The 246,895-nt window shown below is 40.9% G+C and overlaps 2 protein-coding genes and 1 non-coding gene across 17 annotated transcripts; all 3 read left to right on the forward strand.

Annotated features, from left to right (window-relative positions):
- The first annotated feature begins 12,586 nt into the window (after positions 1-12,586).
- Positions 12,587-89,398, forward strand: LOC132398418 (caprin-2-like). 12 transcript variants are annotated; one of them, XM_059977819.1, is made up of 20 exons: positions 12,592-13,075; positions 14,135-14,194; positions 20,465-20,551; positions 21,277-21,515; positions 22,063-22,145; positions 22,286-22,435; positions 25,270-25,316; positions 27,664-28,032; positions 28,109-28,150; positions 29,827-29,958; positions 31,650-31,731; positions 37,918-37,967; positions 38,349-38,456; positions 42,280-42,393; positions 47,909-48,046; positions 49,737-49,923; positions 50,108-50,293; positions 65,958-66,052; positions 70,964-71,030; positions 88,705-89,396. In XM_059977819.1, the coding sequence occupies exons 1-20, from the start codon at positions 12,875-12,877 to the stop codon at positions 88,743-88,745; spliced, it is 2,478 nt and encodes an 825-aa protein (XP_059833802.1). In that variant the 5' UTR covers positions 12,592-12,874; the 3' UTR covers positions 88,746-89,396. The 12 variants fall into 12 exon arrangements, with proteins under 12 accessions (XP_059833803.1, XP_059833804.1, XP_059833805.1 ...); XM_059977816.1 differs by lacking the exon at positions 88,705-89,396 and adding an exon at positions 79,004-79,903 and having other exon boundaries at positions 47,909-47,992; XM_059977811.1 differs by lacking the exon at positions 88,705-89,396 and adding an exon at positions 79,004-79,903 and having other exon boundaries at positions 47,912-48,046.
- Positions 89,399-95,149: 5,751 nt separating this feature from the next.
- On the forward strand, positions 95,150-95,349 carry LOC132398751 (small nucleolar RNA SNORA73 family). The gene has a single exon (XR_009513781.1). It is a non-coding gene; the product is annotated as a small nucleolar RNA SNORA73 family (small nucleolar RNA).
- Positions 95,350-100,257: 4,908 nt separating this feature from the next.
- Positions 100,258-211,278, forward strand: ipo8 (importin 8). 4 transcript variants are annotated; one of them, XM_059977824.1, is made up of 26 exons: positions 100,328-100,446; positions 116,259-116,317; positions 142,356-142,437; positions 144,268-144,424; positions 148,550-148,708; positions 152,421-152,577; positions 153,976-154,065; positions 154,997-155,091; positions 159,339-159,423; positions 163,868-164,002; positions 164,600-164,699; positions 165,133-165,209; positions 165,823-165,939; positions 167,611-167,700; positions 172,770-172,935; positions 175,290-175,450; positions 181,533-181,658; positions 183,789-183,855; positions 187,891-188,016; positions 192,266-192,363; positions 193,433-193,528; positions 199,211-199,431; positions 201,735-201,940; positions 203,401-203,610; positions 204,329-204,445; positions 208,741-211,278. In XM_059977824.1, exons 2-26 carry the CDS (start codon positions 116,312-116,314, stop codon positions 208,836-208,838), a joined length of 3,042 nt encoding a protein of 1,013 aa, XP_059833807.1. In that variant the 5' UTR covers positions 100,328-100,446; positions 116,259-116,311; the 3' UTR covers positions 208,839-211,278. The 4 variants fall into 4 exon arrangements, with proteins under 4 accessions (XP_059833806.1, XP_059833808.1, XP_059833807.1 ...); XM_059977823.1 differs by lacking the exon at positions 116,259-116,317 and having other exon boundaries at positions 100,258-100,446; XM_059977825.1 differs by lacking the exons at positions 116,259-116,317; positions 142,356-142,437 and having other exon boundaries at positions 100,309-100,446.
- Positions 211,279-246,895: the final 35,617 nt, after the last annotated feature.

A 246,895-nucleotide genomic window follows, 5' to 3' on the forward strand; every position in this document is an offset into this window, starting at 1 on the left:
GTTACCTGGATGACATCATTGTTATGAGTAAGGTTGACAAGGAACATCTCCAACATCTCAAAACAATGTTAAAATATTAGAAGATTATGGGCTCAGAGCACAATGCAACAAGTGTGAATTCTTTAAACCAAACAAGTGATCACACCTCAGGGATTACATAAGTGTGCTGAAAAAATTCAAACAGTATTGGATGGCCTAAGGCCAAAGGACACACCCCAACTGTGGATTTGTCAACTGTGGATTTTTAGGATTTGTCAATTACAGGTTCTTGCCAAACTGGCTACTGTGCTGCAGCCCTTGAACATATTACTACAGATTGGGAAGAAATGGCAATGGACAAAGCAGTGTGAGGTGACTTTCCCAAAAAGTAAAGGAAATGGTGATGTCAGGCACTGTATTCTCACATGCTGATCCACATCATCTAGTGAAGCTTGCCTAATGGTATACAGTACAGTGCAAAAGCATTAGGCACATATATATAGCTAAATGCCAAAGACTTTTGCACAGTACTGCATTTGTCAACATGGAGCAGAGAGTGGATCTGTAAATCTGGCGGGAGCAAAGGATGTTGGGAATGGCAAGGGCGGAGTGCCACAGGAGGTGTGTGGGACAGGTGGCAGAGAAGTGGTGTCAGGGGTAGGGTGTAGCACGAGTGCAGACACACCCAGCCCTGAGACACCAGGCAAGGTCATTTGATTCCGAGCAATTGGTTTATTGATCATTACAGAACATCTCACTGGTGTTTCCCGCTCCATCCCCTGCCCCTTTTTCAACCATAATTCCCCTCTCCCTACCCCCTTCCCACTCGCAGTCCACAGTAGAGACCCATATCAGAATCAGGATTATCATCACTCACGTATAGAACCATAGAACACTACAGCACAGTACAGGCCCTTCAGCCCTCCATGTTGTGCTGACCCATATAATCCTTAAAAAAAGTACTAAACCCAAACTACCCCATAACCCTCTATTTTTCTTTCATCCATGTGCCTGTGCAAGAGGCTCTTAAATACCCCTAATGTTTTAGCCTCCACCACCATCCCTGGCAAGTCATTCCAGGCACTCACAACCCTCTGTGTAAAAAACTTACCCCTGGTGTCTCCCCTAAACTTCCCTCCCTTAATTTTGTACATATGCCCTCTGGTGTTTGCTATTGGTGCCCTGAGAAACAGGTACTGACTATCCACCCTATCTATGCCTCTCATAATCTTGTAGACCTCTATCAAATCCTCTCTCATTCTTCTGTACTCCAAAGAGAAAAGTCCCAGCTCTACTAACCTTGCTTCATATGACTTGTTCTCCAAACCAGGCAACCTCCTGGTAAATCTCCTCTGCACCCTCTCCATAGCTTCCACATCCTTCCTATAATGAGGTGACCAGAATTGAACATAATACTCTAAGTGCAGTCTCACCAGAGATTTGTAGAGTTGCAATATGACCTCTCTACTCTTGAACTCAGTCCCCCTGTTAATGAAGCCTAGCATCCCATAGGCCTTCTTAACTACCCTATCAAGCTGCGCAGCGACCTTGAGGGATGTATGGATTTGAACCCCAAGGTCCCTTTGTTCATCCACACTCTTAAATAACTGACCATTAATCCTGTACTCAGTCTTCTGGTTTGTCCTTCCAAAATGCATCACCTCACGCTTATCCAGATTGAACTCCATCTGCCGATTTTCTGCCCAACTGAAAAGTGTCCCGCTGAATGGAATAGTCCACTTTCCTCTCCTATCAAATTCCTTCTCCTTCAGCCCTTTACCTCTTCCACCTATCACCTCCCAGCTTCTCACTTCACCCGCCTTCCCCCAAACTTGATTTCATCAATCATCTGCCAGTGTGTACTTCTTCCCCTCCCCTTACCTTCTTATTTTGGCTTATTCCCCCTTCCTTTCTCGTCATAATGAAAGCTCTCAGCCTGAAATGTCGATTGTTTATTCCTCTTTATAGATGCTGCCCAATCTGCAGAGTTCCTCCAAAATTATGTGTGTGTTGATCTGAGGTTCCAGCATCTATAGAGTCTCATGTGTTTACGGCTGTGGTTGTGGGAGGCAAATTGTCCCTGTCCAGGTGTTCCTGTGGGCAATGTTCTTCAGCTGTTTTATCAATGACCTTTCCCACTGCTGGCCTTATTATGGAAGGATCTTGAAAGAAGTGTACATGTAGGAAATCTGAAGTACAGACAAAAACACTGCAAATGTTCAGCAGCTCAGGATGCATTTGCGGAAAGAGAAGCAGAGTTAATATTTTGGTTTGAGAGCTGTTATAAAAGGGCATTTACAGATTATGGCCCAATTTCACTCATTTCCCCTCAGCAAATGAAGCAGTCTATGCCTGCTTTCAGCAAGACCAAGACAAGTTCCAGGCACTGGCTGACAAGTAGCAAGCAATTTTGCCTGGCAGTTTCATATTAGGAATGACCATCTCCAATGAGAGATTTCCTTGACTTTCATTGCTATTACCATCACCAAGTTCTCCCACCATTGATATCCAGAAGAGAGGGTGTCATTATTGGCCAGAAACTCATTTGGACCAGCCACATCAATACTCCAGCTACAATAGCAGGTATCTTTGGTATCTTAGGCTGGGTATCCTTGGGCATTTAATTCACCCCAAGCATTTCGAACAGGCAACAAATAGGTCAGATCCATGATGGAATACCTTCACATTGCATGGGTGAGTGCAGCACTAACAACCTTCAAAAAGCTTGACACCATCCAGGAGAAAGCAGACTGCTTGTCTGGCAATCTATTCACCATCATAAACATTTCCTCCTTCCACCAGCATACAACAGCTACAGAACGTACTGTCTGCAGCAAATGTGGTGAAGTTCATTGCCTTCTGTGAAAGTCCCCCTTAATCTTATACCCTCTACTACGGTACAGAGAAACAAGCACAAAGAAAATCCACCTTCCTGCTTCTTCTTGACCAAATTGCCTAGGTCCAGACTTGGAAATATATTGCTGTTGCTTCACCTTCTCTGGTTTAAACCTTGGAGCTTTCTCTCTTCATCAAAAAGATTGCAGGAGCTCCAGTAGGAGGATTAACCTCAATTTTTTGAGGACAATTAAGAATATTAATAAATGTTGGCTTCAGCAATGAAACCCAAATTCTGCTCACATACCTGGATAAGTGCAGGTGCAAATTCTCTCATCTCTAAACTCTTTATTTCTCTCTCCTTTCCTTGTTTCCACTGATCTCCGCAAGCTGCTGATGAAGAAATTTGAGTTTCCCAATGTCACCTCATATACTTTGCCTCCATTTTGGGCTGACAGTCCAAAACTGCTTGCATGTTATTGGAGATATGACCCTCTCTTCAAGGACACTTAGAGAACATACTTGAAATCATTCTCTGTCTCCTGGTAATCTATTGCTCAGAATTCAGTATTTTGGTTTTGGGGTGCATGATAGGCTGGCCCAGCTGTGGTGACTGAATTTAATTGACACTGACACTGGTTTGCTTATCCTGCCAGTGTATATGGAGGATTTTGTGGAGCTGTTAGATTTGGAACTGTGCTGTGAATTGAGGTGCGTGCTGTGGGCAGTCTGAATCTCAGAAGCATCTCAGAGCGAGGAGATTACTGCTGCCCAGTAGACTATTAGTTTTATGTTTGGTTTGAAGTCTTGTCCTTGTGGTGAACTACATATACCTGTCTGGACACACCCCTCTGCTGACTGCTCCTGTGGCTCCTCCCACAGACCCCTGTATAAAGGCGATTGGAGGCACTGCTCCCCCCCCCTCAGTCTCCAGGATGTCGTGTGGTGGTCTCTTGCAGATAATGAAAGCCTATTGTTCGCCTCCCGTCACCGAGAGTTATTGATGGTGCATCAGTCCTTGAAACACCCTTTCCCTGAGATGGACAAAGGCTGTCCAAAGGTGCGCCAATGGAATGTTGAATTTCTTTGTTGATGTCTGCCTTCACTTAAGAGTGATTCCTATCACATGGGAACTGTTCCACATTTTCTTGGATTTTGAAACTTTACTATCATCTTTGAAAGTGCTGTGGGTTCATACATCAGTCAAAGGGGTAGATGAAGCCTCAGTTTAATGCTTCAACTGAAAGATGGTACCTGTACTGGTGCAGTACTTCCTCAGCATTGCTGTGTATTGTCCAAATATGCCTGAGAAGCTTATGAGTTGATATCCTACCACATACACAAAATTGGTATGGTTCAGAATAGATTGGATCATAGTCTGGTCTAGGAGTTACTAGCTCATTATCTGTTTGGAAGCTAGCACATTTGGGGAGATTAGTTGAATGATCTGGGGATGTGTACAGTAATAGAGGAATCCAGGAATTTGGGAAGGGCTTCTGACCCAAGAAAATGGTATGAACTCCTTAACATGAGGAATTTAATAAAAATTTGATATCAGGTGTGTAAGAATGCAGGAACCTTTTCTTTCTGTTTCTTAGTTTTATATGTTTTCCTGTCATGGGACGGTTGTATAAATATGCTGTACTGTATCTGCTCTGTGATATTCTGTGCTGCTTTGTAAAATAAGAATAAATAATACTACAAATTTGAATTACAAAAAAAAAGAATGCAGGAACCTCTCACCATTATGGTGGTGAGATCCCCAAGGAGCTCAGCCATGCTGCATAGGAAAACACTGAAGGGTACATCAGCACAATTACTATGTAAGTGTTACAGTTTAGATACTCGGGACTATTACGCTCTTTGCATGTAGAATGGCTTCTTCCAAGGGAACCATTCATTGCAAAACCTCATGGTCACTCATCTTTTGAAAACTATACCTTGGGTTACCAAGGAAACTTTCCACTGAAATTGGTGAGCAAATAGGCACATTTATATTACTTTAGATTCCATTTTATTGACCCATCTCCCAAAAGGCCAGAGATCTCATAAAGATGCAGCAGTATAGCAGTTATGTAATTAAACCTTAGGTACAGAGACATGAATTAAAAACCCAACACAGACCTGGGAAAGTTAAATGAAAATATTAAAAAAAATCAAAATTACAATAACTAAAAGTTACAATAACCATTAAACTATTGGACCATTTAAAATCTATCCAGTTCACTGTCCTTCAGGGGAAGGAAACCGGTACCTGGTCTGGCCTATATGTGAATCCAAATCCAACAACATGATTGACTCTTAACTGCCTGCACAGTTTGAGGGCAATTAGGGATGGGCAATAAATGCTGACAACATCCATAACTTGTGAACAATGAACTTAACTTGAAACATGTTTCTGAATTGCTAAGATTCTAACACCAGTGTGACCTTAACAGATATAAATACATATTCTGTATAATGTTTTATCTATTATTCAATTAATAATAACTTTATGTCATTGATTCCATGTGACATGAACACTTCATTTTCCCATATAAGGGACAAGGAATTAAGAATATGCTAATAGTTTGTTACAATGAGCAAAGGAAGCAAACCCAAGTGCAGGACACAGACACAGAGATTCAGTTTGGATGCTTACACAGGCGTAAACGCCAAACAGCAAATAGGAGGGATCTTGACACGGAGCCCTGATATGGAGCCTTGACTCAGAGAGTCTCATAGGTAAACCTTGAAACTGGAGCTAAACTTAGAACAAATAGTTCTAAGTGGTTGAGTAACAGAGTTATCTCACAGGAAAAAAGACCAACGATCTGACGACTAGTGGTTGTGATACTGGAGTTCTTATACTGCAGTTCTTGATGGAAAACAGATGTGCAGTCATCAAAGTGAATTAGAAGCAATTGGGAAAGAAACAGTCAGAACTGTGGCACAATCAACGGAAAAAGGAGCAAGATAGGGAATAAACGATCTGGACCATGACATAGTTAGGCATAAAAGTTCTGGAAGAAGAAAGAGAAAAGCCCTAGTTTGCTCAAACTATCCTCATCAGAAATGCTTTCTAATCCAGGTATAATCCTGGTAAATCTGCTCTGCATCCTCCCTAAAGCCTCCACATCCTTCCTATAATGAGGCGACCAGAACTGAACACAATACTCCAAGTGTGGTCTAACCAAAGTTTTATAGAGCAGCAACATTACCTTGCTGCTCTTGAACTCAGTCCCCCAACTGATCAAGGCCAACTCATCATATGCCTTCATAACCATCTTATCAACTTGCACTGCAACTCAAAATCAGAATCAGAATCAGGTTTATTATCACCAACATGTGGCATGAAATTTGTTAACTTAGCAGCGGCAGTTCCATGCATCTATGGAAAAGAGTACAGTTGATGTTTCAGGCTGAGACCTTTCATCAGGACTGGAAAAAAGATGAGGAGTCGGAGTAAGAAAGTGGGGAGAGGAGGAAGAACCACAAGGTGACCGGTGAAAGCCGGAGGGTGAAGTAAGGAGCTGGGAAGTTGATTGGTGAAAGAGATACAGGGGTGGAGAAGGCAGGATATGATAGGAGAGGACAGAAGGTGATGGAAGAAAGAAAAGTGGGAGGAGCACCAGAAGGAGGTGAGAGCCAGATATGAAGATAAGGTGAGAGAGGGAAATGAGAATGGGGATTGGTGAGGGGGGGGGCCATTACTGGAAGTTCAAAACATCATCAGGTTGGAGGGTTCCCAGACAGAATATTGGGTGTTGCTTCTCCAACCTGAGTGTGGCCTCATCGTGACAGTAGACGAGGCCATGAACTGACATGTTGGAATGGGAATGGGAAGTGGAACTAAAAGGGGTGGCCACTATGAGATCCCGCATTTTCTGGCAGACGCAGCATAGGTGCTCGGTGAAGTGGTCTCCCACTCTGTGTTGGGTCCCACCGATATACAGGAGGCTACACTGGGAGTACCGGATACAGTATATGACCCCCAACAGACTCAGAGGTGAAGTATTGCCTCACCTAGAAGGACTGTTTGGAATGTTAGTGAGGGAGGAGGTGTAGGGGCAGGTATTGCAGTTGTTCCACTTGCAAGGATAAGTGCCAGGAGGGAGATCAGTGGGGACAGACGAATGGGCAAGGGAGTCAGATAGGGAGAGATCCCGGTGGAAAATAGAAAGTGAGCGGGAGGGAAAGATGTGCTTGGTGGTGGGATCCTGTTGGAGGTGGTGGAAATTATGGAGAATTATGTGGTGGACACGGAGGCTGGTGAGGCAGTAGGTGAGGACAAGATGAACCCTATCCCTGGTGGGGTGGCACGAGGATGGGGTAAAAGCAGATGTGCACGAATTGGAAAAGATATGGTTAAGGGCAGTGTTGATGGTGGAGGAAGGGAAGCCCTTTTCTTTGAAGAAGGAAGACATCTTGTTGGTTCTGGTATGAGAAGCCTCATCCTGAGACCAGATGCGGCGTAGACGGAGGAATTGAGAGAACAGGATGGCATTTTTACAAGTAAAAGGGTGGGAAGAGGTAAAGTGAGATTCTGTGGGTTTATCAGTAGATAAGCTATCTCCAGAGATAAAGACAGAGAGATTGAGAGAGGGAGGGAGGTGTCTGAAATGGACCAGGCGAATTTGTGGGTAGGATGGAAGTTGGAGGCAAAGTTGATGAAGTCTATGAGCTCAGCATGGGTGCAGGAAGCAGCACTGATTCAGTCGTCAACGTAGCATAGGAAAAGTTGGGGAGTGATACCAGTGTAGGCTTGGAACATAGACTGTTCCATGCAGCCGACAAACAGGCAGGCATAGCTGAGACCCGTGAGAGTGCCCACGGCTACACCTTTTGTTTGAAGGAAGTGGGAGGAGCTGAAGGAGGAATTATTAAGAGTCCACAGTAAGTATAAATTGATAGATTAAAAATAGTACAAAAACAAATAATATATTCTTAAAAAAAGTGAGGTAGTGTTTATGGGTTGAATGTCTATTTAGGAATTGTATGGCAGAGGGGAAGAAGCTGTTCCTGAATCACAGAGTGTGTGTTTCAGGCTTCTTTACCTCCTTCTTGATGATAACAATGAGAGAGAGCATGTCCTGGGTGATGGGGGCTTCTTAATAGTGGACATCACCTTTCTGAGGCAATGCTCCTTGGTACTGTCGAGACTAGTACCAAAGATGGTGTTTTCTGTATGGTTTTCTGTCGCCTTTTTTGGTCTATGGATTTACAGTCTATGGACTTTAAGTGATCTATGGGTGTGAACCCCAAGACTCCTTTGTTCCTCCTCACTGTTAAGAATCCTGTCATTAACCTTATATTCTGCCTTCAATTTCCACCTTCCAAAGTGAATCTCTTAATCCTTTTTCCAGTTGAACTCCATCTGCCACTTCTCAGCCCAGCTCTGCATCTTATCAATTGTAACTACAACAACCTTCTACTCTCTCCACAACACCACCAACCTTCATGTCATCTGTAAACCCCCAGAACATCCAGCAACCATTCCTAACCTTGTGACAGCCAAGTCTATGTCATGTCTGTAATATTGTATCTCCATGCACAGACCAATGCTTTAAGTTCATTGCCCTTGTTCCTGATACTTCTCGCATTGACATTGATACATTTCAATCAATCCAACTGATAGCAATTATGCCCTTTCCACTATCGATCCTTCCTCACAGTCTATAGGCATTTACCTTTACACCAACTGTCCCATCCTCTGACTTATCGCCCTGGTTCCCAACCCTCTGCCAAACTAGTTTAAACCCTCCCCAACAGCTCTCGGAAACCTGACCACAAGGATACTGGTCACCCTTGAATTCAAGTGTATGTTGTTGGTACCAGTAAGTACCATGACTTCTAGCTGCTCTCGCTCTTAAGAATGCCCTGGAACTGGCCGAGACATCCCTGACCATGGCACCTGGGAGGCATCATAGCATCTGGGAGTCTCTCTGGCATGTCCACATAATTTCCTGTCTGCCCTTCTAACTATTGAATATCCTATCACCACTGCTCTCTCTTCTCTCCCATTCTCTTTCTGAGCCAAAGAGCCCAACTTAGTGCCAGACTCGTGGCAGCTATGGCTTTCCTTTGCTAGGTTATCCCTCTCTGGAAGTATCCAAAGTGGGAGACTTTGTTATTGAAGGGAACGTCCACAGGCATACCCTGCACTGGTTGTTTATCCTCTTTTCCCTGTCAACCAACATCTCAGCCTCCTGAACAGTCCAGAGTTCATCTAGCCCCAGTTCCAGTTCTCTAACACTTTCTGTGAGAAGCTGCAGCTGGATGCATTATATTCATAATTCTTTTTCCAATTACTGTTCATTATATAGGTGTAGGAGCACTGAATTGTCACCTGAAGGGGGTTGGTAGGTGGTAATAAGGAGGACTCCTTGTATTCTGAGTCTTCATGGAGTTTCATGTCAACACTAAATCTCCCTGTTTTAAGATTTCTTGACTGCACACTAAGTCTTCATTACAGGTCTTCCCAGGTTGACTTGTGGACACCCTGTACATGTGTACAAGCACTTGAGAGAGCAGCAGGATGGATTTGCCAGGCTAAAGGCACCTTCTGCCATGCTGGAATGCAACATTCCTGAGAGCCTTCTCTCCCCAACCTTTCCTGAGCTGCAACAGAGAGGCTGGGTTAAGTGGAGCGGAGCTGGGATCACCGAGCAGACTCATCCAGACACGAAGTCAGTGAGGCTCCTCTTCCTGCGCCTGCTTGATCTCCTGTCACCACTGTTTCTGCTATCCTCTCCCACGCACTGTTTCTGTTCATTTCCACCTCATGAACAGTTATCATTATGAACAGTTCTCTGGCACAAAACTTTTTCATAACTTGGAGACTACTTATTTTAGGATAGGAAAGGAGCATGGATTTCCATCGATAACTAGAACTGTGATTACTATTTAGGCCTCTCGCAATGATCTCTCAACTTTATGTAAGATTCAACTTGAACATACAAGAAGTATGGACCTTGGCTCCAGCTGCACACTTGGGCCACACTCTGGACTGATCTTAGAAGTACTGGTGAACATTCCTGTTCTATTGATGCCTGAGGACAACTTCAGGGTTCAAAACTTTGAAGTAAGTTCATGACTAAAGTATGCATACGTCATCATATACTATACTACACTAAGATCCACTTTCTTGAAGGCATTCACAGAACATAGAAATACAATACAATGAAAATCTAAACACAAATAACAAACAACCAATGTGCAAAAGAAGACAAAATGTGCAGGTACAAATAAATAAATAAACAAACAAATAAATAGTACTGATAATATGAGTTGTGGAGTATTTGAAAGTGGGTCCATAGGTCCTTGAATCGGTTCAGCGTTGAGGTGAATGAGGTTATCCATGCCGGTTCAAGAGCCCGATGGTTGTACGGTGATAACTATTCCGGAACCTTGTGGTAAGGGACCTAAGGCTCCTGTACCTTCTTCCCAAAGACAGCAGTGAGGATGTGGCCTGGTTGATGGGGGTCCCTGATGCATGATGCTGCTTTCTTGTGGCAATGCTCCTTGTAGATGTACTCAGTGATGGGGAGAATTTTTCCTGTAATGGACTGGGCTGCATCCACCACACTTAGTAGGTTTTCCTGTTCTTGGGCATTGGTGTTTCCATAGTGGTCCTTAATACCACCAGTCAGGATCCTCTCCACTACTTGCCTAGAAAAGTTTGTAAAAATTTTAGATGACGTGCTGTCTCCCTCTGATGAGTACATCATGGGTACCTGGACCTGTGGATAGTAAGTCAGTGAATGAGGAGGATGTTATCACTGTGGTTCCCAGTCTGGTGGATCTGGCCATGCAATGAGACAGGATTGCAGAGCCACCGTGAATGAGCTATCCTGGCAAATTGCTTGACTTGTCTGCGGATAGCTCTTTCACTTCAGACATTTGTAAAGCAGGCTTCTTGTAAACATTTTTCCTGAGTTTACATTCCACAACTATCACAGAAGGATATGAGCTCCTGTTCTTGGATTGGTAGCCCAGACCTCCTTGTTATTAGTCTGGTAACCTACCCACTGCAACTCCACTGTGATTTGAAGCTGACTGGAACAGAATAAACCTAGCAATTAAACCTGGTTGAAGTGACAGACTTTGATGAAAAATGCAAGGTCAGGCACCCTTGGCCATTTAAATCCTTTTGCAAGGCAAAACATCTATATGTATGTAATTTGCAAACCAGATGCATAAAAGGAGATTCAGAAAGGGATTAATGCAGGATTAATGGGAATGGGTGCTTGATGGTTTCCACACTGTATGACTCCATAAAATGGCTCTGTAAGCACCCAGTTTGTTTATAGATTAATTTATATTTGTGTGCATTTCAAATGTCTTAGAAGGATTCATCAGTAGACATCTCATTTGCATGGGAAGTACTTGCCTTGCGGGCTCTCTGTGTGGAGTTTGCATGTTCTCCCAGTGATTGCACGGGATTCTCTGGGTGCTGCAGTCTCCCCCCATGCCTGAAAGATATTGCTAGGTCAATTGGCCACTGTAAATAATAACAAATGACAGGGAGTTGACTGGAATGTGGGAAGAATCAAATAGATCAGTGGAGGATTAGTGTATCTGGGCGCTTGTCGGTGGTTCTAGACCAGCTGTGAAGCAGTGGCGCAATGGTGCGGTTACCCATGTTCAATCCTGACCTTTGCTACTGTGTGGAGTTTGCAATTTTTCCATATCTCCTCAAGGGTTTCCTTTGTGTTCTCTGGAGTCCTCCCACATCCCAAAGGTGTGTGGGTTGGTGGGTTAATTGGTCTCTGTAAATTGGCTCTAGTGTGTAAGAAAGTGTTAGAAACTGGGGAGAGATGATTGGAATGTGGAAGAATAAATCAGTGCTTACTGTTCAGCACAGACTGGGTTAGCTGACATGTCTGTTTCTGCACAGTATTATTCTATGACATATTTAATATTCATTTTAATTATGTTGCAAATATTTATTACAGCTGTATCAATTAAGTTGTAAATTTATATATATACATGTACATTTATATTGCTTCAGCCATTTCAATTAGCTTTTGAATATTAATTTCTACATATATTATGTTGCAAATATACAGTACATTACCATTGCATTTTTAATTATTATAGCTTATATGCATATTAATTACATTGCAATTGTGAACTGTTGTGGATAATTTCATTCCCTACTATTCTGAACTTTTCTATGATCTACAGCTTCACTTTCAAGGACTGTTTATAACTCATGTCCTCAGTATTATTTTTATGTGTACTTTGATAATAACCTTACTTTGAACTTTAAACTTTGAAACTTTAATAATTTTACTTTGAATCTTTAAATATCTGATATATATTTGTAATGTAGCTGATATGCATATCAACATGCCTATAGTAATATGCAATGTAGTTAATGCACATAAAATACTTACAATGTAATCAAAATGATTAATTTTTAGCGGTCTAATTTACAAATGGCAATCCGTAAATATATTTTAAATATGCATAATAGAATACCTGTAATATTATTTAGTATTGTATTTCATGCACATGAAATTAATATTTAGAATAGAATTGATATTTCTTTAATAAATGTTACAACATGTTGTGTCTATTGTAATGTGTTTCTGAATATATTAATATATGCAAGTTAATTACATAGCAAATATTACAATTCAATGTTTTAATTACGTTAATTCAGGCTAGTTATTATTACTAGGCATACAATTACATTGCAAGCATTTCAAGTTATTTTCATTGCAAATATTCATTTTAATTACGGGAAATAATTCCCAAACTGTACTAAATGACGTTTAAAATCCAAGAGTGTGTATGCGCACAGGGTGTGTGCGCCCGGTTTGATTGAGACGCCGGGGCACGCAGTGGAACGTGGTGTCGGCGAAATTTGATGGAATTCGGTGACATAAAAGCGGCGGCGGGCCGAGGGGGCGCCACAGTGTCAGGGACGGTGGGATCAGGCGGGGTGCCGAACAAAACTGCGAAACACGCCCTCTGCCCGTTCCTATCTGTGGCGGCGTCGCCGCTTTCTGAGGGTTTGGCTGTTCTCTCCGGTCACCGCCGCCGCATTTCCCCGGTGTGAGGAGCAGCAGCGATGAAGATGAAGGCCGAGAAGAGGTCCCCTTCCAGCGGCGGCAGCGTCGCAGGAGGTGGAGGCGCCGCCGTGTCCCAAGGACCTGCCCCGTTTATCCAAGCTTTGGCGGCGGCGGGTACCCAATATCAGGCTTACGAGACGTACTTGGAAAACGGCATGATCTGCCTCAAGCATAAAATCAGAAACATAGAGAAGAGAAAGGTAATGTCTGGTTGCCCTACGTACTTTGCTCTGTTCCTAATGGTACCTGATTTCTGCAGCGCCAGATTCTGCATTCCAGCTGCAATGCATTCATTTCCACTGGACGCTATCGGTGCAAAGATTCAACTTCTGAACTTCCACGTTTTGTAAATGTCTCTCCCCACCCACCTTGTATTACTGACTTTGCAGAAATTCTGTAAATTTTATGCAGCGCGTATGTCAGTTTGGGACCGTCCTTCTTCCCAAAATTAAACATCAGTTTTCTTTCGTTCAGTTCATCTTACTGTCTAGGATGGGGGAAAGCCCTAATTGCGCATTCACTTACTGCCCCGTTACCCATTTCCCGACAAACAGAATGCCTGAAGGTTGAAATAGTGGCAGACTGAATGATACACTGGTCAAGATTGGAGCACTTTAAAACGATGGGAAATGCAAGTTCATTTGTATTCATTGCTTCAGTTATCCGAGTGTAAAATCAATTTGCGCTTTGTAAAGAAAGGAAATATTTTTATTAAAAGAATTTAGTATTTTGATTTCAGAATTAATTTGTATGCATGTAATATTTTAGTTTGCTTCTATCTCCCCACCCCCATGCTTTGTCATCCTCGCACCACCGAATTTTTGAAAATATAAAGCACAAGACAGTATTTGGGTGGGTGGTGGAAGAGATTAAGGTAGGCATCATATTTTGGGGGCATGGGAGAGATTGTAAACGTTCAATTTCGCAATAATTAAATTTGTTCGCCCGAACTGATTCTGAATCGAAATGGAACGTGTAATTAGGCCTTTGTCCTGTTGCATGCCACTCAGGAATTGACCTAACCCTGCGCATATTGAAGTAACATTCGAACCAGAACACAAAGCAAAACTTGTTACTTTCTTTTGAAAGAGAATTGCTTCCTTAACACAAAGGAATGCCAATGCCAAGTTAAATACACGGTATTGCTTATTCAATATCTGACCTGCTTGGCTATGGATGGGGTCAGTGTGGATTTTATTACTGTGCACTGTGATGATCATGGATGACCATGTTCTCGTGTAATTTTTTATATCTTGAAGGCAAAACTGGATGACTATAAAGAACGATTAAAAAGAGAAGAACTAAATCAAGACCAGTTGGCAAGTATTTCTTTAAATTGATCAATCCTTGTCATTTTTTTTTGGTTTCCACAGAATATCCTAATTGTGACCATGAAGGGGTAATTTTCTTCTACAAAGCATTTTTCCTCTATTTATTTTACATCATCTGCTTTGTGCATTTTACTTTGACAACTGAAAATATATATCTTTTGGTCTTGCTTGGACTGTTGTGCCAGTCTAAACCTTTTAAAGTGAAACAGGCAGTTGAAGGTCACTTCTTATCCCTGTTTAAATGTTGTAACAATTTTATAGTAGCTCTAGTTCTCCAAAGACTCCATCCAGTTAGCCCCATTCCCTGCTTATCCCAGAGCCCTGAGATCCAGAGTTTGTTTTGTCTTCAAATGCAAACTGCAAGTGCTTGGGACTGTCATGTGAAATTACTCTTTAACTTTCTCTTAACTTACTCTTTAACTTTAAATTACTCTTTTAACCCTGGCTGGCTGCATTCCACTTTTCCACCTGCCACAAACCCATTGAAGATTCTGCTGCCAATTTTTAACAACAGATTTGCTTGGTTCTCTTTTAATGTAGTGATATCCAATGGAAACTTCATCAAAACTTAATTGGACACTTTTTGGGTTGGGCTCCTGCAGGAGGTGGCCACAAAAGTGTTTGAAAATGATTAAATGCCAACTTAAATACTCGTGGTGATGTAATGCACTACCAACAAATTGGGGGGGGGGGTGCTGTGATATGACGAGATGAATTTTGTTTAACCTATTGAAAAGGTGATCTGAGCAGCAATGGAAAGTAGAATTGGAAATGTCAAAAGCTTTTGTCATTCAACACATTCCTGAGGAAGGAGTGCTGATGTAATCAAATGAGCCTATTGGGGTTTTAATAAAAATCCAAGATCTGTAAATAATCTGGCTTGGTCTGCCTGGCAGAGGGATGGAAATTAATAGTACCCAAGCTTAAAACTGTGATTAATGTGAAATTCCTGATCACTGAACAGTGGGTGCAAGCTGATAGTCACTGGCATACCTGTTTCCAGATGCTGAATGTGGAAGATTATCGACCAGGAAAATGGTTCTTAAGGAGGAGTCATGTGAACAAATTCCTCCTGCTTGTTTCAACATCTCAGTCCTTTGTATCTAGACTGCTTGCCAGCTATTCTTACCTCCACCTCTCCTTTACAGGATTTTTAGCAACCTATTTTGGCAGATTTTTAACAAACTTGTATGGGTACTGTGCTAGGCCTCCTTTGGTTGGGGTCAACCATGGATATTGTATCCAGACGGTCCAGGTTAGCAAGCTTGGGCAATACAATATGGAGAGTGAGCTGTTGCCCATGTAGCAAGTTCCCCCTCTCCTGTGTATCTGATGAACCCAAAGGAATGGCAGAGACTGATACAGTTTGGCACCAGCAGCATTGAACTCAATGTAGGACTGTCTTGGGGACTCCAGCTCCAGATATTTCCCTTGGGAGTTTACTCCAGAAGCCTTACCTATGAATGGGTTTAGCTGCAAGGCAGCAGAGGTTTGAGATCAGGTTTTCCTTCTTATTGTGTGCCAACTGTGGCTGGCAAGCCCCATCTGCTCAAAGTGACTGGTTTTAAGGTGCCTGTGACCTGCCTTTGCCTGTTCTTTTGTCGTAGAAACACTTCTGCCAGGCTTAGTAGCTAAGCCACGCGTGAAGGCCAAGAGCCAGACTTGGTTGTCAGAGGCTATTTGAGATGCACACCATTGGGAATATTTAATAGGTAGTAGGAGCTTGGCCCCATTACCACCCCTAGCTATAACAACCTCGAGGAACCAGGTTCTGCATCACTTTGTGTAAATTTGAGGATTTTGGGTTTCTTCTATACCATCACCATTTTGTCTCCTATGCCATCACCAACCTTATCAGCTCTGGGGATCTCCCATCCACTACCACCAACCTCATAGTTCCCAAACCCCGCACCTCCCGTTTCTACCTCCTACCCAAGATCCACAAACCTGCCTGTCCAGGTAGACCTGTTGTCTCAGCTTGCTCTTGCCCCACCAAACTCATTTCTGCATACCTTGACACTGTTTTATCCCCCCCTTATTCAATCTCTTCCCACCTATGTTTGTGACACTTCCACCACCTTATTTTCACCATGGACATCCAGCCCCTATATACCTCCATCCCCCACCAGAATGGTCTCAAAGCTTTTCGCTTCTTTTTGGATTCCAGACCTAACCAATTCCCCTCTACCACCACTCTCCTCTGTCTAGCGGAATTAATTCTTACACTCAATAATTTCTCCTTTGACTCCTCCCACTTCCTCCAAATCAAGGGTGTAGCCATGGGCACCTGCATGGGTCCCGGTTATACCTGACTGTGGAACAGTCCATGTTCCAAATCTATATGGGTATCCGTCCCCCTCTTTTCCTTCGCTACATCAACGACTACATTGGTGCTGCCTCCTGTACGCATGCTGAGCTCGTTGACTTCATTAACTTTGCCTTCAACTTTCACCCTGCCCTCAGATTTACCTGGTCCATTTCTGACACCTCCCTCCCCTTTCTTGATCTTTCTGTCTCCATCTCTGGAGTCAGCTTATCTACTGATATCTACTATAAGCCTACAGATTCTCACAGCTATCTAGACTATTCCTCTTCCCACCCTGTCTCTTGCAAAAATGCTATGCCCTTCTCACAATTCCTCTGTCTCCGCTGCATCAGCTCTCAGCATGAGGCTTTTTATTCCAGGATGAAGGAGATGTCTTCCTTTTTTAAACAAAGGGTCTTCCCTTCTTCCTTCATCAACTCTGCTCTCAAACGCATCTCTCCCATTTCCCACACATCTGCCCTCACCCCATCTGTCTGCCACCCCACTCGGGATAGGGTTCCCCTTATTCTCACCTACCACCCCACCAACCTCCAGGTCCAATGTATAATTCTCTGTAACTTCCACCACCTCCAATGGGATCCCACTACCAAGCACATCTTTCCCTCCCCCCCCCCCCCCCACTTTCTGCAGGGATTGCTCCCTACGCAACTCCCTTGTCCACTCGCGTCCCCCCCATCCCTTCCCACCAATCTCCCTCCTGGCACTTATCCTTGTAAGTGGAACAAGTGCTACACCTGCCCTTACACTTCCTCCCTCACCACCATTCAGGGCCCCAGACAGTCCTTCCAGGTGAGGCGACACTTCACCTGTGAGTCGGCTGGTGTGGTATACTGTGTCCGGTGCTCCCGGTGTGGCCTTTTATATATTGGTGAGATCCGATGCAGACTGGGAGACCGTTTCGCTGAACACCTACACTAGGTCCACCAGAGAAAGCAGGATCTCCCAGTGACCACACATTTTAATTCCACGTCCCATTCACATTCTGATATGTCCATGGCCTCCTCTACTGTCAAGATGAAGCCACACTCAGGTTGGAGGAACAACACCTTGTGTACTGGCTGGGTAGCCTCCAACCTGATGGCATGAACATTGACTTCTCTAACTTCTGTTAATGCCCCTCCTCCCCTTCTTACCCCATCCCTGACATATTTAGTTGTTTGTTCTCCATCTCCCTCTGGTGCCTCTTTCATCCCCCTTTCTTTCTCCCTGGGCCTCCCGTACCATTATCCTTTCCCTTCTCTAGCTCTGTATCACTTTCGCCAATCACCTTTCCAGCTCTGAGCTTCATTCCACCCCCTCCGGTCTTCTCCTATCATTTTACATTTCCCCCTCCCCCCACTACTTTCAAATCTCTTAGTATCTCTCCTTTCATTTAGTCCTGATGAAGGGTCTCAGCCCAAAACGTTGACAGTGCTTCTCCTTATAGATGCTGCTTGGCCTGCTGTGTTCCACCAGCATTTTGTGTGTGTTGTTTGGGTTTTTCTAGTTTTTAATGTGCTTGTTTAGATGCATTGTTTTTATTGGTAATCAAATCATCTTTAACATTTTCTTGCATAAACAAATTGGGTAATATTTCCATTATGGAATGGACCTTGATCCAATTATTTGTTCCTAGCAGAAACTAAAATAAGACCGGTTAGTTATCTTGATGTTGATCCAGTTTAGTTGCAGGATTTGCCCAGTGAGTACTTTAGCCCTGAATGTATTGCATGGCTTTTGAAAGCTCAAGTCAAATGGCATTTTCTGTGGTTGTTGCTTTTGATAACCAATTCCAGCCATGTGCTTTCCTGCTGCTAATCTTGAGCCTCCTGTTTGCATGGAACTGTATAATCAGTGACCAAAAGTACTTCATAGATGGAATATTAAATACAGATGTATTCTTGTTCTGTGTAATTTTCCCTTTTTCTTGTCGTGTAAGGGATGAGAGAATTAGCTGTGATACAGTATTGTGCCAAGGTCATTGGCACCCTTGATTTTTTTTATATATAAATCTTGTTCGAGATGTTTTTTGTCTTCTGTGTTAGTGGGTCAGTAGAAAAATTTTAATTTCTGAACATAAGTTTTCCAAAATCAGATATTACAGAAATGTTTGTATTCCTTAAGGAAAATAACCTATTAAATAATAGAGAACTTTTCAAATAAAAACTTGATTACTTTGTAGGAATATAGCTCAGTGCATAATTGAACAAGTATAACAAACAGATGCTAATGGTCAATGACAGTTGAATGAATTAAACTGATTAACTGAAACAGAAATGGGTGTAGAAGGAATCAAACTAGGTGAAGGACAACCAAACTAAAGTGAAGATGTGGCAGATGTGACATTTTAACCTCTGGATCGTCAATTCTTGCATCATGGCAAGAGTGAATATAGCAACAAGACACAACGTGGGCATCCTGCATCAGTAAGGTCTCCTCAAGCAGAAATTTTGTGGCAGACAGAAGTTTCAAAATCTGCTGTTCAGGCTCTTCTGAAGAAGTGCTAAGAAGTGGGCCAGATTGAGGGCCAGAAAAGCAGTGATCGGCCATGGAAACTGAGTGCAGAGGATGAGAGATACATCAAACTGATATCCCTTCCAGATCGGAAGATGCCTAGCTTTGTTATCAGCTCTGAGCTTGCAGAATGTATTGCAACTGAAGTACACCCCTCTATAGTCTGGAGAAGTCTTATCAGAAGTGGTCTTTGTGGAAGAGTTGCTGCCAAAAAGACATTCCTGAGTCAAGGGATTTGCAATGGAGAAAAACTAGGATGGGTGCTAAATGATGACAGCAAGTGCTCTGGTCTGAGTCAAAATTTGAATTTTTTTGGCTCAAACAGGAGGCACTTCGTAGAAGAGCTGGAGGGTGCTACATGGATGTGTCTGCAGCCAACATTGAAGCACAGTGGAGGTTCCCTGCAGGTTTGGGGTTGCACTTCTGCAAATGGAGTTGGTGATCTGGTGAGAATTAATGGAATCCTCAATGCTGAGAAGTATAAGCAGATTCTCATCCATTACACAATACCATGAGGGAGGCATCTGATCAGTTCCAGCTTCATTCTGCAGAGGGACAATGACTCCAAGCACATGGCCAAGGTCATAAAGAATTGCCTTCAGCAAAAAGAACAAGGAGTTCTGCAACAGATGGTGTGACCTCCACAGAGGCCTGATCTCAACATCAAGCTGACTGATTATCTGGGGAGATGGAAGTAAGCGAGACAGCTAATGTATGCAGAAAGACTGTGGCGAGTTCTCCAAGATGCTTGGAACAACCTATCAGCTGATTTCCTTAAAACTGCACAATGGTGTACCTAGGAGAGTTGATGCACTTTTAAAGTCAAAGGGTGGTCACACCAAATAATTGTTTTTTTTTTAACTGTTCACTGCTCTTTATAATATTTTTTGATAATTAGAAACTTCATTATTTTGAAAACATTTTTGATTTACAGATTTTTTTTTACATATGTCTAAGACTCTACGGTATTTTATATTGACAATCATGCTGTTCTTTGCTTGTGAGCTTCTGGAATGGGTAAAGAGAAGTAACAAAATCGCAAGAAGAAAAGCAAGGGTGGAGTGACTTTTGCACATCAATTTTTTATAATTTTAAGCATGATGCTCCCATAGCCTTGGTTAGTTACAGTTCCTGTATTTTCTTCCTTGTAGCAGACAGTTGTGTAAATATTACTGCAAAAAAGATAGCTTCTCCAGGACACGTCTTTCAGAAGACAAGGAACTGGTGATCACTGGTATCATAAAATAACTGTTTTAATTTCTAGTAAATGCCATTTTGTGGATGAGAATTTGTGCTTGGAAAGACGGATGTGAATGCTGTCTAATCGCCAAGTTTAAAAACTACTTGAATTCATTATTTTGCCAGAATTTCTTTTTCAATGCTAAATATGAAAGGAAGTCTTAAATTTAAACATGGTGCACTAATGCTATGTTTCACAGGATGCTGTAGAAAAATATGAAGAAGTAATTCACAATCTAGAATTTGCCAAGGAGCTGCAAAAAACCTTTTCTGCACTCAACCAAGAAGTAAGTTCTGACTTGCTAATAGTTCAGGAATGGTCAGTGCTGGAAGTTAATGGCATGTTGAGCTGTTTGCCTCTTAAAGTTGGGTATTGGAAATTAAACTTAGCACTGTTGAGAAGTAGATTAAACTTTGCTGAATTAACATTGCTACTAATTCCATCTATTTGAATCCTCAGTGGTTTCAATGATAGTAACTCGTTTGGCAGTCTGGACTATTGTGCAACCTTTTATTTAAAAACAAATGCAGACATGATCTGGGCAGTTGTGCTGTCTGAATGCTGGCAGTGCAGATTTAGTATCAGCATTTGCACACGTTTGTTTAAATTTAAAAGAATTGGCAATCATTCCATAACGGCTGCCTTTCACAGACTGTTTCTCAACTTCTGTCACCTTCTTCCCAAATATTAATGGGACATAGTAACTCTGAATGTGGACCACGCTGTTCAGACAACTTTTCCTTTGATTGTTATGGCTGTTCACCAGCCAATTTAACTGTACAATATCCATTTGAGTACTGTTTATGTCCCACAAAGGTAGACTTGTATTTAGTTACTTTTTTTTTTACTGTTTCTATATATCACCTGATTCTTCCTCTAAAATGAAGGATTTTGCTGTAGTGTTACAATTAGATTAAATGGTCTTGCATAATGTGCAGTAGCCTCATTATCATGGATGAGCACTGAACTTTGAATTCTGGACTTGTTCTAATTTGCATTATTTTTAAACAGCTCTTAAAAGCACAAAAGAAAACTTTGCGACGTGAGCAAATTCTGAGGACTGAAATGGAGAAAAAACGTCTTTGTACTGTATTGCACGTCAAATATATACTGGACAATTTCAACCAGGAGCATGTTCAAAATGACTTCAGAGATGGCATTAATGGTGCATTTATTATTTCTCGGAAGGAAATTGGGTACCTAAAGGACTTCTGTAAACTTGTCTGTCCTGAAAGGAGTGAAAATATATCGTAAGTGATGGTATTCAGTTTCCACATCTTGCACTGCTTTAATTTGTCCTAGGTAACCATGACTAGTAGCCTTGTCTTTCTTTAAAGAGCATATGGTGCTTCCTTGGAACGATTGCAGTCCTTGTGAAAGTATTCAGTTCTTCTGTAACATTCTAAAGTTTAAAGTGTAGTAGTTGGGTATTGATAACTTTATTAGTATTCTGCTTTAAAGTGTGATATACTTTTTGTTAAACTTGGGTTTTGGGTAAGTATATAAATGCTTAGAAAGTTGCCTTGAATTGAAAGCAACTTTAGGTTGAGATCCTGGCATGTACTAATGGAAAATCAATTTCTTATCACCTGGAAATATGGAAAATGCTGTTTGAAGAACTCCCTTCTCCTGCAGCCTTATTGTACTTAATGTTTTCTGCTTTTGACTGAGGTGTGGCATTAGTGTGAGATAATTCTGATCTGTCTGTCTCTTCTAGCACTGTCCTAACTGCTAATGAAAAGGGAGAAATGTACAATAATGCACAGGTCTTGGTGTTTTTTTGTTTTGTCTCTTTAGTCTTGAAGATCAAATGGAATTGGTGTCAAATCAAATGTGGGATCTTCTGGAAGGATTGGACAAGATGGTGGTTGGTAGTACCTGTAAGTTGAAGTCTTCAAATGAAAATGGAACTTACTGGAATTGCAGAGAGTTGAACCATTATCTAATTTTTGCCAAAAGCTCACTTTAACAATGAATTTTGGCCTGCTTGACTATAAGCATGCACACTTTTTTTTTCTAGACAAACACTTGAAGGAGACGATAAGCAGACTTTTGAAGTGTTCCTACTTTGATAATATTCCAGTCCCTCACAATGGGTTGCAAGAAGATGATAAGATCCAAGAGGTGCAAATGACCTCCAAACCTCAGATGCTGTCTGGAAAAGAATCTGGTAAGTGACCTTGATCCAAGAAGCTCTTCCTGTTTGATGCTGAAGTTTTCATGATCAAGACTGATATTAAACCATCCATGTATAGGTACTAATCGACAATTTCCTTCAGTCGGCAGTGAAGCAGAAATTGATTTTTGAATACAAGGGTCTAAAATTAAAGAGATCTAAATTTAACAATTAAAATTTTCATACCTGGAGTAAAAGACACTGGTCAACAAACGACCTTCTTATATTAAATACAGCTGCATACTTTTGACTATATAATGACTGGCTTTTGAGCAGTTTGTTTTTGGAATTGTTTAGATGGCTGCAGGCTCAAGGTTATGGTGTCTGCCTGTGTATGACCAAATTTCACATAATTTCACAACTCGAATGCAAATACTAGTAATTTTTTTTTTCCTATGAGACCGACTGAGTGCAGGATAACGATACATCTCCAGCAAAGGATGTGTAAAGTACTTCTTCCCTCCACTAGCCTGCAGGTTTTCGTTGGGCCCCCCCCCCCCTCACCTGGATCAGGGCCATGCAAAGCCATGGGAGCAGGTGGTGGATGGTTGTATGAGCAGCTGGTGCACAAATCCTGGTTACGTGACCATTGATGCCAAGCAGAAAATCTCTGAAGAGTATTGATAATGGCTGGGGTTACCCATCTTGTAAAGATGCTGCCCAGGAGAAGGCAATGGCAGATTTTTCTACTGAAGTGGCTTGCCAAAAGCAGTCATGGTCATGGAAAGACCATGATTGCCCATGTCATATGACATGGCAATTAACAAACAAATGAACAAGTAGATTAAAACCCCTAGGATGATAACCTGCTCATCCTTTACATCCATTCTACAGAAATAATTTTTCAGATTATTAACATAAATTAAGTTATTAGTAATTGGTACCACTGTTAAGCACAATGATTTATGGGGCTGGACCATGGCTATTCATTTGAAGCTATTGAAATTTGTTCCTTGTAAGCTATGAAGTATGACCACCCTGGTTGCCTTCGAGTAATAGGGGCACTCACTGGTGTTTGAATTACAAGGCCAAAACAGGTAGTGGTTTGTTTGTTTTTTTTAAGCTTCATTGCTCGGCTGAAATGGTAACCGAGAATACCTACACTGCCTAGAACACTGGAGAATTTGCTTTAAAGATAATAGCCCAGTTGTATCCTGAACTTGTTGTGCTCAACCTGTATTGTTCTGTAATTTATGAAGTGCTACTTCACCCAGTCTCTGTGACACTTGGCGGCTGCTGCTATGATACCAAATTTCATGACATATGCTGGTGATATTAAACCTGATTCTGACTTTATCCCCCTTCCCACTGTCTAGCAAGTGCCTTGTATGTGCTTCTACTTGAGAAGTGGAAGCTTTAACAATGCAGCAGTATCCTATAATCTAGGAATGGCACCTGCTGTCATTGCTATTATCTGATCATTACTACTTGGTTTGTATTGTTAGCATTTTTGTGCAAGCAGACTTTTTCACTAGATTTAAGCTTTGTTTTACTTGACCTGTGTTTGCATTTTGGCAATGCTACAAATTAAGGGCTTGTGGTGGGGGGGGGGGGGCAGGTTTGATGGAAGATCATCTGGTGAGTAGAGCTTCTGGAGAAACTAGCTAGACAGCAGAGTCTTGTTTCAGAGGCACAAGTCTCCTCTTTGGAGGAAAAAAAAGAAAAGTGACAGTCCTGAAAAATCTTGTTCAAATTCTGGTGTATTGGTCTATTATTCTTTCAAAGTACTTAAAATTTCTAAGAAATGACATGATACTCGTACGCAAAAAAATCCCTGCAAGCTGAAATTTATTGCAAAATAAAATGTGACTAAGACCTGGTGTGAATTGGTCATCTTGTGTACTAAGAAAGTAATAGCAAATCAGATGTGGGTGAAGAGAGGCTAGAGGTATCAGTGTTTCACATTATTAACTTGTAATTCGGAAGCATTCAGATTTTACTCAACCTTTGAGTTTCTTCTATTTGCTGAGCACCCTTGTGCAGAGCAACGTGGCTTTGATAATTGAGTGTCATTGTCGAGCTCGGACAATGACAAGCGCTCATAATCATTTTTTTCCACTTAAAATGATAAAAGCTGCAGCTGTTTTAAAAGTTCTGCAGCTGTTTTGACATCTTCCTCCTATACAAAAAATTGTAGTTTGTGCCACAATGGGGTACAAACAATGCGGTGATTTAAAACAGACCTTTTTTTTTCTTCAGGAATACAGAAGAGTAGAAATCTTCATTTCTTGAATTGCGTGCAAAACCACCTTGGGATTGTTTAAAGTTCAAAGTAATTTATTATCAAAGTACACATATATCACCATATACAACCCTGAGATTTATATTCTTGTGGGCATACTTCATAAATCCATAATATTCTAATAACCATTATAGAATCAAAGACAGCACCACCTTGGGTGTTCAACAGTGTGCAAAAGACAAAGTAATAAATATTGAGAACATGAGCTGAAGTGCCCTTGAAGATTGTGGGAACACTTCAATGATGAGGCAACAGAGAAGTTGTCTCCTCTGGTTCAAGAACTTAATGGTTGAGGGGTAGTAACTGTTCTAGAACCTGGTAGTGAGTTCTGAGGATCCTGTACTTCATGATCAAATTGTGCAAGTAAGTACAAGATTAACTGGATGCCTGTGGTAGACCAAAACCAGTGAACACTCTCCTGACAAACAGGTGCAGCATGAATTGACCAAAGATAGCAGTAATGAGCAGTGGAGCAAACTTTGTGCATGGAAAACTGGTAAAAATACCTGATTGCCCTAATTGAACATGCTAAATAATTAAATTGTGACTCTGTTACTTGTTCTTAAACTTTTTTTTTGCATTGTAGAGTCTGACTTGCATTTTTTGTGCTCAAGTGAAATGCAGCCAAGAGAGGTAGGATAACCTTAATTGTAATAAGCTTTTTGTGTTTGTAATCTTGCTGTATTGGAATATAGCTTTTTAAATGCTTATTTTTCCATGTGATTTGGAGCATCTTGTTGCACTTTGATTTCCAGAATGTTTTTAGCTGCTTAATTTGGACACACTGGCTATTTTTCTATTAGGCCTTTTCTGGTAAAGTGAATGCACAAAAAAAAATCTGCAGGGCACTGTTACTAATTGAAATCCAGTGTTGTAAATAGTCGAGCCATGAACCTTCATGGGTCAAAGGTTTTTTTTTCTCTCTGAAATGAGAAAGAAGAAATTGAGTGTGTCAGGGCTGAAGCAGCTTCAAAAGGGTGAAGAGAATCTCTGGGCTGTTGGAGGATGACAATGCACTATTAGTCATCAGTGCAAACAAAATGAAATTGAACCAGTATAACATGGTGTTGCAGCAAAAATATTCAGCTCTAATAGTAACAATGAGTTACCAGAAGCTGGAGAATGCTGTATGGTATCTAGGAAGTTGTAAAATGCCTACACTGCTGACTTTGATTTGAGCATCTTAAACTGTGCAAGAGGTCAAGTAAAGATGGGGAAAATGAAGTGAGAATAGGATGGGCAATTGAAATGGAAAGCTTGGGGCTGCCCCTGCAAAGTGATTGCACTCTGAGAAGTAGTTCCCCTGTCTGATTGAGTCTCAGTTTGGAGAGGATCATATTGTAAACTTTTGATGTAGATTATGGTCAGAAGTACAAGTGAATTGCTGCTTCAGCTAGTTGGTGGGAAGCAGAGTGGCAGAAGGATCAGTGCTGTGGGTGGTGGGAATTGAGCAGAATCAGGGTGACAGAGGCATAGTCCTTTGGGGAATGCTGAGATGGAAAGGAGGGGTACCTAGAATATTATTGGAACTGGTGGAAACTAGACTCAATGTAACTGAATTGCTGGTGTGGAAAGTAAGGACCAGGAGAACTGTATTCAGTACTTCCCACTGGGATGGTTAAGGAGAAAGAGGGAAAAGGGGCTCAGAGGGAAAACGAAGTGTTTTATCCTCAAGGTTTAGGGAAATCACGGGTCAGGAAAAGACCATTCAAAAGCAATGTAGAAAGTTTCATTGGAGCAAAATCTCCCAGTTTCTCCTTCACCATAAGAATGGAATGGCCATCTTAGAGGCAGAGGAGAGGAAACGTAGCTATTAAGGTCTATGCTTCTAATGAAAGTTTGTGACCAGCCCCTTGGAGACAGTGAAGTTCAGCAAAAGAAGAGTTGGTGAGGGCAGAGTGAAAATTAGCTAGAAAAGTAAATGAATCAGTATTCTGCATTAGTGAAAAGTGAAGTTTTAATTTTGTGATCCTTTATTTCCCAGCACTTGTGCTTTTTTTTCCATTTACTAATGAAAATTAGAAAAATGAAAAGGAATTAAGGGTGTCAATCTAAACAGAACTTGTAGTCTATAACTTATTCCTTGAAAACAAAACAAGCTTAGCTTAGCCACCTCTGCATCTTTAATTTGCAGAAAGTGAGTGGAATTTTAGTGCAAGGAGTTCAGCCAAATGAATGTATTTATTGGAAGGTGAAGAGTTTGTCCATGGCGAAGATGAGCTACTTGTGATGAGGGAATTGGAAAGTCAGTGATAGGTGGGGGGAGCTTTGGAAGTGAGATGAATGGACTGAGATTTAACTTTGTTTGGGATTTGAAAATGGGTCCATATGTGCAACCATCACACTTCTCTGTCACCATCTAACTGTCCATGGCAACCTAGCTCCAAACAATCACAGTTGTGACCTTTTTTCAGTTTCCTTACCCACATCTACAACATAAAATATAATTTTCCTTCCCAGTCATAACAAAAGATTTTTGATCTGGAACTGACTTTATCCTGAAATAGATGCTGCTTGCCCTGTATATTTTAAGTTTTGTCAAAATAATTTCTTACATACACCCACTCCTGTGTGAAGGGCAATCGGTACTGTTTATAATAGACCAGCTCAGTGAAAGGGTTGGTCTAGTATAATTTGAGCACCTGGTTAGGGGTTGGGGTTGGGAAAAGACCTGCCTGTCTACTTGAAATGTCCATGAATTTGAGTAAATCTGACTTCTTGAACACTTAACAACTGGTCTGTACAATTAGACTTTGGTATTGACTTTCTAGATTTCACGATTATTTAAGTGTCATGTTTTAAGGTTTCTGGAAATCTGCTTCACAGTAGCACTGTTTAATTGACTGTTGGTTTCTTGTTGCTTTGTAATAATCATGTATCCAGCTGGACAGTAATTGGACCAGGAGCATGCAATTGTACACTCCTGAAGATGATTAAGTACACGACCTATTTGTGCTGCTAGCACTAATTTCCTCTTTAGTTTTTGAATAGGCAATACATGAGCAAAACAGACTACTCTGTGAAACAGCAGCCTGAAAAACAAAGGAACTGGGAAGGAGAATTTTCCAGGAAGCAAGAGACAATCCCCAGCAAATGGGATGCTGATTATGTGAGCCAAAAACATGAAAGCACTGCTCCTAAAACGTGGGATGAGGAGTTCATTGAAAGAAAACAGGACAAGGAACATCTTAAAAAGTGGGATGTGGAATATGTCAATAGGCAGAAGGAGGAACAGCCAAAAAATTGGGATAACCAGTACTCTGACATTCAAGAGACAAAAAGGTGGGATCCAGGTTCAGTCCCAAAGGAGACCACTGAGCCAAAGAGAATTATGCCTGAGGCCAAAGAGGTAAGAATACGAATTGCTTTTGTTGCCTCAACATCACTGCAAATCCAACTGACAATTTTCCCCTTACTCCATTTAGAAACGTGATCGTGGTTCAAAACCAAAACGTGAAGCAAAACAAGTGGGTAAAATATTTCTGGCTTCTGACCACAAATGGTACATGGTGGCACAAAAGTTATTGTATATACTCCCAAGTTAGGGTGTTCTATCTGGGGGTAAAAGTTCTCTTTATTTTTCTCCTGGGATCAAGATGTTGGCAAAATCAACATGTATTGCTTGTCCCTTAATGATCTTGAGAAAGTAGTGAGTTACTTAGTGCTACAGTAGTGAAGGTGAATGAACTCATTCCAATTGCAGAATGATCTCTGGAAATTTAGCCCAATCATTCATGAATGGATGAGAAATTTGAGTTGTGTACTATGTAGAAAAGTTTATTTTCCTATCTTTAAATAACCTGCAGTTTGAATACAAATGCTTGCTGGTTGTAGAGGTTATAGGTGTGGGAGGTCTCCTTGAAGTTACCTAGGCAAGTAATGGTACATCTAATTGTAGGGGGCACATAATGAAGTCACTGTTTTGGGGTGGGGGGGGGACTAAAAGTTTAGTGGTGGATAGATTACCTGTCAAGTGGATTTCCTAGTCACGCCACTTCCTGTTGCACTCATTCAGGCAAACGGAGAATATCCCATCATGCTGCTAATTTGTGGCTTACAGATTGTGCAGATGCAGCTGGCCATCACTGATACTAAAACATGGTACGCAGCCTCTGACAGCAATTGTATTTGTCTAGCTGTACCAGTTGGAGTTAATACATTATAACAAAGGAAGAATACAGAATTCTGGAAAGAATAAATGCAGTTCTAAATGTGACTAAAATGGTTACAAGGCCAAATAAGTAGAATAATCTATGCATCTTGAACCAATTAGGTTGTTTTAAATGCTACTTGATCTTTGAAAGCTACATTGTATTATCAGTGTGGGAGTTGAGGAAGAACTGGCAACGTGCTATTGTAATTACATTGCATACTATTTTAAATTGCCATAATATTGGAGAATTGGGGCTGAAATATGGTACAAATGAGAACTTCAGTGGCAGACCTGTCTTTGAGCAGGAATAGCTAATATCCATTCACCATGCCGATCTTGAGATTGGCACGTTCAGTTGGAGTTGACCATTCAATAATTGCCAAATCAAAACTGGAAGATCAGTGGGTCAGTTGTGGAGAGGCAAAGCTGAGGACGTGGGATCTGAATCACCACTTCAGCTGGATTTCAAGAAGTGTGCTTTCTCGAGTCATGCTAAACGTAGTGAATTTTATCTAAGGTTTATAGTGGTGGTGAAGTGATGTAAATCGAGGGTGATTTTTTTCAAAATGGTAAACCTGTTAAAACTGGCTGTTCACCAAGCAGAATAGACCTGTGAGTGTTTCATCTGCCCTTCTGTGATGTGTGACAGTATCATAATGCAGGGTTAGTGCAGGAAAGTGGGGTTGAGGTGAAAGATGACGATGAGCTTATTGAATGGTGAGATGGGTCAGGTATTCTTTGGCATTGAGCTAGCAATTTGGACTCCAGTTAATCTGACACAACAGCAACTGAACATTTCAGTGCACAATATTGCCTGAAAAGAAATTGTATGCTTTCTATTTAACTTGTAACTTAAAATGAATGTACACCAACTGTTTAGAATTATATTTGTCAATAATTAGAGTACATTCTAATTGTTCTCATTAAGCAGCAAAAATCTTGTTAACTTTGTGCAGAACTGATCCTAAGTGACGGTTTAACTCCCCTTAGGTGTCAAAAGTGGTGCAGCAAGCAGCTGTCGAGTTCTGCTCAACATCTTCTCTACCAAATGACCCAGAACTCAGGAGGAAAAAGCTTCAAGACCTAATGTCCCAAATACAAGGCACATGTCACTTCATTCAGGTATGTCAGTCACTTGTGGATTCTGATCTGCTCACTTAGACTTGAACTTTGTGTTGAGGGTATTGACTTTGAAAGGCCAAATAAAACATGCCCATGGAATTGGAAGAACTGCGGTAGCATTGCTGCAGACTGGAGCGGGGGGGGGGGGTGTCCTTCTCTTTCTCTCTCTCCCCCACCCCCCCACAATGTTGTACTTTGGTTTTGTTGCTGGGACTTGAGTCCTGCAATCACTGGCTTTTTATGCAAGCATATCTTAGTGATTGGCCTGCTGTAAAATTTGGGGGCAGGGTGGAGTGGCAAAAGAACTGGTGCTTGTGGCCTGATTTGCCTCCCCTCTACTCTCAAGTATCCTCAGCTGTATCATGGGTTCCTCTGGGGTTTGAGTTGGCATATGGGCTCTTAACAGTGATCCAGGTAGTAGACCTGAGTTAGTGCTTCTGGACCTCCTGAATTGATGGTAGAAATGTTATCTCTTGGCCTCTGGTCCTTCAAGTCCAGAGTGTAGGCAAGGCACTCTGTTTTGAAATTGACTACGAAAACTTGGCTGCTTGGCAGTTGGATTGCCTTTATTTCCAAAGAGTTCAACCATGTCACAGTAGGATAATCTTTCATGACCAGTACACTTGGACTCTAACTTTGGAGGGGCTGTTCTTGTGCACCTGATCTCCTTTTTAGGCAGTAGAGGTTCCAGGTTTTGGAGAAAATTTTTTCATATAAAAGCATTGGTGCTGCAGTACAGTTTGTAGATGGTCTATATTGTATAGACAAGAAGGAAATGTATCTGGATTTCCCTGAGGACTGAGCTTGTGACTACTGTTATCAATGCCAAGGTACTTCAATGTTGTAAATACTTGGGGGGAGGGGGGAGAGATGGGAATGTGAACAGACCTAACAAAAGTATAAGGCCATGGCATCAACATTTGTCAGGGAAGTTAAAAATAAATAAATAAATAACTTTAAAGAATGCAAGGAAAGGAACTTTGGGTAAGAATTATGTGTGGGGTATAGGGACAGATTGTGCAAGTGGCAGATAGAAAATTCCACTTGGTGCCCGGGATTTTTAAACATGGAATGTGCATGGAAATAGGAGTTGGCCCAGTACCAATTGGATTTTGTGCCATTCAACACTCCTAGCTGATCTTTCTACATTATTAACATGAGCCATCTAGAATGTACTCAATAGAAGGAAAGTGGATTTGGTGGTAACGAGTGCTTTTATATACTGACAAAGTTGAACTAATTGGAACCCACTAGTGAGTTGACCAAATGGTGCCTCTTTAATCTTCTTTCCAGCATTAAGAGCATATGGCACTACCTTGTATGTTCAGTTTATACTTTTTCATAATGGTCTATCTGGATGCTTTCTGTAGTAAAATAAGCTGTGTTGTTTAATTCTGTACACATCCATTGCTTCACGTGCCTACTCCATGTTGTACTATGAACTATTTCTCCAGTGATTCACTTGCAGAAAAGTGAACAAGTTATCTTTGCATGTAGTTATTTAAATGAATTGCTTTAGTTGCTCGTTGCACCCTTTTTTTGCAACATTAATTGAAGTTGACGATAATAATGTCAGTCTGTTTGTACTTTCAGATGTGTCAAGTGTACATATACTTGAATAGCTAGAAACAATTTGGTCAGTAGGAAGGATCTGTAACTTTTCAACTAAAAAATTGGTTTTTTGAACTCAGGATTCAATGCTAGATTCTGATGCCACCTCACAAAGTGCTATTGGATCGCAGAAGCCTGCTGTATTATCACTCAAAACTGCAGGTAGGAGGCTTATTTACTTCTTGCCAAGGCTAATACAGCACAGTGATAATGCTTACTAAGCTCATTGGAAGATAAAAAGCAGGTGTCCATTCTAATCTAAAACAGATTAAAAGTTGAGCTAATTAGTTGCACTCTGTGGCTTAGGGGAAGAAGCTTGTTAGCAATTGCTGTAAATAGATTTCTGGCAAATCTAATGTAGGGAATGGAGTAGCAGCACCAAAGTAGTCTGAGTAAAAGTAATAATTGTATTGCATGACCAATTATGAGGCATCTTTTTATGCCACCATTTTATCCCTGTTAATGTAGGTTCTCCTGAAAGTAGGGAGGGAAAGTGCCTGGTTACTGCAGTTAAATTCTGCATGCCAGAACATACTTCAGAAATGGAAATGAAGTTATTTGTCTTGAACATCAGCTACTACAGGGTTAAATGACTTTCCAAAAAGGAAGCATTTTTGTGTTGTATACCAAGCCCAAGGATTGTTTCCAGAGTACTGGTCACCAGAATGCCATTTTTATAGCGCTCCAATTGAAAGTAGAGTTAAACAGGCCGTTTGGCCCAATATGTGCCAATCATGATGCCAAATTAAATCTCTTTTGCCTGTGCACAATTTATAACCTTCCATTCATGCATGTTCCTGTCTTTCGAATAGCCTCTAAGACATTATTTCTGTTTCCACTAACCCCCATGATGTGTTCCAGGCACCTGTCTCTCTTTGGGATGGCGGTGTAAAACACTTGATTGTCATATCTCCTTGGAGCTTCCCCCCAAATGCATGTATTCTAGTACCTGGCACTTGCACTGGAAAATGATTGACTATGCGTCATTATTTCTAATACTTTGAAGTGTTATTTTTAATATCAAAACCCAACCTTGTAGAGAATCAATAATGGCTTACAAAATCTATATGTATCTCCTTATTTCTTTGCTACAAATAGATGCATTCCACTGAATGCTGTTTCTTTTCTGATTCATAACCTAATTAGTGATTGCCTTTTTCCTACCTTGCCAAGATGCTTCAGTATCTTCATTGTGCCTTAATATACCTTTTTTTTTATCTGATTACTGTTTGACATCTCCTTGGGATGCATTTTCAAGTGGCTTTTTTCCTGGCCTCAAAGATGGCACAATTCTATTTGGTCCACTGATGGCTGATACCATTGTGCACGAAGCCCTGTAATTTGCAACCATCTGTGTTTTAACACTATTTTTAGAACTATTGTAGCTTAGCTTTTACAAGGTCTTTTTTTTTAAATGAGCTGATGTAATGATTTTTTTGTGCTCTTGTTGAGCATGTTGGAACTTTGAACTGCATTTTGAGTTGATGCCAAGGCTCTCTAGTTTGCATTTATATAACCTTGCATTATTTGACAGCAGAACACTAACCAAGAACATAGGATTTTAAATGGCTGCATTTTATTTTTTTTAAAAGTACCTTTTTATGTTAACTATTGTAAGCTTTACATAAGATATAAAGTAGGATTGTAAAATGAATGTGTGAGGTAGATGGACTGATCTGTCTCGGTGTATATTTTGAGGATCTTGGTAATTGTGCAGATGAGGTTGAATTTTTCTAAATCTAATGGTATTGGTTAATGATTGTGAATCTTGTGTAGCATATTCAAAAACAAATAATCAACATTCTGAAATATCTTAATTCAAGAAGGGATCAGGGAACATGCTGCTTTTAAATTTATTCCAATATCTATTATACTGTAGCGGTGTGCTACAAGCAGCGCTAAAATTACGACACGGAGTCGGTAACTGCAGTCGAAGGAAAAACTTTATTCGAAAACTTCAGCCTCACTTTTAAGCCTCTGTCAACCGGCCCCCCATGGCGAAGAGGCTCCAAAGCTCTGTGCTCGCAAACCCCCGTAGGCTATCTAATTGTGAGTCGGTTCGGATACGCTAGGAAATGAGGCGCTACATAACCCCCCCCCCCAGAACCGGCGATACACCCCCCAATGTCCACAGCCTGGGCCAGAACCTGCTTGGGAGGTCGGCTTCTGCGCCAAGGCGCCGGAAACTCGGCCGGTTGCGCCAGGTCCACATGGGCCGGCTTGAGGCGGTCCACCGTGAAAACCTCCTCCTTCCCCCCAACGTCCAGCACGAACGTGGACCCATTGTTCCGGAGCACCGTAAACGGCCCCTCGCATGGCCGCTGCAGCGGTGGCCGATGCCCGCCCCTTCGTACAAACACAAACTTACAGTTCCGTAGGTCTTTGGGTACGCAGGTCGGGTGCCGCCCATGCTGTGAAGTGGGTATGGGGGCCAGGTTACCGAGCTTCTCGCGAAGTCTGCCCAGGACTGCAGCGGGTTCTTCCTCTTGCCCCCTCGGGGCTGGTAGGAACTCCCCGGGGACGGCCAGGGGCGCGCCGTATACCAACGCGGCCGACGAGGCGTGCAGGTCGTCCTTGGGCACTGTGCGGATGCCGAGAAGGACCCAGGGAAGCTCGTCCGCCCAGTTGGCTCCTCGCAGGCGGGCCATGAGGGCCGACTTCAGGTGACGGTGGAAACGCTCCACTAGCCCGTTCGACTGTGGGTGGTAGGCAGTGGTGTGGTGCAGCTGAGTCCCCAAAAGGCTGGCCATAGCTGACCACAGGCTGGAGGTGAACTGGGCGCCTCTGTTGGAGGTAATGTGGGCTGGTACACCAAAGCGGGATATCCAGGTGGCGAGCAGGGCTCGGGCGCAAGATTCGGAGGTGGTGTCGGTGAGCGGGACCGCCTCTGGCCATCTTGTGAACCGGTCCACGATAGTCAGGAGGTAACGCGCTCCGCGCGACACTGGCAGGGGGCCCACGATATCCACATGAATGTGGTCGAAACGCCGGTGGGCGGGATGGAACTGCTGCGGTGGGGCTTTGGTGTGCCGCTGAACCTTGGCCGTCTGGCAGTGCATGCACGTTCTGGCCCATTCACTGACCTGTTTGCGGAGACCGTGCCAAACGAACCTGCTGGAAACCAGCCGGACAGTTGTCCGGATGGAGGGATGCGCCAAGTTATGAATGGAGTCGAAAACACGTCGCCGCCAGGCTGCGGGGACGACCGGACGGGGCTGGTCGGTGGCGACGTCACAGAGTAGGGTCCTCTCACCTGGGCCCACGGGGAGGTCCTGGAGCTGCAAACCAGAGACTGCAGTCCTGTAACTCGGAATCTCCTCATCTACCTGCTGTGCCTCTGCCAGTGCCTCAAAGTCTACCCCTTGGGAAAGGGCATGAACGGTAGGGCGAGAGAGCGCATCCGCCACGACATTGTCCTTACCCGAGACGTGCCGGACATCCGTTGTGTATTCAGAGATGTAGGACAGGTGGCGTTGCTGGCGGGATGACCAGGGGTCGGATGCTTTCGTAAACGCAAAGGTAAGCGGTTTGTGGTCCGTGAATGCGGTGAAGGGCCGACCTTCTAGGAAGTACCTGAAATGCCGGATTGCCAGGTAGAGCGCCAACAGTTCCCGGTCAAAAGCACTGTACTTGAGCTCGGGTGGCCGCAGGTGTTTGCTGAAAAACGCCAGGGGTTGCCAGCGACCTGCGATGAGCTGCTCCAGCACCCCACCGACTGCCGTGTTTGATGCGTCCACTGTGAGGGCGGTAGGGGTGTCCATTCTGGGATGTACTAGCATTGCGGCGTCAGCCAAAGCTTCCTTCGTTTGAACGAAAGCGGCGGCGGACTCCTCGTCCCAGGTAATGTCCTTGCTCGGACCCGACATCAGGGCGAACAGGGGGCGCATGATCCGGGCAGCTGAAGGGAGGAAGCGGCGGTAGAAATTGACCATACCTACGAATTCCTGAAGGCCTTTGATCGTGGTGGGTCGGGGGAAGTGGCGGACCGCATCTACCTTAGCGGGCAGAGGGGCTGCCCCGTCTTTAGTAATCCTGTGGCCCAGGAAGTCAATGGTATCAAGTCCGAACTGGCATTTGGCAGGGTTGATTGTAAGACCGTACTCACTCAGTCGGGCGCAGAGTTGACGGAGGTGGGACAGATGCTCCTGACGACTGCCGCTGGCTATGAGGATGTCATCCAAATAGATGAACGCGAAGTCCAGGTCCCGTCCCACCGCGTCCATTAACCGCTGGAACGTCTGTGCGGCATTCTTCAGGCCGAACGGCATGCGGAGGAACTCGAAGAGGCCAAACGGGGTGATGAGAGCCGTTTTGGGGACGTCGTCAGGATGCATCGGGATTTGATGGTACCCTCGGACAAGGTCGACCTTGGAGAAGATCCGGGCGCCGTGCAGGTTTGCCGCAAAGTCCTGAATGTGCGGCACAGGGTAGCGGTCCGGTGTGGTAGCCTCGTTCAGCCTGCGGTAGTCGCCGCACGGTCTCCAGCCCCCCGTCGCTTTGGGCACCATGTGCAGGGGGGAAGCCCAGGGGCTGTCGGACCGCCGGATGATCCCCAATTCCTCCATTCTCTGGAACTCCTCCTTCGCCAGTCGGAGCTTGTCCGGGGGAAGCCGCCGAGCACGGGCATGGAGGGGTGGTCCCTGTGTCGGGATGTGGTGCTGTACGCCGTGCCTGGGCATGGCTGCTGTGAACTGCGGTGCCAGAACCGATGGGAACTCCGCCAGGACCCTGGTGAAGTCGTTGTCGGACAGCGTGATGGAGCCGAGGTGAGGGGCTGGCAACTGGGCCGCGCCCAGGGAGAACGTCTGAAAGGTCTCGGCGTGTACCAGTCTCTTCCTGGGCAGGTCAACCAGCAGGCTGTGAGCTCGCAAAAAATCCGCACCCAGAAGCGGTTGGGCTACGGCGGCCAGTGTGAAGTCCCACGTGAACTGGCTGGGGCCGAACAGTAGCTGCACCTGACGGGTGCCATAGGTCCTTACTGTGCTGCCATTCGCGGCCCTCAGGGGGGGACCCGGTGCCCTGCTGCGGGTGTCGTAACTCGTCGGAGGTAAAACGCTGATCTCAGCCCCAGTATCGACCAAAAACCGGCGTCCCGACCTTCTATCCCACACATACGGGAGGCTATCCCGATGGCCAGCCGCCGTAGCCATCAGCGGCGGCTGGCCCTGGCGTTTCCCGGGAACTTGCAGGGCGGGCGGCAACGGCGGGCTTCTGCGCCCCACCGCTGGTGGTAGAAGCACCAGTGGTCATTGGGCCGGGGGTTAGTGGGCTCTGCGGCCGGGCCTGGACTGGTTTGCTGCCGGGAGCGTGGCTGGGAGATCTGTGCGATGGACGCCCCGCTCACCTTTTTGGCGTTCCACAGCAAGTCCGCCCGGGCTGCCACCTTCCGGGGGTCACTGAAATCCGCGTCGGACAGCAGCAGGCGTATGTCCTCGGGCAGCTGCTCCAGGAATGCCTGCTCAAACATGAGGCCTGTGTGTCCCTCGGCCAGAGACAACATCTCATTCATTAAAGCCGATGGAGGTCTGTCGCCCAAGCCATCCAGGTGCAGTAAACGGGCAGCCCGCTCGCGCCGTGAGAGTCCGAAAGTCCTGAGGAGCAGGGCTTTGAATTCCGTGTACTTGCCGTCTGCCGGGGGCGACTGTACGAACTCCGCGACCTGGGCAGCTGTGTCCTGGTCGAGGGAGCCCACCACGTAGTAGTAGCGGGTGTCTTCTGAGGTGATCCGGCGAACGTGGAATTGGGCTTCGGCTTGCTGGAACCATAGGTCCGGGCGCTGTGTCCAGAAACCCGGCAGTTTCAACGAAACCGCATGAACAGAGGTGGCGTCGGTCATTTCTGGTCCAAAAATCGTTTGGACCGTCGGGGTCACCAATTGTAGCGGTGTGCTACAAGCAGCGCTAAAATTACGACACGGAGTCGGTAACTGCAGTCGAAGGAAAAACTTTATTCGAAAACTTCAGCCTCACTTTTAAGCCTCTGTCAACCGGCCCCCCATGGCGAAGAGGCTCCAAAGCTCTGTGCTCGCAAACCCCCGTAGGCTATCTAATTGTGAGTCGGTTCGGATACGCTAGGAAATGAGGCGCTACAATACCACATTGTGGAGATGAAGGGTACTTTGTGACTTCTGCCCTAAATGCTAGTGTTTAGAGTATACTTTTACAGGAGATGTTGTCTAGCTTGCTTATGATAGTGATAGCAAAGATGATGGTTCACACTTTTTGGTGTTAAAATAAGATTGCCAGAATGCGAGTTGCTGTTGGCTTGTGTTTTTTTTTCATGTGTAACAAAGCTTATTGGACAGTTTATATGGTCTGTTCTGTTGGTTTAACTTTTTTCTTGATTTAGCTCTAAAAGAACAGAAACAAAAGACTGAAATTGTTCCATCATCACCCAAGGTAAGAACTATGATATTTAAATACTAAAAGGCTTACCGATTACAATGGCAGATGGTCTAACTTGGAAATGTCCAAATTGACATAACTGGAATAGTCAATGGCTGACTGTATATCAAACCGTAACCTGTGCCTATGGCATTAGTAATTGCCTTGAGATATCCAAGTTGAGATCTTTCATTGTGAAACGAGTTGGGCTTTGATTAATTCTGCAGTTTCTTAAGTTTCCCACCATCGTTGTAGCCCTATGGTTTTGCAAGAGTAAGTTTGTGAGAGTACATGTTTTATTTCACATCCATCTGTGTTTCTCTCTACCCCCTCTTCCCCACCCCCATACAAAAAAATTAAAGCTCACATGAAGTAAATTGTCACTTTTTTTCTCAGCCTGCAACAGAATTAAGTGTCCTTGCCAGTACTGGGGTTAGTTCTGGTTCAGATGACCAATCTTCATTGTCTGATTCTACAACTGATCTTTCAGGACAAATTTCACAGGTGAGCCGATTTAACAATGAATTGTATTCAAACTTGAGTTGACTGGTGTTGCTTAAGTGCACTTAGTAAAGGAGAGGTGGGGAAATAAATCTGAGTTTAAAATAGAATAAATTGTAATATTTTTAAAGATGGGAGTTCTTGGAAAGTAGTCCTAGATCAGGGGTTCCTATCTTGGGGTCCATGGACCCTTCAGTCCCCGTTCTCAATCACAGATTGCTTACTTTATCTGCATGACCGTTTCAGAACCCAGTATTGAACTGCAGATGCTACCCATTTGGTGGGACAGGTGTTTGATGATGGCTCTGTAGTTTGGGAGGAGGTATTGTGTGCGTGTTATGCATGAACTTGTTTTCTCTCCTAGTGTCGTCTCAAATGCCACTTCTGTATTTTGAGCAGTCACAGTTTCAGACTAAAAATAAAGACTGATTTGTCTTCAGCTCTTTCATGCCAGGAGATTTCCATAACAGAGATGTTTGGAGATTAGATGTTTGGAGAATCTGGTGTCTAGCCATGGAGCTGAGTGACGTTTTCTTTGCTGGGTGGAGGGCTATTGGTTTATTCTGCCAGTCAGTTCTGGATTTTTTTGGAGACGAATTCTAATAGTAGCTACTCCCTTAGCTTTGTCTAGGATGCAGGTAGTCCATGCCTCAATATAAACGTAAGAAGCAATGTATGTTGGACCTTGAAATCTGTAGCAGACTATAGATCTTCAGTCTTTTCCTCAGTCAAGTCATGTTTTTTAATACACCTTTTTTTAGTACATACTTCTGTTGAGAACTAATAAACCTTTCTTAGATTACCTTGACCTTTTTTATTTTTTGAAGATGCTTCTTCAGTTGAAGCAGATTGGTAAAGAACTGTTTTGCACAGGTGTTAAGTGCAAGGGCCATTCTCTGGTGAATGAATTCAGTATGACTTGGGTTTAACTTGGTGTACAAATAAAATTCAAGGAAACTTGAGTGTGAGATATGACATTTGCAACAAGGATTGAGGAGATCTTTTGGCAATGATATTAATCAGGCTTTGATTAGATGTGTTGATTTAAAATCCTGAGTGTATACCCTGAGGCAGAAATGAAGTGGAGATAAATTTCTGCAGGAGTGGAAGAATTGATGGCAGCATTTCAAAACTGCTAATTACAATGCCAATTAGTCACATACATGCCTAATAGCAGATATTTTTCATTCTTCTTTGCCACTGCAAGATCAGCAAATAGCCCATTGGATTAAGTACAATTTAAATTATTCAGAAAATGGGGCTGAGGTGGAGCATAGCATTCGTTCGTTCTGCACTAGATGAGTTAATTGCACAAACCAGGTATTGAGCAGAAGCTTTTGAATGCTGTAGAAACATTTGATGACTGTCAAAACTGGGGTGGAAAGTGAGAACAAATTTGCCTTGTCACTGTTTGGGAGTTTGTGTGTAGTGAGATCAGAATGGGATGAATTCAGTCACGCTCCATCTTCCACTGAAAGTCTCTGAAGGAAGAAGAATGCTTCATGGGAAGAGTGGTGGTAGTCTTGCTCTAAAGCATTCTCTTTAGCTCACTCTGGTCTGGAGTGTCTACCAGCTGTGGTCTACCTCCCTTAACTCAATAAACTTCTTTTGTTTCCATCATTTTACTTGTGCTCTTAAAAAAAAAAATAACCAGAGTTAAGTTATGATTGCCTGTTTGTCTTGTTTTGGAACTGGAAACACTGCAGATAAAATGAGCATTTGTGGAATGAATCAAAGACACTTCATCAGAACTAATAATTCCAACATTAGTTGTGCCAACATCAGCAGCTTATTTAATTTCTGCTGTATTTTCCATTGTTGAAAACAACTGGCAAATCTATAATCAATGCTGTTTTCCCCCAGCCTGTCAAGTTTCACCAGCTTCTACATTTAAGTCTATTGACAACTTTTGCCTATAATTTTGCTTTGGTCAGCAATGCATCACGAAATGTCAAGACAAATGATCACAAACTTGTAATAACTGGAACTGTGTCTATTTGCCTCTTCCATTCTTCATCTAGTTCTATACATTTGGTCCCTGATCTATTTTCCTTGTACTTGTGACCTTTCAACACCCTCACTTAGTTGCCCTTGTCAAACAGCCTACTGCATCCAGCAACGATGCTGCTTCATGATGCCTGCTTTCATATCCTCTGCTCTTGTTCAAGAACAGCAATGCCATTCTTTCCATCTAACGTTCCTATTTATCTTCAACAACTCTGCCCTTTCAAACTATGCCTTCTCACTTGCTGTATTGCTCAGAGTGGTCTGCCTTTGAAATTTCAAGGGATTATCACTAATTTTGCTCTAGTGCTTCACATTGACTTGTCATTGTTCTTGCTCAAATTGAGTTGGCTGCGAGTAGTGCTCGTGCAAGTGATTCTTTAAAAAATCTTAATTTTGGATTATGCCAGTGCAGTGGCCAAACACCAGGTGAAGTTTTCTCTCATTTTAATTTGTGCTTCACTGTGGATCACGGTCATTATCACTTTTTTTTATTTAAAACTTCTCGCTGGAAAAGTTAGTGTTGCTGCTTCTCAGCCAATAGATGAATCCTGCTGGTCTCTATTGACAACTGAATGTGCTTCATTCCTGGACTTAAACTGATTGCAGTTTTGGGGAGTCTGGATTTGCAGTTGTAGGGCTCAGCCAAGCTGGGGATCCCCAATAGTTTGCTGTAATTTGCAGGATTTCCCAGTAGTTTGCTGGATCCCCAGTAGTTTGAGTAATTGCTTTCCCTATTCTATCCAAGCTCACACAGTGAGGCAAAGATCAGTTAAGGTGACTTTCTTTGCACTTAAATTTCTGTTCTTTGCTGTATTAACAAATTCACTACTATGTTGAAACTATTACTCCATAAGGAGCTTTTGCTGGGCTTCTCTCCAGTAAGAGGAAACTATAATGCTAAGTGCATTGTATCACTATCAGGTGAGGAGGAAATTCAAAAGGGGAATTCTCTAGTACAGTTGGTGTGACGGAGAGGACTCAGCAAACACATTTGCACATGTTTATTCGCTCTCAAACAAACATTGCCTTGTCATTCTGAGTGAGTGTATGCATTTCAATGCCTTCCTGGGTTAGTCTCATAATTAACCCACTGATTTCCTGCAGCATTGCTACATGCATTCAGAGTCGGACACCAAACTTTAGTTTAATTTCATTCTTTATCTGCACTTTGTGTGTGATTGTGTTGAGCATTCTGCTTTTCACGTTGTGTCCTGGCATTTGATGTGCTCAGGTTGGTTTTATGGTAAGTCGGACATTCGTAACTCAGGGACTGCCTGTAATGCAAGACTATAATCTATTATAATAGACCCCACCCAACAAGGTAATACTTGTGCATTCAATCCCTGAACTAACTCATTTGGAAAGCACTAAATTGATGTAATGCTACAGTGGCTCAATTCCAGTGTGCATTTGATGATACCTGCAACTTCATGCATCTGGCGAACTATTTTATTGGTTATAGTTATCAGTTAAGATGCAGATGGATCAAAAAATCCAATATGAAATGATCAAAAAAAAATTGTTCAAGGAGTTAATAAAGATGGTTCTGGAGGTTGGCTTATCTAAAATGTTGGATTTCTGCACAACCAAATTGCCACAACTTGTTTTTCTTTCCTTCATCTCACCACTCCCCCATTCCATGTTGAAAGCTGTGCTTGCTGTTCCACAAATGAGACGAGGAAAGTTATAGCTTAGTTGCTACTTCATCTTTGTTAAATGGAATAAGCTTCAGAAGACAGAATGGTGAGAAGTTGAAGCAGCTGAAATTCACTTAAGCTGTTATTAAAATAGTCAATAGCTCTGAACTTCTTTCTACCAGGTTTCTAATGCACCGAATTCAAAAAGTGAAGAATTCATTGCTACATCCCAGGTATACAAAACCAGTACACCCATCACTGAATCTTTAACACAATCATCACTGAAATCAAATCAGGTGAGGCTTCTACTTTTACCATTTGAAATACAAGTTACTGAATTGTGTGCAAACTGAGTATCTGGACGTATGTATTTACTAAACTTATTGCAACAACTTTGATTAAACATGTTCCTGTTCTTAAAATCTTCATGGATAATAAGGATTTTAATCACATGGTCGATATTAGAATGGAAAACCAACATGTATGTACAAACCCCATTTCCAGAAAAGTTGGGATATTTTCCAAAATGCAATAAAAACAAAAAGCTGTGATATGTTAATTCATGTGAACCTTTATTTAACTGACAAAAGTACAAAGAAAAGATTTTCGATAGTTTTACTGACCAACTTAATTGTATTTTGTAAATATACACAAATTTAGAATTTGATGGCTATAACACACTCAACAAAAGTTGGGACAGAGGCATGTTTACCATTGTGTTACATCACCTTTCCTTTTAATAACACTTTTTAATCATTTTGGAACTGAGGATACTAATTGTAGTAGATTTGCAATTGGAAATTTTGTCCATTCTTGCTTGATACAAGACTTCAGCTGCTCAACAGTCCGTGGTCTCCGTTGTCTGATTCTCCTCTTCATGATGCGCCATACATTTTCAATAGGAGATAGATCTGGACTGGCAGCAGGCCAGTCAAGCACACGCACTCTGTGTCTACAAAGCCACGCTGTTGTAGCCCGTGCAGAATGTGGTCTGGCATTGTCCTGCTGAAATAAGCATGGACGTCCCGGGAAGAGATGTCGCCTTAATGGCAACATATGTCTCTCTAAAATCCTAATATACGCCTCAGAGTCAATGATACCTTCACATACATGCAACTTACCCATGCTGTGGGCACTGATGCATCCCCATACCATCACAGGTGCTGGCTTTTGCATCTTACACTGATAGCAATCAGGATGGTCGTCTTCATCTTTGGCATGGAGAACTCGATGCCCGTTTTTTCCAAAAACTAGCTGAAATGTGGACTCATCTGACCACAGCACACGGTTCCACAGTCTTTCAGTCCATCTGAGATGAGCTCGGGCCCACAGAACTCGCCGGCGTTTCTGCATAGAGTTGATGTATGGCTTCCTCCTTGCGTAATACAGCTTCAAGTTGCATTTCTGGATGCAGTGACGGACTGTATTAAGTGACAATGGTTTTCCAAAGTACTCCCGAGCCCAGGTGGCTATAATTGTCACAGTAGCATGACGGTTTCTTAGGCAGTGCCGCCTGAGGGCTCGAAGATCACGCGCATTCAACAGTGGTTTCCGACCTTGCCCTTTACGCACTGAGATGCCTCTGAATTCTCTGAATCTTTTCACAATATTATGTACTGTAGATGTTGAAAAACCTAACTTCCCTGCAATCTTGCATTGGGAAATGTTCCTTTTGAACTGACTAACAATTCTCTCACGAATTTTGGCACAAAGGGGTGAGCCACAACCCATCCTTGCTTGCAAAGACTAAGCCTTTGATGGATGCTACTTTTATACCCTGTCATGATACCTCATCTGCTACCAATTAGCCTGCTTAATGTGGAGTCTTCCAAAATGGTGTTATTTGAATATTCTGTGCACTTTTCAATTTTATTTTAACTCTGTCCCAACTTTTGTTGAGTGTGTTGCAGCCAACAAATTCTAAATTTGTGTATATTTTCAAAATACAATTAAGTTGGTCAGTAAAACTATTGAAAATCTTTTCTTTGTCCTTTTCTCAGTTAAATAAGGGTTCACGTGAATTAACGTATCACAGATTTTTGTTCTTATTGCATTTTGGAAAATATCCCAACTTTTCTGGAAATAGGGTTTGTAAATGAAGCATTCTCTGAAGGTAAAAAACAATCTGCCCTCTACTTCTTTCCCTTCCTTTTAAGAGTTCAGACATGCTGGCAGACTATTCAATTGGACCTATCCTTCAATGAGGCATTTACCTGACTGAACATTTTCAATGTGAGAACCAGGTGACATATGTCAAACGTGAGGTATGAGCCTGAGGTGCAATGCAAACACACAGAGGGCAAGATGTTCCTGCCCCGATTCAAATCTTACTCTTGAGTCAAGTACATACTGTGGGCTGATCCACTGGTACTAGTGCTGAGGTTTAGTTATACTGTTGTGAGTGATCATTTATGGATGAAATATTAAATACAAACACACACAACATGCTGGAGGAATTCAGCAGGTGAGGCAGCTTTCATGGAGGGAATAAATTAAATGTTGACACCTGTTTTGTGCAAACTTAAAAGATGCTTTAGCACTTCCCAAGGAGCAGCACATTCTCCTGAATGTCGGCTTGCATTAATTTTCAACGAGTCCCTTAAAAGAGGGGAATCTGGCTATTTCATACATTTTATTCCTGCCTCGTCCTGCTTGGATGTCCTGACTCATCTATGAGGGATGATTGATAAGTTGTGGCCTAAGGTAGAAGGAGATGAGTTATTAATTTCAAACTTTCTGCATAATCACTCAAAAGTGTTAACCTGCATGTACATGTAATGAGAGCTGTCTCCTTCTACCGTAAGCCACAAACTTATCAATCACCCATCTGTGGACACTTTCTGGAGGTCCAAGATCCATATGTTCCACGACAGCTGAAATGTGTAAATGCAGGAGGGGACAATGCTGAAAAATAAATGTGCGAGGTGTTCTAAAATTTACTCCTGCCCAAGGCCACGAATTTATCAATCACTCCTTGCATCTCCACAGTGATCCAGGAAGAGACGTCGCCTTGATGGCAACATATGTCTCTCTAAAATCCTAATATACACCTCAGTCACTGGTACCTTCACATACATGCAACTCACCCATGCTGTGGGCACTGATGCACCCCCATACCATCACAGATGCTGGCTTTTGCACCTTTCGCTGATAACAATCAGGATGGTCATTTTCATCTTTGGCACGGAGAACTCGACGCCTGTTTTTTTCCAAAAACTAGCTGAAATGTGGACTCATCTGACCACAGCACACGGTTCCAGTCTTTCGGTCCATCTGAGATGAGCTCAGGCCCAGAGAACTCACTGGCATTTCTGCATAGAGTTAATGTATGGCTTCCTCCTTGCGTAATATAGTTTCAAGTTGCATTTCTGGATGCAAAGACAGACTGTTAAGTGACAATGGTTTTCCGAAGTACTCCCAAGTCCAGGTGGCTATAATTGTCACAGTAGCATGATGATTTCTTAGGCAGTGCCACCTGAGGGCTTGAAGATCATGCGCATTCAACAGGGCATTCGACCTTGCCCTTTACGCACTGAGATGTCTCTGAATTCTGAGTCTTTTCACAATATTATGTACTGTAGATGTTGAAAGACCTAAATTCTCTGCAATCTTGCGTTGGGAAATATTCCTTTTGAACTGACTAACAATTCTGTCACGAATTTTGGCACAAAGGGGTGAGCCACGACCCATCCTTGCTTACAGAGACTGAGCCTTTGATGGACGCTACTTTTATACCCAGTCATGATACCTCACCTGCTACCAATTAGCCTGCTTAATGTAGAGTCTTCCAACCAGTGTTACTTGAATATTCTATGCACTTTTCAATCTTATTTTAACTCTTCCCCAACTTTTGAGTGTGTTGCAGCCATCAAATTCTAAATTTGTGTATATTTACAAAATACAATTAAGTTGGTCAGTAAAACTATTGAAAATCTTGTACTTTTGTCAGTTAAATAAAGGTTCACGTGAATTAACATATCACAGATTTTTGTTTTTATTGCATTTTGGAAAATATCCCAACTTTTCTGGAAATGGGGGTTTGTAGAACAGTACAGGGCATGATGCTGTGCCAACCTTTTAAATAAAAGATCAATAGAACACTTCCCTTCTACATAACCCTCCACTTTTTTCTTGAATTCATTTGACTATATAAGTCTCTTGTATCTCCCTAATGTATTTGCCTTAATGCTCCCAGCACTTTGTTTTATAATTAAAAAAAAATTACCTCTGACAGACCCCTATACTTTTCTCCAGTCACCTTCAGAGTTACGCCCCACTTATTAGTCTTTGGGGACGGGGAAGGGAGGCACTGGCTGTCCACTTGATCAATGCCTCTTGTCTTGCACCTCCTATCAAGTCACCTTTCTTGCTCCTTTACTCCAAGGTTTTTTTTTGGGGGGGGGGGGTGGAAGCCCTAGCTTGCTCAACGTATCCTCAATTGACGTGATTTCTAATCCAAGTTACATTCTGGTGTGTCTCCTCAGCATCCTTGTAAAACTTTCCCAACCTTGGATGCAACCAGAATTGAGCACAATACTGAGTGATCTGACTAGATTTAGAGCCATAACATTACCTTGCAGCTCCTGAACTCGGTACCCTGACTAATGAAGTCCAACACACTGTATACCTTAACCACCCAATCAACTTGCACAGCAACCTTAATTCATCTATGGATGTTGACCCCAAGATCCCTCTGTGTCTCCACACTGCGAAGAGTCATGCCATTAACCCTGTGTCTTCAAGTTCAACCATCTAAAATGAAACACTTCAGTCTATTAAAAAAACCTTTGCGATCAGTTGTCTTCAGTGTTGTGCACAGAATGCATCCAATTTTCTCCCCCCAAAAATCCTAATTGCCATGTGCTTTTAAAGCCATAAGACTAAGATAATCAAAGTTTTCAGCAAGTTCACTTTTCATTTGGGTGTAACAATTAACATTTGGTATTTGACTCTGTAAATTTCTGTAAACTTGGCAGCTTAGCAGTTTTATAATTTCAACTCTAGCTTTTAGCAAATTGGTCACAACCTGAGGAAAATAACAAATCACTACTCAGTAAATATTGTTTAGAGATGTCTAACCGCAGCAGAGTAGTGCAGTGTTACGTCAGACTTGCTTGGCAAGATATTTAAGAGTTTGATAAACTGCAAAGCAAAATAGTTAAATATCCAAGAATGAAACCAGCAGAAGTGGAAACAAAGAATCATTGCCTTCAGCTTTGCAGGACTAATAGGGGGAATATGACATGAATGAAACATTAAAATGTTAAAATAACAAATGGATGTTACTACACAGGGGATTACTATTCTTGACTCACACACTGGGAAGAATACAGCCAGTCAGGTAGCAACTGTGGAAAGAGAAACCAGTCAATGTTTCAGTTGATAACTTAAGTTCCCTAGTTCTTACCAAGGATTGCTGAACCAAAACACTAACTGATTTCTTTCTGCAGATGCTGCTTTTACTAGAGTTCTAGCATTTACTGTTAATTCAGATCCCAGCATGTGCAATTATGTTTCATGCTTAGATTTGAGGGAGGATTTTGGCTGCAGCTCTAAATCCAAACAGTGGTTAGTTTCCTGTGTTGATTTTGCACCTAACCAACATTACTGCTACCACTTTCTTATTTCTGATTGTCGCAATCTACTTTTAAAACCACCCAGGCATTAAATTGGCAAGTTGTATGTTTGTGGTCAATATGGACTAATCCTTTGCATGTTGACCAGTTATCTTTGGTAATTATTTAATTGTCTGTTTGAAAACCAGTATCTGCTGGTTATTTTGATTCAGTTTTCCTCTTCTATCAACTGTAGCAGGTGTCTCCTTTGACCAGTGATCAGACCACTTCAAACACAGCAATAACTCCAGTATCCCAAGGACAAGTACAGCAGACTCCAGTAAGCAGTTCTCCAGTTAGCGTGAAGACCACACCCTTTCAGTCTATGCACACTGTGAGTGACTGAGACTGGTTTAACTTTGCTGACATCTTCTTGTCTTGGCATACCTTTCCCAAGGCAATTTGTTGTATATGGGATGCTTGGGATAAAATGATGTCTTGCTTCTTTTCTGCATTTGGAGATGATATTTCCAATAGTTCCTAAAAAGCATGGCATTTGGGTTGACCAAATGAAGCCAAATGTTTGGCTAAGTTGCCACTGGGCAGTCATATTAGCTTGTTACAATAATGATAGTTGAACCATTATACGTCTATTTAAAAGTAAAGCTGTTCATTTTGTATGTTGTTTACTACTTAAAAATTAATCAAGCATAGTTTTAAATCAAGTTCACCAGGAGTCCAACAAACTTGTTTGCTTTCTCAGTTCCAATAATCATCAAGGCTTGTTAATTGCTTGATAAGGTCATTGTTAACAAATGATACATAGCAAAATGAAATGGGTTTCCCAAAATGAAAAAGGGCATGCATTTGAGTCAATATTTTAAACCAATTTTTGCAAGCTGACTTCAGTATGAGACATCAGATATCCTTGCTATTTTGAGAGGTTGGTATTGACTGAATCAGGTGGCACTTCTACAGCTTCAGCAGTAGATGGAGCTTTCTTTGTTATTAATGAGTTTGTCTTTGTTTGGACAGGATTTTCCATATTTACATTAGATTGCTGTCCAACTGAGCAACTTGCATTCTTTGTCTATAGATTTGGTGTTTAGCAATAAAAAATTCATTTTACTTTAGTCCTGTCTTAAATATCAACAAGATGTTTATTATTTCATATCAAATTTGTAGCATAAAGCATGCAATCAAACTGTGATACAAGCCTTAAGAGTAAATGTCAAATCACTGCATTTGTATTGTAAATAACTTTGATCCAATTTTATCTGATTGTAATTTTGTATTGGTGCTTGATTTCAAGTCGTGCCCAGAATTTAATATTTTGGCACTTCACTGACCATGGCGATTTAAAATTTTTTTAACCACTTTGCTTATTAAATTAAACTAGACTACAAATTTGAAATAGGAAATGGCCCACTTACAACAAACCTCCTAGCTTTTCTTAAACTGAGCTTTAAAGGTTAAAGACCAAAGGGAAAAGTTGTGGGATAGACAGATGTGGGACTTGGCAGTCTTGGGTCAGAATGGTTTTGACATTACCAGAGTTTTAATTTTTCAAATCTCCTTGCTATGGGATCTTTGCAGAAGCAATACAGCCCACATTTAAAGTTCATACTTCTCTAGATTTGCAAATGTTAGAGCTTCTGTCTAGTAGCAGAGAAAATCTGATTACCTGAATAAATCGGGGTACATGTGAGGACTTTGCCACTTAGAATCAAACTAGATCTAAATATTTGGGGATAAAAGAAACAGATGCTTGAATCTAGAGAGAAGACCAATCTCTTGGAGGAGCTCACCAGCATGAGCAGCATCTGTTACTGCAACCACCTGATGCAGGGCTTGAACCACAAACTTAAGTGGCTTTGCTCTGTAGATGCTGCCTAACCTGTCAGGTTCCCCCAGAAAGTTGTCTGGATCTAAATATGTTGTGCCCCTTTGAATTGTAGAGTGGAGGAGGAGGAGACAGAGGATTTGACAGGGCTTTGAGGATCCTGCTAACGGTATCCTGAGTAATATGTTGAATTAAAGATTAACATGCTGTAGTGAGGGTAATTTACTTCATTCTTTTGCAGGTGTTCAAAGTTAATGCCCCCCTCCCTCCTCGAGGTGATCAACAGGAAGTGAAATCTGAAGGTCCATATTCTCCTGTCTACAACCAAAGTTTGATTACCGCTAGTACTCAGACACCACCTCAGCCCATCTCTCTACCGTCTACATACATAGTGGAGCAAAATGCACTGACCCAGGATTCTTTGCCAGGTATAGAAATTAATATTTGAAGTGTGCATGAATATCTTGGCTTCTACTAATTTTGAATCTACTGTTTATGTCTCAATGGCTTGAAAGGAAAACATTTCCAAGTTTTAACTGGTAGATTTTAGGTGCTTTATCCTGGTAGTCATGATAATCTAGAATTGGAATTTGCCTTTATTTTGTTTCACAGATGAAACTACAACTGTTGCCAATGGGACCCCAGTATTTTTAACTCACAATCAGCAAAGTACTTTGCCAAGACCAAACCAAGCCTATTTTGGGAGCAGAGGTGCTGTACGGGGGACTTCGCGAGGTAGCAGAGGAGTTGGCAATGCTTACCGCAGCTCTAGCAATGGATACAAAGGTGTACAAATGGGTAAGTTTAAATATTCCTGATAGAAAAATGGCTATTCTTAGGAAATGAAATTTGAGCTAATTGTGGGTTATTCAATAATATTTTCTTCTGAGCTGGTACTTGGTCAAGTCCTAACAAAGATGAGGCTACCGGTGCAGAACCAGGATGCTATTACCTGGTATCGTCTTTCAGCTGAAGTTTGACTGAGGTTTGCTCTTGGCTGAAGGTAATAAAATTGTCTAAGTTGGCAGTTCTGACACTTTCTTTATCATTTGTTGTAGAAAATCCCTGTTTTGGAAATTGTCTTGAGCTATAGTAATTGTTTCAGAATACAAGTATTGTCTGTTCTAATCAACTTAAATAGCATGTTTCAATGCTTTTGTTGACTTGGTGCTGAGATGATCTGCAAAAACCATTTGGTGCAGTCTTCGTTGAGTTGAAAACCAGTTTGGAGTTGGCATTGCTTACTTAGTCCTGCTGAATCCTAATGGGGTTTTCACCACTTGAATGTGTCCTCTGGTCAGCTAATGTGGCACCACCTCAAAGTTTAGATATTAGCAGCTGGTTGGGAAATCCTCACACAAGTAAAACCCTACTGCTTTACTACCTGGATAAATTGAAGATGTTGGATACCCTGAAAGGTTTGATATGGTTTTGCCCTCTACTTCCATCCATATATTTTATGATGTCAAACCAAGAGTTTTACTAGAATTCTAATAAAACTTACAAGTGGGATGTACAGCACATTAACTTTCATTCATATACAAATTCCTTGTTATGGAGGAAAAAGTTTGATGCCTGAAATCAGTGGAGGAATAAACTGGGTTGAATGCCTTTTAAGTTCAAACAGTCGTCAAGATCAGAGCTTCCATTCAAAGTACTAAAACAAAAAAATTAAGTACTTGACCCCTTGGCTTTGGGGAAAATCAGCACAATTACTCATCTACTTTAAGAGTTTGCTGTTTTCCTTGCCTATTGAAGTTGGTAGGATTCTTCGGGAGCATTTGTAAGATATAAGCATCTGTTCACGTCCTGGATCTCCAACAATGCACCATGAACTTTTGCCATAATTGGACGTGCTATTGAAGGAATGTATGCACCATGCTCTAGTCTTTAATAGTCCCCTCTATGTTCTTCAGCTTTGAAAGGCCAACTGAAACTACACTTGTTGCAAAGACTTGAGCATGTTGCATGCTGTCTCTTGACACCAGCTATGAGAACTCAGCACTTGACTAAAATGAATATCCTTCTAGTTATGAATCACTGTATGAATTTTGCTAGTTTCATGACCAGTGAACTGCATTAAAACTCTAGAAGCCAGGTCTTGTCATTGGAATACACGATCTGCACAAATTTTGAATATTGCAACAGCCAATGCATAATCATGATGGAGAAAGAATGTGACAAACTTTCAGGCAATTAGATATTTTTCTTTCCAGGTGGACTTTCTGAGATGCATGGAGCGACTCCAGATAGAATTTCCTTGGAGCAACTGTACTTTTTCCAAAGGCCTGAGTTAAATATTTAAGCATGTAAAATCCCAAACTTCATCCCTGAATCACATCAACATTTGCGAATGACACTGAGAACAGTGGTGTAGTGAGGATGGCAGTGGAATTTGGACCAAGTGGGGGAAAAATGGGCTGAAAAATGGCAGGAGGAATTTAATGTAGACAATAGTTCCATTTATTTTCAGAGAAGTGTATTCAATATACATCCTGAAATTCTTGTTCTTTGCAAACATCCCCAAAAACAGAAGTGTCCCCAAAGAATGAGTGACAGTTAAGTGTTAGAACTCCAAAACACTCCTACTCGCCCTCCCACGCACAAGCAGCAGCAAAGCAACGACCCTGCCCTACCCCCATCCACTATTGCGAAAAAGCACCAGCACCCACCAAGCAAGCAATAGCAAAGCCCCCAGGAAAGACCACAATCTGCAGTACACCAAAAGCTAATCATTCACCTGACAATTGGATGTACCACAGGCTCTCTGCCCCTAAGGAAAGGGGTGTCCCCTTACACAGCAAAAGGGAAGACATAACAAAGCAACTTGTGGGTTTGCTGTGTTAAAAGTCTGTTGCGCCACTTTTCTTTTCCTGAGTTGTCTGCCTGGAGAATCGGCAACAGTCTCTTCCCCAGCAGTGAGGAAGAGGGAGAGTGGGATTTGCCAAGTACAGAGCCTCCATCTGATAGGCTGTAACCAAAGATCCGATTTCTCCCACTACGCTTTAGTTGGCAATACTGGCTTAAAATCGGCCCATCCACAGGGCCGCAAAAGCTCAAACCCCGAAGACTTGCTCATCTGCTAGGCTGCATCCTTGGGATGTTGAAAAGCGGCTGGTTGTGTTGCCTGCAAGAGCAGGTCCCACCACTGAAAAGAACCAAAGTCCAGGTCAGGGTCTACAGCAGAACCCCATCCACCCTGAAAAGGAGAGGCATCAAAGGCAGAAATTGAGTTGTTTTTGTAGATTAACATGGAATCTCCATTGAGTGCCATAGTAGCTCTACCTCACCTACATCACACGTGAGGTGAGATGTTGGATTTTGTTAGGACCAACTACGGTACAGTGAATGGTAGGGCACTGAGGAATGTGGTAGAACATCAAGTGGAGTCACAGGTTGATAGGGTTTTAAAGCTTTTGGCATATTAGTTTTCATAAATCAGTGAGTACAGGAGGTGGGATATGTATAAGACATTAGTGAGGCCTAATTTGGGGTGTTGTGCATAGTTTTGGTCACCTACCTACAAGAAACATGCAAGTGAGTTTGGAAAAAATTCAGAGGAAATTTACAAGGATGCGGCTGGGTCTGGAGGACCCAGTTGTATTGGAAGATTGCAAAGGTTAGGACTTTATTCCTTGGAATGTAGAAGATTGAGAGGAGATTGAGGTATATAAAATTGAGGGGTATAGATAGCTTTTTTTCCACTGAGGTTGGGTTGATCTACAACTAGAGGTCATGGGTTAAGGGTGATTGGTGAAAATTTTCAAGGGGAACATGAGGGGAAACTACTCAGAGCAAGGGGGACATGAGTTGCCAGTGCAAATGGTGCACGCAAGTTTGATTTCAATGTTTGAGAAGTTTGGATGGGTACATGGAAGGTAGGGCTACAGTCCCAGTACAAGTTGCTGGGAGTTTAAATGGTTTCACATGGACCAGATAGGCCAAAGGGCCTGTTTCTGTGCTGTACTTTTCTATGACTGTCTCCTCTCAACTTAAAAGCCTCATCTCCTCTCAACTGGATGACTGTTTCCTTTGATGGAATTTAATACCAAATGGAGGCTGTCATTGTTCATTCAAAATACTTGAAATTTAACCTATTAAACAAGAAGGATGTGGAGATGAGCTGAGGAAAAACTTATCTATCCATACAACATGATCATGACTGAACAAGTTTTGATTGGTTGACTGGTTCACATATGGTTTCATTATTGTAATGACTTTCTACCAAGTCATTACTTTGCAAGAGGGGAAAAAAGCTATCGAGCCAACTATTGATTTGTTCTTTTAGGAGATCCAGAAGACAGTTTATTTCCTGTACACTCCAATTACTCTTCTTCGCCCTCTCTGAAGTTTCCACATCCTTCCTATAATGAGGTGACCAGAAATGAATGTAATACTCCACGTGGTTTATTAAAAGTTTAATAGAGCTGCAACGTTACCTTAAGACCCTAACATAGGAGCAGAATTAGGCCACTTGGCCCATTGAGCATGCTCCACCATTTCATCATAACTGATCCAATTTCCCCTCAGCCCCAATCTCCTGCCTTCTCCCTGTATCCCTTCAAGCCCTGAGTGGTCTATAATTGATTGACCTCTGCTTTAAATGTACATAAAGATGTGGCCTCCACAGCTGCTTGTAGCAAAGAATTCCAGATTTGCCACTCTGGCTAAAGAAATTCCTTCTCATCTGTGTTCCAAAAGAACACCCTGAAGCTGTTTCCTCTGGCCTTGGACTCTTCCACCATAGGAAACATCCTCTCCGCATCCACTCTATCAAAGCCTTCCACCATTTGACAGGTTTCGATGAGCTCACCCATTATTTTTCAGAATTCTAGTGAATACAGGCTCAGAGCCATCAAACACTTTTTGTATGACCAGCATTTCACTGGAATCATTTTTATGAACTTCCTTTGAACCTGATCCAGTGTCAGCACATCCTTTCTAAGATGAGGGGCCCAAAACTGCTCAAAACTCCAAGTGAGGCCTCAACAGTGCTTTATAAAGTCTCAACATTATATGCTTGCTTTACGTTCGAATCTGCTTGAAATGAATGCTAGCATTGCAGTTACTTTCCTCACCACACTCAACCTGCAAATGAACCTTTATGGTATCCTGCACAAGAACTTGAAAGTCCCTTTGCACCTCAGTTTTTTTTGTATTTTCTGTCCATTTAGAAAATAGGAAATGAAAGAGTTTACTCTACCAAAATGCATGACCGTTCACTTCCTAGCACTGTATTCCATCTGCCACTACTTCACCCATTCTCCTAGCTATGTCCTTCTGTAGCACCTCTACCTCAAAGCTACCTGCCCTTCCACTTATCTCACATTATCTGTAAACTTTCCAACAAAATCCTTCAATTCATCATCAAATCATTGAAATATGATAAAGACTTGGTTCCAACAAAGACCCCTGTCAGTCTCTGGCAAAGCCAAAGAGGCACTAGTCACTGGCAGTCAACCAGAAACGGGACCCCTTTATTCCCACCTTCTGCCTCCTGCCAATCAGCCACTGCTTAATCCATGCTAGAATCTTTCCTGCAATACCATGGGCTCATAGCTTGTTAAGCAGCCTCGTGTGTGACACATTGTGAAAATCTGAAGGCCTTCTGAAAATCCCGGTACCCAACATGAAGTGATTCTCTTGTCTATCCTGCTTGTTATTTCTTCAAAGAATTCCAACAGACTTGTCAGGCAAGATTTTCGTTTGAGGAAACCACACTGAATATGGCCTGTTTTATCATGTGCCTCCAAGTATTCTGAGACCTGATCCTTATTAATTGACACAGACGTCATCCCAACTACTGAGGTCAGACTAACTGGCCTATAGTCTCCTTCTGTCTCTCCCTTCTTGAAGAGTAAAGTGACACTTGCAGTTTTCTGGTCTTCCAGAACCATTCCAGAATCTAGTGATTTCTTGAAAGATCATTACTAATGCCTTCACAATCTCTTCAGCAGAACTCTGGGGTGTACACCATCTGGTCCAAGTGACTTACCTACTTTCAGACCTTTCAGTTTCTCCAAGAAGCTTCCTATAGTTGTGGTAACTTACGCACTTCATGACCTCTGATACCCGGAACTTCTACCATACTGCTAGCGTCCTCCAAAGTGAAGACTGATTCAAAATACTACTTCAGTTTGTCCATTATTTGATTCTCTCCCCCCCCCCCCCCCATTACTCCCTCTCCAGCTTTGTTTTCCAGTGGTCTATCCACTCTTGCTTTCCCCTTTACACTTAATGTATCTGAAGAAACATCTGGTATCCTCTTTAATATTATTGGCTAGCTTTTATCTTTTACCTTATTGACTTATTTAGTTACCTTCTGGTTTTTAAAAGCTTCTGAATCTAACTTTCCACTAATTTTTGCTCTGTTATATGCTCTCTTTGGCTTTTATGTTGACTTTGACTTCTCTTGTTTGCGACGGTTGTGTCATCTTGCCTTTAGAATATCCCTTCTTCTTTGAGATGTATATATCCTGTGTCTTCCAAATTATTTCCATAAATTCCAGCTATGGCTGCTTTGCCATTATCCCTGCCAGTGTTCTTGACCAATCTGTTCAGGCCAACTCCTCTCATGTCTCTGTAATTCCCTTTACTCTGTAATACTGATACATCTGACTTTAGCTTCTCAGATTTCAGTGTGAATTTGATCATAATATGATCACTTGTCTCTAAGGGCTGTTTTACCTTAAGCGCTCTAATCAATTCTGGTTCATTGCAGAATGCCCAACCCAGAATGGGGATTATCCCCTGGTGGGCTCAACCATAGGCTACTGTAGATCTCATTGGCACTCTAGATGTTTCCCCTCTGGAATATAGCACAAACCTGATTTTCCCAACCTGCCTGCATATTGAAGTTCCCATGGCTATTGCAACATTGTATTTTCTATCTTGTTGTAATTTGTAGATCACTATTGTTTTGAAGGTCTGTATACAACTTCCATCAGGGTTTTTTTACCCATGCAGTTCCTGAGCTCTATCCATGATGATTCAACACCTTCTGACCCTCTGTCACTACTTCCTAATGATTTGGTTTCATTCTTTTACCAATAGAGCAATGCCTGCCTCTCTACCTTCCTACCTGTCCTTTTTGATACAATATGTATCCTTGGACATTAGGCTCCCAGCTATGACCTTTCAGCCATGATTCAGTGATGCTTACATCATACTGCCAATCTGTAACTGCGCTGCAAGTTCATCTACCTTGTTAGGTATACAGCATACATTCAAATATAATACCTTCAGTCCTGTATGCACCCTCTTTTGATTTTATCTGCCTCTTACGTTGCAACTCACCCTGACTGCAATTTTGTCCGATCAACAGCCTCTCCTCACTGCACATTGCCTCTGTTTGTGAACCTTATCTTCTGCACTATCATCTGCCTTATATACTACTTGCATTGAAGTGTATAGAACATAGAATAGTACAGCACATTACAGGCCCTTCAGCCCACAATGTTGTGCCGACCCTCAAACCCTGCCTCCCATATAACTCCCCCCCCCCCACCTTAAATTCTTCCATATACCTGTCTAGTAGTCTCTTGAACTTCACTAGTGTATCTGCCTCCACCACTGACTCAGGCAGTGCATTCCACACACCAACCACTCTCTGAGTGAAAAACCTTCCTGTAATATCCCCCTTGAACTTCCCTCCCCTTACCTTAAAGCCATGTCCTCTTGTACTGAGCAGTGGTGCCCTGGGGAAGAGGCACTGGCTGTCCAGTCTGTCTATTCCTCTTCATATCTTGTACACCCCTATCATGTCTCCTCTCATCATCCTCCTCTCCAAAGAGTAAAGCCCAAGCTCCCCTAATCTCTGATCATAATCCATAACTCTCTAAACCAGGCAGCATCCTGGTAAGTCTCCTCTGTACCCTTTCCAATGCTTCCACATCCTTCCTATACTGAGGCGACCAGAACTGGCCACAGTACTCAAGTGTGGCCTAACTAGAGTTTTACAGAGCTGCATCATTATATCGGATCTCTTAAACTCTATCCCTCAACTTATGAAAGCTAACACCCCATAAGCTTTCTTAACTACCCTATCTACCTGTGAGGCAACTTTCAGGGATCTGTGGACATGTACCCCCAGATCCCTCTGCTCCTCCACACTACCAAGTATCCTGCCATTTACTTTGTACTCTGCCTTGGAATTTGTCCTTCCAAGGTGTACCACCTCACACTTCCCCGGGTTGAACTCCATCTGCCATTTCTCAGCCCACTTCTGCATCCTATCAATGTCTCTCTGCAATCTTCGACAATCCTCTATGCTATCTACAACACCACAAACCCTTGTGTCGTCTGCAAACTTGCCAACCCACGCTTCTACCCCTACATCCAGATTAATAAAAATTGCAAAAAGTAGAGGTCCCAGAACAGATCCTTGTGGGACACCACTAGTCACAACCCTCCAATCTGAATGTACTCCCTCCACCACGACCCTCTGCCTTCTGCAGGCAAGCCAATTCTGAATCCACCTGGCCAAACTTCCCTGGATCCCATGCCTTCTGAACAAGCCTACCGTGTGGAACCTTGTCAAATGCCTTGCTAAAATCCATGTAGATCACATCCACTGCACTACCCTCATCTATATGCCTGGTCACCTCCTCAAAGAACTCTATCAGGCTTGTTAGACACGATCTGCCCTTCACAAAGCCATGCTGACTGTCCCTGATCAGACCATGATTCTCTAAATGCCCATAGATCCTATCTCTAAGAATCTTTTCCAACAGCTTTCCCACCACAGATGTAAGGCTCACTGGTCTATAATTACCTGGACTATCCCTACTACCTTTTTTGAACAAGGGGACAAACTTTCGCCTCCCTCCAATCCTCTGTTACCATTCCCGTAGACAACGAGGACATAAAGATCCTAGCCAGAAGTTAAGCAGTCTCTTCCCTTGCCTCATGGAGCAGCCTGGGGAATATTCCATCAGGCCCCAGGGACTTATCCGTCCTAATGTATTTTAACAATTCCAACACCTCCTCTCCCTTAATATCAACATGCTCCAGAACATCAGCCTCACTCATATTGTCCTCACCGTCATCATAGAAACATAGCAAATAGGTGCAGGAGTAGGCCATTTGGCCCTTCGAGCCTGCACCGCCATTCAGTATGATCATGGCTGATCATCCAACTCAGAACCCTGTACCTGCTTTCTCTCCATACCCCCTGATCCCTTTAGCCACAAGGGCCATATCTACCTTCCTCTTAAATATAGCCAATGAACCGGCCTCAACTGTTCCCTGTGGCAGAGAATTCCACAGATTCACCACTCTCTGTGTGAAGAAGTTTTTCCTCATCTCGGTCCTAAAAGGCTTCCCCTTTATCCTTAAACTGTGACCCCTCGTTCTGGACTTCCCCAACATCGGAAACAATCTTCCTGCATCTAGCCTGTCCAATCCCTTTAGAATTTTATACGTTTCAATAAGATTCCCCCTCAATCTTCTATATTCCAGTGAGTATAAGCCTAGTCGATCCAGACTTTCTTCATATGAAAATCCTGCCATCCCAGGAATCAGTCTGCTGAACCTTCTCTGTACTCCCTCTATGGCAAGAATGTCTTTCCTCAGATTGGGGGACCAAAACTGCACACAATATTCTAGGTCTCACCAAGGCCTTGTACAACTGCAGTAGAACCTCCCTGCTTCTGTACTCAAATCCTTTTGCCATGAATGCCAACATATCATTTGTCTTTTTCACCGCCTGCTGTGCCTGCATGCCCACCTTCAATGACTGGTGTACAATGACACCCAGGTCTTGTTGCATCTCCCCTTATCCGAATCGGCCACCATTCAGATAATAATCTGTTTCCCTGTTCTTGCAACCAAAGTGAATAACCTCACATTTATCCACATTAAATTGCATCTGCCATGAATTTGCCTAACCTATCCAAGTCACCCTGCATCCTCTTAGTATCCTCCTCACAGCTAACACCGCCGCCCAGCTTCGTGTCATTCTCAAACTTGGAGATGCTGCATTTAATTTCCTCGGCTAGATCATTAGTGTATGTTGTAAACAACTGGGGTCCCAGCACTGAGCCTTGCGGTACCCCACTAGTCACGGCCTACCATTCTGAAAAGGTCCCGTTTACTGCCGCTCTTTGCTTCCTATCTGCCAACCAATTCTCCATCCACATCAATACCATATCCCCAATACCGTGTGCTTTAAGTTTGCACGCTAATCTCCTGTGTGGGACCTTGTCAAAAGCCTTTTGAAAATCTAAATATACCACATCCAGTGGCTCTCCCCTATCCACTCTACTAGTTACATCTTCAAAAAATTCTATCAGATTCGTCAGGCATGATTTTCCTTTCACAAATCCATGCTGACTTTGTCCGATGATTTCACCTCTTTCCAAATGTGCTGTTACTTACACATCTTTGATAACCAACTAGCATTTTTCACCACCGATGTCAGACTAACCGGTCTATAATTCCCTGGTTTTTCCTCTCCCTCCTTTTTTAAAAAAGTGGAGTTACATTAGCCACCCTCCAATCCTCAGGAACTAATCCAGAATCTAAGGAGTTTTGAAAAATTATCACTAATGCATCTACTATTTCTTGGGCTACTTCCTTAAGCACTCTGCGATGCAGACCATCTGGCCCTTTAATCCCTTCAATTTACCTAACACCACTTCCCTACGAACATGAATTTCCCTCAGTTCCTCCATCTCACTAGACCATTGGTCCCTTACTATTTCCGGAAGATTATTTATGTCCTCCTTAGTGAAGACAGAACCAAAGTAGTTATTCAATTGGTCTGCCATATCTTTGTTCCCTGTGATCAATTCACCTGTTTCTGACTGTAAAGGGCCTACATTTGTCTTGGCGAATCTTTTGCTTTTCACGTATCTATAAAAGCTTTTACAGTCAGTTTTTATGTTCCCTGCCAGCTTCTTCTCATAATCTTTTTTTCCCTTTCCTAATTAAGCCCTTTGTCCTCCTCCGCTGGTCTCTGAATTTCTCCCAGTCCTCAGGTGAGCTGCTTTTTTTTTGCTATTTTATGTTTCTTCTATGGACTTGATACTATCCCTAATTTCCCTTGTCAGCCACGGGTGCACTATGTTCCCTGGTTTATTCTTTTGCCAAACTGGGATGAACAATTGTTATAGTTCATCCATGCGATCTTTAAATACTTGCCATTGCATATCCACCGTCAACCCTTTAAGTATCATTTGCCAGTCTATCTTAGCTAATTCATGTCTCATACCTTCAAAGTTACCCTTCTTTAAGTTCAGAACCTTTGTTTCTGAATTAACTATGTCACTCTCCATCTTAATGAAGAATTCCACCATATTATGGTCACTCTTACCCAAGGGGCCTCACACGACAAGGTTGCTGACTAACCCTTCCTCATTGCTCAATACCCAATCTAGAATGGCCTGCTCTCTGGTTGGTTCCTCGACATGTTGATTCAGAAAACCATCCAGCATACATTCCAAGAAATCCTCTTCCTCCACACCCTTACCAATTTGGTTCACGCAATCTATATGTAGATTGAAGTCACCCATTTTAACTACTGTTCCTTTATTGCAAGCATTTCTAATTTCCTGTTTAATGCCATCCCCAACCTCACTACTACTGTTAGGTGGCCTGTACACAAGTCCCACCAGCGTTTTCTGCCCCTTAGTGTTATGCAGCTCTACCCATATCGATTCCACATTCTCCAGGCTAATGTCCTTCCTTTCTATTGCATTAATCTCCTCTCTAACCAGCAATGCTACCCCACCTCCTTTTCTTTCCTGTCTATCCCTCCTGAATATTGAATATCCCTGGATGTTGAGCTCCTATCCTTGGTCACCCTGGAGCTATGTCTCTGTGATCCCAACTATATCATATTCATTAATAACTATCTGCACATTCAATTCATTCACCTTGTTACGAATGCTCCTCGCATCGACACACAAAGCCTTCAGACTTGTTTTTACAACACTCTAGCCCTTATACAATTATGTTGAAAAGTGGCTCTTTTTGCTTTTTGCCCTGGGTTTGCCTGCCTGTCACTTACTTTTCACTTTACTACTTTTTGCTTCTACCCTCATTTTACACCCCTCTGTCTCTCTGCACTTGTTCCCATCCCCCTGCCACATTAGTTTAAACCCTCCTGAACAGCAGTAGCAAATGCTCCCCCTAGGACATTGGTTCCAGTCCATTCCAGGTGCAGACCGTCCTGTTTATACCGGTCCCACCTCCCTCAGAACTGGTTCCAATGCCCCAGAAATTTGAATCCTTCCCCCTTGCACCATTTTTCAAGCCACGGATTCAACTGAAATATCCTCCTAGTTCTACTCTGACTAGCACATGGCACTGATAGTAATCCAGAGATTATTACCTTTTTGGTCCTACTTTTTAGTTTATCTCCTAACTTCCTAAATTTACCTTTGTAGGACCTCATCCCATTGTTTACCTATATTGTTGGTACCTATGTGCACCACGACCACTGGCTGTTCACCCTCCCACTCCAGAATGTCCTGCAGCTGCTCAGAGACATCCTTGACCCTTGCACCAGGGAGGCAACATACCATCCTGGAGTCTCGTTTGCAGCCACAGAAACGCCTATCTATTCCCCTTACAATTGAATCCCCTATCACTATAGCTCTCCCACTCTTTTTCCTTCCCTCCTGTACCGCAGAGCCACCCAAGGTGCAATGAACGCGGCGGCTGCTGCCTTCCCCTGATGAGACATCTCCCCCAACAGTGTCCAAAACAGTATATCTGTTTAGGAGGGAGATGACCTCGGAACTCCTGCACTACCTGCCTACTGCTACGCTGTCTAGTGGCCACACTTTCCCTTTCTGCCGTTTCTAGCCTTTACTTGCGGTGTGGCCAACTCACTGAACGTGCTATTCACGACTTTCTCAGCATCGCGGATGCTCCAGTATGAATCCAATCGCAGCTCCAGACGCTCAGTGCGGTCTGCCAGAAGCTGCTGTTGGACATACTTCCTGCACACATAGTTGTCAGGGACACTGGAAGTATCTCTGGCTTCCCACATGCTGCAGGATGAACAAACCACAGGGCCGATCTCAGCTTCCGTGACCTACCCAATACTTGCCTCAACTTTTGAAACTTTCTCCTTTGAAAGGAACTTACCTGGCCTTACCTCACTTGGAGTGAAGCTTGTCCTCAGCCTCAATACAAAGTCTTCCTGCTCCGTCCCCCTCTACTCCATCGCCCACTCTGTCTTCTGTTCTCTTTAAATACTCTTGCTGCCTCACGGTCTGACTTAAATGCGCTTGCACAGTCGTGCCCCCGTTAAACTGCTGAAGAAAATCAAGTTCCCTCTCAGTGGTGAATACCGAAGAGAAGTATTCATTGAGGACCTCGCTCACTTCCACAGCCTCCAGGCGCATCTTCCCACTTTTATCTCTAATCAGTCCTACCTTCACTCCTGTCATCCTTTTGTTCTTCACATAATTGAAGAATGTCTGGGGGTTTTCCTTTATCCTACTCGCCAGGGCCTTCTCATGCCCCCTTCTTGCTCTTCTCAGCCCCTTCTTAAGCCCCTTTCTTGCTACCCTATATTCCTCAATAGACCCCTCTGATCCTAAACCCCTAAACCTCATGTATGCTGCCTTCTTCCAACTGACTAGATTTTCCACTTCACTTGTCACCCATGGTTCCTTCATCCTACCACTCTTTACCTTCCTCACCGGGACAAATTTATCCCTAACATCCTGCAAGAGATCCTTAAACATCAACCACATGTCCATAGTACATTTCCCTGAAAAATCATCATCCGAGTTCACACCTGCAAGTTCTAGCCTTATAGCCTCATAATTTGCCCTCCCCAATTAAAAAATTTTCCTGTCCTCTGATTTTATCTTTTTCCATGATAATGCTAAAGGTCAGGGAGCGGTAATCACTGTCCCCCAGATGTTCACCCCACTGACAGATCTGTGACCTGACCCGGTTCGTTACCTAATACTAGATCTAGTATGGCATTCCCCCTAGTCGGCCTGTCAACATACTGTGACAGGAATCCATCCTGGACACACTTAACAAACTCTGCCCCGTCTAAACCCTTGGAACTAATCAAGTGCCAATCAACATTAGGGAAGTTAAAGTCACCCATGATAACAACCCTGTTATTTTTGCACCTTTACAAAATCTGCCTCCCAATCTGCTCCTTGGTATCTCTGCTGTTACCAGGGGGCCTATAGAATACCCCCAGTAGAGTAACTGCTCCCTTCCTGTTCCAGATTTCCACCCATACTGACTCAAAAGAGGATCCTTTCTGCAGCTGTAATAGTATCCCTGACCACTAGTGCCACCCCTCCTCCCCTTTCCCCCCTCTCTATCCCTTTCAAAGCACTGAAATCCAGGAATATGCTCAGGACACTAGCTGCACTATGCTCAATCTTTGATTCCTAAATTTGAGGTCTTACCAACTTCTGCCTCCACAACCTCTCCACTAACTGTTCTGGCACTCTGGTTGCCATCCCCCTGCAACTCTTGTTTAACACTAACAAACATTCCCAGTAGGTTATTAGTCCCCCTCCAGTTCATTTGCAAACTCATTTCTGTACTGGTCTCACTTTCGCTGGAAGAGAGCCCGATGATCCAAAAGTTTTATGCCCTCCCTCCAACACCAACTCCTTAACCAAGTGTTTAAAATGTCTAATCTTCCTCTTTCTGACCTCACTAGCATGTGGCACTGAGATAACAATCCTGAAGGTCCTGCCCTTAGCTTGGCACTTAACTCCCTGAACTCCCTTTGCAGAACATCATCAGTGATCCTACGCATGTCATTGGTACCTGCATGAACCACGACTTCTGGCTGTTTACCTTCCCACTTTAAAATACTGAGGACTCGATCCGAGATACCCTGGCTCCTGGGAGGCAACATGCCGTCTGGGACTCATTCTCACTCACAGAATTTCTTGCTGTTCCCCTATCTAATGAATCCCCTATCACCACAGCATGTCTTTTCTCTCTTCTACTTCCCCCCCCCCCCCACCAAGGTCAGAGGCAGATGATGCCAGTGACTCGACCACTGAATTTCCTGTTAGGTCATCACCCCCCCCCCCCCACATTGATGTACCTTTGGTCGAGGGGGATAGCCACAGGGTTACTTAACACTGGCTCCTTAACCCCTTTCCCCTTATTGACTGTCTGTTTCCTGTGTCCTGTACCTTGGGTGTAACTACTTCTCTATACATCCTAACTACCTCTCTATACATCCTACCTATCACCCTTTCAACTTCTTGAATGATTTCAGCGTTCATCCGGTTCGAGCTCCAGCAACTTAATGCAGATTGTTAGAAGCTGCAGCTGGATGCATTTCTTTTAGCTGAAATCATTAGGGATACTGGAGATCTCCCTGCCTACCCACATCTTGCAAGTGGAGCATTCAGCTATCCTGCTTGGCATCTCTACTGTCGTAGCTGAGCAGATATAAAGAAACGAAGGAAAAACAAACCGAGTTTTTTTTTCCCTTTGCTTTCTCTGTCTGAAGCCTGGAAGAGCTTAAAGCCTCAAGATCACCACTCTGACTCTGTCCACTCAAGATGGTTGCTACGCTTGCCCCTACCTTCCTTTAATTTCCTGTTGGCTCCTGGCTCTTGAACTTAATCCCCGAGAATCTAAACCAAAATTGGGAGTGGTATAATTTGGCCATGGTGGGTTAAAGGAAAAGAGGATGAGCTGGATCAGCTACTGCATTTAGTACATCCTTTATAATTAACTGATTTCTGAAAATAGTATTTGCCCTGAATAGCCTTGAGTTAGTGATTCTTTCTCTTTTGGAAATGTTAGCTGTTAGGTTTAGGATTTGCTGACTATTTAGTTCAAGGAGAAACCATTGTCAGGACCTGTTCCTATTTGGGCTAATGAAGGCCTTTTATTTTGCTTGTTTTCCCAAACCACTCCTTTGCCATTTTAAAAAAAAAATTAGAGATGAAGAGCAGACAGTAGGGTAGTCTACACCTGTGGAAGAAGTAGTTGGCCTAGATAATCAAGTAAAGTTTCAGTTAAGACTGTAAGTGACTTAATGTGGCTTCTGGCATGGAGAGAAAGGGGTGGGATTGGTGGCTCTGGTGCTTGCCATTAATTGAAAACAAACATTCTGGGTTGACTATCCACAAAAAGTAGAAAGTTTCATTTCACTGTTGCTTTAGTGGAGGTATTTCCAGTGCTTTTTGACTTCCATGATTTAAGGTAGCTGCCTGAGTTGCTTTCTGTTTGCAACTTCAGAACTAATGTATGCTGTTAGAGCTTTTGTAACTTTGCAATGTATTTTTTTATTTTGCAGCAGCCCGGTACATTTTGAGCTCATTGAAAAGGGTTGCTAGAATAGCTTTTAATAGCTGTAGAAGCATTTGTCCATAATTCTGTTAATGGATATGGCCAGTTACTCTTTAAAGAAGCTGGAAAGATTAGTGAAATTGCCTGCATCATTACCATCGCTGATGTCGGCTGTATTTTACTTGGAGCTTGAATCCTTGTTTCCTTTCATCAGGATTTGATGGTTACAGAGGAATTCCCATTCCTGCCAATGGAACATATGGACCTTTTCCAAATAGAGAATACCCTGGGATGCCTTACACTCCAAGGGTAAGGAATAATGAATTTATCCATTTTCAGTGACAAAACTAATAACACCAGCTTGATCAAATTTGACCTGGTTCAAGACTTATCAGTTTGATTAGGGATTTCTGGTGCATTGAAATAAAAATTCTCAGTACTTCCAAAAATTCCTACACACATTGAAATTGATGGTGCACATCTGGAACCAACCAAACCACATCCTTATATCTCTTGCCTTTTCCTGGTAAATTTTGATTTGAATTCCAGTTATTACTAATTCAGGTAAGGTCTAATGAGTTGCTGTCCCTGTTCTCTTTTGCTTGCTTTCAAATTGCTCCCAAGTTCGACTCCACCACCAACACTCGCATTACTATATATTGCAATTATGGAAGCTTTAGAAGTTTGCCATCCTCTAAGTTGAGGGTTCCCAACCATTTTTTGTACCTTAGACCCCTACCATTAACTCGGGGGCCTACAGACCCTGTTTGGGAGCCCCTGTTCTAAATGATTTATGTCAATCTAGTGGGGGGGATGGGGTGCTAAGGCAAAATTATCTTAACGGTAGATCAAACCTGACATAAAGAAACACTAGTGCTGGAGAGCTTTGTAAATTGGTTTCAAAGTTGATCTAATCCTCTGGAAGTGTACTTGTGTATAATTACTTGTACTTGAATGACTTTCCAAAATGGGAAGTGTTCTTATTAAACTGGAAATTTAATTACTCCTTCAGTGAACAGTTCCTAACAGTTGTGTCCAGACTGCAACTGATTAAACTTTTGACATCCATTTTATTCTGCATATGGACCCAGGCCCCAATTCAAAATTTAATTTTGCACTTGTTAAATTACTCTTCACTGTTTCTTCTCGTGCAATCTTTGGTTGCACTTTTAGAAATGTTGCTCATTATTTAAGTCCATTTGCTACTGCTTGGTTGCTAGTGCGTTGCTTGCAGCTGTAATTAGTAGATCTAGTAATTCTGACACCATAAAATGTAAATTTGTACATTGAATTGGGACCTTGTGACCCCCTGTTGATTTTTAAGAAGTGGCTAAGCACAGCTCCAGTGCCATATTCAGGTTTGCTGATAACACCACCGTCCTAAGCAAAATCAAGGTGGTAATGAAGCAGCTTATAGAAGGAAGATTGGAAATCTGGCTGAGTGGTGCCATAATGCTCTCACTCAAAATGCTGGAGGATCTCTGCAAATCAGGCAGCATCTGTGGTAATGAATAAACAGTTGCTGTTTTGGCCGAGACCCTTCAAGACAGTTTTTTTGGGGTGGGGGGGGGATGAGAGGTCAGAGCAAGAAGATGGGGGAGGGGAGGAAGAAGTGCAGGGTGGCAGGTAATAGGTGAAACTGGAGGAGGGGATGAAGTAGAGCCGGGAATTTGATTGGTGAAAGATAAAGGGCTGGAGAAGGGTGAATAAGATGGGAGTGTTGGGTCACACCGATTGGTGCACCATCAATAACTCACTCTGAGACGTAAAAGCGAGGTATCTGGTGCACCATCAATAACTCACTCTGAGACGTAAAAGCGAGGTATCTGCTTTTATTGACTGGAAGAAGGAACAAGCAGTGAGTGACCACCATACTATATCCTGGAGACTGAGAGGCCGGGCTCAGGCCTTGATACCGGGGTCTGTGGGAGGAGCCACAGGAGCAGTCAGCAGGGGGTGTGTCCAGACAGGTACATGTAGTTCACACCAATGATACAGGAGGCCGCATCAGATAGAGTGGATGACGCCCCTCCCCCCTAATAGACTTGTAGTGGAGTGTTGCCTCACCCAGAAGGACCGTTTGGGGCACTGAATAGTAGTGCGGGAAGAGTTGTAGGGGCAGGTGTGGCACTTCATCTACTTGCAAGGATGAGAGCCAGGAGGGGGATGAATGGACAAGGGAGTCATGTAGGGAGTGATTCCTGTGGTGGGGGTGAGGGAAAGATGTGGTGGGTTCCTGTTGGAGATGGCAGAAGTTAGAGTTGCGTGGTGGCTAGTGCGGTGGTAGGTGAGGACAAAAGGAACCCTGTCCCTGGTGTGGCAGCAGGAGGATGGGGTGAGGGTAGAAAGTGCAAAATGGAAGATATGGCTGAGGGTAGGATTGATGTTGGAGGAAAGAAAACCCCTTTCTTTGAAGGAGGACATCTCATGAGTTCTAGAATGAAAAGCCTCACCCTGAGAGCAGATGCACTGGTATTCCTGCCAAACTCTTCCTCCATTACAGCAATGACTGCATTGTTGCAGCTTCCTGCACCCATGCTGAACTCGTTGACTTCATCAACTTTGCCTCCAAATTTCACCCTGCCCTCAAATTCAGTTGGTCCATTTGACACGGTCCTCCTTTGTAATCTGTCTCTGGAGACAGTCTATCTACTGATAGCATTTAAGCTCTAATTCTCAGAGCTACCTAGACCACGTATACCTCTTCTGACCCTGTCACTTGTAAAAGTGCCATTCCCTTATCCCTGCCATATCTACTCTCAGAATGAGGCTTTTCATCCCAGAACGAATGAAGTGTCCCCTTTCAAAGAAGGGGGCTTTCATACCTCCACCATTAACACTGCCCTCACCTGCATCTGTTCCATTCTGTGCATGTCTGTCCTTGACCCATCCTCCCATTACCACACCAAGAATGGGGTTCCTTTTGACCTTGCCTACCACTCACTAGACTCGATGTCCAGCACGTAATTCTCTGTAACTTCTGCCATCTTCAACAAGATCCCACCACCAAGCAATCTTTCTCTTCCCCACCCCCCCACCCCCAAACTTTCTTCAGGGATTGCTCCCTACACAACTCCCTTGTCCACTCATCCCTCCCCACACATCTCCTTCTTGGCAATCATCCTTGCAAGCTGAACAAGTGCCACTCCTGCCCCTGTATATCCTCCCTCACTACCCATCAGGACCCTAAACAGTCCTTCCAGGCGAGGTAACACTTCATCTATGAGTTTACGGTAATCTACCCTATCCAGTGTTAACGGTGTGGCCTCCTGTACATTGGTGAGGCACTGTGTACACTGGGAGACTGCTTCAGAGCACCTACGCTCTGCCTGCCAGTGAAGGCAAGATCTCCCAGTGGCCATCCATTTCAATTACACACTGTCCATTCCCATTCTGACATGTCAGTCCCACAGCATCCTCTACTGCCGTGATGAGGCCATACTCAGACTGCAGGAGCAACACCTTGTATTCCATCTGGGTAGCCTCCAACCTGATACTGTGAATATTGATTCCTTGAACTTCTGGTAACTGCTACCACCCCCTTCACCATATTCCCTCTCACCTTATTTCCTTAACACCCTCTAGTGCACCACCTCCTTCCCTTTATTCCATTATCTTCTAGCCTCCCCTATCTGATTCCACCCCCACCCCAGGCCTTATCTCTTTCACCAATCAACTTCCCAACTCTTACTTCAGCCCCTCCCCCTTTGCTGGTTTCACCTATCACCTGCCACCTTGTGCTGCTTCCTCCCATCTCCCCACCTTGCTCACCTCTCTTCCCTGTCCTGATGAAGGGTCTCAGCCTGAAATGTTGACTGTTTATTTATTTTCATAGATGCTGCCTAACTTACTGAGTTCCTCCAGCATTTTCTGTGTTTTGCTTTGGATTTCCAGCATTTTCAGATTTTCTCCTGTTTGTAAAACTTCTCACTCAAAGTCAGCAAGATCAAGGGACTATTATTGACTTCCGGAGGAGGAAACCAGAGGTTCTCAAAGGTGGGAGAGGTCAGCAACATTAAATTCCTCAGTGCTATTATTTTGGAGCAACATCCTGGAGCCAGCGTGCAAGTTTGATTGGGAAGGAAGCACAGCAGTGCCTCTACTTGGGAGTTTGCCAGGATTCAACATTGACTAACTTATATAGGTGTGTGGTGGAGAGTTTATTGACTGGCTGCAAGACAGCCTGGTTTGGAAATATCAATGCCCTTGACTGGAAAATACTACAAAAAGTTGTGGATACGGCCCATTCTATCATGGGTAAAGCCCTCCCCACCATTGAGCATAAATACACGAAACAACTTTGTCACTGGAAAGCTGCATCCATCATCAAGGATCCCCACCAAACAGGACATGCTCTTTTCTCGCAGCTGCCAACAGGAAGAAAGTACAGGAGCCTCAGGACTCACATGACCAGGTTCAGGAGCACTTACTACCCCTGAACCATCAGGCTCTTGAACCAGTGGGGATAACTTCACTTGCCTCATCACAGAACTGTTCTCGCATCCAATGGTCTCACTTTAAAGGACTTTTCATCTCATTCATGTTCTTCATATTTTTTGCTTATTCATCATTTTTGTATTTGAAGTTTGCCTTTTGCACTGGTTAAACACTTAAAGTTGGTGCAGTCTTTCATTGATTAATTTATTCTATTATGGATTGATTGAGTATATCCACAAGAAAATGGCTCTTAGTTGTATATGATATATTTGTACTTTGATAATTTCCTTTTGAAATCAATAGCTTGAACTGTTTACAAAAGTTTAGAATATTTTTAAAGTATACTCCAGTTTTTCTGTCGTTTTTAAGTTTAATTGCTGTAACTGATTAGTATTGTTGCAACTTTGTCCTAATGTTGCTGAATATTATGCCCGCTACTTGATCTTGTCCTTTACTATTTAAGCAAAAACCTCAATGTCGTAACATTCTATTCTATATAAGCAATATTCTATATAATGTAGATTTGCCTTTTCTTCATGCAATCATTAATGGCTGTGGGTAGTGATCAGATTTTGAAATCACTTAGATGGTTTTGGTACTACACTAATAATTAAATGCAACCCTGCTGCTGTTGTGCTGTTTAATGTCAGCTGAAGAGTAAAATTAGCCGTGTGAATACAGTTGGACAGATAACTCAACTGCTATCTAATCGTGTCCAATCTGCACAATATGGATGACTTGATTTGTGAGCATATTATATAAGTGTCATTTGTGTTTTCACAGGAATCTGGTTACCAGCAGAACTACAAACGTGGTGCAGGAGCTGGGCCTCGTGGAGCCATGAGAGGAGGTAATTATCTAGTGACATCTTTATTTGGGACCACAAAGTTTGGAACCATATTCTCAATACCTTGTGTCTAAGAATTATAGATTTTGTAATGTATAGTCTTTCCAAAAAGGAAGAACGGTTCGTCTTTTTTCCTTTTTTGACTTGCTACATTCTCATTTTTCTCCATTGTTTTTGTTGGCTGGATGTTATGCATCTAATTCTGAACAAGTGGGTACATGATAAAGCACATTGCAGTGCAAATTAATTGTGCTTCCATGAGCTGCATTGCTGACTTGAGCTGCACGGCTTCTGGGAATGGCAGAACAAGGTGTTTCATCTCAAGAATTGTTTCAACACCCTTTTAATCTGGATGTTGGCTTTGTTTATAGATCCCATTCTACCATAACGCCCTGAATATTTTGATACATGCAGAGATGGAGAACCTCAGATGAACCGATCTAATTACCCACTTCACTTTCGTTATGCTTCAGTTTCCTGATATGAAAGTAGAAATTGTACAAGTTTCCATAATGTATTTATATCTTAAAGTGGGCCACAACAGTGAAGTTTTTAAATGGGACTGTGATTGGTAGTTTAAAAGTGGAATAACTGGTGTTACAATTGCAGAACTAAGATGGGTATGTATGCTAGTGATGTGGCTTGGTATGCTTTTCAAATTTCTGAATGTTTCCAGCAAAATGAGTGCAGGTTTCTAGACAAGTCTCTCCGCCCCCCCCCCCCCCCCCCCAGTGAATCAGTTTCACTGTTTTGAAGATCAGGAGAGTGAATGGGGGCAATATTAAACAAAGTGATGCCAAGATAAGGGGCCAGGCATGTCAAACCAAGGTCTGTAGAAATTTTGTGGTGAGTTGTGGAAGCTAGTGCACCAAGTATTTAAAGAGTAGGTATTTTTTTACATGATCAAGGGACTAAGGGGTATGAGCGTCAGGCACAGAGGAAGTTGATATCTGTCATACACCAGCCATGATATTGAATGCCAGGGCTGACCTGAAGGATAGGTGGTCTATTACTACTGTGTATTAGAAAACCTACAGCACAATGCAGGCCCCTCAGCCAACAAAGCTGTGCCAACCATGTCCGTACCTTAGAACTACCTAGTCTTACCCATAGCCCTCTATTTTTCTAAGTACCATGTACCTGTCCAGGAGTCTCATAAAAGACCCTATTCTTTTGCCTCCACCAATGCAGCCAGCAGTCCATTCCATGCACTCACCACTTTCTGTGTTTTTGAATAACCAACTTACCCCTGACATCTCCTCTGTACCTACTTCCAAGTACCTTAAAACTCTGCCCTCTCGTGCTAACTATTTCAGCCCTGGGGAAAAAGCTTCTGACTATCCACATGATCAATGTCTCATCATCTTATACACCTCTGTCAGGTCACCTCTCATCCTCTGTCGCTCCAAGGAGAAAAAGCCGAGTTCACTCAACCTATTCTCATAAGGCATGCTCACTGATCCAGGCAACATCCTTGTAAATCTCCTCTGCACCCTTTCTATGGTTTCCACGTCCTTCCTGTAGTGAGGCAACCAGAACTGAGCACAGTACTTCAAGTGGGGTCTTACCAGGGTCCTATATAGCTGCAACATTGCCTCTCGGCTCTTAAACTCACTCCCACAGTTGAAGGCCAATGCACCATATGCCTTAACCACAGAGTCAACCTGCATAGCAGGTTTGAGTGTCCTTTGGACTCGGACCCCAAGATCCCTCTGATCCTCCACACTGCCAAGAGTCTTACCATTAATACTATATTCTGTCAACATATTTGACCTACCAAAATGAACCACCTAACACTTAACTGGGCTGAACTCCATCTGCCACTTCTCAGCCCAGTTTTGTATCCTACCAGTGTACCACTGTAACCTCTGACAGCCCTCCACACTGTCTACAACACCCCCAACCTTTGTTTCACCAGCAAACTTACTAACCCATCCCTCCACTTCCTCATTCAGCTCCTTTAATAAAAATCACGAAGAGTAGCGGTCCCAGAACAGATCCCTGAGGCACACCACTGGTCACTGACCTCCATGCAGAATATGAACAGTCTATAACCACACTATGCCTTCTGTGGGCAAGCCAGTTTTGGATCTACAAAGCAATGTCCCCTTGATCCCATACCTCTTTACTTTCTCAATAGGCCTTGTATAGGGTGCCTTGTCAGATGCCTTGCTGAAATTCATATACACTACATCTATGTCTCTACCTTCATCAATGTTTTTAGTCACATCCTCAAAAAGTTCAATCAGGCTCGTAAGGCACGAGCTGCCTTTGACAAAGTCATGCTGACTATTCCTAATCATTATGTCTCTCCAAATGTTCAAAAATCCTGCCCCTCAGGATCTTCTTCGTCAACTTAACAACCACTGAAGTAAGACTCACTGGTCTATAATTTCCTGGGCTATTTCTACTCCCTTTCTTGAATAAGGGACCAACATCTGCAACCCTCCAATCCTCCGGAACCTCTCCTGTCCTCATTCATGAAGCAAAGATCATTGCCAGAGGCTCAGCAATCTCCTCCCTCGCTTCCCATTGCCTGGGGAACATCCCATCTGGTTCTGGTGACTTATCCAACTTGATGCTTTCCAAAAGCTCCAGCACATCCTCTTCTACGTGTTCATGCTTTTCAGTCTGCTGCAAGTCATCTCTACAATCGCCAATATTCTTTTCCGTAGTGAATACTGAAACTAAGTACTCATTAAGTACCTCTGCTATGTCCTCTGGTTCTGTACACACTTTTCCACTGTCACACTTGAAGTATTCTCCTTATTTTTACTCAGTTTTATGGATGCTGTATTGGAATGGTCTCACCCTGGTCATGTTAAGTTGCAGTGACTTGGCTGCTGATACACTATTGACAGTTATTCCAGAATTGAAATTGGGGTACTTCACTCTTTCTCCTCTCTTCCCCCCCCCCCCCCAATACAGCTAATTATTATCCTACTCTGCCACTTCAATTTTTGTGGTGGCATCCGTCGGTCTCGAGAGACCATGGATCTGCGCCTGGAGTTTCCAGGGCACAGGCCTGAGCAGGGTTGTATGGGAGACCGGCAGTTGCCCAAGCTGCAGGCCTTCCCCTCTCCACGCCACTGATGTTGTCCAAGGGAAAGACACTAGGACCCATACAGCTTGGCACTGGTGATGTCGCAGAGCAATGTGTTGTTAAGTGCCTTGCTCAAGGACAAACACACTGCCTCAGCTAAGGCTCGAACCAGTGACCTTCAGGTTACTAGTCTGATGCCTTGCCCACTAGGCCATGCGCCAACTCTAATTTAATTTTTAGAAACATAGAAAACCTGCAGCACAATACAGGCCCTTCGGCCCACAAAGACGTGCCAAACATGTCCCTACCTTAGAAATTACTAGGCTTACCTTTAGCCCTCTATTTTAGTAAGTTCCATGTACCTATCTAAAAGCCTCTTAAAAGACCCTATCGTATCCACTCCACCACAGTTGTCAGCAGCCCATTCCATGCACTCACCACTCTGAGTAAAAAAACACTTACCCGTGACATCTCCTCTGTACCAACTCCCCAGCACCTTAAACCTGTGTCCTCTTATGGCAACCATTTCAGCCCTGGGAAAAAGCCTCTGACTATCCACAAGGTCAGTGCCTCTCATCATCTTAAACACCTCTATCAGGTCACCTCTCATCCTCTGTCGCTCCAAGGAGAAAAGGCTGAGTTAACTCAACCTATTCTCAAAGGCATGTTTTGATTGAATTGAATCTTTTGCATGTATTCCACCCTCCACCCTGACACTACCTACAGGCTCCAGATATTCTAAAGCTAAATTCTACTATAGTGGTGCTGGATCTCAGCTGCCAGCTTTTGCTCTGCATTACAAGGCAGATATTACTAGCAGCTTGCTGTCCTCCAATTGTCAGTCCTCCCAGAATCTAATTCCAAATGCAGGACCAAGCACATTACCAGCACCATTGGAGTTCCTCCTCTTTGGTTTGTACATCTCTGGAACTAAGCAAGTGAAATGTTGAAATGATTTTAGGTGCTGCTGCTGAGGTTGAGGATAACTTAATTCCAGTATAGTTTTGAGGGAAGATGGGTATTCCTTATTTGAACAATGAGGTAGGTGTTGCACACTATTTACCATATGGAAATCACGGGTTTTGGTTCAATTAATGCATTAAAGTGGCTCTGTAATAGTGGAATGCAACATGGAAATGGTCCCATAGTGAACAATAACCATCAACCCCCATCATGCTACATTAATCCCATTTTTTTCCTCCATGTTGCTCCCCCTTACTACAACACAAGGGACAATTTAGATTTGCCAACTCCTTTGAGATGTGGAAGGGAATTTGTGTGGTCACAGGCAAAAAAAAAAGTGCATATCTACAGATGGCATCTGAGGTCCATATTCAACTTGGGTCTCGTGCTGCAAGGCAATGGCTCTGCTAGCTGTGCAACTGTGACCTTTCTTCCTTGGTACCCATACCTTTCAAACTTAAACACCTGATCTATTGCTTTTTTTCTTGTCACTTACCACTTCTGTGAATATCAGGATAGGAGTGATTTTTTGTTTGTTTCAAATCCATATATCCTCTAAGATAATTCTAAGCCTAGCATTTGTTATTTGGGAATTGCAAGTCTGTACAGTAGAGATGTTGGCTAATGGTTCATTTTAATCAGAAAACTAAAATTTGGCTACTAAAATTTCTGTACCTCCACTATCTCCCCACAGTAATCCCCAATGCAAAACATTTTGTAGTTGGGATTTGGCAAAACAATCAAACTTGGATTTTTTTTATCTGGAGCAAAATCTTGTAAGCAGCTACTGGATTTTTAAGAACAGTGGCTAATGGTGTGATCTGATGACAAGTTTCCACATACATGAGCTGAAATGTTTGTCAACTCATCCTCTTAACCTAAAATTTGAGCTATATTTGCATCACAATACCAGAGAGCTGACATTGTAATAAAGGACAGGTTAGATTTGAATTTCCTTTGGAGTAATCGAAGATGAGATGATCAGTCCTTTCTGTTTTAAAATACATATTAATCTTAAACTCGCTGCCCTGAGCAACCAATCTTCCTTGCCTTAATCACAAACTGGTATTATCGTGCCCTAATTTTCCACTTTAAATCATCAATGAACTCTGAAACTCTGATCAAAATTGATTCAAAACATGGGGTTTATAGTTTTTTCAGCCATGAACATGAGAATCTTTTGCACTTCAAAGTCAAGCTTGTGTCCATTCAAAATTTGTAATATCACTGAGTGACTTGCCCCATACAATGCTTCTTTCAAAAGAAATGGGCACGGAATTATCAAATCTCCTTAGGGATGCAAATCTTGATCTTGCAATGTACTTAGCTGATTAGTGAAGCTTGCTTCAGAGGATTACATGTGGATGAATAGCAGAGAGATACAACCTGTTGATTAAGCACCCTTGTTTTGGAGGGGAGTGGGTGACAGAAATTGTTAATTGTCAAATGGATGATTCATTGATGCTAGAGACTATTGCAATGTTGTCTTCTAGAAATGTACTTGAGCTGCTCGATTTAGGTTGGTGGAAAATTTGTATTTTAAAGTGCTAAAAGTGTACTTTTATTTTCTGGAAATGATTTCATTTTAATCTTTGTTGCAGATCTAAGTTACCTTGACTTGGAAACATTCCCTCACTAGCTCTTCAATCAATTGTATATAGTTTCTTGAAGCACTTGTAAACAGGTGACATTATTTCAGTCCACAGAAGTAATTTTCCCTTAATTTGTTGGACCATCGCCTAAGCTATAGCTAGTGAAGCTATAAAGCAATGCAAACTTAATATAGTGTAGAAATAACAGGGGCTCTGACAGAAGTATTTCAAATGTCATTAGAAACAGGGATGGTGCCGGAGGATTGGCATATTGCTCATGTGGTTCCATTGTTTAAAAAGAGTTCTAAGAGTAAACCTAGCAATTATCGGCCTGTAAGTTTGACATCAGTGGTGGGTAAATTAATGGAAAGTATTCTTAGAGATTGGTATATATAATTATCTGGATAGACAGGGTCTGATTTGGAACAGTCAACATGGATTTGTGCGTGGAAGATCATTTTTGACAAACCTTATTGAATTTTTTGAAGAGGTTACTAGGAAAGTTGACGAGAGTAAAGCAGTGGATGTTGTCTATATGGACTTCAGTAAGGCCTTTGACAAGGTTCAGCACGGAAGGTTAGTTAGGAAGTTTCAATTGTTAGGTATTAATATTGAAGTAGTAAAATGGATTCAACAGTGGCTGGATGGGAGATGCCAGAGAGTAGTGGTGGATAACTGTTTGTCAGGTTGGAGGCCGGTAACTAATGATGTGCCTCAGGGATCTGTACTGGGTCCAGTGTTGTTTGTCATGTACATTAATGATCTGGATGATGGGGTGGTAAATTGGATTAGTAAGTATGCAGATAATACTAAGACAGGTGGCATTGTGGATAATGAAGTAGGCTTTCAAAGCATGCAGAGAGATTTAGGCCAGTTAGAAGAGTGGACTGAAAGATGGAGCTTATTGCTGGTAAGTGTGAGGTGCTACATTTCGGTAGGAATAATCAAAATAGGACATTCATGGTAAATGGTAGGGCATTGAGGAATGCAGTAGAACAGTGATCCAGGAATAATGGTGCATAGTTCCCTGAAGGTGGAATCTCATGTGGATAGGGTGGTAAAGAAAGCTTTTGGTATGCTGGCCTTTATAAATCAGAGCATTGAGTATAGGAGTTGAGATGTAATGCTAAAATTGTACAAGGCATTGGTGAGGCCAAATTTGGAGTATTGTGTACAGTTCTGGTCACCAAATTATAGGAAAGATGTCAACAAAGTAGAGAGAATACAGAGGAGATTTACTAGAATGTTATCTGGGTTTCAGCACCTAAGTTACAGAGAAAGGTTGAACATATTAGGTCTTTATTCTTTGGAGCATAGAAGGTTGAGGGGGAACTTGATAGAGGTATTTAAAATTGAGGAGGACAGATGGAGTTGACATGGATAGGCTTTTTCCATTAAGAGCAGGAGAGATTCAAACAAGAGGACATGAGAGTTAGGGGGCAAAAGTTTAAGGGTAACGCAAGGGGGAACTTTACTCAGAGTGTGGTAGCTGTGTGGAATGAGCTTCCAGTAGAAGTGGTAGAGGCAAGTTCAATATTGTCATTTAAAAAAAAAAGATTGGATAGGTATATGGGCAGGAAAGGAATGGAGGGTTATGGGCTGAGTGGAAGTCGGTGGTTCTAGGTGAGAGTAAGCATTTGGCATGGACTAGAAGGGCCGAGATGGCCTGTTTCCGTGCTGTAATTGTTTCCGGTTATTAATTGCTAAATGATCTATAGGTTGTATGCAGGGCATGTTTCTGGAATAGTACTTTTGCTGTAGTTGAAGTGCTAATTCATTTCAAGCACAGGTTTTGGCCTTCCTTCCAAACTGATGTATGGGGTACAAAAGTCACTTTAATTCTAAAATATTCTGGATGGTTTGCTGAAGAGTAGCTCCTTGAGGCACTGTCACATTAAAATCATTAGTTTTTAAAATCTGACTTTGACTTCTGATCCCACAATAAAGCCAGCATTGACCACAAATATCCCACTGTTTCAGTTTATCAGCACATCCTTTCAATCCCTTGATGCAAATAAGACTCAAACTTAAATGTGCAAGGCTATTTGGCCAATCTTGTCTATGCCCATTGAGTGCTGCCCAGCCTAATCCCTTCCCAGTATTACAACCTTTTGCTAATACAGATGGTTAATTATAAAGTTGTAGAATGATGCATGAATGCTCAACAGGAACAATTTCTGAAGAAATGGCATTGAAAGTATGTCCTGCAAAGTTGTTTTGAATACTTGCCAGAATTGGTTTCTAAAGCTGCCTTGAAAAAATGTGTAATCATGTGGTTTTATTTTGGAGTTCAGAATATGGGTAAGAAGTCTTAATGGTTTTGATCAGAAAATGTGATACTACTTTGAGCAAAGCGGAAGATTTCTCAACCCAAACAGGTCTTAATTACTTGACAGCTGGCTGGAGTGATTCATCTCAAGTGAACAATCCAGAGCGAGACAATGAGCACGTCAATGCAGGGGATTCTGGCCAAGGAGAAACACTAAACATTACTCCAGTGGATATGCCGGTGACCAGCCAAGCTGCCACCCTCTTGCCCGTGCATGTCTATCCTCTTCCTCAGCAGATGAGAGTGGCCTTCTCTACAGCAAGGACATCGAACTTTACTCCTGGATCTCTGGATCAGCCCATTATCTTTGATCTTCTGCTCAGTAACCTTGGAGAAACATTTGATTTCCAGTTGGGGCGATTTACCTGCCCTGTGAATGGCACTTATGTCTTCATCTTTCACATGCTAAAGCTGGCTGTGAATGTGCCTCTGTATGTAAATTTGATGAAGAATGAAGAAGTCCTGTGCTCTGCTTATGCAAATGATGGTGCCCCTGATCATGAGACTGCCAGCAATCATGCTGTACTGCAGCTTTTCCAAGGAGATCAAATCTGGCTGCGGTTGCACAGAGGTGCCATCTATGGTAGCAGCTGGAAGTATTCTACCTTCTCTGGATACCTCTTGTATCAGGATTGAAATGTGCTCTAGTAGCTAAAATGCTTTGCACTCTGATCTCTGTTAACTTTAAAAGGTCACAATTTGAAGTGAGTTGCCAGGGGTGACTTGTTAAAATGTCACAATAGTTTTCTGGGATTTTGGTTTGCACTGACTGGGCACTTTAACCTGTGATGCCTTGCTAGTAGAGCTGCAAATATATTTTGTTACAGAATTTTGTCTTGCACTTCTTCATCTGAGTCTATTTATGTGACATTGAATGGATAGGTTTCCTTTGCCAGAGATCCTGCTATTTACAATGCCTCATGGTGCCTCAATAAAGATATTTATTCTGCACTGTTGATTGGTGGTTTTTGAATGGACAATTGCTTATTTTGGGTATGAAGAATTGCAGAATTTTGCGCTGTGAAGCTTCTAAACAATTAGAGCATCAAGCAAATCTAAAGCAATATGTATTTTAAAGAGAAACTATCTTGACTATTTACTGTTAAGCACAAAGTATTCTACCTTCTTCCTGGGATCATCAGTGGTAATGATATTTTTAGTCACTTTTCTAGTTGTTTATAAATAAAACATACATCCCTTCTTCCCTTACCGACACCACCCTCCACAAAAAAACATATGCAAAATCAGAATTTTCACTAAATCTGTATCTGACGCCACAAATTAAACTGACTTAAGTACTTCAACTGGACATTCTCTGAGGAAATCAGTTATTTGACTTCATCGTAAATTTGGAAAGAATAGTTTTCGAACATTTATATTTGAGATGTTCATTATAACTTTTGACCTATCTTGCCCTTGCCTGTTGCCTTTTAGCTTGTATTTCTGTGCACCATACAGACCGATTAAAAGGCAGAACATGCCTAATCTGATGGGTGAGAAAGTTTTCATTCAGTAGTCAAATCTAACTTGCAAATGTGTGAATAATTTACATTTGACATGACATGAAAATTTCCACTTCAAATTTTAAACAATCAGCAATTCCTCACAACTTAAGAGTAATTAGGATTGCAGGTGCAAGTGTACTTACTATATTGGGTGAATTGAATTGAGTGTGACATTTTAATTCCATGTTTATGTTTTTTCTGACCAAATAGAACAGTTGTTTGCCTCTTTCAATGACTTGCTCATTATTCTTGGAGTTGACTGGCTGTGAAAAGTGCGAACAGAGGAGTCTAGACTAAAGAATGTAACAGTTCTGCAGAATGATGTGTTAATGGAATGCCTCCTCAGAGGATTGTTCTAGAATGCTTTTCCCTTTGGAGATTTAGGCCTGTCTCCTTTTTCAATGATCTCACAGTAGGCATCATTCTGGTGGGGGGGGAGAGGATTTGTTACCCCTCCTGTCCAGTCCTCCATGGAAGTAATTGATTATAATAAACATCATTTTTATTTATATATATTCAATCAAATATATAGATATAAAATAATCGTTGCTCTGCAGAGAAAGGAGCTGCATTCTATAGAAATTGTTGACATTAATCAATCTTTTACATTCATTTAAGGTGTGCAGTTTATTCTCATCTCAACTGTATCCTGCCAAACAAACTTCCTCGGGGCCAAGGTGCACAACACAGTACATACAACTCACAACACAATGTAATATTTCCAAAAATAAATAAATCAGTAAGGTGTATAATCGTCCCGGGGTGAGAATACATTCCATATGGTTTGCACCTTCAAGAAGATTAAAGATTATAAGGCCAAACCTAGATTTTGCATTGTCACCATCTTTTGTAGCTCATTCCTAAACCATTTTTCTTCTACTTGCCCCATCACCCATTTAACTTTCAAAAGTAAAACAGTATGGTAATCCAACTGGAAGCAGTAACATTTTACTTTTCTATGAACTAGCTCCTAATATTGACGGACATTTACAGATGAATCTTTGTGGTATATCCAAATGTGTCCAGCTTGGTAGTTCTGAAACCGGGTTTTAAGACTTGAGTAAATATAAATGATGATCTTTGCCCCATCTGTTCTCTTTCCCTTCCATGCAAATCATCTAGCTTTTTAGCTATTTCAACATCTCTGAAAATTTTCAGTTGAACGTGGCCCAGAGACCTTGGCCTTACCCCTTTTTGCCTTCTTGGCTCTTCTCCTTTTAGAGCTAGAATTGCCATAAGATTTCCATATAATCTTTCACAAATGATGAAAAGTGTCTTGTCCGATATCTAATCTAGAACCAGAATGCCTGTTATGGAAGGATGCAGCTTTGTAATGAAGTAACAGTGCTTTAGTGAGATGGAAGGTGTCCCATCTGGATTCTCTTCAAGTAGGGATTTTTCAAAAATCATACAAAATTGCATAAATCCAAAATGCAAGAGCATTGTAAATCAGAGCAGTGTTCATTGTACGTGCTTTCAACTTATTGGTGGAACTAAACCTCTTCCTACAAGTTGTGAAGTGTTTCAGTGGTGAATGCAAAGTGGTCTTATCCACTGGACTATTAATCATAAGAATTCTAGTTACGTAATTGGAAAAATTCCTGTTTAGCAGCTTGGGATTCATTAGTTCATCTGGTTTAAACTAGATTGTGTTTAGGTGCAACCCTTTCGTACTAGTTTAAAAAGGTTCTGTCTTGAGTTCCATTCCATTTTCTCAATTTCTGCCTGTGATATATTGTTTTTAAAGGAGTATCTCCATTGATATGGCCTGCTGTTTCTATATCAATGTTGAATTTGCCTGTTTCTTTGAAGCTTATCCTAGCCTCTCCTGTTCTGTCAAACTCCTATAGTATGCCTTGTGAGATTTTAGTTTATTGAAGATGTATAGTTGTTGCTATTTGTGAATGATGGTAGTTATTTTATTTTGCAATTTGTTCATGTGTTTCTTGATTTAAAAAAAACATTGAGAATGAATGGAAATCAATTCAAGCTGTTTCAAACAATTTAGGATTTCGGCAGTAGAAGACAATTATGTGGTAGATTGTGTAACAGAAGGTTACTACTTGTGGTTTGGTTGTGTTGGTTGCTAGCAACATTGCTTATTAAGTCTATAACTTGAAATGAAACAAACATCATTGAGTTTGTTTGGAACAAATACTTAGATTTATTCACTGAGTTTTTTTGAGTGCAGTTGCCAAATGAAAGAAAATACAGTAACCTTGTCTGAGGAGACCAGATTAATTTTTCAAGCAGAGTCTAATTGCTTAAAAGAAATTGATAGATTGTTTCGAACCAGTGGTACTGCTTTTGGGGAATATGTCAGAGGTAGTGCACGGAAGGAACCTGCTGCCAGGGATGGTGGTAGAGGCAGATGCATTAGGGGCATTTAGAGACTACTAAATAGGCACATGGATGTAAGAAAAATAGAGAGTTATGTGGGATAGATGGGTGAGATTAATATTAGAGTAGGTCAGGGGTTCCCGACCTGAGGCCCACAGACTTCTTGCTTAATGGTATTGGTCCATGGCACACAAAAATTTGGAACCCCTGGAGTATGTTAAAGAATCAGCACAACATTGTGGACTGAAGGGCCTGTGCTGTACTGTTCTATGCTGTATCATTTCATGTCCATACCCTTTTGGTCTAACATCTAGAAGTGTCTTCTCATTCATTAGAGGACATTAGCTTGAATTTAAGTTTGCAGTTGTTTGAACGACTTGGTGGTCTGAACTAAGATTAAGCTGCTGATTTACAGCTAAAATACAAAAATGCTGGAACACAATGCAAATCACAGCATCTGTGCAAAGAGAAACAGTAATCCCTTTTCTCAGCTTGGCGACCAGTTACCAGTTCTGATGGCGTCTTTGGCCTGAAACGTTGTTTCTCCTCCTTGGATGTTGCTTAACCCACTAGTATTTTACTTTCAGATTTCTGGCATCTGCAGTTTTTTAAATTTTAGTTTAGGACTGTTCTTGAATATCCCATGTTTTCAAATTCAAACTCAATAAAGCAGCAAATGAGCAATTTAGCTACCAAGGAAAACAGGATTTAAAGTTGGATTCCTCTCCATTGCTATACAATTGAAACAGTTGAACCATGAGTGGTGTAAAGATATTTAAAGCAAAAGGAGAAAATTTAAACAACCCAGCATCTGTTCTCTCCCAAAGGACAGCTTAATATTTATTGGATAGGAAGAAAAGATTTTAGATGTGGCTTTGGGTGCTGGGCAAATAGAAAAGGACTTGTGTGTTTGATTTACATCTGTTAGTTGTGACATTGATTTTACACTATATCTATACTGATCAGACTGAAACACAAGTTTCAATTTCTGTTTTTAAAACTCATTTTAAATTTGCAAGTTACAACTGTCTTCTGAAACTAAAACAAAAAGTGCATCACCTAGAGACAAAGGTAGGGTGAATGCAAAGGCTATTTAAATATTAATTTTCTCTTCAGATGCTGTTAGACCTGGTGTCATACTTGATTTTATATGCAGTTATGGTTTTCTTTCATAAAGCATGTTGGTTTTGGGCATGGCGCTGCATGTCAATTTTCTTAACCAGACTGAACTTCAAAGATTTGAAATTGGTATTTTCTTGATTTAAAGAGGCACAAGAAGTACTTTAACAGAATTAATGTAGTAAGGGGTCTAACTTTCCACACTACTACAACAATCTGATGTAAATGCACTGAAAAATCATCCTCATCATTTGGGAATGTTATTGACTGTAAGTCACGAAGGACAGTCTGGTTCACTGGCAAGGCCAATTAGTTCATTAATAAGCTTCACTGTTTCCACTAGAGTTGCTATTTACCAAATTCTATACAGTATTTGGTTCTGGTCAAAGTCGATTTGTTAAGTTGCGATGCTAAATGCTGTGAAATGAGAGTGCAACATCTAATAAGTTGTGATTTCCTCACGCAACAATGTTTTCAGTTTACAGCTTTCTGTAGGTCTGATAAGTGTTTAAATCCAGCTTTACACAAAATTAAATGCTTCAGATGCTGGAAGGCAGAAATAAAAGCATAATGCTGAAGATGAAGCCTTGACTTTATTTATTTTCTGTTACTTCATTTCTTCTCTTTTTGTTCTCAGTCCACAATAAACATGGCTTTAAATTTGCAAATGGAGATGGCTTAATTTCAGCAGTAAATGAGTTCATAGTACCTGGCTAGAGCTTGGATTCACTCACCTACTGAATATAACATCACATTTATTCTATAGAAATGGGTACAAGTAATTTCTGCACATTTACTTCAACACTTATCATTCCATCTCATCCACTCAACATATCCTTTTCTTGTAAATATCCCTTGTACATTTTTTGCCTGACTACAAAAGGCATCTACTGAACAAACAATGGGCTGTGCAACCAAGGCCTTGTGATAAATGGTAGTTGTTCCTATGATTTCAGGTTTTGGATGTCTTTGGTAACTAACTGAAGGTTACCATTGCCAATATTTATCTTGAATTCTTTGTTAATCTATGGTACTGATTGGGAAGCAACAGTTTGGAAACTAATAATCAATGTACACGGTTTCTGTATCTATACATATTATTAAGCCAAATCTTCTGATGACTAGGAACTCTTTGAACCACATTTCTATTAAGAGTAACAACAAGCAGACTATCTTCCAGTTGATCGATTTGGCCAAGCAGTATTTGGGGTCTTCCTGATGCTGTGGTCACTCTGTCTTTGGATGACCTTAACAGGAAACTGCCCTCCAGATCACTGGCTCTAAAGTTATTACAATGTCTGTGACTGGCAAATGATGGAGAAAATAAACTCCATGCCTCCAGTTAGATATTACTATTTTCAAAAACCGTTGTTTAGTTACTTTTTGAAAATATTCTGTCATGATCCATGAATTAAATGGCTTGCACCCAAATTATAAAGCAGCATCATAAATTTCTGAATTACAAATACATATACAAATTAGTAGAGCCAGTTAGACAGTTGAAGGTGGGGGTAAAGAAGTTTCAAATTGAGGTTCAAGCAGAACAACTGGGAGGAAAATGGGAGCTGTGTGTTTGTTGGGTTAGTTTCACTGAATTAAGGATAAAATAACAATGATGAGTTTCAGTAAGAGTTTAACTAGATAGTGGTGAGAGGTTAATGCAAGTGAGGGAAATTTTAGAAAGCCAAAGAGAAGGAACAGGGTGATAATACAGAGGAACAAAATATGTAATGGTGACTAGCATCAAGTGCATGTAAACTTAATACCTCCCAATTATATTCAGGACTGGGGGAAGTGTATTTCTTTAAAAAAATGCCATATTGCATTCATAACAATATAATTAAATTTGCAACATGTTTATTTCTATATGTCTATGGCCCCATAGCTGTTTTACAAGGTTAGGAAATATTCTGGGATACATTTAGAGAGGTAGCTAGTACTGGTAAAAGAATAGGATATAGGTAGCAGAGGAATTACCTTCATGTGGAAAGAGGCAACCAGCATTTGTAAAGAGTCTTCAATAGGTCCTCAGATAAAGTAGCAATGTAAAGCAGAGTAAAATCAGAAAATTAGTAGTAGGTGTAGACAGATAATGTAGAAGTCAAAGATCTTTAACTTGCATAGGCAAATAAACAAAAATATGTATTTTAAAGAGCCAACAGCGGAGGTATTTTCTAGATCTAGTATTGTGAAATTAAGGGTGGTCATAATGGAGTCTTGCAGTTAAGGGTTCTTGAAGCATGATCATAACATGGATGAAATTATTTACAATTTTAATTTAAGAATCTAAATAAAGCAGATTATAAGAATAAAGCATAAGTTTGCTGTGGTATGTGATGGAATCTATTCTAAAAGATATTTATTGAAGAAGAGGAGTTGAAATAATATTAGATCATGATCTTGCCAAAAAAGAGAGAAGTAAGGTGGACAGTTGAGAAAGCATAAGATGTCAGCATAGCAGGATGAAGAAACTGATAAGTGAGAGTACCATACATAACTAACAGAATCAGAAAAAATTAATATTTTACTCTAAAAGTTAATGTGGATCCCTTGAGTAACACTACAGAAAAGAGTAATGAGGAAATGGCAGTGGTATAAATATTTTCTATGAATTTATATAAATTCTAGAAAACCTCCAAGAAATAATGGAGACTAATAGGTTGAAAGGCAGAGTTGAAAGGGAATTGAGTTAATAAATCAAAATATTAGAGAAAGGGATTGAAAGCCAATAGAGCCCCAAGGTGTGACGAATTGTGTCCTGAGGCCCTTGAATGGGCTGGTGATAGACATTGGGGCTATGCCTTCCCAAATTCCACAGATTTTAAAACCATTTGCACAGATTGTAAGATTGCAAATATAACTCCAAAAAAAATCAAAAGAACAAGAGAGTAAAAACTAGCAACTACAGATCAATTAGCCTGACTTTTGTTATAATGAAACCCTTTCAATCTACTAAGGAAATGGAAGAGTGCAATCGAGAAATGATAGGATTAGATAGAGTTAGCATTTTTTTTAACAAAGTGGAACAATGTGGTTGAGGGCAAGGTAGGAGTGGAACGCAATAGACAATGGACAAGTGTGGAGTGGCATTGTGTCTTAAATCAGGATAGAGTTAGGTGAGCCCTCCTGTAGATACTCGTTGCTGATGCAAGGGATTATTATATACATAAGGTGCAAATATGTAACTTAAATATTGGAGTGAATAACGCTGAAAAGGTGGGAAAACAGGAACGTTTCCTATCCAGCCAGTTCCCGTACAGATTTTCCCACTTTCTGGATGTGCTGATGCTGTCTAACCAGAATAGATGGAAGCAGGAATATTACACAGATGGAAAGTAAGCACTGGAACGCTGAATCCTGTAATGTTGAGTATCACAGTACAGGCACTCTGGTGTTGGTGAGGAAGTAGAGGAGCTAGTAGGCTTTTTTTATTTATTAAGATACAGTGCAGAGTAGGCCTTTCTGGCCCTTCGACTCATGCCACCTAGCAGGCAACCTCCGATTTAACCCTAACCGAACCGCATGATAATTTATGACTACCAATTAACCTATTGACTGGTACGTCTTTGGACTGTGGGAGGAAACCAGAGCACCTGGAGGAAACACACAGGGTCACGGGGAAAACATACAGGCTCCTTGCAGACAGTGGTGGGAATTGATCCTGTATCGCTGGTACTGTAAAGTGTTGTGCTAACCACTTTGCTACCATGACCTGTGCTGCTCTAAGGGCCATTATGTTTGCGTGGTTGGACCAGGACAAGCTACTGGAGATGCTTACACCCAGGAACTTGAAGCTCTCATCCACTTCCACCTCAGCATTATTATGTAAATGGAGGTCAATGATCAGTTCTTTTGTTTTGCTGACATTGAGAGAGAGGTTGTTGTAATGACACTGTCACATGACTCACTATTTCCTTCCTTATTCAGACTCATCATTATTTGAGATTTGACCCACTACAGTGCTATCAGCTGTGAACTTGTAGATGGAATTAGAACTGGATCTTGTCACGCAGTCATGAGTGTATAGTGAATGAAGTAGGAGGTCAAGGACACGACCTTGTTGGGCCCCAGTTTAGGGGATAATCATGGTGGAGGTGTTGCTGCCTAGCCTTGCTGATTGTGGTTTAGGAAGTCAAGGATCCAGTTGCAAAAGGAGTTATTGAGTTTGGAGGTATGTTTGCTTGGAATTATGGTATTGAGGGCAGGGCTGTAGTCCATAAATAGCTCTCTGATATGGGTGTCTCTTATATAGATGCTTCAAAGATGAGTGCAGGTCCAGAGAGATGGTGCCCACCAAAGATGAGTTCGGGTCCAGAGAGATGGCGCCTGCCAAAGATGAGTTCAGGTCCAGAGAGGTGGCGCCCGCTAAGGAGGAGTGCAGGTTCAGAGAGATGGCGCCCGCTAAGGAAGAGTTCAGGTCCAGGGAGATGGCGCCCGCCAAAGTTAAGTTCAGGTCCAGAAAGATGATGTCTGTCATGGACCTGTGTTGGTAGTAGACAAGTTGCAGTGGGTCTGGAAGACTTGCATCTGTGCTAAAGCAACATTCCCTCAACACCACATTGGAGTGTTGTCCCAAACCACTGGTTCAAATCTCTGCAGTTGGGCTTGAACCCATAACCTTAAGTTAGATTCATTTTCATTATACATTACAATGGTATGACGGAGTGGAGCAATCAGATGTTCCGCCATTTGCACCTGAAAACTGGAGCCTTTGAATTGAAACATTGTATGAGGGACTTTGAGCAAGAAAGTCAAACTTACTGACCCGGCTCATTTCTTTTTACAGGTCATGGCATCTTACCACAAATGAGAAAGACGCATGAATAAATTACCACCACAATCAAGTTTGCATAGTTTTACAGTTTACAGTACACACTTCCCACAGTGAGATACAATATAGACAAACAAACAGCATTTTGGTGGCACTAATCATGCCCTCTCCCATGTCATTTAAGGATATACAAGGCACATTTTTATTCTGATTTTCTTTACTGCTCAGGTTTGAGGGAAATTTAACTTCATCTGCTGAAAGTTTTGGAAATTAAAGAAAAACATGGTGTCTTGAGGGTGCATGGATTATCATGCCAGTTGAATGAGGTGCAACCATTACTCTAGAGCTCAAAGTACATATTGTGGAGATGTTTTGTGTATGACAGCCTCACTGTTGATGCCTTGCTTACATTTAAACCTGTACAGTATTTTTACTCAAACTAATATGACTAAAGGCGCAATGTTATTTGTATTGGAACTCGTACTTTATTTCCTCTGAAGAATGCAATCCCTACCATCATTTGTTAAACTGGAATGGAAATACAGTGTAAATCTTGCCTTATGTAAGGAGTGTAATCTTCGACTGTTGAGACATCTTAGATTTTTACAGGAAACAGTCCATTTGCTGTTTCCTGGATAGAAATATATATTGTTTACCACTGTTCAAATGTATGTCAGAAAAAGACAATAAAATATTCTCTCAAAATTTGGGTACTGTAGATAAATAAAGTACTTTACTTGAATGTGTGCCTTACCCACCCTTTTCTTGTCTTTTATCTCCATGCTGAAAAGTGCCTTCGAAAATGAGGGAACTTGTCTGCTGTAGGCGCAGAGATCTAGTAAGCTGTGTGTAATTACCCACGTGCATTTTTGTGTGATTCTTTTCAATGTCAAATTAGAGTAAGAACTTATTCTTGGAGTAAGTAAACAAAAATAATTACATCCAAAATATTATGTTTTGCAACTCCAAAACATAAAAACTAATTGAAAGGAAACACAAAACCAGGAATGCAGGTCTAACTTGGTTTTTACTTTAAGCAAGGCACACGCATATGACATGGTGGCATATTGATGTATGCTATTTACATACTTTTACTTAAAAACCTGTAATTATTTAAACAAAAATGGTTAATCAAACAATATATTTACAATATTACTCAAATATTAATGAAATATTAAATACACAACACTAATATGACACGCTTGTTTTTTGGGAATAAATTATACAGGAGGTTATTCACCTCCCACTAAAATAGATTATAAATGCTCTTTACATCAGTGCTATTTCTGTATCACTTGACATGATTGCTCAGCAAAAGGCCACAAATATCACTTTTGATTTTTTTTCCCCATTAACCTAATCTCAAAAAATGAGCTAGAAAGATGGTATAAAGTTCCATTTTTTATATGTGAAAATGGCTTCAGATGTTAATATTGAAAGGCTTTGCTTTAATTTTAGTGCTTATCCTCAGGAAAACTGACTTTCCCTGGTGGCTACAAAGAACATACACTAAGGGAGAGAAGTTAATGGTTTTCATTTTTGCAAAACTAGTCTGACAATCTAACATACTTCCCCCAACAAATTAGTTCAGTGCCTCTAATAGTATCTTGCTGCCTGCTGAACAACTCAGAAATTTCTTCATTTCAAATAAAAAGATATTGTATTAAAGATTCTTCATCTTTATATGATTGTAAATAAATAGATTTGACCACATACTGGGCAGGTTTAGCTTTGAACGCAACTGCCCTTAAGGCTTGAGCAATACATTCATATGCCTAACATTTAGTACAACTTTGATACTTTGTTACTTGTTGGGCCTTGTCTCGTAAGGCAGAATTAATCTTCAAGGTGAGAATGACAAAGCGACTTACAACAAAGATTCTTTAAACATAATGAACAAAGATATATCGGTAATTCAGTTCGGGAATTTCTCTGACTAGAATATTATGATGTCACTAGATTCAACTTCATCTGCTGCTGTATTTACGTTGAACTTTTTTTTGAGAGCTACCTGTTTCCAGCAATCTCTTGTCCTTTAAACTTTGCCACAATAGCTATCTGTCATTACATATCCCTACAAAATACATTTAAAAATAATAAATAACCCAGCCCTGACATCAGTCATTTTAAATTACCATGCCATCTCTAGCTCTTCTTTTGCCTTGTCTTGAGAACATGTTGCCTTCCAAATCCATATGTAACCTTTTAAAAACTTCATGTTTGATACTACTCAACTGGTTTTGCACCCTAGTACCAACATGACCTTTATCGTTATCGCCACTGAGTTTCTGTGTGGCAGTGACCGTGGTGAACTATCTCTTCCTCAGGCTTTGATTTGATTAACCACACTGTATTCCTTATATGGGGGTAAATAGGATGCTCATGGAGGTGTAGCACCTCTAGTGAAGGAGCCTGTCTTGTCCATTCTGGGGAACCTCGTTGACTTTTGGATCCCACCAGACACTCAGCTATTATCTGTGGCTCCAAGTAGCTGCTTGCATGCGACAGCAGCCACACCCTGGTACACCGTTTCAACTAGCAGGCTAAACCAGGTGAGGGGAGCTGGTGGATGTCATATCCCAGTGAAATAGAGACATGCCTGCCCTAGCATGGGAAGTCAGCTCCAGCCAACTGGGCAGATGAGACCATCGGAAATCCAACCAAGAAGGCAGTTCTATAGCACTTAGTGGAGAGTGAAGAGCATAGCAAGGCACAGAAGAAGTTGTGGTCATTCACTGTACCCCAGGAAGACCCCAGTTATGATGACTAATTGTACCATTGGACTTGGACATCTGAGGTTAAGCGAGTGGAACTGCCCCAGTGCAATAGCTTTACCACTTTAAAAACTTACCCACACTGGTCTCCTGTCACTGTTGAATATAACAGACAACCTCCTAGTACATCTCATCTTAAACCTGGCTAGGTATATTGGCAATTCCATTTGAATTGTAGTCAGTGAATTCCATTTCCACTTAAGCCTCCCAACTACACCCCCCCCCTCAAGAACTGTTCTTGAATCTCTTGTTCCTTATCTACATGCTACCCTATAGTGAGATCATTTGCAAATCTAACATTTACAATAACCATACTTAACTCCTCCTTATCACCACTCTCAATTCTTACACTGTCTTTGTTTTTTTTTCTCTATCCACACTGTTTCTGATATTAAATCAGAAATGTCCTTAATTGAAGTAGAGGGAAATTAAAGCCATTGCCTTTGTCTCCCTTCCCTGATCACTATGACTTCATAAAGTACTGTAATCAACAGGATCTATGCATTGCTTCAATTCTGTTACTTAGGATTTTCCATTTTAAGTGCCTCATCAACGATAACCATGCATCCACCACTCTTGTCGTATGTTTTCAGATCATTTCTTGAAACACTAGCTCTCTGGCATTCTTTGAAGATGCTTCTTAAAACTCGAACTAAACCAAACTTTTGGTCACCTCTCCTGATACTCTTGTAGCTTGGTGTCAAATTTTTGCAGTTAACATTTTTGTTAATCACCTCTTTTTTTCCCCTTTCTGAATAAATGTGGGTGTGTTTAATATAATTCTCACCCTCTCCCATCTTTGTTAATTAATGTTAACAGTATGTTGTGTTTCCCAGAAGCAGTCCTCTCCATGAGCCATAGTTTACAATTAAAAACATGTTGGATGTGAATAGTATGTTTCAGTGTCAGCCTTGCACTAACGTTATCAACTATTTGTACCTGATACCTGTAAGCCTTCAAATTTATGATTTCAAAACTGGCTCGTAGGTAGGAAGCAGAGTGTGATGGTTGACGGTTGTTGAAAGTCATTGACTTGGAGGTGTTATGCAGGGGTTGGTGCTCAGATCTTCGTTATTCGTTAGGTGAATGCACAAGGTTTGAACAGAAAGTTAATGGATGACAGAAAATTAGGAGGTGGTGTTGAAAGTGAAAAAGGTTACTAGATTACACAGGGAACTTAATCAGTTAGGGCATTGGGCCAGAGGGTGGCAAATGGATTTTAATACAGATAAGTGGTGATGCATTTTGTAAAGTCAAACCAGCATAAAGGACATGCTGTGAACTATGATTCTATGAACACATATGATGGCACGATAGCGTAATGGTTAATGCAGTGCTTTACAGCACCAACTGTAAGATCGGGGTTTGATTCCGGTGCTTTCTGTAAAGAGTTTTTGTTTTCTCTGTGGCTGTGTGTGTTTTCTCAGGATTCTTCCCACATTCGGAAGGTTTACAGTTTGGGGTAGTAAGTTGTGAGCATGTCATGTTGGTGCTGGAAGCATAGCAACACTTGCCGGCTGCCCAGTGCAATCTTCTTACTGATTTAATGCAAATGATGCATTTCACTGTATTATTTTGATGTACATGTGATAAACAAAGCTAATCTCATGAATGGTAGGACACTTGGGAGTATAATGAACAAAGGGATCTAGGAGTACAAATGATTAGTTGTTGAAAGTGCTGCAGGTAGGCAGGGTGGTGAAAAAGGCAATCAGATGTTGCAAATGTTGGTGAGGCTGCACTTGGAGTAATGTGTACAGTTTTGGTTACCCTGTCATAGGACAGATCTGGTCAAACAGGAAAAAGTGCAGAAAAGTTTTAGAAGGATGTTGCCAGGTTAAAGGGCCTGAGTTATAGGGGAAGTTTAGCCATGATAGATCTTTATACCTTGGAGAAAGGAGAATGAGGAGCGACTTTATATAAAAGTTGAAAACCATGAGAGGCATAGAAAAGATTGATGGTAACTGGGTAGAGGAATGCAAAACTAGGGGTCATAGATTTAGAGGGAGAGGGGGGAAGATTTAAAAGGGACCTGAGGGGCAACTTTTCTCATGCAGAGGTTGGTGACTGTATGTAACAAGCTGACAGAGGCAGGTACAATAGTATCATTTAAGAAGTATTTTTTTGGAAAAAAGTTCAAAGAGGAGCAGTCTTACAGGGATATGAGCCTAATTCAGGAAATTGGGCTAGCTGGTTGGGATGGACTCATCGGTTAAAGAGCTTGTATCTGTGCTGCATTACTCTACAGATGGGAAAGATGATCTCAGATTCGATACACATAGCTAAAACTACAAATACATTTCATTGTTAGAATCAAAATATGATTGTAGAAAAACACTATTGTTTTAACTTCAAGAATTTAAATTATTTTATAATAGTGTGTAAAGTGGAATTGGGCCTGGACCACTCACACATAAGCAGACTTGAGTTGAAGAGTTAAGGTTTGCTTCAGTGTTCGTCAAAGAGAGGTCTTTCTGAAAACATATTCCTTGATATTTTCCCTAATGGCTAACTGGAAGAAGTCTCCAAGAACATTCTTGTTTTAAGTGATGTATGTGCTTAGCACTAGAATGCCTAAGAACAGAAACATTTGCTACTGTGTTAATCTCGAAGTACTGTACTGAGCAGATAATTCACCCTGGCTTTCTCTTAAGTTCAATGACTCACAGAAATCAGTTGATTTAATTCACTCCAGTAAATAGTATGAAGTGCACATTCAACAAAGAAATATGACCGGACATATCCAAACTGTGGTGTTAGAGACTTAACGTAAAACAAGCATATCTGTAGCCAAAATGTTCCATTACAGTCACAACATTGGCAACTATCCAATAATGTGAGGTTGCCCGGAAATGCCTTGTCCACAAAACATCAGGACAAATTCAGTTGAGCAAACAAGTGCTTCACCAGCAAAATTATGGAAAATTAAAGCAATATTTATTCACTATTAACCTGCTTAATTGTGTTTCACCAAGTCCATTTGCATCTTGGTTATATTTCCACCTTGATTCAGGATTGGATAAATAAAGGAAATTCCTGAAGCAAGTTGAGTAACTTCCCTTGAAATCAAGACATTTGTCAGAGTGGGCAGAAAATCATTATAAAACTGAGCCAACAGTAATGTCTCTGGGGTTGTACTTTGAAGGAATATAGTTATGATGATTGGAGGCAAATTATCTTAGCCCCAAAACATTACTGCAACAGCTCCTCAGGGTAGTGGCCTACACCCGATCATCTTCAGCTGCTTTAACAATCTAGGAAATTACTACTGACCAGAAAGTGCATCAGTTACATGGGTATGCTGGTTACAAGAGTAGATCAAAGCGGCCAAAGCGCTCCACCTGTCCATTCACCTCCTCCATCACTTCCACCCAGGGCTCCAAACAGTCCTCCCAGGTGAGGCAATACTTAACCTGCAGATCTGCTGGGGTCATCTATTATGTCTGATGCTCCCAATAAGGCGGCCTCTACATTGGTGAGATCAGTCATAAATTGGAGGACTGCTTTGTTGAGCACCTCCACTCCATCTGCCAAAAGCAGAATTTCCCAGTGGCTAAACATTTTAATTCTGATGCCCATTCCTGTTCCGACATGCCAGTCCATGGCCTCCTCTTGTGCCGAGATGAGGGCACCCTCAGGGTGGAGGAGCAACACCTTATGTCACATCTGTGTAGCCTCTGATGGCATGAATATTGATTTCTTTTTCTGGTGAAAAATGCTTTCCCCATAAGGGAGCATAGACATTTGGTCAATGATGTACAGTCCCATTCCACATTGTTGGAGAGCATTTGTGTCCCCGGCTTTTAGCTGGTGAGGACTGAATCCTATATATTCCTAGACCTTCTGTCTGCTGTGACTGTGGAGACAAACCATATAGGGTACATGTCTGACAAAACCTAAACTTCTGGAATTTCTGTTTTGATTTTCAGCATCTAGCTTTAGGATACAAGATGCCTTTGAAATAGAAGAACATTTTTTACAAAATGTTAAAATAAAAGTGCTAAAGTGAAATTTTATGGCAATAAGTTGCTTCTTGAAATACACTAGGATTTATCTTCATCACTCAAGGAGGCATATCTCCCTGATGTGTTAATTGCAGAATACTTGATTATGTTGGTGAGAATTTCAAAAATTAAAAAAAAATTAATAAAAAAGAAAAATGCTTTCCCTCCCCTTCCCCTCTTCTATTCCTCACTCTGGCCTCTAACCTCTTCTGACCTATCTATCACCTACTGTTCTTCCCATTTTCCTATGATCCCTCCTATCAGAATCCTTCCTCTCCTGCCCTTTATCTTTCCTACCTACCTGGCTTCACCTATCACCTTCTAGCTATTCTCCTTCCCCTCCCCCCCCCCCACCTTTTTATTCTGGCATCGTCCTTTCCAGTCCTGAAGAAGGGTCTCGGTCCAAAACGGCGACTGCCTGACTTGCTGAGTTCCTCCAGCAGTTTGTGTGTGTTGCAAAGGCAAGGTGTACTGCATTGAGTACTTCATTTTCCAACATCCCAAAGTGTTCCCACCATCTACAAAGCATATCAGGAGTGACGTGATATACTCTCCACTTGCCTGGATGAATGAAACTCCAACAACGCTTAAGAAGCTTTAACACCATTCATGACACCGCATCTCTTAATTGGCATCCAATCTACCATAAGTGTTTGTTCTCTGTTATATAGGGAAACCCAAAAAATGCTGTTCTGAAAAAACTACAACTGAAAATTTGATCTTTATGTAACATATAGTATGAGATGACCCACAACACCATTGTAATACCCATGAAAATATAATAAAACATTGTGTGTATATTTATACTTGAATTCAAACAGCTTGAGTTAAAACTTTGAGTTCAGAACAAGTTCACAATATTATGTAAATGAGAGCATATGGTTCAGATAATTCAACATTTTATGCTTGGGTCAAGTAACTATTTACATAATGTAGTATAAACAGTTTTCCCGAGGATAACTGTTGGTTTAAATTTTGGAACTGCACAAGTTTAAATTTCTAGCTGTCTAATAAAGTTCATCTTATTATCAGGTTATAAATGAATACATTGATTGACAATATTCCACCATTTTTATATAAGAGAAGTTGTCCTGGAGTTGGTTTAAATTTCAAGCTTTTTATGATAGGACTGCAGAATTCCTTAAGAAATCAGTTGTTTCTTACATAAACAACAAATGCTGTATTTCATTATTTACTGAATTAGAATTCCTTTGGTAACTGAATTGGTTAACTATATAAGGTAGCTATTTTCATATACTTCTTCCATATGACTTTTAATAAGGACTGCTGATTCATCAGGTGATGGAGAGGGGCAGGTAAAAAATTGCACAAGATTTCCATGTCCATATTTGAACTGAAGTCCCAAAGTTTTCATAGTGTTTAAAGTCATAATTGAAAACTACTGGGACTATTGCCTTCCAACTGTTTGCTGCTAAACTATAGGGCTGGAATTGTAAGAGTATGGGAGCCGGAAAAACTGCAGATGCTGGAAATCTATAACTAGAGAAAATGCTACCAATGTTCAGCATGAAGAAGCAACTATGAAGAGGGGAAATTGAATTGATACTTATCTTCATATCTATTGAGAAGGTGCTGGAGCTTAATAAAGAAGAAATTGTTGGTCATTCAGAGAAGTTCAATATAATTACTTACTTTGTGGGTGTAAGTAAGCAGAGTCAATAGAGTGGAATCTGTAAATGGCAGTGTATTTGTATTTTAGAAGGCATTTGAAAAGGTGCTTCGTAGGTTAATGTACAGGAGTTAGAGTTCATATTATGAGGGAAAACATTTAAGATAGACTGCAGATCATGATGTCAAGGTAAAATTACTTTCAAAACTGCCAGTTGGAGACAGAAAAAAAGGCAGATTGAATTAGAAAAGCACTGCCTTATCTGAAATTATTAATTTCAATGCTAAGACTGAGGGCCTCAATGCAGATGGATGGAAAATGAGGTGGTGCCCTTGAGCTTACATTGGGCATGATTGCAGCAATGTGGTAGGTTGACGATAGAGAGGCTAGAGGTGGAGAAAGGCAGGCAATTGTAAACTCGATTTGCCCTTTATTTTTATTTACTTATTTAGAGATAAAGTTCAGTAACAGGCTTTTGCAGCCTAATGAGCCCACGCCGCTCAATTACATGCATGTGTTAAGTAACCTACTAACCCATACCTTTTTAGAATGTGTGAGGAAATGTACAGTGAGATGAGGAGAATGTACAAGCTCCTTATAGACTGCAGTGGAACTGAACCTGGATTGCTGGTGCTTTAATAATGTTACATAACCACGATGATTAACAGAGATGTTCCAACTTGTGTTCAGTTTCTCGGGTGCGGGTGAGATCATGTGTTGAACACCCAGTGTAATGCACTCAAGTGAAAGAGTTGCAAATGAACTGCTGCTTCAACTGGAAGGACTGTTTAAGTCCCTGGATGGTGAGAAGGGTAAAGATAAAAAAGGAGATGTTGAATCTCCCAGGTATCGCGGGAAAATGAGTGATTGGTGAAGATGGAAGAGTGAACTGGGATGTTGAAAGGAAACAGCCTTTTCTGGATTCCAGATTTGGATAGAGTTTGAGCAGGGTGGGACTTTATTGACTGGGTCTTTGAAGAATGAGGGTGATAACATAGAGGTGTATGAGTTCATGAGGGCCTTAAATAGGGTGAAGGCACACTGTCATTTTTCTAGTGTGGGGAATCAAGAACTAGAGGGCTGAGATTTGGGATGAGAGGAGAAAGATTTAATAGGAGCCTGAGGGGCATTTTTTTCACCCAGAGAATGGTTAGTATATGGAATGAACTGCCAGGTGCTGGCTGAGGCAGGTACATTAACAGTTTTTAAAAGATACTTGGACAGATGCGTGAATAGGAAATGTTCAGAGGGATATGGGAAATGGGACCATCTTACATTGGAATTTGGGCTAGTATGGACCAGTTAAGCTGAAGAGCATGTTTGCATTTGTTTGGTCTCTACAGAAGAGGAAAGGATGAGTTGAATATTTCAGGAGGTGGAAGATATTATGAAGCATGATCAATTAAATGCAAAGACTGGTTGGGTGGAAGGTGAAGAAAAACAATTTATGTTTTAACTGGGAGGAAAGGAAGTGAACAGAAGTATAGGAAATCAGAGACAACTGTTGAGGAGGGCCACAATTAAGTACACACAAAGACATCTTGAAATCGCTGATGGGGATCAAAACAGATGCTTTTCTTTCTTCTCAATCCATGGCCCAAAGTCAGAAATTGATTGTTTCCGGATTGGTCAGGGCATCAAAGGATATAGTGAGAAAGCAGCTGAATGGCCTAATTCTGCTCCTATGTCTTAAGGTCATCTGGCTTCTATTTCCTGTTCACTTCAGTAGAGACCCATCAAATGTAAACATGGGCTTCAGCTTAACTGGTCCATACTAGCCCAGATTCCAATGTGAGATGGTCCCATTTGCCTGGGGTCAGCCATATCCCTCTGAACATTTCCTATCCACACATCTGTCCAAGTATCTTTTAAATGTTGTTAATGTACCTGCCTCAACCAGCAACTGGCAGTTCATTCAATATACTAACCATTCTCTGGGTGAAAAGATGCCCCTCAGGCTCCTATTAAATCTTTCTCCTCTCATCCTAAATCTCAGCCCTCTAGTTCTTGATTCCCCCACACTGGGAAAATGACAGTGTGCCTTCACCCTATTTAAGGCCCTCATGAACTCATACACTTCTATGTTATCACCCTCATTCTTCAAAGACCCAGTCAATAAAGTCCCACCCTGCTCAAACTCTATCCAAAACTGGAATCCAGAAAAGACTGTTTCCTTTCAACATCCCAGTTCACTCTTCCATCTTCACCAATCACTCATTTTCCCGCGATACCTGGGAGATTCAACATCTCCCTTTTTATCTTTACCCTTCTCACCATCCAGGGACTTAAACAGTCCTTCCAGTTGAAGCAGCAGTTCATTTGCAACTCTTTCACTTGAGTGCATTACACTGGGTGTTCAACACATGATCTCACCCGCACCCGAGAAACTGAACACAAGTTGAGTGACCACTTTCTGTTAATCATAGTGGTTCATGTAACGCTATTACAGCACTAGAACCCAGGTTCAGTTCCACTGCAGTCTAGAAGGAGTGTATGGGTTGAGTGGGAACCGGGATCAGTCATGACGGAATGGCGGAGCAACTCGATGGGCTGAATGACCTAATTCTGCTGGTATGTCTTATGGTCACCTTTGTACCATATGTACCACGTTAGTGTCGCAGCTTTCAGCAAGTTTTGAAGGTAATATCCCAGATTATTATCGATTTAAATTCCTCAGGCAAAGTGGTAGGATTCCCACTTACGCATAACCACAAGTTATTTCCCGCACAAGTCAGCTGGAAATACCAACTATGATTGAACTGGGGAAATTCTGTAGATGCTGGAAATCCAAAGCAACACACAGAGAACTAAGCAGTTTAGGCAGCATCCATGGAAATGAATAAAAAGGTCGATGTTTTATGATTGAAGTCAGGAACTTGCCTGGCTACCTGCCGTGCCCTGTCGGGTGCTGTTTGCTGCCGAGACCACAAACGTTCTTCTCAAAGAAACTACAGGGTTGGCCCGCCTGTCAGACACCCGTCGCCAACCGCTTGCTTTTGCCCCGCAATGATGTCACGCCAACCCGCCGGAGGGGCAAGATGGCCACACGTTACCGGGGCGACCGGGGTTGGCGTCGGTGGGAAGGCACCAGCCGGTTAAAATGTTGTGTTTCGCGCCTCCTCCGAGTGACGCACAGTGACGCGATAGTGCGGAGGGAGGAAAAAAACAACACACACACACACACACAACACCGAGCGCACGCGACGCAATCAATCGCCGAGTGGCGTTGTCGCCCGCACGGCGGCTGAGGCAGAGGCCGAACAAAATGGATCCTAACCGGATCATACAGGCGCTTAAAGGCACCATCGACCCCAACCTCAGGATCGCGGCAGAAACCGAGCTCAATCAGGTGAGGGCCCCCGGCTCCTCTGCTTTCGGGTTGCTGGCCCGGGCTTGGGTTTAGTTGTGCTCGTCTCCATGGTCGAGGCCTGGTCAGAGCTTCGGGCCGTGGGTTAGGGGAGGTGGGTCACCGGGCCGGGGCAGGAGAGGACGATTGCTCCTGAATTCCAAGCATTATACATCGACTACTGATACTGGGTGTTCCATGCATGGATATTCAATATAAAGGAGAGCATATGCTGTAACAAAAAAAAACCCTGCATATAGCATCATTCATGTACTGGCAGAGCGATTTCCAGCCAATATAAAGTGTCGGTTAACAGACACCTAGAGTTCTCCTATCCAAGTCTCAGTGATTTTATATTTGACTATTCAATATTAAGAGTTCCCTGTTGCTTAAAGCCACATTCAGAAGTACCAGGAAAGTGTATTAACAGGTTTGAGATTTTCTTGGGTATTCGCACCACTGTAATAATGCAGAGATCCTTTGAAGGGTGCAAAACCGAAGCGATTCCCAGTAAGTACACCTTGAATGGTGGCGTTCTATTGTTTTCCTTTTCTGGGACGTAAATGCTGCTGTTAAACATTTGTTGTAAGCAGTGCAATGTAAATAAATGACAGATTTTGCTATTAAAGAGTTAAATATTGTACACTTTTAATCTCTATTATCTCACAACTTCACTGCCACGAGTTGATTTGAAACAGAACATGCTGGAAGTAATGTATTTGTGATGAGACTCGTACAGTAAACATTTCTGCGTATTTTTAAGTTGCAGAGAAAGGGGAGGGAGGGTAGAGAAAACAAAGGGGATGCCTGTGATAGGATGGAGATTGAGAGGCTAAATGATGCAAATGGTGACGTTGCAGGCAGAAGTTAATGAAAGGTTGTTAACATCAAATAGATCAGCAGAAGTTAATAGAAGCAGATGAATGGAAACAAACGAGTGAGCAGAAAGAGTGTTGATGGTACTTAATAAGCCAGGTAATATTTGTGGCGAGAGAAAAGTTGACTTTACAGGTTGATAATATTGTTGAATGTAAGGACTAGATAACAAATTCTTGAATAAAGTTCAAAAGCAGAAAATTAATCAAATAACTGGAAGTACCCCATAGATCAGACAACATATTTGCAAGAGAATTTTTTTGTTTTGGAGATTAAAGAAAATATGATACATTTGACATCAATTATTTACTGTTAAAGTGAACAATTTTCTTCGAATATAGCACAGTGCTTAGTGTTTCGCTGTTACAGCCCTAGTGTACTGGGTTCAATTCTGCTGCTCTCTGTAAGGAGTTTGATATATTCTCCAGTGACTGTGTGGGTTTTCTCCAGGTGCTTCGGTTTCCTCCCATGTCCCAGAGATATATAAGTTAGTAGGTTAATTGGTCACATGGATGTAGTTGGGTGATGTGTGTTTGTTGGACTGGAAAGGCTATTACCATGCTGTATCTCCAAATAAAATAAGTAAATTCTCTTTCTACATCAACACTTTTCAGTATCATGCTATTTAAATAGTACATTGCCATTTTTTCTTTCCAATTAAAATTAATAACTTTGCATTTATCCATGTTATACCACATCTGCTGTGTTTTTTGTTTTTTTTCCATTTGCTCTATCTGTCAAAGTCACTTTGAAGCCACTTTGCATCCTGCTCACGATTCACAACCCACCCAGTTAAATGTCATTGGCAGCTGTTAAGATATTACATTCTGTTCCCTCATCCAAATCGTTCTATCACTAGTCACTGCTTGCTACTCTGAAACCCGCCTACTATTTAATTTCTGTCAACTAAATTTCAAACGTGCCAGTACACTGCACCTTAACATTTTTTGTGGCCTTTATCAAATAAAAATGCAAATATACTATCTCCACTATTTTCCCTTATCTCTTCCATCAGTTACACTCCAAAACCTCCTGTAAATTTGTCTTGATTTTCCTTCCAAAAGATCTTGCTGACTTTGTTTAATTGGGTTCATACTTTCCAGTTGTCTTATTATCTCTTTTTTTCAGTACCCCACAGCATTTCCACACTATTAATGTTAGGCTAATCAGTCAGTTTTCTCCTTTAAATGAGTAGGATCATATTTGCCACTCTAATTTGTGGAAACTAACCATCATCAAATACCCCCACTGCCCAGTTTATTATCATCAAGCATGAGGTACTGAAGCCTTATGTCTCACACCATCAGTTTCAGGAACATCTATTACTCCACAACCATTAGGGCTCCTGAACCGGTGAGGATAACTTCATTCACCACCACTTTGAATTGATTCTGCGACTTCCAGATGTACTTTCATGGACTCTTTGCAACGCATGTTCTCAGTTCTCATGTTTGGAGAGAGGATCTGAGCTTATGTGAGATGAACCTTCCTGGAAGAGAAGTGCAGTGAATCGTGAGCCAAGCATAATGTGAGACTGGCCTCAAACTCAAAGCTTCAGAAAGATGATGAAATTAAGCATTAGCAAAATTCACTGCAACAAATTTGATACCAGTAAACTTCTCCCAATTAGAGTAAGAAAGTTTAATCTATGGAGTTCGAGTAGATAATAAACAGTTGTTAGAGATTCAAAAAATTCAGCCCTACTTTTCCTCTAACTCTTGAAATTTTGATTAATTTAGTTTATCTATGAATTCACTCTTTTGTTCCACTCTTTTTCCTTCTCTTCAAGTGTCAGCTGTTGCTTCCATTTTTTTTCAGCAAGGTCCTGTTTTGTTTCTTTTGGCGCAGACTTCCAAGACATTTCTGGAGAGGAAGGAAAGATGTTTGATTTGAAGAGTGCTTGAAATATCCAGCAGAGCACATTTCCACCATCTGTCACCTAATAAATATTGTGCTATTGTCACAGCCTGGCCCATTGATATCAATGTTGATCACTGTTGTACTGCATTTAAAACACTTCACCATGTTGATATGTGTACCTAGAAATTGCTGTATAAATTTGTGCACGTCACCTGTCATTATGAATTTTCAAAAATCTTGCAAGATTGTGGCAATTGAGAGACTTCATGAATAGTAATATTTATTTATTTGTACAGCATGGAACGGGCCCCTGCTGCCCAACGAGCCATGCCATTCAGCACCACACCTATTTAACCTTATCCTAATCGCAGGGCAATTTACATTGACCAATTAACCTAATAACCAGTACGGCTTTGGAATGCACCTGGAGGAAATCCACGTGCGTGTGGGAAGAATGTACAAACTTTCTTACAGAGGATGTTGTAATTGAACTCCAAATCCTGACGCCTGGAGCTGTAATAGTGTTGCACTGTACCATCATGGCATCCTTCACAAGATTGTTTAAGTTAGAATTGGAAAATGGAAACCTTGACATAAACCTCTCCATTGGAATTGCTGGATTTACACAATAACCATATAACAATCACAGCACGGAAACAGGCCATCTTGGCCCTCCTAGTTCGTGCCGAACCCTTAATCTCACCTAGTCCCACCTACCCGCACTCAGCCCATAACCCTCCACTCCTTTCCTGTCCATATACCTATCCAATTTTACCTTAAATGACACAACTGAACTGGCCTCTACTACTTCTACAGGAAGCTCATTCCACACAGCTATCACTCTTTGAGTAAAGAAATACCCCCTCGTGTTTCCCTTAAACTTCTGCCCCCTAACTCTCAAATCATGTCCTCTAGTTTGAATCTCCCCTACTCTCAATGGAAACAGCCTGTTCACGTCAACTCTATCTATCCCTCTCAAAATTTTAAATACCTCGATCAAATCCCCCCTCAACCTTCTACGCTCCAATGAATAGAGACCTAACTTGTTCAACCTTTCTCTGTAACTTAATTGCTGAAACCCAGGTAACATCCTAGTAAATCGTCTCTGCACTCTCTCTAATTTATTGATATCTTTCCTATAATTCGGTGACCAGAACTGCACACAATATTCCAAATTTGGCCTTACCAATGCCTTGTACAACTTTAGCATTACATCCCAACTTCTGTACTCAATGCTTTGATTTATAAAGGCCAGCGTTCCAAAAGCCCTCTTCACCACCCTATCTACATGAGACTCCACTTTCAGGGAACTATGCACAGTTATTCCTAGATCTCTCTGTTCCTCTGCATTCCTCAATGCCCTACCATTTACCCTGTATGTTCTATTTGGATTATTCCTGCCAAAATGTAGAACCTCACACTTCTCAGCATTCTGTAATCTGAATTAATTTGGTCTTTGGTATTTTAGTACAGCAATTCATGTCATAAGTCACTGTTCTAAGGTGCAATATAAAATTGAACACCTACGAAGAGAACAAAACGAACTGAAATCACTTCCACATTAGATTAATTGTCACGGTGATTCTTAAAACTTCAGCTAGCAAAAGTAATTTTGTATCAGTCAGGCCATTAAACTTGCTTTCAGTAGACATTCATTTATGGACTGCTAGTTGGTTTAATGCTAAGAAATTAGATTTCTTAATACTGTAAGGTAATTTTTGAATGCAGCATGACTCAGAATTTTTAGACAAGCGCAAATATAACCATTTCCAAATAGAAGAATTGGCTTTTCTTTAGCATAAAATATATTTTCTTTTTTTCATTTGGTCTTCTCTCTTAATTCACTTTCTTCCTTGCTTCATTCTACTTGTATTTATTTAGTAATTCTGACATACTGAAAAATCTTAATTCAGGAATAGTGACTAAGAAAAAGAAATACATCAACCATTATAAAATGATATCAGTCTAATGATTAAGACTTGACTAAGGAGATAAGTTTAGGAAGGGAACTCTGAAGCTAAAGCCTTGGCAGCCAAAATCTGAGATGCAGAAGAATGGAGAACTGAGATTATGATTTTAAGGGTTGGAAGTGGATGTATTTTCAAATTCATTGAAAACCAAGAGTAAGATTTTAAAATTGATGTTTTATGGTATGTGAACCAGAGTAAGTTAACAAACACAAGAATAATGAACAAGTTTAAGATATGGAGAGCAGAACATGTTTTGTCACTTATATTGACTGTGATGAAGTTTCTTTGAGAGGTTAATCATGACTAGAATTAAATTATGCCTAAGCAAGGACATGGACCTGCTGCAATTTGCCTACCACAATCAGGTTTACAGCAGATGCAGTCTCACTGGCTCTTCACTTGGTCTTGGACCACCTGGACAACAGCAACACCTATGTCTGGCTGCTGTTTATTGATTACAGCTCAGCATTCAACACCATCATCTCCTCAGTACTCATCAATAAGTTTTAGTTCTGTACCTCCCTCTTCAGCTGAATCATTGCTTCCTCACTGGGAAACTACAGTCTGTGTAGATTGGGAATAACATTTCTTCCTCGCTGACCATCAAAAACCTCAAGGATGCATGCTCGCTGCTCTACTCTCTCTGCACCCATTAATGTGTGGCTAGACACAATGTAAACGCTATCTATAAATTCACTGATGATACAACTGTTGGTGGCAGAATTTCAGACGGTGATGAGGAGACATACAGGAGTTAGTGAGATAGATCAGCTGGTTGAGTGATGTCGCAATATCAAAATTAGTAAGACCAGGGAGTTGATTGTGGATTTAAGGAAGAGGGAGTCAAGGGAACACTAGTCCTCATCGAGGGATCTGCAGTGGAAAGGGCAAGCAGTTTCAAGGTTTTGGGTGTTAACATCTCTGAAGATCTATCTTGGGCCCAGCATTTTGATGCAGTTAAGAAGAAGGCATGACAGTGGCTATATTTCATTAGGAGTTTGAAGAGTTTTGGTATGTCACCAAAGACTCCAGCAAAATTCTACAGATGTACTGTGGAAAGCATTCTGACCTGTTGTATCACTGTCTGGTATGGAGGGGCCACTGCACAGGATCAAATAAAGCTGAACAGGGTTGTAAACTCAGCCAGCTCCATCATGGGCAAGAACCTGCTTACCATCAAGGACATCTTCAAAAGTCACTGCCTCAAAAAGGCAACATCCATCATTAAAGACTCCCTCCACCCAACACATACCCTCTTTTCATTACTGCCATCATGGAGGAAATACAGATGCCTGAAGACACACACTCAATGTTTTAGGATCAACTTCGTCCTCAGTATTCCAACTGTTGCTGAAGTCCAGAAAAGTGAAATAAATCTGCTGTCATCTTATGTGCAGTCCTGGCATTATGCTCCTGAAGTGTATTAGAAATAGATGGCTATATATAGTTTCATGAGGGCTATCTAGACAATGGTGCACAAGAGAGATGAGAAGCCCTTGCAGGTGATTCTCTGAATGTGATTTGATGGACAAGAAAACAAAGTAAAGACAGTTTCACGAGTTAGACAGTGGAGAGGATAATTAGAGGGCAATTGAGTGATCAATTTTACCAGCGGCTGTAGATGTTTTGAAAGGATAGGGCCATAGTCAAAGCCACAAAGATTGTCATATGAGAAATTGGTAATATTGGGTTTAGCACTGTTCTAAAACTCAAAATGCAGAATTGCAGGAAGATGGCTATGGGAGACAATAAATTAACAAAACCAGAAAACAAGGGTTTCTGATAGGAAATGGAAGTTGTTGGTGAGAGAATGGCTGGCAAGGAGGAGGAATAGGGTGGGAGAATGGGGGAGGGGCAACACCACAGGAACAAAGGTTTTAATGAGGACAAGGGCAGAATGTAATTTAGTAAATTGATAGGAGAATGGAAGAGTTTATAGGAGGCGAAAGATACAGGAAAGAACAGAGCAATGAACCGAAAGGAGCAAGAAGAGAAGGTTGAGATGTAGTTTGGAATTGTTAGATGAGGATACACTGAGTGCAGAGAGTGAAGGGAGAAAGTGGAGGGAAATTTGGGTATTATCTCTGTTGACCCAGCTAATTTGTTTCCTGCAATCAGAATTGCACTTTAAAAGTTTCATCTGAAATTATCTTAGCATTTTGTAAAGAGGCTGGGTGTGCAGAAATTACTTCGTGTTACCTACATTGCAATTCTGACTATACTTAAGAAAATAGTTCCCAAGAGAAAGGCAGTTTGGAATGTTCTGAGGTTATGATGGGTGCTATTAAAGTTTTTTTAAAATTTTCTTTTCAATATTGACTCTTTTCACTTACTAATTACATGATACAGCGAGGCTACTTGACATGCTGGATCTCAGCAGAGATGTAAAGATGGTTACATCAATTCTGTTCTCCTGTACCTCTTCAATTTGTTTTCTTTCACAAGCCCACCAATTCCCCTCTGATTATTTTGTCATTTACACACACGGAGGAACAATTGCATTAACCTAACAGCATTTCTCTGTGATTTGGAAAAACACTGGAACACCCAGTGAACGCCCATGTGATCACAGAGATGATATGCAAACTGTGGACAGATAAGTGCCTGAGATGCAGGAGTTGTTGGGCAGAAGCATTAATTACTGCACTATCATGCCACCTGTTTCTTTCTATATACTTTAAATTTCATTGTTTCAAATGATAAACTATAGAGCACATTATTAATAAGATTCCAGATGTTCTCTCAACATTGTGGATTTCATGGGCATTCACTTTTATGCTTGAAGATGACAGCAACTTCTGGAGTTCAAGTATACATTGAAAGTAGAGGTTGCTGTTAGTTATTCTTCTCCACAGACTGCAGTTTTTTTTAGCTTTTTCTAGAATCAGGAACTTGATATATATATATATCTCAGAGTTGTAATACAAAAACATAAATGTTGTTAGCCCTTGTTGCATGAGATGTGAGAGTTTTTTAATTAAATCCTATGCAAGGAAACATAAAAGGAATTTATATCTGTGTGTGTAATCATTCCTCTTGCTAAATATTTTAAGATGCAATGTTTTAAGTTTGTGACATTTCAGAGTATCCTGCATATTCCAGTTTATTTTGTGTTATGTAAAATGTTTAAAATTTTAGATAAAATTATGCTTTTTAATTGCTTGCAGTCAGAGATTTTTTCATTAATTTGGCTAGTCAAGCATGTTATTAACTTTATAGCTCCCAGCTACCAAGGCTCCTGTTGATCTGATACCTGTTAGAAAGTAGAAAAGGGAAAGTCTATGATATAAAGGTGGTTACATTTTTATGAGCAGCTTTCTTAAATCTCAACAGTGAATGCTGTTGCTTTGCGTAACCACAGAGTTTGGGCTGTACTCTGTGGTCTGGGACCTGTGGGATTTATTACTGAATTGAATTCAGTCTCCCAGTTGTTAAAAATGTAATGTTGTTGCAGAGATTAAGTATTGAAGATTCTTGTAATCACTTCCTTTACTGCTGTTTTGGTTTTATTACTGTAATATCATATGTTCATAGACCATTTAATGAATGTAATTGTCTTTAGAATTTAATTTACTTTTCCAAGCCCCCGTATAAATCATAATTTTTTGGAAGCTGTGAATCCCTTAATAGCCTGGAAAGTCCAACCTGCTTGGAAGCTGCTGTGGTATCTGGTCTCTCTCTGAGCCATCTTGTGGTTTCTGGTCTTTGCCTCAGCTGTTCTTATAGCTTGCCATTTATCAAACTTTATTATTGACTGTTGTTCAATTTGTCATAAATTAATGTTCAAGTAATTCACAGACAATTCACTCCCATCTTTTCCAGGAAGGTCTCTGTATCACTTAATCACTTGATATGCACAAAATCACTTGATATGCACTTAATCACTTGATATGCACAAAAGTCACCCCATGAGTTGGAAGGCAGATGATTCGAAATGTTCTGTCTTCCTAATTCGTCAAGATGAAGGTCAATAATATATTTTCAGATTATCCATTTATAATCTCCTGCAATGGTAAGGCCTGAATTCATAGACACGCATTTAAGTTTAAAGTACAGATTCAGATTTTCATTGTGCTGCCACTCCATGTCTTGCTTGCCCTATGGTTTCTGTTTCATTACTAAACTTGCTGCTTATACTCTGTTTAGAAAACCAGCAGAAGCTGGAGCAGGCAGGTGACAATGACGGATTTGTTGCAATTGTTGAAAATTCTGGGCCATTTAAAAAAGAAAACTGCAAGGACTAGTGATTTGAAATTAAAAATACTGCCAACACAGTATGAAAGGAGATAAATGTTTCTATTGTAGGTCCTTTCATCAAAGCCTCTGCCTGCATCTGAAAAACTTGTTAGCTTTTCTGCTTTTATGTGATTTAGTATCAGCATCCTTCTTAGCATATCAGAAGTTGCTTGGGTTCATTGATACCCCTGCAGTGCTCACTGTAGTGCAGAATGATGTAGTTGAAGTCAGTTGATTGCGAAATCTTTCTGCATTTTTTTCTCCTTATTCATTTTGTGCATGTGAATTTTCCAAGTGTATAAATTAGAGTGTAGTGCAATCCTATCCCTTCCCATATTGTGATTTAGAAACATGTCTACTGGCCGTCTTAATGGGTTTAGTGGGTGTGATTAGTTTAAATGTTTGGATCAAAATTAAATGCAGTGCTACAGATGCTGTTGGACTAGAAAATACCAGATATCTGCTTCGACCTTTATAATTCATTGTTTTAATAATGTAATTAATTGCTGCTCTTTTTTTGTAGAATATGAGCAACAGGAAAATGAGTACTGGCAATGAAAGTAGTAATATAACGAAAACCAATGTTGTTAGTATGCTGAATGGTTGCCTCTGTCATGGTTTATCATGAAGATTGTACAGTAACTGTTGGCATGTAGTGATGGGCTGGATTTTGCATATAACTGGTCATGTCAACTTGTGTGAGATTCTACGGAGAGTAACAGAATACTATACAGTACCATAGTATTGGCCCTTCAGCCCACAATGTGCCAACCTTTTAATTTATTTTAAGATTAATCTGACCCTTCCCTCCTGCATAACTTATCATTTTTCTATCGTCCATGTGCCTATCTAAGAGTCTCTTAAATGCCCCTAATGTATCTGCCTCTACCACCACACTTGGCAGGGCATTCCATACATTCACTGCTATCTGCATAAGGAACTTGCCTCTGACATCTCTCTTCCCCCCCCCCCCCACCCCCAGTAGCCTTTGATCCCTTGACAATTGAAGTGTTGTGAGCATCTATCCCTGCCACCAGTTCAAGCATTTGCGTGCCATAAGTTTTCTGATTCTTTGTGATAGTGTTCCTGTTTAAAATCAAAATCAAGATAATCCAAAAAACCAATTATTCTTTCCACTGTTGTTTTGAGGACTGTGTTCTGCTTTAATCCACAGTTAAAAATCTGTATTTTTTGATGGATGCTTTATTCTCAATTAATAAGGTTTGATAGACTCTTGGCAGAATTGTTCGGTAATGTAATGTAATTGCTGCCAACATACAGGAGTTTAACATTAATCCCATAACATTTGTGTGCCACAAATCGTCTTATTTCATTATTGCGAGTTAATGAGACATCTGCTTGCTCAACTATCCGTTTTTATTATTTTTATTTTGATTAGTATAACTACATTTTCACCATGATGGCCTGATTAATAGGGTACACTGGCACTTTGTACAGTATCACATGTATAATTAAAATGCTCTGTTATTCCTTATAAAAATCTGAGGCCAAGCACCAAACTCTTTGATTTCATAGCACTAATTTGTGTGATGCTTTCACCTTTATTAAGACAGACCACAGGTCCCAAATTGAATTCATTTATTTTGGTTTAGTTGTTTTCATTTGAGCTGCTGGCATAATTTGCAGTTACCATTTCTGGATGGTGAAGGGGAAAATTAGCCCAATTTCCTGCTTTTTGTTCTTGTGCATGCATTCCAGTCGAAGTTGCTTGCTGTCTGTGTCCGTTTTAAGCAGGATGAGATTCAGCTGTGTTTCTGTGTGTGGCTGCTGATACCATCAAAATGTCAAGTAAATCTACCAATGAGATAACAATTGTTGCCAGTGGAAATTCCCAGCAAGAGTCACTGCTGTCAGGAGCAAACTGAAAATGCTAGTGTTTAGAGCAGATTTGTCTCACTTTTCTGCGGCTTGTTTTAAAATAAGAGGGGAGTTATTTCACATGCATTTCTACAAACTTGGAGCTGAATGAACGAAGAGATTTACACCTTTCTAGCACTAGCAGTATTCTGACTCTAGGATGTGCATCTTCTACAGTTGGACTTAGTCTAAATGTGCAGAACAATTTTAAAATAGTTCTGCCATGGCCACAGAATAAATTGTGGTTTACAAGTGAACCATATTCCTTTATTTTTGCAGTATCTGAATTATTTTTATGCTAGGTTGTAAGTGCCTAAACTTGCTTGCCCAAGATATCTGCTCATGTGGAGGCAGTGTGATTGGAAGTGGCTTATGTCTGCAGTAAGAAAAAAATGTTCTATCATATTGATTGGAGAATAATTTTTAAAACTTGCTAATGCTGGAAATATGAAATGAAAATGGGAAATGCAAGAAACTTTCATCAGGAAAGGCATAATCTGTTGAAAGAAAAACCGACTCAATCTGTACTTCGATCTCGCTTTTGTTTAAACCACACGTTAGTGGGAAAGAATGCATTCTTCATAGTGGATTGATAGTACCAATTGGCTGCACTGTTCAACTTGTAGAAAATATATTGTACAAATATCCAAAAAAGTAACGTGGTACGTAATACAATACACTTATACTAATACACCCAATGACAAAGTGTAGTACTGTAAGATTTACAATTAATTTGTTTTATTTAGAGACACTGAACAAAACAGACTCTTTTGGCCCAGTCAGCTGCTATGCCTAGCAACCCACCAATTTAACCCTAGCCTAATCACAGGACAATTTACAATCACCAATTAACTTACTAACCAGTACATCTTTCAACTGTGGGAGGAAACCCACACATTCTACGGGGAGGATGTACTGACTCCTTACAGACAGCATTGGAATGGAATTCCAAACTGACGTCTTGAGCTGTAATAGCATTGTGCTAACCACTATGCACCATGGCCCCCGATATATATACAACTCTTATCATGTCAAATTAATATCAATACAAAATATTTGACATTAAAGTGCTTTGGAATTTAGTAGTCTTGTGAATGCTAACTTTCCAATACATTTTGGTCAAGAGCTGTGAGAGCAATCTCTTGGATTTTCAAAGAACGTCATTTGAAAATTCATAATACTTGCTGTGCTGGGAGAAACGTTGTTCTCATGACAAAATCTAAGACATTGAATGATAGGGTTTGGATGCAATAGTCCATGCCCTGAGCAATTACAGCTAGGAAAACTGACTGCTACAGTTGAACATGGTACAATCAGTAGGGATATGGTGATGTAGTGGTAATGTGGTTGGATTAGAAATCTGGAGTCTTGGATTAGTGATCTGAAGTGCCACAATTAGTCATAGAGTATTATACAGCATGTAAACAGGCCCATTGGCCCACCAAATATGGGCAGACTGTCAAGCATCTGTTTACATTAATTGTTCAAATCCCTTTTTACTCCCGTCACATCCACATCAATTCCCTGCAGATTCTACTGTACACATGTACACCAGTTTACAGTGGCCATTTATCCCAGTGGTATGCTTTTGGGAAAGGAAATTGGAGCACCTGGAGGAAATCACATTTACAAGGAAATTGTTGAGATGCTCAAAAGCAATATATGAGTGGCAATAGGAGACTTCATTTGGACTAGGATGGCTATATATGAGGGCATGTAGTGGGAGAAATAACTTTCATTATCAGTATGCTTCACACCAAACAAGGAAAAGGGTGCTGCTGTACTTGGTTCTGGGAAAAGAGTAAGTGACAGTGGAAGAATAGTGTTATTGAGCACTACAACACAGAAACAAGAGAGCATGCAAACTCCACATGGACAGCTCTAAAAGGTCAGGAGTGAATCAGGTCACTGAAGCTGTGAAGCAACAACTCTTTTGGGTGTGTCACCATGCAGTGAGCTCAGATCTCATCATTGACAGCTAGTGGATTGATATTGTTAATTAAATATAGGGGAAAAGTCTAGTATTAATTTACAGTGAGCATGAATCTATGGATCATCCTTCAGGGAAAGTACTTAGCCATCCTTACTTGGATTGATCTGTGTGTAACCCCAGAACCAATAGAATATGGTTGATGTTAAACTGATGGAGCAAGTAACTAAGTTCAAGGACAATTCAAATCAGAGAATTCATGCTGGGCTTGCCAACAATATGTACTTGGAAGAATATTTAAAAATAGGGTTTCAAGGAACCATTTGGCAGGTCATACTCAGGTTACAACAGGGTTCCACACCGTGGGTTGTTCAAAATCTGAAACAGCAAGTTGGAAATTTGGCTGCAAACCAAAATGAATGAAGATGCGTGCAACCCCACAGCAGATGGTGAAGCCACATTGTTGCTCTCTGTCAGAGGTTTGTTCATACCTATGGGTTGTACATAAATTAGGTATTTGTAAGCTAGGGAGGATCTGCATCTGCATATGGATTCTTCTGTTCCAACTTTCCTTAAGTGGTAACCTAATATGTATTCCAACAGCAACAAAGCACTCTTTCCCCAATTATTTCCTTTGAAGGATGACACCCACGTAAAAAAAATTCTAATGATTGTGTTTTCATGACCTTGAACTACCTTCAAGAGTTTTACTACCAACTAAGTATTTTTGAAATGTAGTCACTGATGTAATATAGAGATGCAATTATACTTGCTGGTTCTATTCTACGTACCACATACTGGTAGGAAGTCTATTGAGCAGTAAATTTACAAGGAAATTGTTGAAATGCTCAAAAGCAATATATGAGTGGCAATAGGAGACTTCAGCTGAACTAGGATGGCTATATATGAGGGCATGTAGTGGGAGAAATAACTTTCATGATCAGTATGCTTCACACCAAACAAGGAAAAGGGTGTTGGTTCTGGGAAAAGAGTAAGGGACAGTGGAAGAATAGTGTTATTGAGCACTACAACATAGAAACAGACCCTTTGGCCCACTGAGTTCATGCCAAGCTATTCTGCCTAGTCACTTTGACCTGCACCTGGACCACAGCATTCCATACCCCTCCCATCGATATTCTTACATAAGTTTTGCTTAAATGTTGAAATCGCATCTACCACTTCCGCCAGCAGCTGGTACCACACTCTCATCGAGCTCCGAGTGAAGAAGTTCTCCCACGTGCTCACCTTTCACCTTTAATCTATGACTGATAGTTCCAGTCTCACCCCACCTCTGGAAAAAAAACTTGCTTGCTTTAACTATCTATATCCCTTGTAATTTTTATACCTCTATCAAATCTCCCCTTATTCTTATATGTTCCAGGAATAAAGCCCTAACTTATTCAACCTTGCCCTTTACGGATGAATATCTAAGAAGCAGTAAACATAATATCAAAAGGTTTTGTGCAGCAATAGAAAATATATTCTCAGGCAAAAATAGCCATTGAGAGTTAGTCTTTTAGAGATAACTGATCTGATCCAGGTAAACTGGAATCACACTGTGATTAATTGAACAGTGTGAGGCCTTTAAGCTGAACATGTTCATCTTGCCTCTCTGCTCTCAGTCCTTACAGTTTGTTGACCCAAAATGTTAACAGTTCCTTTCTTCCCACCTGTTTGACCTGCTGAGTTCTTCCAACAGATTGTTTGTTGCTCATGTTTCAGCAACAGTCCAGGGACATTCCCATGCAGGAGTAGTGTAGGTAAAGTAAAGCTGGAGCTCAATGGATAACTAAAAGTCTAGAGACTGAAATAGAGTTGGAGAAAAAGAAACATATGGCTGTTGCACAAGTGAGAACCAGGCTGATTACCCAAAGCCAGAAGGGAAGTGAAAAAGGGGGAGAAATGCAAAGAGTGATATGTTAGCAAATATGGTCCAAAATATTCTACAAATGTGTAAACTGAAAAAAGGTTGTAAGAAGACAGGTGAGGCTCAACAGTAAATTTTGTGAATACAGAGTGCATGGAAGATGTACTAAATGTGCTCTTTACAAAAATCCTTAGCAAGCAAGAAGATGGTGAATTGGTCTTAGCATAGGAAAATATGATTAAACTTCTGTATGGGTTAAAAACTGGTAGGTGGCACTGATTGGCGGGGGGTACCTGTTCCCTATATTGGAAGAGTTAGCATTTGCAAATATTGCTTGAAGGTGGTAGGGAAAAGAGGTAAAATGACAAAAGGAATTTCTAACCCCCCCCCCCACACCAAGGGCATTCATGGAGATGTATTCATTATAGCATTTATTTTAAAAAGCTGGACAACTTTTGAGAAGGCACGGGAGCGATAGTATTTGGACTGCTCTTGTGTAGAGTCTCTGTAGATTTAACAGGCCAAATAGCCTCTTTTCATGCAAAAAAAAATTCTATAAATCAGTAAGTTAAGAATGCTGGTAAAATTTTGACAAGTTTTTCAATTGGTTTAACAAGTAAAGAGAATTTTGAATTATTGGTCTGAGCCACATAGTTTAAAGTACCAAGTCCTGATTTTGTACTGAATAGGCTAACTACAACTGGGGTTGCTTTGAAATTTGAACTAACAATCAGCAAGATTCCTATTCCAAATCGTTGTCCAGAACTTTTTGCTTGGCAGTATGTGTCAGTTTCTACAACCATTTCAAATATAAAAATGATTTACTTCGGTGAACTGCTGAAGGGCTCTTCATGTTTGTGGAACCACATCTCATGCACAGTCTTAAGGAAAAAAACAGCAAACAGCTTGGCTTGTTTTTGTTGCTGAACAATGGGGCACTTCAATACCTACGCAAATTCTCAAGCAACAAAATAGGTTTGTTATGAGTTAGACTGAGCGTTGGAACAGTCCAGGTTTTTTTTGTGGGAGGAACATTTTGATGGTAAATTTGTGTGTAGCACTATGAACGAGAGTGATTTTGTTTTGAAGCTGATTTTAGGATTTTATGCTAAATTCTGATGCTCCACAAATTTTTTAAATTGTGCAAAGTATGAATAGTTCTCAATATTGGCTAAACTATTTGTCATTTTGTTTAAAGCACACATACCTAGTGCAGTTTGATCAGAAGTTGTGGAGCATAATACCTGAATTATGGAGGTCAGTACTTTTATTTCAAGTTAACAGTCAATGCATTCTGTATCTGGGTTTGAGGCTTTATTGCAATATCAAGAGTGGTTTAAAACAAAATAGTCCAGAATGTAATTACATTTGATTAATGTAGTTAATACTGATTTTTAAAAATTAACTATTTAAATAAGATTTTTGGTAATTTGAGGGATACTCCAATATGAATTTGCTGAGCATCTAAAAATGATCTTTTTTTTGTTGATAGGTTAAGAACTAGGCTTTCAATATGAGACAGTTTTTTAAATATAGTCCTTGGGGCACTAAAACTTATTTTGGAGAATAATATTTTCTTGACCCAGATTATTTTAATATTGGTGGAAGTTGCCGTGAAACTGCTGGAATGAAATCTAGGCAGAGGTATAGATTATATGTCAATGATGAGATTCTGGTCAAGAGACACCGATCTGCAGTGTCTGTCAAGGTCATATCTCAGACTATGTTGTTTTATAGTAAGGATGCTTTTGGGGGTGGCACAGGGAATTAGGGAACAGGTTAAGGATTAGAGATGGAGTCCAGCTTGGAGAGCTCTGCAGTAGAAGGCTAGTTATCCTTGTAGACAGATGTCAGTGATAGGTGCTCAGAGGAAGGCCAGTGATCCCTATGGTTAATGACCGATAAAGGCAAGCCCGTAGACAAGGATAGGTTATCACCAGGTCAGCAAGTCTTTCCAAGTCATCAGGTCCCAGGATTGGAGGTCTGTGCGGTCCAAGCCTTAAGGTTAAAGCTGAAGTTGATGAGCCCAGAAGTCAGGGTCCAATGTCAGAATGTCCTGGAGTTGGAGTCTGATGCTTATGAGGCTGAGAACTCCAGGTCAGCAAGTCTAGGTGTTGGAAGTCCTGTGATCAGTGTCATGAGGTCAATAATGAAGGTTTGAGACCGAAGCCAAGACCCAATTGTTGAGGGGTTGGGGTTGTTTATTGTAGCTAATCTGCCTGGAGTAGATGATGTGGACCTGTTGCTATTTAGGTGCAGGGAAGGGAGCCCAATTATCCAAAAGTCTTATGTTCTCCTTACTACACCAACTCCTCAACCACATTAAACTACAATCTTCCTGGCTCTAGCCTCTCTAGCAAGGGTAGCAATCCTGAGGTCACAACCCTGGAAGTCCTGCCCTTTAACTTGGCACCTAATTCCCTGAACTCCCTATGCTGAGCCTCGTCACTGGTCCTACCTGTCTCATTGGTACATACATGGACCACAACTTCTGGTTGTTCACCCTCTGGCTTAAGAATGCTGAGGACTCGATCGGAGATGTGGGTCCTGGCATGAGGGTGCAGGGTGGAGGTGAGGGGCAACATACCATATGGGAATCTTGTTCTCGCCCATAGTACCTCCTGTCCGTTCCCCAAACTAACTAATCCCCTATCATCACAGCAAGCTTCTTTTACCCCCTTCCCTTCTGAGTCACAGAGGCAGATTCAGTGTCAGAGACCTGACCACTGTGACTTTCCTGTGTTAGGTCATCCCCTCCAACAGTATCCACATTGACATACCTGTTATTGAGAGAGATGACCACAGGGTTACACTCCACTGGCTCCTTAACCCCTTTCCCATTCCTGACTGTCACCCAGTTTCTTTGGTATCATGTCGACCCTCTTTGTCTCCATGCTTTCATAGACATTCCCTTCACTCTCTACCAGTTCTGCCAACTTTATAACTTAAAATATTCATGCTTTCTAACTCCTTCCTGTTCTGAAAAGTCATGAACTTGAAACATAACTGTTTCTCCCTTCAGAAAGAAGGGAGATGTCTAATCTGTTGAGTATATCCAATATTTTTGATTTTGATAGATTGCAACAAAATACAAGAAAGGAGACAAAGGAAAAGCAATAGAAAGTACAGTATTAAAACTTGACATTTCTACTCAGTTATCAACAACTTCATTTTACTCTGCTGATAAAATTCCATTGTTAAGTAGCAGTCAAAAGTGGGAATCTTAAATTTTTTATGTGAAATATTCACTCAAAGTAAATGTTGAGTCCAGTCCAGCTAAGATTTTTTTTGTAATTAAAAGGTCCAGCTTTTTTTTGTATTTGCAGTGGAACAATGCCAATTGTTCCTCATGAAAATTATCATAGAATGGGGTTGCCATAAAAGAGGTTCCTTTCTATTCAAAATACAAAGTAAATTTATTGTCAAACTACGAATATGTCACCATATACTACCTTGAGATTCATTTTCTTGCAGTATTTACAGTAGAACAAATATAGAACAAATAAATACAATGGAATGAATGCAAATCTACACACAGACAAGACTGACAAACAACCAATGTGCAAAACAAGATGAATGTCACATAAATAAATAATTAAATCAGCAGATAAATAAATAAATAAGAATTGCTAGCAACATAAGCTGCAGAGTCCTTGAAAGTGAGTCTGTAGGTGGTGGAATCAGTTCAGATTGGAGGTGAGTGAAGCTATCCATGCTGGTTCAGGAGCCTTATGGTTGAAAGGTATTAACTGTTCCTGAACCTGGAGGTTCTGTACCTCCTGCCCAGTGGTAGCAGTGAGAAGACAGCATGGCCTGGATGGTGGGGTTCCTTGATGGTGAGTGTTAACCTTGTGTTGTGATGGAAAAATAACTGGTTCTTTGAGTGTCAACAGTAGAGGCCTGGACACGCACAGTTTTAATAATAAGGAATTTATTTACATGGGGAAGTCGGGTCAACACAAGCAACCACAATACACAGGAAGCAGTGTGGGGACAGGGTACGGTTACACAAACAAAGAACAAGGGAAAAGCACTACAACAGCTATCCCCCTTGACCTTGGATAGCTGCAGCTCCCTTACCAGGTCAAACGATAGACCTTCCCAAGCATAAATCAATGCACTTACCTCCAATGTGGTGGTCTGTAAGAGAGGGCTAGCCAAGGGCAAGTCTCACCTTTTATAGCATGGGGCTGGGCGAGATAATCCAATTAAGGTGACCATTAATTTAGGTGTGCATTGATTAGTTGGGAGGGACCAAATATTGATTGGCATGTGATGTGTCCTCCGACCAGCCAGGTGGCAGTGCATCTGTCACGTGGCCAGTATCTCTGGATACACTCCACCCCTCGGAAGATGCACCACGTAGCCAACACACATAAGAGGGTGGAACAAAATCACATACCAGAAATAACCAATTTTGAGCAGCTAAGTAAATGCAGAGACACAATCAGCTGGCATGCGCAACATGGTATAGAAATGGCTGTGAGTACAAGAATGAGTGCGATGGACCAGTGAATGACAGTTGCCCACCACCCCCCTAGGGACCCAAACAGCCACCAATTGCCCCATGAGGTGTTGTGCTGGAAGAGCTGGTCCTTTGATTTTTGAATTTTAGCCACCGAGTCCTGAATGTGAGCGGCCAAGTGAGTGATGTTGCTGGACTCATCAGGGATAAAGGTACAGCATTCCTTACCAACCACCGCACATGTTCCACCATCAGCAGCGAGTAGGTAATCCAGTGCCATTCTGTTCTGCAGGGCGACCATCCTGACAGCTGTCAGTTCTGCCGCCGTTTGGGTGAGGGCATCCTCCGTGTGTTGCAGTGCCACTGCCGTCTCGTTGGCCAGAGTCTCGAGCACACTGGTCAGCTGGATCACCTCCCGGGACAGCCGGGCCGTACCATAACTGAGAAAGGCTATCATCCAGAACCTCTCTGCCTCTGTAATGGCCCTCTTGTCCCGGTGGCCGCTGTACACCGGATGCTCCCCAAGGTCATTCGGGGGGGGGGGGAATGAAGGGCACCACATATGCTGGAAAGCAGCAGCCGTACCAGCTCGTGGGGAGCCACAGGTAGGCGCGGTGGCCACAGATCCAGTGGGTCCCGTTTAGTCCTGGGAGCTCCCGGCTTAGCAGCATCGTCAGCTGTGGTCACTGGGGCACCCGGGTACCAGTTTCACTGACAGTTGATGTGACCAACGGAAAAGTTAGAAGTGTGTGCATTGCGGAGTCTGCACCAGCATTTGTTAGGTATACTCAGTGGCTGTGGAATAACTCTGAGGGTGGGGACTCGGGTGGAGGTCAGATTGTAGGGAGGGAAATACCAGTTCCTGAAGCACCCACCCTATCGGGGGTCAAGGGATGAGATGTTGTGTAGTGGGGAGGAGAGTGGTGGGGGACTGCCAGCAGGGCTCCCCCAAACAGATATGCCAAAACCAGCAGGAGCAAACAGTCTGTGTAAACAGTTCATCTCAATGTCATCCAGTGGGGTCGGCGTGAGTGGCAGCGTATCATCGGCATGTGCTGGGGCCCACAAGCAGATCCAGCAGTCCGATCTGTTGGTGTTGCTGGCAAACTCGTAAGCGACCCTGAGGAAGGTGTTGGCAGCTGTCACGGAGCCGAGCATCGCAGCGACCAGGAGGGATGACTGGAGTCTCACCATTGTCCTGTAGAGGGAGACGGGGGTGGAGGGGTGGGGGTAGGTGTAGGAGGAAACTCATTCCCGTCTGGTTAAATGCCGGGTATGTATATAGGACAAATCAGATTTGCCCGGAATGGCAACCCAGTGGGTGTCCCCTGGACCACGCGCAACAATTTCTCCCTTTCTGGGGAGGCTCTGTGGCTGTCGGATCCATACTCTGCCCGAGTCCTCGGTCTCGGGGGGTTCAGTGGATTCCCAGTCGGGAGATGGGGACTGTGTCAGGTATCGGGCCAGTGGGGATCCCCCTTGGCTAGTGGACCGTGTTTTTAACTGGTCGACGGCCTGCTAAAGGACACTTAGCCACCCCTGCAGCGTGCGAGAGGGTGTCAGAGTGCGTATTTTTTCCTTGAGCAGGCCATTCATTCTTTCAATTAAGTCCGATGCCTGGGGGTGGTGGGGTATATGGAACAGCCACAAGATCCCCGCCTCATCCGCCCAGGTCTGGGCTTTGGTCCCAGCAAAGTGTGAGCCCTGATCAGATTGTACCTCCCATGGGACCCCATAGAGAGAGGAGAGGTGCTGTAATCCTCTGATGGTGCCGTTCTGGTCGGCCCTCTCACAGGGCACCACCACCAGGACACCCGAGTATGTGTCCACCATCGTGAGGACATACTGCTTCTTATTCTGTCGCAGGAGCAGTCCAATATAATCAATTTGCCATACCTGACCCGCTCCCGTGCCGCGACGAATGTGGCCACCGCGGTGGCCCTATCAGCCAGTCCCGTGGCTTGACTAGCTGGCAGATGGGGCAGTTATCTACAGAGGTTTTACATTGATCGAGTGTCAAGGCGACACCGAATTGTTCAGCCCAGCACCGCAAGCCACCTTTGCGGCATGCCCACGCAGCTAGTGCACTGGGGTCTGTGTCAGGGGTGGAAGTGGTGGCAGATGATATTTGGGCAGCCTGGTCCACAGCAGCGTTAAACGTTGCCTCTTCAGTATCTTTCAGGGTATGGGCATTCACATGGTGGACAGAAATTTTTCTGTGGGTAGCCTGGTCCCAAATGAAACGCCAGTGGTGCTGTCCCCAGAGGGGACGTCCGTGTATTTACCACCCCATGTCTTGCCACTGGGCCATTCACGCTGCAATGCCGTTTGCGACTGCCCAGGAGTCAGTCTAGATGTGGACTGGTCCGGTAGTGTTTTGGAGGGTGAGAGCTACTGCCACCAGCTCGGCAAATTGACTGGAACCCCCCCTCTCCCTCGGTGGTTAAAATTCTACCCGTGGCAGGATGAAGTGCTGCCGCTTTCCAAAATCGTTTACCCCCTTTCCAGCGGCTAGAGCCGTCTGTGAATCAGGCGTGCAGTTTGCTGTCGGGGTCGAGGGAATCGAAGGGTTGACCCCAACATGCTGGGGAGGGTTGTACCTCGGGGATATCCGGGGCAGGGTCCTGGGACTGGGGGAAAGCCATGACTTGTTCATTGAGGTGGCTGACTCCTTCAGGACCGGGCTCAGCCTGGTCCACGATGTACCACTTCCACTTGACAATGGAGGACCTCTGGGCACAACCCTCCTTGTGGGTAGAATCGGGGGACTTGACCCATCGCATTATGGGGAGATGGGGTCGAAGGACAACAGGGTCGGTGCCGGTTTGCTGTTCTGTGGCGAGGAGCGCCAGGTAGCGGGCTAGTAGCTGGCGCTCAAAGGGGCTGTAGCGCACCGCTGCTTCAGGTAGGGACTTAGTCCAGAAACCGAGGGGGACACTATGCCCTGGGGTCTTCTGCCAGAGGCTCCATTCGGCAACCGTCTCGCTCGCTGAGACCTGTAACTCAAAAGGCAGACCCACCTGGCGGGAAGAAAGTGGCATGGCTTGTTCCACCGCTATTTTTACCGTATCAAAGGCAGCCTGTTCCTCTGGCCCCCCAGAGAAATGTGGATTTTTTCCTGGAGATCCTATAGAGCAGCCGGAGAAGCATGGTCAAGTGGGGTATATGCTGCCGCCAATAGCCCAGGAACCCCATGAATCTCTGTGTGTCAGTTTTATTCGAGGGGACGGCAAAATTTAAAATTTTATTTTTGGCGGCATCGGGCATGCTTCTGTGCCCGGAGTTCCATTGTACTCCAAGGAAAATGACACCCTGGCTGGGGCCCTGTATTTTTTCCATATTAATGGCCCAGCCCCGTCCCCTGAGAGATTCGATTAGCATGTGAAGGGCCTTTGACACAATGGTGTCAGAAGGGCCTTGGAGAAGGATATCGTCTATATAATAGGCAATCGAAATCTCCGGTGGGAATTGGATGTTGTGTAAATCGCGGGAGACAAGGCCGTAGCAGATTGTGGGGCTATAAATATAGCCTTGGGGCAGGCGATTAAATGTGTATTGTCTGCTATCCTAAGTAAAGGCAAACTGGTCTTGGCTATCTGAGTGCAGGGGAATCGAGAAAAATGCATTCGCTAAATCAACAAGAGCGTACCAGGGTTTACGGGGACGACCTGCGATGTCTTCAATAAGGGTGACAATGTCAGGTACAGCGGCGGCGAGGTGGGGTGGGGGGGTGCAGCCTTGATCAATTGCCTATAATCAACGGTCATCCGCCAGGAGCCGTTCCTCTTACGGACGGGCCAAATGGGGCTATTGAAAGGTGAGGCAGCGGTTCTAATAATTACCTCCCGTAACAGGGCTTGAATGGAGTCTGCGATTTATTGGTGCCCCCCCCCCCCCCCCTGGCACTCTGTACTGACTGTTACAGATGATCTTGGAGGGAGGGGGAATAACAATTGGCTCCCACTTAGCTGCCCCGACGACAATAGTGGCTTGCGCAATGCTGAAGGTGAACTTGCCCCTGTTTGTTTCAAGTGATTGTCCCTTTAAAACATTGATCCCGAGGATACATTCCGGGGAGGAGGCAATAAAGACTTGTACACATCTGGGGGAATGGTTGCCTATGGCTAAGCGAAGGGTGACCTCCCTAGCTGGTAACAGGGAGCCCCCCAATCCCTCTATCTGCATGTCCGTTCCCCTCCATAAGGCAGGATTGCCTGGGATAATCGTGTGCTGGGCACCTGTGTCGACAAGCGCCATCCACCTCCCTTTCCCCAATGTACGGTGAAGGGTTTATGTGGCCTCAGGTCCCCCGGGTGGGAAAGGGCGAGAGAGCAAATGCGCCGGGGGCCCTGGCCTTCATCCTATGGGGGGGGGGGGGGGGAAAGAGGGCTGCCATGCCGGGGGTGAGGCACTTTGCTGGTGGAGGTGGGACATTTCCTGCCTGACGAGCTGTCTTGAGGGCCTTCGAGACAGTTTCGGGCAGGGGAGCCACGGAGGGTGGCTCGGTGTGGGTGGTCTTTTTGTAAGTAGTCTTCCCCCTGCAATGCTCCTTCCACAGGGCATATAGGTTGGGGGTGGGGATGCCATCTATCTGGTTACGATCCACCTCTGCAAGCAGCAGGTCCGTGTACAGCTGCCTGCGTGTATTTCTGAGAGGGGTAGTCTAGGGCCCTTGTCTCGGTCTTCCAGACCTGCGTAGGTGCCCCCCTCTACATATATTCTAATCCCTAAAGGAGAGTGATGGCATCCCGTACAGTCCTACCGCTGGCTGGTGCCATGAGGGGCAAGATTACAGACCTCAGATCGGGGCGTGCGGTAGTGGCCAAGTATTCCACTAGGGCACCGGTCACTCATGTGTTTTCAAGGAAGTTACGGTCACAGGCACCTTGATAGATGCCGTTGACCAGTGCCCATTCCCTGATAACCCGGGTGCCCTCACTGTCCGTACCCCATTGCGGGCACCCGTGTAGATCCCACTCCAGAAGTGTGGGATAGCGAGCTCGTAACGCGGTCACTACCCGATCCCACAGGGTTGTGCCGTCGCGGATTTCTGCTTGTGGTGCCCGCAGTGCATTGTTTATGCTCTGCTGGTCAGAGAGGCTTCCCAGGGCGCTTGCCTCCTGATGGGAGAGGCTGAGGTTGGGCCCCCCCGTCCCACAGCTGGAGCAGCCAGGCCGCAAAGTGCTCGCCTGGTCATTGGCGGTAGCGATCCGCCAACTGGGTCAGCTCCTCGGGGGAGAAGTCCCGGGTATCCGTGGTTTCGGAGTGACTAGGGGAAGGTCCGGCCGTCTCCCCCTCATTCCCTTCCTCCCTGCGGTGAACCTGGGACCGCGTGGTGACGGGTTGGGCATGTTGGAGCTCGGGTGAGAAGGGGGAATGGTGGTTGTGGGACCTTGGTTCCTCGGGCATCCCCTCATCGTCACTATCCAGCCAGATGTCCCCATCCCCCAGCCATGTGTCCAGCTTGTCGCCACACTGGACTAAGGTTCGAATCTTTAATGGGTCCGGCTGCCAGCCAGACCGACGGACTGCCCTGGCCTGCTGAAGTTTTATGAGGCGACAGGCAAGTTCAGTTCCCCTAACTTCAAGGTCATTGGCTCAGGCCTGGGCAGCCTGTGCTGCTTCCTTCAGCGTGCAACAACACTGACTGAGGTCTTCAATTTCCCTGTCCTTCTGACCACACAAGTGCTGCAGGTGATCAGTAATTCTAACCTGGCGTCTCAGCAGGGACGCAAACAACCAGAAGGCACCCCTTTGACTCCCCTTGGCTTTGGGGAACCATGATTCCTTCAGGAGGGAGACCACATGATGGCCCAGCTTCTCTCCACAGGGCTCTAACTGCACAGACCAGTCCACTGGTTTTCCATGGTCTGCCAGCATGCTGGCTAGACTCTCAAATCCCTCCTTTTCATCAGCCCACCTGGGGTTCTTATCCTGGGTGCCTGTACTAGCTTTCTTCCCCTTATTCCACAACATTATCCCCTGTGCTTGTGTCCAGCCAAAACCTATGAGACCCTACTCGCAGCTCCAAATGTTGTGATGGAAAAATAACTGGTTCTTTGAGTCTCAACAGTAGAGGCCTGGACATGCACAGTTTTAATAATAAGGAATTTATTTACAAGGGGAAGTCAGGTCATCACAAGCAACTACAATACACAGGAATTGGTGTGGGGACAGGGTACAGTTACACAAACAAAGAACAAGGGAAAAGCACTACAACAACTATCCCCTTTGACCTTGGATAGCTGCGGCTCTCTTACCAGGACAAACGATAAACCTTCCCAAGCATAAATCAATGCACTTACCTCCAATGTGGTGGTCTGTAAGAGAGGGCTAGCCAAGGCCAAGTCTCACCTTTTAAAGCATGGGGCTGGGCGAGATAATCCAATTAAGGTGACCAATAATTTAGGTGTGCATTGATTAGTTGGGAGGGACCAAATGTTGATTGGCATGTGGTGTGTCCTCCGACCAGCCAGGTGGCAGTGCATCTGTCACGTGGCCGGTATCTCTGGATACACCTTGTCATATGCACTTGTGCAGATTAATGAGGTGCCTTCAGGCATTATTTATGCTGTTTGAAATGAATTCTGAATTGCTTAGGGAATTTTTTTTTTGTAGCTGGATTGTGCCCTAGTGGCACTGATGAGCATTTGAGGAAGGACGCTGCTAAAGCTGTCCTGTCTCAACTGAAGTAATGAATGCATTCCATGAATTCTCTGCATTTGTTGACTTACACTGGATAACTTGCCATCTATTATACTTAAAAAGCAAGAAACTTTGGTGATGTTTAATTATTGTTGGTCAACAGAAGTTTCTTGATTAGTATCCAGATGGAACACATCAAGTAATATTTCTAGCGGGTTTGCTAATTGCTTCAGTGTTGAGTTAAGATAATTATTTGGTTTGTGGAGGAGGAGGTACTTCGCCAGATTTGTGCTACTGATGAATTTACATTGAAAGTATTTAAACTGAAGCTACTTTGTGTCCTTTTAGCTTTCAGGTGAATAATTAGGTAAATCTTTGAAATAATGTAAAATGTTCAATTCATGAGAAAAATGTTTAAAGCTGACAACACAGTTTTGGTCACTCTTGTTTCTTGGGTGATTTATCTTGTGTAAAAATGATTGCCCTGTTCAGAATTAGAATCAGGTTTATTATCACTGACATGGGTTATGAAATTTGTTGTTTTGTGGCAGCAATACACTAATACATAAATATTATTAATTATAATAAGAATATATAAAACAATAAATAAATAAATATTGCAACTTGGTGAGGTTGTGTGCATGGATTAATGGACCATTCTGAAATCTGGTGGTGGCAAAGAAGAAGCTATTCCTAAAATGTTGAGTGTATACCTTCAGGATCCAGTACACCATTGATGGTAGTAGTGAGAAAAGACTCCGGATGGTTAGAGTCCTTTTAGATAGATGCTGCTTTCTTATGGCATTGCCTTTTGAAGGTGTTCTTGATGATGGTCATGTTGGAGCTGGTTGAGTTTACGTCCCTCTGCAGCCATTTCCAATCGTATGTATTGGCGCCTCCTTACCAGATGACAGTGCAACCAATCAGAATGCTCTCCATGGTACATCTGTAGAAATTTGCTAGCATCTTTGGGGACATACAAAATCTCCTCAAACTCCCAATGGAATATTGCTGTTGGCATGCAGCTTTTGTAGTTTCATCAGTATGTTGGGCCCTGGATAGGTCTTCAGAGATAGTGACACCCAGGGACTTGGAGCTGCTCACTCTTTCCACTGTTGGCCCCTTGGTGAGAACTACTGTGTGGAACATTTTCTCTAATTCCTTTTACAGCTGCACATACCAACCATTGTTCTGAGCAGGAAATTTTACGTGGCCTGAAAGCTGCGTGGCACTTTAATATTAACATTATATAAAAGTTAAGTGTACTGATTCCAGCCATCCATCTGTATGACAACAAAGGCTAAATGCATGGGAGCATTTCAGTTACTGCTCAACTGCCCACCCGCACAGCTTAGAGGGAAGAGTGGTTGTGTGTTCACCCAATTTCCCCATCTTGAAGTACACAATCATTATCTGGGTTTTACTGATGTTGAGTGCAAGGTTGTTGTTGAAACACCAACCAACCAGCTGATCTGTGTCACTTCTGCATGCCCCCTTGTCACCTTCTAAGATTCTGCCAATAACCAGTTGTGTCATCGGTGAATTTATAGATGGCACTCGAGTTGTGCATAGTCTCATAGTTGTGGGTGCAGAGAGAGAAGCAGCATTGGGCTAAGCACGCATCCTTGAGGTGTGCCTGTGCTAATTGTCAGCGAGGAGGAGGTGTTTTTTCCAATTCGGGCTGATTGTGGTCTCCAGATGAGGAAGCTAAGAACCTAGTTGAACATGCGGTACAGATGCTCAAGTTTTGAAACCTGTTGGTTAGTATTGAGGAGATGGTGGTGTTGAAAGCTGAGCTGTAATCAATAAACTGTAGCCTGACATTGATGTTGCTGTTGTCTAGATAGTCCAAGGCTGAGTGGAGAGCCAGGGAATTGCATCTGTTGTAGACATGTGGTGATAGGCAAATTGCATTTGGTCCTGGTCCTTGCACAGGCAGGAGTTAATTCTAGCTATGACAACACTGAAAGCACTTCATTACAATATACGTGAGTGCTACTGGGTGATAATTGAGGCAGCTCACTTTGCTCTTGCAGTCATAGAGTAATAAAAAAGTACAGCATAGAAGCAGGCACTTTGGCCCATTTAATCCATGCTGAAATCATTTAAGCTGCTTAGTCCCATCGACCTGGACCATAGCATCCGTATCCCTACCTACCTGAACTTCTCTTAAGTGTTGTTGAAATCAAGCTCATATGCTCCACTTGTGCTGGCAGCTTGTTCTACATTCTCACGATCCTCTGAGTGAATAAGTTTCCCTTCATGTTCCCCTTAAACTTTTCACTTTTCACCCTTAACCTATGACTTAGTTGTAGTCCCACCCAACCTCAGTGGAAAATGCCTGCTTGCATTTACCCTATCTATAACCCTCATAATTTTGTTATGAGCCGTTCTGACTACTACTAACTACCATTCTAACTACCATTTTTCAGCCATTTTTCCATTTGGTCCAGATCCAGTTGCAAGCTCTGATAGTCTTCTTCGCTCTCCACTACACCCGTAATCTTGATATCATCTGCAAATTTGCTGTCCCAGTTAACCACATTATCATCCAGATCATTAATATAGATGACAAACAACAGTGGACCCAGCACTGATCGCTGTGGCACTCCACTTGTCACAGGCCTCCATTCAGAGAGGTAACCATCTACTACCACTCTCTGGCTTCTCCCACAAAGCCGAGATCTAATCTAATTATTACCTCATCTTGAATGCCAAGCAACTGAACCTTCTTGACCAACTTCCCAGTGGGACCTAGTCAAATGCCTTCCTAAAGTCCATGCAGGCAACATCCACTGCCTTGCCTTCATCAACTTTCCTGGTAACTTCTTTGAAAAACTATAACTTTGGTTAGACATGAACTGCCGTGCACAAAGCCATTCTGACTATCCCTAATGAGTCCATGTCTGTGATTTCCTGGTTTATTTTTAGAGCCTTTCTTAAACAGCAGAACATCACTTGCTATCCTCAAATCCATGGCACTGAGGATGGATGATTTAAATTCCTGCTAGGGTCACTGCAGTTTCTGCACTTGCCTCCCACAGGGTCCGAGGGAACACTTTGTCAGGTCCTGGGATTCATCCATCCTAATTTGCCTCAAGACAGCAAACATCTCCTCTGTATTCTGTATAGGGTCCACAACTTCACTGTTGCTTGGCCTCACTTCTATAGACTCTGTCTGTCTCTCAAGTAAATGCAGCTGCAAGCAGTCGTTTTAAGATGTCCCCCAAGTCTTATGGCTCTATGCATAGATTACTATTCTGATTTTTCAGAGGAACAATATTTTTTCCCTTGCAATCTATTGGTCTTAACATATATGTAGAAGCCCTTAGGATTCCTCTTCATGTTGTCTGTTAGGGCAGCTTCATTCTTCCTTTTAGCCATCCTGATTTCTTTAACTGTTCTCTTGCTTTTCTTATTCAAAGTAAGTACTTCGTTTGTACGTACCTGCCTGTACCTGCTATGCACCTTCTTTTTCTCAAACAGGGCCTCAATATCTTTTGAAAACCAAGAATTCCTTCACTTGTTATCTTTATCTTTTATTCAATCTTTGTACTCTCAAAATCTCACTTTTGAAGGCCTCCCACTTCTAAGTACACCTATGCTGGGAAACAACCTGTCCCAGTCCACACTTGCCCAATCCTTTCTGATACTATCAAAATTGGCTTTTCTCCAATTTAGAATCTCACCCTGAAGACCAGACCTATCTTTTCTATATTTCCTTTGAAACTAATGGCACTAAGATCACTAGACACAAGTGTCTGTCACCTGCCCCGTCTTATTTGCTAATAAGAGATCAAAATCGCCCACATTCTTGTTAGGACTTCTATGTACTGATTAAGGAAACTTTCCTGAACACAATTGACAGTGGTCAGGGGTGGAATGTACACTGCAACTAGGATGACAGCTTGGATGGATGACACTTGACTGCTATTGATGTTCCAGGTTGGAGGAGAGGACTGAGACAGATCCGTCATGATGAGTTAATCATGTAGCACATGCCACTGCCTCTGCCTCTATCTGATGTCTTTGTCTGTTCCATGCAGTGGAAGTTGGAGCCCTCAAGCTGAAGAAGCGCTATGTCTAGAGTGCTGGGGAAAAGCCAAGTAAACAGTAGACAATGATGTCCCTCTGATACTGCAATCTTGCTGGGAAGTCTTCAGTTTTATTTACCAGAGACTGTACATTAGCCTGGAGTATGGAAGGGAATGGGAACCTTGGGGCCCTGTGTTTCCATTTTTATTGTGATCTAGCCCGTTGATTTTGTTTTTGAAGGGAAACCATACTCACTACTTGGTGATCTGCAGTTTAGAATCTGCTGAATTTGAAGATCGATAGATTTTTTAAAAAGCATCTTGAAACAATATTGATAACTGAAGTATCGTACCTATAACTGTGACTGTAGATTTCAGCTATAGTAGTCCGAAACAGAAATATTTGATGATTCCCTTCGGAGCTGCACACAGAGTCTTCTCTCTCTAACATCATCTTGAGCATCTTTCAGTTTGTTTCTAGATCTTTATTGAAGGTTTCAGTTAGTAGGTGTTGACCATGGATATTTTGTCCAAGTTGTCTACGTGATATGCAAGCTAGGGCAATTTGATATGGAGAACCAGCTGTTGCCCATGCAGCAGGTTCCTCCTCTCTGCACGTGTGATGAATCCAAAGGAATGGCAGACTGATACAGTTTTGCACCAGTGCTGTTGTAGGAGTTGCCATGAGTGCGTTTAGCTGCAAGGCAGCGGAGGTTTGAGTTCAGAGTTCTCTTTCTCCCAGATGAGCTGTCCACAATGGCTCACGAGCCCTAGCTGCCCAAAGCAACTGGCTTTAAGGCACCAGTAACCCATCTTTGCCCCTTCTCCTGTCAGTAGAATTGGTTCTGCCGGGCTGAGTAGCTAAGCCACATGTAAAGACCAGGAGTTATACTTGGTTGTACTTTGAGGCATACACTATTGAGAGCAGTTAATAGTTAGTGGAGGCTTACCTCATTACATTCCCTGGCTATGACGACCTAAAGGAACCATCTTTGATGGTACAAAGAAAGGCAAATGGTGGAAATGTGTGTTTCATGATAAACTCTTTGTGGTGCTCCGATGTGGCTGTTTTGTCAAACTGGTGATCCCCCAACTTTGAACACCTAATGGTCAAATGCTGTCCATTCTATTTACTTAGGGGCTTCTCCATAACCAGTGACTGACTATAATCAAACACTTGAGATACTGCATGATGTTGTCTCAAAACTAGAAACAATCCACCCCAATGCATTTCAAATCATAGTCAGGGACTTCAACCATACTTGTCTGAAGAAAACCCTGCTCAATTGTCAGCAGCATATAACCTATAGCATCAGAAGTCCCAACACACTAGACCACTATTACACTTAGATAAGAAATGCCTGCTGTTCCATGCCCAGAACACATTTCAGTAACTGTGATTAATTGGCTATCCTTTCCTACTTGCATACAGGCAGGGGCTAACCAATAAAGTTTCAAATATTAGAACAAATAGGTAGTCATAGGAGACAGTGGTTACAGGATTTCTTCAATTCGGTGGATGAGGCTGTATTCAAGAACTCATCTGTGGATCTGAATGAATATACCATGGTTGCCACTGAATTTATTAAAACAGTTGTAAATGAGTGTGACCCCACAAAATCATTCAGTTTTCCCCAAACAGAAGCTCTGGATGAACCATAAGATCCACAGTCTGCTGAGGGCTAGGTCAGAGACATTCAAGCCCGGTGACCAGGAAAGTTACAATAGGTTCAGATACGATCTCCAGAAAGCCATCTTATGGCTAAAGTGGCAACTCTGGACTAAGTTTGAATCAATGAAGGTAGTCAACAGTTGTGGCAGGACTCAAATGCTATCACCTCTTATAAAGTAAAATCAAATGACATAGACAACAACAGGCCTTTGCTTCCAGATGAGTGCAATGCCTTCTATGCTTGCTTGGAACTTTAAAATATGGAGGAACCATCATGATCTCCCACAGGCCCCAATGATCCTGTGATTTCAGTCTCTGAGACCGATGTGCAAACCCATGAAAAGTATCCAGTCCAGACTGTAAACCTGGCCAAGTATTTTAAAGCTTGTGCTGATCAACTGGCTGGAACTTTCACTGAGATCTTTAACCTCTTGCTTTGGCAGACTGAGGTACCCATTTGCTTCAAACAGACTTCACTTGTATCAATGTCTAAGAAGGGCGTGATAACCTGCCTCAACCTCCATAGCACTTATATTCAAAGTGATGAAGTGTTTTGAGAGGTTGGTAATGAAACATATCAACTCCTGCCTGAGAAGTGACTTGAATCCAGTCCATTTTGCCTGCTGGAGCAACATGTCCACATCAGTTGCAATCTCATTGGTTCCACTCAAGCCTTGAACACCTGGACAGCAAAGGTGCATACATCAGGATGCTCTATATCTACAGCTTGGCATTTGATTCTCAAAACTAATCAATAAGCTTCAAGAAACTTGGCCTCAATAACTCCTTCTGCAACTGTATCTTCGATTTCCTCACTAGCAGGCCTCAGTCAGTTCAGATTGGCAACACAATCTCCATCAGCAGAGGTGCACCACAAGGTTGTGTGCTTAGCCCCCTGCTCTACTCACTGACTGTGTGGCTAAGCACAGCTCCAATGTCATATTCAAGTGCTGCCACCATTGGCCAAATCAAAGGTAGTAACAAATCAGTATATAGGGGGGAGATTGAAAATATGACTGAGTGGTGCCACACTAACAACCTCTTACTCAATGTCAACATACCAAGGAGCTGATTATTGACTTCAGCAGGAGGAAACCAGTGGTCCATAAGCCAGTCTTTATTGGAAGATCAAAGGTGGAGAAGGTCAGCAACTTTAAAATCCTCTGTGTTATCATTTTGGAGGACCTGATCTGGGCCAAAAATGTAAATACAATTATGAGAAAAGCACAGCAGTGCCTTTACTTCCTTAGAAGTTTGCAAAGATTTGACACGACTTCTAAAACTTTGACAAGCTTCTATAGATGTGGGGTGGAGAGTATATTGGCTCGCTGCATCATAGCCTGGTATGGAAACACCAATGTCTTTGAATGGACAATCCTACAAAATGTAGTGGATATGGCCCAGTCCATTGTGGGTAAAGGCCTCCTAACCATTGAGTACATCTACATGAGGCATTGTTGCAGAAAGCAGCATACATCATCAGGGACCCCACCTCCTAGATCATGCTCTCTCCTCACTGCTACCACCAGGAAAAAGGTACAAGGGCCTCAGGACTCTCACCACCAGTTTCAGGAACAGTTGTTACCCCTCAACCATCAGGCTCTTGAACCAAAGGGATAACTTCTCTCAATTCCACTTGCCCCATCATTCAAATGTTCCAACAACCTATGGACTCACTTTCAAGGATTCTTCATCTTATGTTCTCAATATTTATTGCTTATTTATTTATACACTGATTGAGCAAATAATTGGAGCAGAATGTCATTGATTCCATTATGATTATTACTGTTTTATGTACTTATTAAATATACCCACAAGAAAGGGAATCTCATGGTTGTATCTGGTGTCGTATATGTACCTTGATAATAAATTTACTTTGGTCTTTGAAGGAAACATTTCTAAAATAATACAGAGTGGGTAATCCTACCTTCCCTTCTCAGGGAAGATAGGGTACCTTTCAAGTCAGCTGCCTGAAGTTAGTGTGATACACTAGATCTTAATGTTTCTGTACAAGGTATGTGGATATTGGCCAAAGATTGAATTCTAGATCAAACCCATTCATTTTCAGTTGGAAATAGAACATAGAAATTAGGAGTAGGAGTAAGCCATTTGGTCTCTTATGCCTGTTCTGTCATTTATTATGATCCCAGCTGGTAATCCAGACAGTACCACTTCTGTTTTCACTCCCACATCCTATCTCTTATTCTTATTAGATCTGATAACTTAGTCTTTCATGAAAATATTTAATGGCTTCAGTTTCTGTGGTAGAAAATTCTTCTCATTAACCACTGTGATGAGGAAATTTCTCATTACAGTTTTACACTATTTACTGCTTATCCTTGGCTGTGACCCCCAGTATTGAATCCCCCCTCCTCACCCTCCCACTTTCTTGGGCATATGGACTTGAGAGTCCTGTTAGAATTTTGTGGGTTTCTGTGAGATTTCTTCTCTTTCTTCTGACTTCTAGGAATTATAGATACAACTGATGCCATTCCAGGAATTGGTTTGGTGAAGCTTTGTTGTGTTTCCTTCTCAGTAAGAACATCCTTCCTCAGATAAAGAAACCAAAACCGCACACGAAACTTATTGTGTGTCTCACTATGGCTCCTTTAATCCTGTTGTAATGAATGCCAACATATCATTTGCTTACTTGGTTGCCTGTTGCATCTCCATGTTAATATTTTCATAAACTGCTGTACAAAAACTACAAGTCCTATTGCATCATTCTTTACCAGTTTATTGTTGTTCTAATTATACATCTTGGCTTCAGCATTACATCTTTATGCACATTGTATTAAATTTGCTATGCATTTGAACACTCCCTCAACTGCCCAAATCACACTGGAGCTTCTCTGCAACCTCTCAGAGCTTAGACTCCCAGCCAGCACTATGTTATACACTGAGGTTAGAATCATTACTTTCAAAGGTACATTTAGTGTCAGAGAAATGTATACAACATACATCCTGAAATGCTTTTTTCTCACAACCATCCACAAAAACAGAGGGGTGCCCCAAAGAATGTATGATAGTTAAATGTTAGAACCCCACAGCCCCCCCAGCTCCCCCCTCCCACACGTAAGCAGCAGCAAAGCAACGATCCCCCCCTCCCCCACCAGCAAAATAAAAGCATCGGCATCCAACGCTGAGCACTCAAGCGTGCAACAAAGCAACAGCAAAGGCACAAACTTGTAGTACCCCAAAAACTACTCGTTCACCCAGTATTCAACATATTACAGGCTTTCTCTCTCTCTCTCTCTCTCTCTCTCTCCCTAATAAGGGAGAAAGGGGTGTCTCCTTTTCACAGCAAGAGGGGAGACATAACAAACGACTCGCTGATTTACTATGATAGAAGTCCGTTGTGTTGCTTTTTCCCAGCTCTGTCCCCAAAGATCTCAGTTCTCTGGGCACACAGCGGAGATTTTCCATCTCCCATGGTTGCCCAGAAACGGTCCCTCAGTCCACCAGTCTCCAGAGCCAGGAGATCCCAGAACGCCGAAGACAAACTGATCTCTTAAAGCTGATTTATACTTGTGTGTCGCATCGACGCCCTAGGTAACACATACCTACGCCATACTTACACTGTACCCTATGCTGTAGCATGATGTGCTCCTCACCAGAAAAGTTACTCACGCGTCACGGCAACGCAGACCGCAACAACTGTGATTGGTCTGTTTGGTAGCATGGCATTTCCTCCTATGCGTTTCTGGTTGCTTCTTCACCACCATGTCTGTAGGCTGTGCGTACACCGATGCGAAAAAAATGAACCAAATTGTCAAATCTACCTGCCAACACACGAAAATGTTTGAAATGCATTTCCTCATCCATATCTCTCATGAAGAAACTCAACACAGTGACAAAGAAACCCCACTGCCAACTAGTGTTTTGGCTCACACCAACTCATGCTCGCTACGGTGTAGAGCAACGAAGAAGTGAAAATCAGGGTTACAGCATAGGCTGCAGCATAGCCTGTATGCACAAGTATAAATCAGCCTTTAGGTTGCATCCTTGGCATATTGAATAATGGCCAGTCGTGAAACCCCGAGAGCTGGTCCCATTCCTGCAAAGAACCGAAGTAAGTGTGTAACTCCAGGTCACGGTCTTCAAAAGAACCCTGAAAGAGAAAAATAGAGATATTAGAGATGGAAATAGAGCTTTTTTCGAAGATGCAAGTAAAGGAGTCGCCATTCTATTATCTACTTGTTCTATTATCACTTTGATTGTGTAGCTTGCAAGCATTTCCCACCCTGATTTAAATTTAAAAATGTTCATTCAGTAAAGTGCCAGGGTATGTTGTAAGTATTGGGACTATTTCAGCATGATTAGATGCCAACTTGAATCAACAGCAATGGAGAGAAATTGAGGCAGGTTGGGGAATACTTAGATTTTCCTGGTGCAGCAGGAAAGTGGATAATTTAAGCAGAGGTCTTAGTTCTTCTCTTACCCAAAATGATGACCACTGCATTTTTTCAGTCGGTCTCCAGTCCAAAGCCACTGGATGCAAATTAGACACATATTTCAGGGTTTGAGTCGTTAACAGTGCATTTTCACTTTTCATCAAAAGATATTTTTTGCTGAATGAATGCAGCAACATGCACATAATAATTACTTGTCCATCAGATGTGCAAGTATGATGTCAAGGCTGAGGACTATTCAGGTTGTTTCCAAAAGAGTCAATCATATACTAAAAGAAATAACATTAGAGAAAAGTAATTCAAGACTGTAATAATTAATCAGACTCAGTAACACACTCAAAATGCTAGAGCGGGGGTCGGCAACCTGCGGCTCCCGAGCCATTTGTGGCTCTTTCACCTCTGTGCTGCGGCTCCCTGTGGCTTTGGGAAATAATTGGTCAGTGTTTAATTAAAATGTATTTTATGTTAGTTTGTTAGCTTTTGAAATGTAATTCTAAATTTGAAGATTATGGTGATCTTGTACAATCTAAGTGTGGCGACACATTTCCTGGCACATCCGAAACGGCTCACAATTAGCCAGCATTCCGGCTAAGGGAGATAGCCTACGGGGGTTTGTGAGTACGCGTCTTTTGCAGCATCTGCGTCCATGGGGGCTGGGTTGAGGGAGGCTTAAAAGCAAGGCTGTTTAGTTCGAATAAAGTTATTCGACTGCAGTTTACTGACTGCGTGAGCACACCGCTACAACGTGTTTTTATCGCTATTAATATACGTCACCACTGCCAATACCTGACACCCGCCAGTGCGCGATTTCTTTAATTTTTCGATCCAAGGTAAGCCAACTATGGAGAATTCTAAAAAAAGAAAAGTGACTGAAGAAAACAGAACGTTTAATGATACGTGGACAGATTCATTTGCTTTCACTGTTGACGAGACTGGTTTACCGGTATGCTTAATATGCAATGAGAAACTAGCAAACAACAAAAAGTCAAATGTCGCAAGGCATTTCCAGAGTAAACACGCAGCCTTTGCTCAAAAATATCCGGATGGAGATGAGAGAAAAAAAGCCGTTTCGGAACTGATGCGGAAGGTTGATCTGAGCAAAAATCATTTCCAGAAATGGATGAAGTCTGGAAAATCAACGACATACGCCAGTTATATTGCCGCTCAGGAAATAGTCAGGCACGGGAAGCAGTTTACAGATGGTGAATATATAAAAGAATCTTTCATTAAGATTTCAGAACATCTATTCACGGACTTTAAAAACAAGAGTGAAATTGTGCAGAAAATCAGGGATATGCCCCTCTCTGCAAAGACTGTCAAAGACAGAACCATAAAAATGGCAGAAGACATCACAAGACAGCAAATTAAAGACATCAATTCAGCTGTGGCCTACTCGATTGCCTGTGACGAGTCTAAAGACAAAGGTGATATTGAACAAATAGCGTTGTTCTGCCGGTATGTAAACTCTGCCGGGCCACAGGAAGAACTGATTGAGTTGATACCTCTAAAAGACCAAACATGGGGGGAGGACATCTGTGAGGCTGTCTTGAATTGTTTAAGAGCCAAAGGAATAAAGACCACCCATCTGGTGTCAGTAGCTACTGATGGGGCTCCGAATATGACGGGAACGCACAAGGGATTTGTGGCTTTACTGCAGAAGTCGCTGGACAGAAAGCTGCTGACTTTTCACTGCATCTTGCACCAAGAGGCACTGTGCGCTCAAACATTTCCTCCGGAATGCACAGAAGTAATGGATGTTGTCATTCAGATTGTCAATAAAATAATGGCAAAAAGTTTAAATCACCGTCAATTCCGTTTGTTACTGGACGAGATGGAAAGCGCATATTCTGATCTCCTGCTGCACAACAAAGTCCGGTGGCTGTCCAAAGGGGAGGTGCTGAAACGCTTTGTCGCGTGTCTGGAAGAAGTGAAAACTTTCCTGGGCAGCAAAGGGCTCACCTTTCCTGAGCTGGAACAGCCAGAGTGGCTGGAAAAGCTACACTTCATGGTAGACATGACAGCGCACCTGAACACGCTGAACACAGCTCTTCAGGGGAAAGGACGCACAGCCCTGCACATGTTGGAGGATGTTTTGGCATTCGAGCGCAAGTTGACAGTGCTTGCCAGAGATTTACAGAAAGGCACTTTGTCTCACTTCCCCAATTTGAGAGAGTTCAAACAAGGTCACGACATGATAATTTCGGAGTATTTACATTCTGCAATCATCGCAATGCAAACATCGTTTGGGAAACGCTTCTGTGAGTTCAGAGAGGAAAAAAACACATTATCCTTCCCGGTCACTCCCTTAAGCATCGATCCTTCCCTACTGAATACGACTGCATTGGCAGGTGTGAGTCAACCTGATCTTGAGATGGAACTGGCTGACATAGCCGACAAAGACATATGGGTGTCCAAGTTTAGACGCTTGACAGCAGACCTTGAAGATGTTGCCCGTCAGAAGGCCGTTCTTGCTCAGAATCACAAATGGAGTGATATTGAAAACCTTCCAAAACCGGACAAACTTGTGTTCGAAACATGGAATGCTATGCCCGACATTTATGTAAACATGAAAAAGTATGCGCTTGGAGTCCTGTCGATCTTTGGATCCACATATGTATGTGAGCAGGTGTTCTCCAACATGAACTTTATTAAAAACAAACATCGCGCACGCCTCACAGATGACAGCTTGCGATCCTGTGTAAAGATGAAGGTGACGTCATACAGCCCTGATGTGCAGACGCTGTGCGCTGAGGTCCAGGAGCAGAAATCCCATTAACCAAGTATGATAAATATTTTAATTACCTATTATTTTATGTATATTCATATTTTTTCATTGTTCAGTGAAATAGTCCTTTTATTTTTCAGGCTGACAGCTGGCTGATGTTATTTTTGGTTTGCTGCTGGCGGCAAATTTAAGTTTGGCGTTTTTCATAAATACAAGAAGGACTCAAATAGACGTTGAGTATTTTACTTAAAAGTAACCTTCAACCCAACGTCTTTTTTTCGGAGTTCAAAATGTTTTTGTTGCATGCAGAAATGTAATTTCGTTTTCTCTGCAGGAGTTCATCAATTTCATAAATGCAACACATTATAGTTTGTTTATACATAGCATAAAGGCAAAAAAAACGTTGTATGCAGTGTTATTTCATTTTAAATGTCAAACGGGTTTTGCGGCTCCCAGTGTTTTCTTTTCTGTGGGAAACGGGTCCAAGTGGCTCTTTCAGTGGTAAAGGTTGCTGACCCCTGTGCTAGAGGAACTCAGCAGGTCAAGCAGTATCTATGGAAACAAATGAGCAGTTGACATTTCCTGATTAAGGACCTGAAGCATTGATTGTTTATTCATTTCCATAGGTGCTGCCTGATCTGCTGAGTTTCTCCAGCATTTAGTGTGTGTTACTGTGAACTACCAGCAATTGCAGAATCTCTCAAGTTGATGATTTTTCAGGCTCAGTAAACTGTGATGTAATTTCAAAATAATATTTATTTAACTATATTCTTTAATCCAATAGAAATAAAACTGATTATTACATTAATATATTTATTATTAGAGAGTATAAATCTAGTTAAATTGCAAAGTTTGATTATTGAATCTATGCGAAGATGTAAAGTACAGGTATATTTCAAACAACACGAGTGAATCTGCAGATGTTGGAAATAAATAAAATAAATAAAATATATTTTTTTGTATATTTCAAACACTTGGCTTTTCAAACAACACACACAAAATGTTGGTGGAACACAGCAGGCCAGGCAGCATCTATAAGGAGAAGCACTGTCGACGTTTCAGGCCGAGACCCTTCGTCGGGACTAACTGAAAGGAGAGATACTGAGAGATTTGAAAGTAGTGGGGGGAGGGGGAAATGCGAAATGATAGGAGAAGACCGGAGGGGGTGGAATGAAGCTAAGAGCTGGAAAGATGATTGGCGAAAGTGAATACAGAGCTGGAGTAGGGAAAGGATCATGGGGCGGGAGGCCGGGAGAAAGAAAGGGGGAGGGGGGAGCACCAGAGGGAGATGGAGAACAGGCAGGGGGATGGGCAGAGAGAGACAAAAAAAAAACAAACAACTAAATATTGTCAGGGATGGGGTAAGAAGTGGAGGAGGGGCATTAACGGAAGTTAGAGAAGTCAATGTTCATGCCATCAGGTTGGAGGCTATCCATCCGGTATATAAGGTGGTGTTCCTCCAAACTGAGTGTGGCTTCATCTTGACAGTAGAGGAGGCCATGGATAGACATATCAGAATGGGAATGGGATGTGGAATTAAAATGTGTGGCCACTGGGAGATCCTGCTTTCTCTGGCGGACCGAGCGTAGGTGTTCAGCGAAACGGTCTCCCTGTCTGTGTCGGGTCTCACCAATATATAAAAGGCCACACCGGGAGCACCGGACACAGTATACCACACCAGCCGATTCACAGGTGAAGTATCGCCTCACCTGGAAGGACTGTCTGGCACCCTGAATGGTGGTGAGGGAGGAAGTGTTAAGGGCAGGTGTAGCACTTGTTCCGCTTACAAGGATAAGTGCCAGGAGGGAGATCGGTGGGAAGGGATGGGGGAAGGGGGAGGGAAAGATGTGCTTGGTAGTGGGATCCTGCTGGAGGTGGCGGAAGTTACGGAGAATTTTACGTTGGACCTGGAGGCTGGTGGGGTGGTAGGTGAGGACAAGGGGAACCCTATCCTGAGTGGGGTGGCAGGCGGATGGGGTGAGGGCAGATGTGCGGGAAATGGGAGAGATGCGTTTGAGAGCAGAGTGGATGGTGGAAGAAGGGAAGCCCCTTTGTTTAAAAAAGGAAGACATCTCCTTCGTCCTGGAATGAAAAGCCTCATGCTGAGAGCGGATGCGGCGGAGACGGAGGAATTGTGAGAAGGGGATAGTATTTTTGCAAGAGACAGGGTGGGAAGAGGAATAGTTCAGGTAGCTGTGAGCTTGGTTTTTCAGTTGTCCTCCATGTCACAGCCAGTCAATAATATTGCTGGAATAGGGTATACAGAATCAGAGTGCCTTCCTTATGCTCTGTTGTAAACTCATGAGAGTTTGCTTATTACTATGACAATCAGTTTATAGATGGTAAGTAGAGCTTGAGGACTTGTGTATGCTATTCAGCATTTTGAGCTTGTTCTGCTACTTCGTTTTTAATCTTCTAAATTTCAGGGAACGCAGTACGTATTTGCAACCTAAATTTTTATGATTTTGTGAATATGTTCATGATATTTCATTAATTTATGTACAAGGGTCTTTAAGCTTCTTTAGAACTCCACCGTATTTGATGTTTCACAAGAAAATATTTTTTCATTGTTCTTTCAGTCAAGTGAGAACACTGCTTTAGCTTCACTTATAATTCCACTTGTCACAACTTTATCGAATTGTTAATATCTTGTTGCAATTTCATGCGTCTCTCTCAATGTTCTCAATCTTTGTATACAGGATAGTTTGGATTTATGGCTTTCTGTATTATTCTCTAAATTGATAATTTTTAGGTTGATGCGTTAGCATCCCAATATAGATCCTTGCGGGATGGTACTTGTTATCTTATGCCAATTGGAAAACTTGCTCCCTCCTGTGGTCATGAAGTTCAGCTAGGGATGAACATATTCTGTTGTATGAAATTCAAATTTCATTCTCATAAAGGTAGACTTGACAGACTTCAGTTGGATACCTTCTGAATGTATCTACTATTTGCAAACATAAATGCAGCCAGTCTTAGTGACCAACAAGTTCAAGGAACTTGCTAATGAATTTAGTAACTCATCATTCACCCACAGTATGCACCATATTTTTGATTTGCACCAGTTGCAATTTTGTTTATTTATTATATTGTCTGTTACACTGCTGTTTGTTAGCTGCAAAGAAGGACTCAACAGTCCTGAAGTAGTTAAGAATGATTAAAGTTGTGATAGCCTTGGAAGAAGAAGCAGGATGAACTGTTCCGTATTTGATGCACAGATTTCTTTTTGAAAATCCAGTTTTTTATTTCAAAGATGTTTAATTTATGAAGTGTCTGTTTTTGGTGCCGTGTAATAAAATTGACTTGGCATTTACACAACTTAATTTCTGTTTTTTTTTGCAGTCTTACAAGATCATAAACTTTGCTCCCACGTTACTTCAAATCATTGTATCTGATCAGGTTGAATTTCCAGTTAGACAAGCCGGTGAGTTCGGGGCACCCTTTCCTAAAATATGAACCTGAAAACATACATAATAAAGAGTAGGCCACATGGATCATCAAATCTACTCTGCCATTACCCAGATCATGGCTGACCTGCTATCTCCGTTCCATTGCCTTTCGCAGTCACTATATCCCTTCGCTGTCACCATATCCCTTAATTCTCTTAATATCCAGAAATCTACTGATCTCTACATCAAATGAACCCAGTGACAGAGGCACTATAGCCCCATCAATAACATTTGATCTTAATTAGATCTGTTCTGAGAGTGCATTGACATCAGCAAAGTGCAAAAGAATTTGTAAGAAGAACTTATTTCTGCTAACGGATACTCTTGTAGTAGCAGGAAACATACTGCCACTTTTCTTATGAGATATTAAGGAGTTTAAAGAGGATAATTGTGGGATTAGTTTCACTGCAAAACTGTAATGGAACATCATTTTTTTTTGCTGAGCCCAATGTAAAATATTACAATATGAGAAGACCAAGGAGTAGGAGGGTGGATGCATTGTGGATTGACTAAGCATCATTCTTCAATTACCTACAAGGGGTAGTTAGTCATTGGGGTGTTGGTTTCTTGTTGGAATGTAGGTGAATGGAGAGAAAGACAGAGATTTTGAAAATGATCACCACAAAGAACCTACCATTTGGCAACCTTTTCTTCTTGGAATTAAGGTTGCTCTGCTTTTGTTGGTCCAAGGTAACTGATGACACCAATATGAGACTTGCATGGGGCAGGAGGTGCTTGGTAGTTTGATAGTTTGGAGGTGATATATTTCTTTAATTTTTTCACAAGATTTCTGGCTGTTCCTGATGGCACATGGTCTGATTGTTCTCAGTGCTCCTTCCCTCTTGAGTGATCATGGGTCAAGAATTCCCAAGGGATGGTGGAGAGGATTTTTCAATATTATTTTGATAATATTCCATAAATGCTTTCCTCTTCTAAATGCTTGTCTCTTCCCCATTTCAGAATTCCTAGAGAGTCTAGTGTCAGACTGGCTGATCTAATGGAGGTGACTGAGTCTATTTAGTGTCTCAGTGCATGAGATAATAGCCTAGGCAAGACACCGGCCAAGTTTTTAGCACAGACTGGGCCTTTTGCCCACCATTTCCATGCCAACAGTTTTACTCATCTACACCAATCACATTTGCCTGTATTGGGACTGTATCTTTTTATACCTTTCCTATAATATATCTAAATGCCTCTTAAATGTAGTAAGAATATCTGATTCAGTAGCTTTTGTGGACATGAGTTCCAGATACCAGTCATTCTTTGTGGTTTACCGAATTGATATCTCTCAAAATCTTACATACCTTTATCAGGAAACCCTGAGCTGTCTTTCCTCCACAGAACAAAGCCCAGGCTATCCATCCTGTCTTCATAAATAAATTTTTCCAATCCATGCAATATCCTGGGGAATCTCCTCTGCACTCTCTCCAGATCAATTATGTCTTTCCAGTAATATGGTGACAAAATTCCAAAATGAGGCTGGACTAGTGATTTGTAAAGTTGCAACATAATGTCCCAATTCTAGTCTTCTCTGTCCTGACCTATAAAAGCAAACGTGATAAACATATTGGCTTGTTTACTGTGAAAAATATGGATCCATGAAAGCTCTTAATCATTCTGTTGTAACAACTTATTATAAAAACACTTGAAATATAAGAAATTATATGTGAGACCAAATTCTTATAATAACTCAGCCATTTTGACTTTCGCTTCCATTTGATTTCAATTTAACGCACTAAAAATATTTTGTTTGTAGATCCATTCTTCAAACTCAGCTTCTTGTTTTTCTTTAAATCAATGTATAGCGGCAATCTACATGAAGAATATGGTGACACAGTACTGGCCAGATCGTGAAGCTCCTCCTGGGGAAGCTATGTTGCCTTTCAACATACATGAAAATGATCGACAGAAAATTCGTGACAACATTGTGGAGGGGATTATTCAGTCGCCTGATTTAATCAGGTACATAATTAGAACCAACAAACAATAAAATTCATAATTGCTATCTACCAATATGAAAGGCCAAGTTACGTGCTAACAGAGAAGAAAACACAATATCCATTGTTAGTGATTGGGTAATATATGTGAAGACTGGGGAGATGCAAGGTAAATGTAGTGGTTGATATGTTTAAGGATATTCAGATAGCCTTTAATAGAGCACCACATAGGGAATAAGTAGATTGTTCCATTAGGGAAAAAAACAAATTAAAAAAAATGTTCTAGAGAGGCATTGGAGAAAGAGTGAGAAAGGATTCTTCAGTAAGTAACTGCATGTGGATAGCAATGCTTACCAGACCTCTGTCCTGTTCTGTTTGTTGTGATTTAGTTATTGAGCTAGAATGAATGGTATTTGAATTGTCAGGCAACAGTGAAATTGGATGTTACTGTCATCATGGCATTGCGTACTAAATATAAAAGATGCGAAGTATTATTAAAGCATTATAAAACCTTGGTGGGGCGATAGTTGGAATGCAGTGATTCCATTTTAATTGAAGAATATTCAGACAGTATGAAAATCTAGAGGAAAAGACCACCTACTTCTAGTAAGTACTGTTTTTCCTTTGAAGTTATATTAGGAGAGGTGGAATGCCAAATAAAATGCTGAATAATCAGGGAATCTCAAATTTGAAAAACACCCTTTTTGTTCTTTAATAAAAGCTCATCTAAACCTGCTTTACATCCAGGTTTAACTTTTGCACAATATGATCTCTTTTTCCACCAGGAACAGATTCTGTTTTTTCTGGAAGGACTTCACTAATTGCATGAACCGTAGCCTTTATAATGGGGTCACTAATCTCTAAGAAGTCTACAGTTCAACCTGGCTGTAGACTTAATGTGATGTCTAGTTTTGACTCCTGATCTTCCTTAGCTGATCCAATTGAAGTCATTTTTCCAGTGAAGCACACATAATCTACCTCCTGTGGAATTTTAGTGTCTGATTCACTAAAATTCCACTTAGTATGTCAAAACAGAAAGAATCATTTCAAACTATTTTATTCAAAGAGTGGGGTTGTTTGACAATTTAAGATTAGGAAGAAATGGATGATTTCCAGTGCATGAGGATGAATGCATTAAGGTGAAATAATTGCAGATTGATTCTAAGCTATTTAGAACAGAGGGCAAGAGATGCTTGAAAAGTGTTTTCTAGCACTCTTGCAACCTTCTCTCTGACAAATTAATTAATATAAATTTATTAAGGGTTATTAGGCTAAATGAGTCATTTGAGGAAACAGGAGCAAAGGAATATATGAACTTAAATTATGATTCATGAACAAATGAAGAGGTTAAAGAAACATGACAAGTTTGCACCAAATGGTTTATTTGTATGTAAATCTTTATGGGGAGATTAGCCTGCGGGGTGGGGGGCGGGGGTGGAGAAAAAGGACACCTATGAGAATGCTGGTTTATGATAATACTTCTTCCACATCCGTGTCAGTTATCTTAAGTTTTCTGCCTGGAGCATTTATAATAGCAAGCAATAATTGTGGATTATCAATGTCATACAAAATAACAAAGCAGTTTTAATCAGATGGACGAGGGTCATTTGAATTCCCTTTTATTTATTTGATAAATACTTCTATGTTGATGAAAAATCTGTCAAAACACTAACGTAGTCATTAAATTATTCTGATGTTTTACTTTGATGCATTGCATATTATTTATCTAAAGTTAAACCAAGAAAATTTAATGTGTCAAAAGCACAAAGATCTCTAGCAAACTCCTGTGGATACAAGGAATCTGAAAAAGAGTCACAGCATGGAATGAGGTTATGTTGCCCACTGTCCATATTGACTCTGTGTAAGACCAATGCACTTAGTCTAATTCTTGTTTCTCACAGCCCTGCAAATTCTTCTTTCAGATACTTATCCAGCTCCCTTTTGAGTAGAAATCATACACCTGTGATTTTTTTTCCCACTTGTACGGCCTGACCTGCTGAGCATGTGCCTGGGCAAAGCTATTAGCCACACACAACGCAGACAGTGAAGTAGGATCAGCCTGCATCTGCTCCATTAATTCATTTTGCATGGTCTTTTCCAATCACAGATATACCCATTGTCCTATCCACTCCTCTCACATATATAATTTAAAAATAACTTATTTTATCTTTTTCCCAGCTCAACTGAAGGATCGATCTGTGATTTAAAGTGCTAGCTCAATCTCCCTTTCTATTTATTTTGTGCCATTTAACCTCTGTGAACATCCTGTTGCCATGTATCTGCTTGTTTGACCTGGGGTTGTATGTATGTCTGCATATATAGTTTTATAATCTTCTTTATCATATATTTACTTCTTCACTTCTCAGGTGGCAGACTAAAAAAGAATGCTTTGTGAGATGAAGCCAAATAGTTTCCAGAGCAGTGATTGCTCATGCATTCAATTTAAGTAATTTACCTATAAGAAGAAGCTTAATATAAAGGTCTACAAGATCACTGATAGTAGCAGATTATTATGCTTTATTTAATAAAGGTGTTAGGGGTGGTGTTTCTGGATCTTAGCTTCTGGATTCCTTCAGCAATTTAGTATCAATATTTGACTTTTTCTTGTCATTCTGTTTTGAAGGATCTCCTCCCTCTTTATTTTTTCATCCCAGAAAGATGGGAATCATTCTTTTTCCCCCATGCGCATTCACCCCCCCCTTCCCAAAATCAGCAAGAAGAACTGAGGTGAGTTTTGTATCTGGACAACCTAAGCTATTAAGGAAAGAGACTCTTTTAGATACCATTTAGACTGCAAACCATAAGACATCAGAGCAGTATTGGGCCGTGCAGCCCATCAAGTCTGCTCTGCCATTTAAATCATGGTTGATTTATTTTTCCTCTGAATCCTATTTTCCTGCCTTCTCCTCATATTTGATGCCCTTACAAATCAATCACCTACCAATTTATGCTTTACATATGCTGAATAACTTAAGGTCTTATGATCTTATAACTTAGCTTTCGTAGCCATCTGTGACAATGAATTCCAAAATTCCAAAGAACCCCATTCTCAGGCTGTACCATCTGGTCCTAGAGACTTCCACTATTAGAAACATTCGCTGCAGATCACTTCTAGCTAGGACTTCAGGGGAATTTTTATTTGCATTCTTAAGGAATTCCGTGCCCCCTCCTAATTAAAATAAAATGAAAAATTACTTTTTTTTAATATAACTCACTTTCTTACTGATAAATTTACAAAATGCTATTTTCTCAGGCATTAAACAATAAGCAGGTTAGCTTGGATGGAATACAATTTGTTGTTTTAATTTCCAAAAGAATACCAGCTCTTTTTAAAAAAAACAGTCCCTTTATTATGAGTCTACTTCTCATCAATCTTGTATTTCTTATTGAATTCCAGTGAAAGAATAGTTGGAAAGGGATAATTAGTATATCTTGAGCAGAATTTATTCATAGCAAGCAATCACCACTCCCAACAAGCAGACATCAAGTTAGTACAGTAGAGACAAAAATCTTTCATTAATGAGACAGATAAATGCACGAAGGATAAACACACACACACAAAATATTAGAGGAACTCATCAGATCAGGCAGCATCTGTGGAGTAATATAAACAGTTGTTTTAGGCCAAGACTCTTAAGGAATATAACTGTACTCTTTTCTGAATTAATGAAGAGAATGGCTGCCCCTATAGAACCTGAGACTTACAATGCTGCTCCTCTGAAATTGATGAATTCGTCCCTTGTAACACATCAATTTGGAAAATTGGAGTACATCCCATTCTTTCATTAATTCTGATGTCAGTGTGAGTCAATGGTGAAAGAAGACGTCTCCTAATAATTTCTGATCTTTCTCTCACTCCTGATTTTGCTATTTGTCATAATTTCTCAGCCTCCTATAGTACCGCGAGGAAGTACTAAAAATAGAAGAAGGTTCATTAACCAGCACTAACATCTTGACCCTCACTGAACTCAGAATTAGACTGATGTACTTGTGTAGTGTGGAAACTTCGATCTTGCATTATGTTGCTGATTATTTTCCATTTAGATGCACAGTGCTTCCTTGAATACTCTTAAGTATCCAAATCGTACAGTTACAAAGTTTCTACTTCACAGAAAATTGACTAATTTGCATATGAATGTCATGTATGAAGGACTCAGCTGGCTGTGTGTCTTCGTGCCATAATCAAATACGACTTTCCTGGACGTTGGACGGCTGTGGTGGACAAAATCGGCTTTTTCCTGCAATCTCCAAATAATGGAAGCTGGCTTGGCAGCCTGATGTGTCTGTACCAGCTGGTCAGGACCTATGAGTGAGTATCTATTGTGTGTGTGCTTTTCTGAGCACGATGACTGTAAGTTTAAAAGATGATGAAATAAAGGTGGGCTTGAGTGAATGGGCAAGTATGAAAGCAGTTGTGATAGAACTTGATACAAAACCATATTTAAAAGAAGTGGCGACGGCAGCAATAGTCTGTGAGAGAAAGCAAGAAGGAGAGACGGAGGCTGTGCTTTATACCAGGTTTCATTAGCACTTGAAATACTGTCCTAATACAAGCTTAAAAGGAGCAAAAAAATTTTAAAAGGAAAAGAAAGTAAGATGGATGATGGAGCCATTGCTTTTGTGTATAGCAGTTTGATTTACAATGTAATATTATTTTGAACAGCTATGTATAACAAATAATCCAAACTATAAAACATGGTACCTAATGAAGTACTTGTGTCTTTTTTTAAAATCCCTTCTGTAATGTCAGTTGGAAGACCCATGTGGAGCAGGATCTTGCAACATTTTCCCAGAAACAAATCAGAGTTACAAATGGTCTTCCAGTGACACTGCTGATGATGAATTATATGAGACAAAATACCTGAGAGAAGTAATGATCTGAGGTTTCAATAGAGGCAAGAGCAGTCTATGATAAATTAGGAGAGTGAGGGGATTCAAGATAATGGATGCTACCTAGCTGGGGAAGGTTGAGTTGTACTTTAGCAGTGGTCAGTTTGGTCTTGTGAATTGATTTGTGGTATGTAATTGCTTACCCTCTTTTTGGTTAGTGTACTTCTGAATGGCAGGAAAACATGAAATATCAAATAAAGCTGAAGTGCCCATAGCATCCACTTTCCATAGAATCCTGAGTTAGATACCTCAGGATTTATCCACCCTAATGTCCCCAGTATTTCTAGCACTTCTTTCTTCTTCTGGGTTACTAATTACACTTACCCTTTTCCGAACCTTCAATATTCTTCATCAACCAAGAGGATTCCTTAAACATGACATCTTTGCCTCTTACAGGCATATGTAACTCTGAACTTTTACGATCTCTTCTTTGAACACCTCGCAATGATCAGATGTTAGTTTTCCTCTTCAGCAGTTACTCACAATCTACCTTTCCTAGCCTTACATTGTTGAAATCTACCTCCCCCAGTTTGGGCCTGAACTCAGGAACCAACTCTTACCTTTTTCAGTAAATTTCCATAGGATTTGTCAACTGAGATAATCCCTGAGAGAAGATCACACAAGTCCACCCTACCCCAAAGCAGGACTCTCTACATCTACTCTAGATACTTTCCTAAATGCACTTTATGAATTCTTTTCTTACACTAAGGCAATCCCAATCAGTACAGGTAAGTTAAAATGCCCTACTACTACAGCCCACACAAAATGCTGGAGCAATTCTGCAGGCCCGTCTACATCTATGGAGAAGTTGGCATTTCAGGCTGAGACTCTTCATCAGGCCTGCTGAGTTCCTCCAGCATTTTGTGTGGGTTGCCTGGATTTCCAGCATTTTGCAGATTTTCTCTTGTTTGCGGTTCTACTGTATTGTTTTTAAAAACCCTTCTGCAATCTCCCATCATATCTATTCAAATTCCTGTGAATTATTGGAAGGCCTATAATACAACCCGATCAATGTGACTGCCCATTTCTTGCACTACTTTACTTTCCCTTTTCTATTTTCTAATTATGATTTATAATTTAATTTTTTATTATATTTACTTCGATTTGTACTTAAGGGAGCGTGAAGCACAGAATCAAATATCGCTGTGATGATTGTACGCTCTAGTATCAAATGTATGGTGACAATAAAGTAAAGTAGAAGTAAAGTAAAATTTTACCCGTATAAATTATATGTTAATTCCTCCAGGATATCCTCCCTGAGTACTAACATAATGTTCTCTCTGATCTGCATTGCGATATCCTCTGCTTTTTTTGCAACCCCCATTATGCCAGAAACTACTAGACATTGTCCTCCTGTTCCCGCAACCACTTTTCTGTGATTGTAACAATATCTGAGCTCCACGCACTAATCCATGCTTTCAGATTCTTCATACCTATAAAACTCCTACATTAAAGTAGATGCCAGCAGTCTTCTCATACTTCCCTTCCTGTCTTCCCCCCACGCTTCCTACTAGACTTGCTTGTTCTATTTTCTGCATATGAGTCACCCTCCCCACCTGTTGTACTGCCGTTCTGGATCCTTGCCTCACTGGTCTCCCATGCAGCACTAACAAACCTCGACAAGGGTATTGGTCCCTCTTCAGTCTTGATGCAATCCATGCTTCTTCTACAGGTCACCCTGCCCCAGAAGAAATCCCAGTGATCCAAAAACCTTAAGCCGTCCCCTCCTGCACGAATACTTTAGCCTCTCATTCCTCTGTCCTATATTTTTACTTTATGCCCACTAGAAGGCAAGTTCTTTTGGACCTCACCCATAACAGGAGTAGATTTGCAAATGATGGTCAGAGTTAATATTGTACAGTTAGTTTCCTACCATTACAAACATAATATATATTTGAGGAGTGTGCTTTCTCTTCTGTTTCCCTTTGTTTTTGTACTCAGAAGTGTGAATGCTTGTTTGTTTTGATCTTCATATCACCTAAAATCTTAATTGACAATCCTAAGCATATCGTCCTGTTGCACAGCGTTGTTTCTTTATTCATTGGCTTTGAGACCTTCCTGCTGACTTTTATGCCTCCCGTCTCATCTGAAAACTTTAAACATAAATATTGACGTATGATTCTGCAGTCCTTTAAGCAATGTTTCTTTCACAGCTATTTTGCAAATCAGTGCATCAATCTGGATTCTGTTTATCTGTTTATTGACCTTACTTCTTTGGATTGAACAGCATATCGCAAAGTACTGCAAAGCTCTTTTGTTCATGCTACTTCCCCAAAACAAACTTCTCACAACAGTAGTCTTACAATCTTTCTGGTTTGTGCAAAACTCACCTCCCTTAATAATAATTCCAGTACCTAAGAAATCAAAAGGCCACTTTCTTCCACATTTTTCACTTTTTTCCCCTCTTGTAGAGCTACTGACAGTGAATAATTTACCTAAATTTTTAATTTGTACCACTATAATGCTGTAAAAGTGCAGGCTTATTACCCTGACCAATGCCTTTTTAAGGTTACAAAACAAATTGCTGCATTTAACTGCAAGAGCTAAGATTAGTTGAAATTTAACTTGTCAGTGAAAAATGCTTGCAGATGCTCAAATGTTTGTCTATTGATGTATTGCAAATATTTAAGCCAGCGAGCCTTATTTTCCCCTTCTAACCTCCAGTCAGTTTTCAAATGCTATAATATGTCACTTTATAATTTTTTCTAATTCTTGATGCTTTGATGTGTGATGTGTATAGTGTTATTGATTGTAGGGCTCAAAATTATTTTGCTTTTTCTGTTTTACAAGTCATTCTAAAAGGTAATTGAATAGATTGTTTTGTTGCCCCCTAAGCTTCAAAGAATGATGCAGAAATGGCTCCTGTTTAGACTGTGCTGACCCTGCTGCCTACTTTAATCACATTTGCCTGCATTAGACACATATACTTCTATGCCTTAACTAGCCAAATACCTGTCCAAAAGCCTTCTTAGCATTGTAATTTTATCTGTTTCTACCACCTCCTTCAGCTGCTTGCATATCCTGAAACCTTATCCAAGCCTGTAGTCAACTCCATCAAATGAACTTTTTTTCTCTCTGCAGCTTGCATTTATTGAGAATAGGCTCAAATGAATGCTGATATATTATTTCAGGTTCAAGAAGGCAGAGGAGCGAGATCCTCTGATAGCAGCGATGCAAATATTTTTACCACGGATTCAGCAGAAAATTATTCAACTTTTGCCTGACTCAACCCAATTTTCAGTGTTGATCCAGAAACAGATCCTTAAAATCTTCTATGCCCTTGTTCAGGTATGATGACAATCAAGTTGTATTTCTAAATCTCTAAGGAACCTTCTCTGTCTTCATTTACTAGGTTAGTTTATGCAAGCAGAACTAATTTAAGGGTTAGGAAATGAATTGCTGAGTTAATCAGATCCAGTGAGTTTCAGTAGCATTTTGGCTTTGTTACTGTGCAAGAAATACAAAAGAGCTTAATAAGTCAAGGAACAAATCCCGTCATGGCAGTTTGCAATTTTAAGTTGATTATACAGTATCTGGAAGTAAAATATTGACATGAATAGCAGTAACCATGTTATCAGTTTGTCTTAAACCCAAATGATCTTTTGGGAAGTCAGATAATCCAGACCTATTTCAAAAGTACCTGCCTGAGAAACACTTTTTGACATCTTGACATTATCAAGGACAACTGAGTTGCAAGTGCTTCTTTCCCTTGAAAGGCTTTGACCTTTGCTAATGCATAGGTACTTGCCCAAGTTTGTCATCTTGCATTCCCTGAACATTGTAGGCTGATAGCTGATTTAAACCCTTGTCCACTGGAATGCTAATGCAGTGCTTATGCCTCTTTTGATTTATCTTTGCACCTATTCAATTTCATGAAGCTTAGCAGAATTCAACTTTATCTTTTTAGGGGAAGGTAGAGTACAACATTTTTAGTGTGTTATGATTTAGCAACATTACTACTTTCACTAGTTCTGCTGGCACATACTCCAGCAATCCGGCTTTCATTCTGATATCAACAGCTGCATGCATGGAGTTTGCATGTTTGCTTTGATGACTGGTGCTCCAGTTTCCCTAATGCCTTAGAGATATGCTTCTAGCTTAATTGACCACTGGAAATTACCCCTAGCTGAGTGGCAGGACAAGTTTATCTTTGGGTAGGAATAGACAAACAGATTTTCTAAGGATGTTTTCCATTCCCATTGTTAAGATGTATCATCCTTCAGATCAATTCATTTACTTCAAGTCATTTGAATCTTTAGCATTTTGAGTGAGCCTCCTGAACCACTTTATTATTTTATTTATTTATTGTGATACAGCATGGAATAGGCCCTTTCAGACCTTAGAGCCACGTGGCCCAACAACCCTCAATTTAACCTTAGTCTAATCATGGGGCGATTTACAGTGAATAATTAACCTACCAACTGGTATATCTTTGGACTGTGGGAGGAACCTGATCACCCAGAGGAAACCCATGTCACAGGGAGAACATACACTCTCCTTATAGGCTGCAGACAGGAATTGCTGGTGCTATAAAGAGTCGTGCTAACTACTATGCTACTGTGTTGCACTTAATAACTGTGAACTACATTAAGGGAATAGACAATGTTTTTAATTGACAATTTCTTGGCTTTTCTCTTTTTGGAGATCATTTTCTCTTAGGTCATTTTTCTTGCTTCTCCTTTCTAGTATGCACTACCACTGCAACTGGTAAATAAACAAACCATGACTCAATGGATGGAAATATTTAGGACAATTATTGACCGTGATGTACCTCCTGTAAGTGTACTTTTAACAAGTTTATTTTGTTGCATTGAATGTGTTTGTGTTTCATTGGAAAGGTTGTGGGGAGAAAACCTTACTCTTTAAGCCTTCCTTATTTATTTATTGAGAAATACAGAACGATAGCAGGCCTTTCTGGCTCAATGAGCCCACATTGTCCTATTGCACCAATGTGACCAACTAACCGACTAACCTGTATGTCTTTGGAATGTGGGAGGAAGTCGGACCTCCCAGAGGAAATCCATGCGGTTGTGGGGAAAACGTACAAACTTTGTACAGACTCCAGCAGAATTGAATCTTGTTGCTGGTGTTACGCTAACCACTATGCTACAATGCCTTCCTTATTTGCAGTTGCCTTTAATTATCTGTTCTCTTAATGTTGTGTGTGTCTTTATCCAACTTTCATTTGACCTATCCATCTTTTTGTCTCTTGGCATAATCCTGATAAAAAGACGATTAACAGACTTCTTTTTGGTCTAGGTGATTTCCACGCAAATATAAGATATCACTGTGTTTACAAGTTGTAGGTACTAAATCATGACTGTCTTTTCACTGAATTTGGTTAACCACTTACAAAATACATTACTTTATATAACACCCAAAATTACCATTGTCTCTTCAAGATTAGTTACAAAAATAGTACCCTTGACTATGAAGAGTTGAAAACTTGGAATGAGATCTGAGGTCTTTAAATTGATCAATAACTAAATCTGAAATTTTATTTTAAAAAAGCTCTTTTTTTTAAGTAAATAAAAAAAAGATAGTAAAATAAATCCATCAGGCTTGTTAATGCCCTTCAGGGAATCCACCATCCTAGCCCAGTCTGGCTGATCTGCGAACCAGAGCAGAGAAAAGTGCAATATGCTATGTGCAGTACAGTAGATAGGATGAATTCAATAACATTTTAACTGATTCTTCAAATTTGCAGGAAACCTTGCAAGTGGATGAAGATGACCGGCCTGAACTGGTATGGTGGAAATGTAAGAAGTGGGCTTTGCACTTGGTTACAAGACTTTTTGAAAGGTACAGACCATCAATAACAGGAGGTCATAATGTTTTTGACTTTGTGTTCTGACATAATAGGCTGCTCCAGGAGAGATGTGCCAGCCAAGTATACACTTTGCTATTTTGAACCTGTGTTGATGTTGCCCCTGTTAAAACATCAATAACTTTGTTTCAGCCAAACCAATGACAAAGGAAAGTTTTTATTGATTTCCCCTGCAGCATTTCACCAGTCTAGCAGGTAATAACCAACACACCATTGCCATCATTCCCCATCCCTGCATTCATACTAATCTTGATATTAGAAGAGCAAAACACTTTAATTATGTTAAGGAATTAACTCTCAAAAAATTCCTTCCCATGAAGGTGATACAGAGATCTCCCAAGTGGCAACTGATACCTTTGTGAAAAAATTTCTTCTTTGTAGCAGTTGTGAATCAAAGGAGATATGGTATCATAGGATAACCTTTATAAATATAGACCTTATACTATTTTAATAGGATTCAAGCTTAACCTCATGTCAGTTTTCATTGCTCAATTGCACGTTATTGCCATGGCAACTTGCCCAATCAGTTTTTAAGCAGTAATTTGTTAAAGACTTCTTGAATTTCCAGGTACACATCTTTGACTAGGTATTCAGTATTCACCAGTGTTCTAATTTCATTAAAGGATTCAATCAAGTTGATGAGATGGGACCTCTGTTTCAAAACCATATTGAAATCCCATGTTGTCATCTCAATGTGTAAGTTAAGTGTGTTGCAAATGATGAACCAACCCATCGCTGAAGTAAAAGCAACAAAGATAGAGATTTCACTATCTTTTCTTTCAGTTAGTCCTGACGAAGGTTCTCAGCTCTAAACATCGACTGTACTTCTTCCTAGAGATGCTGCCTGGCCTGCTGTGTTCCATCAGCATTTTGTGTGTGTTGCTTGAATTTCCAGCATCTGCAGATTTCCTTGTGTTTGCGTTGAAATAAAACCAGTGCCTGTAATCAAAAAGCAAAATAACTGCTGCTGCTGAGTATCTGAATTAAAAAAAAAGAAAATAATGGAAATACTCAGCAGATCAGGCAAAGTCTGTTAAGAGACAAAAAAAAGTTAATGTTTCAAATTGAGGACCTATTATCATAGCTAACTCAAATTAGGAAGCAGAGATGCTTTGAAGTGAAGAGTGGTGAGAACAAAAGGAATGTCTGTGATAGGATGGAGTCCAAGAGAGGCCAAGTATAAGGGGTGTAGGCATAGAATCCATGGCATTTCTCTCCAGGATTTTGATTTGTATCTGTTACCTTTTTAAACCTTAATAGTTACTTCCTTCTTTGGTTTTAGTAAGAGTTTGATCAAAACTGATGCCCATGGCTACAAAATTATTGATGATCTTAACATTCTTAGATTTCAGGCAAATCAAATTAGTAAACTCATTGTTATGGGATTCTGTATCCAGTTCTAAAGAGACAGAGAAAGGCATTAGATTAATAAATTACTTTGTAGATTGAGGTTACCAGTAGGAAAATAATGTCAAAGTTTTAATGAAATACTTCGAAGTTCCTAACAGATACAAAATCCATTGTGAATCAAAACACCATGAACAAACAAATGCCTAAGGCATTGAACAAATATCTTGTATCTATCATCGGTGAAGAAGGCACAATAAATTCGGCCAAAGTGGAAGAGAACAGAATGTTTTAAGAGAGAAACTGTAACAGTACTGTGCACAGGTGTTAGATGTATAGATAGACATATATAAAATACGTAGATATAGCTAGGGTGCCTGAGACTTTTGCACAGTAATGTAGTCCAGTTGGGCTTATATCTATTGGCAAAACATTGAAAACAATCATTGAGGAAGTAGTAATTGGGGAGCTAGTAAATATGCTGAATCAGGACATTTTTAAAAGACAAACTGTTTTTGAAATAGTTTACATTTTTATCAGCCTCTGCTGACAGAGTCGTGGGAATGGTGAAAATAAAGTAAGAACCTGTGAATGTTGTAAAAGGTCATTGCATCAAATGAAGGCTCGTGGAGTTGGGTAAAACATATTAACGGGGACGGAGTATTGGTAAAACAAGTTAAGTGAGCTACTCTGTAAGATGCAGAAAGAAACACATTAACAGGAAACAACTAGGAAGGTGTATGACATGCAACACACACAAAATGCTGGTAGAACGCAGCAGGCCAGGCAGCACCTATAGGAAAAAGCACTGTCGACGTTTTGGGCTGAGATCCTTCGTCAGGTGTATGACATGTTAGCACCGATTGCAAAGGGGTCAGAGTACAAAAGGAAATTTTGCTGAGATTTACAGAACTTTGGTGGGATCCCTCTTTGAGTATTGTGTGCATTTTTCCTCTCTGTAAATAAGGCAGGATATACTTGCCTTTGAATGAATGCACTGTACGTTGATAACTGGGATGGAGGATGGTCCTGTGATTAAGAAGTTGAATACTTCAGTGATAATTCTCAATCTTCAAGTTTTCAGTTACATCCAATTTTATTCAATGTTCTGAGAGACAAGCAATTCTTTTCAGACCAGATAGATTATAGAACTACAGTGAGGAAAAATTTGATTGCCCAGAGTATTGCAAATCTTTAAGATTCTCTACCTTAGAAGATTGTGGATATACTTTGGAATATAGAGAAGATCCAAAGGTATTATAAACAAGAAGGGAAGTGGAGGAGGCTGAAAATTGACCATCATCTTGCTAATTGGTGAAGCATGTTTGAAGAAGCTTATGTTTTTATTAAAAAAACAAGTCTCCTCTAGACTTTTCCTTGACCTTCTGACGATACTGATTTTTTTGTTAGAGCACGCCACCTTGTGGACCGATACATTCTAAGGCACTTTACCCAAATAACAGTTTTAGTATGATTGTTGATGGTTGCCATCTACCTTCATGAGCACAGAATGAGTTATAGCTGAAGCATTCCTCTTCCAAATTGTATATATGTGATGGCCATCAAAGAGTGATCAGTAGTAGGAATTGCCAATTTAAATCTGAATGATTTAGAGCGTATTTGCTTTCACTCCGACTGAGATCAGTTGACTGCTCACAAGATGTGACTTGACCTGGGATTTGTCTGGTATGCAAGCCTCAGCTGTACACTGTATTGTGTGATCCTACTGCTTTTGAAGATGCTTGTCTCACCAACTTCATAGACATGGAATTATCTTCACAGATAATTATACCCATCAACTATTTCATTAATAAAAAATTAATAATAAGATGATGAATTGTTGAAATGGGAGTGGTTGTTAGGCATACAAAAAAAAACCCTCCTTTCTGCAATGCCTTTGATTTTTCCTAATCTGCAGAGAATTGGGGACCACACTCGTAAAGAAAGATGTAGATTACATTTAAGTAGAGGAAGGAATTTGATGAAATATTGTTAACATCTGATGAACATGTACTTTAAAGATAAGACACGTTTATGACTGATGGTTTCAGAGTTTGTCAAAGTATGTATATGTCACCATATATTACCTTGAGATTCATTTTCTTGCACACATTCAAAGTAGAACTGGGAAATACAATAAAACCAATGAAAAACTACACACAAAGACAGAAAAACAACCAATGGGCAAAAAAAGGCAAACTGCCTAAAGAACATTGTGCATATGTACTTTAGTTGTTTGTTTTTATTTAATTGTACTAGCATTAAAACTAACTTTTAATATCTAATATTTGTGGGACAGCCAACTTTGCCAAAGGATGGTAAATAATAGAAGTGATTCCATGTGTGGTAAGCTCTCAGTTCAAAATTGTTGATATGAGGAAGATCCTGAGTGAAGGCCAGTGACTTCCATTGGCTGTACTGAGGGTTAGATAGCCATAGGTTCCCTTTTAATATCCTCCAATATAAAGCAACATGTGTAAAGGCCTTAATAAGATTTTTCACAAGTGGAGTAAATACTTTCCAATTCATTATCTGATGACATTTATGGGCCTTTCCCCAAATACATTCCCCTGAGTAAATGGGAAGCGATAAATTACACTTTTTGACCAATATTGTTTCACTCACCAATAGATTATGTTAAAATGATAAAATGACTGCCACAGGGCTTCTGCTTGTTCTGATCATCTTTGTATAAAAGTTGTAAGTTCTGCTGAATGATTGTACTGCAATACCTCAGAAATAATTCCAAAATTGCATTGACCTCTAAAACACTGATTGATGTTCACATAAGAGATAAATGCAACCTACAGAATCTTTGCCTATTCATTTTTTTGTGTAATTTGACCATTATTTTTTAATACTGCTTTCTCTGCAGGTATGGAAGTCCTGGAAATGTAACAAAAGAGTACACTGAGTTTTCAGAATTCTTCTTTACAACATATGCTGTAGGCATTCAGCAGGTAAGAACACAATGAGTGCTTTGAAGTTGATTTTAAAGTTCATTATAAGCTTTGCAGAATTGGTGCATTGCCACCACCTTTGCATCATTGAGCCACCCCCTGCATTAAACAGGAAAATAATGGTTGTGTTCTCCATGAGCACTTGTTGTGCCCCGAAGTACTTGAGCCTCAAATAATTTCTGGATTGCAGTGGCTGTTATGTGGGAAAGCACAGCAGCAATTCTACATTAGCATCCTGAAATAAAAAGTTATGCAATAAATGATCTAGTAACCTGTATCAGTGCCATTAGTTGTGACAGGAATTGTTGACCAGGTCATAGAGAGAACTCACTTGTTCTTTAGTTAATAGGAAACACTATGTTTCACTTCGAGTGGAACTAATTTTTATGTTTATCTGAAGGTGCACGCTTGTTCGCAATGCAGCATTCCCACAGTACTATATTTGAGTGGTACTATACATTGCACTTAGCCTCTTTAAAGTTTAACATCATAATCTTCTCACCTAAACTTGCAAGCTGTCAATTGAGCAAATGTCACACTGTTTTATACCTTTATCCATATGGCTATTAGGAAGCTTGTTAAAAATGGAACCTTCATTAAGTGTATAAACATTGTTTAATTGTGTTCAAGTATGTTGTTTGCCATTACCTGATTGGCAAGTAATTGGTATGTTAGTCTGTTTTGCAAAGGGAAAATAAATACATGTGAGTAATAAATGCCTCTTCTATTCACTGGGCCTGGATCTCTTAGTGGGCTTAACAGGGCAGATCTGAGCAGTTGTTTCCTTTATTCGAAATATTTAGATCTTGGGGGTGATGACCTCAGAATTGTGAATCTTCAGAATTCTGTATTCAAAGGATTGTGGATGTTTCCTTCACACCCCCTCCACCCCAACCAGCCATAATGTCTGCCTTCTTCCATACCCTGGCTCTGCAGCTCACTGGAAGCTGCAGGTTGAGTAGCATATTAAGAAAAGGTCGTGAGCAAAATTCCTTCTCTGGTGCACAACATTTTTATTCTTGTCAACTGCAATTTGTTTAAATATGCCTTCAAATAAAACATTTATTAGTCTGGTATGCAACACTGAATTAATACATTTTAAGATTCAGTTTATCACTTGCTCTGCTTGTGAGGAAATAGTAAAGCTCATTCTGTTGGCACTTGAGCTTGCAAGACAGGCTAAAATGATACATAAGAGTGTTATTAAACCAAGGCATAGAAGAATACAAGTTCAGATGACCAAAAACTTGTTGACAGTGGTAGGTTTAAAGGGACATCTTAAGACAAAAGGGGAGCAGAGAGCTCCAAGGACATTCTAGAGTGTATAGCCTTGACTATACATGCTATGTCTGCTAGTGGAGCATTGCAATTCACAAATTATCAGCAGGCCAAAGACAGAGGAGAAATCTCCAAGGGTTAAAGTATTACAGATGGTCAAACACCTACAGTTGGGTAAAAAAAGTTATTCAGCAGAGTCAGAAGGGGAGGAGTTAGTGCCAGGAAGGAAGATACATAAGGTAGTGATGCTTTTTCATATGACCACACTGCCTCATCGTCAGAACTCTGTATATATGATCACATTTTGCATTACTAATTGCATGCTCTCTGGAGTACCCTTGGAGTTCTCAGATCCTCTCTTTGTCTTAGACACTCCTTTCAATCTACCATTCTAAACAACCTTCTGGGCATCTGTACCTTAGTTTGATAACATTCTTGTCAATCATTTTGGTTTGTCTTGTAATACTAAAACATTATATAAATTGACACACTGTTGTCATAGATAAATAATTGAAAATGGAATTGAATCAAAAGCACAGTGATAAGTAATATACATAAGTCCGTTTTATATTTTTGATTTCCATTGCTCTGAGTTGATTGCGAAATCAAGCACCCAGAAGAAGTTCTCCAGGTTTAGCACCCTGTTGTTCTGCTCTGTTTTGCAACAATAGCTGACATGATTGACATTCATGGAGATATGCTTTGTTTATGCATAGAGACTCCAACCAGTGCACACAGGTAACACAGTTTCATGCCTGAGTGGTTGCAGGGCATGAAGCTATTCTATTGCAAATGAGTTGTGGCATTGGAGCATCCTTATGGTGCATCAGGTATCCTGAATGAACAGATCATTTGCTTTTGGGATAAACTGACCTTGTGATCTCTCAGTTACAGGGTCTGTGTAGTAAAGCTCTGTTGTTCAACTTTTTTACATATTGCTTTATACTGAGCAACAGTTGGACAGACGTGCACTGGATGATATTCTGTGGGTGATATCCCTGCTGCTCTCTATAGATCTATTGTGTTTGGCTTGAATATAATGAATGTCTTGGAACAGCTTGGCCCCGACTTCGTTCAAGTTTGTGAAGCTCTATTCATGTACAGAATATAAAAAATTAAATTGAAAGAAAGACTTAAACTTGCCATAAACTAAGAGGGTAAATCCATGAACAAAATTTTCTTGAAAAGAGAAAGCTGGCAGCTTACTTGTTAGAATAAATGCAGTGAAGATGTTTTCTTGGTGGTGACCAAAATAATTTTTTTATCATAAGATAAAATCGTCATTAATGAATCTGTTATAGAATTGCAAAATTGAGTAGTAACACTGAAAACATAGTTATGTTAAAATATGTCTGAATATAGTACAGAATACAAGGAATATAGTAAGATCATGGATTTGGCTGATGGGGAGAGTATGAAGGAGTGTGAAATGGAATGTATGACTTGGCCAAATGGTCTTTTACTGTGGTGTAAATTTAACATAATAGCATTAACAGCTGCTCACTATTTATTTTGAGTAGAATTGACAGTTTTCACAATCCTTCATCTATTCAGCTGGTTATAGATTCAACATTTTTCAAGTAATTCCATTTCAGAGAATCTTTTCTCATCACGAGATTCTGCAGATACTGTAAATATTGAGCGGTGCACACAAAGTGCTGGAAAACTCAGTAGGTCAGGCAGCATCTGTGGAGGGAAATGAACAGTTGACACTTTGGTTCAAGACCCCTTTGTCAGGAAGAGGGAAGAAGCCAGAACAAAGTGGTGTGGGGAAGGGAAGAAGTACAAGCTAACAGGTGATAGGTGAGACCAAGTGAAAGGGTGGGGGGGTGGAGGAGGGGGTGGGATAAAGCTGGGAGGTGATATGTGGAAAACGTGAAGAGCTAAAGAAGAAGGAATCTGTTAGGAGAGAAGAGTGGACCATGGGAGAAAAGGAGGGAGAAGAGGGAGGTGATGGAGAAGAGAAGTAGTGAGAAAGGAACCAGAATGGAAAAAGAGAGAAATAGGTTGTGGGGAAAAATAACCAGGTTTGAGAAATTGATGCTCAAGCCATCAGGTTGGAGCCTACCCCCACTGAATATGAAGTGTTGCTTATCCAGCCTGAGTGTGGCCTCATCATGGTAGTAGGGAACACCATTGGTCAACATGTTGGAATGAGAAGTCAAGTTGAAATTAGTGGCTTAGTGGCCACATGCAAATCCTGTCTTTGATGGCAAGCAGAGTTGATGTAGGACCTTGCTATTCAGTAAAGATGGGCAATGTAGCCAGACCATAATATAAATATTGGCACAAGGTATTGGCTATCCAGTATATCTTCTATGTACAATAACTTGAACTTTCTCTTGGGCAACATCTTATCTCAGTGTGGTTTAGCTGATTTATTGTGAAATGCTTAGCAGTTTATGTCCTGTAGCAATATTCAGTTAATTGTTTCTCAGCATGCACCTCCCCACCATGCTTTCCATCCTCCGCTGTTGTAAGTCAGACAAAACAACACCCAATGATAACATCAAAGAATTGGATTTATCTGCAGAAATCTACCAGTTAGTTCAATGTCTCTGCCTGTTTAGTGGCACAGTACAATTACTTAAATTCTGTTGTTTCAACTGTTTTTTGACCCTGCAGCACAGTGCAAAATGACCAGGCACACTTTACATAAGGATATTCCGAATTGGTCAGAAATTCCCATTAAAAAATATATGCTTTATGATTGCTGATATAAATTTAAAATCAAAGCCTAAGTATTTGAAACTATTCAACTATATGAGTAATCGTAATCAAGCCCTAATCTGTTCTTGGATGTTGTCCAAATGAAGCTCCCTGAAAAGCTTTTAGAACAATTTCTTGTTCATCCTAATCCCAGAGTTCTGTGGTCATTTACTCTTCTGCAAAATTCTGGTCCATATGATTTTGTATGAAAGATTTATTCATTGGACCTTGAAATTTGATAGTGACACTTTCTGCTGAGAATAAAATTCAGACTATGACTGTAGACAACTATTGAGACTTCAAAAAAACTTAGCAATTTTCAAATGTTTCAGCAATGCAGCACATTTTGTTAAACTAAAACTCTGGAAACAATTGAAGTGAAAATAATGCTTGTATTTTCACATGCCCATATCCAGTTGATGGTCTTCAGGACATTAGATGTATTCTGTTTTCATAGGTTTTGCTGAAATTGGTGGATCAGCACCGTCAGAAACAATATGTTGCGCCTCGTGTGCTGCAACAAATCCTTAACTATCTGAACCAAGGTGTTAGTCACTCTCTCACATGGAAACAAATAAAGCCTCACATTCAGGTAAGCATCCTTTGAGTTTAACTTGCCTACTTTCATCACGGTTCACATCATTAGCCTTTGAATGTCGTATGGAGGCCTAAACTCCAGATGTCCTTTATCCCACGTCCTCATCGCTGGACTTTGAGTACAGAGCAAAAGCCTGGACTCTGGAAATCCTTCATCACCTGTCCACATCACTCAACTTACAGCCCGGAGGGGAGACCTGACCTTTGACTCCCCCAAGTTCCTGTCCCTAAACACTAACTTGACTTCAAATTCTCCTGTCTGTCTCCAAAATCATCCTTACAAACTTAAAACTTGACTCAGTCTGAGCCATGATCTTAATGGAAAGGTTTCTTTTGCAGTGTGACAATTGTCATTCGTTACAATGCAAAGCAGAAATATAACTTGGTATTTATTCTTCTTGGCTTGTCTTTCTTTAACCTATTCATTAATTGTGAGCATTTGACTGCACGTTAGTGGATGTAAGTCTTGATCTATCAGTCACTTTTAAATGTATGCATGCTCCTGAAACTTAACCCCCCAAATTCTTACTTTTTCTCTGACCCTCTTGTGTTCTTTCACTCTTTCTCCTCCACTAACTTACTATAAAAACAGAGCATTTCTGAAGAAGTGGTCTTCCCTCTGATGTGTTACAAAGATGAAGATGAGGAGCTCTGGCAGGAGGATCCATACGAGTACATTCGGATGAAATTTGGTGAGCTCCACAAAATATCACTGGATTTGATTGTTTCATAGATTTTATTGTGTGTTATTAACTTTAATGAGAATCTAACAGTAATTTCTATACAAAGCAAAAGATAACCTACAGATAGCAAAAAATGGAAAATTCTGGAAATACTCGGCAGGCCACGCTACCTCTGAAGAGCGAAAACACAAGAGTTTTAAGTTAAAAAACCTTGCATCAGAAATCAAAACATAAAAATCTGATACTGACTGTCCTATTGCGTATCTTCAGTGACTTCTAATCACTGTCTATTGTTCTAAGAAAAAAAATATGTTAGTTGTATTTAATTTTGTAGCCATGTAAAATCAGCTTCTTGCTATACTTGGCCCATGTACCATTAGTTGTTACTTACTATATGTGAATAGAGCAGTTGATTTATTGGTAATATTGAAATATTTTTCAGATGTCTTTGAGGACCATGTCTCTCCAACCACTGCAGCTCAGAATTTCCTTTACACTGCAGCCAAGAAGAGAAAGGAGGTGAGGAAAAACCTCCTCTGTGCTCTTATTCAGACCAAATTTGTAACTATGTGTATTTCTGACCAAAACAAATAGTGTCAGTTTCTAATGCCTTGACCTGTATTGTGAAAGTTAGACATGCTGATGTAATTAACAATATAATTAGCCTGGATTTCTTGCTCATCTGCCAAGACTGACTGTCATTTCTGTACCATAAATTACATTGGTAGCAGGGTACTGCACAACATTCATCAACACATTAGCGACTTCAAGTGATTATATCAGGACCTTTACATAAGTGTTATGAAACTACCAATTTCAGGATCCGCAGCAGAGTTCTTCATAGCTCAATACATATTTTCTAGCAATAATCATAATTCTTAAAACATATCACCAAATATAGAAAGGCAAGTACCTTGAATGGATTATTATAATATACAACTTGCTATTTGCTGATAATGAAGAAGCTGAGTGAGAAGCTGGGGGCAAGAAAAGAATTGGCGTTTGGGGGTGTGGTGGGATTGTACTTTGTCAAACAAACATTTCACATTTGCCTGCAGCTAATGTAAAAACTTGTACAATGAGACTGATTTGATTGATTTTTGATTTGATTCAACTGGTTTGATTTCTGTAGGTTTTGCCAAAAATGATGAGCTTTTGTTACCAGATCTTGACAAACCCAAGTGGAGATCCTCGCAAGAAGGATGGAGCACTACATGTAATTGGATCCCTTGCAGATATTCTGCTAAAAGTAAGTTGAACAATTGTAGAGCATTGTACAGAACTTCGTTTGATGGCATAGGCAGTACAAGGCTGTTATTGTTGTTTTCAGAAGTTTGGAGGTTTAGGCCCCAGCCTGTGCTGAGTTAGCTGTGTTCTTTTAGAACAAGAATTGGACTCCACGAGTACCATACCAGGGCGAAGAGCTGAGGGCAGTTCTTCATGGAGCTGCAGCAGATACATTGAGGCAGATGGCCTTCTTCTGCAATCAAGTTTCTGTGAATTCCATGACATTTACCAAAATGCACATGTTATATTGTGGGAGGTGCGAGTGACCTTGGCAGCTATTTTCCTTAACAAATATTTGTAGCCTTCACTGCTTTGGTCGAATCATGTTGTCTGAAGATTCCCCATAGTTTCAGTATTTTTAGACAAGGTGGGGATATTATAATTTAGACAAGAAAAAGGTAAATAATTGCTCATAAGCATTGGTAATATTATCCCTGAAGTATCATTTGGATGCATTGTGTCAAATTCCAAGGTGATCCCTTACTTTTTCTTATTTTGGTGAGTGTGCCTGATCTTTTTTAATCTTTGAGATCCTCTTGATCCACAACAGAAAAATTGTGTGCATTCAGTTTGGTTTTAGTTAGACCTGGTTTTGGACATGAGTATATATAAGTAATTAATTGCAGCCAAATGTTACCATTGAACTGTTAATAATGATGTCTAGCATTAGGAACGCATATTGCATCTTCTCACATAAATTCCAATTTTAAACTGTATTTTTTTTGAACAATGAAAGTTGTGTTTTCTTGCTCAGTACTGACACTTCAGTAAAATGTCTTGCTCCCTAGATTTTGCATAGCCATTCTCTGTACAACCATAGAACACTACAGCACAGAAACAGGCCTTTTGGTCCTTTTTGGCTCTGCCGAACCATTTTTTTGCTAGTCCCACTGACCTGCACCTGGACCATATCCCCCCATACACTTCTCGTCCATGTACCTGTCCAAGTTCTTCTTAAATGTTAAAAGTGAGCCCATATTTACCACTTCATCTGGCAGCTCATTCCACACTCCCACCACTCTCTGTGTGAAGAACCCCCCCCCAATGTTCCCTTTAAACTTTTCCCCTTTCACGCTTAACCCATGTCTTCTGGTTTTTTCCCTCCCCTAACCTCAGTGGAAAAAGCCTGCTTGCATTCACTCTATGTATACCCATCATAATTTTATATACCTCTATCAAATCTCCCCCATTCTTCTACACTCTAGGGAATAAAGTCCTAACCTATTCAACTTTTCTCTGTAACTCAGTTTCTCAATTCCCAGCATCATCCTTGTAAACTTTCTCTGCACTCTTTCAACCTTATATCCTTCCTGTAATTAGGTGACCAAAACTGCACATAATTAAAAAGAAATCTGTCATCTCTAGTTTTGAAAAACTACATCAATTGCTACTCTTATAGCCAGCCTCATCATGTATTTTGTAGCATGTGTATATGCCCACCAGATTCATCTTAAGATTTTTAAACTCATTTCAGAGAGTGGTTCATTTGCTCAACATTATTTTTAAGCCTAGGTCATAAATATGTGAGGTCAATATATAAGCCAACCAATTTCAGTCTTTGTAATTCTTCTTACAATTATCTCAATTTTTTTTGCCCTCATCTGGTAAACTAAATTTGTGCTTAAACCAACAGAAAAATATATACAAGGGACAAATGGAATTGATGCTTCAGAACTATGTATTTCCACTCTTTAACTCTGATTTGGGCTATCTCCGAGCGAGGGTAAGGCTGTATATTACATCACTGTAATTATTAATCTTCTCTTTCCTCTCTACGTTGTTCTCTTGAAATAATGTGATCTGTATATATAAACTGGAGAAACTTCAAAGGACCTGCATCAAAAATAGCTACATCTTCCAGCGTCTTTAAAGAGTGGTTAACAGAGAGATTTCTTTGAAGCTGAATAATGTGAAAACTTTTAGGCAATCAAGCATGAAATATGCCAGGCAACAAAGTGAAATTGAGACCAATGTTAGATTAGGCATGGTCTTATTAAGAAATGTTGAAGCTAGCAATATAGCCAATACCTTCTATTTCTTAATACTGGAGGGTATAGAGGGTTGTTACCTCTGTAAGATGCGTAATTCAAAAGATACATCTGTAAATTTTATAAATCATGTATTAGCAATTTAAGGAAATCTTTAATTCCTGAGTTTTAAATTCTAAGCGCAGAAAAGTCAAGACTAATTTTCTTGTTCAATGCTTAAAACCAGAATGCTACTGGTCTTAATTGTCATATTGGTAGTTTCCATTTTGCAGTTTCCCTTGTTGTTTCCCTTTATGGAGGCACTATTATTTTGAAACCGTCAGTTATGTTATCTTCTAATGCTTCTGCTTTCCTGTCAAATGTTGGCATCTGTTCTGCAGAAAGGACTGTCTATCAAAATCAATATATTACCTTTCCAGTTTACTTGCATGTTTGTGTGTTTTTTAAACTTGTGTCCAGTTGAACATTTTCCACCCTGTCATTTAATATTGTTCAAATGCCTGTGTGGTTCTGATATATTTGGAACAGTTACTTAGTTATCCTGCAAATGTTGTGGTGGAATTCCTGTTCATCTGGTTAGTTTGTCCTGGATGGTGTTGAGCTTCTTGACTGGGATTTTCAGACCTTCACCACCCTGAGGGAGAGGAAGATTGCTTACCTTCCCTGTCTTCCTAGTAATAAAAGTATATTTTGCTCTGTGATGTAACTCCACTGCTAAATGTTGTCCCTGGCTTGGTGTCTTGTAACATATACATATTAATGTATAATTTTTGATGCCTTTCTTCAGTTTTCTTTCTTTGGAAAAAAATCCTTGTACATCCAATCTTTTCTCATAGATAAAGTTTACTAATATAAAAGCACCTGAACACTTTTTAAAAGAAGAGGTGCCATCTGTTGTCTCTCCCTTTTTGTACTGATGGGACATAAGCTGTGTGATTTGAAAATACTGCATAGCTACAGTTGATCGGAGTACCCATCAGCAAGTGTAGCAATGACAGAGTACTGTGCATGGAGTCCTGGTATGACCCTCCCTTCAACAAACATGGAAAAGTCTTGGAGAGATGGAATCTCTCCTATCATCCAGGATGGCGGCGCGACGCAGCTAGCAGCGGCCACTCCGGAGCTGATTATCTGTTACTTGTGAAGCAGGGTGCCGTGAGCAATTATAATCAGATGAAAAACAGATGTGGGAGCACGGAGGAACATCTGGAAGTCTCCAGGAAGACCTTCTTTGTTGCTGCTGCTGTGAGGTCCGGGTCTCTGCTGGGAAGAACAGGTCCCCAGTCCTCGGGATCGCGTTGCTGATGGCCATTGGCGGGGGCGTCTTAATACGCTGGGTAGAGGATGGTGCTCGGACAAGCTGTGCCGGAGGGGATGGTCGAAGGTCGAGCACTTTCACTGTGTGCTGTGACTGCGAGGCTGGGTTCGACGGAGCTTTCATTGTGTGGTGTGTCTGCTAGGCTGAGTCGGGTGGCGCCGTGGAAGTCAATAGCGGGGGAATTCCCTCCTGCTGCCTGCATGGGATGACGAGTCTTTCGGGACCCTGAGGTCTTGTGGAAACTGTGTGGTGGTTTCTTTTGAACTTATAGTCTTTTAACATCTTTGGACTATATTTACTATGCCCATGGTCTGTCTTTTTATCAATTATGCTATTGTTTGCACTGTTGTAACTATATGGTTTTGTGCAGGTCTTGTAGCTTTAGTTTTTGGTCTTGTTTGTCTGGTGGGATTGGAGCTCCTTTCCGGGGAATGTGCTAAGATGGTAGCGCGATATTAATACGCAGCAGCGTCTCTGGACTCTGGATTGGGGATTGCCAAACATTATGTGGATTTTCTGGTGTAGTCTGTTTTGTCGTGTGCTTTTGTGATATCATTCTGGAGAAACGTTGTCTCATTTTTTAACTGCATTGCATTTGTGGTTTCTAAATGACAATAAACTGAATCTGAATCTGAAGTGGCTAACTTGTAGTCACCTAGTTGAAAGATTTGAAAATAGACACGAAATCCAATGATAGCATTAAATTTAACATCCATTTTAATTAAACACTGAAACAAGTGTCTGATGTTAAATATGTAGAAATATTCTCAGATAAAACTTGATCTTTTGATGCGTTATTTTTTGTAAGCGTTCAAGACAAACTTTTAATATGTCATAGGAGATGTTAGCTGTTGAAGGCCATTCGAGGCCAGTTAGCAAAATACAGGGTTTTTTTTCTGAGCATTGAAGTAATCAAAATTAGTTCATTTGGCCATATTAGCCTGACATGAATTGCCAGGGTAACTACTTAAAGATACATGATTTAAGCACACGTGAAATGGGAGCAGAAGTAGCCTTTACAACTCTGATTTAAAGAGGTTGCAGCTGATCTGTTTTTAGGCCTTTATTCCATTTTGCTGCCTGATCCCTACTGTTCTTCCATCATACTCTGTACATCTCTGCTTTTAAGTTTGACAGCATATGTAAGAAAGAATTCAAAAAGTTAATGTAGATGTGGGCAATAAGATTTTACTCATCCAGAGAGCTTATCACAGTTTACTGTATCTTCATCCCTGGAATTAATTGAGTGAAGTATTGCTGATTACTTCAGAGGCTTTTTTATCTGTCCATAAATAAGTGGTCTCACCAAATTGCTATACACTTCTTATTCTTGTGGTCTATAAAGTTCAAGGCAATAAATCTCAAAAATATGTCATCATTGCACGGAGTATCATGCTTGGTCTTTTAATTAAGTTAATTTGTAATTGAAAAATTATTACATTTGTAAATACTGTGATCAGTTATTTACGGTGAGATTTGATTTTGTTCATGCTGGAGGCCTTCTATAAATTTTAACTTGCTGCAGTTAAACTATGTCAGTTATCCCTGACCAGATTAAGTACATATGGCATATTTTTAAAATCAGAACTGCTCCTTTTATTAAACACTTAACGTGAATTATTGCCATGATTTTTCAAAAATCTTTAACAAATTAGTGTCTTGCAGTATGAAGATTGATGTAAATTCAGTGGATTGCAGCTAATTGAGCCATTGGTTAATTGGGACAGCCAGTTACTTGACACAACTCTTAAAGAATAAAAACTAAGTGAGAAATTTGCCAGATTTCCTTTATTTGGGCTAATATGCCACTTAATTGGGACAGGAGACTGTTGCCAAACAGCTTGTAATTTGTGTCAATTGTGCACTCACTGGTGTGGCCGTTAGATGCTTCAGCATGCTCAGGGCAAACACTTTTTAAACTGTGTCAGTATGTGTGCTTGTGTTCAAAGAGTAGTGATTTTTGTCACTGAGAGTTGGTGAGAAGTAAGCAGTAAGACAATTCAGAACTGTTTTGCACAATGCCGTTTCAAACATTCAAGTTTGGAGATGCCAGAAATGGCCGGGTATGAAAATAGAATGATTTCAGGACTTCAAATCAGGAATTGCAAACAAATTAAAGGTATTGGTAAGCATCTTGAATGTTACAATGAAAATGAAGATTTGGAGGATGCAGTTGACGATAGCATTGTATGAAGGCAGTCAGTTATCTGCACTAGATACCTGTGCTGATATTATTCATTGTGTAGACTGGATGAATTCCTCCATAAACAGTTTTATAGTTCTGTAGTGTTAAAGGTTGTGTTGTTTTTATTTCATTTAGATACATAATTTATTACTCAGTTTGTCTTTTATAATATCTTTTTAACTATTTCCATGACATTTTGGCTAATTAGGGCAGCTGCTTAATTGGGCCAAAATGTACTGGTCCTGATATGTCCCAATTAACTGGAGTACGCTGATTTAAAAACCACTATTTGGGGTGAATTCTTGACAATTTTGTAAGATGAGATGGTTATTTAGTAAATGTGTTCTTTACCCATCTTCATAATCCATATGTCAATCAGTTTACTGCCTCAAAGTGCAGTGGATTCGCCTTAGTTTTTTTCAATGTAATATTCTAAAGTTTTTGAAAAGATTTATTTCTAAGCCTCAACAGTATAAACCTTCATGTGACTTGAAGCAGCTTAATCTATGCTAGTAGTTTGATTAATAACAGTTCAGAATCAGGTTTAATATCACTGGCATATGTCGTGTAATTTGTTGTTCAAATGCTGTAGTAGAACTCAGCTGTCTGCCTTTGAATTTTGTAAGTTCTGACAAGCTGGGGGACATTTAAGAGGACATATTTTATTGAAAGCTTACTTTATATAAGTTCAGGAAGTAGTCTCCGTTGAATTGACGATGCAATGCAAAACTTCTTTGCAGGAAAGTATTTAACCTTTCACATCCTTGACAGCTGTGGATGAGGAGACTGATTAAAATGTACTATGTATTCTTGGGCTATTCTGGAAAAGTACTACCACTATTGTAGACTTGAAATTTTCAAATCCTTTGTTCCAAAATGAGCAAACTGCAAGCACTTTTCTTTTAAAATACAATGTATTCATTCTCTGTGTTGGCGCGTGGCCAAGTGGTTAAGACTTTGTCTAGTGATCTGAAGGTCGCTAGTTCAAGCCTTGGCTGAGGCTGTGTGTGTGTGTGTCCTTGAGCAAGGCACTTAACCACACATTGCTCTGTGATGTCACCGGCGCCAAGCTGTATGGGTCCTAATGCCCTTCCCTTGGACAACAACGGTGGTGTGGAGAGGGGAGACTTGCAGCTTGGGCAACTGCCAGTCTTCCATTTAAAAAAAACCTTGCCCAGGCTTGCACCCTGGAAACTTTCCAAGGTTTAAATCCATGTTCTATCGAGACTAGTGGAGGCCTACATACTACACACACTGATTCTCTAATAAAGCTGATTATTGTTTCTTGCTTTGGATTTTAGGCATGTTGGGTTCTTCATTCATTTTGCAAACTAAAGTTCACAAATGACCTCAACTTAAGAAATGCAGTTGAGTTGGTGAAGAAGAGTTTAATTGAAGATAAAGAGATGCCAGTCAAAGTTGAAGCTGCCATAGCTCTTCAGTCATATATAAGTAATCAAGATCATGGTGAGTTGAAGAGAGAACTTTTGCTCAAGTGCCTCCTGTGATTCTTGAATTATTTAACATCTTTGTATGTTGTTTGTCATCTCCTTGACCATATATTGAATTCAATATAAATCAGACTGCTGCTTTTTTCTTGAGGCCGAGTAAAAAAAAACCCATTTATAACAACACTGTAACCTGATTAAATTAATTTCCAGTTTCTGTATTTAAAAGTATATTAGCATCTTAATTTGGGCAGTGTTGCTGTACTGTTGCATCCTGTTCAGAGTCACCTTGATGGAAAGTATGCCAGAGTAATCATACTCGGTGCAGTGGCTGAAGTTTAAAAGGACACAAGATCTATTATTCCATTCCAACCAGCAGAAAAATGCAAGACTCAAGTAACATTAGAGGTGCGGGGGTGGTGAGTGGCATGGAGTGTAGTGGTTAGTGCCAATGACCTGGGTTCAATTCTGCTGTAAGGAGCTAGTGTACTACGTTCTCCCAAAACAATGTGGGTTTCCTCCTGGTGTTTTGGTCCTCTCACATTCCAGACATGTGTGGGTTAATAGATTAATTGGTCACATGGGTGTAATTGGGCAGCGTGGGCTTATTGGACCGGAAGGGCTTGTTTCTATGCTGTATTTCTAAATATACATCACATATAAATATAAATACTGTGGTGTCTTTCTATTGTTTATCTATTGTTTATTCTTACGAGCACTGAGATAGCTGTTTCCTGTAGTGTTGGGCATGGCAAATCAGTATACAAATGGTATAAAAAGCAGTGCTGACACGGCCTCATGTGGGCCTTTCCGTCCACTGATTGGAACGTGGCTCTCTAGTCAGAAGGAATTGGGGTAAATATTACATGTCAAACACAGCAATGAAAGAAGCTTGTGATAAATGGAGGTCGGCAAGGGAATTAAGTAGAAGACTTAACATTGCTGGCCCCCTGTGCTCTCTCCTTCACCTGAGAAGAAGCTACTGCAGACATCCCACCTCTCCTGGAAGTTCCGGGAGTCTCCCACATATTGATAGTGGCTCCCTGATGCCCGCAAATTATATACAAAATCCCAGAAATCGATTTTGTTTTTGAGAGGGAGAGGAAGAGGAAAAGTGAGATTGAGAGGTAGCATCCTGATTGGTCTCTGTCCGTGCTAAGTAGACCTATCAGTTTTCTCTGTGGTCGGGCTTTACAGTCGTCCTCTCTGTCTCGTCCATCAGTTCAGTTTAATGTCCTGCTGCGCCATGGCAGAGTGTTCCAAAAAAAGAAAATATAAAATGTACTTCACCCCAGACTACACTAAAGTGTACTCCTGCCTAATAGGGGTCAAAAATAATGACAGTGTTGCTCGCTGCACTGTTTGCAACAGTGACTTTTCTATTGCCCATGGTGGGTTAAATGACAGTAAAAGACATGTTGAGGTGAGTTTAGCAAGTGTCATGTATTCATTCGCATAACTAATGTTATTTAAACTAGCTGGCTAGCTGCTAAGCAGCTACTCTATTGATGTCCTACGTGATGAGGCCAAACTCCCTGTAGACTTGCTTAAAGTTGTAATAGAATAAAAAAACGACTCCATGATAATGGTGGTGGTGGCCTCCGTCGGTCTCGAGAGACCATGGATCTGCGCCTGGAGTTCCCAGGGCGCAGGCCTGGGCAGGGTTGTATGGGAGACCAGCAGTTGTCCAAGCTGCAGGCCTTCCCCTCTCCATGCCACCGATGTCCAAGGGAAGGGCACTAGGACCCATGCAGCTTGGCACTGGTAATATGATAATGTTAATATAACATTAGCACTTATTTTAATGTCACATTTTCTGCATATACCCAACTTGGTTTACAGATTAGACAAAGTCACTAAACAAAGTATTACATACACCCTTGGAGGTCAAACCGGGTGGGGGGGGGGGTGCTACCTCCCTGAAATGAGTATTTGCAGGGTGGGATGTCTGCTACTGGGGCAGATTAATTGTCTCAAAATATATTGGACATAATCAATTGGAATTGTCCTGTTGGACTGTACAGCTGGCACTGCTTTCAGCTAACTAATCTGAATAAGATTAGAATATATTTGTGATAAACACAAGCTAAAAATATCAATTGTGCTTCCTCCTTGAGCTTCCACTTGGTAATGAAATGTAGATTCTCATTCAAGATTGCTGTATTGAGAGTGGGTATGAAATAAACGGTTTACTTGGGGAAGCTCTTCTTGCCCTATGTATATTTCTTCCTGCTGGCTTAAGTCTTCAGAAAATTATGCCATCAAGTTGATGTAAATGGAAGAAGGTGCAACAATTTCTGCTTGGAGCGGGGGGTGGGGAAGAAGAAGCCAACTAGGCATTTTGAAGCTTCTACACTAATGTGTATTCCGCAGCTAAACAGTATATAAAGCCATCAGTTCGACCAGTGATGCAGGAGCTGCTCCATGTGGTCCGTGAAACTGAGAATGATGATCTCACTAATGTCATTCAGAAGATGATATGTGAATACAGTGAGGAGATGACTACAATTGCTGTTGATATGACACAACATTTGGTAAGTATTTACTAGAAACTGGGATTTGTTTGTAACAGTGTGAGTCCAGTGTCTTGGTCTTTTCATTGAGCAACTTTGATGCTTTAGGAAAAAAAACAATATGACCAAGCAATGGTAGTCTTCACTCTTAGTCTAAAGAGTACGGGTTCTTGTTTTAATCCAGAAAATTGAGCACACAACCCAGGTTGATGTTCCCAGTGAACTACCACTGCACTATCAATGATGCCTTATACTAGATGAGTTAAACTGAGGATGTGTTTTTATCCTCTTAGCTAGATATCGCAGAAGATGTGCAACACAGAAGGAAGCCATTTGTCATAGCTGAAATATTTTAGTCCTTTGCATCCTTTCTGTTCACCACTTTTGATGTCACTGGATCATCTATCTCTCCTTGCAGTTTGAAGCTCTATTAATAATATGGCCAGTTATTTACATCTTCAGGCTTCTTCACCATGTTTGTTACATTTGCTTAATTCAATAATATATACTATGAAAGACAAGAGACCAAGTATGTCTGTTGGAAATCTACTGGTAAAAGTGATCTATTTGCAAAAGTACTACCATTACATCCGAACACTGGGTCAATTTTGTACCCAATTTGCTACTCTTCTTTGATGTTGCATGCTTTTACTTTGTTGACCAGCCCATCATATGAGAGCTTGTTAATAGTAATGCTAAGTTCATATAGATTACATCAAGTATGCTACCCTGATCAGCCCTCATTCTGGTTAGTCAAATATTTCCTTCTAATAACTGCAGATACTGGAAATCTAAAATAAATAAAACAAAAAATGCTGGAAACACTCAGCAAATTAGCAGGCATCAATGGAAAGAGAAATTAATTAATTGATCTGTGCTTCTCTAAATTCAGGAAGTAAATTAGTATGATAAGCTAAAGGTTTCAGAATTGATTCCAATAATTTATCCACCATTGGACTTAAACCATCTGATCAGCCTTCACTTGGTTTCTTTTTCCTCTCTTTTTAACTAATGGTATAGGGTAATCAATCTTCCAATACTTTGGCACCTTGTATTTGGGAGGATTGTTGAAATAAAAATTACATCCTCCATTTTTTTTATTCCATTACCCTGGGATATATATTTCACCAATGTCTAATGATCTTTCCATTTTCAAAAATGCTACTTTCTTAATACATATTCTTACAATGGTTATCCCATCCAATATTTCATACTCTTTCACTATGTTGTTGGCATTGCCCTCTTATTTTCCCTTTGTAAACATGTCTTCTAAGCATTCATTAGGAACATTACTAAAGAAAATATTTGTCTCTAATAGGTCCAACTTTTATTTTAGTCACTTATTCTCTGTACATAAAATCTTTGGATTTTCTTGGATTTTAGCTCTTTTTATTCAAAGCCTTATTTAGAGTCATAGAGGTCATAGAAAACTAGAGCATAGATACAGGCTCTTTGGCCTATCCAGTACTTGCCAAACCATTTCAGCTGCCTCTTCCCGTCAACCTGCACCCTCCATACCCTTCCCATTCATGTACCTATCCAAACTCAAATATTGAAATTGAAATCACATTCATAACTTCTACTGGCAGCTCATTCCATACTCTCACCACCCTCTGAGTGAAGAAGCTTCCCCTTAAACATTTCACATTTCACCCTGTACCCGTGCCCTCCAGTTGTAGTCTCACCCAGCCTCAGTGGAAAAAGCCTGCTTGTATTTAACTCTCTCTACCCCTCCTAATTTTGTATACCTCTATTAAGTCTTCCCTCAATCTTTTATGTTCTAGGGCACACCTAATCTCCATTTTAATTTTATCTGTACTTGGCTTTCTGAAGAACTAAACTCTCTGCATCACGTAACATTTCCTTTTGTATTACATTTCCCTTAAAGCACCTTAATATATAGTGACTGTCTTACCTTCAGGTAGCTATTTCTAGTCAACCTTTGATATTCACTTCTTGTCCTAGTAACATTAACCTTCTCCTGCATAATGACCAACAGAGTTCTCCTAAATGCACAGGAACTTAAGCATCTGGTGACTATTCCTTACTTTGTCTGTATCTCAGTTAATATTAGAGTAATGGATAATGGATGTCTCTCACTATTACTGTATTCTTATTGCATGTTTGAAATTTGCTCTCCTATCTCCTTTCAATTATTTTGAAGCCAGCTGTGAATTTCCAGTAGTGTTTACCCTATCTTAATTATTTAGTTTAATGTATTTCTTAATAGTTATGACATATTCCTTATCACCATTGTTAACGTTTCTTAACCAATTTTGTCACCTCTTCCCACCCTTTTAATCATCTTATCTATTAAGTTGCTGTTAAAGTTGTGTTTAGTTAATGGCTAAATAACATACTTTCAAACAGCACACACACACAATTTTGGAGGAACTCGTGATTGATGAAGGGTCTCTGCCTGAAATGGCAAATATTTATTCCTCTCCATTGATGCTGGCTGACCTACTGAGTTCCTCCAGTATTTCATGTGTGTTGCTGAGGATTTCCAGTGTCTACAGAATCTCTTTGTGTTTATACTTCCAAACATCCAGCTAAGCTTTCAAGTTGTTTACCTTATTTTGTTTACTCTGTGCAATCGGTGTATACCAGGAGTCACAGCCAGGTTTCTGATCTGTCATCCAAATTCTGTCATCAGTTTCCTCCCTTCCAGCTTTTTGCTCTTCTCCTTTTTGAATCTGTTTGATTTCCTATACCTCTCCGATATTATTTTAAATCTTATCCAAAAGCTCTAGGAAATCAGCCACCAAGAATATTGGCTTCTGCCTTCAGCAACTTTTGTAGCCTCTACAGATCTCACCTTCTACAGGAATCTAAAACAATTAATCTTGTATGATTTCTCCATCTATGTGGGTTCATCCGTACTATTCTCTTATTTATATGCTCATTTCTTTGATACATTATTTCTTAAGCTCTTTCCTGATAATCTTCCTGTAAAATCTAATCTGATTTACTGCTTAGTTTATGGATACCAATATGGATCACAACCTTTGATGCTGATCTGGGATGTCCAGAAAGCAGTCAAAAATATCCTTTTCTGTACCATCAGGTAGGTAGCGTACCATGCTTGAAATGAATTTATGACGGCGAAACACTTGCCTGCCCCTTAATTATAGAAATTTAAAAAGCTATTCCTCTTTTGGTCTTTCCCCTCCTTCTGCTTGCTGTGTCAGTGTGGTGCTGTGTCTTAAGACTGCCTGCATTCTCCAGGGAAGCAGCTTTGCCCTATCGGTATTTAAAACTGAATGAACAAGATGTGAACAAGATGTCCTTTTGCTTTCTTCCTGCTCTTTATGTCTGTGTAGCAGTCACTCATTTTCTCTAAACCCGCATTCACTTGAGTTCTAGGGTGATCATCTCCTTAACCATGTTCTCTGACCTGGTAGATTAGCATCAGCTAATGCTCAAGCTTCAAAACCCAGAGCTTGAGCTCCTTTGTCTGATGACACTTTCAACTACCTGTAGTTGTCCAGGACTTCGAAACATTGCAGAGTTCCTACCTGACACAGAATGCAAATTCTTTGCAATTGAGACACCCAACCACACATCTTTAATTATTAGGTTAACCCACTGAACTGAAATAAATGGAGGTTAAAAACAAAAGCACCACTGGTAGTGACTCACCAGCCAGCCATTTCCCATGGGCTAATGTGAATCAGACAGACATTCTTTTTTTCTATATACTTTGGTGTATCTTATTTTTTTTCACTCCCTTATTCTTGCTGTTGGCTCTCACTGTCTCCTACTCATGTTGCTATGTATCTGTCCCTATTTTCCTTTGTTCTCACTCTCTGTCTTTACTCCTTTTTGTGTAAGATTAGATCCCATGGCATTATTTTGAAGAAGAAAGTTGTGTCCAGTGTCCTTCTTTACTAAAATAATATTGTCTGGTCATTGTGTCTTTGCTGTTCATGTGTTCCAAAATATTGCTGTGTCATTTAGGTTGCTACAGCAGCCGTATTTCAATAATATTCCTGGCTATAGAGTGCTTTGGATACTCCAAGATCAAAAGGGTGCTCCATAAATGTGTCTTTTATTGCCCATCTGTGGTCATTTTGAACTTTATTGCAACTCTTTTTATCATTAATATCCAGTACTCCAAATTAAAATGCACATGGAGCAGATAGTTGAGATATTTTTCAGTTCTTTCCTGTTTTTGTTTATTTAATTATCTAACTTATTCCTAACCTTTCCCAACCTCAAATGTTAGCATGCACATCCTATTCCTGTTTCTTCTGAAATTCCTTCCAAAAAAAATTAGATAATTGCTGATAGTTTCAGAATAAAATTAGGAATAAATAAATTTTAAGCTCTCGTGCAATAGTGCTATAGGGAATGGGACTGACCAGATTGCTCTTCTAGTTGCTATATAGACTAGCTGCTTTTACACATTTCAATATTGTTACTCTCTGAATGAGTGAGGCATTTGCACACAGTTCATTTGGAGCAGGGGCTACTGTTTATTCTGAACTGGGACCACCCCACATCATTAAATAAATAAAAAGGATGAGGGAGAAACATCAACAAAAAATCAGCTCTGGTTCCACTGAGAAACAGTTTTACAATGCATGAGATTGTTGTATTGACACCAGTACATCTGAATTTAAGTGACCTAATCCCTGTGGAACTTGTGAGAGCAGCAAAAGATAGTAAAAGAATTGAAAGTGGTGGGGGAAGGGGGAAATGCGAAGTGATAGGAGAAGACCTCTCTTACTATCTTTCCTTTCAGTTAGTCCTGACAAAGGGTCTCGGCCCAAAACGTCGACAGTGTTTCTCCCTATAGATGCTGCCTGGCCTGCTGCATTCCACCAGCATTTTGTGTGTGTTGCTTGAATTTCCAGCATCTGCAGATGACCTCATGTTTGCTTTTTAAAAGCACTTTAGATCTCACTTTACTGGTTACCCAACTGGCTGCTTGAATACAGTTATCTTCAGGTGCTTTTCTCATAAAATGCTCAGGCTCTGGAAGATTATCTGTTGGGAGACCATATAAAATTCAAACCCTCCTTTGCATATGGTATAAATCCAATCAGCAATTCACACTACCATTTTATAATTCCTGAAGACATCCCTCAGATCTCTGACCACTTTTTAATCCACATTTAAATGAGGTGAAACTGCTTCATTCCTGAAAAGCTATCAATAAACATAATCATGACAATTTATGTTTCTTTCAGGGTTTTAGTCAAAGTCAAGTTATGTCTTGTAAGCACAGTGGAAAAACTTAGTTGCAGCAGCATCACAGACACAGCATTATAAAGCAGCATTCACAGGAAACAAATAAATTAAACATACATAATAAACAATTCTTTACAAGGAAGTACACAAGTATGACAAGAAAGATTCATTTTAGTGCAAAATAATCAGTGGTCATAGGTTTGTTAAAGTATAGTGATTGGGATTGTAGAGATTGGTTCAAGAACCGAATTAATACTGAAGTAGCTATTCTTGAAACTAGTGGTGTGAGATTTCAGGCTTCTGTACCTCCTGCTCATTGGTAGCTGTGAGTACACGGCCTTGATGGTGGTTGGAGGAGATCTTTGATACATGTTGCCTTCTTGTGTCAGCACAACATGTAAATACTACCAGTGGTGAGGAAGGGTGTGCGGTGATGTTTTGTGGTGAATCCACAACTTCCAGCAGTTTCTTATGTTCCCATGCAATGTAATACAATGCAAGACCATGGTTAGAAAACAATTGATACCAGATAAAAGGATATTTGAATAGGCACCAAAAGTTCATAAATGAGGTGGCTTTTAGAGAGCTTTGGAAGGGGGAGGGGAGGTATATATGTGTCAGTATATCTCCCCGCCACTGTGGTTAGAACAGTGGGTTAAAGGCAGCATTTGTGTTCAGCTCAGGCACCATTCTTTATTGAGAAACAACATTCCTGAACTTGCATTAATTAAAGGTATTCCTCCTGCTCTTTGTCATTATTCTTGCTATATTTAATAAATAAAATACACTGAAATAAGCATTCTTTTAAATCTTTTATTAAATAACATACGTGCTTTCATTTTTCCAAACAAATTGATCAGAGTAAGTTTGTAAATGTTAAAACAAGGCTTGTTATTTTCCTTCCCAGGCAATGACATTCAGCAAAGTCCTTCAAAGTGATGCTTATGAAGAAGTTGAGGACAAAACTGTAATGGCAATGGGCATCCTAAACACGATAGACACCATTTTGACTGTAGTGGAAGATCACAAGGAGGTCAGTGACTTCATGAGGCATTTTCTTTAAGAGCACTTAATCTTGAGAAGATTGCCTTCATCACATTGGCTAAACAAAAGCCCACACACCAAAACACCTATTCATATCCTTCCAACAGCAGAAGCATATCTGGGGCACATTTGTTTAGAAAAGTAAGTTGGAAAGAATCACTGGTAGTGTAGATGGGGTTGAGGTTTGTTTGGAAGGGACAGGACGTTTTGCAGGACAAATTTTAGTGAACTGGGAGTGGAAGGCCCATGAGATAAGACTGACAAGTGAACATGTTTAAGACCTACCTTGAGAGTGAGATGCATATTTCAGGAGAAGGAAATGAGGCTCCAGTATCACTATGTTGACTTAAATAGTTATCAGGAAAATAATAGTAATCTTGTTTGGGTAAAGTTAAATTCATTAGGCATGATGTGCAGGGATAGAAGATTGAACCCAGAGGTTGACAAAGAACTGTGTTGCAAAATGGGAGAAAGATAAAAGAAATGTGAGAGGTGTGTGGCTTGGTAATGGGGAATTAGAACATAGAACATAGAAAACATACAGCACAATACAGGCCCTTCGGCCCGCAATGCTGTGCCAAACATGTACTTACTTTAGGAATTACTTGCGGTTACCCATAGCCCTCTATTTTTCTAAGCTCCATGTATCTATCCAGGAGTCTCTTAAAAGACCCTATTGTATCCGCCTCCACTGCTGTCCCCAGCAGCTCATTCCATGTACTCACCACTCTACGTGAAAAAAAAACAACAACTTACCCCTGACATCTCCTCTGTACCTACTAAGAGAAACAAAGGACATGTTGGGGGAAGCTCAAAAGCTCCAGGGGCTGGAAATCTGAAATAAAAACAGGAACTTCTGGAAATAACATGCAGGCAGCATCTATAAAATGAGAAAAATAGGAATTAACATTTTAGGTCAAATGTCCTTCTTCAAACCCATTCAAAAAGTACTGAAGTAGGTGACTTGAAATGACACTGAGAACATATGTTGAAATTCAGAGTGAGAATAAACGTAAAGATGTAGGTATTAACCTTCTTTAGAACCACGTCACTGACTGGAAGGAAATAATCAAGCTCAGAGGCCTGATTGTTTCCTTCAAAAAAAATGTCAATCTCATTGAGATATTGGATGCTCATTAATAGATAGTGCCATTTCACACCTGGTTCTGAGTTTTTTTTTGTGCAAAAATACTTATGGCTGCTCCATAGAAAGATAAAATGAACCTATCCATTTATCTTCAAAACAAAAGCACAACTGGGTTCACTACAGGACTTTGCTTTTCTCTGCAGCAGATATCTTTCTGCTGTCAGTTGCCTTTGATATGTTTAATCAGGCTTTATGCCACTGAGTTTAAAGATGCAAATACACTTTTTCATTTTTTTCCCTGCCCAGCCTCCATTCCCCACCCCTCCCCAACCTTTCCAACTACACATTACAGAGAGGCCAGAATGTGACCTAGTATCTAGCCTGCTTTCTAACATTTTGTGATCAAAGTGAATGAACCAGAGATTATTTTATAAAATAAAAACAGGAACATTTCCAAGGGAAGTGTTTCTTGTTGAATAACGAACTTTGATATTGACGCTGCCTGATTCTTAATATGCATTCAGTTAATGCACTGAAGAACTTGACTTTACAGGCTAGTCTATATGATTGACTTTGTAATTCTTTTTTCGTATTTCTTTGTTCTAGAGTAGGTTATATGGTCGGCACAACATTGTGGGCCAAAGGGCCTGTAATGTGCTGTAGATTTCTATGTATCTCTATCAGTCCTCATTAATAAATTTCTAGCTGTTTAATAATTTTAACAAACGCATGCTGCAGGAGATGTTATTAATTAGTTGATTATGCAAACTATTTTTGTGTTACAACTCAGATGCTATATACATCCTAATTGATGGAGGAGGCTTTTATTCTCTTAAAGAACTTTAAGATTCATATTAAAACAAGTTGCATTATTTGGGAAATTTAATTTCTATTTTTGAAGAGTTTGACTTGATTTAGATCTCTTAAACTTCTGGCAGCAATATTGAGTAAATAGCACTGTTGTTTGCTCACCTGTTTGGGTACAAGAGTAACACTAAGCATTTTTCCCTCCATTTCCTCCCCATTCTCTAGATTACACAGCAGCTCGAGGGGATCTGTTTGCAGGTCATTGGACTAGTACTTCAGAAACATGTAATAGGTACAGTGTAAACTTTGTTTTCACTATTTTACAGATGAAATCAAAATTAGGCCCTGGCAAAGTTGTACAAGTGTTTGTAATTCTCATCCCTTGAACATGAATAGAAAATTTAAAAGGGAACTTTGATACATATAGTGACATTCATAAATAATTCTATATCTACATTCAATATCCAATGATTTGACTCTGCAAAGTCTGGTCATTGTTGTAAGAGAAGAAACGGCAAAAGGCAGTTTGCACACAGCATAGTTACACGAATGGCATTGAGATAAATGAATAAGGATTATCAGGAAATCTGATTGTACTGTGGTGTTTATTTCAAGACTGCACAAATGAATGTATTTTCCTATAGAGTAACGTGAGAACAACTATTTCCTCATTGTTTCATATCTCTCTGGAAATTCAGGCATCATTGGTAGGGCCACCATTTATTATTCATCACAATAACCCCTTGCAATATTAGTAATTATCCACATTCTTAAACTGCTACTTCCCCTGGGAAAGATGCTTCTTGAATTCTGTTTAGTAGGGAATAAGGATTTAGACCCATTAGTGGATGCTTGAAATTCTCTGTTTTGCTGAAAGGATTGGATATCTTCAACCTCTCTCTGCTGCTGTCTGGGGTGTCCCCTCCTTTAAAAGGTCAGAATTCAAACCAGGACCAAAGAAGAGCAGGGTGAGCTGCCTCAGTGACTATCACTCAATAACACTCATACATAAAGCACTGAAGTGCCTTGAGAGTTTGGTTATAGTTTGAATTCACTCCAGTCTGAGCAAGGACCTGGAACCCACTGCAATTTCTCTTTCACCATAATAAGCATGGAGTGGACTCAATCTCACTGGTTCTCCACTCTGATTTGGAGCACTTAGACAACAACAAGACACGTCAGGCTACTATTTATCATTTGTAGTTCAGCATTCAACACTGTCATTTCGTCAGCACTAATGGCCTAACTCAAAAACCTGTACCTCCCTCTGTGACTTCCTTATTGGGAGACTATAGTCAGTGCAGACAAGTAGTAACATCTCCTCATCACTAACGATCAATACAGGTGGACCTCAAGGATACTCACTACTCTACTTTCTCTTCTATTATGACTGTGAGACTAAGCATAACTGAAACCACTATCTCAATTCACTGATAACATCACTGTTGTTGGTAAAATCTCAGATGGCAATGAGGAGTGAGATAGATTATTTGGTTGAGTAATATCACAAAATAACCTTGCACTCAATGTCAACACTGAGGACTTTGAGAAGGGAAAGTCGGGAGAACACATACCAGTATCCATTAACAGTGGAAAGTATGAGCTGCTTCAAGTCCCTGGGTGTCAACATCAAGTCTATCCTGGAGCCAAAACACTGATGCAATCGTGAAGAAGGCAAACCATTATTAGGAGTTTTTTAAATGTCACCAACGACTTACAAATTTCCATAAATGTACAGTGGAGACCATTCTAGCTGGTATCATTACAGCTTGATATGGAGACTCCAATGCACTGAATCATAAGAGATTGCAAAGGCTTGCAGACTCCATCAGCTCGATCATGGGCACAGCCCTCTCCATTATAGAGGACATCATGAGGAGGCAGTGTCCGTTATTAAGGGTTCTCACCCTCCAGGATAGGCCCTCTTCTTGTTACCTATGGGCAATAGGAATAGGAGCCTGAAGGCACTTACACAATGATTTAGGAACAGCTTCTTCCTCTTCAAAGCTCATAGTTCAAAGTAAATTTATCAAAATATGTATACCATGTACAGCCATGAGATTCATTTTCTTGCAGACACTTACAGGAAAACAAAGAAATACAATAGAATCCAGAAAACCCCATGCATAACGAAGAACGGCAAACATGCAATATGCAAAACAGGACAAATCGTACAGATAATTAAAAAAAATATATATCATAAATACCCTGAACATGTGCTGTAGGGTCCCAGAAAGTGAGTCAGTTCAACGTTGAGGTGAGTGAAGCCAGTCCAGCAGCCCAGTGGCTGCAGGGCAATAACTGGTCCCAAAACTGCAAGACACTTGCAGCTTCCATCAAATTTAGTGCTGAGAAGAGAGGGAGATAGGTCAAATGCAGGCAGACAGGGCAGACTCAGGTGGCTGGCACAGGGCAGTAGGGCTGAATACCGGTTCGTTTTCCACTGTCAGGCCTTGACGCTCTAATCTGGCTTGAAATCCACCCCAACCATCTCATCCACTCTTCTGGTGATGGCTGAACGTTGTTTGCTTCAAGGTATTGTAACTGCATTCCTGAGAGCTAAGTTTGCCAAGTGATTCTAAAATTATTAGTTCATTTAGATTGTTGTAAAGTATGCTCCTTAAAGGGAAATTACAAGCTGCAGCTTGCAGCAATCATAGTTCAAAAGAAGTATATCTAGTAGTTTTGTGAGTTGCCTGCAAAATGTCACCATATATCCCCTTGGCCATTATATTTCTGAATTGTTCATGAACCCTTTAACACTATCTTGTTATTCCTTTTTGGACTTTTTACTTCAATGGTTCTACTAATATTAGAGAATGTATGTAGCATACGACGTGAAATTCTTACTCTTTGCAGACATTCACAAAACAAGGAAAAAAACCTGAAGAATAAATGTCAGAAAAATGTTAGAACCCCAAAGGCTCCCATCCCCTCCCACGTATAAGCAGCATCAAAGCATTAGCCCCCCCCCCCCCAACCTTGTCTAGCAGGAATCATCAATGCCCACCATCCACCAAGCCAGCAATAGCAAGTCCCCAAGAGAGTCCATGATCTGAACTCCCAACAAAAAACGACAGTCCATACAGTCCAGCACTTTGACATGCCACAGGCTCTTTCTCACTAACAAGTGACAGAGAGATGTCACTCTTTCCACGGCAAGAGGGAGACCAACAGATTGCTGAATGAATATTTTCCAAAATATCTCAGTGACAAATCTCAACGATGTACTTTGTGGAATTGTGCTTCTTCTTTGTGCATTGCTCCATGTTACTCATGGAGGTCAGTTCAGCTGCCATTTCTTGCCATGCATACCTCGCAGTTGGTCTTTTGGCTCCCTAATCCAAAGAACCACTTACTTTGTGTTGATGTCTTGGGTTAAAATCTCTGACTCACAATCTGTAAAATGAAGGGTTCACTGCCTTCCCTTTCTCTCTCTTGGGGTATTTTCCACAGAATTCCCTACTGCACTGATCCTAGGTCTTATTAAGAGCTGAGCTCTTGTTGAGAATACAATTTTGTGTTAAATGCCAGCAAGTGTCTTAATTCCTTTGCAAGTATTCAGGGAAAAAAAATGTCATTATATTTTGTAATTGGAATGTCATTGGAAAATACATGGTGTTTAGACAATGACTAAAGTATGGCATTTGTAACAGTATGTGGTGCTGTTTTAATGCTGAAGCTTAGAAACAAATTAGCTTTTAGACCATTCTCTTTTAATCTGTTATTGATTGTCCAGAACTTGAGGCAAAATAAAGTAACGTGTCTTAATGACTGTTATTTGCTGGCTCTGTCATCCATCACTGTGAAGTGCTTCAAGAGGCTGGTGATAGCACTCTTCAACTCCAGCCTCCCTTTGACTCTTTGCAATTTGTCTACCACCTTAATAGGTCCATGGTGGATGCCATTTCTCTGGCCCTACACACTGGAACATTGGGATAATAAAAACTCCTATGCTAAACTCCTATTTATGAAGAGATTAACTCTCTAATGATTTGTGTTTCCTGGTATTATACTGAAGATTCAACTCAAATTTTGGTCTGAGTAAAATGAAGGTTATACCACTACCTCAACTAGTAATATTAACATTTCAGTTTACCTGCAACTATTCTACAAGAGCTTTCTGCTTCAATGACACATTATTAGGTGATTGTTAGGCTACTTATTAATTTTCATTTTTATATTCCTATATTGGTAATATGAAACCAACCAAAATGTTGTTGTAATTTCACTTTGTTGTTAAATTATTTTCATTAATAGATAGCTGTACATTACATTTTCCTCTGTATGATGTTTGTTACAATGTCTGCTTTTTTTTCTGTTCCAGAATTCTATGAAGAGGTGTTGTCTCTAGCATACAGTTTAACGTGCCAAGTAATCTCTCCTAATATGTGGCAACTTCTAGGTGTTCTTTATGAAGTTCTTCAGCAAGACTGCTTTGAGTACTTTACAGGTATTACCAGTTATTCCTTTGTCTTTTTAAAAAAGGTGATGATTTGCAATGAAAAACTTGACTGTAAAACATAACTTAAGAACATCCAATACAATTGAATCCTGGTAATAGCAAATTCACTCTCAAAGTGATGTAAAGCTTCCACTTAGACCATAAGACATATCAGCAAAATTAGAGCATTCGGTCCATTGAGCCTACTCTGCCATTTCATCATGGTTGATCTATTTCCCTCACAATCCCTTTCCCTGCCTTCTCCTGTAACCTATCATGCCATGATTAATCAAGAACCTATCAGCCTTCCCCTCAAGTGTACCCAATGACCTGGCGTCCACAGCTGACTGTGGCAACAAGTTTCACAGATTCATTGCCCTCTAGTTAAAGAAATTCCTCTTCATTTCCATTTGAAATAGATACCTTATAATCAGAAGCTGTGCCCTCTGGTCCAAACCAATTCTGCTATAGGAAACATCCTCTCTAGACCTTTCAATGTTCAGTAGGTTTCATTGAGATCCCCCATCATTTTTTTAAATTCCAGCAAGTACAGGCCCAGAGCCAGCAAGGGTAATCCTCATATGATAACCCTTTCATTCCCAGAATAATTTTCATAAATCTCAATTGAACCCTCTCCAATGTCAGCACATCTTTTCTTAGATAAGGGGCCCAAAACTGTTCCTAATACTTCAAGTGAGGCTTCATCAGTGCATTATAAAAACCTCAGCATTATATCCTTGTTTTTTTTTTCTATTCTAGTCCTTCCAAAATAAATGCTAACATTGTATTTGTCTCCCTCACCATTGACTCAACCTGCACGTTAACCTTTAGGAAATCCTGCACAAGGAATCCCAAGTCCTTTGCACCTTAGATTTTTGGATTTTCTCCCTATTTAGTAAATATTCTATGCTCTTATTCTTTCTACCTGACTCCATGACCACAAACTCCCACCTGCCACTTCTTTGCCCATTCTCCCAATCTTTCCAAATCCTTTTGCATCCTTCTTGCTTCCTTAACATTACCTGCCTCTCCAGCTATCTTTGTATCGTCCGCAAACTTGGCCACAAAGCCATCAATTCTGTCATCCAAATTATACACATATAATGTTAAAAGAAGCGGTCCCAACATTGACCCCTGTGGGATACCACTAGTGACCGGCTGCAAGTCACATAATCCAAGTCTTCCAGTCAGCAATGCCAATACTAACTTTTTATTCCTGATTATTTACAGTACTGTGCAAAAGTCTTGGGCACATATTAATTGCTAGAATGTCTAAGACTTTTGCACAGTGCTATACCAATTTTATGTACTGCTGCTGCAAAACAAAACAAGTTTTATGACATATGTCATAGAAATATGTATCATTATATAAAAATGATAAACTGAATTCTGGTATGGGTCTCACAGTGAGAGTGGAAAGGGGGCAAGGAGAGGGGAACCATGGTTGGGAAAAGAGGAAGAGGAGAGGAGCAGGAAGCACCAGAGTGATGTTCTGTAATGATCAATAAACCAATTGTTTGGAATCAACTGACCTTGACTGGTGTCTCAGGGCTGAGTGTGTCTACACCCGTATCACCCCTTACCCTTGGCACTTGCTCTCTACCACCTGTTCCACACCTTTCCTGCAGTAATCCATGCTCCTTATTCCCAAAATCCTTTGCTTCCACCAGATTTACAAACTTGCTATCTGCTCCATGTTCACAAATATAGTACTGTGCAAAGGTCTTGGGCATCCTATATATGTACCTAAGACTTGTGCACAGTACTGTAATTAACTGAATTTAAATTACTCTTCTACATGCTGAGACTTGTGTTTTTCTCTAGATTATTAGTCCAGGCCTGTAGTCCAGTAACATAATCATTCTATATATATAAAATAAACCATCAGAAATGCTTAAATAAATATTTTTATAATTTGTATCATTTATAAAAGACTGCAGACAGTTACTGAGCATGATAATCCATTCTGCCTACAATGGATACATTTCCAGATAACCTGAAAAGACCATCATGAGTATGGTGGTCAGTTAAAATATAAAACTAGCATCGAACAACTAGAAAAATTGTGTTTTTCAAACTACTTTTTGTGACTTTCAAATCTCTTACTATCTTTCCTTTCAGTTAGTCCTGACGAAGGGTCTCGGCCCGAAACGTCGACAGCGCTTCTCCCTATAGATGCTGCTTGGCCTGCTGCGTTCCACCAGCATTTTGTGTGTGTTGCTAGAAAAATTGTGTTTGTCAGCTAAAAAGAAATGTACCATTGGACTGAAAGCTAAAGCAAGTGAAATCTTCAGGGAGTAGAAGTACAGCCAGGTGATCAGACTTCCCGAAGTGAGGGCATGGAATAGCACGGTAGACATTCTTGATGGTGCTGTAGCAATGGTCCAATGTGCTGTTTCCTCAAGTACTGCAAGTGATCTGTTGATGGTAGTGCTTAGTGATTTTTTTTAGACTGGCCTGGCTAAAATCTCCCAAAACAATGGTGAAGGCGTTAGGATGCACTGTTTCTTCCATGTTGATCCCATTGTTCAGATCATCTAAAGCTTGATTGATATTGGCCTGGGATGGAATGTATACCACTACCAAAATGTCCCCCCGAGAACTCCCGTGGTAGGTAAAAAGGACAGCACTTAACTGCTAGATATTCCAGATCTGGTGAGCAGAATTGGGACAGCACTGATATATTTGTCCACCAAGAAGAGTTGATCATGAGGCATACCCCACCACCTCTGCTTCTGAGAGCCTCTATAGATCTGTCCTGATGGTGTATAGTAAACCCGTCGATCTGAATCGCTGCATCCGGTATGGAAGGGATTAACCTGGATTCAGTGAAACAAGGGACACACGTGGTCCTAATGTCCCTCTGATTCAGCACCCTAGCTCTGAGATAATTGATTTTGTTCACCAGAAACTGCATGTTTGCCAGCAAGATAGTTGGTATAGGAAGTTTAAAACCCGGTTTCCTTAAACGCAATTGATGATATGTCAGAATTTTTAAAAAGTAATTCACCATTTTTTCCTATCTTACTAGAAGATAAAGCTGTATTAAAATGCACTGAAAGGACATTGGAAATGCATGATTAATATGGCATTATTTAATCTCTTTCAGTACATCCAAAATAGATTGCAGAGAATGAAGGATATTTATTGTTATGTTATACAAAATGCAGCAGACAATTTTGTGAACATCAGTCTTTCACAAATAGTAATTTAACAACAAGCAGATAATTTGTGTATTTAACAAACAATAAATCTTGCTAAGTGCCCTGTCTTTGGTTCCTTATCAATAAACTGAGGAAAAGCGAACGTTGAAAATTTTTAAAAATTGCAGATGTATTTACCTGCATACCCCATTAGAATTTTATGTCCCAATGAAATTATTTCTCATCATCCTAAACGGAAAAGAGTTATCAGCCCAAACTGACAAACTTGCCATCTCAAGATTCAGTCTGGTGAATTTTCACAGTATTCCCTCTGTTGACATAATTACAAATGCATTGTGATGGGCCATTCTGTATCAAAATCAGGCCCAAGAAAGTTGTCATAATTTTATAGTACTCATTAAAATTGATTTAAGAGTAAGAGTTGATTCTTCCAAAGCATGGATGTTCTCTGCCCCCCCTCCTGTAGTTTGGCACAGGAGATTTTTAAACAGTATTGTTTGTCACAGTATTAGTTGAAATAATAGTGGAAATATGACCACAAAATGTCAGTGAACAGGAAATTCTTCATACTATTATTATGCAAGCTAGCAGTTAGTTAGATCAGGCATAATTTAAGGAAATGAATTAACAGTTGATGATTCCATTATATTCCTGCTGAAGAAGGGTCTCAGCCCAAAATGTTAACAGTTTATTCATTTCCATAGATGCTGCCTGACCTGCTGAGTTCCTCAAGCATTTTGTATGTGTTGCTTTGGATTTCCAGCATCTGCAGAATGTCTCATGTTTGTTAGCTCAGTTGAGCCATATTTAAAAGAACGATTTGTCCCTGGTGGTGTTTGGAGAATGATTGTGTTTGTCAACTGGTAATGTATTTCTGAAGACCGTCACTTGGTTTTTTTCCAGTGGAAAGGACTTGAAGTGTATTGCTCAATAGTAGAGAAATTTGTAATTCACCATATACTTAAACAGACACGTGGTGAAGAATATTGTGTGTTCAGATGAGAATTGGACAGAATTGTGTAAAGCTAACAAATTAAGAACAAATAGTCACTGTGTAAAACACTCATAGAAATTCTGATCATTTTGTTTTTCAGACATGATGCCTCTCTTGCATAATTATGTTACTGTAGACACAGATGCTTTTCTGTTTAATCCTAAAAATGTAGAGATCATATATAACTTGTGTAAAAAGGTAAGTTAGTAAAATCTGGTAATCCTGAAGAAAGATTTTCTTTTCTTTTGTAGTTGTTTTCACTTCGTAAAGCATTGCAAAGTGCTTCATGGCTAATTAATTACTTTTGAACTCTAGTCTTTATTGTAATGTATGAGCAGACAAGCCAATTTACAGAGAGATTACATAATAGCAGTAAGATTAATGACCGTTTAGTCATTGGTGCTGTAGGAATAAATGTTAGCCACTCAATATACAATACTCAATATATTCTTCTCATTCCTGCCACAGAATCTTTTATGTCTACCTGAACAGATAATCTTAACTTAATATCCCATAAAAATAGCACTACTAAAAAGCTATGGAAAAGGAGGAATTAAAAGGCATTCATATTGATTAAAATATTGTTGGAGAATTAACAGGACAGAAAGTGAATAACTACAGGGTCTGATTGAATCTCAAGAGTATCAAAGAAGTATTATGTAAATTGTCAATGTCCGAAATTCTGTATGTTATGGAATATAGAGTGGGGGTGAGAAATGCCTCCCTTTTGTACAAAACAAATGAGGAAAGAGTACAGAAGAGGTTTATCAAGATGCTGCCTGGATTAGAGGGCATGTGCTGCGAGGAGATATTGGGCAATCTTGGTTTGTTTTCTCTGGAACGGCAGAAGCTAAAATGAGATTTGATAGAGGTTTATAAGATTATGAGGCTTAGATAGAGTAGACAGTGAGTTTCTTTTTCCCAGATTTGAAGCGTCTAATACCATATGTCATGCATTCAGGTAGAGGGGATAAATTCAAAGTTGATGTGCGGGACAAGTATTTTTACACCGAGAGTTGTGGGTGCCTGGTGTGATGGCGGAGGCAAACACTATATGGGAGTTCTAGAGGTACTTAAATGGGCACATGAATGTGCACTATATGGAAGGATGTGGACTTTGTGTAAGCAGAGGGAATTAGTTTGGTGGGCATTTGATACTGATTTCATTAGCTTGGTGCAACATTCTGGGCCAAAGACCCCGTTCCTGTGCAATACTGTTCTATGTGACGTCCTTTCAGAAAACTGATAACTGTTGTTGCATTTCTAGGTCCTGACAGGGGATGCAGGAGAAGATGCAGAGTGCCATGCTGCAAAGCTGCTTGAAGTGATCATCCTTCAGTGTCAGGGAAAAGGCATTGATCAGGTAATACAACAGAACTACTTACATTCATCTCATGATAAAATGATTGAATTTCAAAAACAGGAGGCCAAAGTGACTGGCTGGTCAGAATCTCATTTCAGAGGTTTGATCAACTTCTTTTAGATGGACTCAAACTTGTCATAAATTATGGAGATGATTAATTTAGTCATGGGTTTGTTTAACACAAGATCAGCATGTTTCTGTCTAAGAAGCTGAACAGGCAGTTCACTAGGAAGCATTGGTTGTTTAGTTAGTTCAACAGTTTTTGTGACTAATATGTAGAATACTAGCCCCCACCAAATGGGTGACCAACAAACTTTTTATTTATTGTTTCAGTTATTGTAATTCTAGTAATTCATTTGTATCCTCATACGAAAAATAGTTTCCCTGTCCATGCACTCATGGCATTCAATGTCACAGAGTCCATGAGGACCACAGTACCCTGTCTTGTTGTTATAATATATTCACAAATGTCTTGACTCATGCACTATGTGCTTGGATTGAAGATAGTACAAAGAGCCTGCCTGCTGCCCTGAACCAAATTTAACCTGCTTTTTCTTGTAAATGTTGGTTAACTGTCTTGACAATACTCTTAACTTGTTCACTGCATCCAATTCAGAGCCGGAATTTAGATGGTGTGAGTAAGCAACTAATTATGATTCAGCTGTGATAGTTGATTTCTTCAAAATGCATTGTTCTGCTCTTGAAAAATGTTTCAGGACAGAACATTTGAAGATTTGTATGAGTATGAATATGTACGAATAGAAATTGAGTTGCGTTTCAGCCCTTCAACAGCATAATGTGTTCTGAAGATGCAGGGAGCCATTTTTGCATTCATATGAAACTGACTTCCTCTGTTTGTAAAATTTGCAACCTTTTTCCTCACGATTTACCTTAAGTTGCAGCTTTTATGACAGTTGAAAAATAATTGATTCAGTGTACAGGTCACATCTCTGCGTTATTCTATATGCTTTTGATTTAAGAATTCAACTCTTGCTCAAAACTTAGCTTGTTTGTCAATTTTGCACCACTACACTCTCTTCCTGAAATGTTGTTTGCTATTAACAGTGAAATTGCTCTGAACCTCCCTTCTAATTACTGCTGTTATCCATAATGCCCATAAGGTTTCAGAGATGTTCTACTCAGTAATCTGTTGCTGTATCATTGTTGATTTTAATTTTGATTTTTTGTACATTTATTGTTCTATCTTCCCTTCTTTGTTGATTCAAGAGCAGTAACTTGAATTTCCATAGGTACCTCCATCAAATGGTGACCTTGTCATGTGCAAGACTGTGTCAGCAGAATATCTAACAGCAAAAGAAATTGCATTTGAAGCAAATCCTCCGTTTACCTGACATCTACATATACATTTTCGAGAAGAAATAGAGATTAGAAAGGGTATTTTTCTCTCTCCTGGGTACTGACACTGAAAGTGCTCTCACCGCTGAATTGGCTGAGAGCTATCTCAGCAGATTAGAAATTAAGGTGGAAACATTTTTGTATTACATTAGTCTTTACACTTAGTCCTCAAGCCTTATAATGGGAGCTCAATGCTTCATTACATCACAGAAATTGTAATCCAATATTCTACTCAATTGTTCATAATGTGTGTCATTATCCCCATGCTCCATTACAGTCTGTTCAGGTGAGCCTTTATCCCCATGCTCCATTACAGTCTGTTCAGGTGAGCCTTTATCCCCATGCTCCATTACAATCTGTTCAGGTGGGTCATTATCCTCATACTCCATTACAATCTGTTCAGGTGAGCCATTATCCTCATGCTCCATTACAATCTGTTCAGGTGGATGGGCCATTATCCTCATGCTCCATTACAATCTGTTCAGGTGAGCCATTATCCTCATGCTCCATTACAGTCTGTTCAGGTGAGCCTTTATCCCCATGCTCCATTACAGTCTGTTCAGGTGAGCCTTTATCCCCATGCTCCATTACAATCTGTTCAGGTGAGCCATTATCCTCATGCTCCATTACAGTCTGTTCAGGTGAGCCATTATCCTCATGCTCCATTACAATCTGTTCAGGTGGATGGGCCATTATCCTCATGCTCCATTACAATCTGTTCAGGTGGATGGGCCATTATCTTCATGCTCCATTACAGTCTGTTCAGGTGAGCCATTATCTCCATGCTCCATTAGAATCTGTTCAGGTGGATGGGCCATTATCTTCATGCTCCATTACAGTCTGTTCAGGTGAGCCATTATCTCCATGCTCCATTAGAATCTGTTCAGGTGGATGGGCCATTATCCTCATGCTCCATTACAATCTGTTCAGGTGAGCCATTATCCCCATGCTCCATTACAATCTGTTCAGGTGGGTCATTATCCTCATACTCCATTACAATCTGTTCAGGTGGGTCATTATCCTCATACTCCATTACAAGCTGTTAATGTAGACACAAAAAGCTTGGCAAAGACTTGATTCAGAAATAGATTTTGTTACTGCCACTGGAAAACAAAACCATCAATCTATGTGGGGTAGAACCATCTGTCCATGATAGTACTGATAGAAGTGATCACTACTTTGTGTTTTTGGACTCAAAGTTCTCTCTTCTCACCCAGGACATCCTTGTTTATGTTGTTAAAAACTACAGATCATTATGGTCAAAACAGACTTGACATCATCCTGGGACTCTAGTCCATTATAACCAGCAGAAGTATATAGCTTCACCATGTATTGTAACCTTGTAAATTGGCATGGCTTTTATCCACCTATTATCACTGAGGTAAATCAAACTCTTGTTCAATAAAGAGTGAAAACTTGCAGGCAGCAGCATCAGTGCATCCAAAAATGAAGTGCCTGCCTCATGAAGCTGCAACATAGGAGCATATGCCTTCTAAACAGCAAAAACAATGCATTAATGAGAGCAATAAGACCCCACAACCAATAAATCAGATCAAAGTTCTATATCCTGCCAAGTGTCATCATATAAAGGGTGATGGACTATTAAACACAGACAGGAATGTGACTTGGAAATTCAACAGGCTGAATGGCCATTACATAGTTAATCAGAATCAGGTTTATTATCACCGGCATGTGTCATGGAACTTGTTAATTGACTATACTCTTCAATGTCCTGCTTGCTGTTTGTGTTTGGCTTCAAACACTGAGCTGAGAGCTCATCACAGACTGGTCTAAATTTGGATCAAAGTACTGAATTGATGTTTGATGGGCTGTCCTTTAGAGCAAAACAGAATATGACCTAATAAGGCATTAGGGACTTCTGTGAAGCTGAAGTTAATGGACATCATGCGAGAAACAGATTGTAACTGCATATAATAAAATGATTTTGGTTGTTGGATGTCAATCATTCCAGCCCTTGGATATTGTTCCAGGAGCCCCTCAGGGTGGTATCCATCTTCATTTACCTTCAAGACATACCTTCCATCATAACGTTAGAGGTGGGGGTGATAGCTGAGGGTTGCACCATGTTCTATTCCATTCATTCTTCTCAGCAAATGCCTTCATGAGGAGCAACCAGAACAACATTCAGGCATCAGTGGCAAGTACTATTTGTGCCACAATAAAATTCTGGTTCAAATTCTATTTATCAAATGTTTGTCAAAACATACAGTGAAATGCATCATTTGTATGAACAATCATCGCAAGCTAGGGATGCACTAGGAGAGCCCCCAAGTGTCACCATACTTTCTGGTGCCAAAGTAGTTTGTCCACAATGCTTGGCAGAGCAACATAGAAAATGAATAATGTCCCAACTTCCACCCTACCTTCAAATTTACCTAGTCCATTTCTGACACTTCCCTCCCCTTTCTTGATCTCACTGTTTCTATCTCTGGAGACAGCGTATCCACTGAAGTCAATTATAAACCCACAGACTCTCATAGCTACCTGGACTGTATCTCTTCCCACCGTTACTTGTAATAGCACCATCCCCTTCTCTCAATTACTTTGTCTCCACCGCATCTGCTGTCAGGATGAGGCTTTTCATTCTAGAACGAAGGAGATGTCCTTTTTTAAAGAAAGGGGCTTCCCTTCCTCCACCATCAACACTACCCTCAACCTCATCTTTTCCTTTTCATACATGTCTACCTTACTCCATCCTCCCTCCACCCTACCAGGGATAGGGTACCTCTTGTCCTCACCTACAACCTCACCAACCTCCGTGTCCAGTATATAATTCTCTGAAACTTACGCCATTTCCAACAGGATCCCACCACCAAGTACATCTTTCTCTCTCCCTCTCCACCCCCCACTTTCTGCTTTCCACAGGGATCATTCCCTATGCGACTCTTGTCCATTCATCCCTCCCCACTGATCTCCCTCCTGGCACTTATCCTTGCAAGCAGAACAAGTGCCACCCTATCCCTACACCAACTCTGTCACTACCATCCAGAGCCCTAAACAGTCCTTCCAGTTGAGGCGACGCTTCACCTGTGAGTCTGTTGGAGTCATCTACTGTGTCCGGTGTTCCCGATGTGGCCTCTTGTATATCGGTGAGATCTTACATAGAGTGGGAGATCATTTCGATCACCAGATAAAGTGGGGTCTCCCAGTGGCCACCCATTTTAATTCCACTTCCCATTCCCATTCCGATATGTCCATCCATGGCCTCCTTCACTGTTGTGATGAGGCCACTCTTAGGTTGGAGGAGCAACACCTTGTATTTCGTTTGGGTTGCCTCCTGTTGGATGGCATGAACATCGATTTCTCAAACTTCCAGTTATGTTCCCTATCCCAGCTCTCCTTTATCATTTGCCATCCCCTTTTCCCTTTCTCACCTTATCTCCTTGCCTGCCCATCGCTTGCCTATGGTGCCCCTACCCCTTTTCTGTCTTCCATGGTCTGTCCCTTTTACCATCAATTTCCTAGCTGTTTATTTCATCCCTCCCCCTTCAGGTTTGACCTATCACCTTGTGTTTCTCTCTCTCTCCTCCGTCACCTTTTAAATCTACTCCTCAGTTTTTTTTTGCCAGTCCTGCCAAGGGGTATTTGACCCAAAACTTTGACTGTACTCTTTTCCATAAATGCTGCCTAGCCTACTGAGTTCTTCCAGCACTTTGTGTGTGTTGCTCGGATTTCTAGCATCTGCAGATTTTCTACTGTTTGTAAATGAATGATGTTGACCATTCTAGATAAGGAAAAGGCCAACTACCTCTCCTTGGCATATATTTTAAGAGCAGATCTGATGTTGGGCATCCAGCAGTAAATGACTTCTCTCCTGATGCTCTGAATTCTTTACAATATCTTCAAGGTAGAAGTCAGGTGTGTGCTAAAATCATTTTCAACTGGGTCTGCCCAACTAGCCACCTATTCCACACCCTGATCAGTCATTTTCTTCACAATGGCTAAAGGCTATGTCATTGTCAATGACAGTTTCACATCCAAGCTCATTTCAAATCTACAGCAGTCCATACAAACCTTTCAGAGAATCCCTGCTGAGTCACATATCCTTCAGCCCTGGAAATAGATCACAATTACTTCATTATTACCTGGTCTAAACACCGAATTCTCTTGCCGACTGGCCTGGATGTTTCTCCAATGGAAGGATTGCATCATTTTGGGAAGGGGCTTGTTGGTTACTATTCAAGGGTATATAGAGATGGAAATGAACGTTGGTCTTGCTAGTGATGCCCAGACCATGAAAAACATTGACTTTGAATACCCTGATTTCTGGGCCTATAAATAGCTTTTTTTTCCCTCCCTCATTAGTGTATTCCCTTGTTCGTTGAAGCAGTCCTGGAACGATTAACGCGTGGAGTTAAAACAAGCGAACTTCGGACTATGTGTCTCCAGGTGGCCATTGCAGCACTTTATTACAGCCCCATGCTGCTTGTGAATACCTTGGAAAACATTCGCTTTTCGCACAGTGCAGAGCCAATCACAGCACAGTTTATTAATCAGTGGATGAATGACACAGATTGTTTTCTTGGGTAAGTGATCAAGGTATTTCATTACAGACCCTTCTCAAATCCCAACATGAGATTGAGCATTCAGAGGTCAATGTTGTAGATTTTGTAAACATTTTTTCAATGTCACATGACTTTGTACAAGATATATTAGTAAATTTACAGTTAAAGAAGCTCAGTGTGGAAAGGACATCCAAGTCATTGATAAATTGAGGCAGATGCGCAGTTGCAAGGGATCACAGGTCGCTTTCACTTGTGTCCAAGCTGCTTCTTCCAAAGTGGCCTGTGGTGCAGTTATCTGCTGATTGGCCTTTTTGCTGGTGAGGCCCAAGACCGCACAGAGCTACTTTCAGCACAGACAACCATCAAATCTATTGGAATGGGTTTGTTGGCTGTGGAGATAGGCTGTAGGTTCTGGCTGTCAGAATTCACATTTACATTGAATGTTTGTGGCTCTTCGGTATTAAGAATGTTTCAAAATCTCTCATTATGGAATACAGTTGAAAAATTATAGTTATGACAGAAAGCTTTTAAAAATTAAAAGACAGCAAAGCACACAGGTCACTGAATATACTGAAGAAGATAGATCCCTAACAAAAGGAATCGTATGATATGGAGAGAGAGTGGGAATATAATATGGAGATAATGGATTATATTGAATGGCAGAGCAGTCTTAAAGGCTGAATCATCTGCTCCTCCCTCTATGTTTCACACTAATCCTAATCCTAATTGACTTTTATCTCAACAGCTAATTACTTCCATTGATTTCAATGGGACCTTTGTACCTGCACCTGGTAAATCAAGCTCTGAGGACACATTGTCTCCTGCTTGGGAACTGGAAAGGCTGTGGGCACCTGTGTTGTCCTGTTGGAGGGGTCTACTAGGTGTCCCGTGGCCAATGGCTGGAAAGCACTCTGCTGTGTGATAATTATGAAAGAAACTTTGATAATTATGCTGCACCCTGGAACTGCTCACTTACAGGTGCATCTACCAACCAATTTCTGCAGATCCATGCAGAAAATATACCTCACATCTGTTTTGGTAGAAGATCTACAGGAATTGTTGTTGAGGAAGAGAAATGATTGCTATGGTAAAAGCAGATATTGAGACTTAAGCAGAGAAAGTTAGGAGGTGGTCCAGGGCATGTTTTTAAGTAAAAGAGAAAAGAAGAAAAGTCTATGTTTGTTTAAAAAATACAGCAGGTGCCTTTGTGTATTGTGCAATTCTTTAAATGACTGCAATGAAACAGACTCCCCTACAAATCATTTGGGGCTTGGAGGCATGAGCTCTCATAAATTGCTTGGGCTTGGCAATAGGGGTGCCCATGATGTTCATGAATTCTATGCAACTGAAAGAAATGAACAGAATGGATGACTTGTGTGATTTGAGTGTCTGTCAGAGTGCCAATAATGGCAAGGTGAAGGTTAGCTTGGAAAGTCAATGAGCTTCAGGTTCAGTTGTGACTTTTAACAAAACCTCGATGGTCATCATAATTAAGGCTGCTGGAATATTTGCTTCTTAACCATACTATGTTTTTGAAATATGTTATACTTTAGTTTGGATGTTTAGTATATTAATCAGGAGTAAGCCACCTGGTATTTCAAATTTATATATTCGCAGTGTTTTGATCCCTATACTGGTAGTTCCACGTAAGGTGGAATATCAGCAACGATATTATTAAAAGGTTGAACAGGCTTAATGGATCAACTGGGCTGTTCATGCTTTTTTTTATCTTCAGTGCAAACCAAGAAAATTATTTTATAAATACCAGCGATTCTGCAGATGCTAGAAATTATTCAATATTGATTTTACCATAGTTAATTTTTGACTGTCTTTAATTATGATATGTCACTATTATAATTAAAAGGATGCCACGTAGCGTAGCTGATAGCACAATGCTTCTACAAAGTTGGAGTTCAACTCTGGTGCCATCTTTGAGGAGTTCGTATTTTCTTCCCGTGTGTGTATGCACGCGCTCTGGTTTTCTCCTACAATCCAAAGATGTACCAGTTAGTAGGTTAATAGGTCATTGTAAATTTTCCTGTGATTAGGCTAGGGTTAAATCAATGGGTGCTGGGTGGTGCGGCTCAGTGGGCTAGAAGTGCCTTTCCATGCTGTATCGCCAAATAAATAAAATAACTAAAATTGAGGATCAGAAGACTTTGGTACCAGAGAATTCATTGCCCTCTTTTTTTTAATTCTTTGATTCCTTTCAGTGATATTAATTTAAACAAATTTGAATGCAAGATGTGTTATTTTTACTAGAACTGGTTAACAGTTTTGACAGCATTTTAATGCCTCTGGTATAATTACTCTTTTATTGCTAGGCTTCATGATCGGAAAGTCTGTATTATTGGTCTAAGCACGCTAATGGAAATGCAAAACCGACCTGAAGCAGTGGACGCTGTGGCTGCTCAAATTCTGCCCTCATTACTACTCCTATTTCTTGGCCTCAAGCGAGCCTATGCAAGCAAAGTTACCAATGAGCAGAACGAGAATGGTGAAGAGGAAAATGAGGATGCTGAAGAAAATGGTTTGTTCTTTTCAAACTATGCATTTAGTTTTCCACTGAACCTTGATTCTTCTGTGATTTCATGTTAATGTACACTCAGTGGCCACTTTAATAGGTATACCTGTAAACCTCGTTAATGCATACAGCACATCAACTGATCATGTGGCAGCAACTCAGTGCATGAAAGCATGCAGATATGGTCAAGGGGTTGAGACCAAACATAAGAATGGGAAGAACTGTGATCTCAGGGACTTTGACTGAGAAATGATTGTTGATGCCAGATGTGGTAGTTTGAGTGTCTGTGAGACTGCTGATATTCTGGGATTTTCGGGAACAACAATATCTAGAGCTGACAGGGTATGGTATGAAAAGCAAGAAGCATCCAGAGAACAGCAGTTCTGTGGATGAAAACGCCTTGTTAATGAGAGAGGTCAGAGGAAATTGTCAGACTAGTTCAAGCTGACAGGAAGGTGACTGTAACTCAAATAATCATGCATTCCAACAGTAGTGTGCAGAATAACATCTCTGAGTGTACAACATATTGAACTTTGAAGTGTATGGGCAACAGCAGCAGGAGACCACGGAACATGCACTCTGTGACCATTTTATTAGGTATAGGAGGTAACTAATAAAGTAGCCACTGAGTGTAGATGATTAAATTTCCTTACAAATTATCTTCATACTTCCTAAGAGTTGACTGGTAGGTGACAGTTCCACATGAGTTTGCTTTGTCTGGTATGTTGTGCAATAGTCTACAAGTTAATATACTATTGTTTGCATTGGTTGCGAGGAATGCAACTAAAATTGATAATACAGTCACATCCACACTTTGCTTTGCATTTGGGGTTGTTCAGTAGCTTCACTTTAGAGAGGCAGAAGCTTACATGAAATAGAACTGTTTTATAGTTTTGACAGGATTTGGGTATAAGCTTTAAATAAGTAATGGTAGTGAGACTGAAAGGCATGGCATCAAATTAAAAGAAAAAGATGCCAAAAGCCATTTACTTTCCTATAAGACTGGTGAACTGTGAAATGCTTCTTTCATACAGTCCTGTGCAATTGTATTGTGTGTGTGTGTGTGTTGAGAGTGCCCCACTCTCACCATTCCCAACATACTCTGCTGTTGCCTGATTTATGAACTCGCTCTCTTTTCCACATGGATTATTACAGTACTGTGAAAAGTTTCCCCTCCCCCACCCCTCCCTCTCTACCCCTCTCTCCCTTCCCTCACCCTCCCCATCCCCCTCGCTCTCTCTATCTCTCTCTTCCCACCCCCACCCCCAGCAGAGATCAGTCATGAAAATTAGGGAACAAAATTTGGATCTTATTAAAAGCTGCTTTGTAGTTTAAAGGCTGAACAATTGGTTGAAGTCTTTATCAAAAAGCTCTTGTATTAAAATTTTCATATCCAGTTCGATTATTCCAAATAAAGGCTTTAGATATATACATTTTTATTCTTAAAAAGGAGTTTTCAATTTCAGAAGAGATTCCGAGTGATGAAGATGACATTCACGAGGCAGGTCAGCAATACCTGGATATGCTGGAGCAACAGGCAGAGGAAGATGATGATGACGATGATGATGAATGGGATGAAGATGGGTTAGAAGAAACTGCTCTGGAAGGTTTCTCGACACCTTTAGATGAAGATAGCAATGTTGATGAATATCAGATTTTTACATCTGCTCTATTAAGTATGTTTGCATTCAATGCACACATCCATATGCCAGTATTGAAACTGGTTTCTTTAATAACCATTTAATTGTGTAAACTATTTAAGTATGAAAGTTAATATACCTAAATTTATAGATTATTTCTAAATGTTTTTGAAATATTGTGGATTATTTTCTTGGGTCAGGATACCAGATCAATCCAACATAAGTAAGAAAATAAAAGCTCAACGTGTATTGTCTGTAAGGGTAATGACTGACATTTCAAGAACTGAAGACATTGCGCTTACACAAATGCCTGTCAGCAGTGATATTGTGATATTTGCATTATTTAAATGTTGTCACAGAGGAATCCAGAGAGAACAGTTACAGCAGCAAGTACATTGCTATTTCCATCATACTTCTATATAGCTGGCACTGTGTAGTGCTTTTGAGAAAAAGGGAAATAAAGACCCAAGGTTTCCAAAATAAGGTAATTCTGTGTTTCTGCAGAAAATTGCATTTTGTTGGTCCATTCCATTAAAATGTGAATGGCTTGGAAATAGGATAGAACAATTTAAAACAACTTCAGTAGTTGACTTCCCTTTTGAAAACTTTAAGCGGGGTGTGTGTGTGTGTGTGTGTATATATATAACAGTACTGACTTGTGTTGAATCAATGTATGCATTGCAGTCTAAAAAAGGTGCATTTACAGACATGTAAGATTTCTGTGCTCTACTTTTTGGGGTTGCTTTCTGTTAAGGAATACAAAGTGTGGATGCTGCCTGGTACCAAACTCTCACTGCCCCTTTGAGTGAGGACCAGAAGAAACAGTTGCAGGAGATCTTCACACTGACGGAACAGAGGAAAAATGCAGCAGGTTAGTGCCAAACATACGGGTCAATATTCTTTAAGTGGAAATGGCACCAGTGACTATGTTCAGATTTCAGCATATTCCTCTCTTTATCTAACCTGCAGTACTGGTATTCACCTATTGATGTCGCTAGGGGACTGGCATGTCCTCTGAATATCAGCGGAACTTCAATAGTATAACATTTATATTAACTTAAATTAATATGCCTGTCTCTGCCACATGCAGTAAAATTGCTCAGACTGCTTTTTAGTTTTGAACAAAAAGTTGAAACTTGAGAATATAGAACAAAAATATCCCCGTGAGTCATCACTAGTTGTATTCCACATGAGCATATTTCCCTGTCATGGTTATATTGCAGGATTTTGTGAATAAAACATGCGAGAGTTTTATGTGCTTAAAAAAGCCGTAGCCCTGTACTTCCATTACAAACAAACCAAAAGCAGTTGCCTTACACTGACATTATTACGTCTTACACTGACTGTCTCTTAAAGTAAACACAACAACTCAATGACAGTGCTTGTGAATTATGTACAATGGTTTCTATTATGAACTATGTGTATCGTCTGCCATCCATTATATTACCCTACAGTACAACTTCCCCTTAAAACTGTCTACTAGCCTCAACTTTTTTATGTTTGCTTCATCCAGAAAGAAACTGTATGCTCTTTCTAACAAATTTGACGTGTCATGACCAAAAATTTAGCCTGCAAGTTAATCCAGCATCAGTGAAAATAATAAATATGTGAAATGTGAGATTTGAAACAGAAGATGGCGCTGGCGATACACAGCAACATTTTACTGGCAGCTAACAAAATTACTAACTACTCTAAATATAGTTTTTTTGGACTATAATCACCATAATCCTGTATCTTCTCCTCGGGAGTTGTGTTTTTGAACCATCTGAATGATCCGGTGTTTTTGCGGCATTCTGAAGGAATTGGTGAACTGGACTCCTGAGAATGCAGTTACAGCCATGTAGACCATTGCTGGTGCAGACTTCAGACCAGATTGAAGCTTCAGGCAGAATTGAAGAGGTGGAGCCCAGCCCAAGAGGGAAAACAAACTGATGTTCAAGCTGATTTAAGCACTGAGCCAGATTAAAAAGATTAAGGCGTTGAGGCCGAACAGCTGATCGGTTCGCTACTCCAGGTCACCCAGGGTCCCCTACCTGAGCCCGTCCCACCTGCCTGCATTGACCAATCCCCCACTCTTCTCGCTACTACCATCAGGTGTGAGGTGCAGGGATCTTGACTGGCTGCACCTGCCTTAGGGCTGAACTGGCTCCACGGCTGTGGACTCACTGCGGTTCCTGTGCTGAGTGTTATTTATTCACTTATTATTTGTTTGCATGATTTGTTCTTTTTATTGCATATTGGATGTCTGACGGTCTTTGTTGTGTGGGTTTTTTTGTGGATTCTATTCTGTTTCTTTGTTTTGTGGCTGCTGCAAGAAAATGAATCTCAAGGTTATGTATGGTATACATACTTTGATAATAAATGTGCTTAGCGCTTTGAACTTTAAAGAGAGCAGGGCTGGTATTCAAATGAAATTAAAGTGGACATGTATTATGCAGCTTAATTTTCTTAACAGCCTTCTTCTTGTTTGCTTTGATTTTTGCAAAATTTGGTTCAGAGTTTTTTTTTGAGGAAAGGATTGACAGTAATAGCACAAGTTACTGACATGCTTGTGTTTTTTATTGTGATACTAGCCAGAATACTTTTTTTGAATCTGTGTGATCTTCAAACATTGACAAACATTTATTCTTAAATATTTATTGCATCCTTAATGTTAAAATGACAGGAAAGATTTGATGTGAAGGATTCAGTTCATGCAATTTTCATAGCAAAGAAAGCATTTCATACAATGTTCTATAGGAAGTGAATGCAATCTTGGTGGGAAAACACCAAGCAAAGTCCTGCATTTCTCATCCTTTAACTTTTGTGTAAACTCCTTTAAGTTCATCTAGATGCCTTAAAACAAATCTCAACACTTGTATATTGTATTCCAAATTCTATGACACAATTATTTACAATCATCTTGACTCCACTGCTGAGTCTGGAAAGCAAGTGTAAGCCATACACTGGATCTGGACCAGCTGGAAAGATGGGCTGAAAAATGGTAGGCGGAATTTATTGTAGACAAGTGTGAGGTATTGCATTTTGAGAGGACCACCCAGGGTAGGTCTTACATGGTGAGCGGTAGGGTACTGAGGAATGCAGTAGAACAGAGCAATCTGGGAATACAGATCTGTAATTACTTGAAAGTGACGTCACAGGTCGAGAAGTTTGTGAAGAATGCTTTTGGTACATTGGCCTTCATAAATCAATATATTGAGTACTGGACAACACGAGTGAATCTGCAGATGCTGGAAATAAATAAAAACACAAAATGCTGGCAGAACTCAGCAGGCCAGATAGCATCTATGGGAGGAGGTAGTGATGACGTTTCAGGCCGAAACCCTTCATCAGGGATGAAGTAACATGGGATGGCTGAGGGGGGATAAGAAGTGAGGGGAGGGAAAATGGAGGTTTTCAACTGTGTGTTCAACTCACAGACCTCTGTTGATACCCCATCCTTCTCTATTTATTTTAGTCTGGTTCTCTTTCTCTCTCTTCCCCCCCCTCCCCCCCACTATAATCTCCCCCCAGCTCTACCTTTCTTTCTCTTTTATTTCCCATAATTCTCCACCTTCCCCCAGCCAATTTCCCTCCAGCCTATCACTTCCCAGCTCTCTACTTCATCCCTCCCCCCCACTTCTTATCCCTCCTCGACCATCCCATGTTACTTCACTCCTGATGAAGGGTTTCGGCCAAAACATCGTCACTGCCTCCTCCCATAGATGCTGTCTTGCCTGCTGAGTTCTGCCAGCATTTTGTGTTTTTATTGAGTACTGGAGTTGGGGTGTTATGTTGAAATTGTACAAGACTTTAGAAAGCCTAACTTGGATCATTTGGTCACCTACCTACCTACAGGAAAGATATAAATAAGATTGAAAGAGTGCAGAGAAAATTTACAAGGATGTGGCTGAGATTTGAGGACCTGAGATATAGGGAAAGGTTGAATAGGTTTGTTCCCTAGAATGTAGAAGATTGAAGGGAGATTTGATAGAGGTATACAAAATCATGAGGGGTATAGATAGGGTAAATGCAAGCAAGCTTTTTCCACTGAGCTTGGGTGTGAATACAACAAGTGGTTATGGGTTAAGGGTGAAAGGTGAAAAGTTTAAGGGGAGCATGAGGGGGAGCTTCACTCAGGGTGGTGAGAGTGTGGAATGAGCTGCCAGCACAAGAGGTGGATGCAGGTTTGATTGCAACATTTAAGAGGAATTTGTGTAGGTACGTGGATGAGAAGGCTATGATCCGAGTACAGGTCACCAAGACTAGGCAGATAAATAGTTTGGCATAGACCAGATGGGCCAAAGGGCCTGTTTCTGTGCTATGGTGTTCTATGATTCTATGATTGTTCTAATTGGCTTTTAGGTTTTAATGGCATCTTTGGTGCCTGCCAATGACTGAAGACTTACAGTGAGAAAGGGGTAATATCTTGGGAATTGTAGAAAATAAATTATTTTAAAATTGTATTATGAAGCTAGTTCATGTGATGCACTTTTAATTTTTAAGAAATGGGTTATGAAAGACCATAGGAAATTCAAATGTGATAATTTCAGATATCACTAACAACAGCTTAGAAAACTTCTGTTGCAGTAGTTTGTAGATCAATGTGCAATTCTTTAAATGACTGAATTTAAAAAAAATATTCTCTTTCAATTTCTTTGATTACACATTTGGGGTATCCAGGGTTAAAAGAAAGCAAAATACATGAGCTTATCTATTTTATACACTTTTATTGGAGGCAAACCATAGACTGTGATTACTCAGAATAATTCACCATTAAACAAACAGTAGATGTGTTGATGATGTGGATTTGAGATGTTTCAGAATGCCATTAAAAGTAGACTGAATCAAACCGTGAAATCTTTCTGAATGATTGTTATCTTTTTGTGCATATGGTTTTAAGTCTAGCCCAATGCAGTGTTCACAGTGACATTTTGTAAGAAAACTGTTCTCCATTTGTTACACATTTCCTCCTACATCTCAAGGACAAGTGGGTTGTAAGGTGAAATGACCACTGTAAATTGCCCCTAGTGTGCTGGAATCCGAGGAGTTGATGGGAATGAAAAGAGAATGAAAATTAGGATGAATGTAGGGTTAGTGTAAGTGAATGTTTCATGATTGAAGCTGCTGATGGGCCAAAGGACTTGTTTCTGTGCAGTAAGGCAATGGCTTTCTTTTGTTTCTTAGAATCCAAGAAAATTGAAGGACAAGGTGGCTACAAGTTTGACATGACTACACCAGTCCCAACAATGTTCAGTTTTGGAGCAACTCCAGGGGGCAACTGAACATGGCATTTTCTTAAAATTCAGGGCATCATGGAGAAAGATCTTTCATCCATCATTATGGAAGCTGTTGAGAGACCTTTGGGATTCGAGTCGAACTCTTCCAGCGCTGGATCTCCACTTGATTATCATTTGAGAGTTTTGTCAGTTTCTTTACTTTTCTCTCAAACTGAGTGAAAATCATCTGCCCTCCCCCCTTTGCAGGCAGTATGGAGAAAGGTTTGGTTGGCCACCACCTCTCAGGTTCCCAATACACAAGCATTTGACGGGTTAATACAGATACATAGTGCCTTCTGTCGCACGTCGATTGCCTCAGATTTTAGGTTGGAAAGAAGTAGCATGATTTTAAAGAAAAGTAACCATTTTTTAAAATATTTACCAGAGATTTAAAACAAAATCTGTTTATTCCAGCTCTGCTATTTTTAAATTTCTGTGTGGTAACTATTTTAACATTTAAAATATTTATCCTTCGTATAAACCTCTAGGTTTCTGTGGTTTATGATGGCAGTGGTAGCCTAAAATTAAAGAAATTACAACTTCATAAAAGTGGAAATTCACAACTCAGACTTGGATGACACTAACAATTCCTTTTATCTGAAAGGGGAGGCAGATTTTAGTCACTGTGCACAGTGGAAAATTATCAATTTTCTGGCAGTATGTTTAACTATTGAATAAAATTCAGGAGAACTTTAGATTTTAGGATGCAAATTATTTTCTTGTTTATGTTATATAAAGTATCAAATGAATGCCCAACCAGGTAAAACAGTTGTCACCACTGGTTACTGTACTTTTACATCAGTTCTTTGAGAGAGCTTGTGATCTTTCATTCTCAGCTATTAGATGCCTCAATAAAGCCTTTGGTTGAGCACATATTTGTCCAAATGCATTTTGTTTTGAAACTTAGTGACCATTGATATGGTGCATGTCATTGTGAAGCTTCAAGTAAGCAAAGAGAAAGGAAACATTAACTCTCTTTCTTCAACCATAGACGCTGCCTGACCTGATTCTTTCCAGAATTTTTTGTTTTTATTTTAAGAATCTGAAGTCTGTTGTATACAGTATGAAGGAAATTGCCAATGGAATAATTACACATGAATTTGTGTAGTTATGATAGATTAGTTCCAGATCTTAAAGGTGATGGAATAATTTCAAAATAAATTTTCTTCCAACATTTTAGAAAGTAATCAACAAATGGTTAAACTCAAACTCCAGTAAATCCGATTTCTCAAGATCAGAAGTATTCAACAAAGGTGAAAATCAAGGAAGTATGTGATGAGAAGTCAGAATACAATGGGCTGTCACATATAGTGGTTTCATACGTATGCTGATCCTGAAAATAATTACCCCATTAAAGTATTCATGAAAGTATCCAAGCTGAAACCTTGTACTTTGTGGGTTATTCAATTTAGTTAAGACAAATCAGACTTGATGCAGTGAAGCAAATTTGCTTTACTTTGCCTGTTGACATTAATATCCACCTTGAGCTAAGCATCATTTAGAAAGTATTAAATCACAAATCTTCAGAGTTATTGATGCAGCATTTTTGTCTTTCAAATTATTCAAAGCCTGGGTTGATTTACATTGTCTCCCATTAAACTCAAACAATGTATTATGGAATGCTGCCATATATGTTTTCCTTCCATTTTATGTCTTTTATAATGAAACAGCAATTTCTGTTGTACTTGTACAGTGCTTATTTGTATTTCTACTTCCTGGTTTCTTGAAATTTCACCAAAGTTTTAAGAAAAGTTCATCTTGGTTTCTGGTTAAGTGTGTGTCGGGTGATCTGTGGTTGGCACTACGAATGGGTCTAGAGATCATTTTGGTTTTGCTTCTGGATTTAGAGAAGGGGTGAATTGGCAGGCAAGTGAAAAAGAGCATCTTACAGGGGAAAAATGGGACTGGTTGGATAGTTCTGAGACCATAAACTTGATGGGCTTAATGGCCTCTTTCTGCTTCATAGGAAAATATGAAAATAAAGAGAATTGAGGATTGAAGAGAAAATAGCCTTGTTGATCTGTGCTAACAGAGATCAATTGACAGTATAAAAGAAAAGCAAAATAGAAGGGACTAGGTAGAGTGAAATTATAGGTAATGTTCCTGAAATTGAATTGAACATAACTAAACATGAAACATGTAATTATCAGAGATGGATAATAAATTATCACAGCTGCTCATTTTCTTCTTATGTAATTAATACACTCCTGTGAGACTTTCATTGACTGATGCACTTCCTTAAATGTTCAAAATGTTGGCTCCCAAAGACTTCTGTATGAGGTGTGTATGTAGTTGTCAATGGCCAAAAGTGCTTATCGAGAATTCACTATTCTTGATTTGTATTACTGACCTGTCATGACCTGTCACATTATTTAAGTGAATGGCCTAACAGTGGATTACTCAGTAGCAGCTATTAAAGAAACCAATTTTGAATGTCAAAACATAACTGGTGTCTTTATTCAGCAGTTAGAACTCAACCTTTTTTTGTTAAATGAAGCTACTTTGTAGTATTACTGAGCAAATGATTTACTTTTTCCCCAAAGATACTTCATTTGTAAAATTGCAAATGTATAATACAGGACATCCATCTGTCATCCTTCACTGTGCAACCCTCATATTTAGTTACAACATTCACATTGTTAACAGGGTATAAGGTTTTCATTGCCAAACATTTCAGTAGCAGTATGCCTGAGAGGCTATTACAGAGCACCAGCAATGAGAGGATCCCAAACTGTGGCACTTCTCCAGCAGTCTTCAGTATTCCCTCATTATGTAGTCCTGCACCTCAGGTTGTGCCAGTTGGCCAGCATTTCATTACAAGCAACTCCCTGTACTTGAAGACCAGAATGTTTTGTGCAGTCCAAGGTGGATTTTTCACCAAATCTAAAAAATAAATGCATATGTTGGAAATTGAAATCAAAATTCAGAAAATGCTTGAAATACTCAAAGCAGTTTGGATGGAAATGTTACCTCTGTTCCTGACCAGCTGAGTATTTGCAGCATTTCCTGTTTCTGCTTTGCACCTTTAAGCAAACTGATAGTCTTCCAGCAGCAATGGTTTTATTTCAGTTCGTATTCCACAAAACGATGGTGAAGGTGTTAGGGTGTGCTGTTTCATGCATGTTGATCCCATTGTTCATCGTCTAAAGCCTGATTGACAGTGCCTGAGGTGGAATGTGTACCGCTACCAAAATGATCACGTTGTCATTGTGCAAAAGAGGGTGAACCTTCACAAGGCGGAAGGCCCCGACAGAGTACCTGGTAAGGCTCCTAAAATGATGTTTCACTACCAGATGAACTCAATGCCTTCTGTGCCTGCTTTGAAAGGGCGAATATAACTACAGCTGTGAAGATCACTATTTCACCCAGTGACCCGGTGATCTTTGTCTCGGAGGCCAATGTTGGACCCTCTATAAAGAGGGTGAATCCTTGCAAGGCAGAAGGTCCCGATTGAGTACCTGGTAAGGTTTTGAAAACTTGTGCCAACCGACCGGCAGGAGTATTCAAGGGCATTTTCAACCTCTCACTGCTTCAGGCAGAAGTTCCCACTTGCTTCAAAAAGGCAGCAATTATATTAGTCCCTAAAGAGTAATGTGAGCTGCCTGAATGACTATCATCCAGTAGCACTCACATCTACAATGACGAACTGTTTTGAGAGGTTGGTCATGACTAGACTGAACTCCTGCCTCAGCAAGGACCTGGGCCCACTGCAGTTTGCCTATTGCATAATAGGTTAACAGCAGACACAATATCAATGGCTCATCACATGGCCTTACACCACCTGGACAATTCAAGCACCTATGTCAGGATGCTGTTCATCGACTATAGCTCAGCATTTAACACAATCATTCACACAATCCTGATTGATACGTTACAGAACCTGGCCTCTATATCTCCATCTGAAATTGGATCTTCAGCTTCCTAACCAGAAGACCACAATCTGTGCAGATTAGTGATAATATATCCTCCTCACTGATGATCAACAATGGTGCACCTTGGGTGTGGGCTTAGCCCACTGCTCTACTCTCTACATACCCATGACTGTGTGGCTCGGCATAGCTCAAATACAATCTACAAATTTGCTGATGATACAACCATTGTTGGTAGAATCTCAGATGGACATGAGAGGGCACACAGGAGCGAGATAAGCCATCTAGTGGAATGGTGTCACAGTAACAACCTTACACTCAACATCAGTAAGACCAAAGACCTGATTGTGGATTTCAAGAAGGGCAAGACAAAGGAACACATTCCAATCCTTATAGACAGATCAGAAGTGGAGGGGATGCGCAGTCTCAAGTTCCTGGGTATCATGAGGACCTAACCTGGTGCCAACATATCAATGCAGCTATAAAGAACGCAAGGCAACAACTATACTTCATTAAGAGTTTGAAGAGATTTGGTATATCAACAAATGCGCTCAAAAAACTATATAGATGTACCGTGGAGAGAATTCTGACAGGCTGCATCACTGTCTGGCATTGGGGGAGGGAGGGGCTACTGTACAGGACTGAAAAAGCTGTAGAGGGTCATAAATTTAGTTGGCTCCTCCTTGGGTACTAGCCTACAAAATATCCGAGACATTTTCAAGGAGTGGTGTCTCAAAAGGCAGTGTCCATTATTAAGGACCCCCAGCACCCAGTGCATGCCCTTTTCCCATTGTTGCCATCAAGTAGGAGGTACAGAAGCCTGAAGATACACACTCAGCGATTCAGGAACAGCTTCTTCCCCTCTTCCATCTGATTCCTAAATGGACATTGAACTCATGAACACGACCTCACTTTTTAAATATATATTATTTATGTTTTTGCATGATTTTTAATCTATTCAATATACATATACCATAATTTTTTTTCTTCTGTATGATGTATTGCATTGAACTAGTGCTGCTAAGTTAGCTAAGTTCACGACACATGCCCACGATAATAAACCTGATTCTGATTTTGCTGTACAGTACAGGCAACCCAGGTTCAATTCCTGCTGCTGCATGTAAGGAGTTTGTACATTCTCCCCATGACTGCGTGGGTTTCCTCCAGGTGCTCTGGTTTCCTCCCACGGTCTACAGACATATCAATTGGGAAGTTAATTGGTCATTGTAAGTTGTCCAATGATTAGGCTTGGATTAAATCGGGGGATTGCTTGGTGGCGCAGCTGGAAGTGCTTACTCTGCACTGTATTTCACTAAGTAATTAAGTATTAGTTCCTAATAGTTATCAATTCACTCTCAACTGTTGTTGTAAGGAGCTCTTTGCATGCAACAACATTCACCACTTCACCACTTCGACAGGCAGGCCAAACCAGGTGAGGATAGCCGGTAGGCATCATACCCTGGTGAGATAGGGATAGCATCTGAAATCAGCTCCTGAGGACGGAGTGGATCAGATCAACAGTAAAATCCAACAGCAGGATCTGCAATACTTTATGGAGAGTGAATGGCATAGCAAGGCACAGAAGAAATAGTGATAATCTACTACAACCCAGGAAGACCCCAGTTTGTGACAACTACTCATACTACTGGGCCCGGATATCTGAGGTTGAGAGAGTGGAGCTCTCCCAGTGCAACGCTTTTCCACTTAAAAACTGTCCCGCACAGGTCTCCTTTCATTATTGGATACGACATACAACTAACCACAAATATATGGAGGAATTCATCCAATGTACAATGCTGTGTTCTTTTGATTGACTGTAAATTAAGAAAATCAGCACAGACACCTGGTGCAGATAATGGACTGCCTTCATACAATTCTTCTGACAATTGCATCTTTCAAATCTACATTTTCATTGTAACATTCAAGATGATTCTCGATAACTTTAAATTCTTTGTAGTTCCTAACTTGCTAAAGTAGTGAAATTATTTCATTTTCACTCCAGTAATTTTTGGCATCTACAAACCTGAACACTTAAAACTGCAATGAGCAAAACAATTCTGAATTGTCTTACTGCTTATTTCTCGCCAACGATCAGTGATAAAAATCATTGCTTTTTGAACACAAACACATGCAACTGGTGCTATTTTAAAAATTTTGTTCTAAGCACAGTTCTTACGGCCGCACAAGTGGAAGCAACTGATGCTAGTTAGAAACTTTGGCAACTGTCTCCTGTCCCAATTAAGTTGCATAGTTTATTAAATAAAAAAGGGAATCCTGGTTATTTTCTTGATTATACCATAAGATATAGGAGCAGAATTGGACCATTTGGCCCATTGACTCTGCTCTGCCATTTCATTATGGATCCATCTTTGCTCTCAGCCCCCATCTCCTGCCTTCTCCTTGTATCCCTTCATGACCTGACCAGTCAAGATTATATCAATCTCTGCCTTAAATATATGTAAAGGTTTACTCTCCACAGCTGCCTGTGGCAATAACTTCAGCAGATTCACCAGTCTCTATCTAAAGAAATTCCTCCTCATCTCTGTTCTAAAATGATGCCCCTCTATTCTGAGGCTGTGTCCCCTGGTCCTAGACTGTCCTATTATAGGAAACATTCTCTCCGCATCCACTCTGTCAAGTCCTTTCACCATTCAACAGGTTTCGATGAAGTCACCCCTCATTCTTCTGAGTTCTAGTGAATACAGGCCTGGAGCCATCAAATACTCTTATGTGACACACTGTGGCAACCCACTTCCCAGCGCACTCAAACCGGCTCACAAAGTGGCACACGCTGGCATTGAGGCCGGTCTCAAAGAGGGCGCCAAGCCTGCTTCCCCAGCAAGGGGAAAAGCCCGCGTGTGGGACAGGACTGTGAATACGCATTCCCGCCCGGGGAGGGCGGGATCAGGAAGGCTTTAAAATGAGGCCATGAAGTTTGAAAAAATCTCTTTTTGCAACTGCAGCGTGTTGTTATTTCAGCGCTGTGTATAGCACCCCGCTACAACACCATTAATTCTGGGATAATTTTTGTGAACCACCTTTGAATCCTCTTCAGTGTCAGGACATCCTTTTTAAGGGGCTCAAAATCATTCACAATACTCCAAATGAGGCCTCACCAGTGCTTTATAAAGCCTCAACATTACATCCTTGCTTTTATATTCTAGTCCTCTTGAAATGAATGCTAACACTGCATTTGCTCCGTTACCACTGACTCAACCTGCGAATTAATCTTTAGGAATGCTGCACAAGGACTCCCAAATCCCTTTGCGCCTCAGAGTTTTGAATTTTATCTCCATTTAGAAAATAGTATAACTTTTTATTTCTTCTGCCAAAGCGTGTGACCATACACTTCCTGACACCATATTCCATCTACCACTTCTTTGTCTGTTGTCGGAATCTGTCGTTCCTTTTGTAGCCTCTCTACTTCCTCAATACTACCCGCCCCTTTTTGTTCTTTAAGCGTTATCCCACATAAGTAGCTGCCCGGACAAAAAGTGACTAAAGGTGACTAAAGACAGTGTAATTGTGTCTTGAAGTTTGTTTCTTTCAGCTCTGAAAAAGGGTGGATTATTAGACCTGAAAAATGAAATAGGAGTAATGTCTGAATGGTAAATTCTATTTAACCAAGGCATCGTCTGACTTTACTATCTTATTTCACAGGATGAAGCACTAGAGCACATTTAGGCAATTCTGTTTTGCAAGTACAAGTGCGCCCTGAAGGAGTCAAGTTGTTCATTTAAAGCGGATGAGGTAAAACATTTCTCTCAGAAGATTAAGTCTTTGTTTCCACTGCCCTCTGAGAGTACCAGAGTCATTATCTCTACTTCAAAAAATATTTAGACAGATTTTTGATGAGCAAGGGATTCAAGTTCACAGTGCATACTGGAATGTAGATATAAGCTGTAGTCAGATCATCTATTAATAGTTAATTATTAATGTTATTTATTAGTAATAATGATTAATAGTAATTAAAATGTACTAAATGGTAGAGCAAGCATGAGGGGCCAAATGGCTCCTAAGGCAAACATTTGTAGATACATGGTTACAAAGAGGCACAATGGGTTTCTCGCTAAGAATCTATTTTTCATCCTTGTATCTCTAATTATGTAGAAGATTATGCCAAAGAGTAGAAGCATTAGCACTATCTTCCAAATTAGTCTTTCCGTCACTTTTTGCTACCTTGCCCCTTCGTACCTCAGAAAACTCAGCCCTTAGCTGGGATAATTTCTCTTTGTGAATGGGACGTGGACCCTGAGATCAGCTGCAGAGAGCTTAACACAAGGTAGTTTAACTGCCTGTTCAAAACATCTGACCACATAGCTAAAGACTTGTTTGATAGGAGGCTGTTAATTCTGAAGGATTCCTCTGGAGTTACTGGAATGGAATGGACCATGTACATAGAATGAACAGCAAAAGTCTTTAGAAACTAGCCTTTTTTAAAAAGATTGCTACTTGTGATACAGACGACCAGTTAGCTTTAATTGCATTTCCTATCATTGGTAATGTAGATTTGTAATTAGTAACTGGCTGAACATCATTTTACTTGAGTTGCTACTTTTATTTAATAATTCACTTTGTAAATTAGATTTTCATTTCATCATACAATATTTAATATCTGAGCTGAACTCCTTTTAAATGCATTGCATCTTGATATAATGTTAGATTTTTTTTCTTTTTTTTCAAGGATACAAGTACTGTGTCCATTTCTGGAGACCACACTTTAGGAAAGATGTGAAGTCTTTAAAGAGAATTACTTTATTTCAAGGGAATTAATTAATTAATTCAAGGGATAAGTGACTAGAGCTTTGTAGATAGGTTGGAGGAGCTGTTGCTGTTCTTCTTGGAACAGGGAGGTTATGAGAGGACATACAGGAGGATCTTGGGGTCCAAATCCATATCTCACTGAAAGCAGCCATGTAAGTAAATAGTGTGGTCAAGGAAACACATGGCATTTTGCCTTCATTGTTCTGCGCATGAGTACGAGTCAGGAAGTCATATGGAAGCCATATAAAACTTTGGTTAAGCTGAACATGAATATTGTGTGCACTTCTAGTCACTCCATTACAGGAAAGATTTGAACACTTTGGCAATTACCGGATATTGCCTGGTTTATAGGGCATTAGTCATAAAGGGAGGTTTGGCAAATTTAGGTTGTTTTCTGAGGGGAGCCCTGATTGAAGTTTATAAGACCATGAAAGGCATAGTCACTCTAAATCTTTTCTCCCAGTGCATAACTGTAAAATACTAGAGGAAGTGCTTTTGCCCTCCTCTTACCTTAAGTTTAAAGAAAATATGCTGGACAAGATTTCTACACAAAGAGTAGTATGTGCTTGGAACAGACTGCCAGGAAGTGGTAAAAGCTGATTTAATAGTGGTGTTTAAGAGGCTGTTAAGTAGACACATGAATTTGCAGAGAATCGAGGGATATGGATCATGCGCAGGCAGAAGGAAATTAGTGTTACCTTACCATAATGTTTTGCACAAAGATTGTGGGCCAAAGGGCCTGCCCCTTTCTATACTGTTTCATGATCTCTGTTCTTTTGAAGATCATGATTAGAGAGAATAGGTAGAGAAAATCATTCCCATTGGTTAAGGGGTCAAGAAGTGGTGGAAATAGAAAGAAAACCCCATGGCAGAAACGTGAAAAGTGATATGAGGATTCAACTGTAAAGTTACAAAAGGAGCTGGATAAGTATGTGAAAGGAAATAATTAGAAGAGTTTGGGTTAAGGTACTACTGATTCTTACATGGATCTAGTGGCTAAATAGTCAACTCTGGAATATAACCATTCTGTGACTGGATTATGTTTGGCCTCTGGAAGTGTTGTGTTTTGATAGACCCAATTAACCAAATTGAACGCTGGTGATTTTGAAGGTTGTTTAAGATTGAAGCCCTCATCTCATAATTAATCACATTCATAAGACACCAATACCCTATCATATTTTAGGCACTGATGAAGTTCTTTATGTATGACCATTGTTCCCCTCATTGGTGATCAGCCACAAATTATGAGCATAAGAGCTAGCTGAATTGGAGCTGTAAATCCACTTTCCTGCTTGTGCCCAATGAAAAGAGATTTTGTGTTCCAGGAAATTCATATTCACTTCCTGAACACCCCAAACCTCCCTTCTCCTCAGACATAATGAACCCTCTTCCCTCCTCTGATCCCAGCTCTCATCCATGCCAGGTTTTCACCATTCCCTCTGACCTTCCCCCTCTCTGAGGCAGAACGTTCCATCCTCAGTAAGGGCCTCACCTTTGTCCCCCTGTGCCCACACCTCAGTGAGTTCCGTGCCCATCATGACGCTGACTTCTTCTGCCACCTCCGTCTCTGAGCCTATTTCTTTGTCAAGGATCTCCACTTGCACCAGTGATCCCCTCCTCCTCTTCCTGGATACCTCACCCTGGTCTGCCTGCTCTAGACCTTTTCATTGCCAATTACCAACAGGACATCAACCGTCTAGACTTCAACACTCCTCTCTCCTATTCTAACCTAACTCCTTCCGAACACTTGGCTCTCCACTCCCTCTGCACCAATCCTAACTTCACCATCAAACCCACAAATAAGGGAGATGCTGTAGTAGTTTGACGTACTGACCTCTACCTTGCTGAGGCCCAGCACCACTCTCAGACACTTCCTCCTACATACCCCTCGAACAGGACACCACTAAGGAGAACCAGGCCATTGTCTCCCACACCATCACCAATCTTACTGATTCTGGGAATCTCCCATCTACCGCCACCAACCTCATAGTTTCCATACCCTGCACTTCCCGTTTCTACCTCCTATCCAAGATCCACAAACCTGCTTGTCCAGGTTGACCTATTGTCTCAGCTTGTTCCTAACCCACTGAATTTATATCTGCATACCTCAACTCTGTTTTATCCTCCCCTAGTTCAGTCCCTTCCTACCTACATCCGTGTCTCTTCACAGGGTCTGGATCTTTTCAATCATTTCAGGTTCCCTGACCCCCATCATCTTATTTTTACTATGAATGTCCAGTCCTTATACACCTCCATCCCCCATCAGGAAGGCCTCAAAGCTCTCTTTTTTTCTGGACACCAGACCTAACTAGTACCCCTCCACCACCAGTCTCCTTTGCTCCTTTGGCTCCTTCCACTTCCTTCAAACAAAAGGTGTAGCCAAAGGTACTCACATGGGTTCCAGCTACGCATGCCTGTTTGTTGGCTATGTGATACAGTCTATGTTCCAAGATTACACTGGTGACCATCCCACTCTTTTCCTATGCTACATCGATGATTGCATTGGTGCTGCTTCCTGCACCCACACCGAATTAGTTGACTTCATCCACTTTGCCTCCAACTTCCACCCTGCCCTCACATTTACCTTATCCATTTCCGACACCTCCCTCCCCTTTCTCAATCTCACTGTGTCTATCTCCAGAGACAGCTTATCCACTGATATCTATTATAAATCCACAGACTCCCACATCTACCTGGACTATACCTCTTCCCAGCCTGTTGCTTGCCATCTCCTTCTCTCAATTCCTCTTCTGCCACATCTGCTCACAGGATGAGGCTTTTCATTCTAGGATGAAAGATATCTCCTCCTATTTCAAAGAAAGGGGCTTCCCTTCCTCCACCATCAACGCTGCTCTCAACCAAACTTCTTCCATTTCATGCACGCTTCTCTTACCCCATCCCCATCCTCCCGCCACTCTACCAGGGATAGTGTTCCTCTTATCCTTACCTACCACTCTTATCAGCCTCCATGTCCAGCACATAATTCTCTGAAACTTACACCACCTCCAATGGGATTCCACCACCAAGCACAACTTTCCCTCCCCCCCCCCCCACTTTTTGTTTTCCGCGGGGATCACTCCCTACATGACTCCTTTGTCTATTCGTTCCCCCTCACTGATCTCCCTCCTGGCACTTATCCTTGCAAGCGGAACAAGTGCTACCCCTGCCCCTACACTCCTATGTAACTACCATTCAGCGCCCCTAACCGTCCTTCCAGGTGAGGTGACACTTCATCTGTCAGTCTGTTAGGGTCATCTACAGATGCAGATGTACTTTTGAAGACAATTAGGGATGTCTTGCTAACAATTTCGGTCCTCCCGGCATGACCTCCTGTATATCGGTGAGACCCGACATAGATTGGGAGACCGCTTCGCTGAACACCTACACTCCGTCCGCCTGAGAAAGCAGGATCTCCCAGTGACCACCCATTTTGATTCCACTTCCCATTCCCATTCCAGTATGTCTATCCACGGCCTACTCAGCTGACTTGATAAGGCCACCCTTAGGATTGAGGAACAACACCTTAAATTTTGTTTGAGTAGCCTCCAACCTGATGGCATGAACATTGATTTCCAGTAATGCCCCCATCACACCCCTCTCCTCACATTTCCCATCCCCTTTCCTCTCTCTCACCTCATCTCCTTGCCTGCCTATCGCCTCCCTCTGGAGCTCCTCCCCCCTTTTCTTTCTTCCATGGCCTTCTGTCTCTTTTAGCAATTTACTTACCAGCTCTTTACTTCATCCCCTCCCCCTTCAGATTTTACCTATCACCTTGTATTTCTGTCTCCCCTCCCTCACCTTTTAAATCTACTCCTCAGCGTTTTTCCTCCAGACCTGCCGAAGGGTTTTTGGCCTGAAACGTCAACTGTACTCTTTTGCATTGATGCTGTCTGGAGTGCTGAGTTCCTCCAGTGCTTTGTGTGTGTTTCTCTTCTTCCATTGCAAGTGACTTACAACCACTGTCCCAATGACACCATCTTGGTATTGAATATTTTCTAAAGCAGCCTGGTTTAATTCCAGAGCTGGTTGCACTTTACAGCTGGCAAAAAATGGCACTGTTTGGTGGGAATCAAAAACAATTGAAGACAGCTTGCACCTGTAAAAGAACCTTTTGTGGCATTCAACCTGTCTTCCATCCAGTGAAGTTCCTTCAAGAAGTCGCAGTCAAAGCTGTGGAAAGTGGAGCGCTATTCAACACAATACCAGAAGCAGTAATTAACTGAATAGTTTCATCTGTTAGGTATTGGTTAGAATATTATTACTGCATGCACTTTGGTGGGTCATTGTAATGTTTGCAGAACCATAAGACATTTAGCTTATTCCTGATATATTGACATTGTTAGCAAGACATCCCTAATTGTCTTCAAAAGTACATGAGAATAGTGGTTATAATTTCTGAAATGCCCAAGTTTGACTTGGACTCACTGTAGTTTTGGTCTTAACTCTGAGTCAGCCAGACTCTGCTTATTCATGCTGACTCAAACTTGGTGCTTTTATATCACAGTCTCTGACTGGCTTGCTTAAAATGCATCAATTAGTCAGAGAGATAACAGCATTGAAACAGACCCTTTGGAGCAACTTGTCCGTGCAGACCATGTGCCAATTGGATCCTATAGCGTGAAAAGTCTTAAGATCAGGGCACAGGGTGTGGTAACACAGGGGATAAATTTCTTGACTAATGTTTAGTGGCCTAAATACAATGAGTTTGAGTCTCGTAATAGTAGTTGGAGAATTTAAATTCAAGTGGTTAAAAATGAAAGTGGAATAAAAGAAAAGCTGCTTTCATATTAGTGACCATGAATCCACAAGATAGTTATAAAATGGAACTTCGAGATGAAAATCTGGCACTCTTGACCTTTAATTAGCAAAATCAGCCTTTTGATATAAAGGCATTTAATTATTTGCTTTAAGTTCCTTAGTTATCCGGAGGTTTAAAATTCAGAAAAAAATGTTAGAGTCCCCCAATAATAAACAGGGAATTGTAACTTATGAAGTGATGTGAAATAGGAAAGCTGTGTTAGGAAGGATAATCATGAGTAAGTGTATTGTCCAGATAAGGAAAAATATCAGCCATGTTCGCATTCTGAATTTCAGCCCCCACCTCACTCCACAGAGGAATGATTTATTCTTAACTGCCTTCTAGAATGCCCTGAGAGAACCCTTCTAGTTATCTTGATAGGCTATATATACCCTCAGCTAGGGCATTTAGTCTGAAAATAAGGGGTTGGCCATCCAGGATAAAGATGAAACTTCTTTAGTAGTAAATCTTTGGCATTCCCTACTTGAGGGCCATGGAGCCTCAGTCATATAGTACATTCAGGACATAGATCAATAGATTTTTCATATTAAGGAAATGAAGAGATTATATTAATGTAGGAAATGGCAATGCAAGAATTGATCAGCCATGATTTAAATGAATAACAATGCTGGCATGTGAGACAAGTGGCCAGTTCCGAAGGTATCACGGGAAAACATGGTAATTAATTCTGATGGGATTTTGAGGAAAAGGCACTGCTTTATCAAAATCGCGATCACTTGTGGATTTAATCCCATGCTATCTTATGGTTCCATATCTATCACCCAACAAAATGGTGACAAATATCTGCAAGGAGAAACAAAGGAAGATGATGACTTTCAAGTGGCTAATGCAATTGTTAGTATAAGTGCCTCAGAAAGTATGCATGTACACCCTAGGTCACTTGCTTATTACTTCAGATTTGCTGTGGTTCCCTGTTATAAGTCAGGCTGACATCGTTTAGTCCAGATCCTGCAGCAAATAATTGATGTGCTGCTGTGTCCTTGAATGGACATGGTGCAGTGGAGGCTGTCTAAATTGCTATACAGTTGACTGAGTCAATTGAGAGTTGGAGACACGAGACTGCAGATACTGGAAACTGGAGCAAAAAACAAACTGCTGGAGGAAATCAGCAGTTGAAACATTATCTGTAGGGGGACAGGGGAAAGGAATAACCAATGGTTTGGGGAAAGACTCTGCATAACGACTGAGAGTGGAGAGAAGAAGTAGCCTGTATAAAGAAGACAAGGGCAGGTAGTTGATTGAGGGAGGGGTTATAGTTGATATGCAGAAGTGGGAATGGGGGCTGGTGGATAGGGTAGAGTTGGGAGACAGAGGCAGGTGGCCTTTAGGTGGAATAAAAAAGGAACACAAGAGGCAGATGGAGCCATTTGTGGGAAGGGAAGAGTGGAGAAAGGCTGGAGGGTGATAACTGGGGTCAAAGAGGCAACAAGTGCTGGAATCCGATAAGTAACGAAGGTGAAAGTGGAAGCCATGAAGGGCTCAGACAACCAGAAAGGGCGGGGAGGAATATAGTGGTTGGTGGGGTTCTGGAGGTGGGGTATGGGAAAGGGAACCAAAATGGAAGGACTACATTGGAAGAGGAAAGAAAGCGGAACACACGTGTTAACGATCACTTGAAATTGGAAATTATAATGTTCACACCATTGAATTGTATTCAATCAGGCAGAATCTGAGGTGCCGTTCATTGAGTTCATGTTAGACCTCACCCTGAGAATGGAGAAGGCTGAAGATGGACAGGGAAGTGTGGAAATGGGAAGGGAAGCTCTGATGCCATATTTAAGTTTGCTAACAACAGCATTGTTGTTGGTTAAATCAAAGGTGGAGATAAATCAGCATATAGGACGGAGATTGAAAATCTGGCTGAATGGTGTTACAACAACATTCACTCCCTCAGTGACAGCAAAACTAAAGAGTTGATTATTGACTACATGAAGAGGAAACTAAGGTCTATGAGCCAGCCCTGATCAGGGAATCAGAGGGAGAGTGTTAGTAACTTCAAATTCCTCTGTGATATTATTTTAAAGGAATGACAGCACCTCTACTTCTTAGAACTTAGTGAATATTTAGCATGTTATATGAAACATGCTATCTGACAAACTTCTTTAGATGCGTGGTGGAGAGTGTACTGACTGGTTGCATCACAGCCTGGTATGGAGACACCAATACCCTTGAATGAAAAAGCCTACAAAAGGTAGTGGATATAGCCCAGTCCTCACAGTAAAGCCCTCTCCACCACTGAGCACAGTTACATGGAATTCTAACACAGAAAAGCAGCATCCATCATCAAGAACCCCCACCATCCAGTCCATGCTTTTTTCTCATTGCTGTCATCAGGAAGGAGGTACAGGAGCCTTAGGTCCAACACCACAAGGTTTGGGAACAGTTATTACCCCTCAACCACCAGGCTCCTGAACTGGAGTGGATACCTTCACTCACCCCCAAACTGAACTGATTCCACAACCTATAGGCTCACTTTCAAGGACTCTACAACTCGTGTTCTCGATATTATTTATTAATTTATTATTGTTTTTCTTTTTGCATTTGCACAACTAGTTTTCTTTTGCACATTTGTAGTTTTTCATTGATTCTGTCTGTTTCTTTGTATCTACTGTGAATGCTTGCAAGAAAAGGAATCTCGGTGGTACAGTATATGGCGATATATATGTATTTTGATAATAATTTGTTTGTACTTTGATTTGAAATGGCATATAACTAGGAGCTAGGGATGGCCATTAAGAACAGAGCACATCTGCTCTACACACTGGTTGCCTAGTTAGCCCTTGGTCCCTTAAATGTGTAGGAGACCACATAAAGAGCAACTGCAGTAGACAATGTGGAAGTGATGTTCACCTGGAAAGGCTCTGCAGGTCCCTGAAATTAACTGCTCCTGTTGTTGCAGAATTGAGAGTTACTGAGGAAAGCTGTGAAACATTTTTGACGTTACCTGCTTAACTAAGCTCTGGGAAGCAAAACAATCTACTATACAAATGGGCCAGGAACTGGCAATTTAAGTTCCAATCAGCTTCTCTGATATGGGGAGCCCAATGCTTTCTCTGGTATTCTGCCCAGGGCGCTGTTGAGATTATTCTGCTTCATTACTCATATGTTCCACATATCTGGAGGAGTATCCACCTTAACTCACAATAGTGATTGTCCTTCGTGGCTTCTGTCCTTGTATCAGCTGATGGTGGTGTTTCACCAGAACTACAAACATGCTTAAAGAATTTGATTTTGAATGCTGCTGGCTATTCTGTGATGAGTGGTTTCAACAGCACCAAATCTCAAGTGGCATGAATGGTACTGACTGCTTAGCATGACCTTTAGAAGGGACAGACATTGACACTACCTGTGATTTAGATCCTCTGTGTTTGCTGCAAATCTCCCTCAGTTAGGTACAGCAACAGGCCTCTCAAAGTATTGGAAATAATCAACAGAGCTGGCAGCAAGTACAGATGGAATCATAAATAATGCCCTGGTTAAGGTTTCAACTGTTACGTTGTTGATACAGTATTTCATTTTAGCAGTTCTGTAAAAGCAGTGTGTTCTGCTGGTAGACTGTTCTGGTTTTGGCTAAAAGATAAGGGGCTAATCTTTTGGCTGAAAGATAGTGTTCAACTTAAGAATGTAGTGTCAGCTAATCAGAATGGTGGAATTGGGGAGAAGGTTCTAGAGACAGCTGGGCAGAGTGAAATTTGTGAAGGACAGTTTTTGGTGGGAGCTGCAGAGAGGATAGGAAGGAAGATTAGATTCTACTTTATTGTCAATGTGCTGAGTACAGATACAAGGCCAAATGAAATGCAGTTAGCATCTAACCAGAAATGCACAGAATAGTGTTATTTACAAAATAACTGCAAATAAAAAGTAAGTGCTACAGCACACAAATATAGAAGTCCTGAGACAGTACAATATGGGTGCAATACCGCTTAGTGCTGTGATGTGAGGTTCAGCAGGGTCACAGCCTCAGGGAAGAAGCTCTTCCTGTGCCTGCCGGTGCGGGAGCAGAGGAGGGTAAAAAGTCCATGGTTCATTCCAAAGTAGACCTTTGGAATGCCAAAAGCCAAGAAAAGGAAACCTAGTTTCAAAGGTAGATCCAGTGAAGTACAGTGAGGATAGAGATTTAAGCGAAGTATGGGCAAGGTTGATTCTGATTAAAGCCTTCAAGTTTCTGCTCAGAGGAGGATACCAGTCGAATTACAGTTCAAGGTGCAGACAAAATCAGCCTTAGTAAACATTCCACATGTGTGAAAGCATTGGACTGAAGCAAACAGCCTGAGGTTATAACACTTTAACAATCCTAATCTATTCTTATTTTCTGTGAGAGTAGCACAGTACCAGATTTATAAGTAACATGTGAAAAGAAGCCACAGAGAGAGATAGCATGAAAACAGACTCTTCAGCCATTGTCCATGTCAGCCACTGGAGGAAGGATGCACGGCAAGGGTGTATGGATCAAACACCTCATTACACATGGTTCTATTTTTTAAACTCCCTGATGTTTATCTCATTTTCAAAAATGTTTGATTGATAACTATTTCCTGCTTTTAATTTAACAACCAGGTTGTATTTTTGTGAAAGGTGTCACAGCCTGTTATTACCATGTCAGGGAAAGAATTTTTGACCGTATATGAACCTCAATGACACAGTTATACAGCCTCTAGAAATTTATATCAGGGATTTATGTATTCAAGTAGTTTCAATGCCTTTTTATTCCTTTATGCTCTACAGAACCAAATTTAACCTTGCTTACTGGCATCCTTTTAACAAACTTACCTCAGCAGTAATGGCAGATAAATGGAACGGCTATTTTATGAGCATATTTACCATAGTTGGGATTATTCAATGGCTACCTTGAAGATTTGAAGAGAATGATTTGTAAAATCCATGCCAGATATTATAATTTAGATTTTTATGCATTTTTGACAGAAGTACTTAGAAACCCATTGTTTAAAAAAATTAACAGAAACAAATTGCCATAGGTTTAATTGAGTAAAAAAAAGACCACTAATAAGATACTTTGTGATTTGATGTCTTTGGCTCATGTCCAGCAGTGTGAAGGCAATGGACTGAAGTGCCGGAGGTTAAATCTCACTGACAGTTAGCCTTGAGGCACTTCAGGTATTACGTTGCCAAGCACATCTCTGCTCATTTGGATGCTGAGTAAAATCAGCACATCATAGGAAGGGTCAGGTCTCTCCAGAATGCTGCACCATTTAGTGAAATCATGTCTGATCTGACCTTCATCTCAATTCCATTGTTCTGCCTGTTTCCCATAATCTTTGACGTGTCCTTGTGTTCAAAATAACTGTCCATCTGCCCTTGAATATGTTCAATGATTCGACCTCTGCCGTCTAGGGATAGAAAATCTTTTTGAGAGGACAAATTGCTCCTCATCCCTACCTTCAATGGGCACCTGTTATTCTAAGACTATGCTCTCTAGTTTGAAGTTCTCCCACAAGAAGATTTATCCTATTGGCATCCAAATTGTCAAGCACCCTCTGAACCTTACATGCCTGTTCTAAATTCCATTTAAACTGTTGAACTTTTGATCATAAGACATCCCCTTTCTCCCATGACCAACCTGTCACCAGTCCTTACAAATCACTCAAAATCATTTAAGTGTGTACAGTTATACTTGCAAAAAAAACTGATTTTTTGTGTTATATTTATTATTGTGGACTTCTAACTATTGCAACCAAATACAACATCCATGCAACACCTGATCTTGACTGGAAATTCACAAACCAAGTCAATTATTTCTTTTCAGTTCCTTCAGCTTTTAGTGTTAATGTAATGATCTTTGTTTCTTGATTTCCTTTTGCAGCTGGTTATGATTATTGTTGAAATAATGCTCAGTCATCAGTGACCAGAAAAAAAAAAGTTTGTGTGGCCCTGCTGCTACCTGATTCTTCCTCTTCATTGCTTGATTGCTGTATTATCAATCATCATTTTTTAATATACAAAAGGAGATTAAAATCTAAAATTATCCACGTAGTGATATGGTCATAGAGAAATACAACACAAAAATCAGTCCGTCTGCACCAGTCACAACAACCTTTTCAAACTAATCCCGCATTCCTTGCATTTTTATGCTTCCCAGATTCTCATCAGCCCTACTGTTCATCCACACACTACAAATGACACAATCAGAAGCAGGTTTGATATCACTGGCATATGATGTGAAATTTGTTGTTTTACAGCAGCAGTATATTGCAATACATAATAATTTATATATACATATTCAAGCTCCTGTACCTTCTGCTCGATGGTATCACTGAGAACAGGGCATGTACTAAGTGATAGGGGTCCTTAATGATGGGCATTGCTTTTTTGAGGCATCACATTTTGAAGGGGTCCTAGATGCTGGGGAGCCGAGTGCCCATAATGGAGCTGGCTGAGTTTAGAACTTTCTGCAACTTTTTCCAATCCTGTGCTCCTCCATACCTGCAAATTGCTACAGATGTACCGTGGAGAGCACTCCAGCCAGTTAGAATGTTTGCCACGGCACATTATTGAAATTTGTGAGTGTCTTAGGTCTCATACCAATTCTCCTCAAATTCCAAATGAAATGTAGCCACTGTCATGCCTTCTTTGTAATTGCATCAATATATTGAGCACAGGATAGATCCTACTGATACACTGGAACCTGGAACTGCTCACCCTTTCCCCTTCTGCTCCCTCAATGAGGACTGGTGTGTGTTCCCTCGACTTCCCCCTGTACTGTGAAGTACATCATTACAGTAGATGTGTGTGTCATTGGGCGATAGTCATTGAGTCAGCTCATCCTTTTGATTGTTGCCCTTTTGAAGCAGGTGGGAAACTTCTACTGCAGCAGTGAGAGATTGAAAATGTTCTTGAACACTTGCGTCAGCTGGTTGGCACAGGTTTACAGAGCACTACCAGGTACACCATCAGGGCCCAACACCTTCTGGGGTTCATCCTCTTGGAAGATGTTCTGATGTCAGCCTCCAAGGTAGAGATCACTGGGTCATCAGATGCTGCAGGCATTTGCACAGCAGTGGTTTTATTCTCCTGTTCAAAGTGTGCATAAAGGGCATTGTGCTCTTCTGGGAGTGAAACATCACTGCCTTTTGTGAAGTTACATTTCACTTTGTAGGAAGTAAGGGCCTGCAAACCCTGCCAGAGCCGACATGCATCCGATTCCATCTCTTACCTGAACTGGAAATGTTTTTTGCCCTTACAATAGCCTTCCATAGGTCATACCTAGACTTCTTGTATAGTTTTGGATCACCAGTCTTGAATGCCACAGATCTAGCCCTCAGCAGATCACGAATCTCCTGGTTCATCCACAGCTTTTAGTCTGAGTATGTCCAGTATATTCTCAAAGGCACACACTCATCCACGCAGGCCTTGATGGAGTTGGTGACAACTGTGGTGTATTCATTCAGATTCAAGGATAAATCCCTGAATGTTGTCCAGTCCACTGACTCAAAGTGTCCTGTAAACGCTCCTCCGCCTGGTCCCTTAACCATACCTTCTTGGTCCTCACCTGTGGTCTTTAGTCTCGGCCTATACACTGGGAGTAGAAGTACAGTCAGGTGATCAGACTAATTAATTCACCAACCCCCACATCTTTGCAATGTGGGAGGAAACTGGACCTACTGGAGGAAACCCAGGTGATCACAAGGAGAATATGCAAACTCCACACAGACAGTACCTGAGGTCACAATTCAACCCAGCAGTCTGTACTGAGAGACAGAGACACCACTGGTAAATTTTCATAATGAATGAAACTTTTTTTATTCAGACATATTCTCATATCACACATATGTGCGTGTGTGTGTGTGTTTGTGTAAGGTGGGTGTGTATCTTTCAGAGACTTTTGGGGAAATAGATTACGACTGAAAGCCACATGACTGAGGAAATGAACTGAAAATGCTCCACATAATTTCTATCAAATCAACATGATCTAAAAATAAACAGTTTTGATTCATGTCAGACTGGAAATGTGTTTTGTAATTAGCTCTTCCATAAGTCCCCTTCTCTATTATTCTTTCAACTTAAAATGTCACTGTAGTTCATTCTCCTATGGTTGTTGGTTTTGAGGCTTCCATAGATTTTTTTTATTACTCAAGTTGAAAGTACACTGGCAAAATTGTTTCTGATCATACTCACTGTATTCTTGGTTTGAGTGTTCCTTCATGATTTTGTAATCAAGAATATTGTTATGTCTGGCTTATTCTAATTCTATTTCCTGTTGTTCTCTAGCAAGCAAGCCCATTACTCACAGTATAGAGAGAGTGCTGTATTGGACTATAAGACGCAGGAGCTGAGTTAGGCCACTCGACACATGGAGTCTGCTCTGCCATTCCATCATGTCTGATTTATTACCCCTCTCATATTGGTGCAGATGCTCTCTGTCTGAATGCGGATCCATTAGTGCAGTCACATGAGCACAGTGCCCAGTTCAACTGATCCCCCCACATCAATGAATTAACAAAGATGGTGAGACCTTACTCTGTAGAAGATGATAATCTTTAAAATATCAAACAATGTATTATAGAGCATTTTATGGGGTCTCAAATATTTGCTAACATTCACAGCATTTTTATACATTTCTAACTTTTCACTCCTTTCTTCTGCTGTCTTCTGTTCCATCCATCACCCCTTGCACAATTAGCTGCAAGTATAAAGTATTCTTCTGCCCACCCCCGCCATATCCTCTCCTTCCCTGCAACAATTAATCCCAAAATATTTTTGTTCCCTGCATTCCATCTTTTGATGCCTGGTATTTGTACACCAAGGTCATGGTAGCTCAGGTTTTAGAGGACGTTTACCAAGAATGCAATCAGAAATACAAATCTTTAAATATTCTGACTGCTTGATTCAATTTGCGGCATTAGAGCAAAGGGAATTCCACGGGGATAAAACATTCTGAAACACTGAGCTCCTGAGAAGCATGCGTTAATATCGTATAGTATACAGTGAATTTTACATAAAGGCAACCCTACATAATGGAGGGCTTGCATTCCTAGAAAATTGTTCATATTGCAATTTTCTGTAACATGAGACCCTGTTTAGCTCCAAATCCCATGTTATAAATGGAGACATGTTCCTAGGGGATGTTTTTCTCTCAACTATAATGATGAGTACTGCAGCTGGTTCACAGCAGGGGAGCAAATTTAGATTTGGAAATATAGGTGAGTTAATTTAATGATACATACAGATGGTAGTGGTCATTTAGGTTTGTAACTTCCACTTACTGAGTAAGTTTCAGGCATCTTGAGAATAAATAACATGGGAAAGCTCTTTGGGAGGTGGTGGGGGAGGTGTGAGGGGAAAAACAATATGCCTGACAGCAAACTGGACATACTGTGCTAAAACACACACATTATCACAAAGTTCAAGTTCAAAATTATTGTCAAAGGAGATATATGTCACCATATACCACCCTGAGATTCATTTTCTTGCCAGCATTCACAGTAGATACAAAGAAACACAATATAAACAATGAGAAACTACTCACAGAGACAACCAACCAATGTCCAAAAGATGCCAAACTGTGAAAATAACAAAATTAAATCAAAATAATAATAAATAATAATGTAACCTGCTTATATGTCAAGAAATGCAACTTGAAAAAAATAGGTAAAATTTCTTGCCCTTTTTTTAATTTTATTTATCTAATTTTCCCCCCACATAAATTCCTTAAGAGCAAATTTTATTCCGTATCTCAGATTTCAAGGTAGTGATTTGTGAACTCCATGAGGGTGAATGTCCACAAATGTCCATAACTCGAACAGCCGCAACACAGGTTTCATCTGTATAATATTTAAAGCATACAGATGTAGGCCATGAACTTGCAACCTGTGGCTGTTAGGAGGAAATGGAGTGGGGTACGAGCACCTTGAAACAAGTGTACAAGCCACAGGTAACCTATGGCTAAGCAGTTTGTATTGAAGCTGGGAATATAACACAGATTAATTACCTTAAAGCCCATTAAAGTGATTTTTAAAAATATTTTAATCAGCCAATAGAAACAAAAGGTAGAGATGTGATTTAGTTGTGCAAGAATTCCAAGAGGTCGAGGAGAATTACTACTTGCAAATTGCAATGCAACATGGTTGAATAACTTTCATATTATTTTATAATCCAGTCTGCATGTCTAATTGATCACTGGGCTGGGGGCAATTTGCAGGAAATGTAACGGAAATTTAGAAACCATGATCAAGAGTGAGAAATGTTATAAAATGTATATTTGTTTTATATTCATAGAACGGATAAATGGCACCCTCTGGATTGTGCAGAGGGTGATTATTGCCAGCTTTCGTTTACTCAGCTGGCCAGTCATTCTGGACTCTGCCAGAGGGAGGTGCACTATTGGCAGGGTGGATTGGAAACTCCCTTTCCCATCTTCATTTGCAGAATTTCCTGCTTAACAATGATGTTTCAAAAAACCCCCACAGGCTGAGCATTGATGGTAACTTATTGGGAAACAGATTTTCTCTCTGTTATATGGTCAGGTTACGTTCTGAAGCAACTTACCTAGTGCAATCTGTCAGCAAGTCTTGTAAGGTCCCAGTGTTTCTGTCAAATGTGCTTATATAGCAAATTACATGAATGGAGATTTACTGGAAATCATTGGAAATGGAACAACTCTCCAGAGTAGTGGTGTGAAACAATGGATCACTTTATTTACAATTTCAGAAAATGGAAATAAAAGCTTCTCTTCTCAAATGGTTACTTATCAGTCTTATGTTATCTTGTTTTATGTGACTTCGTTTGCATCATCCATTGCAAACTGCTTCCTTCAATGATCTTTGAACAAAAATGAAAGCTATTCTGACAATCCTAATCAAATGTGGGTGTACTGAAGTTTAACCATAAATCATAAAACATCCTCTGGGAGACAGAGGGGCATAATTTGCATTTCTGATATGCAAAACAAAATACAAGGATCAATTTGTGGATAAGCTGAAAAATTGTGCAAAGCCGCTGTGTGAATGTTGCTGTTTGGAAGCAAACATTAAAGAGGAGGCAAAGGCTGTTCATTCTTTTCTGGGGATTTGTCAAAGGTCATCTGTTTGTTCTTTCCAACTGTATTTATAGTGTATCAAATCAGCTGAGATGACAGCTTTCCAAATGATTGGTGCAGTGAGCAAGAGGTATTCGATGGAGAATATTGTCATGGCAATAACTCTCTCAGTGCAGCTGAGGCACTTTATTAAAGGTACAGTCCAATGAGTTAATCAGAAACCGCTCTAATGCACTAACGTATGTGGGTGTACCAGAGACAGCCACCATGAATCACTTTGGTTTACACATTGCACACAAATTGTAGTTTGGAAGGAGGTAGCCCTGCCCAATATTTAGGTATGTAGATATTTATTTGGTGATACAGTGCGGAATAAGCCCTTCCGGCCCTTCGTACTGCGCCACCAGCAACCCACCAGTTTAACCCCTGACTAATCACGGGTCAATTTACAATGACTAATTAACCTACTATCTTTGGACTGTGGGACGAAACCCATGCGTTCACAGGGAGGATGTACAGGTGACATTAGAATTGAACTACAAACTCCAACACCCTGAGCTGTAATAAGAGTTGTGCTAACCAAGGCACCCAATTGATTCATGCTGGTCTTTTTACTTGATGTGTAACCTTGCTGCCAACATTACTTTATCTCATTGTATTCAATGAAATTAAATGTTGTATAGTATATGGAGTGCAGAAACAATCCATTGGGTTCGATCAGTTCATGCTGACGTTTGCACTCCAAGGGCCTCTGCCCCTACCTTCCTCACCTAATTCTGACACAATAACCCACATAGCCGAAGGTGCTCTAGGAACGGATATTGCGACTAGCCAGACGGGCACCATGGTCAGCAATACATGGTCTGTATCCATGCTGTATTGCTCTAGGACTCACAAACTCTAAAAAGTTTGAGTCACAGGAAGTTATAACTCCTACAACACATCTGTTTCCGTTGGATGTATGGGAAAAGATGCAGGCCATTTGGCTCGGTGAATCTGCTACTTCAGGCAGAAAGGTTATTGGACTCAGCTCCACTTTCACCCTAATTCCCATGCCACATTGACATGCAACACCTGCCATTTTTTCCTCTCTCTCCTCCCCATCCAGTACCCCCCCCCCCCCCCCCACATTCAGCCAGTGTGAACTTCTGTTCAATTCCCTGACCCATTTCCATGCTGATCTCCTTGACTTCAGCCTTTTCAATAGAAGCTCCTGTTCTCCAGAAACCCAAGCTGGTATAGCATCCATTTGCCTTTACAAATGCTGTTTGATTTGCTGAATTAATCCAGCAGTTTGATACATGAACTGCAACTCCTTTAAATTGGATACATTAAAGCATTCCAATTCAACATCAAAAGGCAACAATTATACCAGTGCCTAAGAAGAATAGTGTGAGCTACCTAAATGACTATCGCCTGGTAGTACTCACATTGACAGTGATGAAATGCTTTAAGAGGTTGGTCCTGACTAGACTGAACTCCTGCCTCAGCAAGGACCTGAACCCATTGCAATTTGCCTATCACCACAAGAGGTTCACGGCAGATGCACTCAGTGGCTCTTCACATGGCTTTAGACTACCTGGACAACACAAGCACCTATATCAGGATGCTGTTCATCGACTATAGCTCAGCATTTAATACCATCATTCCCACAATCCTGATTGAGAAGTTGCAGAACCTGGACCTCTGTACCTCCCTCTGCAATTGGATCCTCGACTTCCTAACCAAAAGACCAGAATCTCTGCAAATTGGTGATAACATATCCTTCTTGCCCGACGATCAACACTGGCGCACCTCGGGTGTGTGCTTAGCCCACTGCTCTACTCTCTGCATATACATAACTGTGTGGCTAGAGATAGATCAAATACCATCTATAAAGTTGCTGACGATACAACCATTGTTGGTAGAATCTCAGGTGGTGACGAGAGGGTGTACAGGAGTGAGACATGCCAACTAGTGGAATGGTGCCACAGCAAAAACCTGGCACTCAATGTCAGTAAGATGAAAGAGCCAATTGTGGACTTAAGAAAGGGCAAGACAAAGGAAAACATACGAATCCTCATAGAGAGATCAGAAGGGAGAGAGTGAGCAGTTTCAAGTTCCTGGGTGTCAAGATCTCTGAGGATGTAACCTGGTCCCAACGTATCGATGTAGTTGTAAAGAAAGCAAGACAGCGTCTATACTTCATTAGGAGTTTGAAGGGATTTAGCATGTCAACAAATACACTCAAAAACTTCTATAGATGTACTGTGGAGAGCATCCTGACAGGCTGCATCACCGTTTGGTATGGGGGGGGGGGGGTGGTGTGCCTACAAAGTACACAGGACATCTTCAAGGAGCGGTGTCTCAGAAAGGCAGCGTCCATTATTGAAGACCTCCAGCACCCAGGGCATGCCCTTTTCTCACTGTTGCCATCAGGTAGGAGGTACAGAAGCCTGAAGGTACACACTCAGCAATTCAGGGACAGCTTCTTCCCCTTTGCCATCCAATTCCTAAATGGACATTGAACCCTTTGACACCACCTCACTTTTTAAAAATATACAATATTTCGGATTTTTGCACGTTTTTTAATCTATTCAATATATGTATACTGAAATTTATTTATTTATTTTCCCTCTGCTATATTATGTATTGCATTGAACAGCTGCTGTTAAGTTAAAAAATTTCACGTCACATGCCGGTGATAATAAGCCTGATTTCTGATTCTGAGTTCAATAGATCTCAATAAGTGTTCGGCTGTGCTCATTTCCTTTACAAATATACCATCTTTATAAAGACATGAGATTCTGCAGATGGTGGAAATCAAGAGAAGCATGCGTAAAATGCTGGAGGAATTCGACAGGTCAGGCAGCAGCTATGGAGAGGAATAAACAGTCGACATTTCTTGAGTCCTGAATATGTTGACTGTTTATTCTCTCCATAGATGCTGCCTGATCTGCTAAGTTCCTCCAGTATTTTGTATGTGATACCTATATTTTGTATATTTACTTGCCCTATTGCCCATTTCAACCTAGACGTTAACTCTGTTTCTTTTTCCACTGGAAGTATATTAAATGCTTCTTGCATTCTCTTTTTAGTTTCATATTTCCAACATTGTGCTTCAGTACAGTATAAGTATTTCTTTTCTTTCTTGTATTCTTTTTTCCTCTCTCCCTTTACCTGCACCGGAGCAGCAGGGTTGCACAGTGGTTAACATAACACTATTATAGTGCCAGTGTCCTGCATCCGATCCAATTCCTCCAGTTTCCTCCCACATTTCAAAGATGTATGGGTTAGTAGGCTAATAGGTCACATGGGTATAATTGGGAGCGTGGGCTCAGTGGGCCGAAAGAGCCTGTTACCATGCTCCAAATAAAATGTTAAAAATCTTGTTCATTGATCTGATCATTAACTCTAATCCTCTATCTGCAGAAGCTGCCTGATCTGCCAGGGGTGTCAAAGATTTTCCTTTTTGATTCGGAATTCTCCTTATGAATAAATTTCTTGTGCATCCCTGATTGATTTCCTAGGACTGGCTTATAATAATTGTCAGCCTCTGCTTTTGTTCATAATTACAAATGAAAACAATCACTCTGCTCTTCCACAATTGCATAGATCTCTTTTAATCCTTTTCTTTTCAAGAAGAGTAGGCCTAGCCTCTGTATCCTTTTCTAGTATGGATTATTCTGTGTGTTTACTATTTGTTACAAGCCTTTATTCACTGTCTTAGATATGGCATAGCAGCTGGAATTCTACACTCTGTTCCAAGTATGGTCTAATCCATATTCAACAGAGTTTAGTAGAGCTTCTGTACTTTTCAATTGTGTCCCTTTAAACTAAACAATAATGACTTTATAGCCTCATTAACAATGTGCTTGTAGTCTCTTCCTCCACCCATTTAGAATCATACTTTTTGGGTAATAAGTGTCTGTGAAACCCATATTTTTGAAATGTACACATAAGAAATTAATTGTTAAACTGAGCTGGATGTTGCTAGATTGTACAGTTTGGAATAAGCAACAAAAATGCTGACCTTGAAATGACATCCAGGTCTTGAAAATTTATTTTTTTTGAATATAGTCATCCACTTTGAAAATGTAATCCTTTGAAGCTAGAGTCTTACAAATTGTTATTTATATTTCTTGCAGAAACACTTGATACATATTGAATTGTGGAGCTCCAGAACATTGTTCCAGTGCACCGTCAACTAGCGAAAACTGAAAAATAATGTGTGAAATACACTCAGTAGCCACTTCACTAAGTATCTTCTGTACCTAATAAATTGGCCACTGAGTGCATATTCATGGTCTGCTGCTGCTGTAGCCTCCTCCACTTCAAGGTTCAATGTGTTGTGTGCTCAGAGATGCTCTTCTGCACACCACTGTTGTAATGCGTGGTTATCCAAGCTACTGTCACCTTCCTGTCAGCTTGAAGCAGTCTGGATATTCTTCTCTAATCTCTCTCATTAACGAGGCATTTTCACCCCCACAGCTGGGGGTAAAGCAGAGGATGATAGGTTCTTGACTAGTAAAGGCATCAAAAATTATGGGGAGAAGGCAAGAGAATGAAGTTGAAAGGGAAAATGAGTCAGCCATGCTTGAATGGTGGAGCAGACTTGATGGGATGAATTCTGCTCTTCTGCCTTACAGTCCAATAGTTATAGCTAAAGCAACAAAGAGATTGTTTAGTTTCAGATCTTCCCCTGGGTACAAACACCCATTGTTTTTTTTGCACCACTCTGTGAAAATTCCCGGAAATCAGCAATTTCCGAGATACTCAAACCACCCCATCTGTCACCAACAAACATTCCACAGTCAAAATCACCTAGAACACATTCCTTCGCCATTTTGATGTTTGGTCTAAACAACAACTAAACCTCTTAACCATGTCTGCATGCTTTCTGCACTGAGTTGTTGCCACCATTGGCTGAAAAGCAGATATATCTAATAAAGTGGCCAATGAGTGTACATTATAAGAATATGAAGCTTTATCTGGGTGCCAGGGATAATTGTTATGTGCCCAGGAACTTAAACAGTGCTAACTTCACACATCCCAAGTATTTTGCCTGTTAATAACGAATGATGCAAGGACACACAGCAAAGTGAGCAAGCATCCTGATGCATAGAGGCTGGGTGTATAATATATCTAATCATAGGAGCTATTCTTGGAAACTGAAGAGATGTTAGTGAAGTGTCAAAGGGTGAAACAGGGCCATGGATAATAAATCTCTGCATGCAGAACTCCAGATTATACTGAAATTTCCTGGTGGTTGAAGTACATTTTGATTTTTCATGATGGTATAACAAAGAAAGATGGTGAATTATCAACATATGTTAACCCCTTCCGATGGAGTGACTTTAGAGGAATAAGAATAGACTAGGATGTAAACCAGCTTGGCAGATGATGGTCACTTGGTGTACTCTGTTTTATTTCACCGTTGAAGCAACTTCACCTCAAAGCGATATCTAAAAAGAGAATGAGCTGGATAACCAGGAGTTGATACTTGAATATAGAGAGCTGTTATGAGTTCAGTAAAGCCAACAGTCGGCATTACAGTACATTCATGGAAAAAGGAAATAACAATCTAAATCCCACCCTTATAATTTGCGTTGTGTTTTCAGGAAATGCCTTGAGCTATAAAAGATAAGGGCCAAAGGTCTGTGTTGTTGACATTGGCAACAATCTGAACGATGAGAATGATGCATGGCCAAGGCATTTGATGTCAGTGCAGGATTTCAGAAGCTTTACTTAATGCAGATTTTGGGGTGAAAGGATACTGGGCTGATAATAGAGTGAAAAGAATCATAACTCAAGGTTGGTAGGGCTAATATAGTGGCTCAGTCCACCAGTACAATGCCACCAGGGGCAATGTTAGTATTGAGCTACAATATTCCCAGTCCAAGAACAGTTCCACAGTGCCAGTACTGGGGATAATATTCCCAATCCAGCAACAGCCCCAGCAATAATGCAGTTTATATGAGGATTCAATCTTCTCAAATCAACAACAGCATAACAGTATTAATATTGAAATATAATATTTCCATCTATTAACAATGCCTCAGTTTTCATATTGGGTTACAAATCCCCAAGCCTACAGAGTTCAGCACTGTTAAAGAGGGAATAAACATTCCCAAACCAATAGCACATTTACAACAATTATCATACATTCCAAGTACAATGAGAGTTCAAATCAATAAGCTTCGAGAGCTTGGCCTCAATACTTCCTTGTGCAAATGGTTCCTTGATTTCCTCACTTGTAGACTCCAGTCACTTCAGATTGGCAATGATATCTCCCCCACAGTCTCCATTAGCACAAGGGGACCAGAAGGTTGTGAACTTAGCCCTCTTCACTCTACTCACTTTACACTTATGACTGGGTGGCTAAGCACAGTTCCAATGCTATATTCAAATTTGCTGACATTGCCACTTTCATAGGCTGAATCAAAGGTGGTGCCATAACAACAACCTCTTACTCAATATCAGCAAAACCAAGGAGCTGATCATTGACTTCAGGAGGAGGAAGGAACCAGAGGCCTGTGAGCCAGACCTCATCGGAGGATCAGAGGTGGAGATTTTAATAGCTCAATGTCATTATTTTGGAGGACCTGTACTGGGCCCAGAACATATGTGCAATTAGGAAAAAAAGCATGGCAGCACCCCACTTCTGTAGCAGTTTGCAAAGATTAGGCATGACATCTAAAATTTTGACAAACTTCAATAGTTGTGTGATGGAGACTATATTGACTGGCTGCGTTGCAGCCTTGTATGGAAACACCATTGCCCTTGAACAGAAAACTCTACAAAAAGTAGAGGATGTGGCCCAGTCCATCACAAGTAGAGTCCTCCCCACCATTGAGCACATCTACATGAAACGTTATTGCAGGAAAGCAGCATTTATCATCAGGGAAATGCTCTCTTCTGGCCGCTGCCATCAAGAAGGCGGCTCAGGAGCCTCAGGACTCTCACCACCAGGTTCAGGAATAATTATTAGATGATATTCCCACTGTAACTACAGTGTGTCAGTGTCTATATTGAAGTGGATATTCTCAGTTCAAAGTAAATTTATTATCAAAGTACATACAGTATCATCTGAGACTCATTTTATTGTGGGCATTCACAGTAAATACAAAGAAAAATCAAAAGAACCCAAAATGATGATAATAAATAAATAAACAATAAGTATCAAGAACATGAGATGGACAGTCCTTGCAAGTGAGGCCATAGGTTGTGGGAACGGTTCAATGTTAGGGTGAGTGAAGTTATCCCTTCTAGTTCTAGAGTCTAATAGTTGATTGGTAATAACTGTTCTTGAACCTAGTGGTGTGGGTCCTGAGGTTCTTGTACCTCCTTTTTGATAGCAGCAGCAAGAAGAGAGCATGACCTGGACTGTGGGGGTCTTAGCTGACGGATGCTGCTTTCCTGCAACGCTGCTCCTGTTAGATGTGCTCAACGGTGGGGAGCTCACATGTAGGTTGTATCCACTCCTTTTCTGTTCAAAGACAATGGTGATTCCATATCAGGCCCTGGTGCAACCAGTGAATATACCCTCCACTACACATCTATCAAAGTTTTAGATGATATGCCAAATCTTTACAAACCTCTAAGAAAGTAGAGGTGCTACCGTGCTTTCTGCGTAATTGCTCTTACATGCTGTGCCCAGCATTGACCCTCTGAAATGATAACCATGACTGTTTGACATTCTGTCTTTTCAGATAGTACATAAAACTGAGACCAAATCTTCTTGCTCAGGTAGATGTAAAGGATCTCCAAGGAACTCCTTCCCCAGTTATCTCCCAGTTCCTGGGCAATATTTAGCAAAATTAGATTATCCTGTTGCCCTCTGCAAATCGCCTGGTGTGTTTTCTGCTTCAGTGACCACATCATGTATTTTGAAGGGTGTAAAGCACTTTCAGGTACACCTAAGGGATGTGAAGGCACAGATATTACTATTTGTTTGTCTAGACAAAGGCTGATGATTTTTCACATCATTATTTTTAGTATGTTGAATGTGTCCTCCAATGACAGAAACATACTTCTCTGAGATCGGAAAGTTAAGAAATTTCCTGCCAAGGTATTACACGGTGTTTAACAAACTCATTCAAACTTTGAGACAAGCTTAAACTTGTCTGACCATAGGGATGAAACCAACTTAAATTCCTTACTGTACAATTGTATAGCTAACTCTTTGTTCAAGTGCCATTATGGCTTGCGCCAATTTGCATTCACCTCTACCTAAAAGAGCTGCATTCTTTCCTCCTTTGTTCCTGAATAAGTCCTTTTGCTGTCCTATTGCCCTTGCTATCATTACTTCATAGATGTGGAGAACGGCCATTCCTTTAAGACTTTCACCCCTGTGAGTGATCGTGCCCTAAATGAAAGTCTAGTGGGCACCAGCAACTCTGCATTTCCACTAAGCATTGTGCGGTTCTACCCAACAGCCCTCAGCACTTAGCTATCTATTCAGAATCAGAACCAGGTTTAATATCATCGGCATACGTCGTGAAACTTGTTAACTTTGTGGCAGCAGTACAACGCAAAACATGATAATATAGGAAAAAATGTGAATTACTATAAATATATATATATATATATATACACATACACTCTACGTTAAATAAGCAGTGCAAAAACAGAAATGAAAAAGTAGTTCATGTGTTCAATGTCCATTCAGAAATCAGATGGCAGAGGAGAAGCTGCTCCTGAACCGTTGAGTGTGTGCCTTTCGGCTTCTGTATCTCCTTCCTGATAGCAACAATGAGAAGGGGGCATGTCCTGGGTGATGGGGGACCTTAATGATGGATGCTACCTTTTAGAGGCACTGCTCTTTGAAGGTGTTTTGGATACTGCTGAGGCTAGTGCCCATGATGGAACTGACTTTACAATTCTCTGTAGCTTACTTTGATCCTGTGCAGCAGCCCTCTGTCCCTCGCCCCCGATACCAGATGGTGATGCAGCCTGTTAGAATGCTTTCCACGAAACATCTGCAGAAATGTGTGTGTTTTAGATGACGTATCAAATCTGCACACACTCCCAAACTCTGGGAGGTCACACAGCCAGTCCTGGAACTGGCATTACAGGGAAGCAGGATGATTTTCACACTCCAAAACCAGTATTTATCCTCCTGCTTTTATTTTCTTGATAATTTTATCTGGATGAATCACTGTTAAAGTATTAATTACATTGTTTTTGTAATACAGATACAAGGTGGCTAATCATTTGGATTTTGGAATAGGTCCTTCCTAATTTACAAACAAGTAATTTATGTGCACATGAGTGAACATTTGGGAGAACAGACAAGATGGATTTGACAGTAGCTGCTGGGCTCCAAGTACAAGTATCTTCTGCCATGCAGGAACTCAGCTGGCAGCCGCATTGCTGATTTGTAGATTGTCCAAGTAATAAACTATTCACAGGAATCTTGGGGAGAAGCTGCATGTGAATTTACACTGTAGGAATTTTGGACCTGCATGTACACTGTATCTTATTGCTTCAAAACCCCCTACAGGGGTTCACTGCTGCTCAAGTACTTTTAAGGTGTAGCCACACTTGAAGCACACGGGATGCACGACCCATCGTGTGCACTACAAACTCCCACATGCAACAGCAAAGTAAATCCACCTATTGTCCAATATTTAGCAGAATGTGCAGCATATCTGTCCATGTGTTTATAGTGTTGAGTTTATGGCCCTAACACGAACAAATCACAATACATTTATCAGTGAGTAATGGAAAATAAGCTGGCCCTTGATCCACTATGCATTACTCATTCTCATGTGTACTGCTTGGAACTGTTGCCATTTGGATATCACTGTTGGTTATTCTGCTTACAACTGATACACCCTGCTGAGGGCTGAACAACAGACTTGGCTGCACTGAGAGGGGTTTTATTAGGAGTGGCAGCTATTGGCCATCAGAGGGCTCTGTTCGCAACTCCATGGGATCATGGAAAACGTCATAAAACGGGCCAATTAACCTGATCAGTCTGGAGTTGCCTAGCCTGGTCCCAGGTCCCTTGACTTGCAAGTGACAAATTGAGGACATCGCCAAGTCCACTTTAACACTTTTTTCACAGAAAGTTAGAGACAGAAATCTTAATGTTTTCCACGTCTTCCTTCTGATCCTTCTCCCAATTACATTAACACTTTGTTCCCTGGATTTTGATCCCTTTTCTATGTAAAAGAGGTTCTTCCTATTTACTGTCTCAATCATAATTTCATCAACCTCAATTATGTCTCCCTCAGCTTCTTTTGCAGAGTAATCCGATCATTCCCATTCCAAGGAAAATGAATCCAGCAAATACAATCTTTCCTCAGACCTATAATTTTGTAGTACAGACTGGTTCTGCCACTCCTTAGTGTAGTTCGCTGGCATCTCCTATAGCATGCCTGGGTACCTGGATGCTAATGGCAAGCCAGTATCATGTCCATATGGTGATACCTTGTGCTCAGCCAACTACTCACAATGACTACCTGGACTCTTCTGTTACTGCACCTTTTATAAGATAATGATATATTTAAATTAAGTTTGCTGATGACATCACTGTTGTTGGCTGAATCAAAAGTGGTGACCAATCAGCATATGGGAGTGAGACTGAAAATCTGGTTGAATGGTGTCAATACCACAAACTCTCACTCAATTTTAGTAAAACCAAAGAGCTAATTGTTGACCAGAGGAGGAAGAAACTGGAATCCATGAGTCTGTCCCCATTATGGGATTGGAGGTGGAGAGAGTCAGTAACTTTGGCATTATCATTCCAGATAATCTGTTCTGCATCCAGCACATAAGTGCCATTACAAATAAGGTACAGCAATGTCTTTACCTTCTTAGAAGTTTGCGCAGATTTGCCATGGCATTTAGAACTCTGACAAACTTCTGGAGATGCACACTGGAGAGAATCCTGATAGGTTGCATTGTTGCCTGATGCAACAACACACAAGAACAGAAAACCCTACAAAGTTTGGCAGATACAGCCCAGTCCATCACAGCAAAAGCCCTTCCCACCATTGAGCACACCTACAAAGAGTGGTGCCACAAGAAGGCAGCATCCATCATCGAGGGCTTCCACCGTGCAAGCCAAGCGCTCTTCTTGCTGCTGGCATTGGGCAGTAAGGTGCAAGAACCTTAGGTCCCACAGCACCAGGTTCAGGAATACTTATTACCCTACAACAAGCAGGCTTCTGAATCAACTCACTTCAACACTGAACTGATTCCACAGCCTATGGACTTACTTTCAAGAATTCTACACTCAAATTCTCAGAATTATCTTCCTATTTATTTATTTAGCATTTGCACAGTTTGTCTTCTTTTGCTCATTGTCAATCTTGGTAGTTAATATACTGTATTTCTTTGCTCTATTATTAATGCCTGCAAGAAAATGAATCTCATAGTATCTGATGACATATACACACTTTGATTACTTTGAATTTTGATTTGTTCTTTTTTTAAATTTTTCTTACTTATGCACTTCACTGGGATTGAGGATCACTTGCTTCCACTCTGGTTCTGTGATCTTAAAGGCTAATATGGATGGCAGACTCCTCCACAGATGGAGCAGGAGATGAAGTGGATAGTTTGAGGCAGTGCGCTCCTTCTGCCATTTATTTGGGATTATGTGTGCACCCTATACATGGACTCAAAAAGTCGTCAGTATACTCTGCATGCTCCTTCTCCACCTCATGGGCTGGAAATTCCCAAGAGTCGGTGACAAGGCTGCCTTCTTCAACAGGCTTTGAACACTTTTCTGTAAACACAAGAGGTTCTGCAGATGCTTTTAACCCAGGGGTGGGCAAACTTTTTGACTTGAGGGCCACAAAGGGTTCTAAAATTTAACAGGGGGGCCGGACCAGGAGCAGATGGACGGAGTGTTTTGGTAATACACCTCATAAGAGAAAATAAAATATCATGGGATATGTAGAAAGCATGTGCTTTAATTTCAATTGAAAATGAACAAATGCATTACAACAAAATATCTGTCTTTGAAGTCCCATGGTATTTAGCTATTTATTGAAATAACTTTTAAAACACTGAAAATTAAATGAATAAAATACAGCTTTTTTAATAGTAACAGTTATTATTTTAAAGCACTGAAAATTCTGTTATCCTTCAAGATATTATCATCATCACTCTCCTCCTGACTGTCTTTATTTCAAAAATGGTAGGAGATGCAGGTCTGCTTGTCCTGCTCCTTCTTATTCAATTGTCCCCTGCCAAAACTCAACAACGACCAGCACAAGGACAGAACAGTGACAGCGCGCCAGTCTGCGGAGCGCGTTATTTGATCTGGAGCACATTTTTTATTTTGAGAACGTACGTGCACCTGCGCACTACTCATGTCCATCACTTAACAGAAATGACATGTAACATGTAAGGCTTATTGAAAAAAATATTTTCAAATGCATTTTTTACATAACACAATGAAGAAACTTATTTTTAATTTCAGTGGGAACAGTGTTGTTGGTCTCCCTTTTTAGCCAGCGCATCAAAGTCTGGATTTAGTTTTGTTGTGGCGATTCTCAGGATGGATCTGAGGTGTTGGTCAGTTAACTTGGATCTGTGGCTGGCTTTGTTGATGTTCATGACACTGAACGCCTGTTCACACAAATAGGTCGAGCCGAACAAAGAGTAAAGCACAAATGTGGAGTAATACGCTGCACCTCAACAAAGGTCAATGTGTAGTGGTGTGCTACATGCAGCGCTTAAATTACGACACGGAGTCGGTAACTGCAGTCAAAGAAAAAAACTTTATTTGAAATCCCCAGCCTCACTTTTAAGCCTCCCTCAACCTGCCCCCCTCTGCAGAGGCTCCAAAGCTCTGTGCTCGCAAATCCCCGCAGGCTATCTCCCTTAGCCGGAACGCTGGCTAATTGTGAGCCGGTTCGGATGTGCCAGGAAATGGGTCACCACAAATGTATATAGAGTGCGTCATCTATTGGGAAAACGCCAGAATTGCGGGGAAAAACGTTAACAAGGTTTATTAATATAATTTCATCAAGTTCTGTGGGCCAGATTAAAAAGCTTAACGGGCCGCATATGGCCCGTGGGCCGTAGTTTGCACATGCCTGTTTTAACCTTTAGCAACATACACAAAATGCTGGGGGATCTCAGCAGGTCTGGTAGCATTGGGTCAACTGTTTATTCTTCTCCATAGATGCTGCCTGATCTGTTGAATTCTCCAGTGTTTTGTGTATGTTGAGAATTTTCTTGTATCTTTATGTCTGTCTGACCTGGATCAGAACTTAAAATAAATATGCCTTGTTTGTATGTAGTGACATCATAAAACATGTAATTTAGCACGAACATATAATTTAGTCTCCAAAATGCTGCAAGACTTGCTGAGTACTCACCGCATTTCTGTTCTCCAATAAATATATATACTCTGTTTCAAAGCTCTTGGTCTCTTCGCTGTCATTATGACTTACTAGCATTATGATACTGATTCAAAGACTGCTTTTGAATATACTGTACTACACCACTTCCTTGTTCAGAGGGACTTGGGTGATCTTGTATGTAAAGCACACGTAAGTTAACATGCAGATACAGTGAGCAATTGGAAATGCTTATGGTATATTGCCTTCATTGTAAGAGGACTAGAGTACCAGGGAATGTTGTATTCTAATCATATAGGTTCCCAGTGTGACTG

This window comes from Hypanus sabinus, chromosome 8 (assembly GCF_030144855.1).
Source record: "Hypanus sabinus isolate sHypSab1 chromosome 8, sHypSab1.hap1, whole genome shotgun sequence".
Lineage (NCBI taxonomy): Eukaryota > Metazoa > Chordata > Chondrichthyes > Myliobatiformes > Dasyatidae > Hypanus > Hypanus sabinus.

Excerpts from the sequence above, each read along its gene's own strand:
- LOC132398418 (XM_059977810.1), top strand. The coding sequence starts at position 12,875 with ATGAAGATGAAGGCCGAGAAGAGGTCCCCTTCCAGCGGCGGCAGCGTC. Across the intron at positions 22,146-22,285 it reads GATGGTGGTTGGTAGTACCT|ACAAACACTTGAAGGAGACG; the intron begins GTAAGTTGAAGT and ends TTTTTTTTCTAG. Across the intron at positions 25,317-27,663 it reads GTGAAATGCAGCCAAGAGAG|TTTTTGAATAGGCAATACAT; the intron begins GTAGGATAACCT and ends TTTCCTCTTTAG.
- ipo8 (XM_059977823.1), top strand. The coding sequence starts at position 100,363 with ATGGATCCTAACCGGATCATACAGGCGCTTAAAGGCACCATCGACCCC. Across the intron at positions 165,210-165,822 it reads CAGCCAAGAAGAGAAAGGAG|GTTTTGCCAAAAATGATGAG; the intron begins GTGAGGAAAAAC and ends TGATTTCTGTAG. Across the intron at positions 181,659-183,788 it reads TAGTGGAAGATCACAAGGAG|ATTACACAGCAGCTCGAGGG; the intron begins GTCAGTGACTTC and ends CCCATTCTCTAG.